The 288,358-nt window shown below is 43.6% G+C and overlaps 5 protein-coding genes and 2 long non-coding RNA genes across 9 annotated transcripts in view; 4 read left to right on the top strand and 3 right to left on the bottom strand.

The window, feature by feature from the left end:
• The window catches only part of ZDHHC3 (zinc finger DHHC-type palmitoyltransferase 3), a 29,809-nt gene extending 272 nt beyond the window's left edge, over positions 1 to 29,537 (top strand). The window contains exons 2-7 of one of the 3 annotated variants that reach the window (XM_042888455.1): positions 8,514 to 8,843; positions 11,440 to 11,564; positions 15,515 to 15,611; positions 17,429 to 17,510; positions 20,594 to 20,724; positions 27,451 to 29,537. In XM_042888455.1, the coding sequence (XP_042744389.1) occupies positions 8,538 to 8,843; positions 11,440 to 11,564; positions 15,515 to 15,611; positions 17,429 to 17,510; positions 20,594 to 20,724; positions 27,451 to 27,684 (975 nt within the window). In that variant the 5' untranslated portion in view covers positions 8,514 to 8,537 and the 3' untranslated portion in view covers positions 27,685 to 29,537. Of the gene's footprint in view, positions 1 to 8,052; positions 8,844 to 11,439; positions 11,565 to 15,514; positions 15,612 to 17,428; positions 17,511 to 20,593; positions 20,725 to 23,345; positions 24,974 to 27,450 lie in introns of those variants that run through there. The other 2 variants (XM_042888454.1, XM_042888456.1) reach the window with 2 other exon arrangements.
• A 707-nt stretch (positions 29,538 to 30,244) lies between these two features.
• TGM4 (transglutaminase 4) lies at positions 30,245 to 40,511 on the bottom strand. Its single transcript, XM_042889279.1, has 14 exons — positions 40,342 to 40,511; positions 36,516 to 36,695; positions 36,335 to 36,441; positions 36,030 to 36,159; positions 35,573 to 35,691; positions 34,448 to 34,555; positions 33,843 to 34,017; positions 33,195 to 33,333; positions 32,854 to 32,957; positions 32,343 to 32,594; positions 31,776 to 32,132; positions 31,214 to 31,383; positions 30,916 to 31,052; positions 30,245 to 30,596 (listed from the first exon to the last, which is right to left on the bottom strand). The coding sequence occupies exons 1-14, from the start codon at positions 40,349 to 40,351 to the stop codon at positions 30,455 to 30,457; spliced, it is 2,130 nt and encodes a 709-aa protein (XP_042745213.1). The 5' UTR covers positions 40,352 to 40,511; the 3' UTR covers positions 30,245 to 30,454.
• Positions 40,512 to 49,792: 9,281 nt separating this feature from the next.
• TMEM42 (transmembrane protein 42) lies at positions 49,793 to 56,155 on the bottom strand. Its single transcript, XM_042888705.1, has 3 exons — positions 56,039 to 56,155; positions 51,793 to 51,939; positions 49,793 to 51,049 (listed from the first exon to the last, which is right to left on the bottom strand). The coding sequence occupies exons 1-3, from the start codon at positions 56,153 to 56,155 to the stop codon at positions 50,906 to 50,908; spliced, it is 408 nt and encodes a 135-aa protein (XP_042744639.1). The 3' UTR covers positions 49,793 to 50,905.
• Positions 56,156 to 56,224: 69 nt separating this feature from the next.
• KIF15 (kinesin family member 15) lies at positions 56,225 to 90,606 on the bottom strand. Its single transcript, XM_042888610.1, has 36 exons — positions 90,547 to 90,606; positions 90,239 to 90,278; positions 88,292 to 88,475; positions 86,815 to 86,891; positions 85,935 to 85,972; positions 84,263 to 84,360; positions 83,712 to 83,891; positions 82,782 to 82,991; positions 82,563 to 82,688; positions 81,640 to 81,762; positions 80,789 to 80,912; positions 79,074 to 79,165; positions 78,137 to 78,346; positions 77,174 to 77,351; positions 76,605 to 76,746; positions 74,146 to 74,287; positions 73,631 to 73,828; positions 72,615 to 72,722; positions 71,806 to 71,911; positions 71,258 to 71,423; positions 70,327 to 70,477; positions 69,258 to 69,340; positions 68,839 to 68,914; positions 68,498 to 68,584; positions 67,514 to 67,618; positions 66,561 to 66,683; positions 64,950 to 65,096; positions 63,986 to 64,093; positions 63,465 to 63,629; positions 62,943 to 63,052; positions 60,117 to 60,189; positions 59,467 to 59,504; positions 58,277 to 58,442; positions 57,732 to 57,863; positions 57,353 to 57,409; positions 56,225 to 56,636 (listed from the first exon to the last, which is right to left on the bottom strand). The coding sequence occupies exons 1-36, from the start codon at positions 90,563 to 90,565 to the stop codon at positions 56,505 to 56,507; spliced, it is 4,314 nt and encodes a 1,437-aa protein (XP_042744544.1). The 5' UTR covers positions 90,566 to 90,606; the 3' UTR covers positions 56,225 to 56,504.
• Positions 90,607 to 90,809: 203 nt separating this feature from the next.
• Positions 90,810 to 99,142, top strand: KIAA1143 (KIAA1143 ortholog). Its single transcript, XM_042889058.1, has 3 exons — positions 90,810 to 91,001; positions 92,035 to 92,194; positions 97,653 to 99,142. Exons 1-3 carry the CDS (start codon positions 90,894 to 90,896, stop codon positions 97,856 to 97,858), a joined length of 474 nt encoding a protein of 157 aa, XP_042744992.1. The 5' UTR covers positions 90,810 to 90,893; the 3' UTR covers positions 97,859 to 99,142.
• Positions 99,143 to 108,278: 9,136 nt separating this feature from the next.
• Positions 108,279 to 214,613, top strand: LOC122189546. Its single transcript, XR_006181854.1, has 7 exons — positions 108,279 to 108,402; positions 146,355 to 146,546; positions 159,039 to 159,122; positions 184,176 to 184,320; positions 210,937 to 211,062; positions 212,083 to 212,252; positions 213,559 to 214,613. It is a non-coding gene; the product is annotated as an uncharacterized LOC122189546 (long non-coding RNA).
• A 52,028-nt stretch (positions 214,614 to 266,641) lies between these two features.
• LOC122189547 lies at positions 266,642 to 270,239 on the top strand. The gene is made up of 3 exons (XR_006181855.1): positions 266,642 to 266,779; positions 267,045 to 267,252; positions 270,219 to 270,239. It is a non-coding gene; the product is annotated as an uncharacterized LOC122189547 (long non-coding RNA).
• Positions 270,240 to 288,358: the final 18,119 nt, after the last annotated feature.

Raw genomic sequence — 288,358 nt, 5'->3', positions numbered from 1 at the left:
CGGCCGGGAACGCCTCCGAGAGCGGCCCGTGGCAGAGGACGCGAGGAGGCCGCGCCGCGCTGCCCGTGCTGCCCTCCTTCCCGCCCCGCCGCGATGTGTCCCGGGGTACCGCGCGGCTCCGAGCGCTGCCTCTGGCCCGGCGGTGTTTGTCACCCCGCTGGGCGGGGTACGATCTGCGAGCTCCGTCCGTTTGGTTACCGGTCGGGAAAGCGGCGGTGGTGCGATGTGCCTGCAGGTTGGGGGCACCTCCAGCAGCGTTTGGCACGGGCGGCGAATTGCCGTGTGCGTTTCTGTTGCCATTTTTCATTGTGAGAAGTGTGGTTGCAGGCAGGATACGTGTTTGTCGTTGGAACTGCTTGTTAGGTGACAGACGACAATGTCAAAGCATGATTTACTCCAGCTGTTGGAGCAGGTTGGGGGAAGATGAGTGCCACAACCCTCGGCCAAAACGCACCTGCCGTGCCCCAACTGAGCCCATGGCAGCGCACATACCCAAGCAGAGATGGCTCTGTTCTCACAAACATAAGCTCACTTCTTAGGATATTTGCTTCCTGCACAGCTCCAACAGCAGCTCTGTGTGATCAGTGTGGTTTAAACCCATGTGTTGCATTATTTCACAGAAATGTGCTCATGCAGCCTTGCTATTAGGGCACGTCTGTAGTGGGGTACAGCCTCATCAAGGAAACCGTGGTGCTGGCAATGGGCAGCCACGCTCAGTGATCTGACACGTGTGTGGCTGCTCCCAGCCAGCCACCGCTGGTGTTATCTGAGTCAGGGTATGGTTTCCCTGTCTCCCTGTAGAGTACAGTGACCTTTTTCTTGGAATGATGCACAGGAATACAGGGTTTTGGTTGTTTGTTTTTTTTTTCATTCCTGAGAGCAGATGGTTTGTAATGCAATACATGACAATGTATAACATTGTCCTTTTTTATTTTCTTTGCCCTGTGCTTAGCTGGCTGAAGCAAGCCAGAGCTGAATGATGTGGTACCCAGAGCATCACATTTGCTTTGTGCACATAACTAATCTGAAATTCCAGGTTGCTTTAGAGTAAATGAGAAGTTAGAGCTTTCCTGGTGAGAGCTGTCTGTTTCCTGGATTGTGTGGATGAGAAGAAAAAAAGATAGCCGGCCCCTTGCTTGGAGCTGCAGTGCAGCAAGCCTGCCAGGAGCGCTTCACACATTGCCCTTCTGAGAGGGAGCCCAAAGGAGGCTGGCAGCTTTGGATATGCGGACACTAAGGCCCCAAGCAGGGCCACCTCCCAACCAGTATGCAGAAGGTGACCAGTATGCAGGGGCAGGAGACCTCCCTCGGACTGCTTCTGGCATTGCCCCAGGAACCAGGTGCTTGGCAGCGCCTTGGGCCGCAGCTTCAGCCAGGCAAATCTTGGGTACCGCTGCTCTGTGAGCTCTAGTTGCAAGGAAGGGTGCAGAAAGCTCAGCGTTAGTGTCCTGTGGCTGAGGAAGGAATGTTGAATGGGAGGAAGAGCACGGCTCTTGTTGATGTTTGTGCTGCTCGCCTGGTGGTGGATGGTGCGTTTCACTGTGAGTTTTGCAATAAGAGGAACCAGGCTTAAATGTGGTGCAGCTTCTGGAAGTTAGAACAAACGGGCACAGATTGAAGCAGTTGTGATGAATAAAGGTAATGTGAAGCACTGTGCTACTTAATAATAAAAGAAACAGTTGCAGCCTTATTTCCAGTCTTAGTGAAAAGGCTGCAGTATCCCAACAGAGACACAGAGGTGAGAGGGCTGTAGCAGGGGTAAGGGTGGGTGTGATGCACATCTTTGATCTTTGCGGTGACTGCTTGGGTCACTGAATGTAGCATGGAGTAGACAGGCAATAGATTTTGTTCTGCAGTTAGGCTGATTTCTGTGTCTCAGTATTTCAAAGGATAACAAAATTAATGTTTACCCATAGAAAGTGGAAGACAGAGACCGTTTGTGCCTGCCAGCAGAACACTGAGCAAAAGTAATGCTGTTTTCCAACTGAAAAGTTCTCTGTTTGAAATCCCTTAATATAGGACAGCTCTGAACGTGCAGGTTTTTCCAGTTCCCAAAGTGGCACCAGAGCTCTCCCTTGGCTAACTCTTAACATCATCGCATTGGATCGTGACAGCCCCAATTTTCACTTGAGGCCTCCGCAAGCTAGAGATGATCTCTTCAGTCACTGTTTCATCAGTGCATTACTTAATGTACACCCTGTGTCTTTCTGTATCTAGTTGTTTAGGTGCAGCGTTTAGGTATTTTAAAACTGAGTGCCTTGAAGCCTTCATCCACTTGTGAAAGTCCCTGATGTGGTAAGGAAGAAGTGTAGGCCAAAGTGGGGCAACAATAGGAGAGGCTGAGCGACTGGTTTGTGCTTGTGGAGGGCCTGCAGCAGTGGCAGGGAAGACCCAAATCTTGGGCTCACCTGAGTGATTCAGAATATTCTTCAGGCTGGGATGGTTCTGGTTCTGGATTGAGATAGTTAAAGTGTAAAAACCAACAATTATTTTCTACTTTTCTGGAAAATACATTCTTTATGCCATGAAAACAGTGTGGTTTTTAACACAAGCATTAAAAACAGTACCCACTGTATAGGGAAACCTTCCCCTTTTGCTTTCCATCTTTCCCTTTTTTCAAAAGGCTGATGCAGGACAAGTGGAGAATTTCAATTCCCTTGATCCGGTGGCTTGCTGTCAAGTCCTGAGTCAGCATCCAAACTGGGGCAGCTCCTGTCACATCTCACAGGGCCTGACATCTCTGCAGCTCTCTGACAACCGCTGATTGACATGGCTGAATGTGGGATCAGACCGTGGGCCTGACCTGATTCCTTACTGCCCGTGTGACCTGCATCTCCTCGTCACCTGGTTCAGTCACTCTCCTGTGCTTGTGTACCTTGGACAGGAACTGCTTTCTCACTGCCTTTTTTCCTGCTCTCAGGCCAGCAGCGAAAAGGCTGTGTAGGTGGAGGTGCAGCTATTTGTCAATTACTCAAGACTCTCCGGCGAGTCTTTGTTGCATTATAATTTATTTATACAATGTGTATTTGTTGGTTAAACAGAAATGATATAGGCATTAGCCAGGAAGCTGTTGCCATCTGTCCTGAGAGACTGTGTACCACAGACATTCTTGTAATTAAGAAAACGTGGCCTTATTTTCCTTACTATTATACTATCAGAATTCCACTGACACTGCAGAAGTTGCTACTTTTTTACACTGGTGTCAGTGAGAAAACTGTGAGGTTTGTGCCCTATGCGGCCACCCCTGCCCAGCCTGTCTGTGTTGGCCCTGGGGCAGGAGTTCCTAGATCTGGCAGGTGTCACTGAAGTCATTCTTTCTTTGTACCCTCTCATTAGGCTGAAACTGTTTCCCTAAGCGTGGCCTGAATTTCCAGAAGAAAAATCTAAGCTTGTTTCTACCAGGCATAATGCTGTTCTCCTGCTCCTGGGGTGGCTGCAATCGGGCTGGCAGAATGGACTCTGCCCTGTGTCGTTTTGATCTGAGTCAAACAGAGTGTGGTTGGTGTAGTGCTAATATCCTGGGGCCTAACCCTTCCCTATGCATTTTACTGGAGAGAGGTAGTTTGGGTCTGTTTTGTTTTGAACTGTGTGCGGAGTCTTGAAAACATTTTGATGAATGTACAATTCTATAGCAAATTTAAACCTGCTGATAGTAGGCTTGCTTTTTTTTTAGCTGCCTTTCACAGAGCTGCTCGAAGTGTCCCATTGGCCCTGCAGGGTTCTGTATGCCAGGAGTTGCAGAGTGCCGGGCAGATGGATGTGTGGATGGATCTGCAGCAGATGGCCAAAAATTCACAGCATTCTCATTCCACTGCTGTTGATCAGATAAAAGTTTTCAGAAACCATTAGAAAGAATACACGGAATATTGGTTTTTCCTTGTTATTCTTGCTGGAACTTGCTTTGGTAGGTTCTGACAGGCTTGTTGTTAGATCTGGGCTGTATGAAAGTGTGGGAGGAGAAGCAAAGGTAAATATCCTGTTAGTTAGAAAACACACTTTCATTTCTGTTGCAAAGAAAGTTTAAATACCTGATGTTTTCATTAATGTTTTATGTCTGAAGACTGAAATGAATTTCAAAATAAGCTTGCAGTTTATATGTGTATTTATGCAAGAGTAGGTTACTGGTGTTATAGAGAATGTCTGGTGCCTAAAGATCACTTAGTGTAGCAGTTGTGAATACAGGGTGACCAGTAATGTATGCTTGCTTCCTCCTTTTGATGACAATAAAAAGTTAACCTGATAATTATTTATGGGCTGTCAAAATGCAGTCAGTAAACTCTAGTTCTCTGTGTTAGAAAAACTCTCTTCAGGAATGTGTTCATCTTAAACAATGTGATAATAACCAAACCCTCAAGAAAGACACAGAGTTTGCCATGGTCTCTCTCTCTTTTTTTTTCTTCCTTTCCCTTAAAATCGCTTTAATACAGCAGGCAGAACTTGGCAGTCTGTGCAGGTAACTCCTCCCCACAGTTTAATGTTAAATGGACTTGTAATAGGGGAAACACTTGCAATGTCTTTGCAGTAATAGTGCAGTGTGGCAGGTCATACTGAGGTATTTCCCAGCATGAGTAATTAGATGCAAATCAGCCGGGTGACGGTGAGCTGTGTACGTCTTGTGAGGTCAGAACATCAGACTGCATTCAGGTACCCACTGGATGAAGGCCCAGATCAGTTCTTCATTCATTCTTAATGTGTTGATCAGCAGTTACAGGCCATCAGAAATAGTTTGTTGGTTTTTTTACATGACTGATGTCAGGTCAAATACAGTTACTTAATTTATAAAAGGTGTAACTGTATTGTAAGTGTCCATTGTAGCAGGAAGTGGATTTTAATTTCTTTTGTTTACATTTCTAATGCGTATGTTACATATTCCTTGGATTATTCCTGTGGTGCTAAATGCCTTCCAGATAAGAAAGAAAAGTTTCACTGTGACATGGAGCTGACTGGACACGTTTGCTGTCACTGACGTACCTGCTGGCCTCCCTGCAGCCTGATGCAGTGATCAGGTCCTTGCTGCTGGTGTTCACCTGTTGTGTGCTCCTGAGCATGAGGGGCTGACATACCCAAGCTGTGTGTGACAGAATGAGCTCCTGTGCAGGGTGATTCCAGGGCAGGCTACCAGGGCAAGTTACTCCCCCATGCCACAATCCCTGTTTCTTTTTTAATATGAAAATTCCAGGTTAGCCAGCATAAACAAGAAGATGTTTATGTAGGTCAGAACAAGGAATTGAAAACATTCACCATGTGGAAGGGGAGCTGAGACTCTGTGCTCAGATAGCATGGCTGTTAGATGATCTGGATGAAGGGATAGAGTCCGTCCTCAGCAAGTTTGCTGATGAAGCAAAGTGGGGAGGAGTATACGTCTGGCTGATGTACCAGAAGGCTGTGCTGCTATTCAGCATGGCCTGAACAGGCTGGTGAGTTGGGCAGAGATCTGATGATCTTCAACAGGAGCAAACGTAGGGTCTTGTGCCTGGGGAGGAATTACTGCATGCAGCTGTACAGGTTAGAGGCTGACCTGCTGGAAAGGAGCTCTTCATAGAAGGACCTGGGGGTCCTGCTGGGCAACAGGTTGGCCATGAGCCAGCAGTGTGCCCTGGTGGTCAAGAAGGCTAATGGTATTCTGGGATGCATTAAAGAGTGTGGCCAGCAGGTCGAGGGAGGTGATCCTCTCCCTCTGTTCTGCCCTGGTGAGGATACACACTGTATTGTGTTCAGTTCTGGGCTTCTCAGTTCAAGAAGAGGAGAGGGAACTTCCAGATAGAATCCAATGGAGGGCCACCAGGATGATGAGGGGGGCAGAACATATCCCTTATGAGGAAAGGCTCAGAGACCTGGAACCGGTCAGCCTGGAGGAGAGAAGGCTGGGATTTCATCACTGTTTATAAACATCAAAAGTGTGGGAATCAAATGGATGGGAACAGGCAGGACAAAAACTGCAACACAAGAAGTTCCATACAAATAATGTACACAGAAACACATAAGCGTTTCTCGAGTAATGAATAGTGTTCATATAGCAATTACTGATTTTTCATTTTGTTGCTCAGTGATGACTCTGAAAGCAGTCTTAAGTAACTGAGTGCATTAATTAACACACTTGTCCTCCAGCCAGAAGTCAGTGTTGGAGGCCTGTGCTGCATCTTACTGGCTTCCTTTCTGTACTGCAGAAACTGGACCCTCAGGTGAGGTGCCTCCAGTGTCCTACTGGCACGGTGTGCCTCCAAGATGCTACCAGTTCCTTCTTTGGCAGTTCTGCAGCAATGGTTTTATTTTGCGCTTTATTTCTGGGATAACTTCCATTGGAGTGAGAGAGCTTTCTGCTTAGCTCTGCATTTTGTTTGTCTGCAAAAGTGTGCAGTACAGGGCTAAGCCCACAGCTGTAATCTGTATGCGTTGGTCTAGCTTTCAGCCAGGACTGACCTTAAGGTGACTTGTCAAACTCATTCCTCTGTTGGTGGGGGTTGGCTTTTCTTGTGATCCTTTCACTCCTTTGCTTTGGAAAACAAAACACCAGGGGAAAAAAAAATACAAAGGTGTGTCTCACAGGGTCTAGGCAGAAAACCCTGACAGTCAGTGCTCGAGGCTGTCCCAGCTTGCTGTTGTACCTCACCTGTCAGGTCTAAAACTTTAGTTTGAAAACTGAGCATCTGTATTGCAGTTTTTTCATGCTTTTAATGCATTACGTTACAGTCAGTTAAAATACCACTGTCAGGCATGAGTCTTTTGTCAGTTTTGTTTTGAGCTGGCAAACCTGTGTTATAATTCTAGTAAGATTATGAACCAATGCAGTGAAGGTCAGCTGTTATCTTGGGGAGGGGAGTCTTTCAAACACTTTTGAAGTCTGTGTGAATGTGTATCCTTGCATGCATGGTAAATGTGTAGGGAAAAGATGTGGGTTTGCTGGTAGGTAGAGATCTGTCAGAACTTAGGCCAGCAGATTGTAAGGGTAATCACTGCTTCTGGAAATGAAATGCTTCTCTCCCTAAAGTGTCTGCTGTCAGGAGCTTTAGCTATAGCTGTGGTTAAAACACATAATTGCAGTGTGATGGGTGAGTTTTTCAAGCCAGTTTTGTTATTTTTTTCCTCACCAAAGCAATTGAGATACACAGGCACTCCTTTAATCTTGATTTTTCTATCCTGTGTGATCTACCTGTAAAGTTGGTAGGCTGTAATGTTAACCCATGTGACTTCTTATTAGATTCCTAAAACATCCCAAGCTGTTTCACTTGGTAGCATGCTGTGTGTTAATGGCAGAAATAGAAGAACATACCTGATTAATCACCCTGTTCATTAACAGCCTTAACCTTAGGCCATGAGAAACTCAATGTCCTGTGAATTTGGCCCTCCTGAAATAACAGCAGAAAGCAAGTTGTCATCCTCGTTACTGTCTGGATAGGGCAGCAGCATGGCTGTGGAGCTTGGTGCTTCTGAAATACAGCTGTTCCCTCTCCTGGACAGAACTGAGTAAATGCTTGGAGAGAAGCTTGAGGTTCTGGATGCTTTTGTGATCTCACTGTGTTTCCTATAAAATTCATCCATTTTGTCTAATCAATAGTATGTTTTAGGGTTGTTGTTGTTTTTTTGTTTTTGTTTTTTTTAACAGTTGAATGCAAAAATAGCTTCAGTGTGACCTTTTTGGCAGAAAATGTAACTAGAGGTGAGCATCACCTTCCTCTCTCTGAATTGAGATGGCAACGAGCACTGTTTTTTGGAAAGAGATGAAACCAATCCTTATGCATTAAGGGGGCAGGCAGCTGAGCCTTCTGTGGGTGCGTGCAATTCAGTGTATTTAGTAGCTGAGCCCATTTTTGTGGAAGGTGGGTCCTGACACATCGGTTGTGGCGTTTGAGTGTTTCGAATGCTGTGCAAACACTTCTTGAGGAGTGTCCCTAGAAGAAGTGGCTGGGTGTGTGAATGGCACTTGCAAAGCCTCCAGGAGTTCCAGAGGGGGGCGAAGCAAACGAAATTAAGGGATGGAGTGAAGTGGAGCAGCAGACTCTAAGGGGCCATGAAGCCAGTGGAGGAGGGAAGAGCGCAGTCCAGGCAAGACTGTTCTATAAAAATCTTTGCATGGTTGCTGCTTCAGGAGTTGCTACCACTACTGCTCAGCAGTTTGTGCAGATTGAGCCCCCAGGCTCTCTTTTCTTCCTTGGGCCTGACCCAGCAGAAGGGGCTCTGCTCTGTTCTTTTTCCCCATGGTGGTTCCCACGTGTTTCTGCAGCCGCTCCTGTTGGCACCACCTGGCCACTGTGCTCTGCATCAGAGCGCTCGCTGCCTTTCCTCAGTGGGGGTGGCTGGAGTCAGCGTGTGGTTAAGCAAGTCTTAAAAGCACTTAGAGAGTCTTCTTGGGTAAGAGGTGTTCTGATAAGTACGAAAGTCTGGCTTCCAAAGCCATTATTTTTTGTTTGGTTCATCTTTTTCACTGTTCCTACTCACGCCATCCCATCTCGCTGTGTGAAAAGATCTCAGAGGGCCTTGTGAGGCAGTGAGTGCTGTTTCCGATTCTCTTTCAGATGCAAGTATGGACATAATAGCCTATGATGATTTCTTCAGTCCACCGCTTCAGAGATATTGAAAGGACACCTGAATACCTCCAGCCGGAGAAGTGTGTTCCACCTCCTAGCCGCGCTTCCTTGGGAACGATGTGGTTTATTCGAGATGGCTGTGGTATCGCGTGTGCCGTTGTCACCTGGATGCTGGTGTTCTACGCTGACTTTGTAGTCCTTCTTGTCATGCTGGTTCCCTCAAGAGATTACGTTTATAGTGTCATCAATGGCACGCTGTTCAACACCTTGGCGTTCCTCGCTTTGGCTTCACATTTTCGTGCTATGCTGACAGATCCAGTAAGTATCTCTCTCTGCATGTCTCGGGAAGAACAAGCCAATGTTTTTCTTATCTGATCAGTGTTGAGTAACTCGGTTGCTGAGTGAGTGGCAGATTTAAATAACTTCTGCGTGTCAGCCTGCTGAGAGAAGCTGCTGATGTGGGAGGCTAATTCCTCATCCCACTCAAGTCAAATGCAAACTTGAGGACCCAACTGTAGATTCTCCTTGTCAGAGCAGCTTCTCTTTCTGCACTGAAGAGGAGAGCGTTTCTCCCCGAGACTTTTCTCACAAATCCTGAATCTCATGTTTGTGGCTTGTCATGTCTTGACAAAACAGCAAAGCAGGAAAAGCTGGTTCTGGTTATCTGCCTTGGCAAGCACTACTTCAGCAGAATGGAACAGAACGTGCATAGTTTTAATGCAGCCATCTTTCACACTAGTGTTTTAATGAAATTTGTTGGACCATGCAAAAACAAATATTATATAAGCATGCTACCAGCTGAAAGTTCTTGGGCAGACAGGAAGCGTATAGATTGTGGCACTCCCTTACCTCTGTTTGTAGGACACTGCTTCTCTAATAAGAGATGGATTAATATTGCGGAGGTTATTCAGAATGGCTTGTGCTTATTTTGCTTATCAGCCTCTGAAAAGTACATTCAGTTCAAAGCCCCATTCACACTAGACTGTGGAACAAAAAACAAGCTTAGGTTCCTTCTCTCCTTCCTCCTGAGTCTTTTTGTTCCTGCTGGGAATGGCAATGCATCCCTGATACACAAATTATTCCCTCCAAATGTCATTTCCTACTTGAAACCTTGTTATGTGCTGTTAAAACTTCAGTGTAATTTTTATTGCTTGATTTTTCAGCTCTTCCAGAAGCTGCAGAGCTGCAAAAATTGCTTGGTTTGGGGTAGTTTTGCAGTTTGTGGTAAAGCAAAGAGTGATTCAGTGCTACTGATTCTGGGCAGAACTTAGAGCAGTAGTTGAGTTGCTGAAACTTCTGGTCATTGGGCTCACAAATACAAGGTTGTAGCAATTTGTTACATAAGTCTTATTGTTGTTGTTAATTATTATATGTTGTGTGGCTTTAATATCGAGGACATTCAGGTCTCTGGTGTTATTTTACAGAGCTAGTGGTCACTCTTGAAACAAAAGCTGCATTTTAAAGCGGGCTGAGAAAGCACAGTTTCAGAGAAACAGATAAAATCTACAGAGGAATCTGGAAAAGGTATCTTAATTCCCACTGTGTGGTTGGTGGGATTTTTGTGAGTGGATGGAGGGAACCAGTGAGATTTTGTTTTATTTTTCATAGAGATTTTTAGAAAGAAATCAGCTAGGCAAAATGGAGAAGGGAACACAGGGAGGGAGTGCAGCAAGGCAGGGTGGGCAGTGTGAGTTTGGGAGGGAGGAAGCTGTGGGAGATGGAGAAGAGCAGCACATCTGGGATCAAGAATGAAGCAGAGCACTGCAATGAAATTATTATCAAAAACGAATGAACACCTGTATTTTTCAGAATTGATAGCATATCATCCTTTTCAGGAGCTGCTTCCTCTGTGTTCTCCCTAAAAACATTCCTTGTGTTTGGAGCTTTGCTGTGTGCTCAGAGAGCATAAGTTGTACTATTTTGTGTAAACTGGTCTTGGTCATCAGTCCTAGACTGGCCAGGACTGTTGGGAGGTTTGTGCAGAAAAGTCCCAAGACTGCTCAGGAAAGCCCTATAATACCTGTTTAATGTGTTTTGTTAATATGCATTATTCTTTATTGCTGCTGAGAAATAGTATAGCTTTAAGAAGAGGCTGCTCCATCAGAAGTGTGTTAAACCGTTCAGTGCCTTGTTTTATTTCAGTCTAAAAGCCCACACCTACAGGGATGCATTGTGTCAGAGTCCCAGCAGTGATTTCATACGTCACGTTTCATCCTTTTTTAATCTTTTGACCAAATTTATGGCCATGGGCTGGAAATTCTTGAAAGTTTTGAAAACTTCTGGAAGTTCAGGCTTCTGCAGCTTCTCCTGTTTAAAGACACTTATTTTAATGTCACAATTGCACAAAAATGAACATTTTGCCTGCTCTTACTTGGATTCTTAGAAAGAGTGCGCTGTTTGAATGTTACACCTTGATTTAAATATCAAATGCACAACAGAGGTATAGCTATAAATGTATTAGATGCTTATCAGCAACTGCTGCTGTACACAACGGTACTTCAGAAGTAGCTGCTTCTACTTGAATTAAAACATCTGCTGTCTTTGATTTGCAATGAGAAACACTGGGATGAAAAATCCATTGATAGATGTGGGGAGGGGGGGTAAAAATTCGTAAATATTTGAAGATTACTGTGGGATTACAAAAGCCTGATTCCTTCTGTAAGGATGTACTGCTGCTTGCTTTATTGTGTTTTTAAAAGTAATGTTTGAATATATTGTTCTACATATTACATCCATATATTAGGACCACCTTGTTTTAACTTCTTTTCCTTCTTGTTCTTCCCAACTCCCTGTTGATATTAGAGATTTTTTATTCCTATTTTCCTCCTCTTCCATAGTTTTAAGTCATCTCTACTATTCTGAGCACTGACAGTGTTCACAGGATAATCTTCTGGTTTGATTTCCTTTTCTACAGGGTGCTGTGCCCAAAGGTAACGCAACAAAAGAGTTCATTGAGAGTTTACAGCTAAAGCCAGGACAGGTGGTTTACAAGTGCCCAAAATGTTGTAGCATCAAACCTGACAGAGCACATCACTGCAGGTAAAGTCTAGACCTCAAGAATTGTCCTGTGTGCTTGAATATTATTAGTGTGAGACTTGAGTGTTTAAATTGGGAGTTTGGCATTCAAATTCTGTTGCCAGGAGTGGCAGATGCATTCAAGCTTCTGTGTAAAAAAAAAAACTCAGGTGTTTTCAGGGACGTTTTCATCTTCAGCAGGCTAGGGCTGCTTCTTGCAAAGTGACAAACAGTTCACATGAGTGCTACTTCACACGTGTAATTGACATTCTATGATTTGTAGTACTGGCTGTCATGGGGAAAAAAAGACTTAAAATGACTTCAAAAGGTTCATTAAACACCAAAAGTCCGTGCAACATAAATGTCTCAAAGGTCAGTGGCCTTTTTACTTTTAAGTCAGACCTATTGTCTATAGATTTAGAAATGATACTTAATTTAAAACTGAAGTTCAGGTAACAGTGTAACAGAAGTTTAGGTAACAGAAGAAAGCAACTGGTAGTGAGATAGGTACGAAAAACAGTGAGCAAAAAAGTAACTGCTTCCTAACATTTCCTTCTGCTTTTAAAACGAGAGAACCTGCTTTCCAGTAATCAGTTAATGAATTTGCACTGGTATCCTTTCCTTATCTACCCCCAAACCACAATGCATACTGAGAGAGCTCGTGTCGTGGTTACTGGATTCAGGCAGAGGTCTTGTGGGGAGGGAAATACACGGATATGACTGAGCTGAACAAACGTGCTCTGCTGTTTGCATTTTTCAGATCTCAGAGCTTTAGTGTGCAAATTTTTTGTCGCTGGCTTTTTGTCATAATCCAGCTCAGGAGTTGGTTTTTCAGTAGGAGCAGTGTGGTTGTTCCGATCACTTATTAATGCCGCTGTAAAATCCCCTCTGACACGTCTTCAATTATGAATGAAGCTTCACAGCTAAAATGCTGTCTGGCTGATGACTCACACTGTAGGCAAATGAAAAAGGCTGTTTGGCAAATCATCTCCACAGTTCTTTTCTCCATTCTTTAAGTTAATTTTATAGATGTTAAAATTTGGAAAACCCATCCACTGCGCATTAATGGTGTTGAGAATCTTCAGCCCAATGTTCCCTGTGGAGATCTGTTCGACTTTCACACCCCAAGTCTGCGCATGTGCATCAGCAGGAGTTGTTGCTAGCTGTGTGCATGAGGGACCATGGTGCTTTTTGATTCACTTGAGTCCCTGGTGCCCAGCAGCGTTCCTTCCAGCATTTGGAAGCTGGGCTGTTGAGGGGAGTGTATTTTAGAGTATGGGCAATTCCTGCTGTTGACCACTTTTGGTCCTTGGTTCTGAGCTTCCTTTTCCACCAGTTAGTTTCACCTGCCTCTTATCCATCTCCTTTTGGTACACAAGCAGAGAATGACAAGTCTCCTTCCAGCCTTAGCTGCCTCCTTTGTGGAGCTCTTTGGTTTAAGTGCTTCAGGCTGTCCCTATTTGGGGAGCTAGGACCTGGCAGCAATTGTAGGGGTTGCTTTAGTGCTCAACCTGCTTCACAGCTGAAGGGAAGTCTGTGTGCTCGCAGAGAAAAACACACAAACTAATTTAGAGTACAGGGAGGCACCCTCCTGCTTTATGCCATCCACCCTTCTCCCTCTGCCTCTTTCCCTCTTTTCCTAGTGAAAGGTTGATGTTTGTCCTGTTGAAGTCTGAAATTTTCAGGCAGATAACTTGTTTTTATGACACAACCTGATTTGAGTACCACATAGCTCAAAAACATTTTTGAGTTGCTTATTCTAGCAAAATGAGGCTTCTGCTGTTGTCTACTGTGTCTGGGACCAGTAGGTAACAGGCTACCTGTGCCTACCTGAGCTCTTGCTCTGGCAGCCTGCCCAGGCAGCCATTCCCTTAGCATTAGGACTGTAGCAGCTCATTCATTGCCAGGCATGGTAAGACTCCTTGGGATTAACTCCTCCTGCTGTGCAGTCAGTGCAGGGCTGTTCAGAGAGAGGCTTTTCTATTATTTATTCATAAGTGCTCATTAGAACATGCTTATGTTTTTATTTGAGGCTCTCTTTAAGTGTTTGGGTATTGTTGTTTATATTAAAGGTCAAAATATTTTTAATCCTGAGAAGAAAAATGAAAACAAAATGAAGCAGCCTTTAATTCTTCCTGTTTCAGATCCGCCAGAAGTGTTCTGGGATAGCTGCTGCTGCTCCCTCTTATGGGGCTATTGTTGTTTGTTTTGGGGTTTCGTGCTTTTTCATATTTGATTTCTGTGCTTGTTTGTGTGATGCAGTATCAGGAGACAGCCTTTCATCTGCTATCATATGAGAAAGCAGCAGAGAGAAAGACCTCTTTTATTATGAGGCTCAGAGCAGTTCCTGACTAATCAGGAGAATGATGTTCAGACAAAGTAGCAGTCTTTTAATTATTTGACTTCAAGCCACAGTGTGCCTGCTGGCAAGAACTTGAATTTTGATTTTGTAAGTGTGGTTTTGTGAAGTACTTTAACATCTAATTGTACCTTGGATGTATACTGTGGTAATGTTTTCCTGACTATCTGCCCTGGCTGTTTTATGCCAGCGTGTGGCTTACCTTGTTTTCAAGAGTGTATTCTCATGTTTGCTTCAGTTTTGTTCTTCACAAGTTCCTGCTAGCAGGTAATGATAACAAATAAGCCTTTACCTTCTATTAGCCTGGTCCAGTGGTTGGTGATCTTGCCTGTGGCAGGGGGGGAATGATCTTTGAGGTCCTTTTTGACTCAGGCCATTCTATGATGATATGATCCTATGATTAATAATTCTGAGAAGTGTTCTTGCTTATCAACCATTTTTCACATCTTTGTGTTGTAGGTGGGATTTTTGGTTAGTTTTTAATCTGTGGATGTTTTCAGAGACTAACTAGATTAAAACTAGACTAACACACAGTTTTTCCATCTGCCTGAATGTACTTTTCAAACTGTATTTTGGCAGAACCTCTGATAACATTATGAGAATGTGTATTGCTTGACATGAATTTTTCACGGTGGTCATTTTGTACTGTGTGGCTGATTTCAGCAGACATAGAAAGAACCAGAAATATTAATGCGTTTTAAATTTACAGAGGTTCCGATTTCACAGAATCATAGAGTGGCCTGGGTTGAAAAGCACCACAATGCTCATCCAGTTCCAACCCCCTGCTATGTGCAGGTCACCAGCCACCAGACCAGGCTGCCCAGAGCCACATCCAGCCTGGCCCTGAATGCCTCCAGGGATGGGGCATCCACAGCCTCCTTGGGCAACTTGTTCCAGTGCCTCACCACCCTAATATGTGTGACACCTTCCCCCTAATATCTAAGCTTAAACCTCCTCTGTCTTAGTTTAAAACCATTCCCCCTTGTCCTATCACTGTCCACACTCATCAACAGTCATACCCATTCCTGTTTATACACTCCTTTCAAATATTAGAAGGCCACAATAAGGTCTCCCCAGAGCCTTCTCTTTCCCAAGCTAAACAATCCCAGTTCCCTCAGCCTTCCCTCACAGGAGAGGTGCTCCAGCCCTCTGATCATCTCAGTGACCCTCTTCTGGACTTGTTCCAAGAGCTCTGCATGTTTCTTGTACTGGGGGCCCAGACCTGGACACAGTACTGCAGATGGGGCTTTACAAGAGCTGAGTAGAGGGGACAATCACCTCCCTCTCCCTGCTGGCCACCCCTCTTTTAATGCAGCCCAGAACACAGTTGGTCTTCTGGGCTGCAAGCGCACACTGCTGGCTCACGTCCAGCTTCTCGTCTACCAGGATCCCCAAGTCCTTTTCCACAGGGCTGTTCTCAAGGGGTTCTTTGCCCAGTGTGTATAACCCCAGGGATTGCCCTGACCCAAGTGCAACAACACCTTGTGCTTGACCTTATTGAACCTCATTACGTTTCACTTCTGGTTCTTTCGTTTCTTTGTGTTCCTAAAATTTCTGTGAAATCTTGTATTCCTGGAATGGAATGTGCTACAAATAAAGTTCTGTCTTCTTTCAGCGTTTGCAAGAGGTGTATTCGGAAAATGGACCATCACTGCCCATGGGTCAATAACTGCGTAGGAGAGAATAACCAGAAGTACTTTGTACTGTTTACAGTAAGTATTTCACATGTGTTGTTTGAAGCTGCCTGGTGTGCAGCCACAAAACATTGCATGTCATTTCTGAAGCAGCTCCAATGCTGGCTTGCTTTTCTTTCCTGTTTCAGAAGAGCTTTTCAGGGAACTCCTGCAGACTCCTGTTTCACTAATTGGGGAACGCACACAATATAGCAATATAGGAAAAGGCAAAACAGAAAGTGTTTGCCCGGGCTTTGTGAAGCTTGCTTTGTCAGGTGATTGGCATGCTGTTTCCCAACTCATGTGGTTTGTTGATTCTTTCGCTCTGCTCTGTGTTTGGTAGAGTTGCGACCCACATATAGGGTACCTAAATGCTGTCCTTGAAGGAGCACCTGTCTGAGATTGCATAATAAGAGATGGTGTCACATCTTAAGCAAGGAGAGGGAAATCTACATCCCCTTTGGAAAGCATTGTTCATGTTCTACTTGCAAGCAGTTTATTTTTGTGCTTGAAAACCGAGGAGATGTTTGACTTTTTGTGCTGTTTTCTGTAGCATAACGTGTAAGAAAGCAGGAGCACAGACTTGAATACTACTTACATGGGAGGGTGCAGATCTGTTTCATCAAAAGGACTGCAAATGTCTTGTGGGAGCAGTGTGAGTGTTGCAAGGCTGCTTGTTAATGATGCCCTATTTTATTAATAAGTCTTTGGAGAAATCTGTAGGTTCAAGGAAGCGTGTTCTCATGTTACCAAGTAGAAAGGGAGAAACTTTGAATTAAGAGGCAAGCCTTGCTCCAAAATTTATTTTCTACAGTGTGGTTTGTTAGGATGTGGGTTACAGAACAAAACCCATTTTTTTTCCCTTGAGCAAGGTTGTTTTCACTGTAAGGGATAAGCAAGATGCTTTAATCATATCAAAAGGATTTCTGTTTCCCTTAAAACTGCCATTACTTTCAAGTGGGCTCTATTAAACAGCCAGTGTAGTTGCAAGAGAAACAAAAGATTTTGTTTATTCTTTTTGTTTTGTTCCTGTTTACTCTCTTTAAGACCTGGGGAGATGAAAGCTTGGCAGCACCTTCCAGCTCCAAGGGGAGGCAAAACGCTCTCCTGTCACCCTTTTCTGCTCCCACAGGGTCACCCTGTAACAAAATGTCCCTCACACCTAGTAGTCTGTAGGTCCAGGAAAGTCATCCTTCTAGCCCTGTCTCTGTAAACTGTAGTGTAGTACTGCCAGTGGTTTGAAGTATTTTGTTGCAAAGCTAAGACAGGATTAAAAAAAAAATGGATTAAGTACGAAGTGTTGAAGGCTGACAGGAATTTTCCATGCCAGTGTCTGCCTCAGGGAAAAACACTTATTTAAGGGAAAGAAATGACATCTGGAAAACAGATTAAGTGCTTCTTGTGGCTAAAACAAATTAGCTGTTGTTTCACTGGTAAACTGTAGTGCTCTCGTGCTTGAGAGCATGGACATGAGCTTTGACAGCATGACACCTGAGTGTCAGAGAGCTGCTGGTATCTGAGAGCTGCACTGTGCTCAGCAGAGGAAGGGTCGCGCTGTCTGGGAGGCCACACTGAGGCGCAGCACACCAGGCTTTGTGTCTGCCTGGCTTCCAACTAAACTTCTTCTTCCCATGCCCTTGGAGCTGTTGGTAAGGCCACACTGAGTTGGGTGTTACCTTAGTGTTCACCACCTTCAGGTTGCTTTATTTGGGGGATGGAGGTTGTTGATTTTTGGTTGTAGGGTTCTTCTAAGTCTGAACACTGTCCTTGATTTTAAGTTGATGAAAGTGAGCGTTCTGGTCTTTGCCTGATGCCTATATTGCATCCTTTTTCTTTTTCTTTTTTTTTTTTTCCAGATGTATATAGCACTGATTTCTCTGCATGCTCTAATTATGGTGGGATTTCACTTCTTGTATTGCTTTGAAGAGGACTGGACAAGTGAGTACTAATGAAGCATCTCATTAAGATATCAGATTAGCGTATGGAAAAGACCTTATAATGCAGTTTGCTTGTAAGACAACCCCTTCTGTATCATCTTTAGGAGAATGTTATCAAAGCTCTGTTATGTGATCTTCAATTTTATTTTTTTAATGATCAATCCTGGAACTTCATAATTTTTTCTGACCTGCCAGGATTTTTGCCCTGAAAAATGTCCTATTCTGTCTTAGTGCTGAAACTGCCTGAGAGGAAGCTGAGACATAAAGACTCCTAGATATTATGTGTGCAGTAAACTACTATTTCCCTAAATGCAGCACTGATTTCCTGAATGCCAAGCAAGATAAGGAGAATGTGTATGCTCTTTTTAAAAGGGTAGCATGAATCATTCTTGCAAGACTGCCAGGAAAACATGTTAACTCAGATCCAAAAATCCACCCTCACGAGAACAAGGAATTCCTTTCCACACACACACACACAAAAATGAACAAGAACCAAAATAAACTGCCAGCCCTTGTTCTGGAGCAACAAATGAACAAGTTTTCCCATAAGCATTTGAGATATGTTTTTAAAAAGTGTGAGTATGGGAAATCCTCTAGATAATACTGAGTTAATGAGACAGGTGCCACAAGTTGTGTGTGCAGCTTGTGCCTTTTCTTGGAAGGGCATTACCTTCTTTTCTCTTAGAATTCCCTTTTCTTAAAACATGTCATTGTGCTTAAGGACTGGTTTTATTAGCTTATAATAATGTGGAGGATGGGTGCACTCACTTATGAACTGAATTTGACAAGGTTGTTGTGCAGTTCAGAACTTTGCCAACCAGCTGCTAAATGCCACTGAGAACATCTGGATTTGACTATGGTGGCAAGGACCATGAAGGAAGGATACATCAAAGGAAAGTTCCCTTTCTCCAAGCCTGTGTCTGTGGGGGAAGCAGTTTCCCATCTGTCCCAGGTTTTGGCAGCAGAAGAGGAAGTTTACAAGAGGTGGATCTGTTGTTCCAGCTGCCTTACATTTTTGCTGGTTGTGCCTGATTATTGCTTATCTCTCGAAGCTTCACATCTGCTCATGGGAGAAATACTCATCTTTTCTTACTATTTTTGTGACGATGCCGTGTGCGTACTGCACGTGGCATCTGTTGAGAGCAATGCAGTGATTGCCAATACTAATATTTCAACCTACCTGACAGCATCTCAGAAGAAAACAGAACCCAGAAAAAGAAAAATCACGGATGAAGGAAGTGTGCTCAACAAAAAAATGGACAGATGGGTGCTTGTTTTTCAAGGCAAATAACGTGGCACTCTGCTTAATTTGTAAAGAAGTGGTGATAGTTTTCAAAGATTACAATTGGGAAAACATTACCTGCAAAAACATGCTGCCAAATTTGATGCGTATCAGGGAACACTTTGTGAAGACAGTGGAACCAAAAAAGAATTCTGTCATCTCAACAAAATCTTTATAAGGTTAAAAACTCAAATGGACTCTGTTATAAGAGCTAGTCACGTGGTGGCAAAATAAATCTGAACTATTTACTGATGGTGTGCTTATTAAGCAGTGCTTGGAAAGTGTGGCAGCTATAATGTGGTATAGCTACTGATGGTGCCCCAGCAACGGCTGGTAAAAAAGGGGGATTTATTAAATTAATAGAAGGTGGTGCAGCTGCCACCAGCAAATCACGCTTGATGAAATATCACCGCATCATACAGCCAAGAAAACATGTGTGCAAAAGCTTTGAAAATGGATAATGTCATGCAAATCATCATCTAAGCTGAGAATTGCATTAAAGTCCAATGGATTGAATCCTCACCAGTTCCAGGAGTTCCTTAAAAGAATGGATGCAATTAGGAGGACATCATTTACTTTTTTGAAGGAAGGTGGCTAAGTCAGGACAAAGTGCTGAAAAGATGCTATGATTTGCGATATGAAATCATTTGTGGAATGAAATTTGTGCCAGAACTTGAAAATGAAAAATGGCTCACAGATTTAACAGTTTTTGGTGGATCTGATCGCTCATTTAAATGAGTTAAATGTGTGTCTTCATGGTGAAAATCAGCTTATCTTTTCTGTTTCAACCATGACAGCATTTGCAATGAAACAAATTATGGCAAGCTCAAGTGATGGCAAATGGCCTCATGCATTTTGATGTGTTGGCTAAACACAGGCCTGTGAACAGCGAAAAATATGCATCTCTGCTTTCTGGTTTGATGAAGGAATTTGGGAATAGGTTTCAAGATTTCCAAAAGAATCATCATTTTTTTTTGTTTATTTCTGACTCCATTTTCAGTTGACACAAATACATTACCTGCACATTTTCAAATGGAACGTATAGAGTTGCAGTCAGACATTCGCGTCAAAGAAAATTCAGTCTTGTTTTGTTACTGGATTTTTATAAGGTCTGCCTTAACAGAGAAAAATATCCTGTGCTTCACAATCATACCTTATTCACATCATTGCTTTTTGGCAGTATGTGCACTTGTGAACAGTTGTTTTCAAGGATGAATCACAGGAAGAATAGCATTTCATTGAAAATCACTGACGAGCACCTGGAGATCTCACTAACAATTGCAGCCACTTCCATTGAACATTGCACTGATGCATCAGTTTCATAAAAACAGGGCCAAGCATCTCATTAGTTTTATGGTTTTGCTCCTCTCTGCTTTTTACATTTTAATAAAAAATATATTAAAAACATAAGTTTTGTTACTTTATTATGTATTTTACATTTGGCCCAAGACAATTCCCCTTCACTCAGTGCAGCCCTGGCAAGCCAAAAGGTTTGACACCCATGCTGTAAGTGAAAGAGAGTAGAATGGGTTCCTGAGTAGCAGGCTGGGAAAACATCTCACTGAAAAAGGTGAGATGCTGCTTAACACAGAAAAACCCTGTGGTGCTTTCTTGTTGCCTTGTTGAACTTGTAGGAGTGACTGCTTCATTGTTGTGCATCCTCAAGAAGTCTGAGCTTCCCCATGCACCTTTTTGAGTATGATCACCGTGCAGTTCATTCTGAAAACTCATGGCCTAGTGGGTGTTTTGCTGCTGCATTACCTGATCTCTCCCCTTCCAACTGTGTTGTTTTGTCTTCACAGAATGCAGCTCCTTCTCTCCACCAACCACAGTGATCCTTCTCATCCTCTTGTGTTTTGAGGCGCTCCTCTTTCTCATCTTCACCTCGGTTATGTTTGGGACCCAAGTACACTCCATCTGCACTGACGAAACGGTGGGTGTTCCACACCCTCTTTTCTTTACCTTGTCTCTCACCGTTCATAGAAAGAGTTACGGGGTTTTGCCTCGTTGCATGGGGAATTCATGTGTACCCTTTGAGGAAAAATCCACTGTGACCAGCTGAATCAGCACAGTGCTAAATTGTCCTCTGAAAGTCACTGTGAGGAGTGGTGTCCACCGACGTAATTATTGGCTGGGATGTTGTGGGATCAGACGTTACCCTGGGTAAGGTAAGGCGTTGGTATTGGGGTTTACTCTGTACAGATTCAAGAACTGTAGATTCAGGAATATTTTTCCTTTAATGAAGTGCTGCTACGCTGGTGTTTCAGATTTTTGTTGTGTCACAACATGCAGCTTTGCATGCTAGAAAATTTTCAGTTTTGCTTGTTAATCTGTTCAAAATCCATTCTCAAGGAGTGGGGAGGGAAAGCAGGGGAAATTTGAGACATTCCTGGAAATGGAATACAGTCCAATAGTGGCGGGTACAGTCTGCTGCAAAGCTACCAAGTTTGAATACATCATAGTAGAGGTGACGCAGTAATGTTGCTGCCCTGGTGTTGCTGCACTTGCTGCTTCTGTAACGGTGGAGCTGGTGCCTCCTGGTGATACTCCCACAAGTGAATGCTGCTGGCTTTCACCAAGCATGCTCAGAGATACGATAGCTCACATCAAAGGACTGGAATTAACTGGAGTGACTGAAGAGAAATTACAGTCTTAAAAGAGGGACCAGAGTACCCTGCCTCCTTTAGTTGTCCTTATCCTTCGCTTTACTCGTGGCCAGTTGAAGCTAGAATAAATATGTTGGCTGCCGTTGGAGAGCTGTGACTGTCATTGCAGTGTGTAAGAACCCATCGCTCCTGAGCCTTCTTTACAGTGCATGTTTTTCTGCCTGGCTTCTGCAAAAGGCTGATGTTCACACTGTGGCTCTTCTGTGCTCAGAGGAGGGCTGCAGCTGTTCGTCCTGCCAGGGCAACCTCTGCGATAGGGTACAGTGTCATATGGAACCAGATCCTGTCTAAGTTAAATCAATAAGTGTGTAAATTAGCAATGCTCTCTGTGAAACCATCACCCAAATTTCTCAGTCCTTGAAACCTGGCAGGAGTTTTAGAAGCTGCTTCCCATAGTCAGGTACACAAATAAGTCTCCTTCATTTCCTATCCCCTTGAATTCTGGAAGCTCTTGTGAAAGGACTTAAGCCACAGACTAAAACTAAAGATATGGACACTCCCTGTTTGGTTGTGGGGGTTTGCTTTTGATTTATGTTTTGTGTTTTTTTAATACTCAGCAGTAAAGACTTTGCTCTTTGGAGGCCTCTGTGTTGTCTGTTAATTTTGCTAGCTTTGAGCTAGCTGGGTCTTGCAAACAATCTGTTTTGAGTGCAGGATGTTGCCAGGTGAAATTCTACCTGATACGGCCCCTTTCAGAATTCTTTGTCACATTCTAGAGACAGGACTGTGTCGTGACCTTTCTCACCTTCTTCCAATCCCCAGGAGACCTCCTTCTCTGCCCTGTGCATGCTGGCCCCCTGGGATGCTTCCTCTCTGCCTGGAGGCACCCAGATCCCCAGTATTGTGCCGTTACCTCTGGAGGTGACATTCTCAGGGGTCACTGCAGCTCTTGCAGTTGGCTGAGCTTTTTCTGCAGAGCACCCAGAACTGGTAACTTGAGACACACAGATGTATTACAGTGCATTAATCTATAGCACAGGAGAGATGTGAAGGTCAGGAGAAGCTTACCTTGCAAAAGATCATAAGTTAAAAATCATAACAATCTGCCAGCCAGCACTACCCCTGGAAAAATAATGCTCTCCAGTGACTGCACCAGTTAATTGTGCTTCTGTGGCAGTGTGTTCAGTCAGTCATAGCTTTCCTGGAAGACCCAATTCGTGTTTATTGTACAGCACAAATTTGAGTTTGTGGGGTTTTTCGGTTTTGGTTTAAAAGGGACTGACCAGTGAGTGTTCCAGCTGATTGCTTGATGGCTTATTTTTATTTTCCCTCTAACCTGTACTAAACAATGCTAATGATTTCTCTCCAATTGGTATCTTATACAATCTTTTCTCCCTGCTGTCGGCCCATGCATGTTTTGGCAGTGATGTAGTGAAACATGAAGAGGCAGACTTAGCTACATGGAGCCATGGGTGAATCTGAACTTCCTGAACTTGCTTGGTGAATCTTGGAGCATTATAGAGATTATCTCATTGGGTTTTTTTGTCTGCAAACCTATGATTGTTTCCTCTGATTTTTTCTTCCCCATCTGGTTAGCACGTAATGCTTTCAGCCATTAAAGTATGTGCTTTGTATTTGGTTTTATGTGGTGGGTTTTTTAAATTGAACAATACAGACAATTGGAGGTCAGGTCTTAAAAGGTTTGATGAAATTTCCAGGCCTGAACAAAATTAAAACAGTTCTATTTTGGAGAAACATTTTCTATCTTCTTATTAGTAGCACTATTAGTAGTAGTATAAAGCAATGGAAAGAGGAGAGGCTCTAAAGATGCGTTTTAATGTTCTTACTCCATCCTTTGGATAAGGGGTAACTGAGAATAGACCTTTCCACAAACCCAGAGCGACAAAACCTGAGCGTTTGACTGAAAATGTGATATTTCTGTTTTCAGGGAATAGAGCAATTGAAAAAGGAAGAGAGAAGATGGGCTAAAAAAACAAAATGGATGAACATGAAAGCAGTATTTGGCCATCCGTTCTCTATAGCATGGCTTAGCCCATTCGCAACACCAGACCAAGGAAAAGCAGACCCATACCAGTATGTGGTCTGAGGAATTCTTGACCAGCATTTCCACTAAGATAGAAACATATTGCAGCACTACTGTTTAAATTTTCCATGAATGTTTAAAACGAAAAGCAAGACAAACTTTTTTTTATGTCTAATGAATGGCTGATAATTGCAGAGAAAAAAAAGCCCTGTATTCCACAACTTCAGATAATTCTATATCTCTGGCTGAAACTGCTGCTGTTGCTTTTCTTTCTTTCTTTCTTCTTCTTTTTTTTTTTTTCTTAATCATGTTAACTTTACTGGCCTTTGTTTCTCTCTGCTTTCTGTATGGCATAACTAATGTGAAGGGAGTTTTCCTTCTCCGTTGTGACCCACCTCTTCTGAGTAGGTTTTCATGCTGTCTGCTGACTGTGCTGAGCTCTGTGGAAGACATATGAGTGCCAAGTCCTACACAGACACCTTTGGACTTCCTGAAGGAGCGCGCTGCTCTTTCAGAAGTGAACTTGAACTGGGAAGTAGACCCTTCACTTTACCGAAAGGCACAAGATGAGAACGCAGGAAGAGAGCCAGTTGACCTGGTGATTGCACGCAGTTCAAGTATCTAAAGCAAACATTGCCAACGCTGCTTCCCCCTCGTTTTTCCTTCCACCTACAAAATCGGTTTCATCTTTCTGGCATCATTTTGTCTGTTCCCTCCCTGGTGCGCAGGAAATTGTTGCCATCTTAGGGTAACTGTGTTGCAGATTTAGAAGACTTTGTGGATTTTTAACATGCCTTACATTTGCAGAAAAGAAAGAGAAAGAATCTGATTTTCAAATGCTTAGAATGGGAGCAGCATCGTGTTGGCTTGTGTTTGTCTCCGTAAATGAGCTGTTGGAGCAATACCTGTTAAATAGCTTTGAAAAACTGATGGGAATGCCTGGAGGCAGATGGATAAAGACTGACCTTGGTGGGGTGTGTCGTTATGCCAGGGAGATCCGTCCTACATTCTTAGCATCGCCCTGGTGTGGAGCTTTGTGAATCTTTTACTGTGGATGTGCACACCTGTGTGCAAACGCACACCGTGTGTATGTATGTTAAAGCTGGGAACTGGTGGTGGTAAGGAGCATGTGTACTTCATGGACTGTGTGGTGATGAAAGGGGAGGGACAGAAGGCATTCCAGAAACAGGTAAGGCCAAACCATTCATAACTGTGACCGATGCCTTGTGTTCAGGCAGAAATTTTGCTATATTTTGGATCATTACTCCTATAGACTTATCAGAATATTGCGAACAAAGGAAAAACTACTCATCAGCTGTGTCCAGGAATTCCAAGGAATCTTTTCTTTCCTTGGTTTAAATAAAAGCCGTATTTTTTGGAAGATGATGTGTTTAGACTGCTTCAAAGCCATGGGGGGATGGAGGGAAATCAGGGAAGGAGAAGTTTAGCGGATGTCTCATTTTGGAAGTAATGTGAATGCTGCATCTTTTCAATCTGTCAATGCTTCCATATGGAAAACAAATGCAATAAAACTTTTCCAAAAAAATTCTTTGCTGTTCTTAATTTCTTGAAACTTTGGGAAAATCTGTAACAGCTTCCTGAGCTTGGTCTGAGCAGGATTGGCTTTTGTCACCCAGATAGGTAATGAATGAATGCACCTCACCATGTAATTAATTGCTGAATTGCACGTTCTGGTTTTGTTTTATGTCCTGTTATTCACTACGCATTTTGAAGGAAGGTTGCTTGCATTGTTCTGGCATTTAGATCATTGTGGAGAAAACAAAAATGTAATTACTCATTTCTGGTTTCAAACAAACACAAAGTGTTGTATTACCCAGTATTGTATTTTTCAGGCAAGCTTTCTGATGTTCGGAGCCGGCAGGGATGTCTGTCTGTTGGTGCCTGGTGTGCCTCTCTAACTGGTGTTCTCTGGTTTATTTGCACTGTGCATCTCAGAGTGTGAATTGCTGCAATGTGGCTCAGCACCAACACGAGGAAGGCAGGCTTGCTGCACCGCCTGATTTCAAGTGCTGGTTCTGCTTTGGTGCAACTGACAGAAATGGGAGCACAGATGTGGAGAGAAGTTACGGTGTTTGAAGTTCTGCTTGTGTCTTCCTTTTGGATTTTACAAGCGTATGAAAAGAACCAAATGCCTTCCTTCTGAGCTGTGAGGGCGGTCTGCAGGTCACTGCTCCTGAGCCAGAGCCCCCAGCACCCTGTATGGCACGGCACAGAAACGGGTGCTGAGGGAGATGGGGCAAGGAGCCAATTACACAGAGCTGCTGGTAAAACAGAAGTTCCTGACTGCTGATTCTTTTCTCACTCGGCTCTATTTATCTGTGCTTGCACATCACAAAGTAAACTTATTTATCTGGGAACCTTTCTTTATCTTTCCCTCCCTTTCTGTAACCTTCCTCACGCCCTGCTGACTGTGGCAGCCAGGCAGAATGTGAACAGGAGCTGATTTTGAACAGTTTTGTCTATTTTGAATATGTGCCCAGGAAGCATAAATAAGGCTGGGGATGGAGAGGAGAGGGAGAGCCCTGCCCTGCCTGCTGTGCTGAGCTGCCCTTAGCACAGCTTCGAGCCGACCTCACGTAGTGCCATGGTTGGCAGATGCTGTTCTGAGTGATGGGTGGTGGTTCGGAAAGATGGGGCTTGCTGCTTTGAAATCTTCACAAGCCTTATCCCCCATTTTAGCAGTGTGGATTGAACTGGGTGACACAACCAATTGCCCAAGGAAGCTGTGGTGCCTTATCCCTGGAGGCACTCAAGGCCGGGTTGGATGGCACAACCTGATCCAGTGGGTGGCATCCCTGCCCATGGCATGGGGTTGGCACTGGGTGGGCTTTAAGGTCCCTTCCAACCCAAAACATTTTATGACTCTGTGACCGAAGACAGGGTTAGAGCTGGCATGACCAGGGAGGCTTTCCATGCTTGGTGCTTTTTCTCCCCAGTGTTAGCGCAGAAGCAAGCTGCTGCTTGTTAATTATGTAATATCACATTAATGATGAGGCTCACTAGGTGTGCAGTTGTGGTGCCACAGAGGTCATTCACATGTCATTGTTTTCCCCTTGCAAAGCTCTGAGATGATTTGTGGGTACTTAGAGAACACCTCCAGAATCAGAACGGAGGGCTGGTTTGTGTCATGCTATTCTAAAGCCGCTGTTTTAAATGGTTTGAACTGAACTTGCTCATTTTTCCTCTCCTTGAACATCTCCAATCTCCAGTCCCGTGTCTTCACTTCTCGAGGAGCAGCGTTTCTGCACTGTCACCTTTGTCACTGTCGCTCTCATCTGCAAAGCTGACTCCATCTCGTGTGTAACACAGAAGGTGGGCATGAAGATGTGTGCCTGACTTCATGTAGGAGTGAAAACAAGTGCTCCAAGTTTCTACATAGAGAAGACTTCCAGACCTGAGCACTGACAGTCAACCTGTGTCCTTACTGGTGGCTGTGGGAAGAGGATGGTTGGAGCTGACCCAGTGCTCCTTTGCACTGGGGTTGGCCTTGGACAATTTGTGAAGCAGAAATAGCGTTCCTCAATATTTGCTCTTAATTGGTGCCAAACATGCGTGTTCTCATACTGATTTTCATTACCAGGCAACATCTGTCTGTAGTAATTCCAGTGACTGGGAAATATGGCAGTTTTCTTGTAGCTGAACCATTGTAAAGAAAAAAAGCCCAAATAAGGTGAAATTTCAGGTTGTGATTGTATTTTGTTACTTGTTGGAAGGACTCTAAAAGCACTGGGAGAAGAGGTCTCAGTTTGAAAGAGGGATGACCTTCCAGAAGCCTTATTACCAAGCAGTACCAAATAATTCGCCAAGGTTGGGGCTGTCCGTGAGCTGAGTCGTGTTTTGGAGATTTGATGTTACTGGGGATGAATTTGTTGGTACAGCAGGATTTCTGCCTGTCTGTCCATCTCAGTAGCTGAGCTGTGAGCACCATGATGCAGCTCAAATACCTGTTTTGAACGTGAAACGACTCCAAACTCTCCTCTTCTTGCAGGGCATTGAGCGCCTTAAGAAGCAGAAGCCGACCTGGGAGCGGACCAGAGGCTGGGAGGGGATGAAGGCGGCCTTCGGCGGTACCCCGTCCCTGTCCTGGCTCAACCCCTTCTCCAACATGGACTGCAGGCACCCACCACCAGCCCCTGCCGTGCCCGCGGCCGCCACCATGACGCAGGAGGAGATCGAGCAGTTCCTGGCTCGGGAGGTGAACATCCAAGTGCCCCATGAGTAGCAGAGCATCAGCCCAGGGGCCAAGGGACGCGTCCAGGCGGTGTGTTATTTTATTAACTGCTTGTGGTGGAGAAGCAGGGTGGGTTTTCTTGTCTTTTTTTTTTTTTTAATTGTACTTCGGGTGCTTCTGGTGCAGAATATAATTCAGGACTATTCATGGGGAAGTCGGGTCCAGCACCAGCAGAAGCAATGCAAATCTCCAGAGCAAGTTTAACCCAAAGTGAGAGCCACACGGCCTTTGCAGCTGTGTCCTGCCTTACCGAGCTGCTCTTGTGTGGCCTTCGGGGAGAGACCCAGGTGTGGGGCTGGAGCCGTGGGGCCTCGTGTCCTCATGGCACTGGCTGGATGAGTGTTGCCTCTCGTCCTGCCAGTGCCTGCATTCAGAGGTGATGCTCCAGGCATCAGCACTCTGACAACCAAGATCTAGACTGGTTTTGGGCTGGTTTTGCCTTGTTGTCATCTCCCCCACCTTACTGACCAGTGACACCTCACCTGGGCAACGTGCTCCTGGATTCTCACCCCCAGTTGTGCAGCTTTGAGGCCCTGTAACATGCAGCAAAGATAATTATCGCCTTGGGAAAGAGAGATGAAGGAGTTGGGGCGTAAATCGAGGTATTGTGGAAGACCTGGATTAACTTTCAGTTATTTATGAAAGCCCAAATTCCACTGGGTATTGCAAGGGTTTTTTTTTCCTCATGGCAGTGATAAAGGAGTTTAAACATGAAGTAACAAACAGTCTGGTGGGATGGAAGCTAGGAGTACAGTGGGGCCAGAATCCAGGAAAACAAGGGGAGATGTTTTGAACCATAGTGACCCCTTTGTTTCTCCTCTTTTTCTATGAAAAAATAGATTTTGGGGGGAAAAAAATGCATAAGGATCTGTGTGTTTATCTAAATGTCTTGGTAAAGGGAAACGTGCTGTACCTTGGGGAAACTGAGGTATCGTCTTGCTGTAGTGCACAAAGCAGAGCGGTGTGGGAATTTGAGGCTGTCTCACTTCTGCACCAGCCTTCATGTCTGCACGGCAGGGTCTGCATCACAGGGACACTGGGGACACATGTGAATCTGTACAGGGAGAAGTGGGGATGCATAAGGTGGAAGCTGGGAGCTGCTGATTTCAGTTAACTCTCCCACCTGTGGGTGGAGGTGGGGTTGCAGGGCCCCACAGGAAGACCAGCCGTGGAAGAGCAGCATTTGATGTAATGTGACAGCTGTATCCACAGTGCTGATTGCTGGGCTGATCTCCTTCCACTTCCTGCATTGCTCCTCAGCAGTGTGGGTTTGTGTGCTGTTTCAATAGCTGGAACTAGAAAGCTCTATGAAAGGAGGACTCCTCTCTGCCCGCTCCATGCTGCCACATTTTTGCCCATCAAAGGTGCAGGAGCTGGAAGAATGTTGGCATCAGGAAATCAGAGTGTTCCCTCACTCCTTTGTACCCTCCTGCTCCGCCTTGGTACAGCATGGCAAAAGCCTGAAGCAGCAGAAGTCCTCATGAGTTGGAGTGATCTGCTTCATTCCAAGCCCTGGCATCCACCTTGTAGTGTAACTCCCACCAGGTAGCTTGAGACCAAAGTTATTTCCATGGAATTGAAACCAGCCCCCTTCCCCTCCCTGTGGCATCGTGCCTTCACCTCCAGCCCAGGCTGGGCTCCATCAGCACTGCAGCATGGGGCTTCAATCCATGATGGACGGGATCACAGTGGCCATGTGCAGCATTCATGGTCTTTTAAAGCAGGCTTTCTATGCAAGTAAAGAACCTGTATCTCTTGGAAATATATATATTTTGGTAATCATAACTCTGGTTTATGCCTCCGGATGCTAATTATACTTATTAAAGAATTAATATTTCCATGCTGCAGTTTGTGCTCCTCCGTTCCCTGTGCTCCACTCTGCCCTGGGCAGTCTGACCGAGTGCTTGGTTAGCAAACCTGCCCATGGGAAGGGGGTAGAGTTAAGTGATCTTTGAAGCCCCTTCCAAACCAAATCCTTCTATGACTTTATATCCGTCTATGGCAGGGGGTTAGACCTGAGTGGTCCCATCCCATACAACCCAAACCATTCTGTGATTCATATAGTAAAATCAGGCTGCAGGGGACTTAACACTCAGTGTTAACCCCCTGCCATGGACAGGACTGCCACCCAGGGCCACCAAGGGCCCATCCAACCTGGCCTTGAGTGCCTCCAGGGATGGGGCACCACAGCTTCTCTGGGCAACCAGAGCCAGATAAGGGGTGATGTTCTTCCAGGAGAGTGCTGGAATGATGGTGGTACTTTGAAAACATACACCCCCACCCAAAATAATACTAAGGAAGGGTGCAAGAGGGGAGGAAGATACATGAAAAATGCTGTTTGGGGAGACTGTGCCAGGTTTGCCCCTTTTGCTACCTAAAGCAAATCACAGAGTGCCAGCATATTTGCCAGCGGGGAGAGAGAGGAAAGGACATGGGGAATTGTTTAAAATGTGTCTTGAGCTCCAATGCAGTGGGGTCTGGGCAGCCTCATGAGACTGCAGAGGCTGCAAAACAGCCCCTGCCTCAGCACGAACATCAGTCACACAGTGAATTTGTCGATTTTAACGCTCTTTATTGAAGCACAGTCAGCTACAATCAAAGCAGCTGTGGCCTTTACACCAGTGTAATTCCCTTTGCTTAATGGGATTGTAGTTCTTTGCTCATCAAGCCCTATTCCACAGTCAAGGAGAGGAGTGGTGGCAGTGACCTGCAGCTGTCACATGTTCAGGGTCCCCTTCTGTCCACTGCCGTGGTGCTGTTCCTAGTGGGTGACCGTGATGCCCTTCTCCACCGAAATGTCTTTGACCTGGTTGGAGGTCAGCCTGGCCACGATCTTCTTCTCTCCTACTCTTGTTGGAGTGCATATGACTTCAGACTTAATAATCCTGCCCGGCTGTATATCCCTAGGGAGAAAGGAAAACAGTCCCAGCATGAGCTCCTTGCACATCACCGGTCTCATCTGCCTGTTTGTCATAGTTTTGCTTAAAGAAAAAGCCATTGCATGTATTTAGCACGGTTATGCCCTTCTGCAACCAAATTGCAGCAAGCAGGGTTTGGTACCCCATGTAGTACCCCCCAGGCCCTGTCTTGAGCATGTATGTCGAAGAGCTGCACCGCTCACTGTCTCCTACCACTTCCTCAAGGAGAATTAACAGACAAGGAAAGGATGTTATTCCATGCCCAGAGCTCTGGGGCTCAGGGTTGCTCAAAACCTTGTCTTACCCTTCATCAAACGTTGCCATCTTAAATATGCCCAAGCCCTCCACCATCAGCTTGCAGTTGTCCATGGGGATGTTCAGCTTGTTCTTGAAGATGAAGGCGCAGGTGAAGTCCTTGTTCAGCTGTGCCGTTTCTGGCATCTGGAAAGTGAAGCAAACATAAACACGGGGCATCAGAGAGCTGATAGAGGTGCTGGAAGTGCTGCCAAGGGGAAATGTTTCCTTCAGTCCCCCCATCTAATTTTGGGACTCTTGCATGGAGACCCCTAGCCCCAGCCAAGCCTGGAGGGGTGCAGCCTCACCTGGACCTGGATGGGGGGGTACGCGAAGCTCAGAGACACCTCCTTGGTGAGCTTCTCAGGTGTCCCCTGGATTTCAGCGATGGCAGTGACATGGACGTGCTCTTCATCATCCACTGTGGCCAGTGCCTTCATGTAATCATCGGGCATGATCTTCAGCGGGACACGCGCCTCTGTGGGACGGAAAGCGTGACCTGGCTCTTTAGCACATCAGTGGCAGAAGCAGCACTGGTGGCAGTGCCAAGTGATGCTGGCGGGATGCGGGGTGAAGCATATTTGCTGAGGCCATCCTGCCCTGCATACCCATCTCCCCCCCGTGCAACTGCTGGCTCAGAAAGCACTAGAAGCAAAGATATAGATGTATATTTTTGGGAAGGTGACTCATGCTTGGAATGAGCAAATACTGTTAAGTATTCATCGCTCGTTAGTGTGTTGTTTGGCACACTGCAGTCGTGCTGCTGGGGATCGGCAGTGTTGAGCCTAGGTTGCTCAAAGATACGGAGCAAGCAGCAGATAGCCCTGGGGGTAAATAGCCTATAAAACATATCACAGTTTCCATGCCTACCAGATTGGCCTTCCACCTTGACAGTCTGCTTGATATATCCAAGATTGGCATGGACTTTCCCAGTGTAGGACTGCAGCTGGCAGGAGCTGGCAAGGTCGACAGTCCAGCTCCCGGCCACAGTGCTCTTCACGGTGATGACCACCTCAATGGGATTACCAGGACACAGAGGCTTTTCGTTGGTTATCTCCAGCTGGACCCCAGACTTGGGGACCACCTCATTTTGGACCATGTTTTTCTCTCCCGCATTTCTTAGGCTCACATCCTTGGGGACTGCAGCAAAGTGTGAACGAGGTGTCATCCCTGAGGGCTGCAGGTAAGAGACGGCTCTCTTCATGGATGCTCTTTCCTCTGAAGAGCCTGATGAAGGAAAAAATCTGCCTCAGACCTGTATCTCAGCGCTCTCACCCAGAGCCACCTCCCTGCCCTTTATTTGTCCTTCTGCTGCTGAGCAGAAGGTGTCAGGGCACCGACTGCCTCAGCCTCAGCTCACGAGAGCCCTGTGGTCTGTGCTACCGCTGGGAGCGGGGCCTGCCTTTTGACTCTGCTTTGGAGGATGAAGGCAGTCACCTTCAGGGAACTTGTACTCCCAAGTGATGTCCTCCCGCCTGTTCTGCCCCACAGCCTTGGTGCTGATGTTGGCGCCGACGCTCCGGCTCTCCACGCCCAGCTTGGTGTACTGGTTCCTGCCGTTCTCCTCCGTGACGCGCCAGTAGACCTTGTCGGCGTTCACTTCCGCGTACACAAACTTGCTGTCATAGGGCAAATACACGTCTCCATCTTTGACAGCCTTCACTGGGCACGGGCCACACTGGAAAATACCTGTAAAGCACATTCAATGCTATTTGCTGTGCCAAACATGACACACACATAATGCATTTAAACATTCATGCACCCACAGTGCCCTGCAGGGTTGGCTTCCAGCCTGCCAAGAAACACAATTCCCTGCTTCCTGGGCTCAGACCGCAGGAGTGAGATGGCTGGCCTCAGGAGCTCACAGCTGGCTGGAGACCACAGCTCCATACAAAACATCCCTGCCTCCCTTGGGAGTTGCAGAAGAGCCCTTCCAGGTAAATCCTACCTAGACTTTGCTCCTGAGGGGTCGCGTCGATTGCCTGCCAGCCATCAAACCCTGATGGCAGGTCCTTCCGCTTCATCCAGACATCATTCCACACGTGGAAGTTCCTGTGTACATTCAGGTTGGAAAGAAAGGGAGTGAGGTGTTGTAGGTAAGAGTGGTGAGCTCCTCTGCTTAGCTCCTTCAAGGGCAGCTTTAATAGGGGATTTGCGTGCAGCCCTGTGAGATCCTAGGCTGTCTCTCTCTCCCCAGCAGCAAACTTGAAGCAAAGGGAAACTCTCAAAGAAAAGCCTGCCGGGGCTGGGGAATGCAGAGTCACAGGGATTAGAGATGGTTAACCCTACCAGACAGAGTCAGAGGACAACCATTTCATCTTTTCTCCTTTCTCGTTCAGATAGACATCAACCCTCAGGTTCTCATCGGTGTCATGCGCCGAGTTGAAGTTGCTCACACTGCGGGCTGGGATCCCCAAGCAGCGCATGACTGCAACACAAACAGAACACAGGGTTATAAAACCACCGGTGGGCACCACTGGGGTCACCTGGTCCAAACCCTGTTAAAACAGCAACACCCAGAGCAGGAGGCCAGGCCTGCGTGCAAGTGGGTTTTGGAAATCCCCAAAGAGGAGACCCCATGGCCTCTGGGCAGCCTGTGCCAGCACTCAGTCACCCACACAGCACAGAGTGCTGCCCGGTGTTCAGAGGGAGCTCCTGCGCTCCACACTGTGCCCACGGCCTCTTGTTCCAGTGCTGGGCACTGCTGAACAGAGCTTGGCTCTCAGTGCATCACTCTCTCCCATTTGGTATTTATACACATGGATAAGACCCCTTAGCCTTCGCTACAGCAGACCCAGCTCCCTCAGCCTCTCCTCACATACAGGTGCCTCAAGCCTTTAATGAAAACACCAGGATCAAAGGGCATGCAGAAGTTTCCCTGGATTACTAGCCCAGTAATTAGGATACCAGATAGAGAAACAAGATTTTGCCCCTTACCTGTAGTGAGGACTCCTGAGAAGACCCAACATTGACCATAACAGACAGGCTTCTTCGTTTTGTAATACTGCTGCAAAATTGCAACGCTCCCAATCCATGCCATGGGGGAAGTCCCGTTCTCGTACTTCCCTGACCAGTTTCCCATCACGACACCATTGTCATCGTTGGCATTCACCTGTGTCCATGCACACACAGAGGAGACAACTTCAGGAATGAGGCCCACATCTTCCCAAGGTGCTCCACAGCTCTACAAGGCTGCTGGCACCAGCTGGGGCTTCCCTGCCTGGAACCCTCTGCCTGGCTGTCTTCAAGCATCCTAGTCCCCACTGCTCCCAGCAAGCCTCCCAGTGCAACCAGCAGCTGCCCCTGAAGCACGACATTGGGTCTGGCCACCAGCTTCCTAATAAAGGACAACTGCTGGGTCAGCGGCACATTTTGGAAACGGAGAGATGCTGCATTTCTCCTGCCTCTTCCTTCCACCCAAAATGCCTCCCTAGCTCTTCTCCTGCAGTTTTGTATTCATTCTAATCCCCAGGGAAATAAAAGCAAGTAAGAAGCAGGAAGGAAAGCTGGAGGGGCAAACCAGTCCTCTGAGAGTGCCGTACCAAAGCAGACATGGCTCTGGACACAACCACGGGATCCCTTCTACTGCTCATCTTGAGCTTGCTTTTGTCCAGCAGGTACATGCAGGCATCCAGGATTGATTCCTCAAACTGTTTTGGAGAGAAAAAGGAGACGTTTTTACACATCACTCTGAAAGAGGAATTTGCTCATTCGCCTTCAGGTCTATCTAGGTTCTTGTGGAGGAAACTGCCAAACTAGCCCTACCTTCAGACCTTTCCTTATGATATTGAATGAACCTACTTCTTCTCTATGGCCAGTATTAGTAGTAGGTGGCTAGTTGGACTAGATGACTTAAAGATCTTTCCCAACCTCATTGATTCTATGATTCTGTGATTCTGGAGCTTATGGAGCTTCCAAAAGCCTTTTTCTCCATGGAAGAGTTTAAATGAAAACCTACCTTGGGAGAGACCAGCCTATGTCATGCATCTCACAAGCAGAGCCAGAACCTGGCCCAGCAACTTCTTGCTCTTGCGAGCACTCCTCAGTCAGCTACAGCACCTCCCTGAAGCCTTGCACATTGCTCACATGAATAACGACATTTTGAGAGGGTTACAGATATTCAAGCTATTGACATATATAAAATAGATTCTGGTTAAAAAAATACAGAATTGCAGATTACTATGGCAAAAGATTCCTCCTTAACTGTGGGAAAGGCAGCACCACAGATGCTGTTTGATGGGCTCCTCTATGTTACTCCGTTAGAAATTGCAGACTTGGAGAACAAAATAGAGCAAAAAAGGAACCCCCAAAAGATAAAAAAAAGATCGCAACAGCATTAATGATGCAATGGGGACAGAATCAGATGTCATCATGTATCCACACTCTCGCCCGCTGCTAAGCTGGCCAGCAAGGGGGATCCCAGAGGGGAAGATTTGGTCAGAAATGCTCTGTTCTCAGTTTCTGAAGAATTCACTGAGCTCTGGTCTGGGGCTAGGGAATCTGCTTAAGCAGATAGTTTAAGCAGCTGAGATTTCCCAGTGAAACTGGGGGATTACTCAAGTGCTTTAAGCTGCTCGCGTGCTTAATCTATTTGTGGATTCATTTAAATTAACATCAGAGAAAGAGTGAAGAGAGGTATTGATGCTGTGGGGACAGCTGTGCCTCACCTGCCCAAAATTCCAGGGTTTGCTGTGTATGTCGAAGGCAGACCCAACATAGATGTAGCCCGTATCGTTGAGTACGTACTCCTTTCTCTCAGCCTCGTTGGACAGGAAGACAATATCACCTTGAAGAAAAACACTTAGATGTCGGCTGCCTGCTATAGGAAGATTTTCCTGGAAAGCTACACCGTGGCAGCTGGTGGTCTGTAATGCTCACACCGCTTGGTGGCCGTGTGGCATTCACACTTCTCTTGCTATTGTGAGAGAGTTCCTATAAGGCCAGTCTTTATTTTAAGCCCTAGAGGCTCCCCAGTGAGGAGCTGGCTCATCGCTCTTGACTCACAGGGACGCGGCGATTTGGAGAGAAGAAAGGATGTACATGAGAAGGGGGAGAGGAGAAGCTCCCAGGTCAAGTCCTTGAAAGCAGTATTGATTATCCACCTTGCTGGACTGCTTTCCTTACCTTCACACCAAGGGTTGAACAGAAGGTAGACGGCGTTCGTCTTGGGCTTGTAAATGTTAGGGCCAGTCTGCACTATCAGGCCATATATTCCCACAGCGGCATTGGGTGCGCTGGTGACAGACAGAATGCACTGGGAGGCAACAAGGAGAGGGGACATGATGTGACCAACCCTCCATGGTGGCACCAGTGCTGTGGGGCAGAGGGATGGGGCTCATCCTGTGTGCCCAGTAGGGGAGTGGGAGGTGAACAGAAAATCCGTAGGGCTAAGGAAACACAGGACAGGGGTTATGGGGTTTTTCCCCTACCTCTGTGCCACTGGATTTGATGATGGAGATTTGCCAACCGCTGACATTCCTCGTGCTCCTGGGGTTCAGTGACATCAGGGTCCCCGTGGGCTCCATTGGCTTTTCACCTGGAAATAACAAGTTGCATGGGTTTGCAGGGCTGTGCAGTGCCCGGTGCTCTCCCACTCCGAGCAGTGCTTACCAATGCTGAAGTGCAGTGCCAGCTTGTCGGCGGCTCGCAGCTCCCTGCTGAGGGTCAGCTGCAGCAGGAAGGGCTGCCCACGCCGCACCACCAGGTTCGAGGTGTCGTACGCATCCGTGTGGTGCTGCACCGAGTTCTGGCTCTTCAGGAAGTCAACGTTGGTGACCTTCAGGTCGCTGTCTGAAAGTTCATTTGCGGAGAGAGAGAGAGATAGGAACAAATATATTGGTCAGTAAAGACAGCTTTCTTCTTACTAGAGCTTTTGTGGGTCACGAAAACACCTGGGCACCCAGTGGGCCAGCAAGAATGCTTTCAAGGACCACTGCAAGGAATAGATGGCTCAGCAGCAAAAAACAATACCACTTCACAATACCATTTCTCCTGCCTTTGGGTCTGGAGCACCCCACCTCATGGTGCAGGTGCTGGGGGCAAGAGGGGTCACGCTGGCAGCAGCTGGGACCATCCTGCTATGACACAACTTGCCTCGCCACAGAGCAAACACTGCCTTGGCACAGCAACATTTGTGTATTGTTTTTAGTTTTGTTTTTGCTGCTCTGCAGCAGATGCCAAAGGGAATGACGCCACAGGCACTTGCATGCAGCTATGCATCTTCCTCACCTTGCTATCCTTCAGCATAGGCAACGTGTGTATAAACAGCTATAGAAATATATGTATAGCCAAGGGCAAGGATCTTTGAGCACTACAAACGGTTGTTGTTGCAGATAGTAAAGCAACAGTGATAGTAGTGACAGAAGCAGTCATTGTAGTAGGAGTAGTCATAGTAATAACAGCCAGGACCAGTGACTTAAAAATTAACCCCAACTGTTGATTTTTTCTCACATCAAAGACTTTATTGGCCTTATCTTGGCACTGAATTGATCTGTTGTGATTATCAGTTAATGATATTGACAGCCGTGATTGACCCTTGTGGGACATAGGCACTTAGCCAAGTTGGATGTAACCCAGAATTGTCAAAAGTCAGCCCTCCAAACTGCTGAACTTGGCAGGTGCAGAGCAAGACCCCTCTGCTCCTCAGTAAGGTGGGGGCCTGGGGCTCTGCTCAGGTTGGGCAGAGAGAGCCCAGAGCATGCCAGGACACGGCCATGGCTCCTCTGAAGTGTCACACCGTGTCCTGTCTCTGCCCATGAGCCTCTTCAGAGCTAAGTGCTGTGCAAACAGCAGGGAGTAGCAACGCTAAGCAAGCGTTTGGCTCACCAGTGATTCAGATAAAGAGGTGGGCGAGTCACGAAATATGAAAACTGGGATCACTTAGAAATAAAGGAGTCAAAGGTAGGAGGGGTTAAGGGATTAGGTCACAAAATGCCTTGACAGTTTTATATGGCACCGCCAGCAGTGCCAAGGTGAGCATCACTGGGAGCCAGCCCTAGCACCACGGAGGCTGAGATGTGCCGGTGGCTGCTGCGGACACGGCTCCACATGAGAGAGGCTGTGAGCAGGGCTGGATCCTGAAACCCAGCCTCCATCTAGGCTGCAATTGCTGCACAATGAGTACAGCTCTGAGCAAACCAAAGTGATTGCCCAGTGAGCTGCACCGAGTTACTGCCTCCCTGCATTCCCTCCTATTTACTCAATAAACCCCATTTGTCATAGCTGTGTAAGAATTATCAGAAGTATGGTAAACAGACTTAAAATTAACTATCACCTTTCATCCACTGGCTGCCTTTTGGAGTGCTTTTTGTTTGCTTGCTCCATGCCACTGTCAATCTAGGGCTGATATTTTGCACAACAGGGTATGCAGGACACCAAAAATTTCAGCAGGAATTGTTCAACCCTTTGCTGAAGGAACAAACCAATCTCCAGCCACCAGAGCTGCTTGCCCTTGCTCCTTTAGGAAGCTCTGGTGAGCCTGTGCTCAGGAAAGACATTTCAGCTGTTGGAGCGGGTCCAGAGGAGGGCCACTAGGATGATCACAGGCTGGAGCACCTCTCCTATGAGGAAAGGCTGAGGGAAGTGCGCTTGTTTATCTTAGAGAAGAGAAGGCTCTGGGGAGACCTCAGTGTGGTCTTCAAGTACTTAAAGGGAACTTAGAAACAGATGAGGAACCGACTTTTTACACCATCTGATAGTGGACAAGGAGGATGCCTTTAAACTTAAAGAAGGGAGATTTAGGTTAGATGCTAGGAAGAAACTCTTCACTCAAAGGGTGGTGAGGCCCTGTCACAGATGCCCAGAGAAGCTGTGGTGCCCCATTCCTGGAGGTTCTCAAGGGCAGGTTGGATGGGGCCCTGGGCAGCCTGCTCTGAGGGGTGGTTGCCCTGCCCATGGCAGGAGGTTGGGTTTGGGTGAGTTTTAAGGTCCCTTCCAACCCAAATCATTCTGTGATTCTATGATTTTCATCTCAGAATATTTTTTTTTGCTGACTACCGTTGATATTGAGGATGCAAAGAGAAAATAACGCAGGTAATTGTTAATTATTTTTTTGAAGCATTCCCAGTCTGTGCCAAGTCTCAAGTTGAGGAGCTGTGCCTGCCCAGGGCTGCATGCTGACCTCCCTGCACTGATTTCTGAGAAATCAGTGATTCCTGGTGATCCGTGGTCCAGCTGACACAGCTGTTTGTTCTGAGGAATGCCATGAAACCAGCTGGAGGCATCCCCTATCTTTTGGAAGCATCTCCACCCTTAGGCTGCCTTCTTTGCATTGCCTGCAGGCTTGTAAACATGAGAATTAATGGTTTATAGTGGATGAGTGCTCTGAACTACATAAATATACAGATGTATTTTTCTCCCAGTTCCATGATTTATCTGTTACAGAGGTGTTACAGGCTGACCCACAGCCCCTCATCCTTACAGCCCCATCCGTAAGTCATGAGGTTTAAAAAATCATGTTGTAGAGCAGTGTGTTTATAGCCAGCCCAGCTTCAGTGGGATAAGGGCTTCTCAGGAAGGAAGTGCAGTGGGAATTATATGGTGTGGCTGCAAGAAGGAACAACATTTAGAGACCTGCATTTACTTACCATCCTTACCCAACCTTGAGAGAGCACTCATCTCAGGGCAAAGATGTTGCTGCCTGAGGCTGGCAAGGAAATTCCAGCTCATCCACATACAAGGTACAGAGGTATGAAATCATAGATTCATAGAATCATTAAGGTTGGTGCCACATCCACATGGTTCTTGAGCACCTCCAGGGACGGTGACTGCACCACCTCCCTGGGCAGCCTGTGCCACTGCCTCACTGCTCTTTTGGAGAAGAAATTTGTCCTAATATCCAACCTGAGCCTCCCCTGGGCAGCACTGGACAGCCAACTTTGCTGCCAGCTGTCCCTTTGGCACCAGCCGCCCCTGCTGCCCTGCTGCCCAGCTACACACCAAGCCCAGGGCTTGGGGTGGCCCCAGCAGCTGCAGCCGCTGCAGGAGTGACTCAGGCACCTCACTGGGCCAGTGCAGGTTCTGCTGACAATAGGGTAAGCCACATAAATCCCTCTCATCCACACTGCAACTTCTGACAGGTGGTGTCAGCCATCCCTAAAGAGCAATACTCTGCACAGTCAAGCAGGATGAAAGAAATTCCTTTCAGCTTAGCCCAGTAAGATTCTAAAAAACACACTTCTTGCCCATTACCATTGGCAGAGCCAGATTTCTACAGGTTGAAGGAAAGCGATGAGCACTGAGTTGTGCCTTCCAGCCATGTTCATTGAGCCCTCAAAACCACCTGCACAGTCTGACCCCAAAAGCAGCACTTCCCCAGCAGCACCCAGATGCTTTCCCTCGGAGTCCCACTCACCAGCATTCTTGAGCCCCAGTCCTCACCACAGGAGCCCTGCCAAGCCGCAAATATACCGCAAGTTATCATAAAGCTCATCAGTACCTTGATTCATGGCTCCTGACGGTGGTGTGACCAGAGGAGAATGCGATGCTGGTGGCTTCTGAGCTCCCGAGTAGCCTCTGCCCTTGCCTGTGTGCTTGCAGCAGGAACAGGGCTGCCCTTTTTATCTCCCCTGCTCTGAGGTGTCAGCAGGTCCATTGCCAAGGGGTGGTGTTTAAAGAAAGGAAGTTCCTGCAGAAGAAAAAAAAAAATGACTACAACTCCCTCTGCACATAGTCAGCCCCTGAAGAACAGCGAAACTTAAATCCCGCCTCACGTGGAAGGTAAATTTGCACAATCTGATGACAACTGGACAGACCCTTCACTGACAAATAGTAAATCATGCATTAGATGAGTAACGAGAATGCACTCGTGCCCTAATATCCAGGCTACTGGGACTGGGCTAACTCCAAGAAGCAGCTCACAAATGTTCTTCAGAAATTAAGAGTTTCCCATGAGGAACGGTACAATGTTCTTTGAATTTAACAGGATTTTTGTCATGAGGTTTGGGACAGAAACATCCAATGCTGTGAGCTAGCAGCCAGTGCTCCCACCTGTGGCAAAGCCCCTTACCTGTGGGGTTGGGTGGAGGCTGGAGGAGAAAGTGGGTGGGAAGAAGAGATCAAGACTAAGTCCAGAAGGAACAAGAAATGTGGTGGATGGACCAGGAGCCATTGCTGGCTGAAGAGAGTCTGCCCAGGAGTTGCTGGACCCCATGTGCCCCATTGCCTCCTTGTCCTGGGGTGACCAAAGGGGGAGAGAGGAGGGCATCCCATTGAGGGCACAACAAATGGCACAAGTCATCAGTGACACGGGCACGGTGGCCAGGGGCAGAGAGAGATGAAAATGTTCCCTCAGATACTCCAAAGTGAAGGAGCAGCTCAGCAGTGGGAGCAGCCTCAGCCCTCCAGTGCTCCCCTGTGCAGCAGCAGTCAATGCTGAGTGCTGCAGAGTGGTTTGACCACCAGCATAGGATGCAAGAGTAGCACATCTAAGAGTAGAAGCTCCCTAAATAACATCTCAGTGCTCTCAGTCACATGGTCTGATTTTTGTGCGGTTCTGTGTGGAGCCAGAAGTTGGACTCAATTATCCTTACACATCCCTTCTAACTTGGGATATTCTGACTCCCTATGAAGCTTTCAAAGGCACCAATTTTTCCCCATCAATTCAGGTAGCGAGGTATTTGCTTTAGGAGGACCTGTCCATTTGGTGCCAAGTTAGCAGATTCCACCCTCTGAGCATGTCCCTGCTTGCTTCAGGAGCAAGTGAGATGTCCCCACTTGAGAGCGTGACAGGCGCATCACGGGGCATGGAGGGTTCAGCACGCATTCCTAATCTCACAGGACATCTGTATGAACATCTGAGCTGGCAGCGTTTGCAATAGCCACAGCATCACCCACCCTTCAGAGCCAGACACTGTGCTGCCTCTCGAATGTTTCACTATTGAAAAAGCAATGCAACTCCGGTTCGCCTTTCAGCATTGCCTTCATTCTGTGCTTCTTTCATCCTAGAGGGTGGAAGACACTTTTGTTTAGAACTAGGATGGGATGAAGTAAAGTATGCATGGAATGTCAACACAATAACACAACCAGTAGTACGTGTGATCTGAACATTTACAACCTATGTTGCTGGTTTCCATTTGGTTGTAGCAACAACTAAAATCCACTTAATCTGAAGTCACTGACAGTAGCTTTCTAATCTGGTCTCAGCCTGCCATAGACGTCACTCCGTGTTTGGTTGAAGGCAGCTTCCATTGTCTTGGCACAGTAGTCTTACAGCAAAAACTACAGATTTTTGCAAACAGGAAGGGGCTGATGTCAGTAACGCTTTGCTCCTGAAAAAGGAATTACGTCGGTATGCACTGGAGGGTCAGTCCAGGCAGGGTGTGTATTCTAGTTCCGTAGGGTTTTGCAAAAGGCTGATTTCAACAAGATGCACGTTCTGATCCTCTGAGCCTCAGAGTTCAAGGAAAGACTGCTGAAATCAGGCGGGTGTGAATTCTGCCCTTCAACGAACCTTTGTCTTTGAAGACAGCTGACCTTTACACTGTCTCCAGGACTTCTTGGTTTACACCAGCACACAGGGGCTAGCTTTCATTTCTGTTTTCACTTTGTGCAGCTGCTGGTCTTCCCTGCTCCCGTTACCTTCTTCTGTGCTTTGTTATCATCTCAAATCAACAGCACTAAATTTGGAGCACCATGCAACGCTCCGGCAAGAGAGCATCCTCCCCCACCTCGTACCAGCTTGCTTCGCCAGAAACGGCTGTCATTAAGTGCAATACACTCTGGGAGAGCCATTGGCAAGCTCTGAGAAAAGGGATTGTAGGAATGTTTTTCAACTACATGGCATTTACTTGTTCCATGTTGTCAGCAGGTCATCTCCGTCCTTCTTGCCACCACTTCCCTCCTGCCCTTGCTGGATGGAGCGGGCAGAGGGCTGTGGTTCTGTGCTGTGGCTTTTTCCCATCTCTGTTTCTTGCTGTTAAAGACCTCAGGCCTCCTTATTTTTTTTCCCCAGTTGCAACAGTTAATCACTTCAATCAGGCCTATGAAAAACCTAATGTGCTCTTCTAATTAACAGAAGCAGGACATGATCTTTTTTTCCCCTGGCAATCACCAGCCTGTTACTTATCGCTGCAGCAAAGCTTAAGCTCCCACAGTTCTGTTCCAGCTTGCAAAATCAGACACCAGAGGCTATTAGCCTTATCTGCACTTACCTGCAGAAAGGTTAAGTCAACTTATTAGCTGACACAAAATGCAACACAATGCAAACAAACAAAACAAGAATTCCCCAGTGGCTGCTCCCCTATTTACAAGCTTGCTCTTTGTCCCAGGTTTTGTTTATTTTGTGTATCAAAATGACGAGAGTAAGGCAAACTTCCAGAGCATTCCCACAGGTACTGATGCCATGCAGGAACAAGAAGCTTGCAGTTTTAGTCAATTACTGGTCTAGTTAGGGAGACGTTGCCTTCTGTAACAGTGACACCAGACCTACGTTTTTTATCACCGTTCAAGCGTTTGAGTTGCTCCCATCGTGTCTTTTTTTAATTTCCTGCATCCAGAGCAACTCTCAAAATCAAACGCAGATCAAAACTGGCACATTCTTCTCTGTCTTTAGGAATTTCTTCATGGTGAGACACATCTACACGTAAGGAACCTGATGTGCTCTCGCTGCTTGTTACTCTCGAGGGAGCGCTGATCCCATCACTCCTCACTCATGCCCTTTCAGCACAGGCCATGACAGTGGCCTGCTGGCTACACCCTGCGGGCATCCTGTCCTCCCAGGCAGGCAGATTCTCCCCTAACCTGACGTGAGCTGACTTGTGGCAGCCGATCGGACGCCAGGGTTTGATGCAAGATGGCCAAGCCCAGACCGTAACCATTTCCAAGGCATCTGGCCACAGCTCATTCATAATGAGTTTCTCATTAGCAAATACTAAGACGTAATAGATACCAATAAGCTTGCAATGGAAACTCCGTTGTTTCGTTCTGATTTACCCATTAAGGAATGTTTGGACCTAATGTTATGGGTTTGGGTGCCAAGTTTTGGGCATTCATTCCAGCAGGAATGAAAACAGTCTCTGTACCCAACCCAGCACCCCTCAGAGGCAAAGAAGGCTTTTTGCCTCAAATGGAGACCAAAGCTACGCACATCCCACACATCAGTTTATGGTCTTGTAATCCTTCCTCAGGCAAAAACCTCTTGCGTAGCTCTGAAGGAAAAGAGCTGCTTTAACAGTAAGCCAGAGTGACACAGTGCTAACATAACTCTTCTGTTATTTTTGAAGACCTTTCTCTGGCTGAGTTGCATGAGGCAAGGGCAGCCGCAGCATATGGGGCAACCCTGCCTAGAAATAGACCCTGCGATGTCAGAATTGTGCAGTGTGACCCTTAACTCTTGTAAAATCACCGGAAGCACCAAAATAATCACCTTGCAGGATTGAAAGGATTGCATTACTTTTTTGACTAAAATGGTTCAGGTCAAAGTACTACTTGTTCGCAAGATGCTTCTTTATAAAATTATGTGCAAGAATTGATGAAAATACCTCTGCTTCTTCCAGGCAGCAGCTTCCTCTCTTGTGAAATCGTTCCTTTTTTAACCCAAGTAAATCGTCAGCACTTGTTGTGACGTGGGACAGGGGCTCCCAGATTGAGTTCTGTTCCATGCAAGGAGGAAGCTGCTTCAAGCTTTGCTTGTGGCCCCCGTCCTTGTGGTAGAGGAGACGGTGGGCAACTGGCAAGTGCAAGTCATGGCCTTCTCAACCCCTTGTTGCAAGACACCGCTGGCCCCTTTCCCATCCTAACCCGCAGACCTGCTCCTCACAGCTCCACTCCATTGGCAGACCTGGGCCACAGAGAAAACCTTGCACCCCAGGAAGGCCTGCAAGCGGCCACAGCATGCAGGACATCCTTGGAAAGGGTTCAGTGGGGCGGGTGCAGCCACCACAGGGCCATTACTCCACCCTAGAGCCCTGAACCAGCTTCCAGGGTGCATGTGCGGCCACGCTGACTGATTGCAGTGTGGACACACATCCACGGCCTACACCTACAGCAAACAATATGAAAAGGCACGAGGAAAAAGGAGCAGAAGAAGGCTATAGAAAAAATAAATGGTAAGGGCAAGGAAATCAACAGCATAAATATTGACTCAGCGATAAATAGTTTATCCATATATTTAAAACAGTTTCAGAGAACAAGGAAAATACTGACTGAATGCCTTCCCACCTACAGGATATGTGTTTGGCTGCACATGTCTGACTGAGAAAACAGAAACTGGCCTGCCAGCTTCTTCAAGTGACATTTCTTCCTGCAGGGGCGGCACAGCTGCTTCCTGTCTGTCCCTGTGGGGATGCCCACAACACGTGTGGCTGCATGGATGGGCACAGCACGGTGGGTTTTGTGTCTGGGGACCTGCAGCTGTTTGTCCTGAGAAGCTGCTGAGGCAGCACGCTCCCATTCACCCCTCTTTGCAAGATCCAGGTCATAGCCCTTCATAGCAGCTCAAGAAGCTCTCACTCGGATAGGCAGCTGGAACAGCTCCAGGCCCATTAGGATTTCTTAGGAAGCATCTTCCTGCAGCACTGGTTCCTGACAGCCGTGCCTGCCTGTTGCCTAACTTGGGAATGTCCTGAAGGGATCGAGTCACTTCAAACATCTCACTCGGCAGCATAAAACGTGGAATTTGTAATGACTTATTTTCCCTGGGGGCACGGCTCGCTGCTCCTAGCATTGCTGTAATTTACAAGAAACCCTGGCTGATGTTCAGGACGTGCACACGCACTGAGAGCAGGCCATGGCGCCAAGCAGAATTGCTCAATGCTTATCTCTTGATGCAGACCCGAAAGAACCAGCTGCTCCTTTCTCAGAGGAGGTGAGCAGGTGTCACGTTCAACATATCCAAGCTTCATCCCAATTCCCATAGCTAGGAAGAAACTACGGTATGAACCAGGGAACACTGAGTGATGGGTTTGGGGTGAAGGTGTACACGTTTCTTCCAAATAGTGCTGGTACCACCCGCTGCACCCAGCTGACTGCCACTCCTCCCACTGCCCTCCTCCTTATTTCCATCGTAGTGGCCTCATCTCTGCAAGGTGTAGCAAAGCCCCTGCAAGGCCCGTGCAACATCTGCCCCAGCCCAGGAGCTCCCCGGTGCTCACTAACCCAGCACTGGCAATTTCATGGGACTTCAAGGGCATGCAGTGCTCCTGGGAGCTGCTGCTCAGAGCAAGCGTCCTGCATGTGCCAAGTGTTATGGCTGGATATTGTGGTGCTGCCTGTAACTGTGGACTCCAGGTGCTCTGGCAACTCGCACTATCAGCAGCCATGCAGTAGGGCCCTTTTCCTTTGATAACAGTGCGTCTCTTTTCAAGCCATGAATGCATACCCAAGTGTCTATGACGGTTTCTGTGGTTAGCTATCATGCCCCTGGTAGCCTAGGTCTGTATGGTACCTCAAAGAGGAACCTCCTTTCCGTAACACAGCAGCACTTAATGGGAACTGCCAAATGCGGAGGCAAACAAATTCCAGTATATGTGGTGTTGCCCATGAAATCTGTTCCCGGGTCACAGAAAGTCCAACTTCCTCCCCAAAGTGGGAGGTCACCAGTACTAGACTGGGTCAGTTGAGGTTTTGTCCAGTTGAGCATTGAAAACCTCTGTAACGAAGAAGCAGCCATCTGGGCAACTCAACTCCTGGCGAAATGTTTTTTTCCTGAATGCCATCTTGGAACTCTCAAGGCACAACCTGTGCCTATTGCCTCTTCTAACAATGTCTGCTAGAGAGGAGCCTGGTTCCACCGCCTTTGTACCTTTCCTTCAAGCACCATCAAGACAGTGCCCACCCTGCCAACAGCTCAGGAGCCCATTTCAGATATTACAGATAACATGATGATGCGTTTTCAGTGCCAAAAGATCTAGAAACAAAAATACCTTAGAAAGAGTACTGAAACATCTGGCCTAACAGTTGTCTTTTCAAAGTTAGAACACGTACTTCAGTCTCAAATATTTCATTTTTCCTCAGGACCACACTGTTTTTTTAGGTGTCAGTCAAGTTCAGTCCCATTGCATTACTCTTCTGTTCTGAATCATTGAGACTTTCTTTCTTGAAAAATGTACTATAACAATTTACGGTGTTGCACTGCAATTTTGCAATGCCATCAGCGCTAAAGGTCTCTGCAGGGTCACATGAGGACTGAATTGTGTTAGATGGAATTTTTTATACACCAGACTGCAGAACAATCTACTGAGCATATTCAACATACTCACATCTACCACTTACCACCCTTGTAAACATAATATCCTGTAAGCTGTCTTGATAAACACTGTCACTGAGCTATCTTGATAAACACTGTGACTGGGCTGTTGTACAAATCTTTCAAGTAAATGACTCATTGTCAATGACAATAGGGACACTTCTCATATTTTACGTATAGTCCTTTACCCAATCAAGTCAAACGACGCTGTAAGGTTCAACTGCAAGTACCATTTCATCTGGTTTTGTTCCCTGTGAAGGTATACAGGACATTATTTATCTTAGAATATAATACTCTCAGACCTTCCTCGTACAATAGAATTTTCAAACATTTCCCACAATTAACTCAAGAATACTTCAATCTTTGTGAGCATTGTCATGAATCCTGCTGTTCACCACGCACCTGATTGTTCTATTGTTTGAAGCATGACACGGCAGAGCCCTGCTTCACAAGAATCTGATCACCAGGATGCTTATAAATCGGCTTGACAGTGAGGGAAAGGTGCGGGAAAGACTCACTGCCATCAGTGCCTAAGAGATGTGCAAACACAAGTGCATTTTTGGGGAGATGTGTACTGGATAATCCTCTCCATAAATACTTGAGCTCAGGTGTGCAGAAGCCGCATGCACTGCTGTAGTTTCAGCATACGGACAACCCACCTTCTGGCCTTGTAAGCCAAGGTTGTAGGATTGGTCATGATTTTCAGCCACCTCACAGTGTCCACCACATTTGCATGTTAGTCTCACATCCCTCTTACTGTGTGTGATTTAAAATATCTGTACATAGAAAATTTCAGCCACTGAGGTTTGGATAGAGGAATGGGCTGCCCAGGAAGGTGTTCAAGATACATTCAGGGACATGGCTTAGTGGGGAAATACTAGGGGTAGGTGGGTGGTTGGACTGGATTATCTTGGAGGTCTTTTCCAACCTTGGTGATTCTATGATTCTAAGACACATTTGAAAATGACAACACTGCTTTTTGTGATCACCTCAGGTGCACCTTGGATGACCACACACAAACTATTTACAAGAAGCACCATTTGATCACACAGCAATTGCAGCCCCGGCCCTGTGCTGACAGGCTCCACCAAGCCCTGCTTACATAAAAGAGAGGAATTCCACCACCAATGTGCCCTGCTCAGCAATCTTTCCCTCCCACAGCTCTTGGAACTAAAAACTTAGTTTCCACTTCCAGCTTGTAATATTTATGAAGTCTTGGACAACGTTTTCACAGTCCTAGTTTGTCTTCTACTGTCTTAAAAGTATCACAGAGCAAAATGTTGCCCAAGCTTTCTGTGGATGTACGAACATCTCCTAGACCTTGGCACGCAACAGTGATTCTGAAATAAATGGCAGTTTTGAACTATAAAAAAGGAGGGGCAGCAACAATCAAACTAACCAATGAGCTCAAAAAGTGATCGGAATGGATAAACTTCTTGTTCCTGCACTCTAGCACTGGACTTAGAAGTGAGCTTGACGCTCATCTGGTAGAAGTCCTTACTTGTGGCAATGCCAGGTGAGAAACAGGCTAAGTGTTCCTCAGAGCCTGGAAGGAAATTCTACATTTTGCTTTGGAGATTTTGTGCACATTGAGCCAAGGGCAAAGAGCAAGGCACAAGGTTGGAAGCATGGCACAGCGCTGTGGGCGCTGTGGCTATCCACAGACCAGACATCTCAATCACTGCCAGTCTGGTCTTTCTCCAGTCACTTGCATGGAGGCTTACAGCTGACTGATCATGCCTCAAAGCGACACACTGGGTTAAACAAACTAGGCTTGTAGCCTTTGTTATTTCTCAGTCACATGTGAAGGTCTAACGAGATTTCATAGGCTTGAAAATGCACAGTTCTTGGTTGTTGGCTCTGCAGACAGACAAGGGATGATGATGGGCCTTAGCTCCTAGCAGCTGTTTTCTGCTCCCACCACGGGGTTCAAGTGTGCAGGAGCAGGGGCTGCCCCAGGCTTGCTGCTGTTTCAGCCACTGACTGCAGCAACTTCCTTTCTAATGCCCTGAGTCATGGCAGCTCACTGGCAGCTCAGCAGATCCTGTGTCAGACAGAGCTGGCCAGTGTTTGCCTGCTTGTCTAGCACATGTGAATTAAGCCAATTCAAACCAATCCATCGCCAGTTATCAGCCAGCCTAATCAAGCAAGAAACACCTCCTCCTCTGTCTGTCCCTTACTGAAACACGGCCCTGCTTCCAAGGCCAATGGACATGTATCACTCAATCTGTCCTTGCTGGCCTCCAAAAAGCCCTCTCCACATTTATGAGGAATAGGCATTGGGAGCACTCTGTCCCCTTTCCCACCAATGCTGCTTTCTTTGAGGAAAAGACTTACGAGCACAGTAAGGGGGAAAAGCAAAGTGGCCTCTCAGGACACGGATGGCAAGCACCAGGAGCGAGGGCTCTCCCCTGAAGCAGCAAGGGGACAGCGACTTTGTAGCCATCTGATATCAAGAAGGAAAAGGCACAAATCCAACTCCAGTGGCATTTCCACCTACAAGTCTATTTTTACAATCCTGTTGGGCACGGAGCTGATCTGCCAGCTAATACAAACATGACAGGTCCTGATAATGAGGCTCACACAAACGTGTCCTTGGGTTTTCTGCACATGCCATGACTATGACTCACTTTCTGCAGTTACAAGAAGACACAACTTGGCAAGCCCAGAGCAAACAAATGGTATCACCAGCATGATGCATACATTTTTAGGCATCATTATGATTCTTTATTAGGATTGCAGTCAAAAATTACCACAGAAAACAAGCGTGTGCAGGCGGGGGAAAGAAACCAACACCTTGTAAATGATGATTCTTGCCACATGTAACATACTGGCAGGCATCTCATTCTGGCAACGAAGAGTAATTACTGACCCAAAACGTAGCACGAGAGGGAACCACTGATCTACTTAATTACATTGGACAAATGGAAAATAGCATCTTTCAGGAGTGGAAAAAAATGTTGCCTGAGAAAAAACATTTTTACTTAAAGCAATTGTCAGCTCAAGTGATGAGTGTTCATCACAGACATAATGAAGAGGGCTGACTGATGACGCGGTGTTCTTCCCGTATTACAGCATGACATACACAAACCAGAAATAGTGATAAAAAATCAGTGCTGGTTAAGAGTTTAAATGAAAAAGCAACCCCTTACAGTGAGCAACATGTCAGGAATGGGAAACTGGGAATTACAGGCAACAGACGTAGATGGCAAGTCAAAAGTGTGTGTGATAGAGGCAGCCAAAGGAATTAATGTAATGCTCCACCACCTTCCAGACAATAGGAACCTGGAGCAAGCATGGGGCCTCTCCAAGAGGCAGCAAGGAAAATCACCACCAGCAGGGCAGAAACGTCCACAACCTTCAGTGCCTAGTTCTGCTTTCTTTTTCATTTTGGGATGGTTCCTCTCATGGAAAAGTACCAATGTACGGTCACCTTCCACAGCCACTATGTTTACTTTCTCCCTCCCGTCCTGGCACTGGGAAGGCTCCATCAGCGCAGGGTGTGAAGAGGAGGGGTGGCTGATAAGCTCTGGCTCTGGTTTCCAGACAACTGACTCAGACTGATCAGCTCTCCCTCAAGTTGTCACTGTTCCCACACCTCCACCAGGCACACGGAATGGTTGCTCTGGCCAACCATGGAAAACGTAATATGCATGACTTTGCAAATTGATGGAGAAACATGCAAGGGAGCTGGGCAGGTCTGACGGCACTCAGTAGGCTCTGGCACGGAATGAGAGAGTGCATGGTGTGAGGACCTGGCTGGGACCTGGCAGCAGCACTACTGAAGCATAATCCAAGCTGGAAATGGAGAGAGATGTCACAACCCCTTCTTCTCCACCATGTGCAGTGTTGGCTGGGGTGCAGCAGTGTGCAGCAGCATGAGGCCACAGAGCGTCACAGTGAGGCCAACCCACCACAATGGTGTCCACGTCTCCCCAAAGAGAAGCTTGCCCAGGATGGCCTGGAGGAAAAGAGAAAGACAAAGCTTTGCGGAGCTGAACCACCTTAAAGCCTTCTGCACTGCCAGCTCCTCTCTAGGGCTTCTTCAGCAGCCCAGGAGAACTTGCTAGAGATAACTCCTGGTGGGATCATCACCAACATATGGATGACGATGATGCTGGAGATAACCTTGTTTAGCAGTCAGCTGGGAAGCACAGCCAAATGGAGCTCCTCAACAGGATTTCAGCAGCTGCAAGCATGCTTTGCTGTCTTCCCAGAACCTCTCAGGAACCAAGTCTCCACTTCAGTCAGTAAAAACACAGCTCCACTTACTTGAGAGCATTTTGGACAAGACTGTGAGCTGGATGAGAAGGGCTGGAGCACAGAAAGAAGATTAATGGCTTGTGAGAGTGAAATGCAAGCATGCCTGTGGGCCAAAAGTGCTTGTGCTCTCACTAAGAGGTGGCTTTGATCTGTCAAAAGTGAGGTTTTGCTTTAGCTAAACCAAAACAAAGCAAACACTCCCAGCCCCAACTCTCACTGGCAATTAGAAAAAACACCTTACAGCTGCTCCAAGGTATGGCACGTGGCAGTAATGCTCTTCCTCCCACATCATGCAGAAAATCCTACAGCCTCTGTGTGAGGAACAGCTGTGAGCTGACACAATTATTTCACTGCTGTCTGCAGAGGGGTACCTACGCCTCCCTTCACATAGCATCACCGTGCTCCTCTAGGCTTCAGCACCTCAGGAATGAATGTACTCACCGAAGAGATGAAGTTGGAGGCTGTTGTGGTCACAGAAGCAGAGGCTGAGGAGGAGGACAGTCGCAGGGCTTTTGCAAAGACTGTCCACATGACTGCATTGCAGGCACACACCAAGCCAATGCAGCCCACACGAAGTAGAACTGGCAGCTGTGGAACAAAAGGGAAAGAACTGATTATTTTCGCTGACTGCTTATTAAGCCTTACTATAACGTGAACACTTTGAAACCAGAGTAGCATGGGCTTGAAACTGAGTTACAGTAGGTAACACATGAAGATGAATATATTACATCACAGAAGGCAACTGAAACAAGAAAACAGCCCTGGATGGAGCACGGCTCTGAGGCATCTTAACATGAATCCAGCCTCAAGTACAAGCTCAGAAGTGCTGGGACAGTGTACAGTAGCTGCCAAAGTCCAGAAAGCTTCTGGCCTCACAACTTGGTGCACACACCATGCAGTGAAGTGCCTTTCCATCACCAGACAAATGGAAAAGGGTCTTATTTTTCCCTGTCAGATTGGAATGCAGCTGTACATGTCAGCACTGTGTAAGTTCACAGCATTGCCTAAAAAGCCTTTAGGCAGTCTACCCAATATCCTCTGTTCCAGCTGCTGTGGCCCATTTCCTAGCCTCTCAGTGTTGTGCAGGTGATGTGAAGGCCACAAGGGATGATGTCACAGGCAGAATAACTCCTATAAACACTCAGGGAGTCCACGAAGGTGAGGAAAAGCAAGACTTTGCTCAGCCCACAGTGATAACATCTTCACATCCCATTGCCTCTCTCAGTCAATAGAAGGCCGTTGTGAGATCAGCCCTGGAGGTGCAGAAGCTGTAGGCACGAAGCCACCCACAAATCCAGCCTCCATGAACAGCAGCACTGCGCCCTCCTTCTGCCAACTGACCCCTGGGGCCTCCAACCACCTCCTGCTCAGAAGAAACTAACAAACACCAGCCAGGGAGGCTGTTAAAGGAGCAGAAACTTAAAGGGAAAGGCAATAAATCACAGAACCAAAGAATGGCTTGGGTTGGAAGGGAATTCAAAGATCGTTCAGTTCCAATCCCCTGCCCGGGCAGGGACATCACCTACTACATCAGGCTGACTGGATTCCCAACTAGCCTGGCCTTGAACGCCTCTGGAGATGGGACATCCACAATCTGTAAGGGAAGGCAGTACCAGTCCCTCACCATCCTCTCAGTGAAAATACTTCCCTGACATCTAATCTAAATCCCCTCCTTCAGCATAAAACCATTCCCTCTCTTTCTATTACTATCTACCCATGTAAAAAGTTCACTTCTCTTCTGTTTATAATCTCCCTTTAAATAGTGGAAGGCCACAGTGAAGTCTCCATGCAGCCTTCCTTCTCCATACTGAACAAGCCTAGCTCCCTCTGCCTGTCTTTGGAGGAGAGGTGCTACAGTCCTCTGATATCTTTATGGCCCTCCTCTGAACCTGCTCTAACAGCAAGATCCCTTTGGATGGCATCCTTTCCTTCTATCATCAAAACAAACCGCTGCTTGATGGCTGGCACAAAGTCTCCAAGGCTAACCCCAATCCCACAGAGTTCACGTGTTTGGCCTCATTTTGCCCCATCAGTAGCAAAGTCCTCCAACTTTATCACGGCAATGGCAAACATTCCCAAACAATTCCCACCTGTGGAATGCTTTGCGGTGCGAGGCCCTTTACACCGACACATCACCGCCCTGGCAAACCTTGCTGAGAGGGATCACAGGGTCAGCCAGGTCCAAACACACCAGTCCTTCGAGGAAGAAATCTGCTGCTATGTCACGGCTCATTGTGGGATGGGGGTTGCCTTCCAGATAGCTCTGGGCCTCTCCCTCTGCCTGGATTAATGCACATTTTGCCTTGGCTGGGGCAGCTCAGTATGTCCATGTAGGCTGCTAGAGGTCAGGCACATTTGGAAGATATGAAAAATATCTCCATGTTTTATAAAAATTCAGTATATTCTTCTCTGTATCAAAAAGACCCTATCAGTGTAGACTGTGAGGAGAAAGGGCCTAAAGATAGAATCACAGAATCAGAGAATGGCCTGGGTTGAAATGGACCAGAATGATCATCTAGTTTCAACCTCCCTGCCACAGGCAGGGTTGCAACCACTAGACCAGGCTGCCCAGAGCCACATCCAGCCTGGCCTTGAATGCATCCAGGGATAAAAAGATCTCATACTGTCTCCAGCTACCCACCAAGAAGATGAAGAAGTGGTGGAGCCAGGCTCTTCAGTGAGTTACATTGGGATATGAAAAGGGGCAGCAAGCATGGGTTAGGAAAGGGGAAATGTTGATACAACACAAGGGAAAACAAGCACTGAAGCAGAGGCTGTGGGTTCTGTAACCTTGGAGGCGTTCCAAGCTTGACTGGAGAAAGCCATGAGCCATCAGCCAGCCCTACTGGGGCTGGACTAGAGACCTTTGCAGGTGCTGCCTGACCCACGTTGCTCGATGAGCCTACCAGCCTTAGAAGGATGCTGGCTGTCTTCAATAAAACTCCACTGCTGAACTTCTACTGCAGAAGCTCAGAACTCAGCTGTAGCATGTTCTAGTGGTGGCACGTGTCCAGAGGAAGGTTTTTCAGAGAGGCTGAGTCCTTCTGCATCTCAGGCAGAAGAGCAGTCATGGCAATAGCATGCAGTGCAGAGATGGGAACATCCCCGGGTGCTCCCCACAAGGAAGGACAGAGGTGTAATTCCTTCCCTGCAAAGGGCTCAGCAGTGCCAGCCCAGTGAGTCAAAGATTACTGTTCTGATTGCTTTTCTAAGAAGAGATTAAGTGAGTGTACATTTCAGATAATCCAGAACCACCGCTGAAGTGGCAGAAGCAAATTTAGACGGAGGTTGGCGGGAGAGTGGGGAAAGTAAAGAAAAGGCTTTCTTCAGGCAAAATGACCCCACAAGTGAGGTCGTTCTCAGGTGGGGCCAGCACACATCCGTCTGCCCTGGAGATCTGTCTCTGTGCTGCTACTGAGCATCCTGAAGCTCTGTCACCACCTCTCAGAAGCATCAGTACACTTCTAACATCTGCTACATTCCACACTATACAAAAGTCAGCAGCTTTTTTAGGTGCATTTGTAGATTTCCGTAGTTCTTCCACAAATGCAAAACTCAAACTTCAATCCTATGCGGCAGCTCTGCAGAAATGCCTTCATAGCAAGTGCACAGGAGTCAAACAGTGAGCCCTCTGAAAGTGTTTATGTGTTTATGGTCCTGCAGGTCCTGTAACGGGTAAGCTCTGGGAACATCGGCATTTGCTTCAAACTTATGTTTTACAGCTAGACTGATTAATTTAGTTCACAGTAATCACTCAAATGGACCTGAAAAGCAAGTGGAGGAGCCAATCTGTTCAGAAAAACAAATCATAATTACAGAATTGAGCACGATTGAGCTCTGGAGTTCTGCCTCTGGAGTTCTCCTCATCCAGCCTGGAGTTGGACCTGGGGCACACCAGGCCCATATTGCCAGCTGGGAGAGGGAAATTCGTCCCACTGTGCTCTGTGGCCTCACCTGCAGCACTGAGTGCAGTTCTGGGCAACACAATCTAAAATGGATATAGAACTATGTGGGCATCCAAAGGAGGGCTACAAAAATGGGCGGCTACCAAGATGGGGAAGAGTCTGAAGGGCAAGGATACGAGAAGCGGCTGCAGTCCCTGTGTTTGCTCAGCGCAGAGCAGAGGAGCTGAGGGGAGGCATCATGGCGGCTGCAGCTCCTCACAGGGAGCGGAGGGCAGCGCTGAGCTCTGCTCTGTGTGACAGCGACCAGACACAAGAGAATGGAGCTGTGCCAGGGGAGGGCAGGGTTTATGGATGTGGATGAGACCCCTACGAGCCTCCCCTCCCCATGTGAGCAGTCCCAGCTCGCAGTTACTTGCACATTAGGAGCTGCTGACACTCCGTGCTTTACTTTTTGGTCAGCGCAGAGCAGAATCTTTTGGGGGGCAATCAGAGCACCAGGATTCGGAATGTTCATTCTCCTTCCGACCACTCGTAGACACACGGAAACTCCTGCTGCGTTTTCCAGATGCCCGCAGAGCTCAGCATCTCCCCATACCCCAAACGTTTAGCACATCTCCACGGGCTGCAAGAGCAAAGCGGCACCCGCCGGAGCACGAGGAAGGGCCCGCACGCACTTCTCCATCAGATGCGAACTCCGCGGCCGGCAGAGGCCGCAGCCGGTAACTCAGTGCGGTCACTTCCCCGCCCCGGCTCCCTCCCTCCCTCCCTCCCTCCCTCCTTACCCAGCCTCCAACCTCCTCCCCGCCGCGCAGTGCCCGCGCCCCCAGCGCCAGCTTCGCCGCGCCCGCGGCCGCCGCCCCCAGCAGCCCCGCGGCCAGCGCCGCGCCGCCCGGCCGCATGCCGGCAACCCGCCCCGCTTCCGGGAGCGCCGCAGCACCGCCCCGCGCCGAGAGGAAGAGGGGCAGGGCGACGTTTGTATACAAAGGCTTTATTTAGAAAGGACGCGGTACCGATAGAGCTTTAAGGCTGCAGACGCAGAGGTACGGCGCACAGAGCTCCCGAGGCTCCAGCTGGCCGTGCCGGGGGCGGCTCCGTTCTCCTTAGCCCTATTGCTTCTGGGGGCAGAAAGCTTTGTGGCTACCCAGGACAAAGAGGGTGGCGTTACTGACCGTAGAAGCCACTAAAAAGACAAGTGCTCGGTGTCACAACCTAGATCAGTGCATTGCGTTCTGCTAAGAAACGTTTCACTTACTTACAGTACGTGTGATTAAATGGCCTTATGCCACGCTCCTTTGCAAACTTCATGTTTCTCATCACATTTCTATCTTCTGTTTGAGCACAGAATGGTTCTAAGTGGCTTAGAGTGCATTGCCTACAGTACTAAAACAGAATGTATACTGGTAAAAAGTACTTTTTTGAAGCATTTTAATTTCAATAAGAAAAAGAGAAGAATAAAGGCCAAAAAAATGTATGGTAGTATTTACAAATCTATTATTACATACACATTCCTGCTTTATCGAGCAAGCTTCAATTTGAGAGTTGTCTTTAAACAGCTACTGAAGGTTATGGGTTGTTCCATCTGACAAGTTTATGTTCACCTAGTAAAAACATCCTATGCTTAGGTAAAACAAACAACTAAGGAATTGTGCTTTTTAAAATTCAGCTCAGGTGGAAAATGCAGCATTTCAGAAATTTCAGCAGGAACTGAACAGAAGCACAAAAGGAATGAAGAATCCAGGCGTGTTCCCAGAGAGAAAGGTTCTCCTTGACAAGATACAAACAATTCAAGGTGTCTGTTAGCACCTATGCAAAATCAGTTTTTGAAGAGTCACAGAGCCTCTTCAATAGGGAGGTATTGAAACACCAATGAAAGCTGCCCACTTAACTGAGAAAATTCCTCACTAAAAGTTGGTAACAGAAAGTTGTTACCAGCAAAAAAAATCTAAAGGAGTATGTGAATACAAAAAAAACTGTACTGAATACAGCTGACAACATTCACATTCACAGCAAAAGTCAAGCTTTTGCTTATGCTGTACATTTTAAAGATACAGCTCTGCAGATTCGTGCCATTATAACTGATCATGATGTCTACATACGTCACATCTTTTAGTTTCTCTCAAAAAGGCATTTTCAGCTCGCAGTTTTTCAGTCTCCTGTAAAACAGAAAAATGATATTTAGAACTGTGAGTACGGAAGGGACCTTATTCTCGTACCTTTCATGTTTCCAAATAAGTTATATACATCTATGCACTTTCAGGTGATTTAAACAGCTCAGGAGATGTGCTTTGAGGAAATACAAAGGTAACTGTTGTTTGGGACCTGCAAGAAGGGAGAGCAGGCATGGCCCACACAGCTGTATAAAAGCAGAGGTGTGTCACTCTCAAACAGAAGAGTGAGAATGCCAGTTTCCATCATCAAAGTTTAGGTCTCCTTTATATCAGACTGCTGCTCTGTGTTCCACTCTCTGGAACTCACCTCAGTGAGTTTAGTGTAATCTTTCTTCAGTTTCACAAGATACTGAATCTTCTGGTTTACATTTTGATGACCGAGTAATTTCCCATTCTCCTCAGCAAGAGAGTCAACTTGCTTCCTCAGCATGTCTATTTCCTGTAATTAATAAATATATCATGTACATTTTCTAGCTTTAGACCCTCCTTCTATTTCAAAAGAAATAGCTGATGTGATTAACACACTAACATTTACACCTGTTATAACATATGATGCAAGAATTGGTTCATCCAGGCAACACATATTTCTCACGTGCTCTTCTGGATGCCTCTGAAGAGCAAATGCCTCATATGATTTGTATTACAGATTGCAACACTGATTTCTGTACTCAGTTCCACTAGGATTTACCAGTGCACCAGTACACAGCATTACAAACATGCCTGAACTGTAAAGCAGAACATTTTCAGAGGCCTTCTTTGGTTGCTAATTTAGAATATCATTCAAGTAGCAGCAGAGCTCTACCTCTGCAGAGTAAGATTTTACTAGAAAGATAAAAATTACACATATATAACCTTTCCAATTCTATCTCTCTCTTCATATGTTTCTTCCAATTTTGATCTAATTTCTTCTTTTTCTTGAAACGCCTTCAGTTCCAAAGCTCTTGTTCGTTCCATCTCCAGAGTCATTTCAAGACAGGTATTCTCTCTGATTCTGAGAGCATTTTTGGTCTCTTCTAATCTGCCAATATGAACGCATCATGAAATATTCAAAACCCAACATAAATGGCATACAGATGAATTACTTGTGTCAGCTTTGGACACAGAGGCAGACTTTTAAAGGCTTTCTTTTGACAGAATTTAGCTTTCCCCAGAACTCAGCGCTAGCAGAAGGGGAAATTGCATCCCGTTGCACAACTGCTACGTTTGACATCATCTCTTAAAGCTGAGCAATGTTTTGAAGCCGCTCTTCTTTTTGGGGAAGTGGGCTGTTTCCAGTCCAGGACTCACAACTCCGCTCACGAAGCAGAAAACAGTACCTCTGCCTCCCTTAAAATAAGCTGTCTACAAAGGAAACATGCCGTTAGATGGCCGCAAGCCAAATATGAGGAGATTCAGCTGCTATGAGTCCCTGAAGCAATACAGATGAGCCTAAGAATAACAGGAGGAGTAGCTGCAAACTAGTTTTTATCTACTAATTCTGTATTTTATTTCTTTACTACTATCTTTCTGTGATGCGGCACACCTGAATTTCTAGCATTACTTGCACATTAGTGCAAACACAGTGTAGGAACCTGCTCATGAGTAATTTAGTTGTTCAAGCTGAAGTGCAACAGAACCCCAACAAATAGCGTAAGAACATTTAGATTAAGTTTAAAATTATGTAATATTTACAGTGTTAGTAAAGAAATGAGAGGTGTTTCAGTTGCATTTGAAAAGGAATGTGCTCACATGTCACTAAGCATAGAGGTGTTCAAAACCTTATCTTGTAGATTATTTTAAACAATTCAAAATTAAGTCTCTTCTAATCTAAGCTTTGCTTATGCTTCCAGCTGTTTCAGAGCATTTCCTGATACACTTTCAGATACCTTTTGGAAAATGTCATAACAGGTGCTACCACCACCTACTGGAGAAAAAGAGCAAGAACTCAATGTTACTCAATGAATTTGTAAACTCAGGCATGGACTTGACTCCTTAAACACACATTTCTGGTATTAACGAGTTTAATACAAAGTCTCCAGTTCACTGTGTAATATTAAACTTACTCTGCTTTGATTTTCAGTATCTCCTCCATTGCTTTGTTCTGTAAAAGTGCAAAATATTAGTTACATTCATTATGTTTAAATTGCTTATATATATATATATGCATTCTACTTTTTTTTTTTCCCCAAATGATGTCACTCATCTGATGCCAAATATCTCATTCCAGACACTACCAAAATCATCCCATTACCCAATAATTTACATCTCTAACATTCATTATAAACTCACCTCCTGGCTATGCACACATATTTCCATTTCATGCCAGCACAAATGACCCACACTCTGCCCATACACAGGACAGCTAGAGCTGGAAGTTCTGCCTGTTCTGATCCATTTCAACTTCTATTGTGACATTAGCTTCCCTTTGGTGGAGCCTTGATATTAGCAAGTGATACAACCTCCACTTTCCAGCTCCATGAAGATGAGTCAGATTTAATTATCTGAATCTGTTTTTGCTTATTGTGCAACCTGATACACAGTTTGCTGAAGTTTTACTGAGATAGAAATCTTATGATCTGAGCACCAGTGTCTGGAACTGGTAGAAACCACTAAAAATCAATACTTGTTTTACTGGCATGAAATAGAAGAAAACATGAGCAATACTTCAGAACAGGGAAACAGCAACCACTGCGTGAAAAGGGTAAGAGGATACCTTTGCCCGTCGTTCTTCAGCAATCTCCTCCTCTTTCTCTTGGAGCTGCTGAACATCAGTGTGTTTCTGATCACTGGAAGGTTCAAGAACAAGAAAAAATTTTTGCAAACATAGGAAATCAGTTGTAAAAACAACTGTTTATCCAGATTAAAATCTGGATCTAATCAGATCTACTGTTGCATCATGTCTTGATGCATCTTGAGAACCAGAATCCTGCATCGTCATAAAACAACTCCAGAAGGGTATTAATTTTACATTCCAAGAACATCTCATTTTCCTTTGGCAGAGTACAAAGACACAGATTTTTTAACAAATTCAGGATTGAGGGAGATGTCTTATGAGTTGGTGGTGCTCACTTGCAGTCTGCAAAAAGGAACTCCTTCCTACTAGATCCTTGCACAGTGGTGTTGCCAACTTAAAAAGTTAGAACTTTTGTATTCAGATGGCTTGGAAACTTATTTTGTTCTTTACACATGGCACTGGATGGAAGTAAGCAAACACTATAAAGTTAAAATAACCACTCCAAAACTACATGCCACTGGGGTCTCTTAATTCCTGTTCAGCACATTAAGTGGGAGAACTTCACTGATTAATGATTCCAATTTGACACAATTTTAAAAGTTTAGTGTTTTAGAAACTAAAAATCTTTGTCAGCTTACCTAACTAGGGGAATTTATTTGTTGTTTGTATCTGGCATATGTATACAGCCTCACACTGAGTGTGTGTGAGTGGGAAATGTGTTTTTTTTGTTTTGTTTTAAGCACTTCAACACCAACTGGAAAGGTCTGACAACTTCTGGGATAACTGCTTTTCCTTGACAAATTTTAGAACCACCCACTTCCAAAATTCAGCCACATTCAGCCAGCTTATAAGTGGCTGGAAAGAACTACATCCACCTCTGTTTGCTTACATTCACTAGATACTTAACTTTAAAAAGCTCAGGTACAGTATAATTGATAATGGCTGAGACATTCTAGTACTAGGCTACTAGATGGCCTATACTACCTCAAAAGTAATGAGAGGAGAGTGTTCCAGCTTAGTTTTGCAGAGGTGAACACTCACCTTTCCTGGACAACTACTCTTCCTTGCTTTAAGGTTAAATACAAGAAGAGAGCAGGCACTTGGTCTCATCATGTGTTCTCACACATTCTCCAATTCAGTCCACGATCTCTGCATCTTACTTTTTTGTGATGTGTGACACCAGTGATCAAAGCATCTTGCTTTCTAATACCAGACTGCACACGAGGTAACGACTGCCTGCTGCTATCAGCTCTTCCCACAATGTATGAAGCATGTCTCTGTTGTGAATATCCCCACTTGAAATATCTAAATCTGATTTTTCCAGAGCTCCTATAATCTTCTCTCTATTCAAACCACAACTCCCATCAACTAAAAGCTGGGAATTGGGACTGCCTGTCCAAATTACATCTCGAGGTTTCCTGTCAAGAAATCAGCAAATGAAGAACATACAAGCAATGATGTTCCCTGAAAGAAAATGGGACCAAGTAACCTATTCAACAGCTGTGTCAAAAATGAAGCCACATAATTCAGTTTTCCACAGCAATGTATGTTTATATAATATATATGTATGTAACATGTGCTGCTGGCAACACGCACTTGCAGCTCAGAAGGCCAACTGTATCCTGGGCTGCATCAAGAGAAGCATGACCAGCAGGTTGAGGGATGTGATTCTACTCCTCTACTCTGCTCTCATGAGACCTCACCTGAAGTACTGCAGCCAGTTTTGAGGCCTCAGTACAAAAAGGACATGGAGCTGTTGGAGTGTATCCAGAGGAGGGCCACAAAGCTGATCAGAGGGCTGGAGCACCTCCCCTATGAGGACAGGCTGAGAGAGCTGGGGCTTTTCATCCTTGGCTCTGGGGGGACGAATGGGAACTGCTGAATCACAGCCTGAGCCTCTGATTGACCACCTGAGGCAAGCACTGGGTCAGCCACAGGAGCACAGGTGAAGGCAATTCAGCTGTGTGATGGAAGCGGTGGAGCCTGGCTGCACCTCTCCTAGACCTATTTAAGAGCTGGCTACCAGTGTGGAAGGATCTCTTCTGGAGATCTACTCTGCTGGAGTTTTGTAAATGAGCCTAGGATACAGGTAAGCTTTCTATCTATTCTCTTTTTGATATTATAATCTGCTTTGCTTAACTCTCTTGTTTATTTTGTAATTATAATGTCTTAATATTCATTGATTATACAGGGGCCTACAGGAAAGCTGGGGAGGGATTTTTTATAATGTCATGTAGCAACAAGATGAGGGGAAAATGGCTATAAAATGGAGGAAGGTAGGCTTAAACTAGATATTAGGAAGGCATTCTTTACTGTGAGATTGGTGAGACACTGGAACGGGTTGCCCAGTGAGGTTGTGGATGCCCCTCTTTGAAAGCATTCTGAGCCAGGCTGGGTGGGACTTTAAGCAATCTGGTCTAGTGGGAGATGTCCCTGCCTATAGCATGGGGTTGGAGCCAGATGATCTTAAAAGGTTCCTTCCAACACAGACCATTCTACAATTCCATATCTACTGAATCTCTAAGACTTCAAGTAATGTGACAATATATAATACACTGTAATGGCTACTTGTATAATTATTTTAGATGCTTTTTCCTTTGTATTTCCCACATTAAGTGCAACAAAGTCTTATAATTTATGATTTAAAGTTAGTAAGATTTAAAGTCAGTACCTGATTTTCACAGAAAAGGCTGAGTCAATCTCTAAATAAGCAATACATGAGATTGTATTTTAAATAAAAACAGTATATTTCAGTTTATTGTACTTAATTGCTTCAAGTTAAGACTTCTTTTTATTTTCCTTTACCTGTTCTTGCTTAGTTTCTGAGCTTCTGTAAGTTGACTCTGTAAATTCCTGTTGTTTTCCACCAATATCTGCATCTCCAAACGTAAGCTCTCCAGTTCATTTAATTGCTCCTAAGCAAGTGAGATTGAAAACATTTCACATGAATACCAAATGGAGATTCCTGTCTGAGTAAAATAGAAGACAAAGCTCTTTCTCCAAAAATAAGCACAGTCCTCTGGCAGAGATCTGCGTGACCTTTCAATTCACAGCTTCATTAGTAATTTGATTTAGAAGTCAGAACAGTTCCATTACTAAAGACAATGCTACCATTTGACACTCATGAAAGGAAACCACTCATTCCTTAGGGAAGGCAAGACACAGGGACTTCTCAAGCAAGTTGTCAATGTTTGTTACAAGCTGAAGAGAAGACCAAGAACTGCCTTCCTGCATTAATAGACAAGCTAATAAGCAGAGCTCATTAAAAATCTGAACTCTGTCTTACTGTAATCTTAAAAATTGATGACAGAGTTTAATTCCTAGTACCTTCAGCCGTAGAATCTCATCATTTTTAGCTCTTCGTTCTTCATTCAGTTCATGTACAAGGTGCTCTAGAGTGATTGCAGAAGCCCTCCTATCGGCTATTTCTTGCTCATGAGTCTCTAAGATTTTTGCCAGATTCACATCAAAATTAGGGGGAGTTTTTGGACACTGGAAGGGTAAAAAGCAAAACAAAAATGACCCAAAATAATTAATCAAGAACAGTTTTCACACAATCACAGACTGTCAGGGATTGGAAGGGACCTCAAAAGATCATCTGGTCCAGTCCCCCGTTTTCTCCTGTGTATTGGTGATGTGCTTTAATAGGAGAACACAGATTAACAGATCCCTGGCAGAAAACATCATCAATAATATATAAAAGCTACAAACAAGGCAGATAGGATTTGACTACTCTTAGATACACTGTATTTTCTGCTCCCACCACGGTGTAGTAAAGTTTATTAAATCCTTTTCACTGAGTTCTAATAGTCACTATAATGAAAATGTTTCTCTTAGAAATGTCATACCTGAGGAAACGTTACTGTAGATGAGTCCACGAAAAAGCTATCTATTTGCTTCATTTTGAATTCATATTCACTCTTCCTCTTCTCTAGTTCTTCTGTCATCTTATCCAACTATTAGAAATCCCAAGTAGAATTAAATTAGCTCAGAATAGTCACAAAACATGAAATAAAACAGCAACCATATCCCTATTTTGAGCAAGGCAAATACATGTTAATATATACTATATTTGACATCGCTTTCATGATTGCTTTCCACGTTCACCTATTTACTGTTAATCATTTGACAGTTGCACAGGAGTGTTTTTTGGAAACATATATAATATATATAATGTGTAGCTAATTTGAACTTTGCAGGTGTAACTGGTCAAAACACAATCTGATACAAATATTATGCTGATAATTATAGACAATTTCCTCAAAGAGAACATGCCAACGAGATGAAATGATTCTTTTCCAAAGTAATGTATCACCAGTAGAGTTTTTGCCAACACAGCTATATTAATTGGCACTGTAATAGTTATGGCAATTAGAGTTAAAATCTGGATGAAGCCTGAATGTAGGTAGGCTATTGGTCTGCAAAGGTCCAAAATCATTCAGACAGCATCATACACAGAACTCAACTATCCATTACATAATGATCCTGTTTGTGGGTAAGAGCAGAAAGTAACCCCCTAGTCTGTATCACCTCAGGTTTCTCCATCATCATGCATACTGACAATTGCTCAGATGGAAATATTTTTCTTTGAAGCTGATCTCCAGATACAATTTCCAAAATATTTAAAGGTTACTTATCCTTTGCTCAAAAGCTTTTGAACAACTGCTTTGATTCGCAATAAGAAGTGTTTGTTGTTCAGGAAGGCTGTGTACAAGGTATTCCAAAATTACAGGTAAAATATTCTCCAGAAGTTACTGTCAGTCATAACCCACTCCCAAGAAGCCAATTATCACAAGATTTTCCTTGTTTCACCTGTTCTCTGAGTTCCTGGATTAAAGCTTCTTTCTCTGTTATGTCTTGCTGTGCACACTGAAGCAATGCATCATGTTTCTTAGAGGCTTCTGTCAGTCTTATCAGCTGATCAGAGGTATGATGCAATTCTTCACAAAGAAGGTCTCTCTATTTTTTAAGTCAGTGGATGAGAGAAGAAGGAAACAAAGTTACTACTCTAAAGCAGCCTCTTCAAGATGTTTTATCAATCTTAACAGCAGTGAGAACAGCTAAATGCATCTGCCCTTTTCTTCCATGTTTCCTTTATGAACTCTGTCAAGCATTCACCTGTAAATTTCTTACGTTGGCAAGTTTTCCATATCCTTGATTTTGATCACAGAACTTACAGAGAATATAGCTGTGCTTAGATACTTATGGGAGATATTTAGCATCAATTGCTGTTTGTTTTTTTTTTTTTTAAGAATAATGCATACTGAAAAATTAGATACAACTCTGTAAATAATTAACTAGAAAAAATGTAGAGAAATGCTCAATCAGCAATTACAGCCTTTCTAATGCATTGCTGTTGTGTAGACACCTCTGAATTTGTTCTAGGATCTAGACTCCCATCCCCGATATGATGGGGCATCAGTATTTCCACTAAGCATGCTAATCTGGAAGAAGAAACAGTTCTTAGTATTTTAGGTACCACCTTGGATTACAACTGATGGGATTTTCCTGTTCATCAAAAAAAAATGAACAAAGCTAATGAATGATGTACAAAGTCCAAGAATGGGAAACTATGCTTCCATCAGTAGATAGATATGCTCCAGGATGACAGTACATCTGTCATCCTATTTTTGTTTAAAGTGGCAAAACAAAAAGTGATTCATTTGGCCAGCAACTTGGTTTAGGATTTCATAATGTTACATTTAGATAACACTATTAGTGAAGATAACCTGCTTATTAAACTTAGTGAATCTATTTAAGAGTGGCTTTTGAGAAGCAGGCTCACCACTGCTCTGGTGGACTTTACTGATAGGACTACACCTATGTAATACGATTGATTATCTTGTGAAAGCTGAAATTCCTTCTAAGGACAGATTGGTGGCTTTGCCTGAAGGGTGTGTTTACCAGAATAATGGGGACAGCAGTAACAGGAAAGACTAAATTAAAAAGAAAGAAGATTTCAAAAAGCAAAGCTGTACTCAAATCAACTATGCAACCTAACTAAATTGCTTCCCAGCAGGTGGAGCTTTAGTTTAAAATTATGAGTAAAGAAGTCATTGAATATAGTAGCTACTGGGGGAAGAGAATATTGAACATAATGTATTCTTCTACCTTCTTTAATTTCTCAGCTGCATCATCTAATATTACCATTAAATTCAGCTGATGACTCCTCAGTGGCCTTAACAAAATTAAACCAGACTTTCAGCATAGGTTTCTAATGAAGTAGCTTATAAAATATTTATGTCAAGTAATGTGATAATTTAACAGAATTTGTCAGGTATCTCATTAAAAATTCCTTTAAGAGCAGCCTAACCAGCTTTATTTTGAACTGAAATGATGTCAAGTTTTACACAAGTATGTTAGGCAAAAAACACATCTGATTAATCTGTTAAATAATCATCACATCACCATGAATGTTTTTACCTCAACATTATCTGCCATTTGTCTTCTCTCCAAGGCTTCCCTCAGTTCTTCAATCTTCTTCTCCTGATCCTCTATGATTCCTTTGCTTTCTTCTTTTGCAGCCAGAACAAAATTATACTTGCACTAAGAAAAAAATTAAATTCAATTTAAAGATTTTAGGAAAGCCTGTTATAAAAGCAAGTTGGCAAATGCAGAATAAGTGTGTGCCTATCACACATCCTTATAATAACAACTACAAAATGCTTAAAAATCTCATCTGTATCAATTGCTTAAATCAGTGACTAGTTAAATTGTTCAAACAATATGTTAAAAATGAGCTGTCAGAACAATAGGAAAATTAATACATATTAACTGCCAAAATAATTACTGATAAAAATGTGTAACCATACACAGGAATTGTTCTCATGAACATTTTGTCATAGCATGCTGATACATGCTGATACACAGCATTTAGAGCTGTATGTCAATGAACTGTGTCATGGATTACACTCTATCAGTCTGCAAGCGAAATAGTTTCATAACAAAGACATATAATGTTTATTAATATTCACATAAACACTTCAGGGCTGTGTTTTTTTGATGTAGGAGATAGTTATCTCAGCTACATGAAAATTAACTTCCTCACCAATGAATTTACAATTCTGCTTCAGTTGCTCATGTCTGAAATCACCATTTTCTGAGAAAATCTAAATGTGACTGTCAGCTGAGTGCAGTTTACAGGATGTGAATAGGTCCCCTTAGAGACACTGCTCTTTACCCACCACGTGGAAAGAGTTCAGTTTTCAAGACAGCCTTAGGCATAAAATGTTCAGAAGATTTCAACATGTCAAAACAAAGAAGTTTCTTTCTAAAACACTACAGCAAGTTATGCTGTTTGAGACCCATGATAAGACATGTCATTGCCTTCCATTTCTGAGAAACGACACCATGTCCTTCAAAATGACAGAACATACATTTATATCCTCCAGCTCTCTTGTTAGCCCATCTATGGATTCAGTTTTATGATTAATTGAAGACCTCAACTCCTGGATCTGTCTCATTAAGTCAGTTACAACTTCCTGCAACATAAAAAAAAAAAGGTTAATCTGGAGACATTTTTTCTTACATTAAAAATAAAATACATGTATAAAATACATGCATAAATAATATATACACATGCTTCTCATTACTGAACTTGCTTTGGTGGATATTTTGTCAATACCAAACTTCAAACAAATTTCAAATTTGAAAATGAGGCTCCAAAATACACACGTAAATGAGTAACAGGAAATAAGTTCTTGAAGTTTTGTTTTTGCCTATGCAGTTATATAAAGTATTAAATAATCTGCTGTGTTTATTATAAGAGACTTATACCCAGGCTGTGATGTGCTTCTCACTGTACTGTAGCTTAAGGTTACGTTATTTGTTTATTTTTATTTGTAAAGTAAAAAGATGCATTCAAGAAACACCACTCACCACCAATACCAGATTCTTCTGATCTCTAATTTTTATTTTTTTAGCATGGAAAACCTTTAAGTGTATAATGTGTGTATCTCCTAGTAAGAGCTCGAGTAATAAAAGCACTACTGCTTTACATACAGCATAAATACTTGTGCTGTGGGAGCTTCTGCAATTTGTGCTTTCAAAACCCAAAGCCATCTTTTCAGCAGAGGATCTGTGCATCATTTCCACATAGGATGCTTTGTCCAGCAGAGAGCTTTAACCTTTGCTCTCTTCTTCCCCCTTTGGTTATTTCATTTTCCCCGAATGCAGATTAATTTCCTGCCACCCCACAGGCTCAATGCCAGTAAGTGGTAGGATGTATTTTACCTAAATATACAGCCAGAATTGCCTACAATCACAGAATTACCAAGTATAATAGAAAGGTTCTGAGCTTTTAAAACAGAGCATAGAGCTACCTGCAAAGCTAGGTAGCAGTACCAGAAATAAACACAAACCTTATCTGCATCATTTGTCTTCTTCAAAGAAACAATAACCTCTTCGGCAGCAGCCAACTCCTGTTCTAATTTCTGCAGTTTTTCATCCTAGAAGAAATAATATTATGAAGAGACTTAGTTACTTTTGAAACACACTTTAAGCACAAAGCCAGGAATAAAAAATGTGAGAAACTAAGCTGTTTACCTTAGCAGAAAAGTTAAGAGTAGCTTAACAATCTAAAATTTGAGAACTCTAAATTTATTTTGCTGATAATCTAACAGTCAGCTCTCCAACAGACTTGCTATTAACATACACAGAAATCCATCAAAATTGACTTAGTCATTCAGTTCTGCTGTTGTACCTGCTGTTCACATCGTGTCAGCATTTCAGATGACGGTTTCTCCACTTGTGCTTTTTCAAGTACTTTCAAGAGCTCTCTGCAGAAAAGAAAAAAATATTTCTCATGGGAAATATAATTGGAACAGAGAGCTTTTACAAGAATCAAGTCATGTATGGTTATTCTCATCTGCACTTAAAGAAGTTTGGGGAAAAAAAAAACAAAGTACTTTTCATTATCATACTAATTATCACACTATCTGGACTAATAGTTAAGTTACCAGACAAATTTACCTTCAATGTGAAGAACTTTACTGGCAATGAAAATTTGCAATGTTAATTGGAATGAAAATACCTCATTTTTACATAGTTTGGATAAAACCTAGCATAGGGCAAAACAATGAAGTTAGATGAAGATAAAGGACACAAGGATGTAAAACTCACTTTGAATTTTCTTTGTCTTCTTGTAATTGTAATCTTAGCTTCTGATTATGTTCTTTTTCTACTTCCAGGAGTTTTAGTAGGTTCTAGAACACAGAAATATTTCTCATTATAAGAAGTTAAAAGAAGGCTTTTAGAATAACTTAAAATTCTGAACAACTACTAAAAAATAACTGGGGGGGGAAAAACCCCACAGAACCCTAATTGGAAAGATGTTTAGAATTGGTCCAGGAAAAGGCTAAAGTAAAGACTTAGTTATGATTAGGAATCAGCTCTTCTCATTTGCCATAATACCCTATGGCTGTAATGTTCCTCAATATCCACATTATTAAAGGGGAAATAAGAATTTTCCAGTATAGATTAATAGAAGAAAGGAGAAGTTGTTTCCAATTTTAACCAGCAATTCAAGATGTTTCACCAAGAGTAATTTAATATCACGTTTTTTCGATCTGTTAGTATTCCTTTAGACACCCAAAGAGAAATGTTTGCCTACTCAGCAAGTTTGCTGTAACAGCACACACTGCACAAAACCAGGAAATATCATTTACAAAAGCCCTTGAGCAACCTTATTGCTGTTTTGCAGTCACTGCAGTCTGATGGTCTGTCAAGGACAGCATCAACTAAACTGCAGGACAGCAACTCCCCACAAGAATCCTAAAACATTTGAACAAAATTACATCCACTAGACAAAGCAAACTCTTTTTTTCCAAGAAGGGATACACAAACTCATTTTAGCTAGCACTAAGACAGACTGCTGTTTAGATGTCAGGGTTCTTTTCCCAAAGCAGTTTCTTATCCATTTACTAACTGACCTATTTCCTTTAAAATTCCCAGAGGAATTTATTCAGCCAAAAAATCTGCTACTACATCATGGTATTGGATCATTTCTTCTTCTGCATTTGCTACAATCTTGTCCTATTTTTTTTAAAGAAAACCCTTTGGTTTTGCCTGTGTGAGAATGCTAGGAAGCCTATTATTACTGTGGAAGTTATTATTGGTGATATCACAACAGGAATTAGGTAATTTGCCCATATCAGTAACTGTATAACATAGTCTAAGAGCTTTTTCTTACGTAGAGCTCAGTTTTCATTGCTTCAGTTTCTTGTTGTCTGTCTTCAAGCTGTTGCTTCAGCTGATCTGTCTCAAACTTTGTCACTTCTTGCAAATTGTCATAGTCATCCTGAAGGCTTGCTTTTTCTTCAAGATTCTTTTCATATTCTAGCCTTTATTTAAAAAAGAAAACAACACCCACAGTGTTAACAGCTTGTTTCATTATAAAAACATTCCAACCCATTGTATTCTACAAGCTTCAGTGAATCCACAAAGTACAGTTATTTTCAAAACAAGTGACTGTGACAGAGCTTCTTTTTAAACCCCATATTTATGAAATAGGAAATTTAGATGGCACCAGCAGAGAAGGCAGAATGCTGCTTCTGATCCCTAGAAATCATTTTTTTGCTAAACTCTATAGAAATTTCAGTCACCTAATCTTGATATCAGTGTTCAGACATGTTTTTGTTGTTGTTTTTTTTTTGTTTTTCCAACAGCTGGACAAAGAACTCTGTGGTTATTAGAACAGTTCTGACTTCAACAGCCAAGCTTTGGTTTCTTTTTTGGTTGTTGTTTCTTTCTTTCTGTTTGTATTTTTAGATCAGCATCATTCTGTCAGCTGCATCATGTGAACAGGTAGTGGAATGAGAGTTAATTTTTAAGATTTGGTTTTAAAAAAACCCACTCTACTTATTTTAAGCTTCTGGATATCTCCTACTAAATGGGAAAATGCTATAAGAAAACTAAAATGAAGGAAGCCTATTTAATTATCTTCCTGCTAATTTCATCATGTTCCACCCTGCATCTGAAAAGAATTGGGGGAAAGAAAAAAAAAAAAAAAAAGAACATTTAAAGTTGCTTTTTGTGTGTCTAAGAAATGTAAAGCACAAGTTTGCAGATAGAAGATGCATTCAGGAGGAAGGTTAAGACATTTTACCAAACTGCCAACATACCTGACACTGTCCAGCTTGAACTGTACATCCATATGTCTGTCAGAAAGCTGACTCATTTCCTTCTCTTGCTTTTCCCTAAAGGCTCTATATTCCTGTTTTACAGCAGACAGCTCCTTGTCTGCAGACTGCAGGACAATGCGTAAGTCATGGACTTCACTTGTTAATACTGGAAAGAAAATAGATGTGAAAAGTCAATAATTGATTTTGAAAAAGGCAGAATCAAACAAATTCCATCAGAAATCACTGTACTTCCTTACACTGCCAAAGGATTTCCCTTGATTTTTGGATCACATTTTCTTTTAAAAATACTGCATCCTGTACTGTATTCATATCAGAATGAATAGAGAACACTCATCAAAACTGCATACTGCAGAAAACTGAGCAGAGAAAAGGCTATTCTGCAGCTATTAGAGATTTATTTTAAATCAAACCTGTGTGACATTTGAAATCTTAAACCAAATTAGTTACTCAGCATGTACTGCTGTTGATTCATAACATGAAGACAACCTCAAAACTTCAATTGGAATTTCAGTGTTCCACAGACTTACTATCAGCCTTGCTTTGAGCATCCTGAAATTGCTTTTCAAGCAGTTTTATCTGCTCAAGTAGCTCCTCACGCTCCTTATTCCAGTCATTCCTTTCAGATGAAAGAAGCTGGAGAGGTAGAAAAAATTTAAATGAAAATAAACATAGCAGGTTAAGTCACAGAGCTGTAACAACGTTTTAGAATTGCTCATTAGCTGATCATAAATACAATTTGATGCAGGTGAATCTGAAATCAATAGAAGTTCAAGAAAAAATACTTCAATATAAGTGAAGAAGCTACTTTTTCTAAAGGGAAAAAGATCATTTAGAAGTAATGCACAGCTTGAGAGCTGAAGCCTACTCCAAAAGAGGTTTATCAGATAAAGGACTACAAGCCTTGTTTTTCCTTTTCGTATTAGATTAAGGAAGACTTGTAAGTATTCCATATATAAATGACTTTTCAGCTCGTTTCCAACTGAGGAAAGCAATATATTCAGCATTCTGAAGTTCAAAATTTTGGTGACTCCTTTCTGTTTCTTCAGAAATGATGAAGTTGGCCAAAAACAAGCACTGACATCCTGATTGTCTATTTGCTTATGTTTTAGCTTAAGATCCAGCAGGCTCAGAATTACAACCTATTTATTAATTATTTTTAAGCTGTGCTGCTATTTTAATTGTAGTTCCTGCCTTTTTGTACAGTTATGATGCTACTTTTTTTTTTTTTTTTTCAAAAGTCAAAATTCAAGTAATGCTTCTGACCTCACTAAAAGACAGTAGCTTCAGTGTGGTAGATATCACTCAAACATAAACCTTCACTGTACTGATTTCTCACCTCCTGTACTTGTGCAGAATGATGTTCCAGTTTATTAATATGTTGCTGGAGTTTTATATTTTTGCTTTCCTCTTCATCCAGCTTTGTCTGCATTGTGCTCAGTTGTTCCTGTGACACAAAAGACATTCCAAATTAGAACATTCATCTTTCAGTTACTCTTAAGGGCCATATGTTAATGTGTGTGTATTAAATACAAAGTTTTTTTTAATGACCTGAACGAACAGTAAAAAGAACATCCAAAAATCAACTGGTAACTTCAGTAGTTGATTTCTCCTATTGCCAACTAGACTGCCAGAGCACAAGAAAATCCATCTGTGAGAACAAGGACCTAATCATATAAGCACTTACATGTGTGTTTCATTCTCAGATGCACATTCGTCTTAGAGATCTAAGACTTAAAAATGACATTATTCAAAATATTGACTAGATCCATTTCTTTTTGTCCGTTCACAAAGTTTTGGCTGTCATGCATGCTGGTTTGATTTTTGTCTATTTTACAAGCACCAAAATTAGTTCCATTTCTAGACAATTCTTCAGGTAACAATGTAACACTCTTCTATGGCAAGCAATATTTGGCAGGTTTCTTCAAATAATGCAGTATTTTACATTATGCTTGGGGTTTGTTCCAAACATAGTCATTTCACACTTATCAGGAAGATTCTTTAGATAGGAGGTACCAGGCTAGAACAGTGAAAGGTTAAGTATCCTGCTTATCTCAAATCACAGTTTAGGAAATGGCTATGCATTTTTTTTCTACATAACAGCAATTTGCAAATTTCAGCTTCATCTAGGATTAAGATATACAACTCCCAAATCCCTTTCAATACTTTCAGTGTAATCCCTCTTAAGTACATTGTGTAATTAGACAACATTTCAGTGATAGCTTAAGTATTCATCACACGCTTTAGTTTCCTACGCTCATCAAAATATATTTGGTGGGGGAGTTACTTCATGCCCAAACTTGCTTTATTATGAAGTTAACTCACTTACTTCCACTTTTTGTTTCAAATACTCACCTGTGCCACCTTGAGCTCCTCTGCAATGGCCTCGTATGCTTGTTCATTCATCTCTGGGGGAACAGGCTCTTTAAAAATGTCATCCATCGTCTCTTTGCAACACTCAAAATCTTCACAGTGAAAATCTGAGATCTCTGGGCTTATCCGTGGCACGAGGCGAGACCTCAGCTGGTACGCTTTTGTTGGAGTAGTTATGTTCTGTTATGGACATTTCATAACAATCCTTATTTTAACTGCAGTAAGGACCTAAGCTTTCTCTAGTGTTGCATATATATATATATATATTAATATATATATTATATATTGCAAAGTCACTTAGTTCTAAACCACTACACTTTCAGATTCGTCACCTGATTAGAGCGGGAAATAACGAAGGAAATAGTTCAGAACAAATAGCAGCATTCCTAGTTTATTGTGTATAGATTACTGTAGTGAGGCTAAGGTATCCTAGAAATGAAGGCCAATGTTCTCACATGACTTAGAATTAAGTACGCATGGCTTTAAAGAAATTATACCTTAAGAGTTTCTCTATGCAGCTTATGCAACTGAGACACTTCTCGGCGTTTGTGTGCTTTGGTCGCTTCCAAAATGTTTTCAAGGTGCTGGTTTGCTTTCTGTAAGGACTGAAGTTCTGATTCCAGTTCCATATGCTTTTTCCTGTTTAGAAAGCATTTTAATACAAAAAATACAAATACAGAGTCAAAAACTCTTGATGAATATGCTTCCATAAGTAAGAATAAGCTGCAGCATTGCCAATGAGCATCATACTGAAACTGTACTCTTGGGCAAAGATGGAAGTACTTTTTTTTTTCTTTGAGAAGAAAGTCATAATTGCTTTATGTTGTGTTAAAAGAATAAATTGAAAAGCTAAGAAGTTTATTTGTGCTTTCATAACGAAGAAGACAGATGGGTAACTAAACTTGTCAGAAAAAATCCATTACACGGTAGGAAATAAGCTGAGCACTCTGCAATTCCTTTTATGAGGAAGTGATATCACCCCCACCAAGATGGTTTTAAGCTTTAAAAATGTTATCCAGTTATACAAGAAGTCTGAACTGGTGCTTGCCAGGATTAAAGAAAATCCTTTAAAGATATTTTTTTTTTCCTCTGGAAATGCTACTCTTTTAAGATTATTTTGCCTTACAGAAACACTTTAACTCAAATCCAACAGTTGAGCAGAAGTTTAGGAATAATTTTCATTAGGTATTTTGCAGACCTACAAGGTATTACTGTGACTGTTGGCCTTACTGACATGATTGTAAGGTCAAAGTGTACAGACAAAAGGAAACGTGCTATTTCATCTTTTGGCAGTTTAATGCTGTAACTTTGCATGTAATATGAGTTTCTGCAATGAAACAGAGGGAACGAAGTAGAACTTCAGTTCTGACTGCTAAGAGACAGCAGAAAAATTAAGAGATTGTTTTTTTGCAAAATTGTTAAGTGTTGCTCTGTTTATTCAGTTGCAGCTCACAGTCATCACTTGGATGCAAAATAAAGCATCCAGTTACTCTAAAACTGGAACCAAGTTTAACATTTAGTAAGTCCAGAGGTCTCAACTCCATTGAGTTCAAAAGTGTGTGACTTCACCAGGTAAACTGCCTGAAATTGCTAACATGTATGTACTATAAAGAAATCAAGACATGCACAAAACTCTGAATACAAAAGATAAAAATATATTGCATGGGCAGGAAAATGAACTGATGTGAAGTTAAGAATAAAACTCTGTAATCAGTGATACTGGACAACAGATGCACTGCTGAATTGATAGACTCAGTAGATTGTTACATTATGATATACAAAGGTCATAGGATTTACCACACTCAAATCTAAATGTAATTTGTACAATTGTCTGAATGCACAGTGCATATTATAAAGCTGCTTTGCAAAAAAAAAAATCAAAACTGAAAAGGTTAATTCTAGAAGCACCACGTTGAAAATCAGTTCTAGGTCATTGCAAAACAGTATTAGACACAAGATGAAAAACAAAAAGGTCAGGTCTCTCTTGCACTTGAACGTAATATCAGTTTGATATTACGTTCTCTGAACTCGGTTTTCTTGTGCCTTGCATCAGATCCGGTAGTCACAGGATCTGAATTTTTCAGAAACAGAACTGATCAAGATAAGCCATGTATTATTCACTGGAATGTAAATATATATATTTATAAAAACAAAAAAATCTGAAAGCATTATGCAGGCCTTTCATCTTGTGCTGACTTCAAGACAAAAACTAACAGTAAACTTTTTCCTGTGTCAGTAAGAGACCCATATCTCATTTCAGATGTCACAGCAAATGGACATTAATAAACTACTGACACCATCCCTTTGTTCCAGTTTGAATTAAAACTTCTCCAGTAACAAATCTCAGGATGGTGGTTTTATCACCTTCTTAAAAATATTTGAAGTGGAGATGAATATTAACAGATTAGTAAAAACTTTCTGGAATGCTTGGATTCTACATTTATAATGACTCCCACCTGCAACCTTGCAGAAGTTATGTGAAAATCTTGTAGCACTAAAATACAACAAGCAAAAAAATCTCTCCCACTCCTGAAAAGCAATCAGGCACTGGTTCCTGTCACTGTTTCCACCTGTAGTATTTCAGTTACTGTAAACACTTCCTCAACACAGTGACTAAGCCAAGATCCTTGTTCCAAGAGGCAGGTGACTTGAGGTGATTCAAAGACGTGTGCAAAACTGGCATGTTGTGAAGTGCAATTTTGCCTCTTAGCACAAGGAAAAGCTTTTGGAAAGACAATGCATCTGAAAGTATGTCTGCGCTGCAGTGATTGCTTTACAGGTATGTCTGTCTGGGAGTAACTGAGTTGACTGGAACAGGTTCTGTGTGTATATCATCTTTCTGAATCTTTTATACAAAGAATACGTTCTTATATATCCAGGATCTGAATCTCACTTTAAAAAAGAAAAGTAATTAAAAGCATTTCACTGAAGACATTTCTATACTGTTTTGTCTCACTTGGTTAGCTCTTTAAATTCTTCATATTCTTGTTTTGAACTCGCCAGTTCACTCTGAGTTTGTAGCAGGCGTGCTTTCAGCTTCTCAACAGATGCCAGAGAGTTGCCTTCGGCTAATGTGGTGCTAGAATAGACGTGCTGACCTAAAGAACAAGAACAGCCCCTCTGAAATCGCGGAGTACCTCAAATATCTTAACTTTTACCCAAATGCAAGCATTCAGTTGCAGACTTTTGAACACAACAGTGATTGAACAAAACAGGTATCAGCTACAGCCCACGTGACAACCACTAGAATAATAAACATTACTAGAGCTCCCATGATAGAGATAAGGAAACAGAATAAGATTAGCGATGGTATGCATAAGATTAAAATGAATCCAAATACCCTACAGCTGTACTGGCAAGAAGGCCAACACAAACAAAGCAAATTAAACCTGTTTTATTCAAGTCTTCAAGTATCACTGTGACAAAAGAAAAAAAACCCACACATCAAGACATTTCCAGCACTACTCTGCACAGAACAGAAATGCAGTAAGCTTATTTAGCTCAAACACTTCAGCATATTTTTACCTCCAGTATTTTTCTCTGTGGCTGAAGCTTGCAAAAAAGCCTTTTCTAGTTCTGCAACAGTCTGAGCGTCAACTTCCTGGGCTTTTTTCACTGATTGTAGAGAACGAAGTCTTTTATTCTCCTCTCTGAGGTTATGATTCTCCATGGCATACTTGGCAATTCGTGGGTGTTGTTCCATCTGTGATAAGCATTATTTTTTTTCAATGGTTTTTATTTTACAGACAACACTACAACACTGTACACATCTAATAATGCCTGACCTGATTTCTGTACTAGTATTTTTCCCCATCCTCTCAGTTAAAGCTCAGTTACGAGACTCAGACTGATTCAAGCTAGTTTTCTTATACAATTGCTACTCCTTTCCCTACCTATTGAAATATTCTTGCACTTGGAATAAGCTATTTTTAAAGATCTATCTTCTCTTTAGTTTCTTTGTTCTCCAGAGCTGCCTCACAAATAATATCCATCAATAATCTGAAGTCTCCTTTCCTCAAGCAAAACCCCAGGTTGGCCCATCTAACATCTACATTATTTTCACTGAGACACCTCCTGCATTATTTGCACCCCGCTGCCTTGTTCTTTCAGCAGATGTCAGGAGGGTTCTTCCTCAGAATGAGTATTTGTGATCTCAGAGTCACTTAGAGCAGACTGGGTCCTCTACTACCTAACTTCAATAGTACTGCCTGCAGCATACTCCCACCACAACATCTCCCTTACTAGACTTGCTTATGCAAACACTCAGGCTCTTAAACCCACCCATAGCACCCTCCAATGGAGAGAAGGAAGGTGCTATGGTTTTTGAGGTGCTTCTTTACATAAAGAGGCAGCACTTTATGTCCCCTTTTTTCCTGTCTTTCCCAGACTGGTTGAATCCATCCATCTCACAACTCTATCAAGTGAGCCATTCTCACAAAACAAATTTTTTCTAAAAAGGAAAAAAAAAAAGCCAACCACAAGACTTGCCTGTTCTCTGAGTGTCTGCAATTCCTCCCTCAATTCACTGAGGAGATCTTCTTGCTCTTTTGGCAATAAACTTCCACCAGCTTCTTTATGCAGTCTCTCCAAGCGAACAATATGGTCTTCACGAAATTTGACTATCATTTTATTGGACTGAATGAATTTCTCCTTCTTGGCACACAAGTCTTCTAGTTGAGCAATTCTTTCTAGTAAATTCTTAGAAAGTACATACATAGATTAATGAAGAAGTGATAGTTATACCAGATTAATTTAAGGTTTAAACATCACCTACATATGAATCGTGCAAAACTCAGCTCATGATAATTTCTAGAAATACATAAACTATCATTCGTTTGGAGCAGATCTGTTCAGAGTAACAGCTCACACCCAAAAGTCAAATTCCACACTATGTGAATTGAAAAAGTTTACTTAGAAGCAGCTCCAATGTGATTCCGTGGACTAAATGTTCAGACAGGGAAGCACATCATGTGCACTCCTAGAACGTCTCTTTTAGTTAGTTTCTTCCAAAAACAATCAATTTTTAATGATCCAGCACTGCACCATGACATGAACTAGAGCACAGCAAAATGAATGACTGGCAGGATTGCATCAAAAACACAATGTTGATCCAAATGCTCTGAGATGCCCTTAAAATTAAGTGAAACGGAAGTTTGTTTTCCTGTTCAAATTTTTTAATGAAAAAAAAAATCACATCCTAAACCTAATCATATTAGGAATGCTTATAGCTTGTCTGAATTTGAGATGAAAGATTTTATCTCAAATGCTATTTGACTCGTTTCCTTGTTACTGAAGCTTATAAGCTTTGGACAGAGTATTTTTATTCAAAAAATAAAACATAAATATCAATTGATTTCAATAAGCTCACTGGTCTTCTACAAGAGAGTACTGTAGAATGCACTTAGGAATACCACTGCTTTCTTACCTTCTTCTCACATTCTGATTTCTCCCAGAACAACATTGCTTCAATAAAGTTGTTAATGTAATTTATATTTTTTTTCTCCTTTTCAGCAGCATCTGCAGGGCAAGAACCAAATGCCAAGTGTATTAAAATGTCACTTAATCACATACACATATAACATGACAGCATGTTCAAACAACATAATTCCTCTACAAAGATCATGTTGATACGCAGAGTAAAGAAGTTTAGACTATAATTCTTAGCCATCTGCGCGTGCTTATAGGGACCAGAACCCCTGTACATAATTTTATAATTAGCAATATTGTTCAACAACTTTATAATTAACTTTTATTAAACAATCAGTTTGTTCAAATGAGTATATCTAATAAAATGTAAAAACCCTACAAAATGAGCTTGATAACGTATTACTCACATTTTTATTGTAGTTTGCACGTATTAAAAATACACAAACTGCTTTATAAGGAAATTCAGAAAAATAAACATGAAGTAAGTGGACAGTTAGTAACTTAAATTGGAAGTAAAGTGTTCACACAAGGACTTAAATGGACTTAACTAATCAACTTCAGAAACTGAAAACAGCTTTCATCCAGGCAAGTCTACTCAGTTATAAATACTACCTTATACTCAATTAATAGACAAAAACAATGTCATTATGTTCATAAAGTTTGTAGTAAGCACATTTTGCATTTTTGTGTGATCAAGTATTACAAACATCACGATTTATCTGTATAGAGCAAATACACCTTTTATAATATTAGCTATCTCATAAAAGCTCCCTTCAGTGTTTAAGCGTTATCACTTGCTTTCCTCAAGAACTCTGTCACAAGTCTAACAACATTTTTGAGCCCTCCATCAGTACCCTGGGTTCAACAGATTTGGTGCCCCCACAGTCACTGACTTTTTACAATTTAAATGCATATTCTTGTGGAGAAGTCTTTTTTTCCCTTAGGAAAACTCAACCACAGATGCTTTGTATTATGCAAATCTTCCTAACCTTTGTGGTATCTTTTGAAACTGGATCTATTTCTTGTCAAGGTCAGAGACGAGGCCAGAGAGAAGGAGAGCAAAGCAGGCGTTACAAGATAACCTTATTGCCTTGTAATCAAAACATGACATAGGTAGCTTATTTCCATGAAGAAAAGTATTGCAGCTATAACCATCTAGTGATAAACTATTAGAAGAAAAAAATATATCTAGATAAAAACATCATCATCTTACAAGGAAACTAGCCTTTTATTGAAAGTCAAACACTCTTATTAAGATCTTCCTGAAGAGGCAAAATGGGGAAGAGGAGAAAAAGCCAGCCCAGAGATTAAAATGAATACGGATTCGATGGACATTATCAACACCTTAGTGCCCCTGCAACCTAAATATACAAACAATCATATGTGAATTTTTGGTTACTGGAAGTACTGGGCAACCTACCACTTATTTTAGGTATTATTTCAGGAAATACAGCCCAGTGCTTAAAACTTTTGAGAGCAATGAAATACATATCAAGAACTTCTGCAAAATACTGGATGTACATAGAGGCAACATAAAATACAGGCAATCTGTGTATGATGTTATGATGTGGATTACCAACAACCACAAATCATAAAACCATGACAGGCTGGTACCTACAAAACCATTGCTGAGAAACATGATGATTATACAAAGCTCCAACATACTCTAAGCTACAAAAGAAGCAAATTCTCTTTTTTAAATCTAACTCTTACCTTGTGATACAGAAATATCATGCATAGATGGCACTGACGTAAGTTGAGCAAGTTGCTCTTTCAGCTTCTTGACTTCAGCTTGCAGCTGGCTCACATTTCCTTGTGTGTCTTCATTCACCACAGCCTTTGATAAATATTTAAGAGAAAATCATGAGAAGGTACAAATAGAAAGCTTATTATAATTCATAGTTAAAGGAAAAATTGAAAGACTGCAAAGCAATCAAACTATTGAGAACTCTTTAGGTCTTTCTGAAGAAAGAACTCATGGCTAAATGTTCAAGTTATTGAGCAGCCAACAATTTAGTTTTGCTAAAAGCAACGATTAAGATTAAGAAATTTGAATATTTTCTGTACAGTTTACTCTAGATAATCTTGAAAAACAAAGCTAAGCAGTACGTGGTGAATAAAATAGTTTCACAAAAGATGTAAACATACTTTGACTCATGAGAAATTACTTTTTTCATATAGCATATAGAAAAACTGGATGTACTGAATAACATTTAATCTAAACTTGTCACGACTACTTTTAGTACAGATTTGGGTACACTTCACATTTTCTAATGTTAGTTCTCAGAGAAGAAACAACGAACACCAACACTGTCCTGAGCCACTGTCAAATCTCCAGCAGTTGTTCTCAACTCATAATCAAAAGCAAACAAATTCTCTTCAAAAAATAATTTGTAAAAAAAGATCAGGGAAAGCAAACTCATATCTTAAGATGTTATATTCATTTCAGTGAGTGATAGCATGAGAGTGTATTACTGAAGTTATCCTGTTGGTAGATATGTAATTTGAATGATAAAAAAACCTTGTCTGATTCAGGCAATAAAGACATTGAGGTTCTTGTTTACCTTGTTTTTAATCAACTTTGCTCGCTGAGCAAAATTAAGGGTTGACAGTGTCTCACCAAAACACCTGGATCCTGGATGGACATTTGCAATTATACATGTTTTTGCGTTACCGCCGAGGGAATCCTGTTTAAAAAATTCCATAGAAATTAGCTTTGTTTGCAGGTTTGGGGCTACACCAAGAAGCCCTAGTACTACAATGCAAAATCGTGTTACACCAAAGTGCTATAACTCTCCTGAGGTCCCTACTTCTAACGTGTACGTGAAATGGATGGAATGCTGCAGTTTTGCCATTTTAAATAATAATCTCTGTAGTAAGCAAAAGAAATTTTATGTTACAACTATGTCGTATAAAACAAAAAATATACTGATATTAGTAACTGTTCAGAGTTCTAGTGAGTGCTGGCATCCCACAGAAAAGAATGCTTCATCTTCGAATGCTTCTATCTTTATTTTCTGATCAGCTCAAAAACAATCCATGAATTTTCAAATAGGAAACAGGAAATGTGTCAAATGCTCAGTGTCACACATTAGCACACAGACTAATTCTGGAGACCCTGTCATACATTTCGACCAGTCTCTAAATATCACTGATACAGAGTCTTTCCCAAATTTTAATTCCCAAATTATAAGGAAGAAGGCATACACTTCTTTATCAACACTTACAAATATGTAAAAGGAAAATAGAAACATAAATGAATTTCTTGTCTTCAGTTAGCAGCAATGGAGCATCTGCTTAGGCGAAAAGATGTTTTTCATCCTTTATTCTTCATGCCCCATACTAACATACATTTTTATGTACGTGTGTTCAGTTTGCCAAAGCTGAATTTAAAAATAAATCCAAAAACACACACACACAAAAACCCAAACAACCACAAACTGTTTCTACCCCAACTAGTATGTAAAATCCAGAGGATCTATATTACCCGTAGCAGAAAAGTGAGCTTGGAATCCCGATAACAAATGTGTCTCTGTTTTCCATTACCCACATCAACAAGTGCTGTGATTACTTGGCCCAGGCAACTCAGTGATCGATTTATGTTACCTGCTTCCTAGAACAGAAAATACAAGTGAGAAGATCTGGTGGATGGGACAGGGCAATGCAACTGAGAGGAAAAAGATGCCACAGATAGTACAGAACTAACCTTCAGTCTCAGTCCTTCTGTATGGGTGTCTTTCTGTCTCTCAGACCCTGCCAAGTCTACCAGGTTGAGAAGGGAAGAACGAATGTTAACAATGTCATTGTTTTTCTCCATGGATTCCACTGTGATAGTGAAAACTGCGTGTGACCTTGAGGATTCTCTGTTCATTGAGGTTGATGCTACACGACGGTTTCTCCAGCCCATAGTTAATACCTAATTAATAAACATGAAAAAGACATTAAACAAGTATTTCAGGCAGGACCCACTATTTACTTGAAAGTGAGATAAACAGTAGTAAGTACACTTACTTTCAAAAATCCCAAGAACAAGCACATTCTTTCCAGTATTTTATATATTACATTAAAAAATATTGACATAATATATAAAAGAGATAGATTCTACAAAAAACAAGGGGGAGGAATATTATACAAATAGATAGTCAAGCTTAATAAAAAACTAATTACAGCTTTAATTTCCTCCCTCCTAGAGTGCCATTGCCATTTCAGAGTAGAACATACCCAGTACTTGTACATGTTAGCAGTACACAAGGAAAAGAATATTTGAAGTTACAGCAGTACTGTGCACTTCACTCTTGGAGAAATCAACTTGACAATTTCTGAAACACACATGCTGCTTAATTAGCACAGGATGTAATTTTCTGTTGTTATTTCAAAGATATGAGGAGTATTCTGGAGAGATTACGGTGATTGCAATTCATATGTTCCATATATTTTAGAACTCTATGATTTCTTACATGTGTGAGATGGTCAAGAAATGCTATCTAATCACAGACTTTTACCAGTGCTTTGGAAAAGGGGGAGAGGGCGTCACAGACAGCGCCCAAAAAACCAAGGGCTTAAATTAGAGAAATATTTACCAAATAGGCCATTAATCGAGATTAGAAGTTCAAGCATTTAAAAGTGGCAAAAATACCTGGTATGCTTCAGCAGCAGATGATAACACCTGTTCAACAGCACCATCAACAAAGACCCCCTTCTTGATGTGCTCTCTGAGAAAGAGTCCAGCTGAAGCAGAGTCTAGCAAGTCAAATATCTGCTCATTGTAGATTTCAATAAAAGAGCATTTGCAGAGAAAACTCTTTCCACTGCCAGCCTTCAAAACACAAGCATTTACACTATAAATGCACTAGCTTTTATTAAGCTTTTCATTGTATGACAGTAATTTATTTTTATATATATGAAGCTGTAAGCTTGCTTATGTATATTCAGCATGTTATGCATTTCTGACATCCCTTGAAACTCAGATGAAAACCAACATCCAGAAACCTAGATGCATTTTTAGATTCACAACAAGCGTGCACGTGTCTGAAGAGCTAGACACAATTGCTTCTGATTAATAGATTTTAAGCAAGTCAGCCATAATCTCAGAAACTTCACTTCCACACACCACATTACAAAACAGCCTTAGCTAAATTTTGATGCGAGACATACCTCACTGCATTAGTATGCAGAAAATAAATGTACCTTTTCTTTCTCACGTTCAATTAGAAAAAATAAGTATTCAAAGCTCCGTGGAATGACACCTCTCAGACTGTGAGTGAAATTATCAGAATCAGATGGTCCTAAAGAGATTTTTAAATAAAACGTTTTAATTAGTATTACTCAAGTGAAATGGTTGGTTGTTTGTTTTCCAAGGTGCCATTATAGAGGACTTCAGTAAGTTTTAATTAGTGAATGGCAAAACTCAATTAGTGAACTGCAAAAATCAATGAAATCAACTTTCATGATCCAAGACAATATTCCACAATATTCAGGTTTAAACAAAATCAAAGTGATCCCCGTGAAAGGTCATTTTCTGTCTTTAGGGTTACCTAAGTCTAAAATAGTATGAAACATGAACTTCCATGTCAAATAGTACAGATGAGGCCTTAAGCCTGACTTGACTAATCAGACAGACAGTGGTTCTGGCCCCATGTTCATTTAATTCCTATGTAGTCCCCTTAAACAGATCAGCCATACAATTTTGGTTGTTTCAGTACCCTTCTAACATCAAGTGAAATATTAATGCATTTAAAATTACCACTGCATGATGTACAAAATACAATAGGTTTCATATACTGAGGGGTCTTAAATTCCTAGTTGGGTATGAACCAGTTATTTTGAAAACCTCACTATAATTTTACTATGAAAGAATGTTACATATAAATATTTTTTACATATTAATATTTTTTCTACACATGTAGGATACATCAGCCAAACAGGAAAACAGCAGAACTGCTCATTTTTTTTGATACAGCTTACTCAAAATGCTTGATTCCACTGAAAAGTTTTTCTCCTGTCAAAAACAAAATTATGCAACCTCAAAAAGATGGAGGAGAGTACTTGCACTTTGCTATCTATCTTGATACAAACTAAGAGTAACTGCACTGAGCTCCACACCATTTATTGGATACAAAGAAAAAGTCTTCAACTTTCAATACCTGAAGGGAGCCTACAGAGGGGAGGGGAATCAACTCTTTGAAAGGGTTGATACGTGTAGGAGGAGGGGAAATGGTTTTAAGTTGAGGGAGGGGAGATTTAGGTCGGACATCAGGGGGAAATCTTTACCCAGAGAGTGGTGAGGTGCTGGAACAGCTGCCCAGAGATGCTGTGGATGCCCCGTCCTTGGAGGTGTTCAAGGCCAGGTTGGATGGGGCCCTGGGCAGCCTGGTTTAGCATTAAATGTGGAGGTTGGTGGCCCTGCATGTGGCAGGCGGGTTGGAGATTCATGATCCTTGAGGTCCCTTCCAACCCTGGCCATTCTGTGATTCTGTCATTCTGTGATTCAACAGTGAGGGTGGTGAGGCACAAAAACAGGCTGCCTCGAGATGTGGTTGATGCCCCATCCCTGGAGACAAACAAGGTGAGGCTGGATCAGGCCCTGGGCAATGTGATGTAGCTGTGGATGTCCGTGTTCATTGCAGGGGAGTTGGACTAGATGACCTTTAAAGGACACTTCCAACCATAAGGATTCTCTGCTCCTTTAAACCTTAAAGCTACCCAAAGAAAGAGAAAAATCTCAATCGTCCCCAGCATTTGAGCCAAGGAGACATTTCAACTCCAGAAAAAAAACATTAAGAAACTACTTAACTCACAACTTCTATACAGAGTTCTATACGAAGATCAATGTAAGATAAAGCTGTCTTAATGCACTTACCCATCATAGTAAAAGTTTTTCCTGATCCAGTCTGGCCACTAAAAAAAACCCCATAAAGTAGTAGTAAGACAACAAAGCATTATCCCAGCTCTGATTTTTAAATTAATCTGTATCTTTTAAAGAAAACTGACAGTTTCAAATGTAAGAAACAGAAGATTAAAAAAACAGAGGGAAGCTGAGAATATATGAAAATAGAGGAGTGAATTTTGACCACGTTAGATAAATTACTTTTTCACAGCCCTCTTTGCTCCCCTCACCCCCGTTTTCTTTTGCATTTCTGTTGGAAAGGGAATAGTGGAACTCAGCATTAAAATAAAATCTTTCAAATAGACACATAAAATCCCAGAAGACTGCACCAAAAAAATGAGTTTAATGTCCCTCAGTAGCATACATAAACTAACAATTAAAACCCTTTCAAGTTGAATATTTCCTCATATTATCCTTAGTTATTAATAATGCTAGAGAAGTTTCACAGCAATTTCACTTGATTTTTCCAAAGCAGAGTTCAGTTTTGCAAAAGCTTTTCCAGACTAAAACTAAACAAACAGTAACACTTCCATAAGATCAGCCCTCCAAGTTAGCATTTTTAACAGAAGTGCCTACACCGTTTTCAAAGTGAGAAAATATTTTCAGTTAATATGGTGATATTAATGCTACTAATGTTGGATATAGTTTTCCTCTGAAAACACTTTGAAAGCTGAAACAAGAAGTATACTTCAATAGTGCAAGAACATTTTCTTCATTGTTCTGAACTAAGGAAGCATTTTCAGAGCTTACCCTAACATTAAGCAGACTCAGGAAATTAAAACCACTATTAGTCATTAACAAACTCTCCTCAAATAGTGTAATTTCTATGAAATTAAACCATTAAATGACTTACTATGCAAAGATGGTTCCATTGTAGCCATTCATACATGATTCAACAATACTTTTGGCCACACTTGAGAACACTGACTCCTGGGGACAAAGGAAAGAGAAGACACTTGGCTGCAGCAATTTAAGTATCTTTTCTATCAGCCTGTCCTGTGTGATAACAATATAACGTATAAAACAATTGCATTATTCAGGGTCAGACAGGTTATCACGACCCTTGGAGGTCTCTCACAGCAAAAAAAGTCATAGGACATGGTGAGCCATTGTGACGTAGAACACTGTGAAAAAACTGAGTAAAATTCACCACAATATGGTTTCAAAATTTTTATTATGTATAGTATTAATTTTGGTCCAGTGTTCATTATAATTATTATGTGGTTTATAGCAAAATTGAAACTATGATGATCAGCAAAACTGGTCAGCTTGCCATGGTACAATGGCATACTGGGCAAACGTGCACAGCCACTCAGCTTCCATTTTCATGCATTTCCTAGACATGCAAAAAAAGCCTCGCTGCAAACGATAGCTGAGTGCCTTGTTTTCTTTTAGAGATGCTAAATGAGATGTATATATTATGGGTTCTTATTATGACATTTATTAAGAACTTCACAACTTCTGTGCAGAGTTCTGCATGAAGATGGATGACAGGATGCTGTCACGAGCAGTTCATTTCTTCATATAAAACAGAGATGACACTTGAAGGATGACGCTGCTCCTTTATTAGAATACACTTCAAGTCAGCACTATTAAAAAGACCTCACTCGTACTCCTTATACAACCAATGCTTTATGAAACTAAGAAATTAATCACCATTTGTAAGGACATTGCAGAAACAACTGAGATAGATTACTTTTAGGTTTTCCCATTAAGATCATATTGTAGGAAGGAAAGACTTCCTTAAGAGCTTGGAAATGGAAGTGTGGTGCATTAGATGTTAAATGAAAATGATGTTCAGAACTTCAAGAATGCAATATTGTGAAGATTAAATTGGAGCATTTTCCTTCTGGTATTACCTTTTCCAAGGGCATAAGAACATTAAGCAGTGAAAATTTCTGAACAATATATCTGTTAAAAAGCAGATATAAAAGGAAATATAACTGTAATAGGGTCATACACTTCTAACATACGAATCACATCGGCTATTGGCTACCATCCATTTTTGTGTGATTATCTCAACAGGGCGTTATTTTCTGTTCATGCTATTACTGTTATGTTTACAAACAGGAGCTTTCATTCTAACGCAAGCTTTGATTAAACAAATTAGTGGTGCTTAAAAATACATAAAAACTATTCAAAAGTGGAATTAAGGGCAATATCTCTGAACTACAGCCACATATTAACAAATAGAGCACAGCAAAAAATAAGACCCCAAAAAATATGACCAAAGGAATGACGTCTTTAGAAAGGTTTAACACAGCAGTTGCCAAAATCTGGGGAAAACCTGCACTACAGCTACAAATTTCTGTAAGTTATTCAATTATTACCTGTGTTGTTTCCATATTTGCAACATAATCAAAAGTGAAGATCTTCGGCTCAGGCTTCGAATGCAGACGGATGGTGTTTGATGAAAGAACAGATAAACACAAGCCTTGATCTCCATCAGTTAATGCAGTTCCCTCTGAAGGGGGACGTACTCTTACGTAAACCTTGATAGCATCCCCTTCAACGCTGAATGAATATTTATGCATTAGATTTCTTTGAAATACATCTATCAGCTGTTTGTTAGACTTACACTGCAAAAATCAGATTAAGCATATGAAATCATACAAACATATTTCCTTAAATTACAGACCTTGTAGCTGTACACGAGTTCATTATAAGACACAGTATTAAAGCTTACAATGTGGCAGATTAAAAAAGAACAAAAAGCTGGCGGAATTTGTTGTTTCTGCATGTAAATACAATTCTAAAAGAACACATTTCACAGTGAATTTGAAGTACAAAGAGAGGGGAGGAAGAGAGAGCAGACAGGCCACTGTAGTTATAATGGGGCTTCAGTAATTTCTAAGGCTGTAGGTTTCAAGTATCCTCTTTATTACAGGAACTTAGAGAAAGATTTAACAAGTGGAACACACAGTGCTATACTGCAGCAAGAAATCTTGCATTTTCTTTGCTTTTCACAGGAAGTGAAAAAATAATCAATTCTCAATCGATGAATCTGATCAAGGACAGCGCTCCTAAAATTAAAAGTTCCCTGACCAATTTCACCACATTAATCAGCGGATACAACAGTTTGTTCTTTGTTGAACAGTTTGTTCAAAACTCAGCTTGAATGCTTTAAAGTAATGCTCCTATTTTGTTATTTTGGCACATGACATCTGATGCAGATGTTGGCAGTATGGCAGAGGCTGAACCTTCCCACCAATATCCTGTTGCATTTTGTTGCTGTGTGACAGGACACAGAGGCGCAGTCTGACAGAATGGCATCTGACACAGAAGTGCAGATGAGGTGAAGGGGTGTCAATAAATTCCTCCATGTGGAAAAAATTGCCCCAGTTGACATTTGGTGAGGCAGTGGGTGGTTTGGTTCAGCAGTGGCAATAGTGGGTCACCTCCTCTGCTGCAGACTTTTATGAGTGCAGTACACGGGCTCGTTTGTTGCTGGTGAGAATGCATAACTAATGATAATGACTGTGTTGAAAACCAGCATTTTGTAGCTGAGAATTTACTCTATCAAACAGTTATTGTACTCCTCGTAGACATTGCAGTTTCCGTGAAAATAAGAGGCATTACTTTTGGAGCAACCAAACTCCAACTGTGTATGAATTATATTAATGCTTTATGACATTCTAGTATAAATATCAATAAAAATATTTATACCAACTGAATTCTTAAATAATTTAATCCCTCCATGAAATGACAGCAAGCTTGTATTTACTTTATTCTTTCACATCAATCAGTTAGAGCAAGATAGTATTATAACTGCCATTGGTTTTTACATTTGGCAACACAAGAGAAAGGAAAAGAACAATTTTAGAGGTATACTTCATGAGTGAAATGTGAGATGGGGGAGCAACAAATGAAAAGGCTAAAAGGGGAAGAAGAAGCAGCTGAGAAAGCGAAGATCTGAAACTGGATTTGAGACATCTCACTAACTTGGTAAATATTTTGTCAGTATGTGATATTTTGAGTTGGGGCAATCATGTATATTTGGAGGGCTTTATGTGTCTTTCTTTTAGCTTGGGACTCGCTCATAGAAGCCAGCCTACATCCAAGAATTACGACAACATTCTAAGAAATCCGATGCCTCAAAACAGCGCTTAGATGAAGAGATTTTATTTTTAAATCACAAAGGAAGTTGAGAGAGATAGGCAGTCCTGTGTGGGAAAAACACTGGGTGAAAAACTTTACATTATTTTGTACAATTACACTATTTGCACTTTTTCCTACAGGAAAGTTTCACATACAGGAAGCGGCCAATAATACTTTACCTTGGTGAGTTCAGCAAAGGCACTGCAGAATCACGTAAATCTACGAAAAGGTGAAAAAAAATGCACAGAAAATAGTCAAGGTAAAAATAAAAATAAAAAAATCAAAATCAAAATAAAAAAACTAATGTTTAAGAACAACAGTCCCGTCCCGTCCCACCGCCACGCACCGCAGCCCGCTCAGTGCGGCGGCCACAGTCCCCGCAGAGTCCCCATGTAGTGACAGCGGCACTAATGTACTCCCCCATCCCTCTCACCGCGGACCCCCGCCCCTCTCACCGCGCACCCCGATCGCCCCCTCGTCCCCTCACCTCTCGTGCCGGGAGCCATAATCCGCGCCGGCCCTACGGCCCCCTACCCGCCCACAGTTCCTCCAAAACGGCGGCGTGTTTGAATTTGGCGCTAAGAGCCGAAAGCGGCACAACCCCGCCCCCAATATGAGGCCAAGAAGGGCGCGGCCATTTCATTGCACTATTCTTGCCCCTAGTCTGGCTTCTCTCCTCCTATTGGCTGGAAGCATGTCTGCCCTCGTCACGTGATGGGGATATCAGCAGTAAGGCGGAAGCAGGAAGCGTTCTGGCTGTCCCGCTCGGGCTGCCGTCCTTCGCTACCGGAAGCGGGCAGCTGGCCGCTTGTGGCCGAGCTGGAGGCAGCGGCCATGAGCAAAAGGAACCAGGTCTCCTACGTGCGGCCGGCCGAGCCCGCTTTCCTCAGCCGCTTTAAGCGGCAGGTCGGGTATCGGGAGGGGCCCACGGTGGAAACCAAGGTAACGGCCTTCCTGAGGAGAGGTCCTTGCTCGGCAGCGTGTCCCTCCTCGGCCCCGCGCACCGCTGCCCTGCTTCCCTTCCCCTCAGGAGGGTAGGAAGGGTACGAAACCCGCTGGGAGGCGGGGGATGAGCCTTGGAAGGGCTGGGGTGCTGGTAGCTGCCCGCTTGCTGTGGGCTGGGGCTGCCTAGGGGACTTGTTCTTCTGGCGAAGATGAAAATAAATTAAAAAAACACTGCCCCATCTCATTGTCATTTAGTAATTGCAGCCCTGGTGCCCCATCACAGAGCAGTTGTTTCACCTCTTGGCATCCCAAGGGGGATGGAGAAATGCTCCCAGTTTAACTGTTCTAATAGGGCTGGGGTTAGGGGAAAGAAATGTTTTAAAGTGTAATAAAAATTATATATGCAAAGGGTTAAAATGGTCTTAATGCCTGATCAGCTGACACATATGCTAGAGTAAAGGCCATAGGGTCTGTGTGTGCTTTTTGTTTTCTTTCCGTGGGACACTGTCTCCATGACAGAGTTGAGTGTTGTCCAAAGAGTTGCAGTGAGTCCTATGAGCCTGTTTTAGTCGCCAAATATGAGCAAATCTTAAAATATATATATATATCTTAAAAATCTTAATATATATGTGTGTGTGTGTATGTTTGTCCCTGTTGTACTGGGAATGCATGCCATGGGCTGCAGTAATGCAGACTGTCCCATCCCTGGAGGTGTTCAAGGCCAGGTTGGATGGGGCCTGGGCAGCCTGGTCTAGTATTAAATGGGGAGGCTGGTGGCCCTGCATGTGGCAGGGAGGTTGGAGATTCATGATCCTTGAGGTCCCTTCCAACCCTGGCCATTCTGTGATTCTGTGACTTTTGCTGAAGGATGCGACAGTAGATGTGTGTCATTCAGGTAAAGTGCACTGGGAGAGCCTGGTGCTGTGGGCTGTGCCATGGCTCCTCACCAACATTGCTGCAGAAGTGAAACCAAAACTACTGCCTGCTGTTGTACCAATTGATCAGAATTGCTTTTGTTTCTTTCCTCTAGAGAGAGCAGCTTCCACTTGCGGATAGTGATTCTGATAATGGCAGTGATAATGAAGATGAGCAGCCTCAAGTGGTAACGCTGAAAAAAGGGGACTTGACTGCTGAAGAAGCAATGAAAATTAAACAGCAAATCAAAGAGGCCTTGAAGTCAAGTGAACAAGGTGAATTAAAAACTACTAATTTTTTGCTTCGTATAGCCAAAGCAAGTGAGTCATAAAAGGGAGCTTGATGATCCTTGCTTGTTTTCTATCATTTAATATTACCTTTGATTCCCAATCTGAAGTAACGTCCAAGATGTCCGTCTCTATACTGTTGAAGTTCTGTTTCTCTTGATAGTGCATCATTCTACTTCTAAAGCACCACCTTAATTTATTATTAATAATAATTGGGGGGTAGGCAAATGGAGTGTCATTAGCGTGCTGTATCTTCTTGACATCGCCTGTGATAACTTCTGAACTCATTAATCCATTAATTAACTCTGTTTGATGGTGGGATTGAGTATATTAAAGGTAATCTTAGGAGTTTGTAAAATAGTATGTACGTAGAAGGAGGAAACTCAAGTTAGTGCCTCAGAGAAGAGAATGACAGGCTTGTAAACTCAGTTCCCTGATGACTTAACTGACTGCTCCACTTCACTACTGTATTGAAATCATCCTCAGTATGCATTGTGACTTGCACAACTAGTAGTCCAGGGCACATGGAAGACAAGTAGGAGTGCTGTGGTTTGACTTGAGATGTGAAAGAAAGGAGATGAACAGAAGGTTTTCAAGAATATAGGGAGTGACATGAAAAGGAGCCATGATCTCCAACGCAGATTTGCAATCTAGAATCAAACTGCAATAAATCAGACTTCATTATTTCTGCTGTTCTTTATGCATCTTCTACACCATTATGTATTTATGTGAATACAGAAAAATATTTCAACTACCCTTCCAGTTATTTTGCTTTGAAAATTTAGACTATTTCACTGAAAACAAAACCACCCAGATAAAGTTTTGCTTTTACATTGCTTAAAAGCCAGTAAAATAAAAAATCTGGTCTTTGTTTCATTGCTTACCTCTTCTGGAAATAATAAACTATCTAGAACCTGGGAAGAGGGGACAGTATGTTCAATAACTGATGCAAGAAAATACATACTATCTACAGCTAGTATGGCAAAGCTTTGTCTTAGGTGGATGACAGACCAGTGAGAAGAGTGAAATGCAGCATTTCAACTAAAAATGAAGGCCTTGTTTTTCGATGGGGAATTGATGATTTCATTGTATTGTTCAATCTCTTTGGAAAATCTGTTTACAGCTTTACATTCTTAATAGAGTGAGCGGAAAAACTCTTGCTAATGCTGTTATGACAGTTCATTGGTGTTGCAGTTTGCATAGCTGTTGCATGATTTCTTTTCCAAAGTTGTACTGTCATCCTAGTGCTGCTAGAAATTTCAACCGACTGGAAAGAAATGGCATTCTTTTGGAGTGTTGGTTTCTTTTTCATGTAAGCAAGTTGATTCTCAAACAGTCACAGTAGGAGGAAAAATGATTTTGTAAAGCTAGGCAGAAAGTACTAGTTGTCCATGAGAATCTATTGAGGTGGAGTCCATGCTGTGAAAGAGTTCAAAAACAGCCGATATACTAAGATGAATACACAGTGTGAAAACAAAAGTGTATTTGAACAGTCACTGAATGTCTCTGGTGGAAAAAGGCATTCCTAAAACACAAATATAAATCTGTGTAGTAAGGATAGTAGTGTTGAGTCCTTGCAGGACTTTATGACCTCTGCTTTTGCTCCTTCATTCACCGAGAGATAACATGCACTTGAGGGAAAAAATCTGCAGTGGCAGGTAGCAGGACTTCTAAAATGCTGCAGGGTGGTAGTGCTGCCCTCTGTTCTGCATGATAGTGCTACTGTTTGCTCATCTGCCTTTGCTGTTACTCTGAGGTCTTGCTTTTGCTTCTTGTTCTTATGGGAATACCCAGGTTAAATGTGTTTGTATGTATGTGCCTCTGCTATATAGAAGACTGAGTGTGAAACTGAAGATCTGGTGCTGCAAGTTGCTGAAGGCTTCTTCAAGTCTTTGTCCATCTTTGCCATGTCAGTAGGGAGATTTAAATGTAGAGGTTTCATTTCAGCTTTATCGTCTGAGGCAGGTATTCAGGCAGCTTGTTGCTTCCAGTTTAACAAAGAGAATTCTGAATAATGCGTTAGTTTCAGTTCTTTTTTGGTAATTGCCACTTGTATAAATTGGGGGTATAATGAAAGCTTGACATTGCATGATTCAATTAAATTTCACATTTCTTTTATCTCGGAGTAGAAAGTGAAATGAATGTAACAGATACCACACCATAATGTATAGCCCCAAATTACTCAGCAGTGAAATTATGCAAAAACTGAAAGAGTAGCAGGGAAACACATTTCAGAACTGATAGTTTTTCCTCCCCCCATGTTGACATCAATGCCAAAGTGCCTTGGTAGGTCATAAGTAATAGACTGCTGACTATCCGTTGTGAATAAAAACTGTCAGCTTTTCAAAAAAATGGCAAGTATTTTGTTCTGAGGTTTTGCCCTCTCCTCTTTTATATATCTGAGGGATTGCCTTCATTTGAAAGTTCTTGCATTCAGGCTTTGGCTTAGAATACTCTAATTACTCTAGGAGTTTTTGTTTTTCATTTGCATCCTTTCTGCTTCATTTTGTTCTACAATCAGGTTGACATGGAGTCACTTTTTGTGTGTGTGTTAAATCTTAGACACCAAATTCTTCTGGCTTGTGCTTTCTTTAAAAGATGAACGACACTTTTGCATTAATTTGGCAAAAACAAGCAAGTTGATCAGTAAGTTGATCCTAGCTGCACTAAGCTGCCTCCTGAGGCAAAGCACAATTTTTTGGCTTGTGCAAATTCAGTCATGGAGCACATTTTTAGTTAAGACTTAAACTTTGCTGTATGAGGAAAAAAGTTCTTCCATATTGAAATATTTTATGAGTGGAGGGCTAGCTTAGAAGCTTAGAAAGAAGGCCTCTGTTTAACATCAGTCATTTTGTTTAAAGTTTTTGTGCAGCATTTTGTAAATGGTTACTAGCAGTTCATAGATAAAAATGGCCTTATGAGAAATTAAGTTTGCACGAAAGATGGTAATTAATGCAAGATCCTTTCTCCCAGCTTTTTTTGTACTCTCCAGAATTTATTTTTCTATGGATTTTTTAGTTCATCTTGTCTCTGGGATGCTCTGCAGGTGACCAAATTTGGCAGGTGTCCCTACTCTTCTGACATTATTCCTGTTGCATTCTACACATTAGGGCTAGGGGAGGAAAAGAGGAGAGGCAAAGAGATTACGGGCAATGCTGTCTTAAGTATCAGACCCTTTAAGCTTTCACAGCCATTAAATCACATTTAGGATTTGTGCTGCTCTTCGACGTGTAAACAGGAGGAATCTAAATCAGAGTTCATCTTACAATTCTTAAATAACAAAAACATTCTCTATGGTTTTATTTTTCTCTCATAAATGTATGGGTCTGAATATCTGAGAAAAGGCTGGTCATCTCATCTTCATGACAGCGGTATGTGGAGTTCCTGTAGTAAAAGCTCCCAAAGGCATGCATAGAGGGGGGTGACTAGAAAGAACAGTGGGAATTGTTGACCTGAACTTATAAACATAGAAACATCAAGAAATTCAGTAGGTTGCCATAAATTTTTTCCAGCCCTTGTCATTGAATAGATGTGTGTCTTGAAATATTGTTCATACTGCTCCTCCTGTCCTTCCAATTTATTGGCATTTGTTTTCTCCTACAGCCTAATAAACCTATGTGGACAGAAGCTGACTGCTGAGAAGTTGTGCTGCTAGCTATGCAAATGACTGCTACATAAAAAATAAACAGAGCAGTATTTCTTTTCAGATACTTTCTACTTCTCTACTCTTGTAAGATATAAACTGTAATTAATAGGAGAAAGGAGAAAGTTCTCTGAATTTGTGGCTCTGTACATTGATGTCACTGGTGAAGTGGGTTTTCAGCTCCATGTCTGAAAATGCCAGCATGAAGGTTTGTGACAGATGTAAAAGCAGCAGTGACTCAGCACGGTCACAACTGAACTACTAGTGGTAGTTTTCTGCCTCTTTTCTTGTAAGAAGTGGATTTTATTATTTCTCCTGTTGTGCTTTTACATTGCCTGTCTTTTACTTTCTGTGTTTCAGTGGATTTATCAGAAATCCTGCTGTCTGTAATACTGTTACAGTCTTTTGTCAGGACTCCGTTTTAAGAAACTACCAACACTGAGATTGCTGTTTGAGCCTCTTCTTTGCATTGCTGAACACATCTCTATTTCTGAGGGTCATCACTATAAACAAAAAAGACAGCTGACATGTTATAACAGTCTGGTAAAATCGGAAGGGATGAAGTGAAGTGAATCTGGGAAAGACAATCCTAACAAGTCAACACAGATCTCTTGAGCTGCTACCTCAGAGTCGTTCAAAATAGTATATTCTGTTCTTACAATTTGCTTAGGTAAGCCTGCGCCTGCTGTGTTTTGTCATCTGATTGATTCTTTGTCAAGCGCTGCTGGCACATCACAGCTCTCTGAAGTTGTCCTGGGCTTCCTGCTGAACGGAACGTCCTTGAGCACATACTGAAATTTTAACATTGTTTTACCAGGCCAAGAGTTAAAATAGAAGCAGTTATGTGGAAAAAAAATATGTATATATATTTTGAGTCTTGGCTTCTTAGCCCAGCTTCTGAGAAAAGCGATACGTGGTGTGGTATGTTTTCACAATTAGTCATTTTTGTCTCCCAGAATTTATTGTTAGCATTTCATGAACTTACAAATCAAATGTACAGCATGTAAATACTTAGCTTTCCATGCAGATATCACAGAGGATCAATTGACAAATAAGCTTATCATATGCACAGTTTATTTTTGTTGGTTATTATGTGTGAGCGTAATGCTTTTCTAATGTGCCAGTACTGAAATGTTGTCAAAAAAACCTAGCTAGCTGTTCTCTGCATAGTGGTGTTCTTTCACAAACTACTGGAGAAGTGTACATAATGTAGAAGTCATTGATAGATTTTTCAGGTTTTTACAATAGGTTTCTTCTTAAAAAGGGTCTTCAGAATATAAGGGATTTGGTTTTTAACTATTTGCAGTACATGCAGAGAAGAAGAAACAGTTATTTCTTTCCAAGGCGTGGCACATTAGAGTAAAAGAAAAGCTCTGTCCCTTACATGTGTTCTTTAAAGAGCTACTATGATTTTAAAACAAGTACATTGCCATGGATTTTACAAACAGCGAAGGAGAACTGAGGATCATATAAAGTTGTCCCCTCCATTTTGGTACATGGATGAGGCTGGATTGTGTGGGAAAAGCTTTACTGCTCACAGTCATTACAGTTAAAGCTCTGGTTAGTTTCTTACTTGGAACAACAGGAGGAGAACTGTCTTCAGGGGTTGGTTGTCACGAAACAGATCTGTGTGCCTCGAGGGCATTCATTGATGGAGACTGGGTAGTCAAAAAAAACTCTACATATTCACATTTGTTTTATTTTAGCAGAGGTTTCACTAGTCTTGGTTTTGGGGAGAAGACAGTAGTGAAGTTCTGTATGGTTGTGTGAAGTTGAGTTCTCGTTTTATTCCATTCATTATAGATGGTGAATCAGAGTCTGCTGATGGAAAAATTATGTTCAGAAAGCCAGCCAAACGTTCATCAGAGAAGGTTTTGGACTTCAATGTAAGCTCAAGTAAGAAGATGAAAAAGAAAACTGACAGAGAAGCAACTACTTCTCAAAGTACAGCCAAGCAAGTAAAAAACAGCAGTCTTCTCTCATTTGATGATGAGGAAAACGATGATTAGGAGCTGTATATGTTTAGTTATCCTTTTTGGGATTAGAAGAAGAGTGTGGATTTTCTTAGAAATTTAAACATGATATTTGAATCTTTTCTTACTTTGTTATCGTTCATCTAGAGGAACATGGCATGAGCAAAACTGAGCTCAGACTTCTCAGTTCAGATGGAACTGCAGGAATAGTATCTCACATCTGTATTTTTAAAAAAGAGTTTAAACAAATGTGTCAAAGCTCTTTGAGATGAGTAGCATCTCAAATAGCTAAATGAGTAGCAAAATATACCTGTACATATCCAGCTTAAATGTATTTTTAGTCAGTTCATTTTAAAATGTCCTTCATTAGTAGAATTTCGTTTCCCCTCTATCAGTTGGGCTTAATTGAGAGTTGTGTACTTTTTTTACTTATTATTGTCTTAACATTCAAAAGAGAGAGACTTCATTGCTGTGGAACAGAAATTGATGCATTTTGCCTCGTATATTAACAAAAGCTTGCACTAAATTTTGCACGTATGGTTTGTCAGATAAACTCTTTGTGAGCTCTCTTGCAGTAAGCAAGCCTGCAGTTTCTAAAATCATGTAGTCTTAATGCTGTCTGCACTGAATGCAGTCCAAGAGGCATCAAATTAATTTGAATTAATTGTGCTGGCAAGATATGAAAAATTGTGATTGTTATCAACTAGTGCAACAGAAAGATGCCTAAGCCCTTTGAGATCATACACTTTGGTTACTATTCTGTTGTGTGAAGGTGGTGTGTTTTTTTGGAAGTACAGTCTAGTTAGCTACATATGTATTTGTAATTTTTGGGGACATCAGTTTGTTCTTGAAAAACATTTCATCTTTAATCTGTGGAAAAAGTATTTTAATTTTGTTTGAATAGGAAATTGTAAACAGGAAAGCTAAGTCAAGAAATGCTATGGCTGTTTTAAAATGTTTCAACTGACCGTGTATGGTGCACTGAAAATGACCATTCCTGTACTATTTATGTTATGGGATGTACCAAAATGAAATAACTGCTGATGGGATTGGGAAGCACCAGGAGGTAGAAATAGGACTGATTGGTCTGAAATGTCTTGAATATATTGTGTGTTATGTAGCCATATGTAAGCAAGACTGAGACTGCTGCAAAATTACAGGGTATGAAGCAATGAAACCGGTTCTTGTGCTGCATGACAGGTCTTTCGAAGTTATTTGGGCTGTAAAGCTTCATTGAGGAGCAGATTTGAAGTTGCTGTGTGAAACAGCTGTTTTGAGTTTGTTAATTTGGTATTAAACAATAAATTATGTTTTCTGAAAGTGGTCCAAGGATATTTAAATTAAAAATGCACTGAATTTTTGGAGTCATCCAATAGTGAAGTCTTTTGTAATTGCTGCCTGTCTTCATATATCACAACCTCTTACAGCATAAGATCAGATGCGAGCCTGCCTGGCACTTCACACTTATTGTGTTTGCTTGATTTTGAAAATGAATAAGTATGTTGTCCTTCCAGAAGATTAAAATTAGAACTAGAACTGGATGTTAAGGTATTGACGTGGCTTGGGTCTGATATTACAGCTGCCAGAGATGTGCCATGTAACATCCTGAAGATTCCCATGAGGACATTTTGCATATAATAAAGAAAAATACAGGAAGAAGGAATAGAGAATCAGAGGTTCCCAGAGATTAATCTTTTCATTGACTTTGTATGTTTAACATCTGTTTGAATCAATTTAAAATACACACACACATATATATAACCATGAGATTGGTATTACAGTATTCTGAAGGAATATTTGGGCATGTTTAAATGACTGAGTAAATATTCTGACTTGCTGAGACTCATGAAGGGATGAGTTAACCGATTAATGCTTGCTTAAACATTTCCAGTTCTGGTCATCAGCACAAAGCCACACTTGCTTACATCTTTCTTGCAGAGCCCGAAAGCTTTTTGCTTTCGCTGCAAGGCAGTTCAGCAGACGTGGTTATCAAGAGAAAAATGCCTGCCATAGATCAGAGGAATTTACATTTACCTTAAAATCTGAGAGAGCCTCCCAAATGCGGAGCCAATTTGGCACACTCAGAAAGAGATTGAGGTCTTGTTTGAATCCAGTCAGCATTTAAACAAAAGTTATTAATGAAAGACTTGTTAGATTCAAATCCAGTAAAAGGAGAATTACTTTAAAATTCTGGGTACAGTACTTATGCTTAATCATGCTCCTAGCCCTGCAACTCATGACAGATGTCTGGAATGCAAATAAATTAATTGGGTTTGCTTGAAAATAATATAATGAAAAGCATGTTCATCAGGCAGCGCAGCAGGGTAAGGAAAGGTGGATACAGAAACACAGGTTTTTTACTTTATTATGACTGTGATTTGTGGTGCTCAGACCAGCAGACCTTTGTATTTCACTCCCAGTTCACCTAGCAATAACTAATTGGATATATTTTATTAAGAGGTGTGAGTGATGCACAAAAGCATTTTAGTCAAGTAGTCGTGTGAAAATGCAGTGTTTTTATGTGACACATCAAGAAAATTACACACGCCATCAGCACCCCACAGAACCTGTGACTAAAGAGAACAATTACTGGTTCATTTATGAAATAAATGTGAAACTGTCTTAAGCAATCACCTGCCTTAAGCAATGGGCCATGGAAAAAAAATAACTGTGGGAACTTTCTAGTAAAGGGGAAGCCAAAGTGAGTAGATGGAGCATGGGGCTATCCACTACAATGGACAATCCTTCTGGCTGCTGCTTTGTTTTTCCTTTTTCTTCCCTCCTTTTTCCCTTATGTAGAGAGTAATCTTTTTTTCCCCTCCTTCATGGAGCTTCATTTCAGCCAAGTGTGAGAGAAGCGCTATGAAGGAGGAAGGTGAAAATAGCTGAGGCTTGTTACCCAGCACTGGAAACTTGGTCAGATGTGGCCTGTTAACTGGTGTGGGAATTGTGTACAGCTTTTATTGATACAATCTTTGACAAGTTCCAGTTCTTTAAGACTCAAAAATTATTGATGAATTCCAATAGCATAACTGCACAGTAGTGATGGGTGTTTATAGAGGAAGCTTTGTCACACTGCAAAGCTGACAGAACATCTCACCTTTCCAGATGACATCCAAGTGCTTATTTCAGAGCAGCGCTGATGTCTGCGATCAAGGAAGGAAATCCCTATTTGAAAGGAATAGGATCTTTTTGTAAATGATAGGAATTAAGGTGGATCATCAGGAACACTCCGTTACTGAGAAAGGAAATTTCAAAGATACAGGGCAGAGTGAGCAACAAAATGCATGTATGGGCAAGTAGTCCCTGCGTTCTTATCACTGGCTATATCTCTAGCTTGACTCAAAGTTAAAAACAGATCTGTTGGACTGCAAAAGTTCATTTCATTGACCTAAACAGAAAGGGATGAGTAAGAATTCTATTTGATAGTTTTTGTGTCCAGTACTTTTCCAGGAAGTATCACCGGAGGATCAAAGGCTGTGTTTTGCATGCACTAAGCACGAGCAGCCTGTATTTAGCTTCAGATTTATAACAAAGCAGGAAGTAGCAATGTCATCATTTCAGCTGATTGTTTCCCTTGTGCTGTAGTGTATTAGCTAAGTAATGCTTCACTTGGCTGTGTAGAGCCAATTGCATTCTCAAGGACATCAGGCATGCCTGAAGATGAGTCATTACCTTTGGTACAGCACAAGAAGTGTGATATGCAGTCTCAGCAAGTATTTGTCCATTGAAGTTGGTTAATAACCTATAGCCCTTTCTTGTGGCAAGATGCCACAAATCAATCCTTCGTCCATTTACCTGACAGACTGGTCTATCAGCTGCCTTGTCAGCATCATCTCATTGTTCCTGCAGTGAAGTGTTAATCTGCAAAGAGATTTTCCATGTCATAGACTTGCTCTTCTGCCCCACTTCCTTGAGACTATTCCAGAGGCAGCAGTCACAAGGGTAACTGTAAAAACTGGAGAACTACATGGGTGGCTGCAAGCTCCTGTAAACTGATCTCAAGATTTTTAGAACCTATAAAATCTTAGAGCAAGCCCCTGGGAAGTAACTTTAACTTCTTCCTGAGGAAAATGGATGGGAGCAGTAGGGAAAATGATGAATGATTTTTTTTTTTTCCCATCATCACCTTTTCCTCTTGTTTTTTGTTGGGGGTAAAGCAACAGCTGGCAAAAGCAGTTTTCTCTCTATCAGGTGATGTGAAATGGTTTTGGTGCCATTCCAGTACAGCTGGCAAAGTAATCCCTCCCTCTGGCTCCTGTGGCAGTCCTTAGTGCAAAACCTGATTAGTTAAGGCCATGGGCCAGAGGATGCTCCCTTGTAATAGGCAGAAGTTGTAAGAGGAAGTTATCAAGCCTCCATGGGGTAATGGTGATCATGGCACACTTTTAGTTTTGATATCATAAAAAGAACTGTCCCTTAGGGACAACGTAGCAACGACGAACTTTAAAAGGGCAGATTATAAAACTACGAGGAAAATGGTTAACAGCAGGCTGAAGGGCAAAGAGAAATACTTAAAAACCATAGAGATCTGCCTGGAGGCTATTTAAGAACATTGTATTAGAGGCACAGATGGTTTGTATACCTCTGAGCAAAAACACAGCATATGAAGAAGAATGAGGCTCACAGGGTTACGTGGGAGAAAAGCGTGAGTATAGAAAGGTTGAAAACACATCCCTTCAAAATGACAACTGACTGAATGACAGACCAGGAAACGTTGTCAGGAGGGTGGAAAGAGCTGGAAAACGACAGTGCTAAGAAAAAGACTCCCAGCAGCTGCTGACTTTGGATGCCCAGGTTGAAACACTGAAAAGAGCGACTCTAATAAAATGCACTGAGCATTTGCTTTTGAAAACTGGGCTACTGCAGATGAGACTTCTTCAGGAAGAAAAAAAAAAAAGCAATGATAGTCTTAATCTCAGTTTGCTAGCACAGGACAAAGCCTGAGGTCTACAGTTTTAATATGTGAGTAGGCCAAGACGAAGAGTAGGGAGCCCGTTCAAGCATAGTTTCCCCACATGAGGACTTTTATCTTACCTTGTCTTAGATTCAGTGCCAAAAATGATGTTTCTAATCTGCCAATGAATGTAGAGATGAAAAGAAACAGACACTTCTAAGAAATCTAAGCTTGGTAAAAGCAGAGAGCCCGTCTTTTTTTCTGGTAGAATTCTGGGCTGTGGGACAGGCTACTTGACAGGCTTCTACAGCATTTTTACATCAGCGTGCAATTGGACAGTCGCAGCATTTTCTTGTCATATATCTGAGAATGGGAACTGATTATAGAGTAGAAGGGGAATATCTCAAGTGCCTTGTAGTTGTCCTCCACAAATCTGATGATGTAGGCAAAAAAGTGTTCTTGTGAAATCAGCAACAGCTATTTTCTGGTTTAATAATAAGGAAAGGCAAAGGAAGACTATAATAGCTATTATATATAAAAGCTTGATGCGGTCAGTCTCGGTGGAACTAGAGCCCTGGCATCCAGGCTGTTTTATTCTGCCCTGTTAAATAGAAACAAACAATTCAGCTGCCTCGGTCTCCTCTGTTCTCCTCTGACATGCCAACTATCCCTAGAGAAGAGATAAAGCATTGTTCTGATCAGTGCCACAGCAGCAGCAGTTTTATAATTTAAGGATTGCATAAAATTTATGAAGCACTGAACAGAGCTTAAATCAATTTTATGATTTTCATAAGTTATTCCAGGCAGGCTGTGTTTGTGTAGAAAGCCAGTGATGTCTGAGTTGTTTATCCAATGGACAACAACATTCAGAGCAGGGATTTTCAAAGGCACCTGTGGAGTTTGTGCATTCAAGTTTGATGGGAATTAGAAGACTTGCTCCTTTAAGCTAGTGAGTATTCCAGTATTAATTTTTAATCATGCCAAATTAGTATAAATATCATAAAAATAAAAATTGGAGGAAGGTGACATTCATCAGCCTCTAGAGCAGAAAATAAAAATACTTGGTCCCTTGTAAAATGTTTCAAGATTGTATAAGATAAATAGAGATGGAACTTTCTTTCTAGACAACAAGCCAAGCTGGAGCTGAGAAGATACAGTTCCCATTTCATCCAGACTGTGACTTGTGACTTGGCTCTGTAAATGACTTGTCACAGAGAAGAAAAATGAAGCAATCCTACCCTGGTTATTCTTTGCTCCAGACCCTAGCTGGAGTAATGTGTGCACTTCTGTACACTGTACTTGAAAAATGAAAGATGTACATCAATTTGAATGCCCAACAGAAAGTAATGGCATTGATCACAAGCGTAGAAAACATGATTTGTGAGGACAGACTGAAAGAACTGGGTTTCTACATCTAGAAAAAGGAGATGCTGAGGAAGGAATAAGAATGTGACACAGATATGTAAAGCTTGCTGCAAAGAGGAAAGTAATAAACTGTTCTCTGTGTCCATCGGGAATAGAAAAAGAGCTAATGGGTTTAAATGGCAGCAAAGGAGAATTTAAGGAAGACATTAGGACAGGCTTTCCAGCTGTAACTGGAGTGAAGGAGTGAAATGGATTGCCTGGGGAGGTTGTGGGATCTTCATTGCTAGACGTTTTTATGAACAGGTTAGACAAACATCTGTCAGAAATGATTTGGGTATAATTGATCTTGCCTTAGGGCAGAGGGCTGGACTAGGTGACCTCGCAAGGTCCCTTCCAGCCCTGTTTTTATGGTTCCCTCATTATGAAGGCTGATGTGATATTCCTAGGACCTTATCATTCCTTTTAAAAGTGAAAACACGCTATCATAATGCCAAGAGTCAGGTTCAAACTGACAATATCTGGGGAAATTCAAAGCTTAAGGTTAATATCCTGCACTTAATTACTAACACTTGAATACGATTTTGTTAATTGGATGTGTTGGAATGATAAATACCTGGAGATTGCACCACTGAGTGCTTTATAACCAGACCATGATCTTTCTAACAGCATGAGAAGCTATTTCCTCTAATATACATTAATCTTACATGTTGCAACTTTGATTTCATCACTCGACTAAGTGGCTAGCATTGTTCTTCAGCATCTAACATGTTTCAGGTGAGGAGACTCTCAATTTGCACATCATCACACATTTGGCCACATGCTATGCTTCTATTCACTCCAAAGCTCGTTCTTCCACTTCCAGTTCATCATGGTGCTAATACTGAACTTCATTGTGTGGTTGTGTTTAAATCACTAATACCACTGTTAAAGCACGTTAAAGCATTTCTCTCCATTCTCAGACACTGTGTATTTCTCCTGCTGCTTTCTGCTTGCATGTTCTTTTATTCCTGTTGATAACTTTCATTTTCATCTGTCTTTTGCTGCTTACCCTTCAAGCTGTGCTTGTGTTACGTACTGCACTTTACAGTTTAGCAATTGGACAGCATCCAAATACTACCAAAAGCTAATTCTTTTAATATCAGGCAGAGCAGCTTGAATTTTCTTCATCAGAGCGCTGTGAAAGACACGCTGGCATGTTTTCTGGGCAAATGTAAAAAAAAAAAAAAAAAAGTAAAAAAAAATTTAACAAAAGACCGATGGGGTGAGGCACGATGAAATGTCTGCATTCCCAGAATTTTCTGGTTTCCCTGATTTAAGGTTTAGTTCCTGACCCAGCTGCTGGTTTATGTAACTCAGGGTAGCTGTGCTGGTTTAGAGCAGCCAAAAATTTGGCAATGTCACATTTGTGATTGGTGGTAATGTTGTTTCTCAACATCTTACTTTCCTGCATTGGCAATTCCACATGCGCTATATCAGGAGAATAAAACTTTTTTTCCTACCACTTCTGTGTCCAACTTACCTACTTCAGAATGGTGTAAAGTCTTCTGGATTGTGAGAGTCCCAATGCATCTTTCTTTGTGCCTCTTGTGGTACTGGCTCTTTAGTTGTTCCTCCCTTCTGCAGCTCCTGTGCTCCACGTCACTCAGCAGATGCTGCCCGCAGGGAGGGAAAGTTGCCTGCTCACTGCACCACTGGAGAAGAACCAGTGAGTGTTTGCCATACAGCCTGTTTCTTAAATTCAGTCAGGTAAGGTATTGGGAACCTATCCCACCCCTGCAAACTGCCAGCATTTCCTTGTTTCCTCCCAACTTTCAGTTAGTACAGGCAGAGTCTGAAAGGCATGTCTGGCATGTGGATGGCATGTCACCTTTCCCATACCCTCTATATACCCTCTATAACAATTCTTTTCCTACTGTGAGCTGCTCAGATTCATTGTGCCTGTAACACTGGCAGCTCAAGGCTGGATTTGGATTTTAAGCGAATCAGCCTTCTATGTGTGGATACTGAGCTTTCTTAAGGTACTTTTTGGTGCTTGAGAGCCTACTGAGACTAAATATAGATGCTTTTATCTCAGGCATCAGCTTTAGAGCAATCATTCGATAATATATAAATACATACATCTCTTTGAGCTGTGTGCTTTAGAAACCAGATCCTGGGTGATGGCTGTAAAGGGCCACAGCCTTGGTGCTCCTTTGGTGCGGGTTTACCCAGTGCCTACCACAGAGGAACCTGCATCTGTGCTACAGACTCTGGGTGCTACTTTAGTACCAAATGAATGAATGAATAAATAAATAAATTAAAATCATGAACGAAATAAGATATTTTAAAATCAATTTTCTTCACCAAACAGCAGTCATTCAGATGGTTGCTGCTTTCACTGAAGACTAAGTGTATAAAATGCTTCAAGATACAGAATTGGATTCTATAAAGATATAATTCTTTTATCAATAATTCTTATAAGCAGGGCTGTTTCTACACTCTCCCTTTTGCCAAAACTCTCATCTCTATTATATACTGAGCTCACTGCTCTCCTGGATAGCTGTGATTTGTTGGTATACAAATTAATTTTGTTATTGACTAGAACGAACATTTGAAGGATAAGAGTGGCGTTGCTGTTCATACCTAAAGGTAATCAATGCAGATACAGAGGAATAAATATTTTCTAACCAAGGAAGAATTCTGCTAAGCCTTATTTCATTTTTCTAAAACCCACAGGACTGTACCCTAGCTGTTGTTGTTATGAACAAAGCAGTGATAGGCGAAACCATTTAAATCCTTCTACTTCATTTCCAAGGAAGATCCTCGGTGAGTAAAACTTCAGTCCTCAACTTGCCTCTTCCCATGCTCTGGCTCAAAGTCACTCAATCATTACAACCTATGCGTACTGTTTGATTGCTGCAACAGTCATTATCTGTCATTGACTTAGTATGCCAAAAAGTGGAGAAGAAGTAAATCCCCATCTCAAGAGGACTGACGTCTATTTGGAAATGCCAGACAGCACTTTGTGGCTACACTGTTTAAAGAGAAAGGATGTGAGAGGGCATTGCAGTGATGTGGTGTGATTTACATCAGTCTGGGATTTGTCTGTGAAATGAACATCAGTAACACTTAACAAGCAAAGCAAAGTGGAATGAATAGTAAGAAAGGTAAGGGTAGGTGAAAAAAGAATGTGGCAGGGATTCTGGGCATATGCCAGTTACTCCTAACCATACGTTAGCACTATTTGCCTTGTATCAGGCATTTCTTGCTCAAAGACCCTCAGGAGAGTCTCTCACTTGCGGGCTTAATTCACAAGCTAAAATCAGCTGACAAATACCAGAGCAAGATTTTGCTTTGCTTCAGCTGGCTCAACCTTTCATGGGATTTGTTATGAAAATGCCAGACTGACGGGCAGACCACAGGCTACCCAGCACCAGAGCACTCCTGAGCTCCAAGATCACATCCCTCCACTGCACGGCTGCAACTCTGTGCTCCTTTATGCCATGCAGATCCTATTCACTGGGCTTTGCCAGGCCCCTTGCTGCACCTGAAAGGCCAAGCCAGGAGAGGGGAAGCTGGCCCTCATGGATGGCAGTGAGGGCACAGAGATAGGTAGGACACGCTCTGCTGAGGCTGCAGATGGGCAGACAGACAGGGACTGCTGGGACAGCAAGGGGACGTGTGCTGGGGGCTGCAGCACACAGAGCATAGAGCAGAGGAGAGGGGTGGCTGGGGAGCTCGGGAAGGGGTCTGAGCCTGGAGCATGGCACAGCCTGAGCACCTCAACATGGCAGCAGCACCTGCCTCCCTCAGGAGTCTGGGTGGTGGTGAGTGATGTTCCTTCTCAGTGGCCAGGCCCTGTTAAACCCTTGTCTGCCACTGAAGACAGAGAGAACCCCGCTCCTCGCCTCTCATTGACTGCAACTTGTGCTTGAACACATTCCCCTCTCATAAAAATCCGCCCGCTCCTCAGGCCGTTTCCCGCCCACCAGGGCCCCTCAGAGCAGCCCGCCGCCACCGCCCGTGCCTGCACGCCACACGCACGCTGGGGGCACCGCCCGACATGGCGGCCGCGCCTGCCTCAACGCGGGCGGGGAGCTGGGGCTGGCGGCCGCCCCTCGGCCGGGCAGGGCAGGGCGGGTGGCTGCAGCGCGGCGGCGGGGCAGCAGGTGGCGGCCGCGGCTCAGGCAGCGCGGAGCCCGCGGCGGAAAATGGGGAAAAGCGTCTCTTTTCTAGCATAGCCGCCTCCTTACACGTTGCAGTCACCGTGCGCAGAGGTGCTGATTTAATCATGTGAAAAGCGTCTCCTAAATTCAGCGACAGCTCCGGTGTGAAGGAGGTATGGCCCACTTCTCTTTGCCTCTGTCTAAGTGTGAACACTTGAACGAACGCTTGAATCGTGCAATTTTGCCTTGATTTGGCTGGCTCTGTGTGCAGCTGCTGAGCTGCCATATTTCCTCTTGTTATTTACAACTTCTCTCCTGGCCCAGAACTTTTTTAAAGAAAGCAAGCTGGAACAGAATATTTAGGAATACAGTCTGTAATGCAAAAGGAGATACCCCAATAATGTGCAATTTCTAATAAAACAGGGAAGAATTTGGGCCAGTTAATCAGTAGTTGTGGAATTACAATGTAAAATTTCCAGCTCCTGGGTGTTTGATACAGGCATATTTAACCGTCAGCCCCAGTGTGCTTACACAGAGCCTGTGTATGTAGATGATGCCTTAGAAAGGCAGGAGGTGTTGGAGGAATAAAGGATGCTCCATCCCTGGAGGTGTTCAAGGCCTGCCCTGGGCAGCCTGGTCTAGTATTACATGTGGAAGTTGGTGGCCCTGCCAGTGGTGGGGGGTGGGATTGGAGATTCTTGAGGTCCCTTCCAACACTGGCCATTCCGTGATTCTCTGTGATTCTGTGACTTGCTGGAGGTGAGTTCCGTTTTCTGATATCCCTGAATCTCAATTACAGTGGGAACAGGATCTACATGCACATCAGGTGATGAAGCTCGGCCATTATGACATGAATAACCTTAAATGCCTCTCGGAGACCTTTGTAAACTTAACCAGATAAAACCAAGGGATGAACAGGCCATTTGGTTTCTCAAGTAAATACATAGATCAATATTATTAAATGTGAAATTGTGAAATTACGCATCAAAATTCTTGTTTGGCATCTAACCATCTGTTATTTGTACCCTCATCTTCTCTCTGTGGTGGCATTTTCACTGTGAGGTGGAGGCCAGTCCCTTCCTCATCATGGCTTCCGTGTTCTCAGCCTGGTACGTGTAAGGTGTCAGGACATCTTGGGTTTAGAGCACCTGCTCTCACTCTTTGTTCAGCCCATGGTACCAGAGCCATTGTTTGAAGCACAATCTCTTGAGCATCGTGAGGCAGTGAGCACAGGTTGCCAAGTCACACTGTTGGCTGCTATGGTCCTGCTGATGAGATTCCTTTCCTTTGAAGCCCTCTCCCTCCACTTCTCCACCTTTGCTGGTTCCAACAGGACAACACTGAGCCACATGCTAGAGAGCAGAGAGAGGGGAAGAGCACAGCCCAACTCTAGACACCTTTATTCTGTGCTACCTCAATTTCCCAGCTCCTGGGAAGCATGCCTCCTGCACAGCTTGTTTGTCTATATCTGTGAGAGAGCGAGAGAGGTAAACCAGACACCGAGGCAGTGAAGCCATCACTCCTACATTGCGCTCCAGAAATGCTTAGATGTTGTACTGAGGGATGTGGTTTAGAATTGGTGATAGGTGGATGGTTGGACTGGATGATTTTAGAGGTCTTTTCCAACCTTGATGACTTTATGATTCTATGATTCTACTTGCTTTTCCTGAGGAGAGATTGAGCCAGTGGGAATAGCTCTGTCATTGCCACTACCAGGCCAGGTCCACTGCAGTGACATCCAGAGCATCTTAATGCATCCTTAATGCTGAAATTTTACCTCTCTCCCTATTCTACCAGCACAGGTGATTACACACCTTTCTTATGCTTCCAATTGGTCCTGTTTATATACCCCAGTGATGATAAGGGACTTCAAAGTCCTTATCTTATTGCAAATAAATGAGTATTAATAAATATATGTTTAGAATTACAGAAAATAATGCTATTACTAATTAAACTGGCAACACCATCTGCAGTGCAGCTGGCCAGGGTTAGCTTCACATTGCTTCAGCAGCTGTGTCTACACTGTCTGAGGTGAAACTTAAGTTCCCATTTGCCTGTCAGACAGGCAGTGAGCCCATGAGCGTAACTCTTTGAAGCCAAGGCTCTTTGCGTGGCTTGCATGCTCCAGTGCCACGAGGCACACATGGGGAAACAGGCCACCAGCCATCTGTGGGGGCAGTGGAGCTCACTGTAACTAAAGCCACTCCAAGAGCTGCTCTTTCAAGACATGTCCAGATGAAACCAGAGAGGCTGTTTACTCCGCACAAAATAAAAAGTCTGAAAGCTCAGGCATCCTTTCTAATCTATAATGAGGGAGTCTCTGTTGGTCGCTTCATGGATATTGCTCTATTTCAGGAAGTCTCAACGTGGGGTAGTTGTGCCCCCTCCCAGTGGAGGACACAAACAGGTGCTGAGGTTTTATGGCCATCTGGGCCTTCTCAGGTTGCTGAATGGGTGGGGGAATCCCTTCCAGAGCCTGGCTCACTGAGAAGGGAATTCCAGGGAGTTCCTGGGGTGGAAAAGACTGACGACCTAGCTCTGCTATAATTATAGTATCACAAGAAGGCAGGTTAGAGGTGCAGGTGACGGAGGTTATTTACTGCTCCCCTCCTTCCTCCAGGAGGCACTTTAATTTCCTTTGCATCTGGTTTTAACTGCTCAGGAGTACTGAAAATTCAACAGCTCTCAGCACTCAGACCAAAAATCAAAGGAAGAAGGAGGGAAAGGAGAGTGATTCCATTTGTTGTAGATCAACGTCCATCCTTCAGACTCCAGGATAAGTGCAGAGTAAGACCCTTCAGTGAAACACAGGCTTTGAATTTCAAGCCCAAACTTCTTCCACTGTATGCAGAGACTTTGTTGTCACACTGATCCTTGTCATCACATCTGCTTGATCAAAGCATGCCTCGACAGAAAGTGGGGGTTGCAATTGCCAAGCAGAAGAAAATAGTAGCTCTGTGCCTTGTCCAAGCCTGCTCTTGCTCCCATGGCTGCACTCACAGTAGGTGCCGCCTTTGCCTGCAGAGCCGGCATTTTACACCTTTGTTTATAAAAGCTCCAGATAACCTCCTCTGCAGGAGGTGCTGCAGAAGAGCAGGAGTCTCTCCTAGTTTATTCAAACAAAGCCACGGGGTTTCTGAAGGATGTGCAGGAAGCCCCATCCAGGAATTAGTATTCCTACTATCCTTTACCTATTTATCAAAACTTAATTTTGTATAATGGGGTTTTAAAAACCACACAGCCTTTTCCACATGGCTTCTCCTCCACACTGTGGTTGTTCTCTCCTAGACTATAAGCATTTGCACAGGCCAAACGTATTGGTGGATTTAAAAAAATGAAACAGGTACTTTACATGTAATTAATTTAGTGATTTGCTCAGTTGCTGATTCACGTGCATAACCTCAATTAACGTTAATGGTCGTTATGTAGGCATGTCAAGGGCAGAATAGACCCCTAATAATCTAACATGGAATGTTATTACATTACTGCTGTAATTATATCCTGCACACCCATCATTTCTACTTTGCTTCATGAACTGTTTTTCAAATGCAGTGGCCAGCCATCTATTATGCTATGTGCATTAATGCTGAGGTTACAGGGAGCATTATCATTTGTTCCTCATCGTCCTGCTGCCTGCCCACTAAGGATGTACGTACCCAAGTAAGCAATCAGTTAGCGTTCTGCAGAGCTGTGGGTTTTATTTTTGAAGGCGATATTGGAAGACAGAAACAATTAAAAAGAACAAGCCTCAGCAGAACATCTTCTCATCTCTCCTGCAGCATTTTATTTTTATTTATTTTTAATTGGGACCTGAGTAAACGTGGCTGAAATAACGTTAGCTTCATGGTCAGAGAAAGTCAAGCATGGAAGAATTGTACCTCTAAAGGAAGTGTAGAAACAATTCTACCGTTTGCAGTTCTTTTCGGTAAAACTATTCATCTTTCAAAGCAGGGAGGAAGGCAACAGTCCTGTCCTGGTGCACCACTTGGATGGAACTGAAAGCTAAAGAAACTGAGAAAAATGAACCTTATCAAGCCCGCTTCAAGAGCAATTTTTAGGTGTTTGAGCCTAACACATCTCACTCAGTCTGCTTCACCTTTTGTTCTGTGCAGTGATATTGTTGTATATGGACAGCTTTTTTTCCAGTTTTGCTTGTGGTATAGGTATACAAGCAAGAGTATATTCTACCTTGTGTGTGTACCACCACTCTGAACTGTCACATACACAGCGTTTTTGTCTTGAGGCTCTCTCCTGCTGTTCTGCAGAAGACAAGGCCTCGTATTTCTGTGTATGCAGGCCGCTGTTCCAGCTTGCATGTTTGTGGCAGTGTTGTATATCCCTGCAACCAATTGCCGCTTCCCTGTGGCCATCTTGCCATGACAGCTGTACCCGGTGCCTTTACTATTGCACTGCTGGGGAGCCGCAGGAACCGCTGCACCTTTAGAGGATCTCACAGCTAAGCCAAGGAGTTCAGATTAGTGCGGCAATTAAGGGATAGTGAAGAGCTGTGAATCCTTAATGCTGACTGACACCACCGCGCTACCAGAGGAGAAGGGAAGAAGAGTGCCGTTGCAAAAACTGAAACACTGTAAAATAGCCAGAGCCCCTGAGTTAACTCACTTCTTATGGGATTGCTGTCAGGCAGGCGGCGCGCTCTGGGCTGAAGGTACTGGCTGATACCAACACCCACCAATCTCTTAGGGAGGAATTTGATTTTGCTACTCTGTTCTCTTTAGCTCCAATGTTTGCTAAAATGTTTTCTAAAACAGAGCTCTGTTTCCAAGGTAACAGCTACCTAACTTTATTACTAAAACTGCACTAATTCAGACAGGGATCTGAACAAACAGATTCATGTTAATTTCAAGCTCCATTAAAAACACAAGGAAAAAAAAATCGATGTTTTTCAAATGGAAAAAGAGACCAAATCAATAAAGAAATTTTATTTTCAGCCTTTTAAGTGGGGCTTTGTAAATAGTGGAGGTGAAAAAGTGAAACACATGAGAGCAATCCACAGCATCCTTGTAAGCAGTACTGTAAACAGGAGAACAAAAAGATGTAGGGGAAATGTAGAGGCACAGAGTGGGATGACCTATCTGGATCCGTGAGGTCTCTGATCATCTTGTGTGGTGCCCCCTGGCTGTGGCTGAAGAGTGGTCACCATGAGCTTGAGAGAACAGCAAAGGTGTGATCACACCATGTCCTGCATTACCCTGAGCAGTGTGTGCTGCCACAGCTGTGCCCAGGCTACAGCAGGGAGCTAACATTTGCACACAACCAATGTGCAAACGCTCCATGGATCCTGGTTATGCGGTTTGATTCCCAGCATATGCCAAAACCCTCCCAGCCCCCATTTGCCCTGCTGCTCTTCCCTCTGCTGACAGAAGAGTGGGTAACACCAGCACATGCTGTGGGCAGTGCAGCAGTCTGCTGTGTGGGCACTCTGATGTCCATCTCCTTACTGCTGTGATCCTCCATGCCGTCCCACCCAGACGTACAATGGCTGGGGGACACTGCGTTCTGGATGTCCCAGAGCTGTTTTGAGGTTACAAGCACTATTCTGGGCAGCTGCTTAGAAGGCAGAAAGGCCTGGGGAAGGCTGTTGTGAAATCAGACCTTTCCATGGTAATTCAGCAGTGGACTTTTCATGCTTCGCATGGTGTTTATCAGATCCCTGAAGCCCTCTTGACTTTTCCAGTGGAGGTTGTCTTGGTGGGTCTGTGGGTTTTGAAGCTGCTGGAAAATGATGTTCACAATGAATAGCAATAACTTGTCCTTTTCACTGGTCTATATCTTTTTCCAATTTGCCACTGTTAATAGAAATAGTCTCATTTCCAAAATCCGGATGGAGGAGAGAGAGGTAATATATAGAGATTTATTTTTTTTTCTGATTTTTCTACAGTGGTGTGCCCATAGACAAAATAGTGTTTTGCTGTTTAAAAGAGAGAAAACAAATGACCCTAAAAGCCTGAAGTGCAGATAGTGGCAGCCCCTGAGAGTTGTTCAAGACCCAAGTTATCTCATGATTTTCAACAACGGCATTTCTCTTACCTTTCTCTAAACCATTTTCTACTGACTGCCTGTCTCCTCAACAAAAGAAATGTTAGGTAGGTGTGTGAGGATAGATTTTACCTTTCAGACTTGGGCAGAGCTCTGCCATGTGAACAACACATGATTTAGCTGAATAGGACTGTCCAAAAAGACAGGGGTAGGGCACAGAACACCTAGCTGGTGCTTATACCTCAGAGAATGAGCAGATGAAAGAAAAATCTCCAGTGCACATGTACTTGCCTATAGACAAAACCCATTCAGTAACGGAGCAAATGACACAAAACAATTAGCAGCACGGTGCTGTAGTTTATTTAAGGTTATCCTTCTGAGGAGAACTAATGCTTGGAACCCCTTTTTAGCATAACAAAAGATATAGCCAAATAAAACCTGTGTTTTACCTGTGGCAACTCCTCTGGAGTTCTCCTCTGGAGAAAGGGGCTGATGACAACACAAGTCTCTGGCAATGTTTGAGATGATTTCTCCACTCATTAGTCATTTGGAGAGGTACATTCTATTACAGCAGCACTTGATATCCCTTTTCCTCCCCTCCTCTTCCCCTTCTCCATCCACCTCGCCATATTACATTGTTTGCCCCATATTTTGAAAGGTATTTACTTTAAATCTTCTTCGATTCACTCGCCTCACCTTGGCATTCCATCAGCTGGCAAACACAAGTAATGAAGTGAAGGCAATGTAGTTAAGTTGATATCTTAAATGCACACAAATCCCACATGCTGTGGCAACAACAAAATGAATAACAAACACTGCATGAAAATCCTCTTAAGTTCCTTTTCTTTTTTTTTTCCTTCATTCTAGCCTTGCATACAACAGGGGGAACTTAAAAATAATCTCCTAATATTTCTGAACTAACAGTGTTGGCATGGGGTACAGGATGGTCTTCTTACACTTCTCTGCGTATCTCAGACAGTCACAGCTGCTGCTATTAAGTTAATGGCTGCGAGGGGGCTGGGAGAGGCAGAAGGAGAAGAAGAAAGGGAAATGGACAGCCTCGTAGGTGGCCTCGTCTCCGCCAAAGCTAAATATTTTCATTGGAGCTTTTCCCATTCAACAATTGGCAGCTTTATCCAGAGGCCTTAAACAGACATAAAAATTCTTGCTGTTCTGCAACTGACTGCTAAAGGGAGATGATGCTGCCAGCTGATGTACATGAATGAATATCTATCTAATAATAGAATTGTTTTCTCCTAAGGTACCTTTCTTTTTCCCTTCCTTTTAAATTCTTGCCTGCTGGGTCTGCCCGCTTCCCTTTGCCCTAGAAATTTAACCTTGGCACTTTCTTTATGCAAGATTTATGCTAGAAACGTTGGCTGGTATTTCATTGTCAGTCAGGGTGTGATTCTGCAGTGACATTTCCAGCAATATTTTTATGGCAGCTGCAGTTATACCAACATCAAGCATGAAAACAAACAGTTTTTTTTCCCCTGACAGAGTTCATTTACATCAGTGAACCAGACTAAAAGGTGCACTACCCAAAGCACTTTTGGCTGGTATTACTTCCATTTGCCCTAGAGGGTTTCGCTAGGACAAGTATAGCTGGACTGCTAGAAGCTCAAATGTGTTTATGTGCATGGAGGTGGGTCGAGTGTGCAGAGCGAATACTGAAAGAGAAAAAAGATTTCTAATATGCAGTCTGTTATTCTGGTATTGGAATAAAAATACTACAACAGAGTGCTGAAGTTTGAGGAAGAGTTAGCACGGCATCCTGACATGCTCAAATTCATTGTGGTGCCGTGATTCAGGCTGTCTGCTGGATGCTGCAGAGCTGCTTGAGAAGGTTGCTGACTTCTTCCTGCCCACCTCACCCCCACCAGAGCTTCATGCTGTCCGAAGAAGACTGTAGTAGAATAAGTGACCTGGTTGGTCCCCAGCTGTCCCAGGTAGCATATTGCCATATTAATTTGATTGATATCTCTGATTTTCATTGCAAAGCTTCCAGCCCACTCCAGTCTGGACTTTTCCAGTTGTTTTGGAAGGGGGGACAGCACACAGAAAGATTACTGTTAAGCTAGAAAATGATATGATAGCCAAGATTAGTCCTGTCATCAGTGAGGGCAATTACCCATGAGATTGAAGTCCCCAGTGCTGATAACTGATGGCCAGTTGCTCTTTTTTTTATCCACCTCTCCCTCCTTTTTTCATCCACCTGATTTATGTGCAGGTCATGTGCAGCCCACAAAATCTGTGTAGCAGGGGCTTAGCAGGGAAGGAGCATAAGGAAATGCCAGGCAGGTGTTGTGGTAGTGGCTGGAAGGGATCCTGAGTAAGCAGGAAAAGGACAATGGGGATGGGGCATACAGAGTCCCAGGAGACCAGGTAGTCCTGAGCAAGAAGGGAATGGAAATCTGTAACCAGCAGGATCCCATAGTTACGAACCCGTAATCTCAGCCTGTGGAGCAAAGTGGGAGTGCTTTATTTATTTACTTCTTAAAGCTGTGTTCCCCCCTTCTCAGGACAGGCTCAGAAATGGCGTGAACAGTTTCAGACTGTTTGGCTGCAGTGCCTTTTCCATTGGAAACTTCAATTTCCCAGGAATGCCCTTTGTCTCCCTTTTCCCTTTCTGGCCCTGTAGTCTTTGCATTGCTGTATATTGATGCATTCTCATTCTGCTCTCTGCCACTTGAATTTCTTTGCCCTTCTCTGTCATTTTCTCCCCAGCACTTGTTTTCCTTTCCAAAACCTTTCCAAAACCAGGGAGAGAGAGGGGCAGGGGGAGACAGATGTAAATGAACTCACTAGTGTAAATCAGTATAGCTCCACTGACTACAATGGAGCTGCACTGAATTACTGTAGTTGAGAACCTGCTTTGTAGTGTCTCCCTCTTCTGTGCGTTTTATATAGCCTGTTGTAGAAAAAAGCAGAAAAACACTCTGCCAAATCTCCAGTTCATTCTGTTTAGCTCTCCTAAGGGCTGCAGCTGTATGCTAATAGTCTACTTCTCTAGCGGGAAATATGAAGGGCTACAGCATGTTTTCAGATACCACGAAGCAGGCTTTGATGTCGGTGTGCAAGGCGAGAATCATACAGCATTCTCCTGCAGAAGCTGGCAGCCAGAGGCTTGGATGGGTACACTCTTGGCTGGGTAAGGAGCTGGCTGGAGGGCCAGGCACAGAGAGTGGTGGTGAATGGAGTCAAATCCAGCTGGCGACCAGTCGTGAGTGGTGTTCCGCAGGGGTCGGTGCTGGGGCCTGTCCTCTTCAATATCTTTATTGATGACCTCGATGAGGGCATCGAGTGCACCCTCAGTAAATTCGCAGATGACACCAAATTGGCTGGAAGTGTGGATCTGCCTGGGGGTAGCGAGGCCCTACAGAGCGATCTGGACAGGCTGGAGAGCTGGGCTGGAGCCAATGGGATGAGTTTCAACAAGGCCAAATGCCGGGTCCTGCACTTCGGCCACAACAACCCCAGGCGACGCTACAGGCTTGGGGCGGTGTGGCTGGAGGACTGCGTAGAGGAAATGGACCTGGGGGTATTGATTGATGCTCGGCTGAACATGAGCCGACAGTGTGCCCAGGTGGCCAAGAAGGCCAATGGCATCCTGGCTTGCATCAGAAACAGTGTTGCAAGCAGGAGCAGAGAGGTGATTGTTCCCTATATTCAGCACTGGTGAGGCCGCACCTCGAGTACTGTGTCCAGTTTTGGGCCCCTCACTGCAAGAAAGATATTGAAGCCCTGGAACGTGTTCAAAGAAGGGCAACAAAGCTGGTGAGGGGTCTGGAACACAGGCCATATGAGGAGAGGCTGAAGGAACTGGGAATGTTCAGCCTGGAGAAGAGGAGGCTCAGGGGAGACCGTATTGCTCTCTATAACTTCCTGAAGGGAGGTTGTAGTGAGCTGGGGGTCGGCCTCTTCTCTCGTGTCATCAGTGATAGGACCAGGGGGAATGGTTTCAAGCTACGGCAGGGGAGATTCAGGCTGGACATGAGGAAGTATTACTTTTCAGAAAGGGTGGTCAGGCACTGGAATGGACTGCCCAGGGAGGTGGTGGAATCACCGAGCCTGGGGGTGTTCAAGGAAAGACTGGATGTTGTGTTGAGGGACATGGTTTAGTAGGAGCTATTGGGAATAGGTGAACGGTTGGACTGGGTGATCTTTTAGGTCTTTTCCAACCTTGGTGATTCTATGATTCTATGATTCTATGAATTTTTCCCTCTCTTCCCTCCCTTCCATCGATTTCCCACTCTTGGTTCTGTTGACCTCCAGGACATCCTTCCTAATAAACAGCGCCATAAACAAAATCTGAGCGATATCCTCTTCAGAGAAGAGGACACAGAGAAGAATACGCAGACATATTTTTGGCTTACATGATGCGTTCTGGAGATTTGCAAAGGCACCTCTCAGCTTGTTGAGTTTCATACCTTCTACACCTTCCATGCTTCTGCTGCTCTTACTGGCGTATTTTATCCGGATGCGTAAGAGAGATGCAAACAGCAATGCAATCACATGGCCTGCTGCTTTGTAAGAACTGGAAGGACTCTGTTTCTGCCCTATTTCCTTTGAAACAGGCAGTTTAAAGTTGTGGTCACGGCTGGAGCAAGAGCCAAGCTCTTGACTGTGTCCACGCCCTGAGGCGATTTGGAGTTGTGTTCTGTTGATGAATTTCAGGCCATGAGCAGACTGAAAGCACTTTGCTTTGCCCTGTGCCTTGGTGCATGTCCAAGGTGTGCCATTAATCAACCCGACTATATGGGCTGTTCTGTCTTATTGCTTAATTAAGACTCGTTGGTAATTTACTTGAGATTAATACCTATTTATATGGAGCTGAAGTTTCATCTATTTGGAGGATGAGTTATTGAACTGCATGATGTGAAGTAAATCAATAAAATATTACTGGAAGTGAGAATGATTCTGCCTCGCACTTCAATCCTTTTGCCAGCTCACAGAGAAAACTCACTTAAGGGAGGTGTTCACGTTTACTCTCAGCTTCCAATTTTCCAGCTAGATGTGATGTCTATTAATAATCCTGATCACCTTGCTCTCATTACCCAAATCATGTTGTAAAGCCAAGACCTCAGGTATTGCTACAAAGAATAAGAGGGGCTTTTAATCAGTTACAGGGTAGTGGGCCTGTTGAAGTATGACCCAAAGTCCAGCTTGTCCAGGGGTGATTACAAAACCAGCACCCCCAGACAGTAGGGCTTTGTATCACCGTACGAACACGTTATTCCTGAAGAACAGCAAAGAGATCATATCCAGAATATGCAGCATAATTGCAGGGTTTTGTTAAACTAATGCCACTTGTTTACCACGTACAAATAACTTCCACTTAATATCATGTCTTAGTTCTGTTCCAGTGCTGAGGAAGGCCTTTCTCTGGCCACATGGCCAGCTTGTGGTGACTTTAGGCACGACACCTCCGTCACCAGCAGCACGCTGCCAGGAATTCTCCACATAGTTCCAAGTAACAAAGCTGGCCTTTCTGCCTTTTCTTATACATCTTTCCTTCCTCTCCTGAGCTTGGTCTTCGGGGAGAGACCAGACATACATCCTCTTGCCACAAAGACATACGGTTCTACCTTGGCAAATAGATGGCTGCTTTCCACTTTCAGTATTCCTATACTTCACAGAGCCCCATCCCAAGTGAGAAATGCAGAGGCTCTGTTGCCCCATTTCTTTTGGAAAAAATGTTCACCTCTGACACCATTCGATTAACAAGCTGCCATAGACGAAGGCTTCCAAGAAACAAGAGCTTCATTTTCTTTCTAGCAATCTTCCTTATCCTTGAAATAATCTTTTTCGTCACGTTACCAGTGTCAAACTGCAGGGACGTGATGGGATATGACATTCAAGGACTCTAGTGGCTGCTATGGCAAGAGCTAGCAATGGGGAAAATGGTGATGCTGAGTGAGGGATGGACTTCAGTTCAGAGGTGTTCAGCAAGTTGGCAGAGTTCATTGCTAGCTTGGAGCTTCTGTTGCTTTGAAAAAAACAAAATCCCCTTTGGCAAAAGAAGAGGGCTTTTCTTTTACTTGTATGCAGCTCAAAAGTGTCTTTTGCTTAGACCCTCAAGCAAGGACAACCCTCACCTCTGTTACCAGCTTCTCACCCTGTCCCTCATTTCTTCAGCTCCACTGTTTTCACTAAAAAGCCTCCTGAAGGGTTCACACAATGAAGCAATGGGAAGCTCTCTGCACAGCAGGTACTGTTTAAAGCAAGGGTTAATCTGCTCTTCTGGCCCCAGATGAACCCAGTTTCAGCGCACCCTAGTGCCCCAACTGTCCTTGTCCACTCTGGTAAACGTTACCCTGCTTCGGATCTGCCAGCATAGCCATAGGTTGGAGGTGCTCCCTAACCCAATTCTGTCACAGTAATCTGGGTCAGCCTCAACACTTCACGCATTACGTTTATTTTTGTAGCTCTCATCACTTCAACAGTTGGGTTGAAGAAACCCCTTCATGTGCAATTATGCTGACGAAATTGAGAGGGAAGTAAGTGCCTGAGGGGAGCTAAGTAGAGTGCCATAGGTGTGCTGATGGCCAGGCAGCAGGTTGACCATTCCCTGGAGCACACAGTGAACAAATGTGGGAACAGACCCAACCACATTTTTTTGTCATCTTCTAGCAGCATTAAGTGGAACGTATGCTGATTTAGAATTTAATTTCAACATGCATTATGTGCTGAACTGTTTCCCCCTTCTTTTTCTTTAGTTGAAGTTAGTGATTTGGGACCCAGCCTTGGAATGAGACTTGTAGGGGGTGATACATAATACTGAGCTACAAAAGATGTCCCAACAGTCCTTATGTTTTCTTAGATATGCCTTCAACTTGACTAAAATGTGCATGGGCATCAAACTAGTGCAACAGCTGATGAGCTCAACCTCTGCAGATACAGCCCGGCATCGGATGGATTTGCTGAGAAATGTCATCAGTGCTGAATGCTAGGATTTTTGGTTTAATATCGAATAGGAACAAGCTCCAAAGTTTGGAGCCAAACTTCTAGAAGTTCAGTAGAGGAGTAGGTAGGTGCTGTTCATACACAGGTTTTGGTCCATTTCCTCTCTTGATATTTAACTGCTGGCAAAAGGCACTGGAGAGGTGCAGAAAAGAAGAGACCGTAAATCATCTGGACACTTTGTTTTGTTGTTAGCTAAGTTTGATATTTTCCTAGCGCTCTTTTTCTAACCCTTCCCTCCTCTATTTCCATCCTTCATTTCACTGACATTATTCTATATGTTAGAGCTGTTTCTCTATAAAAGAAGCAAGCTACAGAATCTTTAGACATTTGCCCCTAGAAGAGAAGTGTGTTGTAAGTAATACACAAGAGTAAGAGCCTTAGGAGGATCTGAGTCCAAGTAGATGTCATTACACACTTAAAACTGAATACAATATCTGTGATACAGCTGAGAACAAACCAACCCTGCTAGTACTGGACTCTTCAATACTATCTGCTCATCAGAGACTTGGCAAGTCAAGGAAAGTTCTCCTCTGCCCTGTGAGAAACTGGCACACAGGAGAGCAAATGTTGCCAGCTCAATGTCGAACTGCTGTGACACTGAAGTCACCAACCATTTTACACACAGTTGGAAGCAGCGTTTATCTGGCTTCCACCTCCTCAGCCTTTTTGGCCTCTCTCTTCAGCCTCTATCCTTTATTAAACATAATGAAAATGTCAAGACAGTTCTTAGACCCGCTCACTGAGCACATTCACCTCCCAGGTGAAAATAGGTTTGTGACTGCTGGTGGGATATGTGCTTACTGAACCATCTCCATTAGAGAACTGTGGTCAGCTTTCCAGTTCAGCCTTAACTAACTCCACACAGTGGAGGAAGTGCAACAGACAGTGTAAATAAGTAGATGTTTTGTGCATGTGGTTAGGTCACTTAAGCTGTGTTTTAAGCTGAGGAAGAGATCTAGGAGCTGACTGCAGTGAGAAGTCCAGCTGCCCCGGGGTACCACTCCAATTCCAGAGCAAGAATCAGCAAGAGGACATTGCCAGAATAGCTGTATGAGTTCACAATCACTCTTTGATTGATGGCAGTATAATTTTCCTTTAGGGACAGGCTTTCCAATATTAAAGTGAATTTATTCCTAGAATTATGTCTGTATTTAATATGCACACACGCACATATTTATACCCTGCGAGGAGATCAGATATCCACGTGATAATCTGCCAAAGCAGGTGCTAAATTGCACTTAATCTGGCTTTCACCTTTGATCACCTCAGTCCTTGGCCTTAGGTACTTAAGATGCCTTTGCCTTGAGAACAGCTTCTTGGTTGCACATTCCCCCGGGACTGCATACCTGGAAATCCTGACTCTAATTAGAACAAATTTATCTATTTGTGCATGGGAACATATATCTGAGATGTCATACCTCAGCCAATTTTCTTTAAGCTTCTCTACACTGACCAACAGCAAAAAATTTCCTTTTCAGTTTTCAATATTAAATTTCAAACCAAACTCCTGCTTCCACTCAGAAATCAACCAGGCGCTCGTACAAGTAATGCTAATAAGCACATTTACCACTTGAGTGGTTAGATTGCAAAAGGGTGGTAATTGAAAGAGAAAATATTTAGAAAAATAGGCCCAGGCTTCTTTAAAAGGTCTTTTCTTCTCCTTCTTCTTATGTGTGTGGAAGATTGTGTCACCATCTGTATGGTACTGCTGGGAACTGCTGAATCACAGCCTGAGCCTCTGATTGACCACCTGAGGCGAGCACGGAGTCAGCCATGGAGCACAGGTGAAGGCAATTCAGCTGTGTGATGGAAGGGGTGGAGCCTGGCTGCACCTCTCCTTGGTCCATTCAAGAGCTGGGTATCAGTGGGGAAGGATCTCTTCTAGAGATCTGCTCTGCTGGAGTTTTGTAAGTAAACCCAGGATATGGGTAAGCTTTCTATCTATTCTCTTTTTGTTGCTATAATCTGCTTTGCCTAGCTCTCTTGTTTATTTTGTAATTATAACATCTTAATATTCATTGATTTTACACCATCCTTATCTCCATACCTCCATAGCAGTATTAATTTGGGGTGAGGAAGAAGTGTTGCTGTCAGCCTGCTTACCAGAGAGTGGTTCTGGTTAGGAGCCCTCCCATCTGCGATGCATGACCTCTGTGTTACACCTGAAGAGCAGCCTGAGATGCAACAGCATGGCTGAGGCTTCCTTTTAATGCTTCCAGCAAGGCTAAATGTCCCTCGTCTCCTCCTCCCTGTGCTATGGGGCAGGACTGAGGTGAAAAGGAGACTGCATCAAGAACCCTGATTCTCCTCCCCTCTGGAAAAGAAAGGCAGCAAACTGGTGTTTCAGTGTTCCTCCCAAATCCCAGCATGACTTGAGGCTGTCAAGTGTCTAGTCCGTGATGTTTGAATGCCTGTGGTTGGAAAGGTCAGATGTTTTCAGCTTTTCATATGGATGAGTGCAGACTGCAGAGAAGAATGACCTGGCCCAAAAGAGTTTGATAAGTGTTTCCAGGACAGATATGGAGATGTGATTTCTAGTGCGTGGCAGCATGTGAACTCAGGCTGGGTAGGCTGGCGCTCTACAATGGTAAGGGACAGGTCTGCCAGTGAGCCTTCATCCTAGGATGTGCCAGGAAGATGTCTGCTGGAGCAGTCACACATGCACAGATGTAATTTGAAGGAAATGACATCTCACTTTGTGTGCACACCTCTGTCTGCAAGTAGAAGCCAAGCAATAAAAAAAGTAAGGAAAAAAAAAAAAGGAAAGCAGGAAGTGTTATGAGGTTTCTGGTTGGTCTGATCCTGCACTGAATTTAAAACTGTGGTAAAATATTTTCCAGATACTCTTGGATGCCCCTGAAAATGGACTGCCTCAGCTCTGCCAGAATAGCATCCCTGCAAGTGTTGCTGGTTTCTCCACTCGCACAGGAGCACAGTAATAGTTCTTGTGGAGCTTCATTGAGCTTTCTGGAGCCAAGCTAACTCCTACCGAGTGTTTCATACTGTTCATATAACTTGAAGATCTAAGGCTTCATCTCTAATGAAGCCTCTGCACAAAAGGCAGCATATTGTTCTTCCAGCTCTGATGACTTGTGCATCTCTGTTAGATGGCTTTGGCACAAGGAAATCCACTTACACTCAGTTTCCTTGAAACTTTCACCCCGAATCAGCCTCATGCTGTTGCCTGCAGCCAGGATAGTGCTGAGAGCTGGCAGTGCGTGACAGACACCAGAATGGAGGCAGCATGATTGTAAATCCTGAGTTCATCCCTCACCTCTGCCTTCTTCCAGGCTTGCACAACTTGGCGAGAGGCATTTCTAAAGAAGAAGCCGAACCCCATCAGTTTTTCAGATTGTTTTGTTACTGGGCTTAGCAGGGAGGCTCCTTCCTACCCTCAGCCTGAGCGATTGCTTTGCATAAGGGGACAAGCTTGTCACCCCTTGCAGAGAGAGGTGGCAGCTTTGCCCAGTGCCTCCTTGGTGGAGACTGCATGGAAGGAGATAGGCAGACTAATGAGAAACACACAACGTGTTCCCCTTTTTCACGCGATACCCTGACTTCTCACAGAGGCCAATTGCTGATGCTGGTCCCGAGGTGGAGGAACAGCCACTTAACTGGGCCCTACCAGCCATCAGGTGCAAGCTAAAAATTCGTAGTGAAGGTCAGTGTGTGGAGTGTGTGGTCACCAGCACTTCCCAGGCAGAGGGCTGACACGGTGGTAATTGGCAGATCTCATCACGCTGGTCAAAGGGAGCTCTCCTGTGCGACAATTATTGCCTGGGGGGAAAGGGAAGAAACCTGGAGGCAGGGAATTAGAGTAAGCGCTGATGAGTTGGCAGATGCTGCTGGATCAATGGCCGTGTCATGGCAGGAGAGCAGCAACAGCCCTCTTGGAGCCATCAGTCACTGTTGTCTTGGGTAAACACCAGCAAGTGGAGCAAGAAGAGAAACAGGAGGGGTCACAGGCCTGCTAGGCCATGCTTAATTACTTTGGTTGCATGAGAGGGACGCTTGCCTACTGTGACAGTCCCACTTGGGGAGCTGCACACACAGTAGTTAGCACTGGAGACAGATGGCCCCTTTCATCCAGAAAAAAAAACACCAGGATCTCAAAGCACTGCAGCAAGCAGCTGACAGCAGGCACGCATGGTGCACACCTGCAAGGTCCTGTGCTGTGCCATGCCACCCCACCAGGGCAAAACAGCGAGGGGCGTGTGTGTGACAGCAGCCACCAAGGCCCTGTGCAGTGTGGCCTCGGCAGGGCACCTGCCTTGCCACGTGGTGTGGTCTGCGTGCTGCTATTGCTGTGAGAAGACCGTGCTGTCCTTCCCTGTTCTTCCTTCCTTGAAGTGACTGTCAGGGCCCATGGCAGCACGGGGCTGTTACCTGCACCATGAACCATGCTGGCACTTGGATTGTGGGAACCGGTTGTTGGTTGTGCAAAATCACCCAGCCCTGAGCTCAGCACAAATTCAGAGGGACGTGGAAATTGTGCATGATGAAAATACATCCTGCCCTGCTCTGATGTAACTTTCATAATGCTAATTTCCTCAGTGGAAACACCATTTTCTAGAGGGCTCTGAGGGCATGTGGCTTTTCCTGCTTTCTCCTCAGCAGTGTCCTGGTTTCAGGTCTGTGCTGCCTCTGCACTGCTCCTCCAGCAGGGCTGCCTGCTTGTGTCACTGTGCTCTTGCTGTAACAACAAGCCAATCCAGGTTTAATAAGCAAAAGTAGGCAGGGGTGCTTTGACAGTGCAAACAGTTTTACTAGAACTGATGTGGAGATGCAAAACAAACAAAAACAGAGAGAAGAGAGTTTAAAACCATTTAAGGTGAATTTTGACATCATAGTGTTGAATTCCATTAGGAGTCAAAATTAAACTGCTAAGCCAGTGCAAGCTAGGGGTGTTAGATGTTGTTTCTAGATAAACCAAATGCAGCAGCACCAGCTGTGCTTCTGTATTGGAGAGGCCCTCCTTACAAAACCAAAAGGCGATTGATGGGCTGGCTCAGCAGATGGCAGTGGGTTTGGCACCAGCACTGCTGTACTGTAGGGGACATGAGCTGTGTAGGCACATGCCTCCATTGCTGCAAGGACACCTGATGTGAGGGCACCCACTTACCTCACTGGGTTTAGTGATTTTTCTCCCCCCCTTCTCTTTTTCTCCAGGCACTGGCTCTGGCTAACAGCTTTGTAAGAGCAGCCTATCCCTAAAGTGTAGCAGTGCTAAATTACCACCACCAAGATACTCTTTTGCTTGAGTTACGGCCTTTTCCTCCTACAATATTTTTAACGGTGTCTTCTTATGCTACTCTGTCATTTAGAGGGACAGGCTTTCTGTTATATACACACTGCTTCCCCCTTCCCTCAACCACCTGTAACTGCAGCAAGGTTAAAGCACAACGTTTGCATCACCTTGTCAGGCTGGTGCAAACAGAACAATAGAAAAAGAAGAAAATTTAATGCCATTCTGGAATGTCTGTGTAACTTCTGGGTGGTGATTGCAAAGACAGAGATGATCAAATACAATAAAAAGGTTATTTTCAAATGTTCATAGCTATTCCAAATAATGAGTCTGATTGACAAGAAGTCATACTTCATTTATTTGCTTATTGAGTATTTGAGTATTGAGTATTGACCATAGATCTGAAGGGACTTTTCTCACACAATTAAGCAAATGCCTGTTCCTTGCACAAATGCCTGTTCCTTGCACAAATGCCTGTTCCTTGCACAAATGCCTCTCTTCACCTGCAAGCAGAAGGATTTGAGAGGAAATAAGAAACGCATGTTCTTCCTTGTTTGCCAACTGCTCTCTGTCCATGATTGCAGTTACTGCTGTTGCTGCGTAGTCAGTAGGCTTTGGCTAGGATGATCACAGGGTTGGAACTGTTCTGTCCTGTTAGGTGATGCTCTGAATTGGGATCTATAAGGCATTATGCAGCCATTCAAGAGCCTGCCGTGAAGATCTCCTAGCTGAGCATTCACTGCTTTTACAGATTCTGGCATCTGAGCAGGGAGGAAGCGTGGTGTCATTTGGTGGGAATAATATTCAGTAGGGGAAGCAGGGAATTTACAAGCATACAAGCATCCATTTACAAGTGTATACATGGTTAAAATCAAATAAGTAAGCCACAATAATGAAAACAAAACAGAACACAACAAAAACACCTTTAAAATCAGCAATGAATGTAAGCACAAGGGTAAAATGAAATATAGCAGAATGCTGGCCCACATAGGTATGGAGGAGGAGGGTGAGGGAGGAGGCTGGTGGTCGAGAGGACACTCAGGAGGTGACTAGACACCTACCAAAGGGAAAAATATTTCTTAAACGTGGGCTGAAGATTCACATGGGCACTGAAACCTGCAGGGAGGTCAGTGGTTGCTGCCTCAGTTTCGTGCATTTTGGTCTTTGTGCTCTGCATTGCCAGAGTAGTTCTATTTTTTTTTTCTGGGAGTGCTAAATTATTTCCCAGACCATTTAAAACAAACAAACAAGCAAACGAATCCTTTTTGCTAGGCACTTATTGTATTACATAGGCCCAGCAACAGATATTTCCTAAGGATTCCATTCACACAGCAATTGCGTGCAGAAGCCACATTATGCACACAGTGGACCATGCATAACAGCACCTGCTGCTGCTCCTGCTGCTACTAAAGAGAGAGCAACTAATCTCTTTAATTATTGGAGAAGAATTAAGGCTTGATTTGTCTTATTACAGGAACATAGGTATTTCCCTCCCGTGGGCTGGAGAGGAGATGCTCTTTGCCATCCTGTTCTGCTGCAAGGGGCACTTAAACTACTGGGTGTGTGACCATCAGCAGCTGAAGGAAGAGCAGGGTTGTATGGACATCCACCCCTCCACCTCTGATTTGGGAGCTTTCTGTGTAGTTTCCCACAGCAGAAAAGGACAGGCTGAAGGCAGGGTTAGGGGAGCAAGGCAAATGGCAGGGAGATTGTGTGGGCACTGCTGGATTCCTCCTGTCTGCAGGCATGCTGCACGTTCCTGGCGTGCCAGGGAGCCCAGGGGAGCAGCACATCAGCTGGCTCCAGAGAGGAGATGGGCTTGCAATCAGGTGAGCACATCTGCTGCCTTAAGCCCAGGAGGGAGAGGCTGTGGACTGGGAGCAGAACACAATCATAGGGCGGTTATCTTCTTGATGAGGATTTGGTGACATGTTATCGGGGAGACCCTCCCAGCATTCTCTAAGAGGCAAAGGGATTCAGAGGAGGGTCTGTTACCAGACTCCCCAGTTAAAGCTGCACTGAGCTAAGCCATAAGTGGTCTTCTTTCAAACTCTACCAACATTTGGTCAGCATCCTTTTCTAAAACCCCCTCCCAGACCTGCTTTTTCCTTTCCAGACCCATGCCTCCTTGCCAACGCTAGAGCAAGAGGAGTGCAGTCATGGTAAGAGCAGAAAAGATCCTTTCCATCCTTTTGGCTCCCCACTGCCCTTCCCTCCCGCCCTCCTTCTCACAAAGGAACCATAAGTATTCCTCTGCACCACAAAAGGGACCTGTCAAGGGCTCCAGGACAGAAAGGGTTAAACTCAGGCGAGCACTAGCTCCAACACAGTTAATCCATATAAAGCTCATGGATTTCTCTGCAGTGATCTTTGTGGTTGTCATTTGCATTTTTTTCCTTTTGTGAAATCTTTTCTTCTTCCCTTTTACACTCGTATGCATGCAGAAATTAGCATATTGTACCGAGAGTGGGAGATGTAAGAAGCCGACCCCCTGCTGTTCAGCGGATTGTGCAATCTGCAGGCGGCATCAATTTTTCAGCAGTTTTCTCATTTCTCATTACAGTCAGGGCACCGCACAGCTCCCAATTCAACACAATCCCTAGTGGTCCTACAGACAAGCATATGGGGTGTCGAATATCTGTACCGATACTTTCGTAGCATTAATATCCTTGTTTATGCTTCTGCCGTCATTAATCCTGGTATTAATATAGTTTGGGCTTAGCTTTACTAATTATGCATGGGATAGCAGGATAATTATGTCAGCAGGCTGTGGTGCTGATACTTGACAGCAGTTCCTTAACCTGAGGAGAGGCACATTAACACTTTGGCCTATCCTGCCTGGGAAACGAGGAAGGCGAAGAGAGGAGGAGGAGGGCAGATATGGCGAGTCGGTGTCTGATAACTATAAATAGTGCTTTTAAAATAAGGAAATTTCACAAGCACAATAAAGTTATCCTCGGGTATCAAACTCTGTGGTTGTCATAGTGATGTGTGCATTATTAAGAGGGTGTTGTTCGCTCTGGCATCTAATCTCATAATGAGGACGGCTCATTATCAGCCTGATGAGGTTCCCTTTCCCCCCTGACCACATCCCAGGTGCGGGGGGCAGAGGGGAGCTTCTTCCACTCTCCATCGCTTTCCTCCATCCCACCCCACTCATGCAGCTTTCTGTGCAGCATACCCCTGCGCAGGGCTCATTTTCCTCAGGTTTCCCCATACGCATGAGCTTAATGGGTATGGAAAATGGTGCCCCGTCCACTTGAATCTCTTCAGCTCTCCCTGGCTCTCGTGTTCATTAACATTGCAGATTGGGGAGTTTAAAACGAACCGTTGGTTTGCTTTTATTTCTGCACCTGTTTCTGCTGCTTGCCCATTCCCAGCAAATACCCTTTGCAGGGTCAATGATACCCTTCTGCATCAGGCATGGGGCTTAATGGAACTTCCTTTGCTTATCATTAGCCACTTTGCATTTTTATAGAGCGCCATTAGCTGGGATGCGGGCTGGCTTTTAATTCCCTTCTGAGGTTTGTACACAGTGGTTGCTTCCCTCCCCCAGCCCCCAAACAATCCAATTATCACAGTTTGTCACACAGGCGCTGGTGACCCACACACCACCTGCTCCGCTCGCAGGACCGATCCTTCGGGCTGGCGCTGAGGCATGGCAGTCCCCCTTCTGCCTCAACAGGACCCTGTAAATGCCTTTTAAAATCATACATTTTTTCATTTTCTCTCTCTTTTTTTTTTTTTTTTTTCTCTTGGCAAAACCAAAACCAGGACCTGAAATCGGCTGTGAAATTGCATTGTTTGAAGGACTGGCATTTGAAAATGACTTAAAAGCATGTCTTTTTTCCTTTTACTCTATTTACTTATTTATTTATTTATTCTTATTTCAGAAATAAATCTGTGTCTAGACAGGCAACCTGCGTATTGTTCCAGACATGACAGCATTGAAATGACCCTAGCGACGTAAGGACCTGATCAGCCAGAAAGTCTGAAAAGTTGGACTTAATGGGGGTATTACTCTTAGCTTCCTATGTGGGTACTTGTGTTAGCGTGAGACCAGAATTAAGGCTGTGATTATATGTCATCATCTTCAATTGGATTTGTCATGTGCCGATGCAATTTCCTGAAACGGGCCTCAAATCTTGTCCAAAGGCATGGGTAGAAATACCCCCCATTAAGTTAAATAAGTTAAGTAACTTAGCTTTTTCTGTCCCCACCAGCATGGTTTCACTGGGGCTGGTGGCTGCCAGCCTTGGGCAAGGCGAGAAAGGCTGAGCTTGAATTCCAGCAGGCAGAGGTGGGTCCAAGCTTTCACATTTCAAGGACAATATGTCATCACTGAAGCATGTGGGTGATGCTGCCTCGCTGGATGGAGATTAAAGGAAAATGGTGACTTGGAGAGACAAATGGCCCCTTTCTATTCTGCAACAGTTTTTAGGAAAAGCAAGGTGCCAGGTAGAGCTAGGCTAAATGAACACACGGGCTTTGTGCCTTTGAGAGACCTTGTGGACCCATTTCCATGGGAATTGGCAGCTCCTTGACCAATGTCATGGTGTGGGCAGTAAGTGCATGGTCTCACGGATGGCATGGCATGGACTGGGGCCAAACTGCCATGCACAGCTGGGGCTGCTGGCTTCATGCCTGGTGCAGTCTGCTTGCAGAGAGCAGGTTTGCCCAGATGGGAGTCAGTTTTAAACAGTCCACTAAGCTTTATCAAGATGTCTTTTAGAAAGACCTCTGTACATACACGATATGCACCAGAGCTTCTCCACTGCTTCCTTCCTTCTTTTTTCTTTCCTTTGAGCCAGTGTTCCCACTGAAATTAATGGAGTCTCTCTAGTAATGATTTATTTCACACTTTGTCAGCCAAAACTCAAAGGGAATTTTTCACATGGCTAAAGCAAGGAGCTGGAAGAGGTCCTCCAGGTGTGGCCAGAAGTCCTGGGTTCTCCATCAGTCCACATGAGAAATCCTGCTGCCATGAAGCAGCTGTCTCCTAGGAAAATCTGTTTGTGTGTTTAGACTCAAGGCTGTGGAACTGTAGAAACCTCCGAGCTTTCCATTGAATCCCCAAACTGTGCTGTTCCCGAGTCTTCAGATACAGATTTTCTGAAAGTTTTGAGGTGTTTAAATGCTGGACGTCCCTCTCAGTTCTGCATCTTTTGAAAGCTGAGCGGCAGTAGCAGGGAGCAATGTAAGAGGAAGGTTTAAATTATATGTGACTAGCAAATGGATTGACATTTTGTCTTGTGTTTCAAAAGGCATTTTCTACTGGGAAATTAGTCTCTACTCATAGTGTTGTGATAATCCGCTTATAGCCCAGTTCATCAATATCTTAAGTACCCACATGCTTTTCCTCTACAACAAAGTAACTTTGTCATTTACATGCTGGTTGTCAACCATCTCAAGGAAATTGCTTAGTAGAATATGGGTGAGCTTTAGCCATCTGCATATACTTTAGTATCATAGAATAAATAGTATGACCAGAAATTACATAGGTTGCTCTGAAAGTAATACCTCCTGTTTATTTTCTTGGAAACTACATCAGATACAAAGAGCACAATAACACTATTTGATAGAGAAAATTCACAGCCACAGTACAGTGTTTTTCAGCACGCTCTCCTCCATTAGCTATGCATTTTCACCAGTGATGAACAAGAGCCTGCTTGCTGGGCTCATACCAGTCTGCACTAGCAGAGGTGACCCACTGTTGCCACTGCTGAAAGTACCACCCACCGCCTCACTGTGCTCACATCCTCTGTTTGATCTCCATCAACGTTCAGCAAGCGTCAGTGAATGTCAGTGGGGCAATTTTTTCCACGTGGAGGAATTCAGTGGCATACCTTTGCTTCATCAGCACTTCCATGTCAGACATTCTGTCAGACTGCCCCTCTGCCATCTGTCACACAGCAACAACATGTAATGGGATATTGGTGGGAAGGTTCAGCCTCTACTGCCATCCTACCAACATCTGCCTCTGATGTTTTGTGCCAACATTATAAAATAGAAGGCCTTACTTTTGGAACAGCCCTCATATGACAACTGCTTATCAGGAGCTTGTCAGACCCCTCAGTACAACTGTGTTACTCTCTGCCCTCAGGACCTTGCAGACTGACACCAGCTGCAGCAGGGAAAGGGAACGGCACCGAGAAACCTGGGCATCATGAGAACGGAGACCTAGTGAGAGCCTGATAGGCAAGAGCTAAGAGAATCAGGGAAAGATTTCTATATACACACCCTGTTTCTGTTCCTAGTAAATAATTTGCTCTAACCACTGTCAGAGACAGGCTATTGGGCTAGAAAAACACTTGGTTTGATGCAAGGATGTCTTTCTTAATTCATTTCACAGAGTACCGGTGCATTCCCACTGCTGCAGGTATCACTCCACACTCCTGGGCAAAGATCAAGGGCCTTGCTCTCCATCCCTGTGAGTCAAGATGAAAATTTATTTCAGCCCCCACAGGGGCAGAATTACTAATGCAAAATACCATCAGGAGCTTGCCCTGTTACTCTGGGGGAAAGGAAATCTTGGCAAACTGGTGTGGATATTAGCTGGTTTTCCTTCACTGCCCTCTGTTATTACCAGGGAGACACAGGGGAGCAAAGACAGAAATGGAGCATGTTTTATGTTTTGTTTTGTTTTTTTAACTGCATCAATACTGAGACTATAACTCATGGTGTTGTTTGATTCAGTGAAGTTTTAGGTTATCTGTTGCACATGCATTCACTATATATAAACATCTGACTGCAGTTGCACTTAGTGATGCCCTGGAAATCAGAATCATATCTCCTTCTTGCATTTATAAAAGGAGATGTTCAACTTTAAAGCCCTAAATTAGCAAACCAGTTATTCAAATGTGTTATTTTAGGTATGTGCTTTAATGCAGGCGCAGTCCTTTAAGCACACCTCAAGCTGAGAAGGTAGGGGAGTGCTTCGCTCAACCAAGCCAGAAGGAGTTTTCAAACCACTCCTAGAAATCAAACAGCTGGAGTTACTTTAGTATTTCCAAGGCTGTAACGTCTTTGTAAGGAGTCCAGACTCTGATAAAGTGCTGGTTAACGAAATCATTTGGAGGAGGAGGATTCTGATTCTGTGGCAGTTTCTGAGTTTTGCCTTTTATTTCATTCTTTTCCAACATGGTAAGGGGGGATGGGGACACGTTCAGCTGAGCAGGACAATAACTGAGTGAGCAGTTCCTCGCCAGAGCTTTGGGCAACCCCAGGTTTGCCCCTTCCATGGGCCTGGCTGAAGTTAAGGAGTGATGCTTTGCACATGGTTTAGGCAATATAGAATTTGTTTGCTTTTGATCTATGCTGAATAGGTGAGCTCCCCTGTATGTTTATTCACCAGTACATGGTAGCCTTTGTTGCACACCAGGAGAAAGCTCTCCATGATGACACCACAGGTCTGCATAGCCCTGAGCGTGCTGGGCTTAGCTGAGGGATCTGGTTTTTCTCCGCAAATAGGAAAGGTCAGGACAGAGGCAGCACGTCTCTGATGAATTGCATGCTAAAGGAGATCTACGTTCTGCCAGTTGTGTGGTTGTGTGCTGGGACATGTTTTTTTAATGGAGACTGAAAAAAAACATTTTGACAGGACCAAATTTTGCTCAGGGCTATCTATCTGTGTGCTGCTCCTACTGAAGTTTCTTGGCCAGATTCGTCCCTTGTTTGAAAAGACACAAGTCTACTGGGGCACGATGGAGCCAAGTTTGATACTGAGGTGAGGTGGAAGAAAAATACTCTACTGCTTCCTGTCCAGGTAGCAGGAGGAGCACTGTGAGAATGTGGTTATAGAATGCTACTGCTGCCCTGTGCTTGTTTTGCAGGCAGGTGATAAGAATTATAATGGAATTCTCTAATGGATCTTTAATTCTGCGTCCTTTCATTTAGGGTTGTCTTGTTGAGCACTCCCCATTAATATGTTGTTATTGTTCTGAGCATGACAACATTTCAAATACTGTAAGTTTTCATGGACATAATATTTTGCTGAAATACTAACAAATAAATAGTAATAGAATCAGAGAATATCCCAAGTTGGAAGCGATCCACAAGGATCATCAGGTTCAACTCCTGGCTCCACATAGAATCACCCAAAATTCGATGTCTGAGTGTTGTCCAAATGCTCCTTGAACTCAGGCAGCTTGGAGTCATGACCATTGCTCTAGGGAGCCTATTCCAGTGCCAGAGAAGCAGAGAAAGAGAGGAAAATATATCAAATTGTATAATCTGCAATAGTGTTTGTGCCCCTGTACGACAAGAGAGGAAAGCTTTACAAATGCATGGGATGTGGGTCTTGCTAGATTTGATCATGTCAGCACAAGATAATGTTTTCTTCCCTTTGGTGGTGGCGCTTGTGGGGCTTTGGAAAGTATCACTGCTCTAACTACTGCTGCTTTATCTTTGTATGGGTATAGGTGGAATTTCTTTTCCCTTTTTTGAAGGTATGTTAGTTTGAAATGCCTACACCGGTGCTCAAATCATCTTGGAAAACTTCAGGTCAAGGCTAAGAATGTATTGAAAGATTTACTGTAGATGGAAAGTTAGATTAAAGTGTTCACAAACCTACTTACATAAATAGCTACTACTGTATTAAGATTGTAAGTTCATGTTGAGTGTCAGCCATGACAATGCTTCATGAAATACTGGAAAGAGGTTTTAGTTCAGTAGGCCAGACTTCATGTAGTCGTGCACAAGTATTAAGATTTATTCTTGTTTTTTGTCACAGGCATGTTTAGCTATCTTGCAGGACTATAAGCTTAACATCATCATTATATTTTATGAAACTCGTATTTGCTGATGCCAAATTCATTCAAGCTGATCTATCCAAGGGGTGGATGATGCTGGCAGCTGGGGTGGTTGGGGCTGGTTGAAGTCAGCCTGGCTCTGGTAACAAAACTGACCACAACCTAATCTCCCCCACCACTGAGAAGCCAATCTCCTGGAAATAACTTAAGCCTTGTCTGTATCACAGCCCCAAGTGAAGCCATAGAAGACAAAGTTCTCCACCATTGCATGCAGCAGCCAGTTTCCTGCTCGTTTGTCCTGATTATTTTTTTTTTTAAGGAAAAGTCAAATACGACAACAGGATGTGAAAAAGTATGAAATCAATGAATGAGAAAGTAATTCTGAGAAACATGGCAATTCAAATATTTAGATCTTCTCTCTGCATAGGAGAAAAACCCATCTGTTAGAAGAGTCATAAAGCCACATAAATCAGGCTCAGGTACCGTTCTGGAAACTGATTGCCAGTTCAGAATCTGCTCAATGTGGAGAAGTACAAATGTACTGTTTTTAATCATGATAAATAACTTCTCTTTTATCAAATCTTCTCGGTTGGAAATAGTTCCACTCCATGCAGCAACAATAATTTGTGCACTTATCATTCAGTCCCTTCCCAAGATGAGCAGCCAGCCATAGGATGTAATTTAACAACTTATCAACCATAGGTTCATCCAGCCCTTTCCAGCCAAAAGGGCATTTCACATTATTTAAGAGACTTCACCACACATAGCCATCAATTTAAGATTTCAGCAGCCCCTCGTCATTAAAGTGTTCCATGTAGCACTTTCCATTACAGCCTGGGCCGTTACAGTCTGCTTCACACAGGTGATGGAATAATTACCCAAAAGCCTGAGATCACTAAGTGCCTATCAGAGGCAGCAATCATGATTAACTGTTGTATTCAGAGGTGGGAAAGGCGCAGTGGGGGAAAAAAAAGGTGTCTGTAGGATACTTTTCCTCATTGCGTGTCTTTTGCTAGAGGCATCTTTGGGACTGCGTCTACTGAGTGTTTGGAGCAATGCAGTCTCCTTCAAATGGCAGCAAAGAGTCAGCGTAGATCTGTGAGGTCCCACAGCAATCCTATGCGTTGGGCCAAGGCTGAGGAAGGCCCTGAGTTCAAGGTCAGGGTGCTCCTTCATGACCACATGTGTTGTGTGGTTAAAGCTAGGCGAGTAGGAGCTGCGCTCTGGAGGAGCAGGCCACCATTTTGGTCCTAGCGAACGAGACCATTAACACACAGGCTTCCCCATGTCCTACCCATCTCTCCAAATCCAGCCTTTATCAGAAGGGCTGGTAAGTGGCCTTTTTGCTGCCCTCTCTGCTTGTCCCCTGCCAGAAGCACCTGGAGAGCTGGTCTGCTGCTTGCTAAGAAGGAAAAGAGGGCACAGCTGGCTCTTCCTGGTCAAATGGATTGGTCCTGCTGAGGAACATGGGCCTGGCATCTTGTGGCACAGGTAGAGGCAGATGTGGGTGGAGAACATGCTGTGGTTTAACCCAGCATGTAGCAAAGTCCCATACAGTCATTCACTCACGCTCCCCTCTCCCAGTGGGGTGGGGAAGAGAATAGGAAAAAGTACCAATAAAGTAGAACTCATGGGTTGAGATAAAAAGCATTTACTAAGATGGTAGAAGACAAAAGTATCATAGTAATGATAGTATATGTATCTATGTATGTACAAAACAAGTGGTGCACAAGCAATTGCTCACCATTTGCTGACCAGCGTCCAGCCAGTTCCCAAGCAGTGGCTGCCCCTCCATCCAGTTCCCCACCATTTTTCAAGGTTTTTTTCCACATGAAGTCATATGGTATAGAATATCCCTTTGGCCAGGTTAGGTCAGCTGTCCTGGCTCTGTTCCCTCCCAGCTCCCAGGTGAAGCCTTGTAACTGACAGTAGAAGTGAGCTCTGGTGATGTGCTACTGTGGGTGCAGTATGCTGGGATTTTAAGATCTGCTTGTGCTGTGCGAGATCTGCAGGTAGAAGCTGGAAGAGCCTGTAGGGGGACAGACATGAAAGAGAGACAGCAGCTCTGCCATGCTGCTGTTGCAAGGGGATGTCTGGGCAGTGAGACTGACTCTTACCTTCACCCCTGGGTTGAAGATGTGAAATGGGATGACTGCTGGAGTACAGCAGAGCCCTTATAAAAAGAGAAGTTTTTAATAGTTTGGTGGGGGTTTTTTGGTCTTTGAGGTACACTTCATTATTCACAGCCTCTGCAAATTAGGTCTCTGGGGGTGCAGTGCTACTTGTTGGATGAGCTGCTTTGCTGCAGTGTTGGCTGGCGGGTGGCTGATGTATGTGCAGCTGAGGGCTGCCTTTGTAGAGAGGGCTCTGTGGTCCCTTCTTGACACTTAGGAGAGCAGTGCAGTTGTGTACTTGCTCCCAGGCCTTCTCCTGACCCGAGGAATGGGAAATTAACTGGTGTGGTGAGGAGCTTTTACTAAGGGATTGTGGGTGCAGGGAGGGAGCTTGGTCCTGTGTTGAGGATCCAGCGCTTTCAGCCTCTTTGCTGTGCTGACTGTCTTGGGGTTTGGGATCCCCTTCTGCTGATATACTTTACTGTAGGAGTGTGGTTTCTCCTTGGATGGCACATTAAGCAAAAATGTTTGAGGGTTTCCTGTCTGGGACTGAGCCACCTGAAGAAAGCTCTCCCACCTCAGTTTTCTGCAACAGTGACCATAAGCTTCCATGACAATCAGCATACACGAAACTCACATAGTCCCGTGTCCCTTCTCATCCTCAGCTTGATCATGGCACCACAAGCCTGTGTTAGTCTTCCTTTTTTTTTCTTCAATAAACAGACAGACACAAGGCAGAACAGCTCAGAGGCAGACTTCTGTGTTGCAATGGGAACAGTGAGATGAGTCCCACCTGTTCCCACTGGGATACAATTATAAAAAAGTCTTTCCCCTCCTTTGACAACTTCTTGCTTTTGAAAAGTCCTTATGACTGGAAGGAAAAGCATATATTTCCTTCCATGAGTGATTTAATGACCACTTTCATAGAAGCACAGAATAGCCCGAGTTGGAAAGTGTAAATCCCTGCTCCACACAGCCCACCCAAAACGCAAACCCTATTTGAGGCAGCCCACCATGCTCTGGCAGAGACCTGTCCCTAGCCCCCAGCTGCCTCTCTCTGACACGGCTCCATGCAGCTCCGGGAGCTCAGCACTGCCCCTCCATCCCTCGTGAGGAGCTGCGGGCTGCCATGAGATTTTGAAACCCTAAAAAATGTGAAGGAGTCACCTCTCTGCTTCACTTGCTGCTGCCACGCTGGGGTTTTGAACATGGGAGGCACAGCACAGGAAGCAGAAGTCAAGACCTTGAGCAGCCTTGTAAGGGCTGCAATGAAATATATGGAGAGAGAACAGACAAGAAAAAGCAGGGAAGTTGGAACAGGAAAGAGAGAAAAGTATGCACATTACAATGAATTCTAGATGTATTTTTTTCCAGTCGTTTTTAATGTTGAGTTGAGTTTGAGCAGATCGTTGTGGATCTGCTTTTCAGGCCTTTCAACCAGGCCTGTTACAGCAACACCTCACATCACAGTGCTGTGTAATTTAACCAAACAAAACAAAAAAATAAGTTGCTGAATTGATAAGTGCTCATTAAGCCTCCAAGCTGCGCAGCAGAGCAGGAAGGAGCTCAGAACCAGGGCTGAGCTGTCACCCGTGTCCCTGGGGTCCCTGCACATGTTTTAGACCAGTCTCTGCCATTGCCCTCTGTGGTGACATTTAGCATACTGGAAGAAGTGCAGCCAAAGCCCAATCTCACTGAATTCAATGAGTACTTCTTTTTTTTTTTTTTCTTTTTTTTTTTCTTTGCTAGCAAATAAACTAGCAAATAAAATTACCCTGACATAGGTTTGGTAAAATGCCACTATAGTGCTTCAGAAAGTAGGAAAATCCCCTCACTGTTTCCACCAGCAGTAAGAACATGTTCCTGGCCTTATGGCTGTGCAGACATGAGTGGAATAAGACCAGCTTGATGCTAGGAAGGCTTGGGGCTGGGAGAAGAATTATGGCTCAGGGACAATGCTGAAAGGATGGTGCTGAGAGCTGTGCTCTGCCTTGCAGCTCAGATAATCCTCCCTCGTCATACTTCAGGGTGGGCTGCTTGCATTCGTGTCACTGTTTATCTTCCAGATGGCTTGCAGGTGCTGCATGGGATCGGCATTAAACTCTGCTTGCATAAGATATTAGGGAGGGAACATTTACTGGGGAAAAAAAAATCTCTAGCTGCAGAAAGAATCTCTTATGGCAGGTTATTTAGATGCAGAGGTGGGTCAGTGGATTTCTTGACTGAGAACCCGGATTTTCAGACACTGTTTGAAAAGGGGCTGTGCTTTAAGAAGTTATCACTTCTCATCAGGACAGGACGTAAGCACAGGTCAGGGTCTTCAGCAGTGCTGGGAGCTTAGTGTCACACTGACAGCTGCTCATGTTCTGGCTTAAGCTGGTGAGTAATTCCGCCATCAAATCTCAACGGTATCTCTACTGAAAATCTGTCTGGGTTGTTCTTCAGCTGGGCATGGAGAGCTGAGGAAGCTGTGCTCTTGGTGTCCAGTAGGCACCTTTGCACACTTGGTTGATAAGGCAATCTTTTTTTAACCCCGTTGTAATTTCGGTATTTGTAACATTGGGCAGTGATGGCTGAGTCCTTGCTTCAGTCCTGCTGTCTGGATGTATCGCTGGATGGCCATTCCCCTTCCTGCCAAAGCCATTTGGCTTCACCTCATTTCTTCAAAGAGGGCTCTGATGCAGCACCATCAATCATTATGGCCAGAAAATATCTTCAGAATCCCACAGTATCATTTCAAAGCTCTGGACTGTGTGTGGTCTTTTAAAAACATAATGTATGCTTGAAAAATGTAAGGGTCTTTTTTTCCCCCAAGTGGTCTGGAATGAAGCAGATTGTCCTTGGAGCGCTTGCAAAAGTTTAACAGCTGCTGTTCGTTTGGCTTCTGCACTCTTCCAGGATGGCTGATGTCCTGGAAGGCAAGAAGGAGTGCAGGTTCAGAAGGTTGAGGCAGTGAAGGGAGGGTTTGAAACTGCGAGTCGCTGCACTTCCACATCCAAAGGAACTCTCTTCTCCCATCTCTTAAATTTATTGTGCTCACTTGTTGCTTCTTTTGACCAAAGGCCAACAAACAGCAAACAGCGTATGTATAGTTGTTGGCAGTCCTGCCCATGGCAGGGGGCTTGAATTTAATGATCATTCTGGTCCTTTTCAACTCAGGCCATTCTATGATTCTGTGATTCTATTTAGCAGAGCAGAGCTAAAGAGTGACTTCCAGCATAGGGCAGCAGCAAAGTCTTAGTGCATTATTAAAGAATTTATATTCACCCTGCGTGGCAGAGAGAAGGAATCGATGCTGTAATCAGCTATTCAGAAACAACCCATTACCGAAGATAAAGAGACAAATAGCAGCAAAGTTCCACCCTTAAATAAATAAATAAATAAACAAACAAACAAAAAAATAAATAAAAGAAAAGGAATCCAAGCAGGTTTAAATTTGCTAAGGACTTCGGAGACTTGGAAAAAAACTCTCCATCTAGGAGCTCAGGGCAGATCATACTCTAGTTCACTAGCTAGGGATTTCAGAAAGAGTGCAATTCACTGAGCTCTGTGCTCCTGAATGCACAGAGGGATTAGCAGTGTGTGCCCAAGCTGCTTGGAGGCAGTGGGACTTTTGACCAGATGAGGATCAGACTTAACTAAAGGGCTCACATCCCCAACAAAGCAGGTGTGCAGCAGGGTGTGGGCAAACACCTCTGGTCCAGTGCAGCAGATCCCATGGTCCTGGCAGGAAGAGAGGGTTCATTCCTGCAGGGAATACCTCTTTCCTTGCTATGGGGGAGCTGCAGCCACCCCAGCATGGAGAATCCCCATTTATTCTTACCTAATTTATCTGCCGTGCAGCCTTTAAACCAATGGTTAGCTGCACAAAACTTGCCTCCATACAAACACAGGACAACTTAGGGAAGCCAAGCAGGAGAATGCTGTAGTTGTCTGCCTTTTCCTTTCTTTGGGGAGAAAAGGAGCAAATTCTTTTGTTCTGATCTGTCATGCAGACACTGAAAGCAAGAACCATGCAAAACTGCTTTTATTGATTTGTTAAAAAAACACAGAAAAAGAAAGAATCATTGCCATCCTGACATCTAGCTTGGTGCATGAATTTATGCTTTATGCGCACTTGCCTCTAAATCAGATACTCTAAGTTCATTAGTGAGCTGTGCCAAGTGGAGTACTGTACAGCACACCAAAGGCCCTCCCATCCAGCTTCTCTTTTGTGTTACGAACATGGATTGAGTTTACAGAGCCAGACTTCCATGGGATTTATCTCTTCTCTGCTGACATCTAGGTTAACATTTGAGGTAACAGGCCACACAACCCATAAAAGGGATTGCACAGCGTCATGGTCTCACCAAAACGGGCTCCCCTGTTTCATGGTAGAGTAGCTTAGAAGGCCATTGAAAATGAGCACAACTATCTGATAAAAGACAAAGCTCCTCCTTTCCATAGCCATGGCTATGAAAATGACATTAGTTATACCTTTAGTATCCTTAAGGCTAAAGGGAGAGGCACATGTGACCCCTTGGTCTCGCAGTTAAAATAAATTTCATGACAAAATGTTTGTTCTCCTGTCATCTTGCTAGCTGGGTGCTTCAGGAGCTTGGATAACACATGTTCAGAACTGTACACAGCTTGCTGCCCATCCCCCCAAATTAACAGATTCTGAATCTACAGCTTGTGCAAGGTATGCTGATGTGTCTGCAAAGGTTTGCTTTGCACTGAATGGATCTGCCTTAGCTTCAAAATACATCAGCAGCATAGAAAATCTCCCTCTATCTTAAATGAATCCCTGGTGGCAATCTGGGTTTAACTGTATACAAAACCAAGGTTGTTTCTTGTTTAGGGCACATCCTGAAGGTCCTGAAGGCCTGCAGGTGTTCATGGTGCCAAAACTGGACACAGGATGCCGAATCCCAGATGTGTGAGGCTTTGCAGAAACCACCACCCATGTCCAGCCACTTAAATCCACAGGGTTACAGAGATGATGGAAGATGCGCTGTGAACATCTGCAATGGGAGGTGTTGCTTCAGAGGAAGCATTTGCTCATGCACAGGAAAACTCCATGTGAATAAACTAACGTGTGAATTGAAAGTGGATTAGCACTGCCACGTGAATGGATGGATCCTTTGGATTCTTCTCTTCAGCATTAAACCGGTCCTAATTTGTTTCAGCGTAATTATGAAAGAGGATGTTATACAGGCTTTAATGAGATCTAATGTTCTCACCACAGAACTTAGCCTGGGTTCATTTCTTATGTCTCTCAGCAGGGGTGGGATTGGAATGTAGTGTTGAATTTTTTTAGTAGGAAACTTGTATTGTCTTTACCTCAGGTTTTAATAACTGATTCTGATAATGATGTAATCTGGTTTTATTGTGATTATGCTGTTTTTAATCACAGGATATAAAAGCTCTGAATAAGCAATTAATTAATCCTCACCAAGTCCCTGCAAGGTTGGTAAAATCTTTGTAAGAGTCACCGTATGGCTTTTCCCATGGAATACAGCTAGGCAAAGCAGTGCAATGAGGCACGGGAGGGATGATGAGTATCTAACTGTACTGAATGGATGGGTGGAGTTAAGCAAGAAAAAGATGTTATTGACCAGTTTAGAATTTGGTTGCACCACCACAGTGCACACAGGAGGAAATGTCAGGGGAGCTCCAGCAATCTGGGCGTCCATTTTCTGTCTGTCCCAACCCACCCCACTCATAGCAGCGCTGCACGCAATGTGCCATAGTGGGAACAGCTAATAGCAGGGTGTGCATATCGTGGATTAGAAGTAATTTATCTGATTTCCTTTTATTTTGAAATAGGATTTACCCATTTAAATTAGATTTTGTTAAAAAAAAAAAAAAAAGAAGGGAAGAGGAAGAAAAAAGCATTGAGCTCCCGACTGCTGTTTGCAGGCTGACTGCGTGTTGACAGATTGCTCTGCTGGTGTTGCAGTCCCTTCTCTGTCAGAGCAGCTTCTTTCTTTTCCCCCATGGATAGTTTATTTTCTGCTCAATGCTAAGTCTTGTGTTTGTCTTACTTCTTTAAATGAGAGCAAGCACTGCGCTTTTGTTCTGCTCCTTTTCCAGTGCCATTTTGCTGATCTTCTCTGTGTGAATCTGAAAGGTCAGGAAAACAAATCAATACGGAAAAGGACCTCCTGCCCCTTTTAACCTAACCTGTGGGAGGGAGGAGGGAGAAATAGCCAATGACATGAAAGGGAATTTTAAGTATGCCCAAAAAAAGCACAGTGGGAGTGAGGGTTTGGAAGGACAGGTGTCCACACGACCAGCCTCTGCATTTCACAGCGCGTCTTTATGAACTCACGGTCATCTCCTCTGCAGCAGCATGCAGGGGTGATCCATACAGCTGTAAGGCATCGAACCTGTAACAGTTCTGAGAGGAAGGAGGCAATGGCCCTCGTGCTTTTGTATCACTGACTGTGAAGGGCTTTGCTGGTTAGAAACTCACCACACGACCTGAAAGCCAGCGAATGGCAACAGCTGCCTTGTCATGGTGAGGTGGGCCTCGGTTCTCTCTGATGCCCTGTCCTACTTCCACTGCTGCTGGTAAGCAGCTCCTCTTGCTGTGGACAGTCACCGTGCAGAGCAGAAGGGAACTGGAGAGAGGTTGTGTGCCTCTACAGCAGCTGGATGCTGTCACTGGAACAGTGAGGCCTCGTCAGAAAACCAATGTTATAGTTTTCTGTTAAATGTTTCAATGTTAAACCTGAATGTTATAGCCAAGGCTACTAATTATGACCTCTGTTCCCAACATTCACCCTCAAGTATTCATCTGAGAGCCTCCCAATACTGGGCACTCCTAGAAGCTTCCTTCATTATCAATGGAGAGGAAATAGCTATCCTGTTCCTCTCCAATGGTGAAGACTTCTAGATTGCTCATACAGGGTCTTTGTGCAGGTGTCTAACATTAGATGCAGCATTTCTCTGCAGCAATTAAAACGTCAGTGTGTTATCACAAAATGCAAAACACCAAAGCTCTATGTTGAAAATCAACTCTATCACAGCCAAAAAAAATTGATAAATGCACAAGACAATTCTTTTGGAAAGAGAACAGGCTGCCCAGGGAGGTGGTGGAGTCACTGTCCTGGAGGCGTTCAGGAAATGTGTGGATCTGGAACTAAGGGTCATGATTAGTGGGCATGTCGAGGATGGGCTGGTGGTTGGACTAGGTGATCTTAGAGGGCTTTTCCAACCTTTATGTTTCTATTATATTCTATTCGAAAAGAGCAGGAGTCAATCACATCACCTCAGCCCTCGAGTGTCCTCAGGTTGGTGTTCCTGGAGTATGTGGGCTGTGGCATTTCAGCTGTTGATGAGTCATGTAGTCACACACTTGTGGCATGATGGGCTTCTCATCACATATAAGCTATGTATATTATCTGCACAAATACACTTGCCATGTGGCCCACTACAGGCACTGACTCTGGGATACCAGTCTTTCTCTCTTTAACAATTCCACAGAAGACCTTGCATGAACCTTGCAAGTCAGCCAAAGTTGGTTTCATTTGGAGTAGCTGCTGCTTGTTTTGTTGATCAGTTTGAGTTTGTTTCTGATTTTGCTTCATATTCTTCTTCCACTGTGGCTTGCAGAAGTTGCCTAGAAACCATCTCACATCAGCTCACTCATCCAGGATGCACAGCTTCCCATATGCCAGCAGAGAGATAAGCTTAACTTCCTAATTTTTTAAAGAAATGCAATTAACCCTCCTTCCCTCTCCCAAAGATGTGATATCTGAGAACTCACATTAAAACAAACAAACAAAAAAAAGATTGCTGAAGAAAGTCTGGAGTGCATATCGTGTGGGGGGGTGTGGGTAGAGAAGGAAGAGAAAGCTTTCCCAAGGCAGTGGCAGAGCCAGAACCATAACAGCCCCCACTCAATAGTCCTTAACACAACCCTTCACAGCCTCTAGTGACAGAACAGCTGCAGACTTAGTTTGACCAAGATTTACACTTTCATGTCCCTGCTTGTTAAAATATTATGCCCTTCACCACGTGTCCCATCCAGAGCCTTCTCTCAGCTCTTCCTATCTTTCACAGTAGTTGTAACCAGCTGCTTGGTATGAAAATTGATGGGATTCCTCATGTTCTTCCAGGATAAAGTCAGCTCACTTGTGATAGATGCAGAGGAACTGGCAGCACTAAACAAGGATATGGTGGTCAAACAGACCTGTGCAAATGGACCTCAGAAAATAAATGGGTTGTCTGTACTGAACTAGTAGAAGTGGAGCTTTGAACACAAACCCAAAGGTTTTAATAGGCTCTCAGGGAAAATTCAAGTTTGGGTTGATCTGTGGTGCTTCATCTTGAAAATTTTTATTTTGGGGTGATCGTCCTTTTTCCTTTGAACAACTGTTTATGAGGGTGGGTAGTGACAGGACAAGGCAGAATGGTTTCAAACTGAGATGGGGGGTTTAGACTGGATATTAGGAAGAAGTTTTTCACACAGCAGGTGGTGAGGCACTGGAACAGGTTGCCCAAGGAGGCTGTGGATGCCCCATCCCTGGAGGCACTCAAGACCAGGCTGGATGTGGCTCTGGGCAGCCTGGGCTGCTGGTTGGCGACCTGCACATAGCAGGGGGTTGGAACTGGATGAGCACTGTGGTCCTTTTCAACCCAGGTCATTCTAGGATTCTATGGTTCTATGATTCTATGATTCCATGCAACTTCCTTGTTAAATGAAAAATGCCACCTCAGAAAGAAGTGCTGAAAGGAATTAAATGCTGCTTAAATTGGAAATGAATGTTTCAACACTGAGTAAAGGAAAGAAAAATAAATGCTGCCTTTGTGGGACTTGAAACAAGTAAATTTGGATTGTATTTCCCAGTGTTTCTCTTCTCCAGACTCCACTTTCTGGCAATGTTTGCTATGCTGTAGCTATTCTCATTGTTTGAAGACAATAAGTAGAGGTTTTAAGGACTAACATGAACACCTGCATAGTGGGAGACTGCATTGCAATTTCCAAGTGTAATTCCCAAATTGTCACTTGTCCTCTCTCTGTTTTTTAATGCTCCTCTCTTATTATTTTTGGCTTTTTTTGTCAGGTTGGTTGAATATGCTCCCTATGATATATATGAGATTGGCATAGGAAACATTTATTGGAATCATGAACATGACACTCCGTGTCCAGCATCTTTTTAAGGCTCCAAGTTGATATCTTCTCTGAATAGTTCCTCTGCTCAGCCTTCATTGATGGACATCAAAGACTTCATACAGCACCTCTATTGCAGAGACCAGTAAGTAAATTCACTTTTAAAGGTGACATGTCAGGGACACTCGAGCAGGACTTGTTTCTTTCTTCTCCTAAATCTTGCAAACTCTCTTTTCGTTATTCCTGCAGCAACCTGTTGCTCAACAGTATCAGGTCAAAACCTTCTCTTAATACTGTATGATACATGGTCAGATGTCTCAACATCAGTAGTGCTCTGAGGCATGTTGTGCCTGCCTTCTAGCTTTGGGATGGATTGCAGGCATTCATTTTGCGAAGCCTGGTGTGAATTGAACTCTTTGAACTCTAGAGTACTGTTCCTTCACCATAGCATGGTCCATGGTCCATCACTGTTGGAAGTAGCAACCTTCTGCTGTAAATGGCTTTTGAGTGGCTGACTCATCTCTGTGTTATAAGTCAGATTCTCTGAGTGTGTGGCTGAGGTCTCTCAGTGTATATTGGCAGTTACTGACTGTTCCCACCTTTCATGGGGTGAAACGTGAGCTCCAAGAGATGTACAGGATTTACTACCATGGTGGGGGTCAGGATACTGCATTTCAGAAGAGAGATGCTAAATCTGCTTACAGATTTAAATGCACACATTGCTCTTGGCAATGTAAGCCATCCTGTAAGTCTTGAACGCTGACCTAAGGAAATATTTCTAATAAAGACATCTTATTTCCTGGAAATTAGAGTGCATGAGAGGCTTTTATCTGAAATCATGTGGAGTTTCACTGTTAATAATGTAACAGACCGAAGAAGCCTTCATATTGCAGGGGAAACAGTGCCACTGCCACTGCCCAAATATCCACTTCTTCTGGTCCCAAGGAATTCGAAGACAAAGGCCTTTAAAATGGAGTGCTTATTTCAGCAATTCAAGGTTTAAAACATAGGTGGGTATTCAAAAGAAACCCTTGCATGTTACTCCAAGAAAGATACAGATTAAATCTAGTAAACAGTCCTAATTTTGCCCAGCAAATCTGTAAGCAAATAAATTGATTTCAGATGTAAACGCTCAAGTGCCTTCCTGCACAGTGGCATGGCACTAGCATGAGTAACCAGTCACCTCTCTGCAATCACAGCCAGAGTGGGGGGCCCACTGGTGTGGGTGTAGGGAACATGGTTTTGATCACAGTGCTTTATGAATCTCTTAAGTTAATGTAACGAGTTGCAAATTTTTTATTTTCACCTGCATAAGCAGTGATTTCTGAATGTCAGGAGCACTTGCTTTAGACAGTAAATTCAGCAGCATAGCAGAGCAATGCAAAGCAGAGTATGCCTGGCTTAAAACTGCTTTGAGTTACCTGAGTGCAAAATGACTGGGCCCACAACAATACAAGGCTCTGATTTTTGGTTGATTGATGGGGATATCTGAGCAATTGGCAACTTGAAAGCTCCTACTATACTGGTGGGAATCCCAAACACACCTTGTCAAACTTGAGCTGGCATTCAGTTGAGTTGTCTTAAGTAACTCTCTAGTTGCCTCTGCAGATAGAAACACAGAATCACAGAAAATCCTGAGTTGGAAGACACCCACAAGGATCAGTCCAAACCCTGGCTCCATACAGCACTGCCCAAAATCAAATCCTATGTCTGAAAACGTTGTTCAAATGGTTCTTGAACTCCAGCAGCTTGGGGCTGTGACCGTTGCTCTTGGGAAGCCATTCCAGTGCCCTCTCATTGAAGAATCTTTTCTTAATATCCCCTCGTATAAGTCAGAAGGGCTGAATTGACTCTTGCAAGTGCCATATCCTCCCATGTTGTTCCTGGATAAAATCTGTGCAACTAATTCAGAGTGGGTGCATGTGGAACTGATGGGCCATCAGGACCAGCAACCTTTTGGCTGCAACCACTGCTGATCCCTCTGAGCATAGGTCAGGGCACATTATCCACGGGCACCTCTGAGCCATGGGGTAGTTCTTCAAATATTGCTGAACAGTGGAAACAGTGGAAACGACTGCTTTGTTGAGTTGATCCTGCCAGCAGTCAATACAGCCATCTCACTTACACCAGTCATTACCAGCTCAGCATAGTTACAAGTTAATGTCTTCAGATACAGCCTGGGCACTCAAGGCTTTCATTTTGCTGTGCATGTGATCACTGAACAGCGAACAGCACTAAGAATCACAAAGACAGTCTTTTATTTTTATTTATTATTATTATTAAATACAAAGCAGTGAATGAATATTACTGTAAACCTCCTGAGAACTCACCTCACACAGTACTGCCAGCTTTTAAAAGCATGGACACATTAATCATAGGTAACAAGATCGAGTTCCTGTTTGCAGCTGACCCGCTATCTGAACATCACGGTGTGGCTGGTACTTCTCTTGGTACTTCTCTACCACAGACAGTTATGTCTGGTGGCATTCTTCTGTTTCCTGCCAGTTTTGTCCTACCTGTCCTCAGTTTCCAGGCTATGTTAGCATCCCCTATAGAAGTTAATCAAGTTTTCAAGGCACAGCGAGCCCTCGTTGAACATGGTTTCATCAAGAAGAAGCAGTAAGCAGAAGAACCACACAACTAAGACAGAAGGCTAATTGCAGTCAGAGAGATTTGGCACTCCAGTTTTTCAGAAGTGCAAGAAAAGGCATTCGATTGCACATAGGTAATAAAATGTGACACAGTTTCTGTAGTGCTGTGTACAGCTTAACAAGGCCTCTGCTGCTGAGTCCTTGGATGAAAAAGGCTGTTACGCCGTGTTGCTGTAGTTTCTGAGTAAGTTCATCATGTTCCTTGCTATAAATTCATATGCACCTTTTGCTTCATTCTGAAGCTTTCATCTGCAGTTGTAGTTAAAAGTTGCAGCCAACTTTATTCTCTCGTTTCGTTCATGTGGAGCAATCTGGCTGCTATCAAAGTCGTGAAGTAGAAGGAGACCACAGTGCAAAACTCAAGTGTTAAAAATAAACAGCAGGCCCAATCTTCACAATGCTGGGCTGGATTTCCACTGAAGTCAACTACAGCTCAGCCTCTCTTCTTGGGCACGCCTGTCTGTATGGACGTTTTATTCAGCTTAGCGGTCAGAAATCGTGCAAATTTGAATTTAATAAACATTCAAGAATGTGCCTCACAAAGCTCTCATTAAGCACATCCTCCCACACCGTGCTGTTTTGGCAGCTGCCTCCGACGTCTCCCAAGCCCATAAAAGCACCTGGGTAAGGTATCTGTCTGCTCGGACTCGGCAACCTATCCATAAATTCCTAGCTGTCATGCCTCTGCTGAAAGCTGTCAGGGGGCTGCTGGAGGAAAAATTATCCCAAGCTCCAGCCCTGTCTTCTGTCTAGACATATTCTCCTTACCTGGCATACCACGGAAGCAGGGAGGAGTGCTGGGACGTTCACTGATACTGCATCTGGGAATCATGATAAATAGAAAACGTCTGAGAGCTGAAACTCAGCGTATAGATCTGATGTGCACAAGTGCCACCCAGCACCTGCAGCCTTGGAAGCTGTGTTGGAAGATAAGTGCGTTTTTACGTGTGCTCCTTAAGGTTGTTACCAGCCTCCTCCTCACCGCAGATCATTTAAGTGGGGAAATAAATGCCGGCAGCCAGGCTCTAATAAACAGCGGGAAAGATGCTTGGCTGGGGTAAACTGGGGTGGGCAGATGATAGGTGCAGCATTTGGGAGATGAGGAGGAGACAGCAAATGCATATCCAAGGACTGAAGGCTCTATCGAGAGATACCTTTATTTAGATGAAACGTTATGCCCTAGCAATACTGGGGCTGCTGCTCTGGACTCTAAATGAGATTCTGTGCTGAGTCCAATCTTTGATGGAATTGGATTAACAATAGTGCTCATTCCTGCTTATTATGTGTCCGGCAGTACCTGTCATGTCTCTCTGGTGTTTGCAGCAAATAATGCCTCCAGCAGCTGTGAGGGCTTTGTGCTCCTACCAGAAATGCCGCCTCACAGAAGGCACACTTTGACCATTTTGGCTTTCATCATGGAGTGATTTGAGCCTTTTGGCCTTCCTTCCCTTCTGCCTGTGCTAGTTCATGAAACAGCAGAAACTTTGCAGAGGGGACAACTTCATCTCCCACCTTCTTTCATAGCCTCGCTAGCTCCTCACCCCTAAGTCCCAGCACTGTAGTGCAGCCTCAACCCCTGCACAGGCTCTCATGACTGCTGTTGTGCTGGGAGCTGTTCCCTAACAGCTATGAAATCCAAGCTGGAAAGTTCCTCCGTTCTGCTTCATCATCGGCTGCACCAAAACAGTCTTGAAAGCCCAGCTGGAGGCAGGGCAACTGAGGCACATGGGGAGGGTTGTCTCTAAAACAACATGTTGGAGGAAATGCTTTAGATTTGACACACATGGCTTCAGTATGGGAGCTGTGTTTGGAGAAAATACGGAAATAATAATAGCACTTTTAATCTTCAAAGTGCTCTTCATTCGCTAACTAATGAGTGTGATGTTCGGCTTTACAAATTGGTCATACTCTGAAAATGCATTTGGTAGCAAAGAGCAAGGGTCAGGCTTTCTGCTACTGTAATGCCTTTGAAGTGTCAACACCAATCTCACGGTGTTAAAATTAAGGAGTAAAGTCCATTGTAAGGGTACAACATCTTGTTGAGTCAATGAAAATGGCATGCCCCTAAATGAGAGCAGAATCATACTGAAATTAATGACATACTTACCACATATATCCTTCCACTGTAATGCATGTGATTACTGGCAGCATCTGCCCTCCCATATGAACAGACCTGAGCGTTAGGACATATGAGCTGGGTACTGGTGCTAATGTAAGACTGAATATACTCACGCTTCACATACTTGTTTCTGTGGGATCCTCTGCTGGAGGAGGAAGAATGTGTTCTAGGTTTTCCCCTGCACTCCAGGATCTAGTGAGAGCTTCGCTGTGGGTGTGAGGTTTTTCCCCCAGCTTTTGTCTGTCAAGGTGGCTGTGGCTCCAGCCCAGTTTATGGGCAGAATCATAGAATCATAAAATGGCTTGAGTTGGAATGGATCTCAAAGATCACCCAGTTCCAAATTCCTGCCTGGGCACCAAATCAGGTTGCTCAGGGTCCCAGGAAAGATACACAGTGTGGCATGGGAGCACTGCAGGCTCTCTCTTTGAGCAAGGCCAGTGTCACAGCCTTCCAAGCTAAACACAAAGCAAGATAATTTTACTGATATCCACATATTCAGAATTGAAAAAGCACTTGTCGCTGAGCTGCCTGCTCTGTGAGCTCTGCAGAAGTGCAAGGCCCACATCCTGCAACAGTGATGAAGCGAGGCAAACAGCACCCAGATCTGCTACACAAAAGCGATGCAGGCACCAACTCCTCATCCTCTTGGGTGAGAGACAGAGCAGTGTTGTGTTTGTGTTTTCAAGATTAAGTAACTCAAATCATAAATGTCAATAAAATTATGAAGTACATTGAAAGCTTCCAAGCTATTTAAAATTAAATAACAGCCCTGTAAAGCAGCCAAGGCAAGTATTGCTCAGATCCATTCGATCCTTGCAGGAGGCAAAGGAGGCTTTCAATTTCTTTGTTCAATCACTTCATTAAATTCCAATTTCTCCTAAAAGCTTGGCAGTCCTTATCCTATTCCACTTAGCTGTTGTACAGGTCCCCTTCGTCTGCTCTCAGATTTCTCATGCTTTCCATGATTACGCACCTTCCTATATTCCAGAGCCTCACTAGGACTCAAGGCAGTGCCCTTAGAAAGGACAACCTGCTTTCCTTTCTAGAAACATGTGTATTACACTGGAATGTGTCCATGTACGTGTAGGAGAAATCCTGCCCTGATGTTTTATGGGGTTTATGATATATGCTGTCAGTCAGCGGTGCCTGTGGGGAAAGTATCTTGTCCAGCCCTTGTCCTCAGCAAGCACAGAAATAACCTGAAGTGAGTGGCACGGCATTTGTGTCAGTGGAGGTACATGGCAGAGGTACAACTCCTGACCTCAAGAGCATCATTATTATACAAGAAAGACACAGCTGAGTGGAGAAATACCCCCCAAAATCCTGCCATTGCTATCTGTTGGAAGTCCTGCCACCTTGATTAGGTACTTGCAGCATGTTTTTAGGCTGTGAAAAACAGCCCTGCAAGTGGCCCTGAGCTCTACAACCTCAGGATATACCTCTGGATCATGGCACTGTGCCTTTTTCCTGTAGTCTTTCCTCTGGGGACAGGCAGGGTGTTAGATAATTCTGTGCTAACAGGAAAATACATGACTGGCTGCAGCCCAACCTTGGGGTGAACTTATATGCAAGGGATTCATTAGCTTTCTCTTCTCTCGCAGGTATTTGAGGAAAAGCAACAGCAGAAGATGCTGTAGGACAGATCCACAAAAATAAATAATACGTCCTGAAGGATGAGATTTTTGTCTTCTAAAGAGGTTCTGGTCACAGCTGAGGTTGCTTATGTTTGATGTGTGCATGTAACAGGCTGTGCTGGCAGTAGGTCTTACAGCCTGTCATGTGTTCTCACTACTGCTGGCTGTCCCACCAGCTCATGAATGCAAAGCCTGGGCTTATTTTCTTTTATAATCTCTTTCTAGGCTCTTGCTGAGATTTCCTGTCTTGGGGGATCTTGCTTAGGCTGGATGGATTACTCAAATGTTCTTGGTCTGGCTCCAATTCCGACTTAATTTATCTCTAGCTGTTAGGGTTTCTGACTGGAAAAGCTACCCTATAGATTAACGAATTCTTACTGAAAGAGGTGTAGGAGTTGATGTGCTGCAAATGAGTTGGGATCCCCATGTGCAAGGCTCAACCATTAGTACTGTTGCAGGAGGAGTTTTCTCACAGCATCTGTCAGCGTTACCCTGCTAGGAAAAAGAATGGTTTTGCCCATTCCCTGAAGCAGGCAGAAGTGTGTAGGCTGCATATCTCTTCATCCATGGGCTTTTACTCCACCATACCCCTGGGGAGACTGTTATGCCTTGCTTTGGACACCTTTAGTGAAAATAATCAGACCTGGAGAGAGGAAAACTTCGAATTATTTCAGTGTGAATTGAGGAAGAACCTCATATTTGCAGTACAGCAGAGGTTTCTGGGCTGCTGCTGGATACACAGTTCCTTTGCTATTGCCAATCCATGTTAACTCATTTCAGGGTGCTACTGCTTGCAAAGATCCACAGGAATGGTATGCAGCGTTTGGCACTGGAGAATGCAAACAGCCCTCCTAAAGAAATCATGATCTTCATTAAGATTGGCATCTCTAATGCCTTGAGGTAGCAGTTTGGTAATGGCCAGTGAACTCAGATACCTTGCAGAGGCTGGACACTGGGACTGACTTGGCAAACTGCTCCCAGGACCAGTGCCTGAGGCAAAGGTTTCATTCAGTTCATGTCTCAATGTGGTGTTTGGGTTTTGGTGGTTCAGGGTGAGTTGCAGATCCTTCAGAGTTTGTCTGTGCAAGTTTCAATTGTCTTTCACAAACGAAAGCTTTCTATCTTGAATACATACTGAGATTAACACGGGTTTCTACCCAACCTCTGCCTCTGCTCCATGACATCACATCTGTGCTAACCATGTTTTTTGACAGTGCCAGACAGAACTTAAATATGGCATCGAGGACCAAACATGCTTTTGATATTCTGTAAACTTGATTACACCATGCCATAACCGAACATGTTTCATTGGCATATAATGTGTGAGCACAACATATTTTTCCCTAGCCTTATCTTTGCTCAGTAGGGATCAATAGTGGATATATCTGTCAGTGTTTCTAAGAAGTTATGTTTCAATTCCATTAGCAGATCTAGAAAAAGATCTTGTGATTCCCCTGCAGAGAGACTGTGTATGATCCATACTAACTGCTGAAATACTGGTCCCAAGACTGTTCCAACTGGCCGATCTAGTGACATTGAAGTGTTGTTGTTTATACGCTCCAGAGAGCTTCAGGACACAAGGAAGATGGATGGGTATTCTTCCTGTGCACACTTAAACAACACATTTGATCCTGTCGCCTTCCCTGTGTCAACTTTCCCCGTGTTCTTTAGAAGTCAGCAGTAATGAATGATGCAGATCAAATCTAGATGCTGACACTTATCCCACTTGTTCCTTCTGTTAAAAAAAAAAAAAAGGTCATTTTTGATCTTAAAAACTGAAGGTAATTTTACTTCTGTAAAGCTCTAAAGAGTTTTAAGGGTTAACTGAAGTGCATCATTTGAACAATGTGTTAGCAAATGGAGCTATCTGTATCCTTGGTAAGAAACACTGAACACAGAGCTGCGATCAGCTTATCTTCCTTAGACATTGACACCACTTGTTCGCACATCAATCTGGCCTTGTTCACAGACTTTAAGGACCTTTAAAAAATCCTAACACTGTATAGCTTGACTATGCAATGGGTGTATCTCTCTGGCTGATAGTGCTCATGGCCCACTGCCACCTTCCCCATCATCTTCCCACATCTTAGCCCCATGTCATTGCTACTCAAAAGAATGGCTCTTCACCAGTTTCTCAGCTGGAACCAAAGCAATTATTTGAATGAAGCTGTCCCAACCCTCAGCCAGGTGAGCTGCCCAAGCATCTGCCTGGCCAGTTGGCAAGCATCTGTCACGTGCCAGATGAAGGATCTGCCTCGCGCTGTGTCCTGCTTCCAGCAATGACCAGATGTGGGTACCTGGGTAGACTCCAAACGGGACAGGCATGCATTTCCAGATCATGCTTCCAGTTTTCAGACATTTTCAGAGTTTTCCTGAATCAAATGCAGTTTCAATGCAATGGTAACCCTATGTATTTCTCTTCTCCATGATCCTACGTTCTCTCCCTTTGAGTACCTGCTCCAGCTGCTGACCTTCATGACCCATTACAGCTGCTGGTACAGATTATCTTCTCCTCTCTGCCCCTGGCTGTTTGCCACAACTTTCTTCCCACATCCCTGACATCCGTTCCTACCATCGCTTCATGCCATCTGTGTCACTTTGTCGATTGTGCAGTAATGAAATGTTTGGTGAATTAAATATATATATATCTTTTTTAACAGTACTATGCCCTTAGGTTTATATTTTATTATTAAGACAAAGAGATTACAGATTTGAGCTAAGAAGCAGTCAGATGAACTGTTTAGACTGGGCAAAAGCGTGAATGTGACAACTGCTGTTGGTGTGGGGAAAGTCTGGGACAGACATTGGGAATGGTGACCTCTTCACCTCAACCAGCAGCAGCTGGAACAATTTGCCCTCAGTCTGCCTGTCTTTGGCTTGCTGAATGCGCAAACACTCTGCACAGTCTGGAGCTGCCTGAATTTACAAATACCTCTGGCCACCCTGAAACTGCATTTTTTTTTCTCCAGCAAATAAATGATTCACCAGCCAAAAATAACACAAGCACCTATCATAACAGCTCCAGTTGCTCCAGCGTGTCTCAGAGCTTACAGCAGACCTGTTTACTGTTAGTCTTAATGTGGAGGAGGTGCTGGGTATGTCTGGTTGTCCATCTGTGCCTGCCATCAGGACTCTGCAGGAAGTATTGCCCTGAATCACAGAATTGTAGGGGTTGGAAGGGACCTCTAGAAACCATCAAGTCCAACGCCCTGCTAAAGTATGTTCCCTACAGTAGGTTGCACAGGTAGGCATCCAGATGAGTCTTGAGTATCTTCAAAGAAGGAGACTCTACAACCTCTCTGGCAGCCTGTTCCAGCACTCCAACACCCTCACAGTTAAGAAGTTCTTCCTTGTGTTTGTATGGAACTCCGTGTCCCAGTTTCTGCCTACTGCCCCTTGTTTCCATTGCTGCCTACTTCTGCCTAACCTGGGTGTTCCTCTTTCTCACTCAGCCCCCTGGTTTCACCACCCTGATGGAGAACTAAGGGGAGTAAATGGACAGAGCTTGCAAAGCCACTGGTAGTCTAGAGTTTGTCTGCCTTGAGTGCTTGTGAATACAGCAGTTTTGTTTGAAAGGAACCTCGCTTGCAAACAAATTGTGAGCAAAAATCTCTGACATTATTTGTGACAAATCATTTGGTCAGTGCTATGTGCCTCTGATTCTTCCAGACAGGAGTTACTCAGCTCTAGAGCAAACAGCACTGCTGCACACTCTCCAATTGCCAGTCTGGAAGAATGCACTGTGTTTCCATGAGTATTTGCTCTGACTTAAAAATCTGCTTGCTTTGTCTGCGTTCACACCTCTCTGCTCATGAGCTGTGAATGCTCAAACAGGAGAGATTTACTCCTCCGAATTAACTACCGAAAGCAAAATCAAACCTCGTTGTTTGCAAATGGAGTAATGTGTTTTAATGTGGGATTCTGTTTTTGGAAAGCCTTGCCAGGTCTCTGAACAAAGGCTGCAAAGTAAGCCAGACATGGGTGTGCCAGTCCTTGGTAAATAAAAACATGCATGTGCATAAGTACGTCTAATGAGTGCTCAGACAGAATTAAATGCAAGATCCATATCTTGCCAGCAAATCTGTTGAGCAGCCTGTTTTATTTATTTATTTTTTTAAAGTAGCAGTGCCTCAGGCAAAGGTCTGTGTGGCCCAGTGAGCAAAAGCTGAAAATGGTGTGTGTGGAACTTGTGGAGTCACGGCCGCCCTCTATGCTGTCTCCAGGCAGTGGAAACCATCAAGGGCCTTTGCAAATCCTCCTGATTATGAGATTTGTGCTTATCCAAGCGGGAAAATAACACTGCTATGGGACCTGTGTGGCCCGTTGCCACCAGAAAGGAGTTTTGCAATAAACAGTTGGCAACCCTTTGCTAAAAGCAGGAAAAGTCAGCATGGATCTGCAACTTCAAACAAACTTGAGGGTTGCAAGGAATCGGGGGCTGATGCATGCCTTGAGTCTCATCAGGTAACGTGTTTCTGGGCAATGCTAGCTTCTCTTTTAGCGTGAGCAGCAGGAGGGATAAGGACTTGCAGGTACCGGTGGATGGCAAGCTGGACATGAGCCAGCATTGTGCCCTCACAGCCCAGAAAGCCAACCAACTCCTAGGCTGCATCCAAAGAAGCATGGCCAGCAGGACAAGGGAGGTGATCCTGCCCCTCTGCTCTGTGCTGGTGAGGCCTCACCTGGAGTACTGCATCCAGATGTGGAGTCCTCAGTACAGGAGAGACATGGACCTGCTGGAGTGCATCCAGAGGAGGGCCACAAAAATGATCCACAGGATGGAACACTTCCCCTATGAGCACAGGCTGAGGTTCAGCCTGGAAAAGAGAAGGCTCTGGGGAGACTTTAGAGAAACCAACTGTTCCTTTTGTCCTCATGTTCTCTTCATCTTCTGGTCTACAGAACCCCCAGTGCAATGGTGGCACTGGTGTTCAAACAGTGCCTGGCCCCAGTGGCTTTCAGCAAGCATTGCTTTGCTGGGGGATATTTTGGATCAGTGCTAAAAGGTTTCTGAGGTGTGCTGGGATGTGGGGGGTTGTGGAGTCTCCTTCTCTGGAGAAGTTCAAGACCTGCCTGGATGCCTACCTGTGCTACCTGGTGTAGGGAACCTCCTTTGGCAGGGGGGTTGGTCTTGATGATCTCTAGAGGTCCCTTCCAACCCCTACAAGTCTGTGATTCTGTGATATATGGTGGAGAAAATGAGGAACAATGAAATGGCTATTCATTTTTAATGTTTTATGTACTCTAATATAATTGGGAGAGTGGTTCACAAGGCTAGGAAATGGCATGACTTTTGCCTGAGGGCTCTATCTGGTGTATATGAGATCTGCAAACAGTAGCCATCTCAAAGTCTTTCAGGAAACTTGCACAAATTGTTTATAATGCAAAATGTTAGGCAGCCTAAATACAGGAGAAAGGACCCAAATGATCATGTGTTGCACTGCTTTTTATGCTTGCTTTTTAACCAGCATTTCTGTGCTCCAAGCAGACGTGGTCTCCCCCCAGTGCGTTGCCTGCCAGCAATGAGTTTGGTTTATCAGATCCTACAAAATTCATGTTTGTACACCATAAAAATCATCCAGTTCAGTGGTCCTGATGGAATGGACTTAATGTCTGTGTCACCTGGTGAGATAAGATGACTGTTGGAGTTGGAAGCATTCTTAGGACTAAAGGCTGGCCTGGCATTGCTGTGTATCAGGTAGCCATGGAAACCTGCTCTCCAGGTAGATAGTCAGCTAAGTGCCACCACCTGGGTCCAAATACAGGCAGAAGAGCCAAAGAAGCCAATGCTGGTGGAGATCTTTGAGCTGCTTTGGAGAGCTAGAAGGATGCAGAATACAGGGTGGTGGGGCTGGAGCAGAGGGGGAAAAAAGCTTTTTATATCCAGCAACAAAATGCTATCAGGGGAAGGTGTATGTGGAACACACAACGCAGTCTGGCTATAGATGCAGAGTAAATGAAATACATATCCACAGTTGTTAGAGGACCAGCACCTGGGTCTCCCTCCCCCATTCTCACTCTCTCCTCTCTCATCTTGCAGCTTCCAATGCTCTTTGTCCGTAAGTTGGGCACCTTCCACCTGGTAGTCCTCCGTTAGCACCACGGCACCTCCTCCTAACTGCAGCTGTGCTTTCAAAGGCTGTGGCATGGCAAACTTGTGAAAGAACCTCATTATAAGGATTACTGTCCTATTGTTGTTGTTGTTATTATTGTTTTTATTATTATATCCACAGTGCAGTGTTGCATCTGAAATGAAATGCTCAGGAAGATGAATGAGCAGCCCTTGCAATAAGTAGATACAGAGACTTCTCTGAGAGGTGAGTCTCGTTCTCATGTGCGTTATTGAAATAGGTATAATTATAGCTCATGTGGCTTTTTATTGCTCCTGAAACTCTCTTGGTATCTAGCTGTATAAATGAAGACTTAATGATATGAGTCATCAGAGATCTGTGGTCTTGATGACAGCAAGCTCCGCAGTATGTATGTTTTCTTGTCTCTGTTTTGCTCCTTGACAGATTCTTAAAACGATCTCTGCATTTTGGTATGAGGAGAAAATCAGTATAGATTTTTAATACATTCATTTATATTCTTTACTCTTGTTCTCTCCCTACTTTGTTGTCATCTCTTCTGCTGTAATGTGGGTAAATCTGTTTTTGTGCTCCCTTTAGATTCTCTTTGCCTTAATCTTGATTTATTACTGGCCACCCTGTCTTCATGAAGTGCTGCTTTACTTTTTGCATGGTTTGTTCCAACATATCCTTGCTGCCCAGGCATTTGGACTGCTCCTGTGCTGCTCATCCACCTTCCTGCTGGCTTTCACAGAGTGCCCTTACTCTCTAGTTGCCACCGACACATTTTGCATCATCAATAAAGATTCCTACTTTGCTGCTTTTTCAGGCAGAAAAACACATTCACTATTTCCCAGTATTTTGGAGGGCTTTTCTACAGATGGAAATGAGTACATGGGAAACTAGATTGCTACTCTGACCTCCTGCCTTGTGGAGCCTCTTCAAGCTCCCTAGGGGAAACTGCCCCTTGAGATGACAAATACTGGACCCTTTGACTTGACTACTTGTTATCCACTCTTCTGGCTCTTACTTAAGCCAAGTTTGTGCTCAAAATCTTCAAGTAGAGATTTGGAAGAGCTGGTTTTGGGGCTGCTGCTGCTGAACTGGTTTGCAGCAGTCACACCAGTCCTTCCAGACCCTGTGAGCGAGAGCCTGGGCTTGGGTGTGAATCATAAAGTTATTAAGGTTGGAAAAGATCACTAAGATCATCTAGTCCAACCAAAAACCACCATGCCCACTGACCCATCACCCTCAGGGTAGTGAGTGCGTAAGTGGCCATTCTCTGTGCATAGTTCATACATGGGATGTAGGACAGTGATTGTGCTGTATTTCCACATTCATTTTCTGTGCCAAATCCCCTTACACTGCAAGCCATGTCTTACTGCCCTATAGCATGTGAACCATCACAAACCCCCCTGTCCTCCTCAGGACAGTTTGTATCCTTTTTGACCCGTGCAGGATCCCGGTGTATTTTTGGACCTATGATCTTGTCTCATAATCTCTGGTCTTTTTCCATCCTTTCACTGACAGCCAGTCCCCACTTCACATCTTGAATTCCATCTGCCTGGAAAACAATCAGCAAATAAACATTGGAGGAAATATCGGGGAAAAAAAATAGCCATGCCTAGCAATTGGCTTGCTGCCTCCAGGCAGGTGCAGGCTGCGTGTGAACAGCAGCATTTCACTCAGCAGTGCTTTTGAAAGCAAGGAGCTGACGGCAGTGGGAAAGCTGAGTGATGTGATGGGTCTGGGGCCAGGGAAGCATCATGTGTGGATGCCAAGCAGACGGCTGAATTTTAGACGCCGCTAATTTTAGTTCAGCCTGATTTGCTTCACTGAGCTCTCCTGGAGCTCTGAGTGCTGTCATTCAGGTTAATCAGAATTCTTTGCTAGACTTAGAGCTGTAGGGTACATGAGAATCTGATCTGAGCTTTTTCTTTCTTAAGATGAGGCTTTCCTATGTTTTCTGACCTTACAATAAATGCATGCTAGACCAATAGAAAAACCATGAATCTGCTCTTCCATGTTTTCTCTCCTCCTCACTATGATCTTTAACCTATTTGCAGGTAAAACATCTCACAATATGTAGCCAAGTGAACGTTCAAATACTCAGCTCCCCTCCTTGCCCCTCACTCCCTGTTCTCATGCAGGCTTATGGATCACTGCCTGGCAGCAACAGAGTGAGCTAGGAGTGGGATGAGCGCTGCTCCTGCCACAACAGCTCTTTCCAGGCGATCCTTTATCCCAGGCGACCTGTGTGTAGGTATGTGGGCTGACAGCATGGCTGTTTCTGACAGTGCAATCATCCAGCCCTACTATTAAGCAAAGCCATGTTCTGGCCCCCAGTTGCAACTGCTGCAGAGAGCCAGGGATGGAACAGCTTTCCCCATCTTCTTTAAATTCTGTAACTTCTTTTTCAGTGTTCATCTTCGTGGCTCAGTTTTCTACGTGCTTGCAGTGTTGGTGGTGGGGAGACTGTCTCTGTGCTCAGGTGTAAAAATGAGAGAATGGTTAAAACCTGTTTTGAAAACAGACTTGGACTAACAGAGTTTAATTTAATCTCCAGGTTACCATTTGAAATTCATTTCGTGCAGGTTGTGATGAAAGGCAGTTACCTCCAAACAAATGCTCAGTGCTTCACCTAATGAAAACTGGCACTTTGCAGCAATTCCTGAGCAGGCACGGCAGCAGCTGCTATGGGATGGCTGAGGCCATCTGTTCCTCCCTCAGCTGCTGGCCACCATGGTGGCCCCTTTCCCCAGAGATTGTGATGGAGGGGATGGTGGGGCTCAGCACATGACTGCGGTCGGATGCATGGCTGGTGCAGCAAGCAAATGTAGTTATATGGTGCTTCTCCTGGCAGCAAGGGCAAAGGAAGTGGTTGCTGTCCTGAGCTGCTTACTTAATATAATCATAAAGTTATCTAGGTTGGAAAAAGCCTTCAAGATCACTGAGCAAACTATCAACTTCACCTACTGAGTATCATCACTAAACTGTGATAGAATATTCTGAGTTGGAGGTCACCCACAAGGACTATCGAATCCAGCCCCCCACAGCTACCCACACAGGCTACCACAAATTCAAACTGTGTTTGTGAGCGTTGTCCAAACACTCCCTGAGCTCCAGCACTCAGGGCCGTGCCCACTGCCCTGGCCAGGCTGTTCCATGCCCACCTGGTGCAGACCCTATCCCTAACCTGCGGCTCCCCTGACACAGCTCCATGTCGTTCCCTCAGGCTCTGTCGGGGTCACAGAGAGCAGAGGTGCCTGTGAGGAGCTGCAGCCGCCATGAGGCCTCCCCTCAGTGCCTCTGCTCTGTGCTGAAGAGACCTCCTGTTTCTGGGATCTTTTAGCCCAGAAGCATATTTTAACCAAGAGCTGTTGTACAATACTGGTAGATTGCAGGCAAGTCATGTCCCTGTCCATCTCCTTTTCTTACCCTAAATCCATTCAAAACTAGATACGCTGCTTTCCCTTTGTGGTCTTGATCTAGCAGGTTTCACAAGCTTTCTTTGATTCAGATTTTAAAAGCTGGACCAATAGAAGGTGATGCCACATTCCTTTATTTCCTTTCTTCTAACAGTACCTTCTTGGCATGCTGCAATCAGCATGTCAGTAGTGTGGTAACATCAGCCTCACCACACTAACCAGCCTAGTTCACATCAACAAGACCAGCCAGCCTAGCTCTGCAGTGGCTCTTCTGTCAACACTTCTGTTCTGGAAGGGGAGCATGGATAAAGGCAGCTTTTTTACTAGGGTGATGGAGCTGTGCTTTCAACAAGCAGTTTATTTTTTCATGATTTCCCTGCAAAAGCAGCTGTTGAACTTGCAGGTGGTTCCCAGGTGGATCCTTGGGATCTGATTGCAGTGTTTGTGTTATGCCTCCCACTGGCGTGCTGACCCTGCCCTGAGAAAAGTCTCTGCTGCAGGATCAAAGCAAGAAGGAATTTGCTTCACCTCAGAGGTACGTTCCCATCTTGCATTAACATCCAAGTTGCTTGCAAAGATCTGTGGAGATCAAGTGCACAAAACTGGTGGAGTTTTTGTGCAAATATGAGGCAAATGGGAGCCCTAGTCACAGAAGTTTAATAACTAACTATAAATTTCAAGACTTGGATGTTTATCCAAAACAAACCAAGACACGCGGTAAAGTTCTCATGTTGGTTATGAAAGTCTGCCGGTGATATCAATCTTATTTCTGCTGAGGCAGAATTCTGCCTTGTGCGGATGGGCCTCCTGTCCTCCTGGGGAAAGGGAGATATGACAGCCAAGGGCCACCACACAGCCCAGCAAGGCATTCCTGCAATGCCTTTGTTAATGCTGTGTTTCTGGGAGCTGGTCCAGGCCCACTTAAAAGTGTAAATACTATTTTATTTCTTGGGTTGAGTTTTGATCCATGAGGCTTTATCTTTGGACACAGCCATTTCCCAGAGCAGTGTCCCTGTCCTCGTGATGAAGGGCTCTGCAGTATAACCTTTGGTTCTCTAAAACATAGCATGCTTTGAAGACCTGAAACGTTTCCTGGCTGATTGATGGCAACTCATTTAATGCAACGTGTAGGTCTAAAACTATGAATATATCAAGCTGTGGAACAATATATTTCTTCTTCTCCAGGATGCTTATCGTACACTGCTCTTGCTTAAAATGGAGGGAGCAATTGCATTTTATCACCTGTTTGCAAAAAGTCATTATCAGAGGCTAAAAAATTTACAGGCAGGACCTCTGAAATCTGACATCTTGACACATAGCATTTTTATTGTTTGTTCTATGGCACACACTGAGAAGCAATGAAAGCAGAGTCCTCCCATCCAGGCAAAGGTATCATCCTATTAGTGCAGGGACAAAAAGGAAATTGATGTCAAAAATTGAATTTTGTTTACATCTTTAGGGACTGGGCTCAGTTTGGCCACTTTGTGATTTAAATATTAATATTATTTTATCAAATTTGGCTGACTACCTGAGGACCTTTTTTAATATGTCAGGTTTTATAATGAATATGTCATCAATAGGAATTTATTTATTTTTGTCACATTACCCCATAAGGGCTGAACCCTCCAAATTGCAATACATGTATGACAATAATCGCATATGGCATTGTTTGTAAATGACTATGAATAACACAGAAACTTTAAAGGATTCTCTGCCATGACAGATGTGACAATTTTTCTCCTTATCAATGTTTAGGAAATGAAAATAAGCAAAATAATGTACAATTTATGGAACTTCTGGGCTTGCCAGAGTTGCTTAGGCAGCCATCCCATGAAGCAGCTCCCACAGCAGACTGGGCTTCAGCACAGTGCAGAGGGTATACTTTTAGACAGGTGACCTAGTCCATGGATGCAAATGCTAAATACACACCACTCTTATGCACAAGGGCTCAGTTCCAGCTCCCGCAGTCACTTCAGCATTTGCATTTTCTTTGCTCTCTGTAACCGTAACCATAGAACCACTATAACACTTGGAGAAATATAATCTTTGGCACTTAGTACATTTTCCCCACCCATTTGCACGTGCACTTTTGAAGAAGCAAATAGAAAATCCACGTAACTCTTGTGTCCACAGCCAGGAAAAGCCATGACCTGAAAGAGAGGGGAAAAAAAAGTAGTAGTTAACAGGGAGAAAAAATATTACTGTGAGGAGTTGCAGGACCATATCTAGGAGCTGGTGTGGCTGAGTTGCTTTGTGCCATACTGGCAGCACAGATGAGCTGCCAGGGCAGCAATGGGGCAGGGGAACAAGGGTGCTCAAACCAGCACCCAGGTCTGGTTTAAGCCTGCGCTTGTACTGGCCGTCGCGTGGGAGGTGAGTTTTAATGGAAGGGAACACAAATAGCTACTATTGAATGGCCTGGGGAGAAATGGCTCACCCAGGCTATTTTGGCAAATACTTATGAATGACAAATACATTCACCCATCAACCCATCAGGGCTGGCTCAGCAAATAGACTGGATTAATGATAATGACTGCAGTGAATAATTCAACTGGGTCTACCGGCAAAATCAGTCTCTGTTATTAGGCAGGGAAAATAAGAAAATTCAAATGGGCTGATGTGGTGCTGGATGCCAGGGGAAGAAAGAAAAGGAGACATACAGCTAACAGAAAAGCTCCCCAGCATTTGGGGCATGTCTGGGTACAGACCCGCACAGCCCTGTGTGGAGCTGGGCACAGCAGCATTCAAACCACAGAGCTGTTCTGTTTTGTTTCCAGGTAAAATCAGGAAGAGAAGGACTACAAGTGAGGCAAGTCAAGTAAGACCATGCCCAACATTACTGTCCCTTCTGGCCAAGAGTAGCCCCAGGAGTGTGGGGGTTCAGAGCAGCTGCTTCATGCACAGGTTCGCAAAAGATCATCTTCCAGCTTTGTCCTTTACTGGTAGATTTTGGTTAGTTGGGCTTTATATTTCTGTTTCTGGATGCTTGAAATACAAAGGACTCACAAAAACAAACAACAACAAACAAACTGACATGCAGATCATCTCAAGAGACTTATGCTCTTTCTTCTGGCGCCGTGTTTTGGTGAGTCCCAAGTAGCGTGGTTGCATAGGGCCTCTTTCAAAATGGTTTCTGCGTGGAGAGATTTGGATCTCTCCTGGGATGGCCTTCCTGGTGAGGCCTGCTGTGTAATTGGGGTAGATGGTGAGGATGGAAGAACGGATTTATGAATAACCAAAAATGGTGGTGTTCCATTCACCACAGCCGCTAGCCCTGCATTGCATGTGCAAGCTCTGCACTTAGTAGGGACTATGGTGAACTTTCAGATGAGGCAAGCAAGCAATTGCCATTCCCACCTGAAAAACAGAGGCTGCTCCTTCCTTCACTGCTGCAGGGCCTGCTTCACCAGTGCGCTCTGTCAGGATACCCAGCATGGTCCCTGGTGAGGCTGAGGTGCTTTGAAGCGGGAAGGATGAAGGGATTGATGCAGCTGAGGCTGAACTCCTGAGGGTTCCCCTGTTTTCCCCATACCAAGGGGAGACACCCACTTCTACCGGGCTCTCAGAGCACAGGGGTGCTGTGAGACCCAGGGGAGCCCAGGATGCTTTGATTTTTTTTCTCCAGCAGCAGGGGAGGCAATTTAAGGCTCATGGAGACTCCTTCTCCAACCCTCCGGGCAGGGACACGGTTCTGAGGGGCACGGAGAGGTAGGGAGGGCTGCATGCTGCCAGGAGGAGGGCTTCTGGCACACGGGCCGCCAGCGTACAGAGGAACGTCTGTGTGCAGTGCCGAGGAACTGTGAATGAACTCTTGCAAAAATAATAATAATAATTTTTAAAGAAAGAAGGAAAAAAAAAACAAAAAAAAAACCAGCTGGGCCTGTATTTCACATTTCTCTCTGCCCTTCCAGCAACCCTTCCCTGAAAAGTTTATGTCTACATTGTGAGAGGCGGCTGCGCTCGCGCACAGCCAAGCCGTCTCCCCCCGGTTTTCCACAGCTGAGCTGGCCCCGGCACACGAGGCCCCTCGCCGACAGAGCTGGGCCTGTCTCCCAGGCTGTTGCACTTGGCCGGCACTGCCCGTCTGCCTCCAATTCCAGCGGCCACCTTTCTGAGGGAAGGCAGCGGCTGGCCTGCTCCAAAAGCAGCGTGCCAGCAACCTGCCTGGGCTCCCTGCAGGGCAGGCAGACTGTGCCTCAGCCTTTCTGTGCTCGCTCAGCACCGACCTGGCTGTATTTCCTCCTGATTGAAGGAAGCTGAAATTGTGTGGCCTGACTGCAGTCAGCTTGAATAGGTTGTGTGCTACACCAGGCAGGGAGATAACCTGAAGACACGCGGCAACCCTCACAAGCAACCGTCCCTTGTGCCTGTGGGTTGGCAGTGGAGCCTGCTGTGTTCCTTTGCAGACCAGCAGTTTCCTGCTGGCTCATCCCTTCCCATTAAGTGCAGCAAAGTCAATATTTGACTTTCTCCGTGCTCCAGTGGGACACGTGGGCTGAGTGCAGTTGGTGGGAAGGACAACATGTAGGGGCTGGGCACCCAACGCCACGTGTTCTCCCTCGCCCTTTCCACCACCTCATTGACCTCACGGTCAGTAACACAGCACTTCTTGTGCTGCAGGGGCTGACTTACTCTGAGTCACAGCTCCTGAGAGCACAGGGGCATTCAGGCTGACCTCAGTCCTCTGCTCTGCTGGTGAACCCAGAGTGAGGGGCACCCCCCCTGCTCTCTGTCCATGTGCTGTACTGCAGCTAGCTTGTGATGGGTCAAGGCAAAGCTCCCAAAAACTGGGTTGAAGCAATGGTGAAGGAGCCCAGCTCTCCTTCACAGTGATGCTCTGCTTTCTAAGTGCCTGCAGCCCCATGGTGCTCATAATGACCAGTGCCAAGCAGACTGAAGTGGGGAGCTTGGTATCTGGAGGCAGCACTTAAACCAGAAAAACACCAAGGAGATCACTGCAGATTTTTTATTTATTTATTTATTTTTAACTTGCCCTTTTGGGAATAGCAGAGACTCAGGGCAGAACAGGCTACCAGGGAATGAAGTTCAGCTTCCTGCACTTAATGGTCACTTAATGGTCTTAATTCTGAGGTTGATCTTTGCTCAGGCAGAGCAGACACTTATTGCACATAATTTCTTAAGAAAGGGAGTGCACAGCAGGGCCTGTCTGCTCCTGGAAAGTTAACTGTGCTGTACTGCTGCTCTGTGCTGAGGCTGCAGGCTTGAACAGGTACAGGCTGAGCTGGGGTCAGCAGTGAGTCAATGCTGATGTTCTTGCAACTCCCAAGGCAACACTTCAGCTTGCAGAGATCTTCACATTGGCTTTCTCTTTCCTTTTGTTCCTCTTACCAGAAGAAGGGGTGACGGCAGGAGGGCTGAGAGAGCAGAATAGTGTAAGAATTAAATCGTCCTGTATAGCCATCCTTCCAGCAGATGCCATGGTGCTGAGCTCTTCAGATGAGCAGAGCTGGAGTTAGGGAAGGGTGAGGGAGGAAAAAAAGAGATTTTCTGAAATGCTCATCTCCAGGCAGTCCAGCTCCACATTCAAATTTTCTAGTTTAAAAAAAGAAAAAAGAAAAGAAAAAAAAAGCAGCTTTGGCCATCTGCCTATGTTTTTTGTTTGTTTGTTTGTTTGTTTTGTAGAAACTATTAAGTTCTGGAATGGGACAGCAACTGTGATGGAGCAATGAACAAAATGCTGAAGTAAATGAGAATGATGGATGGTTGTGGATTTTTGTTTGTTTGTTTGTACACTGATGGTGCTTTTCAAATTCAGTTAAATTGTCCTGTTAGTGTCATGCTCCTCCCTCACCCTCTCCCTCTCTTTTTGTCAGGCGCCCACTTCCTATTTCCTGTTTATCCTCTTCACAGTCCATTCCTTCCACCACTGCTCTGACCCTTCATCCATCCCAATTTTTCAAGAAAGGTCTTTACAGTTCACTCAGGGCAAATACCTGCCTCCCAAAGCCTCAGAGAGGTTTTCATGCCCTTCTCTGAGGCCATGGTTTCTTCCTTAGTTGGCTCTGCAGACAGAAGACCACCACCACCCCAAAATATTAGTGTACAGCAGCACTAGGCTGTCTTTGGTGGCGGTACAGTTGCTATAGTCCAGGGAGGGCTGAAAAACCTGTTGGTGGTGTGAGCTGATTCTGACAGACAGGTCAAAGCCTGCCAGAGCATCCTGCTCAAAAGTTTACCAGGCCAATCAACAAATAAAAAGACATGCTCCTAATATAAAGCATGAGCTGTCCTCTGACTTACTCTAGCATTGATGTATATCATGCAGCTCTGATTCAATGTGCCACAGCTGCCATGCTGCCTGTGTGCAGGCAGGAGGTGCTGAGATGAGCAGGCAGCTCCAGGCATGAGAGCGTAGCTCTGCTGAAGCTATCAGCACACACAGTGGAATCAAACTCAGACTTGGGGAGCAGCAGTAAGGGTTCTGCATGCTACAAACTGATGCCATTAATCATGTTTTCACTTGCCTCCTAGTTCTTGAGCTTTTTGTGCCAGTACTTTTAAAGTTTTCTTGGAAACTGAGAGCAAGAAACATCATTTTCTCAGTAGACAGCTGAGCTTGTTGTGTAATGATTTTGGGAGTCAGGACTTTGAGAGGAACACAAAGTATTGTCATACCTGCAGTGTAATCGTGGCACCTTGCAACATTTGTCTACTGCTTCCTCAGCAGCCACTTCCCAGTTCAGGGAGATGGATGTGTATTAGTTAAGCTTTTGAACAGAAACAATATTTCTTTCAACTAGCTCTAAACCTTATGTCTCCAAATTCCCTTGCGAAGTTTTGCAGCAGAAAATGGATTCAATAGCAACTGAATGGCTCCCTAAAAGTCACAGCTCTACACATAGACATGTTTCTGCTTTCAGAGAGTAAATCTTGCTTTATGGTGCTGCAATCTATGCTGCTGGTGAGACTGGCACTCTAATGTGAACGTGCTGTGAGGCTCTGTGCTTCCTGCTCACTCTGAGCACCAAGTTGTTCCCACCTCAGAAAAGCTCCTTTCGTCTTTATTTGCAAAGCTGCTGTTATCAGCAGTATACTTTGCTGGAAAGAAAGGTTTCTTTTAAGAATTAAAAATATACATAACCCTATGAAGGGTTTCATATATGTGAGTAGAATGCAGTGAAAGCTACCTAACTGGAAGTCCTACACTATACTTAGCAAGTAGTGGAGATGCCATTTAGAAAAAGCAGAAGAGAGAAACTCCAGGAATACAAAATACAATAATGCTCAGCCACTTTCTCTGAGTTGGGTGGGGGAGATACTGCACATATCTCAGGACCTTCCTCTCCTTTAACTGACTCATGAATGACATGAAAAGCAAAGACCCTGGGAACGTGAAGTTATGAAAAGGGGTGGGAGAGAGGTGTTTGATGCTGGTCGTGCTAACAGAATCCCAGCAACAGTGTATTCATAAGCTCCATTGCTTCCTTTTTGTAGAGCATAAGGGGTTATGGTAGGAGCAGGGTCACTTGAACTTTGCTTTGTTTGCCCCAAACCCTCCCGAAGATTAGATAGAACAGTAAAAAACAAAACAAACAAACAAATTAAGCAGCAATAACAAAAATACCACTCCAGCAATTCCTAGAGGCTTTCAGCAGCCTAACCACAGATGTTCAGTGCTTCAGTGGGACCTTGTGCTTGGGGAGCAGTGCAGGCAGGAACTGCACCATTTGATGTTGGACCTTGAACCCCTTTCATTCTCGGTGTAACTGGCCTCATTGCCGTGGTTGTTACAGCCTGCAAAGGTGCAGCGGCAAGTTCACACCAAGGGAGACTGGAAGCAGGTTTTCCCTCCTTCCTCCTGCGGCTGCCCCCAGCTTCCATCTGACCACATCAGAACAGCCACACCGCATCTGGCCATGCACACCATTCCATCTCTGCAGCATGGGGAAAGCCTGGCTCCCCACCGCCTGCCTCTGCATCCCCTATTGCATCTACCGGGGAAAAAGCCTCTCAAACAAGCCAGGTACATTGCAAAGCCATTACAGCTTCTCATCCTACAGGGGACACAACATATGCGAGGCTGGTGATGATCAAAGGCCAGCAATGAGTCATCTCAAATCCAATGAATGATCATTAGTTGAGGGAAGAGATAATTAGATTGGCTTCACTATCTCGCTGTTATTCTTGGAGGAGTAATGGGGTGGTATTGCTGCTATTGAAGACTTTATTTGTTAGGAGTGACTCATTGGGTATGCGTCATAAATTATACTTGGGAAAAACTATCACTGCTCCATGTTGAGAGCTGAAAGTCCATTCAGTGTGCGCAGAAGATCCTGATGGTGTGTTGATGAGGCTAGCATCACATGGTGAGCAGGCCCTTTCCCTTCACCTCACCTAGAGGGACACTGTCAAAGCTGCATGTGCTCTTGCCACTGTGGACCTACCCCACTGCAGAAGTTGAAGGGAAAATAGCTTTTGACAAAGTGGGGGAGAATCAGAGGAACCAAATGCGGAGCCATGGTCTGCTAAAGTCCTGCAAGGACTTTGTAGCCCTCAAGAAGGAATGTGAACTGCTGCCCTGGGTCAGAGCTTCATGCTGCTCTGTTTTGGTAATAACCTACAGAGAGGTTTGGTCACAAAGCCAAGGCATTTGCAGTATCCAAAATCTGTCCCCAGATCTGAATTTTATAGTTGAGTTGGCTCATTTTTTATTTGAAAAAGGTTGAGTGAACTTTTGTTCTTAGTTGACTGACTTTTATCCCATGAACTAGCAAATTTTAGCTGAACCAGGTCATCTGAAGAAACTTAGTGTTGTTGTTGATTTTCAAATATAATTCCTAATGTTTCTGCTTGCAGAACAGCTTAAGGTTTGGAAAGATAGAGACAATCAATAGTAAGTGGGGAAAAATAATTGGTTGCATTTTCATGTTCTTTTTGCATATTGAAACCTAATTTTAGATTGCAGCTGAGGCTTAAGGTTTGTTGTTCATTTGCCCAGTCTGTTTTTCTTTCTTCCAATAGAGCAAACTTGGTCAAGCCATGCTTGCCCTTGAAAACTTAGTTCTGAGAAGTGCCCGGTGCAGGGTTAGTCAGAGTAATGAATGTAAACACTGTAAAGATTACTTATTTCCTTTGTTCTTTTAAGTTGGAATTTATTACAGCACTTGAAGAGTATCCTCTTGCCGTATAAAAACACAATTATGGAGACCTGATTCTCACCCTTCCTTCAGTGAAGGAGTGCTGCAATGATGACAGGCTGGAAAGCAAGTGTGTCCCATATTGTGCCCTGGGTCAGCTGAGGTTTTTGCTCTGTGGTGTCTGCTTTCAGATGCTGCATCCTGGACTTGATATTCCTGCTTTCTCATGAAAACAGCCTCTGGATAATCTCAAGCCCTGAGCAGGTAGCGAAGGGCTTAATTCAGAAGGCAAAGGGAGCTGTGAGTCCCAGCTATGAGTACCCCCCTGCTGCCCTCCCCATTGCCCCCAAAGCAGATCCATCTTTCCCATGAAGGTGCTCTTTGTCAGTGCTCAGTGCTGGAGACATTAAAAAAACCCTAATAAATCAGAGTTTTACATCTCTTGGTATACTGTTATCATTATGCTAAGTGACTATGAAGTTCTAAAAGAATCTAGAAAAATCAGGCTTTTCAGCAAGTTATTTTTTTCTCAGAAGAGTAATTTTGTGTTAGCTTGCCACTGCCTGACATACTGCATTATTTTTGATAAGCCAGAAATCAGCTTGAAGACTGTTGTGGCTATAGGATTATTAAGACAACAATTTAGTTTTAGGAAATCCCCTTAAACCAAAGCTTAAGAGAGCCCAAAGCCCATCAGTGTGATTTTCTGAGATTCTTGTTGCCCAGGGTTTCCGTCAGTCAGTGACACTGGAAGCAATGCAGCATCTCCCAGTTGTCAGCCCAGCAGTGCGGAGGGGTTGGACTGGTGCAGTGGAGGCAGAACCAGGCTCACAAAATGAGTTTGCCACAGAATTTCCCATTTCTTCGTTGCTCATCTCTGGACCTCTCTCTGGTTGCTTGCTTTCATGCCTCCCTGGTGATGGACTTCCCATATGGCACACAAAGAGGCATTTCCTCTTATACTAGCAAAGGCATGTATTTGTTTCTCCAAAGAAGCAACCATAGAGACCTGAACCTTCAGAGAATGGGAGGGGAATTTGTTAAAAACAAAGGAAGACTGCAGGTGTAAAATGTTTGTCATGCTAACACCTGAACAAACATATCACTGTGCCCTTGCTTATCTCCTTCCTACTCACTGCCTTTATTGAGTTCAGTGTCTTGCTAACTGCAGACACATTAATCAGGCATTTAGATTAGAACAAAGTCACTGCTTCTGTGCTGCCTTATCTAGACCATATAAATGTGTCATTATATAGATCTGGGCCAGGCTGGAGGGTTTCTTATACCTTTGTGATGACCGAGCTGCTCACTGCTGCTTGTTTACTTGAATTCCCTTTGCCTTAAAGGGGAATCCAGCCTCCTTGCAGAGAGTATGATATTCACTGTTGCAGTTTCTCTCCTATAGTCCCACCTGTAGAAATAAAAATGTAGCTTTTTTTTTTTTTCCTGGTCCACTTTCATTTCTTTATTTTCAGCACTTTTCCACAAATAACCAATTGCTCCTTCAAAATCCAGGTTGATGTAGGTTGGATATTAGGAAACACTTTGAAAGAGTGGTGAGGCAATGGCACAGGCTGTCCATGGAGGTGGTGGAGTCATGATGCCTAGAGGTGTTCAGGAAGATGTAAATGTGGCACTGAGGAGCAAGGTTAATGGGCAATATTGGTGACAGGTTGGTGGTTGGACTAGATGATCTTAGAGGATGTTTCCAACCTTAATGATTCTGTGATTCTCTGATTTGAAGATCCCGTACCATTTGCAGCCCATAGGTGCGCTAGTGGTGGGGTTTTGCCACGGTCAAATATTTACCTGTGATTTCTGCTTCTTTGTGCTTGTTAGTTCTTGGTTTGTTACTGGGTTCCCCCTCCTCTGCCCACTTCCCAGCCCTTCTGTGAGGAGATGAAGGTCCCCCTGATGCGTGGCTTGCAGAGAGGCAGGAGCCAGCGTGGGGAAGAAGACAGCCTGGCCTCTGCGGAGGACCTGGCACTGCAGCCAAGGACAGTGCTGCTACCCTGGCAGCTTTTACATGTTGGGCAGGTCTAAACCCAAACTGAGCTGCAGTGAACCACCCTGATTGCATGGTTGTGGGGAGGAGGAGGAAGGGAAGGCCTCAGTGTGGACAGCACCATATTGCCCTCACTGCAGGACGCAGAGTAGTCATGCCTCTTCTCTGCCACTTTTATCCCATGTCCACCACAGGAACCATGAGGCCATGATGTGGGTCTGGCACTTTCTCCCAGTGCTTGCTCTCTGTCCGTAAGGTGTTGCGTGCCCTGGAGGCTGTGGAAGGGAGCTTCTCTTTACAGGAACAAAATATGAAACTGTTTTCACACATATTCAGAAAACAAGATCTCTCATTTTTTACATATACTCAAAGCCCCAAATCTCTCACTTTCCTTTCCTCTTTCACAATTTGACAATAGTAGACAAAACTCTACGCAAACTGGAGCTTTGTGTGTGTCACTGTCTGCCTGGTGTGCTAAAAGCATATTCTTTGCTTAGTGGGCATTCAGAACACAAGATGCTTACATGATAAAATGAGTTGTGAGCACCATGGCAGCAGCAGATTGCTGTGCTGTAGCTGGGTTCGCTGGTCCCTGGGTATCAGAATGCCTGTGGAGGACCTGCCCTGGTTTTCAGTCCCTCCTTTTCCCTTCCTTGTTCTGTTTCTGGATCTTTAAAATTAGAGGTGGACTAACGGTGTGAGAACTGGATGTCCTTGTGCTTTGGAGAGCTCTGAGTCACAGTTGAACGCAGGAATGAATGACATGGCTAAGTAAAGGGGATGGGGCCATGAGTCTGTGCAGGAAGAGTCTCACTTTTTAAAAACAGCCAAGAAATATGCAGAAAAATCCTTACAGTTCAATGCATAGATTAATACTTATGTACAGCATATGTGGTTACAGTATTCATAATCAAAATAAATATGTTTACCAATTCCACAAATCTCCATAAAGCCTTCTTTCTCTTTCACACATAATGTAATTCTCCAAAGGCTTGAAAATGTGCATGCTGAGTCCCTAATGCTCATTTTATTTGCTGACTTCCAGCGTCTCAGCATAGACATTTTAACTTCAACAGAACATCTCAGCAGGAACTCTTACCAGGATTTCTGAGGCTTGCAACCATATTCACAGCATCTAGTAGAAAGATTCCCAAGTCTCCAGAGGCATCCCTGCTTAAAACCATATTTGCTTTCCTGGCAGTTTCCTCTGAGAGCCTTTGAGCGTTGGGAACAGTGTTAATCTTTTCTCTCCCCATTGCTACAGCTCCAGCAGACGCTGAGTCTCCTGTGTTTGTGCTCACCGTTTTGCCAGGGAATCTGGTGTGCCATGAAAAGGACTGGAATTATTATGACAAAAGGTCCCTCCATCCTTTGTATCAGGAACCTCTTTTGCTCTAGGAAATGTCTGTGTTTCTGAAAATGGGTTAGCAGTAATGTTGCAAGCAAACTGCTTTCTATAGGGAACTCCCCTGTTTTGTTAGAGGCAGAACACTGAAACAGATGCATCATGTCTGGCAAATTTTGTAGTGCTAATTTCTATCATGACAGTGATTTTCTTTAAGTGACTGGCTGGGATAAAATAGAATGGGAATGTATCAGCTGAGCTGTGAAATGCAAAGGAAAGTTCTGCCCTTGCTGCAGATGGGATGTGGGCTCCTGGCTCCTTGGTGGACTTTTTCCTCTATACTTGAATGGATGGTGTGCTACAGGTCTATGCAGTATACTATAGGGCAGCCATGGGAGATGTGCCCCAAAATGATCCCAGAGTCAGAGTGCTGCTAATGGCTCTGTAAACTTTGAGAACATCCCTGCAAGTGCAAGTGGCAAGCAGGTCTCCAGAATGACTTTGGCCAAGTGTTCATTGCAATGCAGTACGTACAGTAGATATTTTTGCTTGTTTGCCTAATCGACTTCTCTTGCAGGTTTTTGCCTTTTAAGTTCCCCCTTGAGTGGCATTTGTGAAGGGTAAGGTTGTCAGTTTTCCTGTGAAGTCTGAGTGAGGGTGATGCTGTCACTGCTTCTCTAGTGGCTGTGTGCTGAAAACAAGTTTTAATGCCTCCAGAGCAAGGATCTCAAAGCTCTTTGTGAGCAGGACATCATTTAGCCTCTGAAATGCCAAGTCTGGCAATTTTGGGCTTATTTATAGTGGAAAGAGAATGTTACAGGAAAACCCCACATCCGCCTCAGACATCAACACTAAGTAACCAGCCCTCCCTGGTGCTGTGGAGGATACCGGGGTTTGTGAACCCAAAAGGCTCCATTACCTGACTAGAAAATCCCTCCTTTCAGGCAGCTGTCACCTTGTGCTTTCAACTCTGTGATTTGCATGAAAGGATCTCATAGTGCTGTCAAAACAGCAAAGTCCTCGCATCCTGTACCATGCCACAAACTACTGAATATCAAATATATTCCAGTGCAGCACACGCTGTGTTACCTCCTTTGGGAAACTGATCAATATCCCCTCTCCCATGCAGCTCTGCAGCCGCTAGCAGCAGGCAGGCTGTTAGGTGTAGGCTTCTTGGGCTGATTCTAGCTGGGAGTGGCACTTTTCCCCTGGAAGCTTTCCCTGCCTCACATCACACTGTGAAAGCTGCTTGCTGGCATGGCACTTTCTCCTCCTTGCTACTATTTCCCCTCTGCTGGCTGTGTAGCCTTCAAAGCATCAGTTTGATATTGAATTAGCATGCTGCCCATGGTGAGTGAGCAAAATGATGTAGGGGATAGCTTGCCATCTAGCATTATGCAAAGCACCCATCTGCAGCCTGACAGATTTTGGGGAGGTGGGTGGGCAGTGGTGAGATGTCAGGGCTGCTGTTTGTCATGGCCCCAGGTGATGGAGATGGGGCAGATGAAGGAACAATGGCATTGCCTTGCTAGCTCTGTTGAGACCATCTGCATTCTCCAGCAAGACGTGTGTTGTTTTCAGTCACTCCTTGGCCAGAGGGTTTCCCACAAGCTCCACCTCTTGTAATGAGTCTTGGTTCAAAATGAACATTTCTATTTAAAATAAAAAAGGGCAGAGAAATGTCAAGCCATGAGAGCAATGAATAAATATTTAACAGTATGAGGAGGTGTGCATCATCCTGACATCAAATAAATCTTTAGAGTGCCCTGCAAATCTGAGAGGGGCGAATGAACCACCTATTTTAAACCACCTGAGTTTATATCTCTACAGTGAAATGATTTGTGAACCGATCAATGAGCTCTAAAATGTATGTCCTTTAATCTCTGAACTCCTCCCTGCCCTGAAGAGCTGTATCTCCATGTGTTCTCTAGATGGCCTCCAAAATGACCAGCGCCCACCTTGGTGATACAATTACGCATGGAAATATTAGCATGAAAGCGTTTTAAATACACAGGTGCCAGGCAGAATTAATGCAATTCATGCCTTTTCTGCAGTCGAGGCATGTTTCCTCAGAGCAAAGATAACATCCTGGGCAGGCAGGTAACAGCAGGCTTCCTCCCAAAGAGATGCACAGATGATCCTTTGTCCCTCTCTCCGAAATCTTCCAAATGAGATGCATAAACCTGGCTGCTGCTGCTGTTGCTGCCTTCTGGAGGAGTGTGCTGCAAGAACTTCAGCAAGCAAGGTGTAAATTATCTGTGATATCCAAGCCTGTTTGAGCTTTGTGCTTTCCTTCCCTCATGAGATAACATTATCAAAATCCCAGCATTAAAGACCTGCAAGGTTGGCATGTAAAAGTATATTCAGACATTTCTGCACGTCCCAGGCAATCTATTCCACTAGGAAGACCTGCAGCTTACGTCTGTGAATGCATGGGTCTGTGTGGCTGTGCTTCTTAAAATCTCCACTTAGCTGTGGCCAGAAATGCCTCTAGATCCATCCTGTCTCCTGCTCCTAGCATGTGCATACACGCACATTGGGGTTTCTCTTCATTCTGTGCTGATGTGAAATGAACTCTTGTAAGCCTGAGTTTCCTTTTCAGCTCAGCTCTTCCCAGAGTAGTTGGGGGCAATTTTCCCACCCCAGCTGGTGAAATGGCAATCACCAAACCTGTGAGCTATGATGGATTTGGCTATGACTGTATTTTAGCATCTGTGACAACAAATGCTACTGCTCCCCAAACTCTCCAGTGTGGGCACTTGGCTCAGAAAGGACCATTCTAGCGGAAAATGTATTTCCTCTTGTGAATTTCACTAGCTCACAGCTAATTTCCCTCAGTCCTAGTGTCACTGATACGCTTGTCACTTGCCATGTCACTGATATTCCCAGAATACCCAGAGAAAAACATGACACTGAGCAAGCACAAACTCCTGCTTACTTATAGGCATGCTGATTAGAACAAAACATCCAGCATTCTGCTATATACCAGCTCCTCCAGATAAGAAAAGAGTCAACGATATTAATGAATTTAACGGCACACCCCATTAGGAGTAAATGCATGTTCTTAGAGGTCTCCAAGATGGAGTATAAATGCCTCATTAATATTGGATATATCAACCTGGGAGCACAAGCACAGTCAGAGAGAGTAGTGACTGGCAGTACAATGAGTCCAGCAGACCCCATCCAGGGAGGCTTTCTTTTGCTGCTCAGCCTGCATTCAGGCACAACCTGCTCTTTAAAGGCACCATCTGTGCAGGTTTCCAGTGCCTGGGCCCTACCTCTGCTGTACAGCCCTGGGCTTTGCAGGGCTTTTTGACCAGAGGAAGGAGCTACGCAGGCAGGATGACTACAGGCCAGACTCCATCTGACTCTGAAGCTGCCTCCCATAGTCTGCAAATATTGCTGTCTGACAGTTCAGTTACCTTTCTTCTCAGCACATCATGGGAGGAGTTGCCCATTTCCTTGGTCTCCAGCTCTTCTGATTACCAGAAGCAACCACCGGGAAACCCATACTGCTGTGCTGTAATCCTGCAAGTGGACTGTACTGCTTCAAGCTTTTTCGTAGAATTGTTGAATCATTAAGGTTGGAAAAGATCACTAAGATCACCTACTTCAACAGCCAACCCATCCCCACCATGCCCACTGCCCAGTGACCATCCCTCAGTGCCACATCCACATGGTTCTTGAACACCTCCAGGGATGGTGGACGTGGAATGGAGCAACGGAGATACTTAATGATAGTGGTGGAAGGAAGATGACTCTACCAGCTGTTTTTAAAAACTCCTTTTTTCCAACACCATCCTCTGGCAATCACCTGGAGAAACACTTTCTGTGTGTCAGACTTCTGGCTCGATCACCTCCATCTCAAACGCTTCAGCTTCCATCAGCACTCAGCCACAGTCCTGTGCTGTGTGAAACTCTTGTAGCAATGCCTCTGAGAGGAGCTGCTATTCGCTGCCAGGAGATTGGTCCCATATGAATATGGAACAGGCTACGTTTACCTCCTTGAATCTGAAATGCCCATCATCAATAAATTTCTGTTGTATATACGTGGGAAAGTTTCAGTGGAAAATAGCACTGCTCATGTCTAACATCATCCACTAATTAATAAAGATCATTTTCTGCAATGTATGTGTACCTAATTACCATTGTAAGTGATCATTAAGATGTACATGGAGTTATCAGGAGCCTTGATACTTCTTCATCCACAGAGACCTTATTCCTCAGGGAGGGAAAGCACGATAAAGGAAAGTGCCTGCAAGGCTGGTGTAGCTCTTTCCACCCACAAATGAGGTACACCCCCCTGCTTTAACTCACCAGGAGCATCATAGCCATGCATGATACTAATGTTTCAAACCAAGATATGCTTTACCGAGCCAGAGGTGGGTGAAAGTGCACTCAGTACTTTTGGCTGAGGTGTTGACGTGCCCCTTGCACTGTTTCCTTCAGGGCTTAGCACGATGTCTGTCAGTTTCTCCACTCATCATGGAGCTGGGAATTTCTGCTATCAGGCCTGCAATAAGCTGGGCACAGCCTGTTTCTTCCCCTCTGCGCTGACCGCAATCTGACTGTCTGGCAGTCTCTCGCCTGTTAATTCGGCTCTGGCAGGGAGCAGAGCAGCGCTCCTGCGATGGCCAAGGTGCTAAGCCTTGGAAAGCGAGTGCATCATGTCAACCGTTGCCGTATCTGACCTGTATCTGGTTTTAATATAAGAAAGAAGGTGACTGCTGTGCTCAGAAATGTGGGAAGTGCTTGCAGCAGTGAGTGAAACCATGCCAAAACAATAGCTGGGAGTGGCCTTCTTCCAGCAGCTCTGGTGGTCACAGCATGGATCTGCTGGGCTTGCACACAGCTCCTGAGCCACCATACTGCAGCCTGGAGCCTCTACATGAGGAGGTGTCACTGCTGTCCCCATAGCAGTGTGCCAGGCACCAGGGCAGCCTTGCCATGAACAGCTTAAGGGCAGAAGACACCTGAAGATGCAGAAAGCCACCTATGAAAATCCCACTTAATGCTCCATTTCCACTGGCTTTAAGGTCAGCAGCAGCCATGACACCTCTTATTTTACCCACACTTGATTCTGTGAGAGGACAGTGTAAAGATCCATCCTTTCTCTCCCATGTCTGTCTTTCAAACAGCAACTGCCCGTAGGGGTGGCCAGAACACTTGCAACATGATGATTTGGGTATTTGGGCATCTTTTCATTTTCTGATGGAGTTGCAGTGTGCCCTAGCCCAGCTTTTTTCTCACAGATCACTTTGACTTGAAAAGTTGTGTTTCTGGCAAGATGTAATTGCACCCTAAACTTGACAAGACTTTTCATTTTGTTTTTGTGTGCAGTTTTACTGCAGGAAGGTTTCCAGGTTGCTTGGAAGTCATCAGCAGCCAGTAGGATTACTGAAAGGCAATGGCCCCCTGGACCTGCTGCTCTGATCTGAGCAGTTTTGAGTTTGTGCAGGGTTGCAGGCTTGGTTGGCCACTAAGTGTGGCTCTTGATTCATGAAGTAGGGGAGGAAATAGGGAGTGACAGGCTCAACTCAAGGCACAGGTCAGAGGCTGTTGGTGGCTTCTCCAGCAAGTCTTGCTGAGGCAGAGAAGGTCTTCTTTAATACTGTTAATGATCCAAGAGATGGAACACCTTCCTTGCAAGGACAGACTGAGAGAGCTGGGGCTGTTCAGCCTGGAGAAGAGAAGGCTCCAGGGAGACCTGAGAGCAGTATCTAAAGGGAGGCTGTAAGAAAGAGAGGGACAGACTTTTCAGCAAGGTCTGTTGTGACAGGACAAGGGGAAATTGTTTCAAACTAAAAGAGGGGAGATTTAGATTGGACATAAGAAAAAGTTTTTTGTTTTTTTTTTTCTATAAGGGTGGTGAGGCAGTGGCACAGGTTTGCCTAGAGAGATGGTGGAAGCCCCCTCCCTGGAAACATTCAGAGCTCAGGCTGGTGTGGCTCTGAGCACCCTATAGGTGTCCCCGTTCATTGCAGGGGAGTTGAACTACATGGTCTGTATGGGTCCCTTCCAACTCAAACAATTCTATGATTCTAGATCTCATCACCAGTAACAAGAAATTCTGTTGTTTGTAACTTCCAATGTCAGCATCAAGCATGAGAGGAAAAGGTTTGTATGGGGCAGAGGTAAAATCAGGTCAGGGAAGGAGATGCCTGGGCCATTCTTACTTGTTCAGGAACTTCATAGGCTACATTAGTATATAATTTCAAAAGCAAATAGTGAAAGCAGATCTGCTGACAATTAAGATCAAGTGCCATTAATTATTTTCTGAAGCAAAAACATGAGATGAATAAACTAGGCTTGTTCCAAAGCACACCTAGTCCAGGAAAGTCTTTCCACCAGCCTCAGTGAACATTGGAATGTGTTCCCATGCAAGAAAGGATAAGCCAATCCCAGCTGCCAATCTTTATTTCTGCTCAGGAGGTGTTGAGGGCATTTTGCTGATAACAAGATCGTGTCTTGCATGTTTCACACCACACCTGTGAGCTGCACTGGGTGGCTGATGAGGTTTTGCAGCCATCCACACACTCCCAATGTCACTGCCAACCTCGTGGGAGCTGCTGGGAGAGGCACACAGAATGAGAGTCCCACCCTCGGTGGTGTAGATCAACAGGCAGCCCTGTTATTCCTCAGACTAAGAACTCTAACATTTCCTGCCAGCAGCTATTTTGAGAATATTAAGCCCGAATGTTTTGGTGGAAAGTCAATTCAAAAGGCCACAAGAGCAGGGGTGTGAGTGAATGAGCCCAAGCAACTCAACAACACTAAAATTTTGTAACATTTTCTTTTAAGCACAGAGAGTGCTTTGATATCGCACATGGGTACAAAGACTTTTGTCATGCAGACTGCTTGGAGTTAGTATGAAAGCATCTCCGTTGTGCTGGTGTTCACTTGCGGGAAGCAAAGCTTGTAGTAAAGCATGAGATAAAAATATTTGTAAGACTCATCACTTTTTGACATCTCCACTCCAACACCTCCTCCCCAATGCACTGTTTACAGACAGCTCCGTTGCGACTGCTACTTCTGATCTTCAGCCTAACCCAGCAAACACACTCGGAGCACGTGCTGATGCAGACTGCATGAGGAGGTGGAAGAGTGTACGATGACAGCCTGAAATCAATGGGGACGGCTTGTCTGTTTAAGGTGTGCAAGATCTGGCCTCCAGTGAACAGTCATTATCTCTCACACTGAGGCACAAAGGAGTTGAATGTGTCTGCAAAATTACATTATTCTACAACAGTGAGGAAATTGACATCCTGTGGTCACGATTATGCAGGCATTGGGCCATGCTGGATATGGCCACGTTTTTTCTTTTATTTTTAAAGAAGCAACTGGGCATTCAAATCATTCCATGCATTACAAAGTTTGATTTTCAGCAGAAGTGCATGTGCTGGATGAGGATCAGAATGTCTAATTACAAAAGTGCGTTTCTTTCAGAGAAGAGGAAGAATCACCTTTGACATTTTTTCTTAGTTTTCTACCTTCTGCCTCGAGATCTCGAGGCAAGGCAAACTTTGAACAAATTACTACTAAGTAGGAACATCTAATATTTATCCATAGTAAATGCTTTTCCTAGAAGAGTTGTTTGGAGCACATTTGCAATGTATTGCAAAAGAATTCACACTTTGAGAAGGAAATTCAGTCTTTCTAGGCTTACACAGGATAGATTCTGTCCTGGTAAGTATTTCCCCTGCAGCTGGAGCTAACCACAGTGTGGTCCAGGTGCTGTAAGCACGTGGACTGTCTCACCATCTGGAGACTGGGTAGATGATGTGGTTCAAACGGAATGTTTGTCCATGTTATGTAGAAATACACCGTGTAGGACCGTTAAAGAGAATGTAAAGAGCAGAACTGAGGCACGTAGGGTCTGCTACTAACAGAGTATACACAGTGTATACTTAGGATGCCACAGATTTCCCTAGCTCTGCACATATTTGTGCACATCCTACTGATCACACCTACCTGTTCAGTAGATAGCAGGGCTTGTTTAGGTACATCAGGGACTGATGCTTAGGTGGGCATATCATGGTTTGGTTCCATGCTTGGCAGAGGGTGGAGGTAAGGAAAGGAACTCTTCTAATTTCATATTAAAATCTTCTGGCTTCAGCAAAAGACTGTTTTTTAAAAATTGACAGCATCATGGTTTCTGCTGAGTGTGGAGATCTTTCAGTCAAGTAGCTGGAAAAAATAAGAGGAAGGCTCATGAGAACACCCAGGACCTGAAGCTGCTCTATGTAGTTTCTGTTTGCTGTCGAGCAGAGTGGAATGAGGGAAAAGTGTATGTGATAATTTGAATTTGAGACTTTTGATTTGATAGAGTTCAGCTGTCCTTCTGTTTCTGACTTTTGCATTCATTCAAGCTCTACAAGCACAAGGGCTCACCTGGTAAATTTTAATCAGAGATGCTCACGTACTGACAAAGAGTGAATTACGAATAGTTCATTTTCTTGTAAAACTTATCCTGCGTTCCTTTCTTACCTATCTCCCCTTACCAGGGAAAAAAAAAGGGAAGTAGATGGATAAGGCACATATTGCATATTATAATTTATAATGGACTGCTCTACAGATAGGAAGTTATTTACTGGCATTACTATTGAATATAAATAATGAACAAATTTCTTCAATCTGTTTATAGAGAATTCTCAGACAAAGGTGAAATTAATGAAAAAAAAAAAAAAATTGATTGCAAATGACCTGCTTGGCTCTAGTTCTTATTTCTGTGGCTTTGAGAGACCGTAGATAACTTTCAATTCCAGAATGGGAGGCTATGAACTTCCCCACATGACTTACATAATCAGAAGAACTTTAATTAAAAATGTTATTGAATATCCAGGCCCTTCATCATCTCCAGAGGAGTGACCTTAAAGTTGAAGGGAGCTGAAGCTGACTAGAAATACAGACCGTTCTCCTTTGTCCTTTCCTGCTGCTATATTTCCTGTGAAACAACAGAATGACAGCAAGGAGCTTAGTCCACACAGGGCCCAAAATTTGGGATGTTAAATAGGCAAAGTTTATATGTGTCTCTCGAACCTTGGCACAAAACAGGTGGGCTGAATGCAACACTGAAACCATAGAATCATAGAATTATCAAGGTTGGAAAAAACCTCTAAGACCTCTAGTCCAACTGTCCACCTACTACCTACCCCAATATTGCCCACTAAACCATGTCCTTAAGTATTACATCTACTCTCTCCTCTAACACCTCCAAGGAGGGTGACTCCACCACCTCCCTGGGCAGCCTATTCCAATGCCTCACCACTCTTTCTGAAAACAAGTTCTTCCTAATGTCCAACATACGTGTTATGTCTAACATAATGTATCTGTCATTGCCAGGCAGCCTAAAATGATCACCAACCAGGGTGCAGGGAGGAGGTTGCAATCTCATGTAAATGTTGATGTGCTTGTTTGTGTTAACAGGCTGCTGCTGGCATAACCTCTTTTGGGAAAAGTCTTTCGTTTAAAGGACATCTCTGCAAATCAAGAAATGAGAGTTTTGTTGTCAGCTGTGCCAGACACCAAAGAAAAAGTCATTTTGTCCAGACACTTGAAGACTTACTTGAAGGTAACAATTAACTGTCCTGCAAATTGTGGCTTAGAAGAAACATGAAAACAAAATCTGAGATAGTTAATGTGATTATTTTGTAGAGACTGTGATTTCTCTTGCCATGTTTTGTCAATTCCTTAGTTTTAGCTTTCCACCTTTGTGCCATCTGAGTACAAAATCATGTTTTCCAGAGCAGTCTGAATGTGGACAGCTGGTGCAGTCTTGATCCGTAGTGATGTCATGTAGGCAACCTGTTCTCTTGATTCAATCTAACCAGAAAAATGAAAGTCTGAGGCATCTCCTTGTTCAACCTGTGAACACCTTTGGTAATCACCCTACTTTTACTGATTATCCTTTTTGGAAAGGATACTTGGGAAAGGTGGAACTAGGAAGTACTAGTGCAAGTATATAGTGCACTATATTGTGGTGCAGGTTCTGGTGAGAATAAGAAAATAGCCCCATAACCTGCTCCTTGCTCTCTATGGCTGTCACAGCCTTTCCAATAAGACCAATGGATACTGCTGAGTGTGGCCCACTGTAACCCCTGCCAATACAGCTAGATGTTTGGTAGAATCCACAGAGAGGTGGATGAAGCATTTGTTCTCACTGAGTCATAATATGTAGTTGCCCAGGTCTAGCTCCTTGCCCTACTGAATCAAGCCAAGTGCTCTCCATCACCAACAAGTTTTGTTCCTGTCCAAAAAGGCCATTTATGAAGAGGAACTGCTTTTGATATTCAGAACTACTAGGCATGGAAATTTGCTCATAAGATACCAACCTAAGCAACACCAGAGGATTCAAAACACTTCTTTGTTATTGTTTCATGTTTCATGAAACTGGAAAATTGTAGTGCCATATATTGCAATATTTGTACTTGACATATTCTTGAGCATTTAAATATTGTCTTGTGGAGTGAGCTTATTGCCAACCACATGGATGAAGAGCTTTGCACTTACTTTTGGAGAGCACCCCATCATCAATTGCTTCTGCACACTTCTATTTGTACATCAGTCACATAAACAGTGAGTCTCATCATAGAGGTCTGAGTTCAGAGCAGTCTGCAGAAAAGCTGCTGTCATCTCTACAGGAGTTTGGTTAATATAAGTGGTGAAGGCAAGGAGCCACTCCTCCAGCTTCAGAAAGCTTGCAGGAGCAGCTCCTCCAAAGGAGTCAGCTTTGTTAACACCGTGAGTGTTCTCAGTAAATGAAACTGTGGAATGGAGGCAGGTGATGGAAGGCGTGAAGCAGGGATATTTCTTTTTGCAACCAAATAGAAAGGTTTACTCTTCTGAAGGGCAGAGTATAAAGGTCCAGAGAACCAGGAGGAAGTGCAGTGGTGGAGCTGGAGTCAACCATGAGTTAACCATAGCCTCTTGGGTGCGTAGTATAGCTGGTTCAGTGCCACTAGTCGTATAGCTGGTTTCTTGTTTGTTTTCTTCACTCTCACACCTCCATAGTGTATTGCATACACGATACCACTAAAAAGATGACATGGCAATATCAGAGCTTTTTTCCCCCTCATAGCAAGAATATATAATAATCTCTCTGAGAAACAAGTCTCAGGCTATCTCCAAGAGCAATCAATGCTTGTAAGGCATCCATCCAGTGAAGTCAGAATAGCTGGAGGCTGTGAGTAACGTAATCATTTTTTGTGCTTGCATAGTGTTTTATTTTCAGACCGATATGAATACAAGACAGGAAGTAAGCAGATTTTCTTTTTGTTTTGTTTTTTGGTTGGCTACTTCTCAAGTTGCTGGATTTTTTGTTTTGAAAACCAGGATGCACTGTCTTAATTACCACACTGGTAAGAGCAGCATTGGCCCATGAGAACATGAGGTCTCCAGTGGATGCTTCTGCTCTTCAGAGCATTGTAGGGAAGAAGCAGCCTTTGTGGTCATCTAAACTTTCACAAGATGCCTCTGTTTGCAGGTGGAAGTGAAGCCTAGAGTCCGAGAATGAGATGGTGTTACTATACTGTGTGTTACTATAACACAATCAGTTGGGATGAGGTCTCTGGTATACCAGATTCTGTGGAATTTGGAATAGTTAGTCATTAAAAATATCCCTTTTTATCTCCTTCTCTCCTGCATTCCCCGTGGCATTCTTACATGCTTCTTTACATGGATGCTCACCATCCAAATGTGAGGACAAAGACTTGGGATAGGAGAGCTGAGCCAGCTCCCAACCCTTCTGTCCGATTTGTACTTTTAAAAGGGACCTTCACTACTGACTTTTAGTCCATTTTGAATAGTGACTCTCTTTGCTGCTGAAATTCTTTCACTCAGATTATAAATACTTGTATATTCAAAGCAAAAGAATTTTGTAGCAAAAACTGGCACTCAGCACCCAGTCATTCTCGCCCAGTCTGAGCTGGTGTGCTGTCTTCCAGTCTCCCCTCTTTGTTGTTCTTCTGTCTCTTCCCCACAACCCGTTCATAAATCTTTGGAAAACAAACAAACAAAAACAAAATGACAACAGAAAAGGAAAAACAAAGAATCAAAGTCACCATCCCTGAAGGTGTTGAAGAAATGTTTAGATACTGTACTAAGGAACATGGTTTATGGTTTAGTGGGGAAATAGTGGTTGTAGGTGGACAGTTGGATTGGATGATTGTGGAGGTCTTTTCCAACCTTGGTGATTCTGTGATTCTAAGATTCTATGGAAGAAGCAAAAAGCTAGGCTTCTCCTTCCGTTCCACCTTGAGTGCTTTAGCTGATATTGGTTTCACTCTAACTCATGGTGTAACCCCACATTTTCCACCTACCTGAACGGAGCCTTATCTTGTTCCCAGCACCTCACACAAAGGTTATTCCATGCCCAGGCTTCTTCCCCAGGCTTTCCTTTGTATGTTTTTTGATCCTGCTCTAAGCTAGAAATCATACAGACAATGATGTGCCTGCTCTGGATGACCTGTCCATAGACAAACTGGTCTTGTTCCCCTTCACCTTTCCTTGTAGAGCAAAACAAAAGTCTTCCTTTTCAAACTTCTTTCCCTTGCCTTTGGGGTGCCTCAGCATGCTCTGTCCACATCTCAGGGAAAGGTCTGAGACTCTGGGCTTTGGAGAAGAAAGGGAGCAGGACCTGTGTCCTCCTTAGCATTGTGAGTAACTCCTGAGCCCAGATGAGAGCCTATTTCCCTTTTATTTTGCTCTGATTAAAGATGTGGAGGAGCAAGATGTTTTGGGCCAAACAAAATGTTTCTCCATCTCAAGACAGTTTATTTTTCTACTTGCTGAAGAAAAGAGGTAAAAAAGTGTTTTCAGGCAACTCAGACTGATTTTTTTCTTCTTTTCAGTTCTGGCCACCTAACTGAAAATATCAATTATTTCCATGGTCACAGGCACTCTGCCAAACTCCTGCTCCAGTATAACTTTATGGATTTGTTATCACTGCAGATTCAGCCTTGGCTGTTTGGCTTCTGTAAACAATGTTTTGCTCTTCTTTATGGTTCCTCAGGCTTCCTCTGAGAGGAGAGCTAATTGCACCACTCCCTGCACATCTGCACACCTGCTATCTGATGTTAAAAGCACTTGACTAAGCAATAACCCAGCAACAATTCCTTCTGTTGGAGCTACACCCATCTTCGCCTTTGTGCTTGTTCTTTCTAATGTTCATGGTGTAATTCAGCTATTGCCACTGTTTTCTGAACAGCTAAATCTCTTACGTTTCTTTCAGCTGACACAGGCTTTTCATGTTACTTAGCAACTCTGTGTTTAGCCTAATAAGTCATTAGGCTACTCCTACCATTAGAGCTGCCCTTTCTAAGAAAGGTCCAACTGGAGTGGTTTTTGTACTTCCTTGTGTGCAAAAAGAACGAAATAGCAGGGATTGATCATGACATATGTTGTAGTACATTCAGTTGTATCCACAGACTCTTTTCGGTTTTGCTGCTGGTAGGAAAACCATTACACACTTGCAAGGGAGCAGAACACAACAAAGACTTGGATGCCATCTTTAAATGCTTGAGCAAGAGAGGAAGCTTTCAAGATTCGAAGCATAGCCTCCCTTTTCTTGGGAGCTGAAGGTATTTTATGTATCTTCTCCAAAGTTTCTCCAAAGTGCTATGAAGGGAAGAGCCATCAGGGCAGGTCTCAGCTTTTGGAGGTACTCTATACTCCAGTGCTTGTGGATTTCTTGCTTATAGATTAATTAATGTACAATTCATTCCTCCCACAGCAGGGATGGCCTGATGTATCTAGATATTGCCTCTTGTTTTGGAATGTTTGTGCCATTTTTGATTGGTAAAACATCAAGTTGCCATAGGTTTTGCACATGAACCATTCATTATTCATGAACTGCAATCCTCAACTGCAACCAAGGATCAAGAGCATGGTGTCCCGATGAAAAAAATGTATATTCCCCAACCAGCAGATAATTTTTTGTGAAATTAATTGTGTTGTTTAGAAGTCAAGATGAAGTTTGACTGCAATGTCAGTAATATAGTTGGTGACACATCAACCATGCCACAGAATTCACTAAAAACACCATTTCTGCCACAGTAATTCACCATGAAATAATGCATGTTTTCCAGGATTTTTGTTCATGCTGTACTTTATTGCATAATGCAAGTTTCTTATTCATTAGATAATAGATACTTCAGATAATGAAAATTCATTCTGTGTAGCAGAAATATCAGGAAGAAGTGGCTTCTTGTAACTGTTCAAGGGCTCAAAAGTGGATACTTGTACGCTTTCATGTTTGATTCTTGTTCCACATCACTTCAGAAGCATAATTTTTGTTGACAGAAAATTGGCCAGGCTTAATAATGAAAGGTATTCATGTATCAGCTTCTGGGTTCTTTCTAATGTGTTGTCATTTTTGGAGCTAATGGACTTGCAGACTACATATGTTGGGACCAAATCTTCAAAGACTCCTAGCTGAGTAAAAAGATAATCCATTGGAAAGTTGTTTGTTTGTTTGTTTTATAATAGAAAAGATTAATCTGACTTACTTTCCAGAGCACCACTGTATGTTTTCTGGCAGAGCACCACTGTATATTATTTCAGGGACAGAAAGCACATAGTTAAACTCCTGGTTCATGTGACCCTTCTGGTTGTAACTCATGGGTAACACTAAGGCTGTTGCCTGGAGAAGAGGAGAATCTCAGTACATCTTCTAGTTTGTGTAATAGGAAGATGGAGATCTGACCCACTTCACACAATTCCAGATCCCCTTAGAGATTTTCTGCTTCCATTGCCATGGCAGCTGCATAATTTCTGTTCCTGCTACCACCAGAGAAACCAGAGCTCCAAGAGCTGGAGTTGTTCATGCTGAGGGCAATAGATATACTCATTCCCTTGGATGCTACTGTCTCCCATTTTGTTTTGCAAAAGGAAGCAAATCACCCAGGATGACTTCAGGGTCAGCTTGTCAGAAGATATTATGTAAATTGGCAAATCACATGGGCTTGTATCTAGAGCAGACAACTGAAAAGAGGGAAGTGTTTAGCTCCAGTGTAGTCTGAATTAACTGCCTGACTTTGAGGCATAAGATTGTCAAGTGACTTGTACATTCAGATGAGGTGTGAAATTGGAGGAAACCAATCATGTATCAAAACTGAAGTATGCAAGGTAAGAAATGCTGTGTATTTCTGTGTAGACATGTGTTAAAAAAAACAGGTCCTAAACATGAACAGGCACATACTTCTCATTTGTATCCTCTCATTAAGCTGTCCCAGAGAAGCTACCTCGTATTTCACAGAATTGGGGTTTGTAAACCATATGGTTGTTTCCAGTTTAAAATCTCTCAAGTTCTCTTTCCTTTCTTATAAAACGTTAAATCCTGCAGCTCTCAGGAGTAGTCCTGACAAAGCCCTGGAGAGGGAAATGGCACCATGTGCTTTCAGAAGGAGATCCTTTAGGCCCGCTGATTTATAGATTCATGTAGCTCTCATTTTGCATTAGATTTCCTGCTAATGATCAGCATGAGGTTGATTACTGAAAGGGCAGTAACTGCTTGGAGGTTGGTTGTTCCTCCTGGATCTGCAGACAGAAAGGCCATCACAGCTTCAAAATCTGCAGGTAAAAGAATTGCAGGTAAACCTGCAATTGCAGGTAATCTGCAGGTAAATAGAGATGACTCCAGTGTGAGATCCCAAACTTGCTCAGCAGCTCTGGAAGTGTCTTTGGAGAGCACAAGATACCCTTATCTCAGCTGCAGCCTGAGGTCCAAAGAGAGTGGGCTGAGACAGGTGAAAGAAGAGCTAGTGCCTAGCATCACAGTGAAGGCAATTGCCATTATGGTACGTGGCACATTTGGGTCCCACTGAATTGGCCGTAAACGCCGATAAAGGATGAGTGGAATCGTCTTGCAGCACCACCAAGCTCACAAGAATGCAGGGAAGCTACCTTTCAGGAGGTCACTAATGAAGGAGCGAGGATTACTGTCTCCTAGAACAGCTCTGTTTGGCTTGGACAAGAAGGCCTGGAGCATGCTAGTCTCTACAGAGCACTCCTCCAGAGCCTTGGCAGTCACACATTCACTGGCCTATGGAGTTGGAAACCATGCCTGTTGCCATATAGCTGATACATCTTGATAGTGTTGCTTTCCAATGGCTAATGTAGAAGCGGGATGAAGTAATTGAGCAGCAGCAGGCCCAAGAGGAGAGGAAGGTGGGCCTGCTCCTTTGAAGATGATGCTCCTCACAGAATAGTAGTAGTGGGATGGAAATACTATATTTTGCATGTCAGCATTTTGGAAGATTTCCATACATGTATTTCAGTGAATTGCAGCTTATTTAAGTGTTCCGTAAGTAACTCCAAATTCTCAGACAGCATTTGGCGTCCTGTGAGTGCTACAAACCACCCCCACTATAACCACTGAAATGATTTCTCAGTTTCTGCAAATTAAAACAGGAGAAATACTTCCCATGGCTCCATTCTGTCACTGTACTCTCTCTCTAGTGTGCTGCAGAAAGGCAGAGAGCAAGCGCCCCTCAAATGGGACGAGGAAAAGCCTCTTATACAAGCACTGAACAAACCAGTTTCAGTCTCCACTGCCCTTTGCAACCTGGCGTTAAGAAAGCACTTCATCTGATAAGGCTGGAAAAGGTCAGAGCACTGGGTTTAGCATTTTACTGGAAGAATAAGCAGCCTGGCTCTCTGGAGTGCCGGGGACTGTGATCTAGTGGCCTCCACACAGGACCAGCAGCTATAAATTCCCAAGTCTTAATCCTCATACTGACAATTACTTCCCCTGAGACCTTGAGCAAATTGCTTAACCTTTCTTCTTCTGCTTTCTCCTATAGTGAAATTGGGGATCCTGCCTCACGGGGCTGTTGTGTTTGTTAATTATTTAATACACGTGCTTAAGCATCCTGTGGATGTGTGTTGCATTCTTTGTTTTTATCGGTGCCTGATGCAGCTGGTCACTGTGTTGCATGGACCTTCAGTGCTTGAAGGGAAGCCCCAGATAGCAGTCTCATCTCCAAAGAGGCCATCCAGCAGGCTTGGAGGAAATCCATGCAGAACTGAATGGAGGAGGCTAAAGGTGACCATTGGCTTGGTAGCCTATCTTTCCTGTAGGATATGCTGCAAGAGTAATTTCTAGGGTGGAGGAAAAGAAGGAGCATGGACATTGTTGTTGATGCTTCAGATCACAAGAAGGTTACGTTCCTTCTTTGCCTCATTGCCTGCTGCAGACAGCAGGGCTGAGCAACGCTTCTCAGAGCTGCAGATCATCAATGTGGGATGCTCTGCTGCTTCTTGTTCAGGTCTGCATGCAAGAAGTAACCCCAAACCTCTAACCTTAAAGCAAGGTTGGATCTGGTCCTTCAGAAAAGTTGCATTCTGAAAAGGGGAAGAAAGAAAGAGGCAGCAGTACACGATCCGACTGTTTCACTTCTCTCTGCACTTGCATATCAGTGTTACTTCACGTGCCATTAATTAGACTTAATAGCCTATACTTTATCTCCCTTGTCATAATAAATTAAGTGTGAAAAATTTCAACAGGAAAGCACTCGAGTGATCTAAGCCTTAGCAGGCTTGGTTTTCGTGAGACCTGAATTAAGCAAAGTGCTTCAGCATCTGCTTAAAGTTCAGCACACTCTTATCTGAGCTGCAGCATGAGTTGGTGCCAAGCTCAGGGCAAATCTCTGAGGTTCAACTGCTCAGCCTTCCCAGCTGAAGTTGGTAGCCCTGCCCCAGGCAAATGATTGTCTCCATCCCGGTGGTGGCATTGCTTGTTTAAAGAAATAGATGGTGAGTGCCTTTCAGTTGTCACTGATCTTCAGCTTAAGGGGAAGTCTTTCATTTGGAACCCAAATTTTCCAGCTCAAGTGGCTACATTTTGGCTTCCAAATTTGGAAGCTCATATTTGAATTTCTAGTTAGGCAGAAAACCAGCTGTGAAAACTTTGGCTCCAGGCAGAAACTGCATTTCAAATAAGTCAGCCTGAGCAAACATCACGTAAGTGTGTTTCATTCAGCCCTGGGGAAGAGGCGAGCTCTCAGAGCTGCTCCCCAGATCTTTCTGGTTCCAACTTGGGTCATAGATGCTCAGTCTCACATTCTGACACTTGAAGGATGTGAGCCATGAAAGTCCAAAACCTGAAAGAAGGCAGAGGCAGCACAGCAGGAAGAGGTCTCCACTTTCCAGAAAGCATCTAAAACTAGATCAATGTTAGATTTTGCATAAGGTCACTTGAGTTGGAGACTCTGTCATCTCCGCTAAAGCCAACTGAAGATCTGAAGGTTCCCAGATCCTACTGAAAGTGCTTAACACCTCGAGGGGTCAAAACTGGTGCACTATAAAAATATTATTTAGAGCTTTTGAATATTTTAGCTTCTGGTTCTGGCCCGAATTTGGAAGAATAAACGAGCTTAAAACAGGAAGTAGAAAAACAATAAAACCAAGAGCTTATCAACATCTCGAAGGTTTTGATGTGAATTTTGTTTGAGGGGGGTTGTTCAGGTGTGGTTCAGGTTTTATTCCAAATGTGTTTATAAACTGAAAAAAAAAAAAAAAAGCACTGATGAGAAAGCAGCATGGCCCAAATCTAAGTCTGTGACTTCAGAGCAAAAAGCAGAAATATGTGCTGCTGTAAAGATTCCTGCTGTGCTGAGGTCCAAGGTCTTTATTGGTGAACTCCTGCAGGAACAAATAGCAGGCAAAAGCATTACTTGAACCAAGTTGCTTGTTACAGCTGCAACCGGAATTCAGCCCCTGCCACTGCCAATTAGAGGGCTAATTGAGAACTGGATCCTGAACCCTTTCGGAAATTGCTACCTCGAGGAAGTTTCCTGCCTCTCTTGATGCTGAGATACAGAGCCAGGACAAGCTTGTGCTGACGGCAGCTGGGATAGTCACCATGAAGGGATGTGCTGCTCAGGAAGAAAAGCATGATGCTTCTGTAATCATGCAAAGATTTAAAAAGCACATGTTGTCTGGAAGAAAACAAGAATGTACTTTTGTTTTCTTAAATGTAAGGGCTCAAAGACCAGAAGCAACTTATGCCTTCAACTGCTGAGCTTTTGTCATTTTATTCCTAGAATCACAGAATAGCTTGGGTTGGAAGGGATATTGGAGACCATCCAGTTCCAACGCCCTGCCATGGGCAGAGCTCCCACCCACCAGATCAAGCTGCCCAGGGCCCCATCCAACCTGGCCTTGAGCACCTGCAGGGATGGGGCAGCCACAGATTCACTGGGCAGAATCTCCTGGAATATGGCACACTGGCCTTTTCCCACAGCAGAAGCAATTCAGGCTTTCTCTGAGGAGGCCTAAGATAGTTTTACTTATTTAGAAATTCTTCCAGGGTGTTCCATTTAGTATTCAGGAGCCCATCTTTAACACCTTCCTTTATCTACAGCCTTACTCCAAAAGCTGGCTGAGCTGATTAGTTGTTAAGATCTCCTATAACCAGGACTCTCACATGAAATCAAAAGATTAAATCTAGATTAAATCTGATTGCCCACTGGTGCAACTTCACTGAAAGTGTTTAAGCTTAAGATAGGGATGGATTTGGCATTAATTGGTTTGTGTAGCTCACAGTTCTTTGCCTGAAAGACATTAAATACTCATTTATTTCTTGCAAAACAGTTTTACATCATGGCCAGAACCTGGAATGGAAAGAAAGCAGTCTTTCAGTATTTAAAGGGGGCTATAAGAAAGAGAAAGAAAGACTCTTTAGCAGGGTTCGGTGTGATAGGACAAAGGAATTGGTTTCAAACTAAAAGAGGGGAGATTTAGATTGGACATAAGGAAGTTTATTTTCAATAAGGGTGGAGAGGCACTGGAACAGATTGCCTGGAGAGGTGGTGGATGCTCCATCCCTGGAGACATCCAAGGTTGGACTGGACAGGCCCTGAGCGCCTGATCAGTGTGTAGGTGTCCCTGTTCATTGCAGGGGGTTGGACTAAATGCCACTTAATGGCCCCTCTCAACTCAAATGATTCCATGATTCTCTGATTCTCTAATTCCAGAAAGAGAATAAAACTACCAAAAACTGGATTGCAGACAGCTGTAATTCTCAGGGAATTCTCTCCTATATGAAATGTTACTGTCTCAGTAGTAGGAGATTACTCAGGTTATATTAACAGAGCTATTATGAAGATAACAGATCTTTTGTTGCGTTCAGCCATGCAAAGTTCCCTCTGCTTCCGGTAGAAGTAGGGTTGAATTCCAGGGTAGGAACATACCTGAGCCACCACCCAACAACATCAACCATCACGAGCTGCTATTTTTTTCCTCAGTTACTTTTCCAAGTTTGTTTGCCAGACTCTGCACTTTTCTGCTGTGACTGGAAACAGAAGTGCAGCAAGACAGCATGGAGAAGATTTCTCTCCTAGGATTCCTGACCTGAGTAGAAATAGGCAGTATCGGAAATAGTGCAAAACCCATCTCCCTTGAAAACTTTCCAGCCCATTTTTGCAGACTGTAGGCTTTTGGGCAGTCCAGATGAACTCTGGATAACCACCCAAATTTTTGGGTTTGCCCATCGCTAAAAATATCACAGGCTGCAGGGCACTGTCTTGATCTGAGCCTCCAAGCATTTTGAAATTCACCCAACCCTGGTTGAAGTGATCATTATAATCTGGCAGGGAATGCAATCTGGGTTCCAAACTGTAGTTATTTTTAAAATAATCTTGCCAAAGCCCTGTTGGAGGCTGAACAGAAAAGCCATTTTACTCTGAACAGAAAGATCAATAATGTCTTATTCTTGATGAAGTATCCGTTTATGAGAAGCATATACAATGACACATTTCTGTAGGTAAGTTACATGCAACTAGGCATTTGTTGATATTTGTTATCTTGCTGTAGAGTCCAAAATAATAGTAATAATGATTTAAAACCCCTCCAAACTGAGTTACAATTTTTAGTTGCCGCCTACTCACGGCCTCCCACACACTCCAGGAAGCCAGCTAACTTTCCCTGCTGCTCTGCAATGAGCTCTTCACAAGCACAAGCACATTTCTATTCTAAACAACAAAGCTGAAGGTTTCCCTGTGCACATGCCTTTCTCTTATCAATGGGGCCAGAGATGGCAAGCCCTACAGTGGGCATGTGCATCAGCAAGTCAGGTGAAATGAAGGGAAGGAAGCCTGGCTGCATCTGATGCATTTGAGAATTCCCTTTCCAAAGAAACCCAGTGTTCCTAGACACAGAAAAAATGTTAAAGAGCAGCTTGCAAAGGCAGTAGTGTGTAGCTTGTTACTGGGGACATTCCACGTGGGATAGCACTTGATTAAGCTGAGACCCATGTGTAGTGCAGCAAGGGAAACAGGAGTGTGTGATCAGTGCAAAGATGTCCCTCAGCAGAAATCAGGGAGATTTCATCAGTAATACCTGTATTAACGTGTGTGGAAGGAGTGACTGTGGACAGAGGAGTATGGCTGGCAAATCTCTCACTATTTTTATCTTCCACCGGCATGAGACAATGATGGATCATCTGTGTTTAATAGGAATTTATGACCCAAAGAGTGATATTTAAAGGGCTCAATGATGCATTTAATAACCAAACATTCTTCCTGATTAGTGCTCATTTGATCTCTCGAGGAAAGTGCTCCCTCTGATTCAGATCTAAAAAAAAATACCCTTGTCTCCCTGTAGCTTGTGCCAGAGTGCAGAGACACTTCTGACCTCAGGAGCATCTGAGAAATTAATTTCTCCTGAAAATGCATGAACTGTGTAGCTTATACCCTTTTGGTTGCTCCTTCTTTCTGCTGCTCTCCTTTTAGAAGGATGCAGAAGCTGGAGAGTAGAAGTCCTGCTGATTCTTCATTAAGCATATTTTTCTTTGTCAGATATATCAAGATTCTTTGATAAATCCACTCTTTGTGGTTGCTTCACCATTTGCAAAGGTGAGCAAAATTGATCCAAAGTAAACTGCGTGATTTTAGTCAGTTAGATAAAAATGTGAAGGAATGAACCTGTGTCGCTTGGCAGAGGCTGTTTCTCCTTTCTCTTTTCTAGGGGGTTGTATTTTCACAAATATGCTTGCTCAGATTCCCGGCTCTAAGTCTGATGGACAGAGAAGAAACAAATCAATAGAGAATGGGAAAAGAAGCATTACTTTTTGGCACTGATAATTCACTCCCAGGAGAATTACTCTTTGTCCAGTATTTCTAGTCCCAAAGATGATGTATCAGGCTGCCCAGAGAAGCTGTGGTGCCCCATACCTGGAGGTGCTCAAGGCCAGGTTGGATGGGGACTTGGGCAGCCTCATCCGGTGAGTGATAAATGTCAGGGGGTTGGGACTGGGTGGGATTAAAGGTCCCTTTCAACCCAAACCATTCTGTGATCCTCTGATGATTCCCTGATGAAGAGCATGCAGTGCCCTATGAAGAACTGGTCAGTCACACCGGTTTGTGTGGAGCCCTGGCCCTTTTTGTGCTGTCCACTGCATCCAGGGGCAGCAAGAGCTGGTCACAGCACTCCTAAAGCTCTGCCATGCTCCATGGTACTCAGGGTAGTGTGAGTTACAGCTTCCATTTTGTCTTGCCACTTCAGTGATGAGCGTAGGATACGTGTTCAAGATGGTTGTACCATGTACTTAGGAGGGCCACTATTAATCTGGTGAAGGCTTCTCTTTTTACACCAAACTCCTCAAAACCTTCAAAATCTGTTTCAGTGAAAGCCTCAGGAGTGTGCCCACACTTATCTCCCTGCCATCCTAACATAAAATGACGGCTGCAATCCATATATTGCATCATTTTTACTCTGCTGCAGGAGCTCTGAAAGCAGGATCTGTAACAGGAAGCCCTCAGTTGATGAATGTTGGCTGTTTCCCCCTTGTTTACTCTGTGACAACCTTCCTAAGTTAATCGCCATCAGACAGACATGGGCAAACAAATCTTTGCCCAACTCAACAGCCTTATGTTCTACAACACAGGTTACTGTGGCATGGCAGATGAGGAAAAACAGTGATGTCCTTCTTCTGGGGTTTCCTACAATTTTCCCCATGTCAGAGAGGGGATTTACCACCACAGTAGAGTCTTCTCCCCCTGCATAAATGTTAGCAACCTTTGGATCTTTTCCTTTTTCCGTTCCCCTTTAGAAAGGCAACATAGTTGTAATGATAAAAATAAATAAAGCAGTGTCCCTGTGAATCCGAGCCCAGTTTAACTCAGCAGGGGGACTTTTCAACCTCTGTCTTTTGTCAGTTAGGCCTGGTGCTGAAACCTGTACTTGAATTTCAATATTTTGATTTATTTAGGCTTGATTTGTCTCTAAGTTTATCCTAAGTTTGCTTTTGAAGCTCATTCTTTACTGCATCACAATAAAAACATTTTTCAATGCATGGCTCCCTACAGGAAGGGCTTTTTTATAGCAGTTCATATGAGAAGTCATTTATGAATGTTGTTTGTATACTGTGCTACTCTAATGCCCTGTAAATAGAAGAACTATATATTCTCCATAGCTCGATCTAAAGCTTTACAGAGCAATGCCTATTCACTGAACCAGTCCTGTCTGGTGTGCGACAGATTGACACGTACACAAATTCATTCTTATTGTATTCGAGATACCAAAATAAAAGCACCTTTTATACTTTCTGCAGAACATTCCACCTTAAAATGAGTCCGGGTAGTTTCAGGGTAGATGCAGATGAATTTTCTGCTGGTCCTATTGCTGCTGTTCTTAAATGTATTATTCATTCAGAGTGATTGATACCGTGTTCTGTCCACATTGCTTAAAAGCCACTGTCTGTTCGTCTCTCTGTTAATCTACTTTGGCATCTTGCAGAGATGGAGATACAGAAAACACTTTGCGTTTCTGTTGAAGTAGCGACGGGAAATAAAAATGATTAAAAAAGGAGCTGCTTGATCTCTGGATTCATATGCTTAAAAAAAAGTCTGTACCACTGAGATGGCTGAATGGCCGAAAGGACAGGTTTTTACATTCTGCCAGCAGTGTGCTACAAGCGTGGCACGTTTGTTTCTGCCTGATTAGTCAGATGCTGGGCAGGGGAAGCAGGGGGCAACGCAGCAGCAGAGGAAGAAGATGCTCTCCGTAAGATCGTGACCTCCATTCCAGTGTCATTTCACACCTCAGGCAGTGATCTTGTTACATCTCATAAGCTAGGCAAGGTCAGCCCTGGTCAGGCTAAGTGCTTGAATAGGAAACTTCTAAGGAAAAACTCAGGTGCTATGAAAAGTGTGGCTGGTGGTTGGCTAGGTGACATTATTCCCTCGGAGTCACTACAAAAGACGTGCTCTTTTAAGAAGCCTCTGAGCATCTGCTGCTCCTCTGCTCTGTGCTGCTCCTTGCTCTGGCCACTAAGGCACTGAGAGTCCAACCCAGGTGCAGCCACAGTGCAGTTATTATAGAATCCTAGAATGTTTTGAGCTGGGAGGGACCTCAAAGACTGTCATTAAAAGCATTTCTTTGCAGTTCTCCTCAGAGCAGAAGTGTGAGCACCCTGTGGCCTTCCCAAACTCTCAGTTGGGTGAACACACATGTCCTCAGCAGCTTCTTCCCTGCAGTTCTGCAGGAGGGGTTGCATTTTGCATTACCCTTCTTGCAAAGCACCCTGGGCAGTGCAGACTGCTCCCTCCCCAAGCACCATGCAGCTTGGGGCTGGGCAAATCAAACATGCATGTTTGTTGAGAAAAACATACTACTTTAGATGGATGCTTATGCAAGAAGGGGAAATACTGAAAAGACAAGAAATTCTCAAGCAGAAATGCCCCTGGCACTCCCACTTCTCCTGTCCTTTCATTTGTGGTCCCAGCCACAGGTTGTCTTCTTTTCCCAGGAGCCTCACCTTGACTGGGACACAAACTGCAATGGAAAGTGGGAGAGACAGGGCAAAGCTGATAATGCAGTGCCAGTTCCTTCCTGCAGATGAGGCAAAGGTGTCTGTACAGGGTCAAGCTGCACAGTATCTGTAATCAATAGCATGATGTTATTGAAGTATTGTGATACTTTACCTAAGAAAGACAAAGCAGAGCTTAGAAATCAGCCTGGCAGGAAAAAGTATAGTGGTGAACCAGTGAATAAAACCCAAATATCCCACAAAAAGTACATCCCCATATCCAAACTGCTGTGCTTTAAGTATGCAGATATATGGCACAATGTGTACAGGGATGTTTTATTAGTGGGGTTTACATTCTAATGCTTTGTTTCAGCCTGGAGAAGAGAAGGCTGCAGGGTGACCTCATTGCAGCCTTCCAGTACCCAAAGGGAGCCTACAAACAGGAGTGGAGTTAACTCTTTACAAGGGTAGATAACAGCAGGACAAGGGGAAATGGTTTTAAGTTGAAGGAAGGAAGATTTAGGTTGGATGCCAGGGGGAAGTTCTTTACCCAGAAAGTAGTGAGGTGCTGAAACAGTTGCCCAGAGGTTGTGGCTGCCCTGTCCCTGGAGGTGTTCAAGGCCAGGTTGGACGGGGCCCTGGGCAGCCTGGTCTAGTATTAGATATGGAGGTTGATAGCCTTTGCATGTGGTAGTGGGGTTGGAGCTTGATGACCCTTGAGGTCCCTTCCAACCCTGGCCATTCTATGATTTCCTACTGGAAAGTGTGTTACTTAAAGCTTAATTCTGAATTTTCCGAAGTAGAAGCTTCCCAAGTGTCACTGTACATCTCTCACTTGCAAAACTAATAGGGAGACAGATGTTCTGGGGGAAGCTAGCAAAGTCATAGAGACAAACCAGCTCAGGGCAGCCAAAAAATCTGGGGGGAAGGGGGTCTTCAGATTAAAGATCAGTTCCATTCATGGACCACAAAGGAGTCCTTTAGAGGTGAGTGTTTTGTTGTTACAAACCAGAAGTTTGAAACCTTTGTCTCCATGAATGTTTCACAACTACTCGCATTAGCTTTACACCAGCAGGAAGTTCTTCACAGCTGCCTCCTTGTCTACATGAACCAGCAGTCAGAAACAAACAAAAGTTCCACTTGAGATTCTTTAAAAATATCCCTTGTATTTGATGCTTGCCCTCTTGGTCGCCTATCAAATGCCATGCTCAACATGGCATTACACGAACAATAGGCATTTTCTGAAATGGAACTTCTCTCAAATCTCCTTCATTTGTGTTTGTTGCTGTTGTGACTCTTCACCTGCTGGCCTTTATCTAGCAAAGTAAGGTGAGTTCAAAGGAGACTCTGGAGGCCTGTAGCGATTTTAATGACGAGGTGAAGTTGGAAGGTCTTGTGTATTATGAACTTAATGGGGCATTCTTCTCATTTACACTGACATCCTTTACATGGAGTTGTGAAAAGGAAAAAGTATGGACAAGTGATCATAAGCAATTGGTTTGTTAAGAAATAACTGTCCTTGGCTGTAAATGAAGGGCTGGTGAAGCAAACAAATATGTGATGTAAACCCACATAATCCTACCGGAGTTACAATAAGCTTGAGTTCCCATTGTCTTCTCCAGCTTGCTTTGCTTTGCTGTATGAAGCCATCAGGTAAAGAACAATGCCAAGAATCAATAACTGAGCTGTGTGAATACCTGAAATTTTGTTTTATTTTTTTCTTTTCTGGCTACGCTGAGATGTCATGAAAGAAATTCATTTACAGTTGAGCTGCCGTGAATCATTTCCTACATGTTTGGCAACTACTTTAAGTTGGCTGTAACATTTTCTTCAGCCTCAGATTAAGTGTTTTGGGGTGACTTCAGCATCCAGAAGTTTTTAAATTAAAAACTCAATGGAGGTAAATATTAGAAGTGGCATTTTAAAAAAATGTTTAAATGAAAAATATGAAATTGTTTTTATCAGAAAATGGTGTTTGCAGTAGCACGTCTAATCTGCTGAAATTTTCAAACCACTTTACCATCACAAAATCACGTAGTTGTATCCATGACAGTGTACTGCTACGAAAGAATTTCCCAGGTCTCAAGTCAGTTGTGTTCCCAGTGTTGATGCTGGAGCTGTTTATGCTGGGCACTTCATGCACCTGTAGAAACCTCAAAATGGTACATGCAAAACCATTACAGGCATGCACCAAGGGACTTTATTATAGAGCATCTGGGGAGATGCGGTGCTTTCTTTTGGAGTTTGGGGTAATTCTGCAGAGATAAAGCTATTATCCAAAGGACCAAATATCACTTCTGTTGAAGTAACTTTTTCTAAGATTAAAGTGTCACACAACTTCCATGGCAAATATTTTCGTCAGCAGTTCTGAAGACCTAAACTTTTTCAAGATGAGTGTGTAAATTCATCAGTGCCTGCTTTCCCAGAGGCTGGGACTGACTATTTTAAGATTGCACTAGGAGAAGACAATACACTGGGGCTCGTCAGGAAACGGAGTCAAACCAAGAGCTCAAGTTAGCATTGCCAGCCAAAAATAAGTAGCTGAGTAACTGCATGTTATTAAAGGAAATACTTAGTTTAATACATTCATTCTGTTCCAGGAAGTGATGTCAAGCTATTGTTAATGGGAAGTGGTAAAATCCAATGTAGTACAGTGGCTGGGAAGTCTGTGAGTGTCTGCAATGCCTCCCCAGCGCCTTTCTGGATGCACTTGGCGTTCACCTCCCCTTCCCCACCCTCCCCTATTTATTCCCACAACATCCTGTCATGTGGGGACCAGGGACACTAAGAAGGAAAGTTCCTGTATGAAAGCCATACAGAACAGGAGTACAGATGTCCCCTGGGCTTCTTCACAGAATCATAGAATTATAGAATGGTTTGAGTTGGAAGGGACCTTTAGGATCATCTATTTCCAACCCCCCTGCTATAGGCAAGGACACCTCCCAGTATACCGGGTGTGCAACTAAGAGACTTGTGCTTTGCAGCTGGTTTTTAGGTCTGCCAGGCTGAATAAACAAGATGATTTTGGACTGCCTGTTTATTTGTCTTCTCTACAAATAAGCAGGAAAAAGATAGCCTTTTTTCTTTTCAGAAGGCACTTCTTGAACTGAGATATACCAGTTCTCCATCTTCACTTATTCCTGCTGCTGGTAGAAATGTTGCCCCATTACTTTAGAAAAGGAAACATTAAGTTCACAAAAGGCAGGCAGGCAGGCAGGCAGGTCAATCAAAGAGTTCATGTCTGATTAGCTGCCTGATAACATGAATGCACCGCCACTGCAATAGTGTAATACTTGAGGCAGGTCATAAGGAGCCCAACACAGGCTGGAATATACACAGCATTGAATAACCTGGACATGTCTGCAACAGCAGTTATCAAAGCAAGGGGAAACTGTGGGAGAATGGGGCTGTTTCTTTAGGGAAAGCCTCAGCACATCTCTTGGAGCAGGAGCTGAACCAGTTCTGGGCTGAGCCAGAAGAGCAGCCATAGATGAGATAAAATCTGTTCATTGTGACCCAAAAAAAGGACAATTTGCTGAAAATGTTGAGTCTGTCTCCTTGTGGATGCAAGACTCCGGAAAGACAGATATGTTTCTGAACCTGAGGAAGAAGCAGAGTTCTGCGACAGTGCCATGAAGGCAATCTCCTCCCAGTGACTGGATTTATAGATCCGTTACTGGGTGAGGAAGCTCGACAGCCAGGCACGTGCTGAAATTCTCTGTGACTTTGTTCACAGTGGGATGCGCGCTCACACTGACCATCAGCCAGCAGATCCACGTCTTGGTGAGCTGGGAACAGAGCTTTTCATGTTCAAAGGGGACAGGAGGTTTGAAGGTTTGGAGGCTGGCGCTGGGTATGAAGGTGCCTGCCTCTGATCTTCATATGCCTCAGTTCTTCTGGAAAATCCAAGCTAATTGATGTTTTAAAAGACTATTTAATTTTAAAACCTTCCCCTCCCCCTCTCCCCCAGTTCCTTACCAAGCCGGCATAGCTTTCATCACAGAAAAGGTGTGTGCTATGTGAAGACAAAGTAAGGAAATGTCAGGCAGATTCTTGCAGGTACTAAAAATAGTGTGCAAGGGCCAGCAAAGGAAGTTACTTCTCAGAAGACAGGGATTGAGCAGCTTCCACTCTATGGGATTTTGCTGCACGCAGCTAATTAATGTTTGTAAAGCACTTTGAAGATGAAAAGCGCCAAATTATCACTAAGTTTAATTATTTGCATGGTGTTACTTAAGATTTCCAATGCCTGCCTTCAAACTCTTCCCTCTACACGACAAGCAGGTGGAAGAATAGTAGATAAAGCTTGTGGTGTTGGCGGGAGGACTGCAGGCAAGGAGCGGGCTGAGAGCAAGGCCTTGCACTGCAGCCTTGTGTTCTGTCACTGGAGGTGGGCTCCACCTGTGATGTGAGCCTTACTGGGCCTGGGGATCTCAGAGGCACCCAAGCGGTTTCTATTGAGTTCCTACTGACTTCCAGCCCCCTTTAAAGTTAGTGTGTAATTAGCGCTCTTTTAGGTTGGCAATTCAAAGGAAAGTGATTTTGGATAGGACATCATTTGCACTGCACAGTCACATTTCTAACATATGCAATTAACAACACGGATAGAACATGAACTTTTGCTGCTAATGGTGTGAATGCTAATTAGCAACTTTTTTAGTAAACATGTTAAAAGCATGACTACAAACTCAGATGCAGGTGTACCAGTGGGAAGAAATGTAAGGAAAACAATCACTTAAACAGCAACTTAAACCACCTGGAAGGAAAGAGCTTTTAAAAACACGGATAAATTCACTGGAGCAGCTCATTCAGTGAGATAAATCAACACAACTCCAGAGATTACACACTGCCTTTTGAGATGGACCAATACTATTCACATTGATACAACCAATGTTCTTCTCTCTCTTTTGAAATGAAGCTGTTAAAAGATCCTCGTCGCGTTATTACACCTGTCTTTGCAAGCGAAGCGTTTTACTTTTTCAAACAGCATCCCTGGGGGACATTTAATTTTGAATGATTTTCTCATTAAAAACTATAGTTCTTCTCATGAGAAACAGAACGTCCTAGTAAAATAGGACATGACAGAGCCAGAGATTTATGGTTCACACAAGGATTGAAATCTTGATTACTGAATAGAAGTGTCTGCAGAATTAATGATAACTTTGGGTTCTCCACTCATCTCAGTGGGATGCTGCTCATCGTTTTCCAATGATTAAGAAAGAAAGTGTTCCTGAGCATTTGTAAACTCTCAGCAGAAACTTAGAATGAGCTGTAAGGATGAAAGAGCTACATCTGACAGAGATAGCTCAGGTTTTTGCTCAAATCAAATTTGGAATGAGTTTGGGAAATTCGGTTTCCTGCACCCTCTCTGTGTCACCTGATTTGGCTGCAGACAGGAAAACCAAAACAAGGAGGTCTTATCCAGAGCTAGCATATTCTCAGGTCTCTCCCATGAAATTTTGCAAGACTTCCAAGCCAGCATCCAGCTCAGCAAGGTTTGCGCACACGCACTAGAGAAGCCCCAGAAATGTTGGGAACCTTCTGTAGTCTGCAATAGGCAGGATCCAGGAGGTTTTGCAGTTGAAGGGGCTTTAGGTGTGGAAGTTGCTTGCACCCACAGCACTTCTAGGAACTGGCAGTGCGATCTGACCCTCTGCTTTTAGGAAGAGATTGAAAGCATCTGGCAGTGAGGGCTCCCTGTGACAAAGATGTCAGTGTTTGCACAGGAGCAAATGAGCATAGTTTTCCTTCTTTAAGATCCCGTGACACCACAGAGCGTATTCATACTTAGACAAGCAAGGCCAGATTTGTTGTTTTCTTTTTCAGTGCATAACATAAGACAACTAGGGTCTGCTTTAGCAGTGGTGCATTTCTGTAGTGGATAGTGAAGTCATACATGTAGAATATATATATTTTTTCCTTCTTATCTGCAGTGCAGATTGCTATTACACATTCTGCACTTGTTTTGCACACACGATTCCTGCAGAAATCAATGGAAGTCCTGTGTGCGGAAAAAGGCACAGAAAGTGCAATGGAGATTTGCACCACGGATTAAGAGATTCTCAGTGTTGATCAAAGAGGAATTTTGTCCGAGGTTTGTAAAGCGCTTTTGAATCCTCCTTGATGAAAGACTCCATAAAAATGTAAAGCTGCTGTTGTTGTTAATGTTCCCTTGGTACGTAACAGGAGAATAGATGCTGAAATTAAAGTCACATATATTAATATTGATTAAGAAATAAACAAATTCTTCCAGAATTTGATCTGCCTTTCATTACGTGCCCTTGATCTTCCATTTTCAAACAGGGCATGGTTATGTCTTGGAAAATCACAGCCTTGAACTCCACCAAACCACAGCTACAGATTATATATCATTATATATAATTTTGGAAATCCGTCTGGGATACACCATAAAGCAATAATAAAAGAAAAACTGTGAGGACATTTGTATTTGTCAGCGTCTCCCTAGACAGAGCCCTGAGGATATGATATTCTTAGAATAAAGCTTTCATTTCACAGTGCATCAGTGGGAAAATTAACAAGCTCTCCTCATACTGTTCCATAATTCATTTTCTTTGTTTTAGATATTGAGCCGAGCTGGTACAGTAACTTAAATAGATAGGGGAGATTTTAAGCACAGATTTGAATTCTGGCTGGTTTGGCTTGTTTAGCTTTGTTTTGCCTTTTTCCTTCCTTATCCTGCAGGTTCCTACTATCTAAATAAGAAGTTGCCTCAATTTATTTCAGTACTTGCCTTTTAAATGGAAAGTGCCAAATACTGTTGTAACAGTTTAAAATATATCACAGCAGGCTCACTTCAGTTAGTTTCAGGGATGCACACTGCTTCTCCCACTGTACCAGCAGCAGCACTTGATCTGCAGGAGGAAAGAGCCTGCTTGTCCTTGTCCCCAGCCATGGCAATGGGAGGCCAAGACACCAGTGAGCTGGAGAAGACACTCATTGGGGTGGGAAGGCTAGCACCTGCCCTCCATCTGAACCTCAGTGAACAACTGCAATTGCCTAAACTGACAGCAAGTTTTACTGCTCTTTTGTGGAAATATGAAGTTACACTTTTGAATGAAATTACACAAATGCTTCTGAAGCAGAAGTAATGTTCCTCAGTTTATTTTCTCCCAATAAATTCCTTCTGCTCTTGGAAGTCCTGGGACTCCAGAAACAGAGATGGGAGGCCAGAGCAAAGCTAGCTTTTGTCACTGACAAAATTCACAGTTGAATAACAACAACAAAACATCAAAACTTTGACAGGAAATAGTCATCTGTTTCCTCCAGTTCTGCTTGTTCAGGTGCTGGGCAAAAAACCCCTTGTTCATTTGTGAAAAGATAGCGTATGTCCTTCTCTTTTGACAAAACATTAAATTCTGGAGGAGAAATATTTCATGGCTGGTGCAAAGCAGCCTACCAGGGACTTGAACAGCTTTGGCTTTCTTCCACCTGACCCTTTCCTTTTGCTACGGGTATAGAGCATCAGAGAAAGCAGAATCCCCAAAAGAGCCGTTCTGTCAATCTCAGCTGTGGTTGCACCAGAAGGAAGATGCAGTTTGAGATGTTACCTGCCATAAATAATGAGAGTCCAGAACAGAAGAACCACTTTATCTCTTACAGTGATCTGGCAGTGAATGGGAAGTCCATTGGTATAGATGCCTTTGATACCCGTATGAAAAATACTGCTAGCAGCATGGAAGGCTGGGGCCGAATACATTGCAAATCTCCTTGATGTGAGGAAAAAATTGAGTTGCAATCAAAACAGTTGACAAAATTAAATATATTTTTGGGGCAACTGCAGCCCAAAGGAAAGGCATCCATGCTCTCAACAGATAATCTCAAAGGCTTTCTTGCCAAATCCCCCTTTTTCATCTGTTAGCAGCCACTAGTACCTCCCAGTGTCATGATGCTGGGTTTATAGAGGGGAATATGAAACTGGATGGAAGCAGTGTCACGGTAATGTGGGAAAATGCATTCAGTTGGCAGTTTTCAATAAGAAGTGATGCTATCTGGAACAGAGATATCTTTTTCTTTGTGCCCACCTAGACAGTGACAGGCATGCTGCGGTGTTCTTGCAACGCAAAGAATAGCGGGGGTAGGGTGTGCTGAAAGATGTGTTCTTTGCTGGAATAAGCTTCTTCCTTATCACAGCCAGTAATAGCACTGTATTATTTTGGTTTTTGAAAGAGATGAGCCTGTTTTTGCAAAAAGGCAGATGCCCTCAGCTCCCATTGACTTCGAGCACAGCTAGCATTGCTCAGTGCCCTGCAGAAGTAAGGCTCTGTGGGAGTACTGCTAAGAGAGGCTGAGGTGTTCTGACAGCGTTAATCCTTATAGATGTAGGGGTGCTATGCTGCTTGTACAGAGAATCACTACTGTAGTGCCCCCGTCCATGGCGGAATCCAGTTCTTCCCCATAGCAGACATTCTTTACACTGGTATGGAGTACAGCTGGAGAGGATATCTTCTATAGGATGGTACCTATGCTTATATAACTCTGCATACTTTGAATACTTGCAGGAGTGTCTTTGAACTCTATAAAATTACTGAAAACAATGGGTTCCAAAAGTAAAAGAAACAGCAAGAAAAAAATACCGTACTGCAATTTTCTAGTTCAATGAATCTGCTTTGTGCCACAGTCACAACTAGCCGTGAACCAGCCCCAGCACTTCCTTTGATGTGTATAAAATGCATTTTTAATTTCACTAGCGTGCTGCTCACTCTTGTTTGAAAGGGTATTTGAAAGGGTAACTGGGAATGGCTAGGTTGCCTTCTCTGCACTTTTCATTGTTTTACTACCTCTTTCCCGTCACCTCTTATTTTTCTCTTGTGTAAAATGCAGTCTGAACCTTCTGAATCTTTCTTCACAGAGACCTTTCCATGTCTCAGAACATTACCATCACCTCCTAGACCTCTCTCTGGCTGCTGTTTCTTTTTTTTTTACAGAGTAGGGGTAAGCATAGCCAGAGCTGGACAAGGTTATTGAAGCTAGGCATGTCCCTGCATTTATAAATGCCATTATAGTGCTTGTGATGACAAAACATTTATTCCAACATCCACTATATAGACTTGCTACAAAGCCCCTTCCTGCCTGTACTGGGAGAACTGCTTGTAACCTTGTGGAAGCAGGGACTATTGGGGCTGCCAGCTGTTTCCAAGGAGAAGAGATGACAGCACCACAAGGTATCCCTGAGCTGCTTGCTGGGATCTCCCATATTACTGAGTGGATCTTGCTCGGTGCTGGCTTCTCACTCAGGGCTTTGTGTTCCCTCCACCAGATGGATGTTGGCAGATGGCAAAACTATTTTGCCGTTTAATTATTTAAAACGAGGCATGCAAATCAACCTTTGGCATTCAGTGACAGAGTGTCATCTTTGTGGTCCACGTTCCATTTTTGATGCACTGTCTCTTATTTCCTTCTTGATAAGGCTGTGTATATTACTGTGGTGTGCTGTATTTACACGTGCACACTGTTCTTTCTGTGGCTTTCCACGAAGGCCATTGCACACTCACTACTGTGCGCTGGGACTGCACTATGGACCGTGTCCACCTATGAACCAAAAAGACAGCCTACAACTTAGAAGCAATAGTCTACAACCATTCACGCGAATACTCCCTTTGACTTCACTCACCAAGCAACAGAAATTCATGTTTTCGAGGAATGCAGGAATCAATTTTTGGTTATAGAGCTTATTAAAAAAGAGCTGATGCTTGAAGCTGATGGAAGAGCTGGAAATAGTGCCATCCTGTCACTGACTGAGGGCTGGAGGCTGCCCATCCATCAGCACTAGCTTCTAGCAGGAGAGGTTTGTCATCAAACCTGGAGACAACACACTTCCATTTGCCTGCTGCACTGAATCGAATTATTATTTTTACAAACTTTTAGGAAGAGATTCTCTCATTTTCATCTCATCACCAGCTGCTGCCTTGAGGACTTCACCAGTTAAAAAGCTATTATAATGCATTTATCTGCTTGGATGGAGATTTTGTGAGACTGTAGAATATAACACAACAGCAGGGCCCACAAATCAACAGTGGCCAGGAAGTTTCACAGGAAAAGACAGTCCAGAAGCATGACCCAAACTAATTTTTGAGGATATCCATAAATGATGTAATTCCCCACAAAATCTCAGTTTCTTCCTTATCCCTCACGTCCTGTGTGACTATGCAAAGACTTCTTGATGTCCAGTCACATATACACCTATATGTCACTGTGTGCACCTCTGCTTGAAAGAGTATAGAATCACAGAATCACAGAATATCCTGAGTTGGAAGGAATCCATAGGGGTCATTAAGTCCGACTCCTGGCTCCACGCAGCCCATCCAAAATCCAAACCCAATGTCTGAGAGTGCTGCCCAAACGCTCCCTGAACTCTGGCACTTGAGGCCTTTCCCAGTGCCCTGGGCAGCCTGTTCCTTGCCCACAACCCTCTGGTGCAGAACCTGACCCTAATACCCAACCCAAGTACAACCCTCGTTAGCACAGCAGAACTATTTTTCTGGTGCAGCTCATACAGAAGTTGACTCAGCCAGTAAAACATTGTTTTGCAAGCTGTGCCAGTGCTCATATCAGCACAGCATTTTAAAACAATCAGAGAAGGTGCATTTTCACACAATGCATGTTTTAATCTACAGGATTCATTGCCAAAGGATTCTCTAGAGACCAGAAGCATGAAGAACAGACAAATTTCACTGGAGCAAGCCAATATAATGCCGATTATTGAAACTTGGCCATCCAAATCTACCCTTTATCTCAGGTGGTCCCAGGCTGCACACTGCAAGGTTCTGTTCCATCCTGTGCCCCATGATGGTGTTGGCCATGCTACCAGCTTCACCGAGCATTGGCTCCTAGCACACAGGTCTATGCAGACATGGCTCTACATAGAAGAGCTCAGGTCCTTATTCATAGATTCCTAGAACGGCTTGGGTTGGAAGGGACCCCAAGGATCATCAAATTCCAGTCCTACTGCCACAGGCAGGGCCACCAACCTTCAGGTTTGCTGTCCTGAGTCTCTTAGTGTTGAGGGGAGGGAAGAGAGTTTAAGGCAGGAGAAGCATTCTGGAATACCACATCCTACTAATTGCCAACTGTTCAGCAAGGAATGAGAAGTGAGAGGTTTATGTGCTACTGTGAGGGATTAGAGCAGAGAAAGGAACTATGCAAAACAGTTTTTAATGATGAGCAAACCGCAAGTTAAGCAGTAGAACTGCAAGTTAGCCTATAGATTAGTTTTAAAAGAAAGGCAGCAACAACAAACACATTAATACAGCTTAGTGAGATAATAGCTACCCCAAGCTGCACTGATTGGAAACAATTGGCAGAGCCTGGGATATAAGGAATCACTTCCTGCAGCAATTTCCTTTTATTAAAAAAGCATTTAAGGATTTATAAGCTTTTTGTTTCCCAAGGATCTTATTTTTAACTCTGTGCTCTCCTGTTTAGCATGACTGTTGCACGGCCAGGCCTGAAGCATTTCGATCAGAATACAGATGTTTGCCATTCCAGCATCACTGCAGGAGCTGTCACCCAGAAGGAAATGGAAAATGCAATAGGAGCAAATTCTGGACGGTAGAGCCAAGATCGTTATCCTGATGACTTATTTATTTATTTGTGTATTTCAAAACAAGAAAGTGTGTACAGCCATTTGGAAAATGACCTACCTACCTTTCCAACCTACACACAGCAAAAGCAATTCAAATGCTGAGGTGTGAGAGCACGTTTACAATGCAGCTACACAGCACTGGAGCGTTTCCAACACAATTGGGGATTTAATGCCCTGAAGTTAATAGGTGCTGAGTGGTAGAAATCCAAGACATGGCTTAAATGGGAGTCATAACTGCCTTAAATGTAGGCCAGTTATCCCCTCCCTGTTGCTTGTAATTGCTAGTCGGCCTTTTTGTTGTTGTGGTTATGTAGTACACTGGTTCAACAGAGAGACTGGAGAAAAGACTTTGTTTCAGACATACCTGAAATTAATTTTCAGTTGTGTTTTGCTCTCTCGTGTGAGAAAAAAGAAATAAAACCGATTTGGATTAAAATTTGCATCAAACATTTAGCTCATCTAAAGATAAAACGTTTTAATGGCAGCAGAAGCAGGCCGCATTTATTCTGATTGAAGTAACCTTTGTAGCTCGAAACCAAAATAAATACATAAAGAAATAAATAACTGGTTTGCCAATATGGAGGAAAAAACTGAAGTTCCTCTGGTTTTCCCCCTTTTACTCAGAGAGGGAGGAACTGAAACACTCTGACGTGCGACACAGTTGAACAAACATATTCGGCCTTGAGTTTTTCTCTATTGGTTTGTTTTCCTAGAATAAAGAGAATCAGTTGCCCAGCTCTAACCTTGAGACCTGCAGCAGTTGTCTCCTTTACAGGTGTAACAAAGAAGGAAATGAGGAGCTTAATAACTCATTTATTTTAATGACAGCTGCATGACCCTGTTTCCATCTCTGCAACTGTAGCTGGTCTGCTTTTCCAGTGTGTATGCCCAATTATAACTTGCAAGAAGGCATGTACCTCATAAAGAATTTAGTTCGTTTTCAATATTTTCCAAAGCTGTGTAAATGAACAATGCACTTTTTACAGGTCTTTCATCAAGGAGTTAATAACCAGATGAAGGTTCTCTTTTCATCAGTTTGTAAGTGATGCTCCATTTGATTGAAGAAGATCAAAAATGACGATCAGAAAATAACAAGGAAGTTTTAAAGGTGGCCTTTATACAACACTTCAACCATCTCATTCCTGTTATTTCAGAGGTATCACTGGGTTTCTTTTCAGGTTTGGAAAAAAAATGTATAAAATTCTGAAGAATTGCCAGTACTTGCCTTTTTTTTTAATTTGATAAACCTATTTGTTAATTGTGGTCAACATGCCTCTTCCAGACTGTGCCACAGTGTTATGTGAAAGCAACAGCAGCAAAACTATTAGATTCTGACATGTGTGACAGTATCCATGGCATTCACCTTGCATCCCAGCCTGTATCAGCATTCATGGCAGTCCCAAGTGACCCTGTCCTGCCCTGATTTGACATGACCTGCTCCCCATCCCTCAGTGGGCTCAGGTATCACAGGGGCTCTGCAGTCTGGGGAGAGGGAGAGAAGATAGCCCTTATTCAGGATCCTCTCTACCTATAACCACAGTGCCACTGTTCGCGGTGACCAGTGCATTTGTCATCCTCTTACATTTGGTTTTACAGGAAATTTCCATTTTCTTTAATTGTCTCTTGGAAGCCCTCTGTATGAATTTTCTATCCCAGCTCATTTAGTCTTTTCTATTTGACTTTATTGCTTCTGAGCAGGAGGAGGTAAATTCTCTGCGAAGAGGTGAGATGCTTCTTCCTTAAACCAGCTCAAACTTGTAAGAGTCTTTCTTGTCCCTACTGTCCCTCCTCTCTCTCCTGCAATCCAGTCACCTCGTGTGCAGTTGTCTCTCTCTCTCCTCTCTCTCCATCTGACCTTCTCTGCTGACCCTTCCCTTACTGCAGCAACAACAACAACAACAAAAAACTCAACACACTTAATCTCATTGCCTTCTTGCCAAAAGAAGCCTTGTCTCTGCAGTTTCCGGCAGTAGTTAAATACTTGTTCCTTGGCAGCATTTTGCTTTGGATTCGGTCATTAATGCACTACTGCTAATAATGAGTGTTTGATACAAGCTGTCATCACTCGTGGTGATGCTGGACTAGGAGTTTTGTGACTAGTGAAGCTCCCCAAAAACCTTTTTCCTGACCTAATGAACCCTTCTGAGATCATCAGATGTAAGGCCAAATTCAACTCCCTGATACTGAAATGGGATTGGCTGTGAAGAAAAACTGTCCTAAGGGTAAGGTGGGGAGTGACTACTTGCTAGGGAACTGCAGAACAGCTTCAAGGACTTGAGATTCTGCATAGAATCTCTGGTTATTCACTAAGTGAAGTGCTGAGCAGGTTGCTCGGTGCTTTGTCTGGTTGGATTTTGTCCTTGGCTGTCTGCAAGGACACAGATGCCACCACCTTCCCAGTGTTGCTCTTTGTCCTTTCCTGGGACACCCTGACAAGGGTGGTTTCTTTTTCATATCTGCAGAGCTGTGTCTGGTACTGGATCTGGAAATACGAACATGTCTTCTCGATGTTCTTGACCTGGCCTGCGGCCTGCAGTTGGAATTCCCAAACCCAGGCATGGCAGAGGATGTCACCATCTTCAGGTGAAGGTCTTTTGGAGGATTGGCCCTGCAGTGGAGAAAAGAACATGGTCAGCTTCCAGAAGCCTATGTTCTACCTCTGAAGCAGAACTATTAAGTGTGAGGCTAGCTTGAGATTTCAGCTACTAAGGAAGGAAACTGAAGAGGTAGGGAAGATGCAGTCAGCTCCTTGGCTGGAAACCAGCAGGGTTACATTAAGGCAATAAACTCAAACCCACACTTCTGTAAGGTCAGCAAGGAAATGGGGAGAAGCTGCAGCCACTCATGTCTCAGCTACTGAACAGAGACAGTTGTGGGGGTCTGAAATAGTATTGGCATAACAGAGCAATCAGAATGAGAACACAAGAGGGACACAGTGGTACCCTCTAGTAGTGACAATGTTGCTCCCATCCCTTGCTGTTGTGTATTTCATCCAAATACCCCAACTATGTTCTCTTTAATATTATAAGGGCTGTAGCCCTGGCTCTCTGTTGCAAAGAGGGAAACTGAGGCACAATAAGGCAAAGATATCATCCTAAACTATTCCATCTTGCAATTTGAACTGTTCCCCCTGAGAATGAGCTCACACACATTTATTTATGGTTTCAGTCTAGGAGTGATATGGGTTTCTGGTACTTGATATTTCATAGCTTCTAATTACCCTGCATAGTGAAGCCTGCAGAGAATCAGAAAATGTTACATTTAATTTTGGATCAAATTTAATGAAGCACTGGTCTTTCGGAGAAGCACTGTATTTTCAGGCAATCTCAGAGAACTCAACAAAAGGCACATTTTATTGCAGGTGCTTTGCACAACCTTCATCGGGATTAAATTTGATGGAAAATGGGATATCTGAATATGGATTCATACCACTATACTTCTTAGAAAATTCTTGATCCCACAGTTCTGAAGCTCAGTTATCTTAAGATCTAATTTTTAAAATCAGTTATCTTTTCAGCAGGATGTATAAATAAATCAGCAGAAGAGCCAGTTAATGAGTCACTGTTGTAAATTAAATGGAATTTGTTATGAATACGATTCATTGAAACTTTCCTAACAAATCAATTTGTTTCAATCATGCTGTAATTCAATAATAATATTTAGCATTGACATGGTGCTTTCAATAGCTCATGAAGCATTCCGTGCATTAATTGACTGCATTTCACAGTACTGTGAGCTGCTGAGTTGGGCTGCTCCTCTTGCAGGTAAGAGTGCTGACACCCAAGGAGCTTAAGGCAACATTTCAGCCTCTCAGAAGCGTTAGCATTTCTCTGTTTTACCTTTTGTTGGTATCCACCCTCAGACACTGTGCACAGAGGTGTCTCAGAGCTATGGAGCATCTGTGGCAGCAGAACAGCGCTGGAGAGGGTTTGGTCTCTCATGGTAGAACCAGTATTTAGAAGTCACAGCCTGCTTCAGAGTTAAGTATCCTCTGTCTGGAAGCTTTGCTCGCTCCTGTGAAGCCTTCCCAGCTGTGACCCTTCTTTCTGCTTTTCCCCAGTCACAGGCTCAGCTTCACTAATGCCACATCCTCGTGTCTGCACTTGAGACTTTCCCCTTCCTGCAACCATGGACAAGTCCTGCTCTGGCCCTGACTCAACCCTCCTTCCAGGATCTGTTGATCTGTTGCTTTGGCTCACATCCATCTAACTGCTGTGAACATCAACTCAAGCTGCTCAGAAAATGGATGCTACAGAAAATGGAGCACCACATACCATGTAGAAGCAGCCCAGGGTCACTGCTTAGCTTTCAGGTAGTTTGTGCTTAAAAGATCACAGAATCACAGAATATCCTGAGTTGGAAGGGGCCCACAACAATCATCAAGTTCAACTTCTGGCTCCACACAGCACTACCCCAAATTCAAACTGTGTATCTGAGAACACTGTCCAACACCTGTTGAACTCCAGCCTCCAGACAGATCTCTCACGAGTATTTCAAAAACACAGAAATAGAATAAGTGCCTGATCACTTCCAAAGCTAGCAGGACATAGCCCAGTTCAGCAGTTGAAAAATCCCCCGAGGAAACATCAGGCTAAGTAAATTCTGCTTTAAATGACTTGACATAACTTTAGAGTAAGCTACCCTTCGGCGTGGAGGACATGAAGACACACTTTGCCTGACTTCTGTCTTTCATTTTCACTTATGGGGTGGTCTCATGAGAGAAGGCAACTTGAGTGCTGATTGCTTACCTCTATTTAAAGCTGTGCATAGATTGAAAGAATCACTTAGATTAGAAGAGATCTCTAAAATCGCCAAGTTCCACCACTAAATCATGTCCCTAAGTGTCATGTCTACACATCTCTTAAATACATACCTCCAGGGATGGAGACTCCAGCACCTCCAAGGGCAGCCCGTTCCAATGCCTTGCCACCCTTTTTATGAAGGAGTTCTTCCTGATATATGACCTAAACTTCTCCTGGAACAATCTGAGGCTGCTTCCTACCATATGGATTTCTATATCCTGTAGTACCATATGAAGAGAAGCACATTAAGGTGGGTATATAGGCAACAGTAGGGACTTGTCAGTCCCTACTAGCACTAGCACTATGCACTATTGTAAATCTAGGAGGTCTGTGGTGCTCCATTTCTCCTATCCTGAATGTGCCTGATCCCATTTATTCTTGTAAATTAAGCAGGATGTGGTCCTTCACAAAACACGCTTTTATCTTTTGGAACTCAGGATGTTGAGGAGGCCAAAACCAAAATGATCTCAGCAAGCAATTAAAAAATTTGTGGAAGAAAGGACCATAGGGGGCCATTAAACACAATGATGTTGATGTGGGCTGTAGCTCGAGGACAGCTCACACTAATAAGCAGGAGAAGCCCTCTTATAGATGCCCATTTGTTTATTACATTGTTTTTAGGTGTTAGTGACAGGATGCAGGGACAGACACACCTCAGGTCTGGCCCTGGAAAGCAATTCTTATTTTATGTTCCCATAAGGATTTGGGTGGAATATCACCTATAACAGAGCTGTGATTCTAAGAAACATATCATCATAATGGCTGTGAAAGGTGGAGCAAAGAAAATGGTCAGTATCCAAATAAAAAAACACAAATCATCACTCACCATGTTATTAGACAGCCAAAAAAAAAAAAAAAAGAAAAAATCAGTCACGTTTTTTATTGCCTGGTTTCATTTTTGTTTTAAGCATCTCCCTAGTCCTCTGTGAGTGCTACAATAGTTTGCAGGTTAGTGATTCTGCACATAGGGTGGGACAAACCTCTTCATAGCACTGAGCCAAATACCCTACTCTCAGTGAGATGAGAAAGTGCTGAAGCAGAGAGCTTAGCTAATGTGCACCTTGTTGTGGCTGTCTCTCTATGTCCTGGTGACCTTGTGCTCTACCTGGAACCAGGCTGTGCTTCCTGTAGTGACCCGTTGATGTGACTGCCCCTGCCTCAGGCACAGCATCGCCTCCTCTCTGCCTGTGCTGCCTGCCAGCCTGCAATTCCCAAGACATCTCCTGTGAGCCCCAAGGCTCTTGTGTAGGCCTCCTTGTTCTGTATCTACCATTTTGAACTGCAGATACGCAGTGTGTCTGGCTGCTTTCTTCTGCCTTCTTTCTTGCATCCTCTGCACTGAACAGATCATTGCTTAGAGAAGGAAAAAACTGTTTAGTTCCCTGCTTACAACAGAACGCTGAACTGATGTCTGGTGCTCCCTGCTGTGGACCTCTTTGCTCTGGGCTTCTGGGCTTATTCTGGGCAAATAAGTCACCTTGATGCCAATATTTGTCCCTGTTTCCTGATGCAATGCATAAATCACACTGCTGTTCCTTATCTGCTCATAGCGCTTGCTTAATGGGTAGCTCTGCTGCTTCAGCAGGGAATTAGCTAGAACAACATTACTGTGATAAAGTAAGGGGAGTAAGCATCCATCACAGGGTCAATTAGTAATGCTAAAGAGGAAGCTCAGAAATAACTCAAACAGTAATACACTAGTTCTTACGCACAAGTTCAGAACTGCAGCTAGGTGACTACAAAATGAGGGAAAGAACAAATAATCGGGGGTGCGTTCTTTTTTAGATACGTGCCAAAACCTCCCTTTAGTAACAATATCTCTCATGGCCCTACTAGCTTTCATCTCTAAGCTTTTTAGATGTTATCAGCAGCCCCATTTAAAGAAACTGGGTTTGAAGCCAACCCTCTGTGCTTATCAATTGTGGGCAAAGTTTGGCATACCGACACCAACAGGAAACCTTTAATTTCAAACACTCACAGTCCAACACGTTTCCCACTCTCACTGCAGTGAAGCAACACTCTGTTTGCACCCCGTGCAGCAGTGAGAGGCTTCCCTAGCGCTGCTGGGGTTCCTCTGCAGGGCATGGAGGGGAGCCAGGGACAGCCCTGGTGTGCTGCAAACCAGTGTGCATAAAGTGACCACAAAACAACAACAGCTCCTGTTTCATATGAGACTGGCTGGAGAGCTGTAAATCTGCCTAAATGGTGTTTTATAGGCACTGCTGAGAATTTCTCTTGTATGGAACCTTCATCATTTCATTACAAGGATTTCAAGTGGCAATATTATACTGAGTACACAGACGACAGCATGCAGTTGATGTCGTGATGCTGAAATGCAAAGAGTTGCCCAAGAACAGTAATGTCCCCTAGAAATGCAATACCCACCAACAGCTTTGCTGCAGGAACAGTGGAGAAGGTGAGGATATCAGTGGGAAGAGCATCTCATGAAGAGGGGGAGATTGGAAACATAGTTCAGGTTAGGATATACTTTCTGCGAGAGGGTGCTGAAATTTAACCCCTCCAAAATTTGGAATTCCTTAGCCTTGCTCCAGCACCAAAGCCATGGCAATTACCCCCTTGCTGACGGGCTGTCTTCTTTAATGCTGTTTATTAATGTTTTAAGTCAGAGCCCTCTTCACTCTCAGACTCTTTAGGTATTTTAATGATCTGAAATTTAATTGTTAATTCAGTAGATCACAAGAATAAAATCAGGAGTTTAATTTCCAAGCTACCTCACAGTTATTATTCATTGCCCAAAAGCATCATTGACACAGCATCAAGAGTGACACACCAATGCCTTGTAACCTCCCAAATTGTCAAATACACTGACATTTAAATGGCTGAACACCAGGAAATTGAGAGTTATGGTAAAATCAATGGGTGCTCTGGAAGTGAGCAAGATCCACCACTGCTGTAAAGTACTGGTGATTTCAATGATCATAACTGAATTACCCAGTGTATGCCAGCTGAGGAGCTGATGCCTGTTTTTCCATTGATGGGCATCTGTCTGTGACAAATAGCACAGACAGTCTCTAAATGCCTGGAAACTTGAAAATCAAACAAATCCAGTTGTGGTTAGATTCTTGTGACAATTACACTGAGAGAGTGAAGTATACTGGAGTGCTTTGGGTTCAGGTCCTTGTCAGCAATAGTAGAAACAAGCACACAACAACTTGGAGTACTTCTATAAATAGCTTCAGTGGGAACCATGCAGCATCCGTGCTGAGGCATCAGCCTTGGAAATATTTATGAATTGTCAATACTGCTTCTAAAGATGCAAGACGCACAAAAAATTAAGTCAAGCATCATAAGTCACTTAGAAGAAAACAAATGGGAAACTAATCAGAGAACATCTGGTCAGCAACTCTGCAAATACAGCAAGAGCCATATATCACCGCTGTTTGCAAGAGGAAAATTAATAGACATTTATTGCTCAGGGGTTCAAACAAGCAGATTTGCCCAGCCATTCTGGGCACACAGGCAGCAGTTCTGCAGTGCTGTCTGCTCTGGTGAGTTACTGCAGCTGGGCTGTGAACAGCCAGGTCTATTCCAATGAGCTGCTCACTGTAGCAGGGCTGCCACAGGCATGGACTTCACAGGTTAGGCAGCTGCATGCTCCCAGTTCCAGCCCTGCTGATGCTCTGTGGCTAGATCCAAACAGGTCCTCTCAGGAATTCATTACCTCTCAATAAATTCCTGCTAATTCCTGGATGCTCAGAGATGTCTCAGCATTGTGTGATGTTTAAAATCGCTTTCTTATTACTTATCATTTTCTGCTGTGAGTGGCTTGAGAATCATCTCCTAACAAAGCAGTGAGGAAACGTGGGAAGCCACACTCTTTCTCATTTTGAATGCATGCATTTGTTTTTTCTTGCACAGCTTCCTGGTATGGTTTCAAAGCTGCTCTCTGGGCAGCAGCTTTTAGCCGTACCAGCATTTTCCTCTCCCTGTTTTCCCAGTATCTCTGCTGAAATGAACATTTTGGCGCTCAGGGGGCAGGGAAGAGGCTGCACAGGCCCAGGGAGATATTGGTGGAGTGTATGGGAACTGCTGAATCACAGCCTGAACCACTGATTGACCACCTGAGGCGAGCACTGAGTCAGCCCTGGAGCACAGGTGAAGGCAATTAATCTGTGTGACCAGAAGGGGTGGAGCCTGGCTGCACCTCTCCTGGACCCCATTTAAGAGCTGACTGCCACGGGGGAAGGGTCTCTTGCTGGAGATCCCTCCTCTGTGAAGTCTTTCCTGCAAATCTACCTCTTCAGATACAGGTGAGCACTCCTTCTCTGTTTGCTTCTTTTCCTATTTTTGCTACAATAATCTTTTCAGTTGTAATACCAACTATAACTGTGGAGGGTTACTGTGCCCTACTGAAAGCCCAACTAGTGTTGATGTGCCTCAGTGCCCCATCCATGCAGTTCTTGAACATCTCTAGAGATGGTGACTCCCTCACCTCTGTGGACAGTCTGTTTCTGTGCCCAACCACACTTTCTCAGAAGAATCTTATTTCTTAAGATTCAACCTGAACCTCCCCTGGCACAACTTGAGGCCATTTCCTCTCATCCTACTGCTGTTACCTGGGAGCAGAGGCCAATCCCCACCTCACCACAGCCTCCTTTCATGCAGCTGTAGAGAGCAATCAGGTCTCCCCTGAGCCTCCTCTTCTCCAGACTGAACAATCCCAGTGCCCTCAGTTGCTCCCTGTAAGACTTGTGCTCCCTCACAGTTTCATTGCCTATCTCTGGACATGCTCCAAGACCTCAATGTCCTTCTTGTAGTGAGGGGTCTGAAGTTGAACATGGTACTGATGGGTGCTTGTGGCCCTCACCAGGGTTCCCATTGCTCACAGATACCTCTGGGAAGTTCAAGACAGCTCCTCGCTATCAAATGCTGAAGAGATTGTCCTTCCTCATTCTGCAGTCTCTCAATCCTTTTATTTCTCCATTTAAATCAATGTTTTCTACTATTTCCCTTTGCTGTGTTTAACCTTAGTTTTAAACGTTAGCTACACTTCTTCTAAAAACTCCTTCCTTTACGATCTTTCCAAGTTTGCAGCAGTCAAAATGTAATGAATTCAGGTCAGATGAGCACTTGGAGACCCACAGTTTGTGATGTGAATCAGGGGCCTTGAGAACAGCATCCATGCTACAGTTGCTACTGCAGTTGGCACTAATCAGCAAGCATCTAATCAATGGGAACAGTAGAACATTCATGTGTGAGAGATATTATCTTGGCATATAAATAATGAAAGCTTCTAAAGCGCTCCCAGATGTTGGAAACAAGATTCCTTCTGGGCATGTGAAGAATTTGCTTAGGGGAAAACATAGCCGCCATGCAAAAATAGAGAGCTGTTATAGTCTGATGAAGTTCTGTTTGTGAGAAAGTACCAGTGAAAAAAGGAAAGGCATACCTCCATGGCTTGAATCGGCCGAGGCTGAGCTTCCATCTGCCAGACACCTGTAAAGCAGAAACTGGTTTTGTCTGGGGTATGCAAGTGGTATTGCCAGTTGATTATCTTTCATACAAATGAGGTCCTGCTTTTTCACAATTGTTAATTATCCAGTTTACAATCAGTTTTTCAATATGCTCTGGAATCTAGGCTTCCTTGAGAAAAAGGAGCTTTTTATTTCCTCTAATGACAGCTAATTCCATGAGATATGACAAAAAAGGAGAAAGAACAATTAACAATTAATCATTTCTCATGAGAAACTTGTTTAATTCATACTCTAAGGAAGTAAAACTTTTAACTCTAATAGTGAATGATGTAACTTTAGTGAGAAAACCAAAATTCACAGGAAACGTGCAAAGCTGTGGAGAATTGTCAGCCCTTTGGCAATCAGGATGTAATTCCTTCACAAAGCTTAGTCTTGCTTAAACTCTCCATTCTTGCTGAAGACACCAGTCCAGCTGATTCAGTGCAGCCACTCGCTGAAGCGTGTTGCTTGGGGAGCACAGACCAACAGCCTGTGAATAGACTGACAAGTGCTCCTTGCTAATACAAACCTTATGTTGATAGCTAAGTAATTTTAACAGAGCCAATTTAATCTGCAAGTGCTGAAAACAGGATCCATCTCAAGGTATTGGTGACCAAAAATAAACTGTTGTCTAACCTTTTATGTACAACTTCAGAAAAATGGCAGCCATCACCACCCAGGCCCCAATGGGCCTCAGAGACCCTACCAGGGCTGTTAGCATTATTTTGTCAATATCTGCTCAATATCATGTGCCAGCACAGAGACAAGCTTCAAGTGATGTGATGTGATAGCTTTAAAAGCCTCTGCATGATTACTTGTCAAAAAGCACCATGACCTTCATGATTACAGCAGCTGGGATTTGTTAGAGCATAATGTTTTTTTCCCTACGAGCCAACAAATTACCAGGTAATCATTTTCACATTGTTAGGTGACATTAAATGCATGAAATTGTTGACTTTTGTCAGTCTCTTTCTATACTGGAGAGCAATGGAACAGGTAAATGGGAGTTTTCCATTTTTCTCCCAGAGCTGTACAGGGAGGGTTCATCTGCCAGATGAAAGGGTTGAACTGCAACTGAAAATAGGACGGTGGGGCAATGAAGGTGGGATGGGATGTGATTCAAACTGGTGAATTGGGTTGCTGTGGGACCCATCTAATCTAGTGCTCTGGGTTAGAGTCTTGTGCACTTGTTTAGTTTAATTGTTGTCCAGCATTCTGCTAAAATTCCTGGAAGAAAGCTTTGAGACAGTGGGTTTTAAAGGGGGAACTCAAGTATTTTATTAATTCCAGTTCAGTACCTATATTGCTGTTCCCTGATAGTGCTACCATTTGCGTTGCCAGCTATTTGTGATTGCCATTCAGATGAATGTATGCAGTGCCTAATATGAGAGGGAGCACATCCCTGAAAAAACTGCCAAATGGACATAGTCTTAGCTCCACATATTGGAGTTGTAGCAGGTGTTGGAAGTTGATGTTCTCACACTTCTGATAGCTGGGGTGTTACAAAGAACACTCTCAAAGAGAAGTGCAATCAGATCCCATAGTTATATGCACACATTTTGTGTCTTCTTTGTGTCTTCTGCAGTGACTAGTGAGGGAGAGTTTATGATTTGGAATGTCTTTATTTGGGCTTGATTTGTTATTCCAAATCCATTTTGCCACCTCTTGATGTCAACTTCTCCTATATTTCACTGTAATTATGAAGCCATTAGTTACTACTAAATCCTTGCTTTCTCAAAGCAGTAGAAACCTAATGTAGCAAAGGTAATAGAGTTTTGTCAAATAGAAATAAATCTCCAGCATTCTCTTGAAATTCAACGCATCATGAGCAGATGTTCACTGCACGGGACTTATTTCTATGGTAATTTGTGACAGAGCCTTCCTGCAGGGTTTTGGGCAATTTACTTAAACCTCTCTGTCCTTGTTTTCTCAGTCACAATACTTGTCTCATAGAAGTATGTGCTCTAAACCATATTTGGGAAGTGTCAGGAGGCTCTGTGAAGGAATATATTGTAAATTAACATGTGTATTGTCAGCACCTCCTCCAAAATTCTGTAAGTCAACTTCTGTGTGCTCCATCACAGGAGTCTGAATGTGCACTGTCCCTTGGAAGAAATGACTGTCATCTGTATGGTTTGCTAATTATCTGGCATGCAGAAAAGTAAATAGTGCATAATGGTGTAGAGCTTGGGAGTGTCTCGTGAGTGTATTTCCTTTGCTGCAATGATCTGTCAGTGGCAAGGAGACCTCAGCACTGGTTTTAAGACTGGAAAAATATTTGTTAATGAAGTTCATATTTTTCTAGCCCAAATTCTAAAGACCTGGATTGCAGAGGATGATCTGAGTATAGGTTCTGTTGTGCTTTTGTACTAAGACTTCAGCAAGAGAGACAGGATGGGACAGCCAGATGCTGGAGACCCTGCTTCAGCATCACATGGCCACAGACTTGCCACTCGCTGTACTCACAGACCCACAAGGCATGTCTAGCTTCCACTGGTACTGTCACAGCTGTTGGAACTTCAGGGTCACTTCAGCCACCAAGGGCCCTGGTTTCAAGTAAGATGAAAGCCAGATGTGGGATGGACAGGAGGGGGGGCTGCCTGTCCAAGGCACGTTCATCCTGCGAGTGGGAACTCCCAGCAAGCTGATGATACACTTATTCCCTAATTCCTCACCTAATGTTGAAACTGAAGCAACTTCCATACCTCATAAGAGAAAGCAGCATAATAAAGAAAACCAAAACAGACTGATTTAGCTGTATTGGCCACTTATATTGGCAGTGACCAAGGAAACTGGTATATGCCATATTGCAGATGAACTTTCGTCTGCTGCTTTAATAGGAGAACTTCATTTTGCTTCAAGTCCCTTTCTTAGGGCTGTGAATCACAGACATTCTGTGCAGCTGGGGACATATTATGGATCTGAATTGAAAGGACACCCTAACTGTGGTTCTGCATGCAGTTTTGACATGAAAATTTTGAAATAATTCTCTGAATTGTCTGTTCAGCCTATCTCTGCCCCTCACCCAGCACATTGCGTTTGGAAGGGGAAGATACGGGTGAAGCCATTTCAGAAACAAGCCCTGACTTTTGTGTACTTCCATTTCCTTTCTAGAGCTGGGTAATTTAAAGTGACACATCGAAAAAAAAATAGTGTTTTATCAGCTCTCTGTTCAAGCAGGTGGTGCTGTGTTTTGTATAAAGGACAGTGGTTAATTTAAGATTCCTACCATAGCAGCAATTCTAAATGACAGCGTTTGTATTAGAAGAGCTGCTCTTCCTAGCAGCGCTGTTATAAAAATACTGAAACAGTGGTGATATTATTATAGATCTGCTCCAGTAACAGAAGTTCTACTGTAAGAAATTCTCTGATTTAGAAAATCCTTGCCATCTTTCACCAGTGATAAATGTTCCCTTGGTTTCCATGCTGCTGCCATTGAATCCTTGTGATTGGAAGAACTCACAAGCAAGCAGCTGTGCACAGTGTAAGTGCAACATGTTGTAGTGGCTTCAGCAGGAGCAAAGGTGGCAGGATCTGGCTTGGAGCAATATGCAGAGTAGCAGAGGAGAGAAAACAGCTGGGGGCTAGCCTGTATTTTCCAAAAGCCTTTTGTGCATCACTGCTCAGAGCGGTGTGTGCGTGTGCATTGGGGCAGGAGGGACATCCTCCTGCTTCCCCCAGAGCACCCAGGCAGGGCAGGGCTCTCTGCTTGGGGGAAGAGCTGAAAGCATGAGTCAGGAGGATCATGAACGTGCTGTTAGTCTGCTCCTGAAGTTGATGGCTTCCCCATTGCTGGTGATTCAGCAATAATGAGTGGTGTAGGCTGGGGCTGGGAAGGGTACTTCATTCCTTCTCCCTGTCCACTCCCTGGTGGCAGGGCTGGAGCTGGCTGAGCTCCCTCTGGTAAGATGGCTTATGACGTTGCCCTCATCCAGCCATGTGTTTGCATTTCAGAAGTCTACTTGTGTACAAATGAAATATGATTGACTTCAATTCCATCACATAGATATTAGCGTTTCCAATGCAATTGGGAGCCACAGGCCCTAAGAGCCATTTCTACTCTCCTGAGTTTTGTGGTAGGACGTGAAGCAGTTCACACCAATGTGCTCGTGGCAGGCCAAGCACATGCTGTGCTGGGCTGAGTGAGGGGCTGAGAAACTGGTGACAAAGTTCGTTTGTCCTTTCTCCTTGTATTGCATCTAAGTTCTTTTAATTACTCTCATGTTTTTGTCTTGTGACATTGCCTCACTGGTCACCTCACTCTCCAATTACTGCTTGTGTAAGGAAATGCTTCTTGACATTGCCCTCAATTGCTTTTTACTTTATTTCTATTTTGCTTATCTGTGACGGAATGAAAGTATGAAAGGCTGAAATTAGCCATTAGGATTTTTACATACTTTAATTAGTATTCTTTTAAGAAAACTCATTTCTTTCTCTTTTTTTTTTTTTTAAATTCTATTCCATACAAGCCAGTTGTTTCTAGCCTCGCAGGGCTTAATGTCTTAATTTTCAAATTAACCTTCTCAATTCTTTTCTGAATATTTCTGGTGCCACAGTAGCTTCCTTATAATATGGTGACCAGGAATTAATGAGTAATTTATTTCATTTTCATCTGTCGATATTCTGAGCACTGGTCTGTATAGGAAACAGTGTTTCTTTTGAAATAAGTGCTGCTGTGGCCTACCTGGCATCTGTCATGGATGGGAGCTAAGTTTAGCTGCACACTGCTGGGTGGTGAGGATTTAAAACCAGGCAGTGTGACCAGTCTGAGAAGCAGGTGTAGAACACTGTGGATGTGGATCACTGTGCTCTTTGCATGTCACCCCCTCAGAGTTTGCCGTGTGCTTGAGAAGCGTTCTGTGGGAAAACAATCAAATTGAACCCTGTGTGTTTTTCATACCTTTCCTATTCCACAAACCTTAGCTCTTGTGTCTCTCAGTGACTCCAAAGTTCATGTGGGAAATGAGGCTCCAAGGAAGGCAAGGGTCAGGGAGGGGTGCAGGAGTGGGCTCCATCCAGAGGTTTGGTTTTCCTCGAGTCACTCTTCCTCTCTATACCTCAGGGACAAGAGGATGGGGAGCATGGAGGTCAAGGGAGAAGGGATCTCCTTCCCATCCCAGTCCACCTAGAGTTATTCTCTGAGGAGTAGTCCCTCCATTAATTCATCAAGTGGCATCTCAATGAGTTTTCTTACCCTCTTGCTGACTCCCATGGTGCAGATCAGGTTAGACTTGCTTCAGTGGGGGAATTGGCTGACTGTAATTAAAAATGATTGTCAGTTGACACCAGGGCTCCACGTTATTAGTTTAAATGAAGATACTTTCCATGGACAATGATCCTTGCATACCTTAGCACAAGCTATTGCATGCAATTAGTTTGCAGGAAAAAAAAAAATTACATGCTAAAGAAAATATCAACCAGGAAGACACCGGCATCCATGCCCTTCTTCAGTAGGAAAAAGTGCATCCCACAAACCCAGGTCGGCTTTCTGCTGAAACAGAAACCATATGCAAGACCTAGTGAGCTTCTAAGGCCAGGACAGCCAGGATGTAAGCAGCTCAGGCTCACTCCTGGCTAAATTACTAAAATCATGGCTTTTGCTTTAGCACATCTCTCAGCTCTTTCCCAGTTGAATAGTCAGCATTGTTTGTAGTCAGAGTGGCTTCTCCAAGGCTGGGTTAACTATGTCAGTGTCATTTCTGATGTGTGTTTGCCCAAACTGTTCATCAGCACCTTTCATGATGAGGACCCAGGCAATCTCCAGCACTTCCTGTAGGCCTGCTCTTACAAAGTGCTTTCTATGTCTAGCTTCAAGTTGTCCTTGCTGCAATTTAACTCCATTTCTTCCTATTCTGTCACAACAGTGCAGTACAGCATTTTTTCCAGCTTTTCCCCACAAGTCATGTTTTCAAGACCTTGGATTATTATGACTGTCTTCTTTCCTTTCTTACCTCCACATCTTTCTTGAAGCCCAGTTCTCAAACCTGAACATGGTTTTCCTCTAGTACTGAGGAACTAAACTTTCTATTTATTTCATTTAATCTAATTTACTGTCCATGCTTTGGTTTGGGGAAAGGCTTTCATCCTGATATTTTTTTTAAAACCTTGTGCTGGATAATACAGATATCACTATCAAAAGAGTACAAGCTAATGCCTGGCAGCCACAAGGATGAGGTGAGACCTGGGAAAAGCAAAATCACATCCTTTCCACTCATTATCATCCATCTTCTGCAATAACCAAACACATCTTCCACCCCAAACTTACTGAGCACATGGCTTGCTCCTTCCTGTTGGGAGAACAAACTATGCCAAAGGGAATAAGAAGCAACTCATAGTTTGCATTAATTTACCAAATGCAAATCAGTGCTGTGAGGTGTAACTAAATAGTGCTTGTACCATTCCACTGCCTGTGCTGTGTAAGAAATTCACCATGTAACTACAGTGGCTGCAGCTCTTCCCCAGCAATATGGAATCATTAAGAAACCTTTAAAAAGGGAGCATGTGTAAGGTACCATGGGGCTTCCATTAAGCATAAAGCTACCTCAAAACCTCTCTAGGTGGAGAGCATTACTGGAGTGAGTCACCAACCGGAATGCAAAAATACCTCAGCAACTCCAGTTCTGCACTGGATCTTACATGCACACATACACACCTATGTATTGTACCTTTCCCAAACATCTCAACATTAGGCAAAGATATTTCTCTTCCAGTTCAGAGGACTTTTACAGGTACTTGTTGTGTCTCTGCAGAAGGATGTATCTGACCTAGCATGTCCCCAGCAAACTTCCTGACTTTTAGCATAAGACAGGACTCCTGTCAGCTACGTACAGCAGCATCAGTGGTAAGGTAGCTGGAAGAAATGTTACGTGTGACACAAACCAAATACCTTGCCACTTATGTATCAGGAATCAGACACCTAGGATCATCTCACCAGAAAAGCTGTATACCATTAGGTCTGTGGTGCCTTCCATAAAAATTTCTGGATGCAAGAGCATGGAAGAAGGATTCTTAAATAATCGTAATAATAATAATAGAGTCAGTGAAGAAAATCCATTCAAATAATTTTGGTGGTGAGTACAAATGAGACGTATTGAAGTCACTATCTCCTTCCTCTGTGTTTTATATACCAGTACAAAGGACATGCTCTATGGCAGTAAGAGCACTGGAACAGCTGTCTTACAGTACCAGGCAGTTTATGCGTACTTTTGCAGAGAGAACACTGCAGATAAAATGGATACACTACTGGGCAATCAAATTATCCTTATAACTGGTTAAAGCAAGGTGACCCAGGCAGGTTACTGTGATCAATATAGAATTCTTATAGCAAAGTTATATATGTATAGTGGCTCCCACATGAAACAAATTCTTCCCGTGTTGCCCATGTAATTCAGCTGCCTTTAGTTCTAAATTGCCACTTTCAAGAACAAAATGGAGCAGTATTTCTGTGGGTAGTGGATGTTTTTCTGCTTCTTCACTTCAAATACAACAACAGGCCACCATTTTTGCTGAGCTAGCTGTTTCCTCGCTTAGTCAAGTCTCTATGTTTTCATTGGCAGAGCTATATTGCAGATTTTAGGAGCCACAAGGAGCAAACCATGCTTTAGATTCTGTAACATAAATGTTAAATAGTTCTGTGCTGAAATACGCTGTGGGTGCAATTAGATGTCTTTGCCATGCCCGAATAAGTAAACACAGATCTTGGCTGTTCACCCAGGACCCTGAGGAAGCCTGCACAGCACAGGGTTATTCATGTGGGGCAGCACTGCAGTGTACGCCAAACCAGGAACAACTCAGGGGCTCCACTGATTTGGCAGGGCAGTAGATGGGTCAGCCCGGCTCCACACCCTACCAACAACAAGAGCAGCAGCTGGTGGCCTCAGTTCCTAGCCTGGTAGAGGATTCTGAGTTTGGCTGGAGCTGTGCTAGCCGTCATGTTAGTGCTGGTGCTGCAGTTCCTGCAACTGCACTGAGGATATGAGAGTTTTGTATAGATTATCAGCCTTCCCCATGTGGGCAGCTCATGTGGCTTGATAATATTTTCTTGGCCTGTTTCAGAGTTGTCTCAGATGGGAATTACAAAAGTTTCCAGAAATGTCCCAATTTGGAGACATTCTATCACAGACTCTAACTTACTGCCACTGAAATCACAGTTGCCTGCAGTCTCAGGTGTGTAAGTTCTTTTTTCAAGAAAACTGAGGTTCTTGTGTTCTTGTCAAAGTTCTGAATTACCTGCAGAAGGGATCCCTATGGCACCTTTGCCATCCAAAGACTTAAGATACCTTAGAATTAGTCACAGGCATTTCAGCTGCAATATTCTTTTTCCCTGAGGAGGTGTCTATGAGGAGTGGAGTTTTCTCAAGGTCTCTCACCCCCCATTAGGGCGCTGGCTTCTTTTTTGGCATACTTCATTTTAAAATGAAACATGCAACACATGTTTTAGGAATGTTGTCACAGTTATTCTTATCTCCTTCCTCAGCAGAGGCAAATCACTTATAAACATTTCCAGCTTCACTCCCCTTTGCTTAGATTAACAAACTGACCAGTACATCACTGCTCTTGGTGATAAGCTTTGCTGCAGTTTGGGACAAAGTAAAATACTCCTTCCATGAGAGTATTATCAGACTGGAAGCCTGGCAGTGTATTACACAGTTTCTTTGTCTTTCTGTAATGCTTTTTCAACACGAGTCAGCTTTCTGGCAGTGAGTCACCTATGAGTGCTGAAGAGTCGCACAAAAAATACACATATATTTTGCTTAATGCTGAAAGCTCTGCCATCGACTCACAATTTTGTCCCCAGTCTCCCATGATCTGGGTTGGTTTTAGGTTTTGTGAAAGGGACAGCTATCTCGATTTCTTTTCTTCAGAACTTGTGACATTTCAGTCTGTCTTGCTTCCGTTACTTCCGAGGAGGTGGAAGAGAACTTCTGGAGGAGGAACTGCCTGCCGTGTCAGTGCAAGCTGCATCAAAATGATGCTGCACATGGCAGGCAATTTGGTTATCTGCCTCTGTCTACCTTGCATGGATTCTGTGGGTGCCTCCTTGGTAATTTTCTGGACAGCCTTTTTCTTGCTTATGCATCATTGTTAAAGGTGCCTGCTTAATTTCCAGCTGCTGTTTCTGTCCTCTATTTTCCATAATTTTCTGCCTCAAATTCAGGCTTTGTGCTGTGAACTCAACTTTGCATATATGGCATAATCTCAAGAAAAAGAGGAGATGCAAAGAGATGCTCAGAGGTAGCAGACAGAAGAAGGTGGTGTAAAGAAAAGTGGGTTTGTCTGGGATCAGAATTTCTAGAGAAATACTAAGTGGGAATACGAGCTGATGTGAGTACAGGCTAGGCAAAGGAAGAGAAATGAAGACTGTAAAAAGTAGAACAACATGAAACTCTTCTTGCCCCAGCTATGAGCTATGAGGTGAAGACTAGGAAAGTGCTCCAGCTGCCAAAAAGAAATATGTGTTTTTGTTAGGATGTTTCAGAGTGAGTATTGACCTTCACCATCTATGTATACCTTGGAGGTGAGTGATGTCCTCCTGAAGACTTGAAAAAGGAGGTAAAAAAAAAAAAAAACAAAAAAAAAAACGTGATGTTCAAACACAGTTCTCTTTTTTCTTTCCTAGTCCTAGTGATGGTCAGGTGGTTTAACATCATTGTGTTTGCACTTAGTGTTGTTGGCACAGTGCTGAACAAGAAAAGAGATCAGATGCTGTCCTCACCTCCCTTGTCTCATTCCACACGAACTTCAACAAGGATCATTGCCTACATAGGTTGAAGTAGCCCTTCTCTCATACAATGAAGATAAGGAGAACTGAAGTTCAGCTACATGACCAGGGGTGCCCGGATGCCTTTCCAAAGGCCCACTTCCTCAAGAGGAGAGAGCTCTCCTAGCACTCAGTATCACAACCTCGCATCAACAAGCCCTCTGTCGTTAACTCACCCTCTCCCTACTTTCATCTGCAGCTTACAGTGAGAGCTGCAGGTGTTGAGCACAGGTAGGCTGAGCCTGTCCCACAGGAGCCGTGATGAACTCATGGTTTCTACCATGTCTAAATGGAAGTTACAGCCTGCAGTAGCATCAGCATCAGCATGGTGAAGATGGTATACAAAGATTATCTCGTATCTTACAGGCAGTGCCATCTGGTACAGATGTACATGTGGGAGATTAAACATGTAAAATCCAGCAGCAGCAACAACAGCAACTAACATTTCCATAATAGTTCTTTCTTTCTTTCTTTCTTTTTGGAAGGAAAACACATTGGCCATCTAATTTGGATTCATAAAGGAAACCTATTAATGAAAGGCTTCAAAGAACCGTCTCAGAACTTTTAATCAGTAGTTGTGATTTAGCATGGAAAAAAGCAGAAGGGGTTGGGTGATGGGCTTTTATTGTTGTTTTTTGTAGTTTTTGTTTAAAGCAACTGACTATATGAAAGCGGGCTGGGCGAGGGAGCCCAGCGGGGAGCCTCTTCTCACCCACCTGGAGAAGAGGCCCCCTGAATGCTTGTTTTCATTATCATGGGCCTTTCTGGCTCTTCAAAACCCTTTCCACCGGTTGCCAAGGCAACCTAGAGCTGTACTGCAGCACACGGATGTTGCACATCAACTGGTGTGTTGCACTTAACTGAAATAAATAAGCAAATAAACATGAAAAATGGCCATGGGCCAAATAAGGGCACTGTCTTTTATCATGGACATCTAACATTTATAAGGATTTCAAACAGTCTACTAGGCGTATCAGCAAAGAGGTAGTTGATCAAAAAAGGAAAATGCATGCACACGCACAGCTAGTTCTTTTCATTTTAATGGGACTTCTTACTTGAATAAGGTGAAAGGAATTGGATCTAGAATATGCAATCCCTCTTACAAGCTTTGAGTTATATTTTTATGCCATTCAATGCCTCTCAGCTGGGCCTGGTTTTTTGGCACATCTCAGCTTCAGCATTGGCAACTGTGTTTTCCCATCAGACCTGGCCACCATCCAAGCTACCAGTGGAGCTGTGAAGCACTGGAAAAATAACCTGAACAGTCGGTTCTGCAAATTCCAGGATGCAGTTGCTCCTTGACTCTCTCACCTGAGTCACTTGTGCGGTGGTGATACACACCAAAGATGTGAGCAAAGACTACAGGTCTGACTCCTCAGTTTCCAAGCAATATGAGAAACCAACCTGTGGAGAAAAATCACAGAATATCCCGACTTGGAAGAGACCCACAAAGATCACTGAGTCCAACCCCTGGCTCCGCACAGCACCACCTAAAATCCAAACCCAGTGTCCGAGAGTGTTGTACAGATACTCCTTGAACTGTGGCACTTGGGGCCACGATCACTGCTCTGAGGAGCCTGTTCCACACCCACTGCCCTCTGATGCAGAACTGTCCCTAACCCTCACCTGACTTTCCCCTGGCACAGCTCCATTCTCTTGTGTCTGGTCGCTGTCACACAGAGCAGAGCTCAGCGCTGCCCTCCGCTCCCTGTGAGGAGCTGCAGCCGCCATGATGCCTCCCCTCAGCTCCTCTGCTCTGCGCTGAGCAAACACAGGGACTGCAGCTGCTCCTTATATCTGCGTATCTGCACTCCAGACCCATCACCATCTTCCTAGTCCTCCTTTGGTTGTTCTCTAATTGTTTTGTGTCCTTCTTACACTGTGGTGCCCAGAACTGCACACAGTGAAGGAAGGTGTGTGAGGAGATAACGCAGACTGTGCTTGAGGGTGAGCGTCAGCACCTGAAGCCGTGCTAGTGAGGAGATGTGAGAAGAATGGCTTTCACTGCTGCCTGCATGAATCCCTTGGTGTTGAAGGGTAACAGCTGCATGACCCCTTTGGATCACTGGAGACCAGTCGAGGAAAAGCTTTGCCTCCCTGGGAATGTTTGTAGTAGGTCCAGCTAAGCAGGGCTGTAAAAATAGTTTTCCTTTAGACTCAGGAAGGGAGGTGCTGGCTGCAATTGCTGGCAGGGGAAGAGGGAAGGGAGTGGGGCGGAAAGCACTGCAGTGAACAGCATACATTTCTCCGAGGTTTATCATGTCGTGCTGTGCTGTGCTTACCAGTTGTCAGAGCAGGAGGCAGCACTAGGAGCTCAGAAGGGGCAAGTCAGCAAGCTGCGTGTAGCTCCTGTGTGCTGGGTGTAGGTGTGAGGCAGGTAAGCCAGGCAGGAGGAGATGTGAGGGCTGGCTTTCCTCAGCAGGAGCCACAACAAACTTCTCTTGGCTTCAGTGGAGACTGTGCCTCCCTCAAGGTGATGAAGAGGTGCCATACAACCCAACTGTGGTCATTTTGACTGCCTGTTCATACAAACTGTTTGCACATCAGCTAGAGGTATAGGCTTTCAGCCCCTCACCAAGTTCTCTTAGCACTCCTGGGCAACATGTGTTGAATGGCAACACACATCAAAAGGCATTCCCTAGCTCCTCACCCCCAGGGCAGCCCATGGATGTCTTTACTGTTCTTGAAGTTCCTTTTTCTGAGAGGGTTCACAGTGTTTGCATCACCTGTGACCTGCACTAGCATGGCTGTTAAGCTATTTTCATCTCCCAAGTGTTATTGGTGTGCATCTTGGTGTCAAATGCAGACACGCATGGATATATGTGTGTGTATGCACATGTTAGAGACAGGTGTGTAATACTGTGTGTTGCATTAGATAATTGTTTATCTAATACATATACACACTGGTCATTTTGTTTTACAAATCTATACGCAAATATATAATGCCTTTAAAATGCATGTATACCTCTTAGATACACTAAACATGCCAGGAATTTGTTGAGGGCTGAGTCTTCAGATGATGTATTTGATTCTAGTTTATATTTTTATTTCATTTTATTTTTTTATGTCACCTGTTACCTGTTTATTTAGGACTTTCAAGTATGTAGCTATATATAACTACTGAAATGAGTGTAAACATCATTTAAAAATGGATCTCTTTTTGCAAGATCTGCAACTGCCACAGTCGTAAATACACAAATGAGAATGATGATCAGTCACGGGTGTACTGAAAATAAACTTATATAACAGTTAGAAAGTCTGACTTGCCCAGAAGTATTTGAAGCTGATCACGGCAAACACATCTCATGTAAACCTAAGACTGAAAAATTGGTTTATAATGAAGATTCCAAAAGTCTTAAAATGTTCTCATCACAGTTAAGCTCTAAAACCTTAAAAGCAGATGGAGCATAAACAAAATGCTGTGGGATAAACAACAGTGTGCACCCTATCCGGAGCTGAGTTTGGTTTTAGCATCTGCTTTTTGCCTGCATTACCCTCATTACTTCAGAGATGTGCTAAGAAATATAGGAAAAACCTTGAAACTTGTCTATCTCTGACATGTATCATGAAGCCTCCCTGGGAGTAATACCACCTTGTGAAAACTTCAGTTCTCAGAGGATTCCCATAACTTAGTGGCATAGATGTGTTACAGTCTCTTTTCTAACCCAATTTTCAGGATTTGGTGCTGGCTTGCCAAGGACTGTCCCATTGTTCATGACCGAGCACAGGGAGCAGCCTACACCCAAGGTAGTTCTCAAGCTACATCCTGGGTGATAGGTCTGTGTCAGACCTGATCTTGTGCAAAAAGTGGAGTCTGATGTGTGGAGGACTTGCTTGCAGTCATATTGGCAGAATAGAGAATTAAACCTTGCAGGCATTGTTAAAAACAAAACAAAAAACAAAACAAAACAAGACTGAATTTTCTGAGCTGCTTTAATAGACGTGATTGTCCAGATCCTGAAATGGTGAAAATTGGCATAAAACCCATTAACTGCACCACAGCTATGCTGATTTACATCAACTGAGGACACGGTGCAGTGGAAGAGGACAGAGTCATAGCATATGTAATGGAGTACACCTCGTCCTCTTCCCCGGCGAACATTTATCAGATCCTGCAAGGCTGTAATGGTGCATATTAGAAGATGTCCAGCATGATCTATGAAGTGGTTTAAATTGCATCAGACTTAGTGTGGCCTCTCGCACTTCCCCGAATGGAGAAACTCAATAATTCTGAGCTACCACAGCTCTGAAAAATTGGGTTCGTAAATCTCTTTTCAACTCACTTATCGTGTTTCCAAGGATGATCATGGTGCAGCTGCACTGAATGCACATCCTACAAAGTGTGTGGTTCAAAGCAGCAGGCTCTGTGTTTTATACACCGTGTGCAAGCATTTCAGTTCGCCTTTAAGGAGCAGGCTTCATTTCACCAATCTGTTTTTCTGGTAGTACATCTGCTAGGAAGAAAAAGGCATATGGGTCTGCTCTGAGGAAAAGCGGATTCCTCATGACAAGATCAGGTCCTTGAGCCTGAAAACACCAATTCTATCTCATGTGAGATGCGGAGAAGAGGGGAAGAGCAAAAGGTCTGTGCACAGCTTCATCCCTGTTTAAAATGAAGTGTGGGAAGGAGCAAGGGAAGAAGAGGAAAGCTTATGTCAGCTGTCAGTAAAAGTATCAAATTAAGCTGATAAGTAATCTTTGCACAGCGAGTAGTGTGCTGTTGGTCTTAATTAGCCTTATTTCAAGATTAGGCACAAGAGGGAAGAACTGCAGGATTTGGAAGTTTGTTTACTGATCATTCCCTAGTCATGCTATTCAGATGGTTTTAGGGGGTTGAAGGAGTGTTCTCCATCTCATGGAGCTAAGGGAGTGTTGCCCCACAGCAAGGAAGGTAGATACAGGTAAACATGAAGAATTAAAAAAAAAAAACAACACAAAATAAGACAGCAGCCAAACTCCAAGCCCACCAAAACAAAACCAAATGACAGACCTCTGCTTTTGAGCTAGACATAAAAAAAATATGAGGTGATGGAAAGAGATAGGGATTTCAGCAAGCCCTGGTTTTGGTCCTGCAATCTTCTCCCCCTGCCATCACTCTGCACTGTCAGCCCTGCTGAAATCAGTGTAACAACATAAGGATTAGGACACTTGATCAGCAATGCACTTAAATGTGCACTCAACTTAAACATCTGAACAATCCCTTTGAATTCAATGGCTGCACTCATGGAGTTAAAAATAAGCCTGCTGTTAAGTGCCTTCATCAGATCAAGGTCCAATTATTTACTTTTGGGAGTAGTTCCAGGGGAACTTGTGTCTTTGGTTAATAAACTTACAAAAAATAGCTTTTGTGTCTGATTTATGTAGTGGCAATATGAAGCATACTTTAAAGAGGGAAGTGCTCTTAAAATCTTTTTTGACCAATGAAACCTGTGTCAAACAGATTAAAATAAAAAAGAAGGGAGATAATAACACATATATTAATATATGTGCTTAATGTAATAGTAATAATTAATCTTCTTTAGTCAAAGAAATTTTACTAGAGATCTCACATATGTTTTCAAAGGACATTTCAAATTGAGGCTTCTTTTTTGGGGGTTGTTATTTGCTGTTAGTCTGTTGCTACCTCTGGTTGGATTGGAGATGGATCTTCAATGAGACCTTCAAAATATTAATTTCCATTAAATGACTAAAAAAACAAACGCAGGGTCACTATGTTGATTTCTGAGTATTTCTTCTGCCATCTAAGGGCAATTTGTGCATAAAGCCTCCCTATAGCCTGGTGCTGCATATTATATTCCCACGTGTCAAGGCCAGGGTTCATCCCACAGCACAACAGATGCTTGGCTTTCAGCAGCTGGGTTGAAACCTGGGCTCTTCTGAGGGTGATTCACACCACAGGTGGGCTGAGTTGTCATCAAGGTGCTCACCTCCCTGCCATGGCTATAACAGGAATGAGGGGTTGTGAGTGCTCCAAACTTAGGTACCTCAACCACATGCCTGCAGTGTGATATGAAGAATCTAGGCTTATCCATACATTTTTCTCCCTCCAGGTAATATTTCACTTTGCACTGACCTTCTGCACTGTTCAGCTCTCAAAGGCAGTCTCTGGGGGAGCACCAGGGCTCACGTAGCAAAGGGGTTACAGACCCATTTGCTGTTGACCCTGTGGCCTGTCACCTTGATGTCCTCCTCTTGGGTGTCTCAGAGGTGTCTTCCAGGTTTGCATCCCTTCCAGGAGACTCTAGCATTATTAATATTCCCCATCACAAACAGCAGAGAGCCACCAGCAAAGCTCCTGCATGCTGAAAATAGCTCTCGTGCTAAATATAGGGGATTTTTTTTTATGAATCTATTTGCCGCTTCCATTAGTCAGGGCAGAAATACATTATTGTAAGATGTCTAAGCATTTTGTCGTTGCTCACTGGCTGTATCAAAATGTAGTCTGAACAGTTATCACTATATTTCTGATTAATATTATAACAACCACTGGCTAATCACAGAGTCAGCAGTGAAAGCTGCTCTAATCGTTATCTTCCTGGCTAAGTAACTTCCCCGTTATTTGTTGTAGCTGCAGATTTTGGTGGGTGGGGGGGTTCCTTTTTTCTTGTAATGGTAAATGTGAGATTTTTATCCTCAAAGGAGTGATTATCTCAGAGCAAAATTGGCAAGGTTAAACACTATCTATAAAAAAACATTCAGCAGCGCGCCATGAAATGAATTACATAATATATCAGTCATCTACCTAGCTTTTGAAAAAGTGCAAATATGTGTTTGTTCAGTCTGGGTGAGGATTTTATATTAGGTTCCTTTCTCCATGAAGGTAAAAACGACCTTGGTTATTAGAAAGCGAAGATATATTGCACTGAGTAGAATCAACACAGGTCCATTTCATTTAGTTCCTGCTAAAATTGAAAGAAGGGAAAATACAGATTGAATTTATTTTACTGTATATCGCCTCATTTGAACTTTAGGAAAGCGTTAACCACTAAGGAAAGCCTTTCTCCCATCTCCCTTCTATAATCTCTTACAGCTGCCATGTTAAGGAAATTGCCTCGACTTCATTCTTTGCTATGAAGTTCAACCAGCAGCCACTGTGTTACGGGGGAAATGGATGCTCTGTGGCCATTACAGGAAGACAGGACTTTGACCTGACACATGTATGTATCTATACACAAAATCCTGACACTTTAAAATCACAAATTGGTGTATTTTTCCTAAGGCTTCAGTAGATCTCCTCTGTGGGACCCCATTTTGAAAAGCGCTATGGTATCAATTTGATTATTTTATTGAATGCAAGAAAAAATATCTTGCAAAGATGGAAATCCACAGGCTAAAAGCTAGTTGCTGTCACTGTAATTTTATAATAGTTCCTTTCCAGAAATACATGCTCTGCAACTGTTATTAAATGATGGGTGTGCGATTGTGCACACTGCTTGACTCTACATTTTCCAGGTGGAAATTCAGACATCTCCAAATCCAAATTTACTGTTAAGCTGACTCCTTCTCTTTATTTGGATTTTATGATGGAGTCAAAATTCTGGACAGCAATTTCAGTTGGCATAAAGCAGTATAGCTCTGGTAGAGCACACAGAGCTACACCCATTTCTACCAGCTTAGCAGCTGGCCCTCTAATCATGAAAATCTATATTATCACCTTTTTTATAGGTGATAATTGCTGCGTAAATACTGCAAGCTCAGGATATTAGCACTAGTTCTGAGAAACTTCACAGTGGGTCACATTTATCCCTGCACTCAGGAGCTGGTGGCACATCTTCTCACAGATCTCATCTCCCATGGTTCTCCTCAGCCCTGGATTCTCCTCCCTTCTTTGTCTCCTATCCATACTGGCTCTTTTCCTGTACCATGCATGGCAGGAGCCAAAATCCCAGTGAGGAGAATGAAGAGCCAAATGAAAGCATGCTTCTCTGAAATACATTTCCTTTTAGCTAAGTTTGTATTCCTTTGGATGCTTATTTTGGCTTATAGTTTTTTGACAATTTGACAATACAACACCATGTTACCCTTTAAGGGCCGAGCTGGTGATGGGTTGATGGTTGCACTGTATAACATTAGTGGTCTCTTCCAACTTTAATGATTCTGTGATTCTATGCCTAAATGTTCATGAGAGTGATGAAGTAGAAATGATAAGGTGCAAGGGGCTTGTTGAAGTGGGCTGCAGTGGGCTAGGAGGTAGCAGACAGTGTGAGCCACAGGACTTAATGTCAGTTGTCTGACATTCAGCATACCCCATTCAGTATACTTTGGGGTCTGAACTTACCCCCTAGGTAGGATGGACTACAGTTCAGTGTTGCATAGGTACATTGCTCTTTACAGCTCTGCAAAATAAACGTACTGTATTAGTGATTAAAATTTCCTAAGGGCTTGATAGGAAGTTCTTTCTTTCATCAGCATTGCTGACCTAGTCTACTTTTAGGGCCAAATTCAAAGGCAGCGTATATAGCAGTGTAATTTAGACCTCTTGGCCTCGTTCCTTACCTCTGCTGCAGAGCTCAGCACTGCAGAGCTCACTGACACTAGCAGGGAGGGGCTTTCCATTTTGGATATAAAGCCAATTTCATCCCATTAGTTCCCTCCATCAAGCATCACAGCTAGGCTAAGAAAGATCCCTGCACCCATCTGATCAGGTGCTGCCACTGCTGCAAGGCAAGTCTTGGGTAGTTCCCAAGCACAGTTTGTATTCTGTGACCTTCAGCCATGCCTGAAGCTTACATCCCCAGAAAACTTTCCTTGGTTCTGCTGATTTCACCAGCAAAATCCAAGACCTGAAGGACAACTTTCAAGGCCACATGCGTCTCCTTCTGCCCAGTAACTTCCAAATCCTTCCTCTTTTACCTGCTTTCCACCTTTTCCATCCTTGCTTAATGTAGAACTTGAGAACCTCATACCCATGCAGGTTACTCTTTATCCCTCACTGCTCTGATTCAGCTAGCTGAGGAACTGATCTGCAGAAAGATTAAGCAGTTCCCTGTAAGCCATACCTTAGGTTGGCAGCAGAGCAGGTATTCTCCAAGATCTCATCCTGCAAGCTGAGCTCCTGCACTGTCTCTCCCTCCCCTCCTTTTCCATACACCACCACAATCACTGGTGCATACAGCCTTTCCAGCCTGCTCTGTCAGAGCAGAACTTTCTCTGAAATCTGTGCGTATGAGGGCATATCCTAATTAATCCCATTTTTCTTCTGCCTACACCAACTGAAGCCTCTCTGTGCCATTATTCTCCCTTCTACTATAAAAAGAATTATTTTAAAAGCAACCTCAGACAATCTGATGCAGCCTGGAGACAGCAGTGTGTCACAGTTTGGGTCACCCAGCGTGCCCTAGCACCATGGCCAGCATGACATCTGTCATGGCATCACCATGAGAACTTGTAGCGTCTCCCTGCCCAGCTGGGTGAATGTCAAATAGCAGGAGGCTGCTGGGCTCTCATTAAAACACACTTGCTCTATCACTCCCTATCTCCAATGTTTAAACCAGACCGCCATCGCACCAAAATTTACCCTGCAGAGTTTTGCTCTCCTCTCTCCCTGAGCCCCAGGTGACTTTGAAGAACAAGGCACCCATCCCCGAGAACCAGCCCCGCTGCGGGCTGCATTATTCAGGAGGCATTAGATCATGTTAACGTTAGATATAATCCAGTACAAATCCTCTTAGTGTCACTGGCACTGTTAGGGTTGTTATAATTGCTCGTAGCTTAAAACAATTTTGCAGCTTTTCTTCACCTCGGCGAGCCGGCTCCAATTAGAGGAAGGGAACTTTCTGAACCCGCAGAGTCTGTATTTAGGGCACAGCCCCATCCTGACAACACGCTGTCAGCCCCGCCGAGCAGCTGGGAAAATGTCCACTTTATTGCAGAGACGTGACAAAAACAGAGCGAGGAGAGTAACACGCGCGCTCCAGATTCGTTCAAAGCCCTTTGGAAGCACCTCCTAAGGCGATTATTTTGTTCTGCCTGACTCTGCTTTCCCGGGGCTGCCTGTCCTCGTTCTGCATTGCCTGTTTTTTAAGTAATGTTCCCATTTCAGAAAGTTAGAGAGAAGATAGAGAAGAGGAAGGAGAACAAATTAAGAGATGGTGAGTCTGCAAATGTGCTTTCAGCTGGTGGAGAATCACAGAATCAGGTTGGAAGGGACCTTTAAACCCATCCAGTTCCGACCTGCTGCTCTGGGCAAGGTTGCACCCACGAGCTCAGGCTGCCTAGGGCCCCATCCAACCTGCTTCCGTGATGGGGCACCCACCACTTCTCTGGGCAGTTGTGCCAGTGCCTCACCATCCTCTGGTGAGGAGAAAAGTGATTACGAGTGAGGTAGACTATCACAATGCTCTGAAGGCAGACTGCATGGCGTGGGAAAGCCCTAAGTCAGCTGCATCCGGGAGAGCTGGATGTGCACGTGGTATAGATGCCGGATAGGAAAACCACAATGACAAGAGTAGAGATTTGCCCCTTAAGCCCTGCTGGCAGCATGGACTGGGCCTAGTGATGGCTGGGAGCAGGACAAGAGTCTCTGTCCACCATCATAATGGGACATCAAACTGATCACCTGCAACCCCGCATCTACAGGAAAGGAGCAGGGCGGATCTCCTGCACTGTGCTCACAAGAGACCAGCTGCATGGATATCATAAGTAATGTAGTGCTCTCTGTCAGCCTGTGTAGCTGCCAGTTTCTCTGTGACATCCATGTGTAAGCCAATGCCTTTATGTTGAAGGACCAGGCGGGCATAGAGCACCTGCAAACTCTGGGTCTTCCTCCAGGATAGCAAGGGAAACCTTCTGCCACCGCATCCTTGTTTTGCAAGGAGTTCATCATAACAGCCATGCATGCTGTAAAAAATGTTGGCAGAAGGAATGACCATAAATTTGACCACAGTGCTGGCCAGATACTCTTTGTCAGAGAGTTCAATTTGAGGCCAGCATTGAAGTGGAAATCTAGAAGCACGTGGGAGCTGAAGCGTTATTCCTGGCTGAAGGGGTGGTGTTTGGAATGGAGGTGCCCCTTGAGATCATGGAAAACAATCCTGTGCCAAGCTATCCGCTGGTGAGAGTTATGCATGACAGCATACCAGGTCACCGATGCCAAACAAGAGAAGTCCGTGTCCTCCAGTGTTTTCCTGTCCTCTGGCTGCAAGCACTGGCACACTCACACCCCGCACCACCTCACTCTGCCTCGCCTGTCCAAACCAGCTCTGTGCCAATTCATTTCTGACCAGCAAAAGATTTTAGTCAAATAGTGAGCGGGCTGAGTCTGAGGAAACATCCAGCAATACTGGGACTGGGGCAGAGGGGCTTGAGCACACAGGGGGATAGACAGGGGAGCAGAACTCCTTACCAGCAGAAGCAAGGCTCTGGAGTAACTCAGCCATCAGCAGGACAAACAGCGTACAAGTGAGCAGATACAGAGCAAACAAATAAAGATTCAGGGGAGTGAGATCCAAGAACAAAGCAAAGATTTTTCTTTCTTTTCTTCTTTCCTCCCTTTCCACCTATCCATAATCACAGAAACACACAGGACAAAATGGATTTCAGGAACTGGGTCTGTAGAGAAATGTGTGCTCCTTGCTCCCTCTTGTTCTGTTTGACTCGAGTCACATGGACACATCTGGCCCTCCAAACAGACACAGTTATACACCTCCTTCCCCACAGCGGTGTGATCCTGTCCCCACTTCTCCCAAACCTTGCTTGCTGGTGACCTGCTAGGGTGTGGTGGTGACAAGATCCTGCCACAGCTTTGCTTGATGCACAGATATGGCCAGTACAGGAGGGGACCTGCTCTGTGGGTCCTCCCTGCTTACAGCAACTCTTCCAAAGCTCTCCTTCCCTTAATTTCCTGGTGACAGGGCTCACCATGGCGTCACCCAGGTCGAGGTGACTCAGAGCTGAGGTGAACCACTCCAGGTGGAGATACCTGGGGAGCATCATGCTGATTTCAGTGCCCCATAGCAAAAAGGGAGCAGGCAACTCCATGTGAGGTAGAGGAGAGCTAGACCTGGACATGGGGGTAGAAACAGAAGAAAAGCAAATCCATAGGTATGGTTTACTTCATTTTTTTTCCCCTGTAAAATAAGCAGGCAAGCGGAAGTAAAACCTACTTTACCTACAGCAGTAAGTCTACTTCCCTGATGCTGACATAAAGCAAGCTCAGAGCTATTCTTGGGCACCAACTGCAAAGAGGACTTTTATCAACAAATGGAGCCAGGGTGTATATTCTGTGCTGAGAGCTGAGCAGGCCATCAGCTCCTCTAGGAATTCAGAAAAGCAAAGGTGGATAAAGCTGGTTCAGACTCTGCATTGCAGTTTGTCCAGAACCAGGACCTCTGGTGGATTTGCAAATCCTGCTTGATATAGTAACCAGGGAAATTACCATGGGGGAGAGTATAGACCTGCAGAGCCAGCAGCCAGTCAGCAATAGGCGCCTGTTCCAGCTCTCTGATACCTGCAAGGTGACCTTCTCATCAGTGAAGGAGAGTAGTTCAGCTTAATAAACCAACCTGGATGGTTTCAATCGCCTTACTGTCTTCTTGCAGTGACAGTTGGCACTAAAATGAGAATATAAAGATAAGCCACTAAATTAAAATGACCCAGCTCTATGATGTTAAGAAAATCTGCAGAGGAGCTCTGACTTGCTGAAATACAGAGCACCCTCAGCTTCCATAGCCTCCCTGGGTGCCGAAAGCATGCCGTGATTGACAACAAATTATTGGCTTTCTTGCACCTCTTTGGAGGTGTTCCAAGAATTCCTGCAGGACTTTGTTGACTTTGCAACAGGAAAGTCCACCGCTCTGGAAAGCAGTGATTCTTTCTGGGAAGAGTTTGCTTTCTTAAGAGTCGTTACCAAAGGAGAAGGGAGGCTGAAGACAGCTGTATGTGGAGACTTTGATAGTTGCGTTTGTGTCACGTCTGTTTACATGTGCTGGCAGAGTGCCAAGCACGAGTGTCCTCTTATTCTCCTATAAATGAATCTTTTCCTCATGTAAAATGCATCCTTCTCTCCCAGCTCCCAGAATATCCACAGCCATTGGACATTTAATGATCTTTGCCCAGAGCATGCTTCTACCTCTGTTCCTCATAGCCTCAGCTCTGTTCTTTTATCATATTTTATGCAAGATGAAGCCACACATTAAAAACATTTTTGTCTGTCATTTATACCAAACAGCAGCTGGCCCCTGTGGAGGCAGGAAGACACCATGATAAATGAGGAATGATCCTTTTTGCCTGTGATGTCACAGCAACTTGCATTCAAATTCATTACAGAAACAAATGTGCTTAAACTTCTGCAAATAAGAGAGGGCTGCCTCTGAAATTAGTTCCATTTTCAAGGTCAGTAAGCAAAGAGTCAGTCCATGTTCCTTGGAGACAGCCTCCAATCACAGGAAACAGCTCCCCTGCCAGCCAGCTGTTATCTGCATAGTCCTTCTCTGCTATTTGATGTGCCACGGGCTTCTTGTCACTTGGCAGTGAGATATTTTCATCATTCCACCAGCTGACACCATTCACGTTCCCATTTCCCTGGTGCAGAAATCCCCACGTCTTACAGCAAGCAAGGGGCTCAGTCTCCTCCTCGTGTAGTTATCACGATGACATTTTTCCAAGACACATTTCATATATCTCTTGCAGCCTCTTTAGCATTCTTCCTTGCAAATAAATACATTGGTTTTAATAGCCACTTGAATTCGACCCAGAGGGGAGTGATTAGGCTCTTAATGAGCTATGCAATGCATATTCTCTGCTGGCTAAATCTTGAGGTGCTTACTCAGGCAAATTGCCACAGAGACTAAGGCTGCTTAAAGCACTTCCAGATGTGGCCCCTTCAAGTTAACTACAAGACTAAGCATCATTCATCTCAGTGCCAAGAAAGGAATACCAGCATAGCTCACTGCCCAGTTCAGAGCCACTGGACTCCCCTTAACCCTCCAGCCCCAGCTGTGCAGATCAAGGAGAAGTAGCACAGACAGGAAAGCTGACCCCATGGCTGCTAATGGTGCCATTGGCTTAACTTCATGCATCCCTGTCGTACTGTGATATAATTCCAAGGAAGGAAATAACTCCTTATGCATCCCTTGAAAAACCACATAATAAGCAGTAAGCAGTTTGCCCACACCATCCCAACTTGAGAAGAGCTGTAATATTTCACAATTCTATGTTTTCTCTTGTTGACAACAAAGGAACTCTTTCTTGGGAGAGAGATGGTGGGAAGATGGTCAGTGACAAGCATGTCTGCGATAAACCCCAGGCTGACTTCACAGAATCACAGAATCACAAGTTCATAGGGGCTGGAAGGGACCTCCAGAGATCATGTAGTTCAAATCCCTGCTAACGAAGGTTCCTTACAGTGGGTTGCACAGGAAAGCATTGGAGGAGGTTCTGAATATCTCCACAACCTCTCTGGGCAGCCTCTTCCAGTGCTATGTCATCCTCATAGTAAAGAAGTCCATATGAAACTTCCTGTGCTGCAGTTTGTGCCCATTTGCTCTTGTTCAGTCACTGGGCATCACCAAAAAGAGCCTGGCCGCATCCACTTGAGTCCCACACTTCAGACATTTATAAACAGTGATGAGATCCCCTCTCAGCCTTCTTTCTTCCAGGCTTGACAGCTCCAGGTATCTCAGAATTTCCTCGTAAGAAAGATGCTCCAGGCCTCTCATCATCTTTATGGCCCTTCTCTGGACTCTTTCTAGAAGTTTCCTGTCATTCTTAAACCTAGGAGCCCAGAACAGGACACAGTACTCCAGATGTGGCCTCACTGGAGCAGAGTAAAGGGGGAGGATCACCTCTCTTGACTTGCTGGCCACACTCTTTTTCATGTACCCCAGAATACCATTGGCCTTCTGGGCCATGAGGACACATTACTGGCTTATGGCAAACCCATCAGAATACCTAGGTCCTTCTCCAGAGAGCTAATTTCCAGCAGGTCAGACCCTAATCTGTACTGATTTATGTGGTTTTTCTTCCCCAGGTGTAGGACTCTACTCTTGCCCTTGTTGAGCCTCATTAGGTTCCCAAGTCTCCAGCCTGTCACTGAACAGCAGCATTATCACCCATCCCTTGCAGAAATACTCCTCTCTAACCTCCCATTGGTGGCACTGAAACAGACAGATAATCTCAGCTTCTTCCATAGCTGGTGGCACGAAGTGACCACCTCAGGGAACAGCTGAGCCTTCCTGCCAACTTCTTAATTACTTGCCTCATAATGAGATGAGTTGATCCCAGGAAAAGCCTCTCTTTCCCTCAATTCATTGGTCGTAAATGGTGGCTACAGATGGAGTGTAGAATAGATGCTTAGCTTTTAGACTTGATAAAGTTGTGTAAGGGGAATCCTACTGCCCCTTCACTCTGTTGCAAATAGCTGGCCCCACTTGGGCCTGCTTCCTTCATACAGACAGAGGACTGGATTGAAGGGTGCCTCTTAACACTCTTTGGGGTGTGATTTCACCACACATTTTTAATGTACAAAAAGTGAATCTCTGATGCACTTGTTCAGCCTTTGGTCTCCTGACACTTTCTATATACACCCATGAGAAGCATCTCCAAACCCATCAGCACTGTGAAAAGACTCATCAAACACACCATCAAAATACCTTGCACGTCTCAGGAACAACACTACCAGCACACTGCCCAGTAAGACTCAACACATAGCTGAAAGGCCCCCACTCTTTGGCTGGCTATCCTTGCTCCCAGAAAGCATATAGGTTTGATGGGACGTGATGTCTTTGCCTGGTTGCAGAGTGGGAGTCACCTGGAGGGTAGCAGGCTGAAGTGCCATGCAGTGCAGTAAGATTATTTACGCATGCGTGGGGAAGGAGTTTACACACTGCTATGAACAGCAATTTGCTTCAAAACCCTAAAGCTAAAAAGTCATATGGTCATAACCCTTGGTTTTGTAAGCTATTCTAATAGATTTACATCCAAAAAATAAGGCAATCTTATTTATATCATACGGAGACAAGAAACCAGAACAGAATGAATCACTCGTTACAGCAAAATGAGGAGCAAATGCTACAAATCTCAATGTTTTCTATCTGAAATCTTCTGCACCATTGCAAGGAATTCTGTCCCTTGTGGATCTGTCTCAAGAATCATTGGGAAAGGTAACTTTGGTGTTGACAGACCTGCAAAGGTCTGCAAACACAAACAAAACCCGAAGCATCTCATTCTTCTTACTCTTCTAGTATGCTTACAGAACAGTTTTAATATCAACAGATACCAAGGAGAAGTGATTTTTCTTAAGTGTAGTTCACATCACATTTCTAATAATGTCGTCATTTATCTGTGTAATATATATAGCTGTATGTATAGCATGCACATACAGCACAAGTAAGCTCTCCATATATCACAACTGTTTGTGTGACATAAATATGACAGATGCACTATAAAGCTGTACAAAATATTGTGTAGTATTCCATAGTATGCATGTATCAATTTAACATCATACATATCTTTTCTTGTAAGATATAGCAAGATGCAATCTTTCAAATTCATGCAAGTAAAAGTTATGGGAATGAAAACTGTAAATAAAAAGAATGCACTAGAACAAACATTCAAGATTATGCACATAGGACATACAAGACCTCTCGAAGGAAGATGCAAGGGCAATGGTATTTTTAACAGTGCCTTGGAGGAACCTGGTCTTCATGGACATGCAGTCCTGCAGATCCTTTTATGAAACTCAAAAAGACTTCACAAAGCACAGAGGGTCTATCCACACCTGTGACCCACCTGCTTTACCAGGACCACATTCCTGTGCTAACTCCTCTTTGCAGCCAGGAGGGCTGGATACGTACAGCAAGCCTGATGCTCTGGCTGTCTAGGGAACAAGAAGAATTAGTAAGACATTGCGATGCAACTGGGGACCCAACTATTACTGTAATAGCAGTGATCACAATTATTAATAATGGCCCAAAGGCAAATAGAAACAGAAGAGGGAAACCTTTATCCTGTCTGTTCCTTTCTTAGAAAAAGAAGGAATAGTTGGTCTAAAAAGTGGAGACTGTTCTGTTTTATTCCTTGAATGCTGCAATTTCCCAAGAGTGGCTGTAAAGTCAGAAGGTTTTTTTTTTTTTTGCTATTTGCTTTGCAATTTGCTATCATATTAAACAGCACTAGTTTCCTCCCATACTCATTTTCCTCTATTATTTTGCCACTTCAACCAAACCCTGGGTAACTGAAAGTTCAGATGTGTACTAGTCAAATAGTAAATCATAGAATCAAAGAGTCATAGAATCGTAAAATTGTAGAATCATAGAATGGCTTGGGTTGGAAGGGACCTCAAGGATCATCAAGTTCCAACCCACGTGCCACAGTCATGATTGCCAGCAAGTACTAGATCAGATTGCCCAGGGCCTTATCCAACCTGGTTTTAAACACCTCCAGGGATGGAGCATTCACAGCTTCTCTGGGCAGCTGTGCCAGCATCTCACCATCCTCTCAGAAAAAAATTCTCCCTTCTAATCTAAATATCCCTTCCTTTAGTTTGAAAACATTCCCCCTTGTATTTCACTATCTACCTTTGTAAAAAGTTGAGTAAAGTGTTCATTTTATACTTCTCAGACTTCTAGGAAGTCACGTTAATCATTGCTTTTGAGTACTCAAAATGCAAAGGGAATGTTTATGAATGTATGATGTTCATGACCATCTTGATAATCTTTGCAGAACTGCCTGCTGTGTTTGATGAATTAACACACTCTTAAAATGTTCACACATCCAGCCAGGTACCAGAGCCAACATCCTGTGATCTGTATGCTCACTCATGGGCTAAGACTAAGAGTACCACACTTGAGCTTAGATGTTGAGTGTTTGATGCACGTGCTTGTGTCTTTGGTCAGTATTGGTGCAACACTGGGTGCTCCAGCTGTAATAAGCATAACAACAATGAAATCAGTGAAAGTTCAGACAAGTGGAGGATCCAGTCCAGCAGGTCTCATGGTTGAATTCATGACTGGCTTACAAACGATCCTTGTGCCGTAACGTCTAAATTTATATCAAACCTTAACTAAAATAATCAGCATTTCTAGAATTCAAAATGAATTATTGCTTTCCAGAGTCCTGCAATAAATTATCCCCTTTCTTCCAACTCAGAAAGACCTATTTCTATGACTTTTCATTTTAAACAGCTAATGTGGCTTCAGGAAAAATTTAAAAAAAAAAAAAAAATAGAAAGAGGGATAATATATAACTCTTTTTTGTTCTATCCAGACAGATTCATGTGGATCGTTGCAGCCTTAATTCAAAATTTTATTGACTGATTTCTTTCTGCATCCCAAGGAGTTGCTAAGCAACATGGATTCTCCCTCACCATGCATTTGTCAAAACAGAAAAAAAGTGAGAAGAAATAGAAAAAGATTCACTTTCTCTAATAGATCTATCAAACCACAAAGTACCACTTATTTCTGAATCACCTGAAGTTATACCACTGATATATTCACTCTCTCAGTGCTGTGGCTGGTTCTAGAGTTTAAGTTCAAAACCAATGAACAAAAATGGGGCACTGCTGGATGATGGCTTTTACTCATTAGTCCATCCATAGCCAGTGACTCACAAATCTGCCCACTGCTCCTTGTGCTAAATTCTTAGTTCTTCTTAGGAGGAGCAACGGGTTGAAGAATGAGAGCTCAGCTGCCTCCTGTCTGGAGCTCTCCTCTGAGGCCTTTAGAAAAGATGAATAATTCCAGGTTGCTGGTACAGTCTGAATGCTATCACTGGGGCTGTACTGACACCACACCTGGGCTTGTGGGTCACTGCAATAGCACCATCAATCAGAGAGGGTATGGCAGTGCTCGAGGTGTCTGTCATGGTATGCACTGTAGGCTATATATTCAACATACGCAGACTCTTTCTTGGCAGTGCTGCTTGAATGATGTATCAGAAGCCCATGTATGGTCACAAGGAGTATTTTACAAAGCAGAGATTGCATTTTAACATCTAACAAACTCTTCAAGACAGCGACAACCAAAGTTTGTGGAAATTATTCTTTTCTTTGCTCTCCAGCAAAATGACTCTTCTCTGGCAGTTCCTTATAATGCTGTAGGTTATGCTTCCATCTCTTCTCAGGAAGGAGAGCTGCTTTGGTATTCACCATCGAGTTAATAGTTCCCTTGCTCTTCCTGAATTGTACTGCAAATAGATTTGCACAGGCAATAAATATACACTTTTTTTTCTTCTGAAAGATGTAGATACAAATTGGAATGCAGAAAGGTGAAGCCAAATTTTGCAGTCCACTGCACTAAGGAAAAGTAGGCAAAAATCTATTGACCTTTATGTCTTGATGTTATGTTTATTCAGTGAAATCATTCCTGATTCACTGTGGTATATGTGAGAACAGATTTTGGACCTTTTTACAGCTCTTTAAAGCCAGATTTTTTGCCCGCAGAAACATCCATTTGTAACTTCAATTGACAACACATCTCTGAGGACTCTTAAAGTGGGGAGCGGGAAAGTGTTACTGCTTGATTTTTCTCCTGTTGTTCATTAAGTACGATGACTCTGCTTCTCCAAAAGAACATTTTGAGATCCAAAACCAACAGTTCTCTTCTCACTCTGAAACAGAAATTGTACTATAAGCGTAGAAAATTGTAAAATTCTTAGTGTTTCAGAACATTGTCAAATAGTGGATGTGGCCCAGTGTGTTTTGCTTAATGGCTTACCTACAAGATCTGGAAAGCAGCTTCAGAAATGCATTTATATTGTTAAATTGATTCATTTTGAACATAACTATAGCTCTTAATATCTGCTTCCTCTGACTCCTCAGATAGAATTTTGGTAAATAAACATGGGATTTAATTATATACTCAAAAATGAGTGGTGATATATAGTTACTGTATAGTCACAAATACGTGCAGCAAGCCCCCAGTGACAGAAATTATCCTTAAATCAAGTTAAGAGAGGGAAGAATTACACCTGACCTCAGATGCTGGATGGGAGGCACTAAAGGTTTATCCACCATCCATTCTATGCACTGGATGGGATGCAGATCCAGTTTCCTTTGGGAGGTTAAGTGAGGATTTCTAAATTCTCTGTAATTCTTCAGCGTACAGGAATCCTTCACAAATTCTTCAGTCAGTTTGAGGACTGGAAAGATTCTGAATGGATCTGTAGTCCAACCACAATAACTCTGCACAATGGGAAAATTCATCGCTAAGTAATGAATAATGAAAACGTTCAGTTCTGAAAATTAGAATAAATTTTCTGCAGTTTCATTTCCTTTCCTAATCTTGAAAATATCAATATGATATGTATCTTCAAGCTCCACTGATAATACTGTCCAATTTACAGATCTAGCTCAAATTCCTCTTTGTGAGCTACTGTGTTCTGAGTAGGTCTGACTACTTACAATGATAAAGCCCATTAAAGTGATTTTCGCATCAGGTCCTATTTATTAAAAATACTGAACTCTCTTTTCTTCCTTCTTTTTTTCAATTACACTGACTTGGGCTTCTGATAATGTGTCTGAGTCATCGCCTCTGTGTGTGTATGTATGTGTGCGTATTTATATATAGCTTGCTGTATTTATAGCTGTGGATCTGGAGACGGTACAGAAACCCAGCGAACAAAGCAAATTGGAAAAGCACCTTTCTTAAGCAATAAGAAGACATGCTATCAGTGCCCTTCTGCACAATTACTGCCTGCCCCAGGCACTGCTCTAAGGCACAGAGTCAAAGGTTGTCTTTCTCAACCACTCGATAAATACTTTAAATCTCATTCCTATTACTGCTTTGAAATGAAAATTAGGGGAGGAGGGGGATCAATGGGTGTGTGTTTATTAGGAGGTGTCACTGAAATACTTCATTTGCAGATCATCTTCCATCTGAGGGCCTCAGAGATCTTTACAAACATCTCAACACAACTCTGAGACTTTTAAGCCCATTCTTGAGGTTGGCAGTTTTATTTCCCTGAATGTGCCTGGAGTTTGGCACACTCATCCATTTTCAAAAGCATCCACCAGGCACAGACTGGTATCCAACATCTCTCCTGGGGAGAACACACTAGGAAAATCTGTTGGATCTAAAATCATATAAAAACACCCTCCTCCCCAGGCTCTTTGAGACCCACTGCCCACCAATACATTTAGAAGGAGCCATCTTTTCTGTACTAAGGTTTAAACCAGTTTGTTTGGTCAGTGGACACATCCTTCAAAACACACCATTTCCTCAGACACAAGCCACTCCTAAATAAGAAGCGTGTTCCACTCAGTCCTCCTATGTCAACTTTGGAAGCTGATGGAACTTTGCTGATACTCAGACACAAGAAAAAACAGCAAAATGTAGGAGAAAGCAGTATTTCAATGTAATGGGAAAGAAGTGGAAAAAATCACTCCTTTTGACAGAAGAAGAAGGAGTCAACTGTGCACTTTTACTAGCAATGTCTGGTAGCACCTGCACACTGCAGTTTTTCACAGACGTAGATAAAAGAGCATTACAGTGGGGAAAAAAAAGGAATTAAAACATTTAGCATGCCTTTGTCTTCACACGTTGCATTTACTGCCTTCTTTTTCCAGATCTTCATAAATTCCAAAATGTACGATGATGCAATGTGCATATCTCATTCCCTGTGACTGCACTTCAATGCAGACCTAAACCCAAACCCCACAGCTCCCCCAGGGAAAATAACTCTGCATAAAGCTCCCTGGTGCACAGCTGTACACCAGACACGATTTTTGATGCACCACAGTTTTACGTCAGAGTAAGGGAGTGAAAGGGTGACTGTTCTTTACCACTTGTTTCTTTTTCTCCTTGCCAATGACCAAAATGCCCTCTGAAAGGTCCCTGAAAACTCAAAGAGAACTTTCTATCCAGAAAATAAATAAAACAATCTGCCACATTTTGGCTCCAGTGGGACTTACAGCCAAATTTTCAGAGTCTAAAGCCTCCTATGGAGCCACTGCTGCCTCTTCTGTGATAGAGCCAGAAGGACATATCTTCAGATTTACTGTAATTCTTCACTTTTGTACCCCTCGAAATCATAAACATCACCAAGCCCAGCAATATTATGTATTTGATGAACGTGTACAATCTATTATCTCATGCAAACAAGGTTGAAGCATCTGCATCTGCAATGCCCCTCAGTGTTACACAAGAGCATTTCTGCATGAGACGCTATTTATGTAGCTGAATATACACATATGCATACTGCTATGCATATGTATATGTGAAGGTACAGTGTATGCACCCTTACAGGTAACTGTTGTTCCACAGCCACAGAAGCACATCAGGAACCCACATGCACCCTGCTGCTGCGTCTTGCTGCAGCTGGCAGATGTGTAGCAGAGCAAGAGGGCAGCTTCCAGTGGGTAACCTGCAAGGAGCCTCTTGCTGGTTACTTATTCCAGTTTGAGCCTGCAGCAATCTCCATTGGTTAAATAAGCCTCTGTGTGTTAGGTGTGCAGGACACTCAACTCATAGCATTGTTTGGGGCAACTCAAGTCCAGATGCGTTAGGCATGTGTCTGTACTATCTCTGTAGCTGTGAATGTGAGTAGCGGTTGATTTGGTTGCCCTTGTATGCCCAATGTTTGACCACTGGGTGAGGCCAGACCCAAAGTCCTTTGAAGTCAGGAGTGTTTTCAGGGAAGCTGCTGGCTCTGGGTCTACTTGATCTGGCATTGTGATCAGAACTCAGTTGGAGAACGGGAGAGCCACAGCTCTGACACCAGAATAGATGTTATCTCAAAATCATGACCAGCTGCACTGGGAAACCAAAGAAATGACTGCCATTGGAAATTTCCCAGGAGGCGAGCTGTTTATCTTCCAAGTTTTTGGTCTTAGGGACTTACTGTTGAAACAACTAAAATAAAGACAAAATAGATCCCATATTTGGTAAAAGGAGATAGGCTGAGGAAGGAAATGTTATATCTTGTCCTCTGTGATGGAAATTTTATGTCGGAATTTACTCTGTGTTCATCCCATGCATTTCCTTTGGAAATCATGGTTCACCTGGCAGGACTGCAGCTATCCATTTCCAGTCACTCAACTGAAGGAGATCTCAGGTTGTCCCTCCTTCCTGCCCTCTGGGGGTGCACCAGTCCTTGTATGGTCTGCTGCGCTCCTCACCCAACATTTGCTGTGTGGCTGAAGAGTGAGGTAGAAGAAGGAAGGTGCGTCTGAACTGCAAGTTCAGATGGCTTTTTTTGGTGTAAATTACTGCCTTTTTGTCTGGCTTGATGCTTTCTGGGCACTGGAAGAGGTCCAGAAGTGAGCATTTCCCTTCTGACAGTGGGGAAAGAGCAGGTTCCCTGACACAGTGGGTAAAATAACCTCTGTTAGTGGCTGCTGCACGTGCACTGCCATGCCTTATCATCTGGGCGCGAGCCAAGGAAGGGGAAGTCTGTGTGCTTCACCTTTGACATCAGGAAGCCAGAGAGAGACTGCATGTGTAAAACTTTGCTCTACAAATGCATATTTCTTGACTTATTACATGGATAAGTTATGCTTGTTCCACAACCTGCTCTCCTTGCTTTCAGACCACCTTCAAATACTTCAGTCTTCCCAATGGCAATCACTTCTTCAGCTTCCCTGTGCCGTTGGCCTTGGCTTTGAGGTGACAACAACAACAACAAAACGACAAAAAGACCTCTGTCAAATTTCATGGCATTCAGCTGCTGTTTCAGTGCCAATGTCTATGCACAGATCTCAGGGAGAAGGCAGTTTCTGTCCACTTTACCTTCCCATAATCGCTATATCACAATAGTTGAAAATAGCAGCCATAGGGACAATGGCTGGGATGCAGTTAGTCCACCACACCACGCTGTCTCCTATTTTCAGCCATTCATCCCTTAAGCTCTTTCTCAGGTAATTCATAAAATATTCATGTGGGAGATCCCAGAAATCTCTCTTCTCCTTTGCTGTAAAAAAGAAAATGACGAAAGTGCTTCTCTTCAACCAGTGCTTTCTTTTGTAAGAGAAATATTTTATCTTGCCACTGAGACAGTAATTTCTGCTTCCAGAAACAGGAAGAGAAGTATAAACAGTGTGCAGCCAGAACAAATAATAGAGGAGATTTGCCAACCACATTCCTAAAGGCACATATACAATGTCTGTGAACAGGACTGCCACAGCCCATGATTCCTGACATTCAGAGCTGCCGCACCATTTATTTTAGGTTTAAGATTTATGAAAGATTAATGATGATAAAGGCCTACTGCTAGTCCTAGGCAATCTCAGGATCTCTTGCAATTTAAAAACTGTCCCCAGTGACTGTTGCAGAAAAACAGAAGGCAGAGCAGTGGATGCAGGACATGGGGAGAATGCAGCTCTTCAGATCTCCTCCCAGCCCTTGCAGATATCTGGCACAATTCCCTCTGTAGGAGTGTAAGTTCTGCACATGCAGCACAGTGCCTGCAGAGGAAAAACACAAGAGGATTTGCCCGAGGAGCAGCACTGCAGGGCTCTGGCAGAGGGACTTCATGTCCCAGATCCAGACACATTCTGCAGGTTGGCAGACGGTGATACTTCGTGTGATCGGTGAATTCAAGTCCAAACAGAATCACAGAATCGTCGGGCTTGGAATGGGCTCTGGAGATCATCTAGTCCAACACCCTCCCTGCTAAAGCAAGTTCCCTACAGTGGGTTGCCATCTTCCTTCTGCTGAGTTAGGCTGTAGTAGTTTTCTGTTCAGACAGGGTTGCCTACATTTTCTGGGGCATGGCTCACTCTTAGCTTCTTGGAAAAGGACAAAATTCAGACGGGAAGGCTGGCATGCAAAGCTTGTGATGTTCAATCCCAACGTTTGCTGTGGCAGAGGTGGTAGCAGGCAGCCCATCTCTGGGGCAAGATGAGGAAGAGACTGGCAGAGTCATGGAAGTGGTTAACTGGGAAGATCTATGCATCAGGTCAGATGCAGAAAGAGCCTGCCCTGGAGATAGGAGAGCTTTCAGTATGACTGGGAGCTCATCACACCCAACTTCTGCTCCTTTCTGTGTGAGTGGGCACCTATCCCACATCTGTTCCGCTCCTGAGCAAGAATGTTGGCAGTGTTTTAGGGAGGTTTTAACTGAGGTTCCTGGCAAGCAGTGCTAATGATGTCTGTGTGGTCAGTTCCTGGGAAGGAGATAGGGAGGTGACTGTCAGAGGCACCTCTGATGGTTATTCATCAAGTCAGGGCTTGGGGGGAAAATTACAGAAACTCATTTGACATGGGGAGGTTTTGGTTTGATTTGAATGCCAGAGAAGAAAGAGGAGGGCTTTTTGATGTAACTGAGATTTTAAAAATAATAAATGAGGGGAAAAAGCCTTATTTTATGATTGTTTAAAGCTGTTTAAGCAGTCCTGGAGGCATGAAAACTAAGAAAAGTTGAGTGAGCAGTCATTCTGGGCTCACTGAAAAACTTGTCCTTGGCCTATCGTTTATGTATCCTTAATAAATACTATTGCCCTACAACAGGACTCACATAAATGCTCCAGACACATCTGTTACAGACATTATGATCTGCATCTTTTACACTGTGTAGTGCTCCCATTATAAATGATGAGCTAATAAATTCTCTTGAAAAAGTTTTATGATGCTTTAGTTGACATTTGGGAGCTTCAAAGAATTGCATAGAGCTGCCTGTATGTACTGTTCTTCATTGATTAGATGAGCTCATTGATTTCTAGCAAGACCAAAGATAGAAGGGAACTGGTAGAGCGGTTAGACAAGAAGACCTACTAGGCCCATTTGCCAGTTACATGTAAGAGTGGATGTTTCTCCATACCATAGCCAATGAAGTATCATTTCTACTTTTATAAGACTCCAGCAATGTCCTGGACATGTGGGAGTAAGGTTTCTGCTTGCAGCTCTGTCAGCTCCTGAAATTGAGAGTTTGCCCTTGTAATTTGCCCTGCTGTTGGCCACAGATGATCTCTTCCACATGTTTCCACTCATCTCCAGTGCTTCTCTTTTTTGCTGGGTGTCCCTAACTGTGACTAGCAGCAGACAAATGAAAGAAGCACATAAAACGTGTAAAAAAGGAAATAAGAGTCCTCTTTGATGCCATCTAATAGTCATTAGTCACCTCCTGAGATGGTGCTCCTATATCGAATAGTGAGTGGCCCATGAGATCGTCCTACTCCTGTTTGAAGTGGTTTGAAGGAACTTTTCAGCCCAAGCCCAAGATGCATTTTGCCTTTACTTCCAGCCCTCCAGGCTCCTTTCTGGTTTTCTGCCACCCAGTATCCAGTGTTTCTCTGAACACAACTGCTGAATATTTCCTTCTAGTTAACATCACATTTTGGGCTATTTTCCTCAGCTCTATTAGCTAGCATTTTTTTGAAATGAACACCCTTAATTGGATCAATTTGAAAGGATATTAATTTTCTGTCCATTTATCCAATCTCCCATTCTCCCCACTGGGGTTCACAACCCCTCTGAATCTGAGTGGCATCAATGAATACAATTAATATAGAGCGCACATAGACTCTCAGATCATTAGTGAGAATGTTAAATAAGATCTGGTCCAGTATTGATTTCTAGAGCATCTAACTTTCGAGCTATTCCCCATCTAGCCATGTTCATGACTAATGATGCGTTCTACATTTAGGCAAATGAGATTTTGGCATGCTGCCAGTCCCAAAAATCAAGATAAAGCAAGAGTGGGGCTGTTCTCCATCACTTCTGGTGAATCATAAAAATCACATATCCTCAGTTCAGATCAGATGGGGTTTTTCTTTTCTTGAAATAGAAGTTTTGTTGTGGTTTTTTTTTTTTTCAAATACCAAGCACTTTTCAACTCGCTTGAGTTGTAATGTAGAGGGAGAATTTTGAAAGAAAAGTAGTTTGGAATCAGAAAATACAAATGTTGTTCTTCTCAAATGATTCAGATGCTGGATTTTTTAGGGTGCTTACTTTTTCAAGACAAAACAATTTAGGAAAACTCAGGGAGAACATGTGCTTAGTGGCAAATCTACATTTTCCACCCCCATCTTTACCCATGGAAAGTAGAAAATGAAAAATTTAGTTTAAAATGTTATCCATGATCTATTTCTGATCATCATACACCAAGTTCTTGTTTCTTTTTCATTTAATTCCATTTTTAATATTTTGACATGTTAATGGGACAGCTCATTTTCTGAGTTAGGAAGCATTACTGCTTGCTGTTATCATTAATCATGTTTACTGTAGCAACACCTGAAAGTGCTCAACTGCATCCAGGAGCCCATAGCACTGGGCCCAGGAGGAGCACCAAAGAGCAGGCAGATCCTTCTGCTCAGTGAGCAAAACTGGACCCCAACTGTAGAGGGCTGTGACACATAGGAAGTTGAGCACTGTAATGCCCATTTTACTGCCTTGGGGTTTATTTCTGTTAGGTGTAGTTAGAAAGGGATGAACTCATTGAGATGAAAAACAAGGTATGGACTGAGGATGGGCTCCAGAAACTTGAAGTCATAGGAATCTGTTAATTCATTTTTATCTTTATGACAAGTGATGTACAAATTGGTTTTACTGCTGTTCTATTCAATGTGAACCTTTTAATTTCAATTTTAAAATAAAACAGACATATAAAATTAATTCCCTTTCTGCTCAGTCAGTGAACTGATGCAGTCACTCTCTAGGCTACTGTCTTCTCCTGCCCTGTTTTTGTGCAACTTTGCTTTAGCTCAGAGCTTTTTGTCCTCTCTCTCAGCAGAAGCCCAACGCTCAGAGCAACACAAGCTTTCCTCAGTGTGAGAGCAGGTGGGATCAAGAACCTGGGGTGGCTGCACAGCAGTTCTGCACTCCTTGTGGTGCAGCCTTGCCTAGCCCAGAGCAGTCCCATGGCTGGCTGGTGTGCATGAACTCAGTCTTCTGCATGGCTCATCTCTGCACACGTACCTGCTCCTCTCTATAAAGTTTCCTCCTTATTTTGCTCCACTAATTGGGTACAAAGCTTCAAACAGAAAAAAGAAAAAAAAAGAAAGAAAGAAAAAAAGGGAAGGTAGGGATGCTGGAGCACCATCCCAAATGACAGATGAGAGCCTGAGGATGTATATCCAGAATAAGAGTCCTTGGTATGTGCACGCGGAAGCAGGGGAGAAGGGAGATGCTTATTAGCCCGAATGGGAGCTCTGTGCACAGGAGAAGAGTGCTCTGTGGCCCTGAGGATGTAAGGAAGATTTGCTAACTTTGCTTTATACTCTTCATGCAGATAAGGAAGCCTCTCAGTCTCCAATCATAAATCGGTATTATACAGTATACTCCCAAAGGCCATAATTACTTCCAGAAGCAGAAATTTGAATGACCCAGATAATTAGTTCAGTGCAGCTGGTCCAAAAATTATTTACATAAAAGCCAGTTTTACTTGAGGGGGAAGAAAAACAACCTTGCTACCGAGAGTAATGACCCAGTTAGCTTTGCACAATGAGTCTGAGGAGGCAGAGCATGAGTGGCAAGACGGTGGCCTGTGCCATCGCTCCTCTCTTGCTTTAGAAAGCAGGCAGAGGGCTGCTAGCCTGCAAATGATCCTCTCCATGGACAAACATACAGTGAAGAGACAGGGAGACAGGAAAAGCATGTGAATTTGACCTTGTGCTTTCTGCAAGAGTCACTCTAAGGTACACGCTGCCTACAAAGGGGTGACATTTCCTTTGCACCAAGGGAGCAGCAAGCAGGCTGAGAGGCAGAACAGCTCTGTTCTCTCCAGGCCCCCACACAGTGGACTGATGCAGCTGGAAACCAGTCTGTGTGGTTATCTGCATTAATTTTTAACCAAGCCCATTCCTCCATACAGCTCAGCACACGGCTGGGCAGCAGTGGAGGTACTCTGGAGAGGAACACACAGCGGCTCTATGGTCTCAGAGGTGCAGCACTGATGTTTCAGAGGCTGTGCTCTCAGTTGTTGGGTTAAAAAAAAAAAAGTAAAGAAAGGATATGTTTTCAGAATGTATGTGAATTCGAAAGAATTTGAGTGATTCAGCCCTTTACTGGTGGATCTGTGCACTTTGAGCATGAGCTAATAGACACACCAGCCCTTGCAGGGTTAACAACCACCATTTACAGCTGTGCCCCATGTAGACAGATTCTCAGTTTTTCAGTGATCTGAACTCATCCCCACAGCCAGCTCTTTGGTCCCTGCCAGCACTTCAACCCCAAAGGCAACAAGGGGGGTGGCTGCCCATCATCCTCCCATTGAAGGCCATCCCATTGCCCCACCATGGAGTATCCCCCCGACTCAATCTGGGGACAAGCTCCTTGCTGCTCCCTTCACACCACAATATCCTGTCCCCTGTCCATCAGCACACCAAGGGAGCCAGGACCTGCTGATGAGCACAGCAAGTCACAGAGCCACAGAAAACGAGGAGGCAGGAAAACTGATTTGCACGCCTGCATTTGTTGTGCCCCTGTCTTTTTGCCAAGTACCCCAAAGGGCACACACATTTTCATTTAGGCAGTGGCCACCACCAAAATATGCCAAGAAAGGTGCCTGTTGTCTCCAACATGCCACAGGCATCCCTCAGTGTCGCCACCACTCAGCACTCCCTCAAAGGGTGAGAGTTTCTGTGCTTTTTCTTCCCCGAGTCTCACTCGCTTTCAGAACAGAGCCTTCATACCCTAAAAGGAGCAAGAAGACAAAATCTGTGAGGAACAAAACAGTGTAACAACGAGCTTTTGTATTCAAGAGACAGCACAAACACACCTACTTAAAATAAAAAATAATTTAAAAAAGGGTTCCCTTAAAATGTTGTAAAATGTACAAATAATAACAGTAAATTGCTGTGTATCTCAGCAGTACCACATTACTGTTTGCTATTAAGTTTGCAATGGATAGCACTTGCTACTTAACAGCATAGTAAATAATCAGGTAACATTGCCATAAAGAGGCTGGATCTGGTTTGCCTCCCACTTACACTGCTTTTATGCCAGTGTGCGCCCATTGACTTAATGGGGTTAATCTTGATTTACAACAGTGCAAATGGAAAGGTGAATTAAAGACCACAGCAGGCAAGCTGGAGAGGATGCTGCATGCAGTGGGCTGGATCCTGGCTGCAGCAACACAGCCCCGGGCTGCGAGCAGCGTCTTCCAGCTGGAGCTGCACAGTTGCCAGTGCAGAAGCAATGTAAATCAGGCTGTGCTAAGCTCTGTTCACAGTGAAAATACACACTGTGCACAGCACACCATGTCAGAACACTTTTTCCTCACCCCACCTGCTTGCCACGTGTCTCAGGGGCTTAAGAAACATTGCTTGTGTACACCATGAACAACTGGGATGTGCAAACTGGGAAGATATCATTCTGCTCTTTGCCTAAAGGCAACTCACACAAGATCCTAGGGGCACGTATTGAATGTGCAGAAGCTGGAGACAGAAATGGATTAACAACTTTTAGACATGGGCTTTCAGAACCAGCTGGCTTAAAAGTTGATGCAAACTCTGGTGCATCATTTTAGCATGTGCTGCACAGTCAGATGTAAATCAGCCTTGTTCATCAAGCTGGAACTTGCTCTGGTTCATGACTCTTAAGTCACTGACCCCAGAAGCTGAGCATGGACACCCTGCAAATATTGCTGGTCAAGCAGAAGTGTATCTCATATAAGGCACACAATGTACTGAGGTGGACAGCAGGCCCTGCAGGAAGGATATCAGAGGACAGAGGTTTCTTTTGCAGCCAGGGAGCAGATGAGGTAGAGACATAGGATCATAGAATCATTAAAGCTGGAAAAGCCCTCTAAGATCACCTAGTCCAACCACCAACCCACCCCACCATGCCCACTGCCCACGTCCCTCAGTGCCACATCCACACGGTCCTTCAACACCTCCAGGGACGGTGACTGCACCACCTCCCTGGGCAGCCTGTGCCACTGCCTCACTGCTCTTTCTGAGAAGAAATTCTTCCTCATATCCAACCTGAATCTCCTCTGGCAAAACTTAAGGCCATCCCCTCATGTCCCAAAGCTGTCTCCCCTGAGCCTCCTCTTCTCCATAATGAACAATCTCAGTCCTCATAAGACTTGTAAAAAGACCCAGATCTGTGTGTCTCCAGGTCCCCAGGTGCCTGTGAATTTTGGTGAGTAAGCAATGCGGTGCTACTCAGGCCATCCTTGTTTCCCACTTGCAGTTGGAAATCCTGTCAGTTGAGATTTGCATGTATCTTTCTCCTTTGACACACACCAACTGGCTCCCCAGATGCCATCAGACAGCAGAAAGCGAGCTCAGCACCTCATGCCCACCTGATACACAGAGTATTCCCCATCTCCCAGTCCCAGTGTGAGCATAGCACAGAATGAGATCCTGCCCCCACCCATCAGCTCACCCGCTCTCTCTGTGTGTATGAAGCCATCTCAGCCTCGCATCCCTGGCACCTCACATCCCTGCCTGCTGCACGTACAAAGCACAGGAGGGAAGAACAAAGCAGAGGGGGTGAGGGGATGTTCTGCCTCTGCTCGGGAACATGAAAAGTCCTGGAGTTAAATACCAACAAAATATTCAGTGTTAATGTTTAATATTGCCAGGAACTTGTCACCTCCGCTTACCGTCTTGGAGCTGCCGCTCTCACAGACTCCCACGTCTGAGCTCTGGGCCTAACATGCTTTCCCATTATACATGAGAAGGAAAGACAAGAAACCCAGAAGTAGAGAGACAGTGACTGCCTCAGTTACAAAGCCAAGGAGGGCTTTTTTTTTTCCCTTTTTGTTTGCAGGGGAAAAAAATATGTCTCACACGGCAGAGCTCCTGAAACCACCGCTTTTCGGGGGTTACCTTTTTTAAGCACTCCCTTCCTCACCTCTGTGAGATGCATTTGCTATACTGCAATCTGCAGTGGTGCATGCAGGAATTTGTGCGTTAAAAAATGCACAAACGCCACTTTGCTTGCAAAACAGTATTTCTTATTGCAACTTGATGCTGAGCATCTCCCTTTTGCCACTGGAAGCTCAGGCACTGTGAAACAAAAGGCAGATCTCCTTGCAGTCAGCACACTGTGTATTTCATGCAACTGGCTGGGGCCACCTCACCCACCTCCGTGGTTTCTCTGAAATGCTTTTCTATCCCTCTAGGCTGCATGGTTAACAGGAATTCAGGCTCTTCTCACAATGCAATCAGGCATCTCTCCTGAATTTTGCGAAGGCTGCATGAAACCCAGCTTCCTTAAGCACAGGAGGAATAGCACTGAAAATACAGCTTATCTCCTTGTCCTGCACTCCAAGCCTCTTCTGGTCAGCACCTTGGCTGAAAGCTCTGGCATCTGCCAAAAACATGCAACATTCTTCTGCTGGTTGGCTCTGCTATTCCTGGTACACCTTTGCTCTTTTTTTCCCACAGCAACACCCCTGAAAACAACACTCTGCTCAGTCTCTGCAGCATGGAGCAGTCCAAACCCTAAAGAATACATGGCCTGCCCTTTTTTTGGAGCACTGGGATAAGTTTAATGTCTCTTACAGACATTTTACATGAAAGATGTCTCTAAACAGAGCTTTTTCACAAAGGTTTGACACAGCTGTAGCAACTCTCATCACCCTTGTATAATTCCTGCAGCTAAAACTTTCCAGTAAAAGCTCAAAAAAAAAAGGTAAACTGAGATTTTTGTGGAGTTCCTTGACCAGAGCCTTCAGGCTTGCGATGCACATGGCGATGTGCTGCTGTCCTTCCCAGCCTGCAAACCAGCTGCGCTGGGCGAGGGCTGTCACCTACCTCTGTGTTTCACCGTCTTTCAGCATCGCTTTTGTTTTCAGGGTGATCCAAATGCCACTTTACTGCTGATCATTTGGATAGAAACCCACGCAACATCCAGTGGGGTCAGACCAAATCATCCAGAAAGCTGTCTGGCTGCTGGCATGAGCAGATGCTTCAGGAAATGTGCAAGAAAAGGGCAAATTCAAGCTCATCCTTCCCCAGGCAGAGGCTTCCAGCTTCTGACAATCCGAGCTGAAGGATGTCTTCATAATGTTGTCTTTACCATCCCTCAAGAGTCTTTTCTGATCTCAGTCTGCCCGATCACAGTTGGATTGTGTGTTGCTTTTGGCCTTCCCAGCACCCCTCTAGCTGTCAGTGCCATGCCTCAATTACATCTCTTTGTTTTAAATTTATTGCCTGGCTAACTGAAAATAAAATACAATTAAGCAAGATACTGGGCCCTGAGAAACATGAGAAATAGTAAATAACCCTGCTGTGTTATAAGACATTATGTTGCGTCTTCTCTACGACATTCAAGGGTATGTTTCTGTTTAACCAATCTTCCCCCTGAACTTATGCAGTAAACTTTCAAACTTGTTTATGCTTTTGCCACCTAAGTATCTCGCAGCAACAACTTCCGTGGGCAAGACTGCGCTGTTCATTTCTTTCAATTTGTTTTAAATCTCCTCCTTGATTAATTCACCAGGTATCCACTTCCACTGTCAAGAACAGCAAGCAGCACTTCTGTTTATGCCTTTCCCAGCCATTTGTGGTTGTACAGCACGCTGTCCACCTTGGCCCCAGCCATCTCTCTCCAGACTGAAGTGTCCCAGTCTGTTTAATAATAGATTGCTGCTAAACTTAACCATTGCTGCTGGAAGAAGTGGTGAGTATAAAGGCACTTTCTGTGGTTGCTCTCAGGGTTTCATTTTTCTGTTTCATTGACCTTAGACATAATGTCTTTCTGGAGAGTATTTGGGTCAAAGGAATGTAAGATACTGGGGGAAAAAAAATGCAAAAGTACGTGCAAAGAAAGTATATTCCCAAATGTTTTGGGGAGGGGAGGAAGTGAACTTTATTTGCATCTGTAAGAAACGAGATGTGAGAAATGTATTCTTAATTACGTGCAAAAGTAGCACATACAAGATATTGTTAGGCACTCATCTGCAATAATCACAAATCTTTATTTTTTATTAATGAACTTGGATCAGAGATGGAGCTGCGCTATATGTTAAGGGAGCTATTTTTTTTTTTTCCCCTGCTGACGTACCTTTAAAACAAGGGAAAAGATAGAAAATGGAAAACATCAATATCTCTGATTTGCAAACCAAAGGGAAGGTTAAGATGGAAAAGTTTGAATCAAAACACACCGAGACCTTTTGTGCAGTGCAGATCCAGAAGTTATTTGCTTGCAGAGGAATTGCTTACTTGCTAGACAGGCAGAAATTACATTTCAAATATTACACAGTGACTCGGCATTGCTTTATATTGGCCTGCATTATAATGGAAGAAGAATTACGTACTATTATGACTTTTAAAAGAAATGAAATTCCACGGAGAAGCTGATGGAAATCTTACCTCTGGATGGGTAACGTGTGCACAAAGGGTTTTTTTAAATGTAATTCCAAAGTTCTTTCCCTCTTTACTCCTACAGAACATTTTTCACTGTTTCTCTACGTTTTGCCAAAATTTGCACTGCTTTAGCTCTTGAGATAAAATGGGGACAGATCTTGTTCTGAACATTTCCCAGAGTTGTGTAGCCCATGGTATGCTAACATATTAGAGAAACTGCTAGTGTTGGCTGCTGTTTCTGATGCAGTGATGAAAACACATTAAGGTTCTACTTAGGAGTTGAATGAGCAAGCAAATCTTCAGCTTGTCATAGCCCTATAATTCAGTTACAAGTGATCAATGAGAGACACGCGACTGCCTTGAATCCCTTGGTTTGTAATTGCCAACTTCACGATTTTCATGAACATTTGTGCATTCATCTTTCCTTCATGAGCTGTTCACAGCCAAGTTACCTTGAGTATCTGATCATCCCATCTACAGTGCTTCGGTTCCTGTGCACTGTGGCGTATAGCTTCCTGGCTGTGTCATGCAGCCCTTGGACAAAGACGTATTTCTGCCAAGTATAATGGTCTAAGTTGTTTGCTGTGGTTACTGACACAAGGTGATTTGGGCTGTGGGCCTGACGGATGGGCAGGTTGGGCAGGACATGAATAGCAATGTGCCCATCTTCAACCTGAACAGCTGTGCCTGTCCTCACCCATTTGAAAAAATGATGGGAATAGGAGCACAGGTAGGGCCTTAAAACAAGTTGTTTAAACTTTGCAGATATTCTTATTTCAAACTGAGAGGCATTCAGTTCATCTCAGCTCTGACTCCAGTGATTTCTCCCCCCTTTGAGAAACAGTGAATGTTGTCCATCGAAAACAAACATTTTGGGTTTAGAGACCTGTGTGTATTTGATAGTCCACTCTCTACCAGAAAAAAAAAAAAGAAGTATTGAACAACTCTAATTGAAGGCCTGAGGAGAAAGCTGAAAGGGATGAAAGAGGCCTTACTGAACATTAATACTGTCCAGGAGGACAGCTCTGGCACACTCATGTTGATAGGCAGTTACAGCCCCTAACTGTCAATGCTAATATGCCATGCAGAGAGAAATGTCTCCTGTTCCACCTTGGAATGCATCAGTGATGTATTTGAAACATACCCATCACCAGAGAACACAAGTATGAGAAGCATTTTGTTTTGCAGCAACAAAAAAGATAAAACATTGCAAAAGGTTTCCAAGCAAGCTCTATGGTGAATCATAGCTGCCATGAGGAAGATCTAGAAAAGACAGGAAAAGCTCCAAAAGGAAAAACAAACAAACAAACAAAACAGGGGGAAAACCCCTGCTAGAAGGAGTTGCAGTAATTCTGGAATTAAATGCTGCAGAGGGGAACAGCCAAGAAGGATGAAGAAAGGTTTCCCGAGGCCTTGGGGTGAGCAGTGAGGATGGTATGATGAAGAAAGAATGTGCTGGAGATCCCTGGCTTCATCTCCTACCTCTCCTACTGGTCACAGAGTGTCCCTGAGGAGGTCAGAGGCCTTTCTGCACTTTGTTTTGATGGGATGGGATGGGATGGGATGGGATGGGATGGGATGGAATGGAATGGAATGGAATGGAATGGAATGGAATGGGGCAAGCGTGTTCCTTGACAGATCTCTTCCTTGTCCTCCTCCAGGGTTATCGATCCATTTTTAGGCTATTTCTCTTCACAAAGCAGGCTCTCAGCCTGCAGAGCCAGATTGAGCAACTACCCACTGGTCCCCCCTGGTAACACAAGAATCCTTTTGCTTTCAGATGCACTGACAGAAGGCTGAGGTTTCAGCAACATGCTGTCCCTACAGGCTTTGAAAAAATAAGGGACAAAGTAGAGAAGAATGACCTTCTTAGCTTCTCCACCAAAGGAGTGCCTACAAGAGCTGGGCTGCTGTTTGGCAGCAGAAAACCCACACGGACGAGACCCTCCTCAGGCCTCATTGCTTCTGCTCCATAGGGACTCGCTCAGGTGCTAACTGCATTTTCTTGTCTCTTTATAGAGCTAGCACTCTGCTGTAATAGGGATAATGATATATTCTGCCTGAAATAGGATGCTTACGAGAGCCTAGCTTGAAATAAAGATTATAAAAATGTAATGTCTGGCAATTGTAATATCATCCTCAGAGTAAGAACGAGAGACAAACAGATATATAGGTAGGCAGACAGATAGATTTCTTAATTGAACTCCCTGCTTGACTGTGTTTCCTTTAGGCAAGTACCACAGATGAGTAACAATAAAGGATCGCAAGGAAGAACATGTAGGGTTTTTTAACAGATTTGATTTATCTTAGGAAAGCTTTTACATTTCATCAGTCTGTACTGAAAATCCCTAAATAATTCAAAGCATTCAAATGGTCTAATGTTAACAGAATAGCACTGCTCACAGGTGCTTAAAAGTGGAAAACAAGGTAACCATTTCCTCTTTTAAAATACTAATAATATTTCACTTCCCTGCTCCAGAGTATTTAATATCATATATAAATCAATAGCTACCCCACTATCTGACAACAAATAAAAAAATACATTTGCACCTATCCCCAGATGCTCAGAAAGCATTTATTCCAGTCATTTAATCACAAAGCTGTTATTGCAGGGGAAGTTCAAGCAGACATGAATACATAGAGCCAAAAATAGAGAGCTGTGCTGAGGACTTCACTGCAATAGCAGTCTCTTCCAAAGCAAGCTGCTTCCCACTTTCCCAGGAGATGTAGTAGGTATCACTTCACTTCTCAAAACAATAACTGGTATGGTAAAGCTCAGTCAAGCAAAGCAAAACTTCACTCACTTTGCTTTTCACAGTCAACATCCAAATGCAACAGGGAACCCTTGTTGGTCTGATCAGGAAATCTCTCTCTCCCTCAAAGGACCTGGAGTCCCCAAATGTCTTCATGCTGGGGCCTCCATCGGAAAAGGAATTGCATAACAAGACCCATCTGCCTCTGTAGAAAAATGTGCTCAGGTTGGATGAACACTCTTCTTCTATGCTTTTCTGAATGGACCTACGTATGGGAAAAGTGAAAATACCCCTCTTCACCCCATAGAAGCCTTATTTTACTGAAAGCAGCAGCACTCCCCTCCCCAGTTTCTCACTGTCCTTTTGATGCTACTTGCCTGCTATTTGGAGATCGGATACTTATGCATGAGTGTGTGCATGTGCGTGTGTGAATATACATACAGACACCACCTAAGATTCAGAGGAAGAGTGCAGAATTGACATGAGAGGAGCAGCTTCTTATTCACTGGCATTAACACTGTCTTCCTTCTGCACATCTGTGAAAGCCTCGGAGCAGAGATGACTGAATTAGGCTACACCTAAGTCAAAATACTTAACAAATATTAATTAAATAGATCCCCTTCCCAACTCAATGAGAGCTATCCTTTTTGTCTGCAAGAAGGCTGGATGCCCAGACGACTTGACAGAGTTCAGAAAACAGAGTGGTGATATGTTCTCCCAACTCCCCATCCCATGCAAACCTGTTCTTCCTTCCAGACGGGCTGAGTATGTTTACCAAGTCTTTACCTTTGTTTTTTTCTCACCTTCCATCCCCACAGGGAGCCCTCAAGCATGTATTTATTTGCACTTTGAACCTGTGCTTGCTTGCACAGAGATGCTTCAGCTCAGGCTGGGACCTGACTGCTTTAAGGGAGACAGAGACAAGGTTGTCTGAGTGCCAGTAAAGCTCCAGTGCCTTTGCCTGGCATTCCACCCCATTGCTCAAAGTTCTACTGCAGCTGATACCAACAAGCAGGAAAGAATCCTACAATGGTTCAGGGTGATGCATGTGCAGCCCAAATGCCCGTGGGAAAGTGCAAAAAAGTGCAAAGAGACTGGTGCAGGCTAAGCTTCGCTTTCCACAGCACAAACAGCTTCATGCATATTCTAATGCATGCTGTTAATGTTTCTGAGTGTGAGAATGGCTTATTATGTCAGATTTAGTTCTGGGAGTAGTCTTGCATCCTTTAAATGCTGGGTTAAAGAAAATGCTGATGTATACATGTGTGTGTAAATACATATGTCTGGCCCTCTGAAAAATAACAGCCCTGAGATGGATGGACTGATAGGTACAAAACCTGATGTAAGTGGATATTTGGGTGGCACCTCTCCATCTCAGCCCCAAGGAAGATGCTACAGCTCCCTGTGCACTGCAGCTCTTCGTGCTGCTCCCACATACCTAGGCTATGGGCTTAGGAGAGCCACCACGGCTTTGGGAGGCTATTCCAGCCCAAGAGGGCAAACTCAGCCAAGTTCAGTATGACCCAACCCCAGCCCAAATCCACTCTTCAGGTAGCAGATCAAGACTAACTCTATTTGCTCAGAAACTGCATAGATCTGTCTGCTTGTGGGATTTGTGCCAGCCTGATGAAGGGGTTGGCTCCTATCCTCAGCTGAACTCTCATGGCTCAAAGTTGTGCTGCTTTTTCTGTGTCCTTTGGGGTGAAAAATGTCTTGCAGCTGCTGCTTAAAATTATTTCCCTTATGTTTCAACATTCTCCAGATCAATGTCACCTAAAGCAGTACTCTGAGAGACTGCAATCATGATTGCCCATCACCAACAACCAGACTAAAAATAAAGAGCCACAGTATGAGACTGAGAGAGAAGCAATACAACCTCTGGCAAAACACATCCAATGCTGAAAAGGCCTCACCCCTCCAGTCCTGTCCTCTCCATGCTGAAAGAAGCTTCCATCTGAAAGCATCCCTTTCCAATGCCATCAAGATTGTGTGTAGAAAGCAGCAGCTGAGCTGACCTGTCTCTTTCTTAACTGCCAGTTTTCAATGGCCATGAAGTATTGTCCAGTCAGTAAATATGGTGGAGAAAAAGAGAAGTCAGTGAGGCATTTATTTGCCTCTTGGAGGAACTTGGAAACATGCTACCAAATATTTGTTTTTGACCCAAGAGCTAATGGATCATTGTGCTTTTTCTCTTGTTTCAGCTTATGTGGAGGTGAATTGGGATGAAAGGATGTGCAAAAGAGGTGGAAACCCAAGGAAGACATTGGCCGAGGAGAGCTTCATTTCCTGCCTGCCAAGAAGGAGGGAGAGCAGCAATGTTTTAGGAGTAACTGAGGTGTGGGTAAGGGAAGGAGACAAGGTGTCTCAAATTGCTCTCCACTGCGAATTCAGAACTGAGACCTCAAAGTTTTGCCTGGTATATACCAAGTTTTGCATATTATATTTGAGATGGCCTGAAATATTAATTTCCTTTCTTCCTAATTAGTATTTAGATTTCATGAAGAATCAGTTCATTTGTCAAGCTGACCTTGCCCAGAACAGAGTCTTGAGATGTATCATTTATGTGCTGCCAGCAGCACCCGTATTTGAGTTAAGTGGAAGTATTTTGTGGCATCTGATCCATGAGTTCCATCAGAGTGTTAGGGCCAATCCTAGCCTTGACTCAAAAGCCTACTTCACATTTTTGCAAGTTTCCCAAGCTCCATCCTGGGCACATTGTGTCCCTAGTGTCCTGCACCATCCACATAGAACTGATCAAGGCAGGAGAGCCTCAAATCACGTTGTATTCTCGTTTGAATGAAAGAATTCCCAGTTAAAACCACAGCATTCAGGCTGATTTGATAACTTGTTTGTCCCGCTGTTTTTTAGGAGATTACAGAGCTATAAATATGTGTTTTCAGGGGAGGACTTAACTGCCAAGAACAAGCAGCTGATGTTATATTATTAGATTCAAGACTAGAAAGAAGAGTCTAGACATTCCCTTATTATGAAAATAAGAATTGTTACTTAGCATTTCTTCTCTGTGCTGTGAAGTGATAAATATGATCAACGCATCTAATATCTCAAGACTCATTCTCATCTTCAGCTTTCTGCTCCCTGGAATGTTTTATGTGGGTCCACACAATTGATGACGCGTCTCCCGGGGGAAAAAAACCTAAAAATAACATATACAAAATTCGTAAGTATTTTACAAGAGACTCCTTTTTCAACATGGGGATTTCAGGCACAACAAGAGAAGGAAGCATCATGGCTGAGTTAGGGAAGGAAGGGAGAAAGTTGACTTATTTAGTTGATCTAGTTAAAGCTCCTTTACCCATGGGCCGTTGATGCATTGTGCCTACAAAGAGCTTTCCTGCATATTTACCTGGCTACATGTATTGCAAGGAGCACTGGGGTTGCAGCCCTGTGGATTGGTGGGCCCACGTGTGTGGTATGAACAGGCACAGCTCTGTTTATTTAATGCCACTGGAGCCACACACATTGGTATTCCAACCCCCAAAGATTTGGCAGAAAACAGCATGTGATGCCCATCACCAAAGAGATTTGGTTGCTTGTTTTTTGTGATGAGGAGTAAGTTGTTCCACATAAATAGCTTACTGCTTTGTAAACGCTCCAGAAGCAAGGGCCTGATCCAGGTTTATCTGCTGCTAGCACTTCAGGCAGGTTGGCTGTGTCCTTACTCGTGCTTGCCAGAATATGTAATTGTCAAATCTTACAACGACCAGTGTTTCTAGTCATATTTTATCCTAGAACATGGCTATCAGCTCATATCTATGCCTTATTTACTCTGGAATTTAAAATCATATATGCAAACATATGCTAAATCCCTGGCTAAATCCAAGCGACAGCATACATTAAAACATCTTGTCCAGGATATTCTGCAGCTCTGAACTGCAGCATGATCCACAGCAGGCTCTGAACCAAGACACAGCCGCTGAGCAGCACAGGTGGGACGTACTTTGCAGAGCTGTGGCACCTTCCAGTGTACTCACAATGAAGGCACAGCAGTCCCACAAGGATACACCATGCTGGCATCTGCTCTCACCATGCCCAGTGAAGCACAGAGGAGGAGCTGCCAGAGAAGCAGGAAATTCTGCCTACTGGAGTGTTTTCTAATTAGTACCATTTCTGGAGGTAGAGCACATAATCCCAGGGTTCAGGACTGACCTGATTACTGGAGGAATGCAATGTCTATCCCTGGTTGCCCACAGTTTTTCTGACTCTGGAATATACTTATTATATGCTCATGTAACTGGCCTGTACCATTTCTCACTAGGAAATGAGCCAGCAGCCTGGGAATTGCCTTTGCCCAGGCAGAGAGGTTGGGTGGGGTATCTGTACCCAAGCACCATAGTCACATAGACGCAAGAACAGATGAGCATGGCAGTCTGCCTGCCAGGAGCTAGATCGGTGATTCTTGAGGAAGCCTTACAAGTTGAGGTTTTCTATGATTCCATCATTAACCCATATGCCTGCACCCCTGCAAGTGCTCCAGAAGCCAGGACCTGCATGGGATGTGCTCCAGTCCCAAGGAGCTCTCGCTCCTCACAGCACTGCAATGAAAAAGACAAGCACGCCGTGCTTCACAGCCCTCATCCCAGCAGTCGGGTTTCATCACATCTGTCTGAATGCACTGATAATGTCCCAGCGAAAGGCACAGAAGGCAGCACCAGCATATAAGGCAAAGCACTGCAGAGCCCTTCCTCCTGTCCTGACGCAGCCGGCGCAGCCAGAGGAGGCCATGTACATCTTATCTGGGATGCCAGAGTGTTGCCTGCATGAGCAGAGGCCTGCACTATCAGAAAACAGGCTATTTTTGTTTTGTTAGCTCACCCCCTGAGCTGGGGGTGACCAGTCCTGCAGGAGCACACAGTGCACAGCATTTGAGGATTTCGGGCAGTGCAGTGTGTCACCCTGCATCCTCACTGGTCCTGGCAGCAAAGCAGAACAAGCTCAGTGCAATGAGCCATGTGTCACTGCTGTAAGATCATTTAAAGCTTCTTCTTTTTTTGGCCTAAACTGCTAAGCTACTAACTTGTATTTTTTATCCCATGCACCAGAGAAGAGAGGGAGTGCAGCAGGGGCAAGTAGATGTAGAATCTATGATTTTAATAGCAGGATTATTTTAATACATTGAATAAAATTCTATTCCATTTAAAAAGTCGATAACTTACCACATTTTTTGCACACTGCACTAAAAAAATCCACACAGTTGAAGCAATAATTTATTCTTTGACAACAGGAAACAGCTGATAAAAGAAAATCTCTTTTGTTTTGGGTTTGCAGACTATTTCCCATGTGTTGTGTTTTCTTTGGCTGTCTCTCCAGTATCCGCTGGTAGAGATGAGAAGGAAGGGAAGGCAAGGGTGTTGCTCCAAACACAGGACCCCTGGATGCTATTCTCCTTCATATAAAGTTAGCAACGGTTCTCCTGAACCATTTACCTTCTCACCAGTGTATTTAAAATGACCTGTATGAGCCTTTAGCACGGCTCCAGAAAACTCTCTGGAAGCACATCACAAATGTCCAAAGAAAAGACCTGCTAGGAAGTCCATAGACTGGAGACAGGAACAAAAAAAAAGGAATAGCCTAAATAAACCGGTGCACGGCTTCTCTCACGTGTTACTCTGCAAGCCTTTTGTGCTCAGCCGACGTCTCTGTTTCCTGAAGGAAGCACTCCTCAGTGATGGTCACCGAGGGCACCATCAGTCTGGCTTCCCTTCAGCATTTTGCCATGTGCCTTGTCCACTTGGCTGCACGGTCAAATGAGGCCGCGGAGTTGTCCCTTCTCAGTGCTTTAGGTGAAGGATTATGGTGTGAAGAATTGCTCCTGTCACTGGAGGAACAGCATCACTACTAAGTCTTGCATTCATGTTTTCAGTCTTTTATTTCCCCTTGACAACCATCCAGGGGTCTTGGAGTTGGAAAATATCAGGATATCAGATCTTTCCTGTCCAATACTGCATCCATATCTGGGCCCCTCAGCACAAGAAGGACCTGGAACAGGTAGAAATGGTCCAGAGGATGGCCACGAAGACAATCAGAGGGCTGGAATACCTCTCCTATGAAGACAGGCAGAGGGAGCAGGTCTTGTTTTGTTTAGAGAAGGCTCCAGGGAGACCTCACTGTGATCTTCCTGTACTTCAAGGGAGCACACAAGGAGGTAAACCAACTTTTTACACCATCTGTTAGAGACAGGATAAAGGGGAATGGCTTTAAACTAGAAGAAGGGAGATTTAGGTTAGATGTTAGGAATAAATTCTTTACTCAGAGGTTGGTGAGGCACTGGCACAGCTGCCCAGAGAAGCTGTGGTGCCCATCCCTGAAGGTTCTCAAGGGCAGGTTGGATGGGGCCTTGGGCAGCCTGCTCTGGGGGGTGGCAGCTCTGCCCATGGCACAGGGGTGGATCTAGGCTCTCTTTAATGCCCCCTCCAACCCAAACCATTCTGCGATTCTATGGTTCAATGTTTCCTGCAGCCTGAAGAGGAGATGAGGAACCTGAAAGCCTGTCTGTGCTTCCTGAGTCTCAATGAGCTATGGCAAAAACTACAATCTTTGTGTACAGGTGGAACCACCAGAAGGTTCTGCTGAAACATTTGTATTTTGTAGGCTTCAGGGGTTTTGAATGCTGTGATGATGATGAAATAACTGCACCATGTATTTAAAATTGCCTGAGATTTCCACTGTAGACCTTAAACACAGTGCTAAATAGGGCAAACAAAAATAGCTGTTACTTTGACAAGAGCTTATTTAAAGCCTGTTTTGTCAGCGTTGCTGCCCTGGTTATGACAGGGAAGTTGACTAGAAATTGCATAATTACCAATATTAAGTGCAAAAGCAAAACAGCAGCACAGAATTCAGTAATGGAACAGGTCACATTTGGCACAGCTGTCGCAGACTTTATGAGGCTCTATCTCCAACCACGACCTCAGGAAGCACCATGCTGCTGCTCCTCCTTCTCTGTCAGCCCATGGGTCACTCCGCTCTGGGCACACAGGGTGTGGGCTTGGGCAGGTGATAAGGAAAAAGGGTGTGAAAACACCAGGGGCTCCTTGCTGCACATGGTACGGTTTGTGATAAGCTCAGCTGTTCTGTGGGATGAAAGTAGGGGCTATCAGTGCGATCGGTTGTTCGGTCAGGGTGAGGGAGGCAGTGCCGCCTGCTCTGCGCTGCCTTTCTCCACACCCCTTTCCCTCCCAAGACTTATTGCATGCACTGGGGCAGGTTTCTACCAACAAACACTGGTTCTGCTTGGCATGTTTAATCTGTAGCTCAGTATCGATCTGCTCTGCTCTGCTTTGCTTACTGTCAGAAAAACAGGGAAGCTGAGCAGGGAGCTCTGGCTTGCCTTTCTGTCCAGGCCTGTAGCTCCAAACGCACATTTCCCTCTGAGAATATGCTGGGTGCTGAGGCAGCTCGCTGCGATTGACAGGTTTGCATTTAGCATCCATGAGTGAAAAACCTGCTCTAAATGTCTTGGTCAGCATCATGTAGGGATGCAGTGGCAGGAGCAGGTATGCCACCCAGCAGCCAAATTCCTAAGGCACCATGTAATCCTCTCTCTTCTCGTGACCCCACTGCCTTATGTGCTGTGAGTCTTTCAGCTGCAGGAGTGCTTGGGGTGAGGACCCTACAGCCAAGGGCTTTCTTCATAATACAGTCTTCATTAATTTTAACAGCAGAATCATCCTGTGCAGTACATGAGGATGGGGACTTAGGGAAAAAAATTACTGCCATCATTTAATTAAAGATGGATCATAATAATAAAATCTCCACAATGGGACTGGCACAGGATTACAAAGAAACCTTAATTGTGAAATCCATTCTCTTTGACTTTGAGACTGATTTTTCTGTCTCAACACAATCTTTTTAACAGCTTTGGCGTGTAATTTCCTATTTTGAAAAAAAAGAAATAATGAAGAAAGAACAAATCATTCAGCTGTATTATCATTCAGCTTCATACTGACACCTGTATGTGACATCAGCAAAGCTGAACTCCTATCTCAGACTCTTCTCACTGGACTTCATAGTTAAACTATGGCAGGTTGTACACTAGCACCAGCTTGCTGCCATGTAAGAAGGGAGTGTGACTAACATACACTCAACTGTGGTGAGAAAGAGCAAACTGTAATTTTGCACGGGCCTAACAATTAGGTAGATATTCACTGACAGAAGAGCGACATCAGATTTTTCAGCTCCTGCTTCAAATGAGGAATAGTGCCAAAGTTGCCAGCCTTTTTCTATGGGTGAAGCACCTTCTTTTCCCTTATGTTGGAGAGAGCTGAAATGCTCCAGCTGAAACTCGCAATGAAAGCAACAAACTGTTCTTCTGAAGACATCTACACAGAAAATTTCACACTAAGCAGTCAAAGCCTGACAAAAGTTTAATGAAGCTGAAGACAGGACTTTCCCTCCTGAAACAGAGTGTCTTCAGTAGCCAACAGTGCTGCCCAGCTGCTCATATTTCCCTTGGCAGACAGAGGGTAATCATCCTTCCTGCTTTCAGCAAAGCCTTTTAGACCTTCTGATGAAAAGGAAGAAATCGTAGTCATCATCATCATCAATCCCATTGTTCAGAAGAGTAGTTAGGCTTTGTACACACACAGGATTTGCTGACAATGAATCAATATACCACATCTCATATATAAGGGCTGAGTCTCCCTTTTCGGCTGGGCTGACAGCCGTGTTCTAGTCAAGGCTTTATCACACAGGCAGCACTTGGGAGCAGCTGATGGTCCTGGAGAACACGCTTCAGCACTGATGGGCCAGCTGCTTATGCAGGGTTCAACTCGTGAGCCCAAATCTTCTGATAACCTGGCGTGGCCTTGACAATCTACGATGCCCTGTGAAAAAAATGTGTAGCTATGCCACTTGGGGACATGGTGGTGATAGGTTGATGGTTCTACTAGATGATCTTAGTGGTTTTTTTTAACCTTAATGATTCCATTATTGTAGAAGAGATATTCTTATCTGTAAAGGTGCCCATCAAACCTCAAACTGGAGCATTGCAAATCACAAGCTGGCAATGGAGGTGGTGCAGAGAGGGATGTATTTGGGAAGAAGAGCCAACTCTAGGGCAGAGAGGACTGGTAACCACCAGGAGAGGTACACAAGCAATTCAACAGCAAGCTGGGCGTGCAGGACTGCTTCCTGGGTGCAGGATTAATGCAGGAAACAGAAGACTTCTGTCTCTGCCAGCAACCTCAAACTGTATCATGAAGTCTAAAAGCACTGCCATTTGCTTTTCTTCTCTAAAGGAACCTAAATTGGGTGCAAATAATAGAGCAGCACAAACCATCTTGAGAGCAAAGTGACCACATGCATGTAGGTTGTTAACAAACATATCTAACTCTGCGTCCAGCCAAGCTGTTTATTTGTGCAGCTACAACGATTCCTTCCTTTCTTCATGGTACTTTTAAACTCCACAAAGCAGAGCAAATTTTCTCAAGTTCACACTTCTTGACATTGTTGTCAGCTTATTTCCACTAAATGGAACGCCGAATATTATGAAACGGCTCTGGAATGCTGGACGTAAAGGGAGATTTCCTTTTTTCCCCCTTCAGCTGAAATATCTTTTGGCAATAAATCCCCGCCGGAAATGTGCTTTCCCTGATTCCCCAGCTTAATTAGCTCAAACAATGTAAGATATGTAACACTGACCACCATGGGAAACCTGATAACAAAGCACAGCGATACAATGCGAGCCTTTCAAACAGATGCAGCCAGTGCTGTGCTGAGACAAAAGCAGCTTCAGCACAGTGTTGAGCCTTTTCTTCCTTCGCTGCTGAAGGAGACATGAGTACCATGGTGAGACAAGTTAGACTCTGCCATGTTTTTCCCTGGTAATGATCTAAAATCACCCGTTCCTCTGTAGTACGCAGGTCATGCATTAACGTTTCCATCAAGGCGGAGGCAGCAGGCAAAGCTGCAGCCCTTTGGTGCTCAGCTTGCATTTGCTGCTCTTGCCATGGGGAAAACTATGTGAAAGCTGACCCCAGACCAGCTGCATGTGGCAAGGAACAGTGCTGTTGGTTGGTGAGAGTGCGTGCCTTCATGCTCCTTCCTGCGAAAGTTGAAGCTGCAGTGTCTTCAGGATTTCTTGTCCCTTCTGAGCACTCCACCCTACTACTCCTGCTGCATTCTTTAGTGATGGTCTTTGCAGACAGAGGGTAAGACAGAAAGATGTGTTGATTCCAGCATATATATCCCTTTCTTTACGCGTCTCCTTGCTGCATTACAAGCTAATCTGAGACCCCATTTATGTCACAGCAAAATTAATGTGCAGCTGGGGGCTGGATTGATGTCTGCAGTGTGGATAGTCCAAGTATGTGTTAAAAATTATCTCACCCACTATTGGAATGCAAGAGGAAAAAAAAGATGCAATAGGCTTTTGTCTATTTTTCCGTTTATATTTTATCATTTTTAAGTTTTATATACATTTGTCAGTTTCTTTTTTTCTTTTACTTGCATTAGAAATCTTGAGTTTCCAAAACATTCTGAGCGCTAGCACTGTATGTCACTGGGAGATGGGTCGGGAACTAAATAAAATAGTTAGAAGCAGAGATGTCTTAGAGCATTTAGCTTGCTGCCTCTTTTAGTTTTGTCATGACCTACGTAATCCAAGTGCCTTGCAGGACAACAGTGAAAGAACTCAGCCAGGTCAGACGGCAGAGCCTTGGTGACTTAGCATTGTCCATCAGGGCCATAAAACTGACCGAAGAACCAACCTCCACCCATGCCCAGTGCAGGGCTGGGCATGCAAGGGCTGTGCTTTGCTGGCTCAGCTTGTTTCACTGGTGCACAAGGCCAGAGGCCACTGCTGCCACAGCAACACGTCCTACCAGCTGCCCTCCCAGTGCACACCAGGTCATTTGGAATAGGGAGTAAAGCTCTAAATCCAGAATTTCTCCAGGAAAGCTTGTGGACAAAGAAACAGCAAATCAAGCTAACTTACTGTCTTCTTATCTTCATACTTCTAACATATTACCAAATGGAGCCCAACAGCCATCCTCTTGGACTTCTTTATTCATTGTGAAGAACCAGAAGGTCATGGGCTCATTTTTCTTCTGTGGGTCACCTTTGAAGCACGAGTACCACTGGTGCACCGCAGGCACTGCACAGAAGGCCCCACTTGGTCCTCATCTATAGATGGCATCTTACAGATCCACATCTTTTTGGCACTGCTGATCATCACTTTTTTATTACAAAGCCAGCTGTGATCTGACTGATCTGTGTAAAACAAATGAGCTTCATCCCTCTAGCTCTGCTAAAACTCAAGCGTAGCCCTGAGCTGAGCAAAGTGCAAACAATCTGGATTTATTTATGTTAATGTAATTATAAATAGACCAATGTTGAAATGGCCAGTTTGCACTCTAGGCAAAATAAACAAATGTTTTTCTGGTTATCATGCTTTTTTTTTTTTTTTTTTTTTTAACTACAACCTGCATGCTAACTCTAGATATAGGAAAAGGCAAAATCTTAGTTCTCAGAGATAGTAAATGTTGCTCATTTTCCAATATATCAAAGCAGTAGATTCACGGTTACACTGTAGGTATGAAATCTCAGTCTCATCAAAATCATTGGCAAAATTGCTGCTAACTTTAGTTTTGGAGGGTATGTGTGTGTGTGCAGTGAACAAACGTAAGAAGCAGAAGGAAAGAACAATAGCTATCAGGAACATGTAGGAGACTGTAAGATCTACCAAGTCTATTGTGAGTGCTGGGCACTCACATGTCTCACAGCTGTTTTTCAAAATTAGTCCCATACGTGGATGCAGCATCAATTATAACAAGATCCCGATTCATGGAGTCTTGGAGAGCTGTTATTACTGTTTACTACACACAGCTGTGCTTAATTTCTTCTCACATATTCCTTGGTTTCTGCAGAGAATTTAAGATGTTCCTGTTATTACCACAGCAGTTCTGGAAACAAAACTTGCAGGAGAGAACAAAGATGCAGAGCTCCTTCCTCATCTTCTTTTCCACCCAGGCAACCACGTACATTGCCAGTAGAATAACACCAAAAACCTGGTTTTATGCGGAAGAGCTGGTGTGAACATTTTCTTTGGTTTGAATCCAGAGGGGATAACAGTCTTCTTGTGATTTAGGTCTGATTGTTCACTGTTTTCTCAAAATGAGCTCCCCTGGGGCTTCAGCAGAATTTGGTTTGTAACTTCTGAGCCTCAGCATCTGGAGGTCTGCCAAGCCTCTGCCTTTGGGTGATACACGCTCTTTTTTAACGGGAACCCACCGCTCCCACCCCACACACACAAGGCTTCAGGCAGGAGGCATCACTTTATCTGGGAAAATTACCATGACACAGGCACACACCAGTTGTGTCTGAGCAGTCACTCAGCTATGGGATGCACTGGATCCACAGGGCACGCAGCAGATGGCTGGACACAGCAAAACTTCCCCATCCTATTGCTCACACATGGGTCGGCTCTCCACCCCAGGTTCAATGAGTTCATCCAGGCCTGCATGCCTGGAGCTGGTGAAGCAGCCAGCCCTACAAACCACGGCACAGCACGCTGTCATTGTCACCAAGCTTTCCATGTGCTTGGCATGGTGAGTCAATTAAACCAGGGTTTTCAGCCTGTTGCCTTGTGGTTCACTGGCTTAGGTTCACTTAAACAGATGCCTCCAGAAGGTCAACTCAGAAAGGTAATGAAACACAAGCTAGAAAATGAGTGCTTCTTTGGACACTTCATGCAGTCCTGCCAACACAGCAGAAACACACGCAGGGCAACTTCACCCTTGCCCAGTGTAAGTGGTTGCACAAAATGGAAGAATGTCAAGGAAGACTTTGGATGCAGAAAACATGGTTTAAAATACAGAAGAAACTGATTCCCAAGCTAATAAACTTAGGTAAATAATCATCCACTACTTCACATGATGAGAGGAATTCCAGCTGTTTTCTTCTTGAAGTCTGCAGGTAGCTAAAGGAAGACAAATTCATTGAACCATCGTAACTGACTCAGGGAGACAGGGATTTTTTAGTACTTCACAACTTACAATCTTAAATTCATAGAGAACAGTGAAATTGAAGATTTGTTGCAGACTTACAAATAATCCCTTCGGAGACGTGATTTGCTTATTATACTTCTGCTCTTCATTTACCATGCAGTCAAAAAAACCCCAACATTTGGCTGGCTTCAAAATGCAGAGCATACTAAAACTACTCAGCAACTGCATCGTGGTTACAGTCTTACAGCACTGGTGTTGCACAAGGCAGTGATTGGTGGAGCAAGGAAAGAAGACCTCTCTAAAATCAAAGTGCCTCACTGAATGAAGGTTTCATGGGAGCTGTGACTGAGGAACAGGATCTACCGATATCCTAAGAAGCCAGTCCAAAGAGTCTGAGCTGAACACCCTAATCTTTCCAAAATTTTCGTCAGGGATGTCAATATTGTGACTCATTTCCATATTATATATACATATATGTATGTATATCTATTTTCTGTTGCTGCTAGCTACCATGTCTTTTAATAATTAAGTAAGCCTTTCACTCTAAGCATCATGAGTGACTGTCATAAAAATTGTTAATGCAATCACTCTGTATGTTCCCATCTCTAGATAACTCAGCATCCCAACCACATTACCAACAGCCCTCTATTCAAACTTTAAGTCTTTTCTCATGCATGCTGCATAAGAACAAAAACAGTCTGCCTCCCATCACACTACATGAGTAAAACTGAGGGTGTAGGATGATGCCAGACCACACAGTTGTGGAAACATTTAAAAATGGTTTCTTAGCTCCCTTGGACCGTCTTGAAATTTGAGCGTGTGCTTAAAATCCTTTGCACCATTGCCTTCTTGGAGGTCAAAGTATCAACAAGGAAAGTAGCCAGTGAGCAGTATTGAACTTGAAAGTCTTACACACTATACTTTGAGTACCAGTAGATCACAAAGTCCTTCACTGTGTTTTAACTGATGAACCAAATCTTGATCTATTTTTTTCCAGACATTTGGACTAGCTCATGGCCTCAAGACACTGATGAGAAAAACTGAGGAACAGAGCTGATGAGATTTGGGGTCCTAAGCCTGTAAGGCACCCAGTGCAGAGGTTGTTCCCAGTGACATCCCAGTGTGGACTGGAAGATGTGCATGTGCAAGCTCCGCTGCCCCAGATCAGATCTGAAACCTCTGTAGGAGTCACTGCCTCATGGCATTATACTGATGTCAACAGACAGCAACTTTAAGTGAAGCAGGGCTCTCACATGCTTTCATTGAGAATATGTAGTTACTGCCTCCCAGCTCCAGCTATTTGTTACCAATAGTGTGCCACCATCTCCAAAAACAGAGTTGACAGGTGGGCACTGTGCCTGAGCCTCAGCCACTGCAATTTTGACACTGCATGATCCTAGTACTAACCCTCCATGCTCAGTGGGTTGATCTCACACATGAGATACAACCTGGGTACATGCTCACCACTACTGCTTCTGCTCCAGAGAAGCAATCACCTAATGCCAAAGTCTGGTAGGGGAACAAAACATGTAGGAGGCAAATGAACAATCCACAGTATATTATACCCAGCCACTGCCGCTTAGTGATGAATAAGCATGTGATGTGGGCTTGCTTAAGGGGAGTTTTGTTTTAAAAACGTAAACTCAGGTGCTTCATGTTTATGGTCCAGAGTCACAATGACACTGATGAACTTCACACCACTTAAAGCCATACCTCTGAGCTGGCTTTTTTTTTTCTTTCTCTGAACTACGAGTAAACATTATAGGAGTGGTCTCTCATTTGGATTCTAAATGTTCTTTCCATTTCCCCAGATCAAGCTTGGAATTTTATTTTATTATTACAGTTTTATTATTACCATATGCTTTTATTATTGCTGTTAATTATGACTTAGTATGTATGACTATTACTATGTATTGATTATTAGGTTCATCACTGCCTGGAAACTTCCAAGTTAGATCTGGTTTGGATAAGCATCAAAAGATTTGGATAGCTTTCCCAAAGTTTTGAATATGCAAAATTGTCCATATTCCTGGAAAGGAATGGAATTTAGCATAGGAAAGAGGAAGAAACAGGCAAAGTAGGGCAAATTAAAGGACAGACTTGAGTTCCTCCCATCTCTGGGAGAATTTCCCTAAAAATTAGACACAGCTACCTTGTGAGCCTGTTCCTCCATCAGCTTGGTATTTGTTGTGATAATTTAAAGGGTTTGTGTTGTATCATTACCCTTTACTACCAGGCTTTTTGCAACGGTCAGTGTTAGATATCTCCAGCCATGTGAACATTAAGTCAGGAACTGCAGTTTTTGGAGTGATATAACAGATTGTTCTCACAAAAACATTCCCACAATATTTCATCACCTCAGACTCCATACTTGAAGCGAAAAGCAAACTCAGTTTTGAAACTTGGTCTAGTTTAAATCTTTATCCAGACACCTGTGTGAGGTGTTCTCTACAGAAAGAAATGAGGGAGAGAAGGGTGGGCAGGGGAGCACCTCTTCTCCCATTCCCCCATTTGGACTTGGGTCAGACGATGAGGCAGGTCCAGACACACAGTGCTCACGCTGGGTTCAGCTAAGTGGAACTCTACCAAGGTGGACAGGACCCCGATGGAGCACTTAGCTATGGGGACATCCCATGAAACACTGAGGATACCTGTTGCAAAGAAAGCCAATTCTGAGGGTATCCATAGATGTGTAGACCTGCCTTTGTGTCAGGATGGAGGCGTGAGAGGGGCTGGATAAATGAAGGGAGTGAAAAATCTCATGGTCAAACTGGAGGCAGTGTGGCTTTCTGGAGATCACAGGTTATACAGACTTGTTTTGAGAAAAACTATGCCCAGTCCCAGCTGATTACTACAGCTATTGAAGAACATTTGGACATGCATTCATTTTTTGAAGAGCCGTATTCAGAGGTATTCAGAGTTCACATCACTTTTGCTTATTGCAGGGAAAAGAATGCCAACGAAGGCTGGCATTTGAAAATTGTATCACACAAAGCCTCACTTTCTGAGGAATAAGTTTTCTCCGAAAATTTACCAAGGTCTAGCATAACCGACATGTAACTCTGTAATTTCCTTGTAAGCTCTGGCTTTATTTTAGTTATTTCTGCTCTGGAATGCCAAGTAATTAACAGCACCATCCGCCAGAGGATAAATGTTTATTTCACAAACGCTTGAGCAGAACGGACATCAATCGGCCATGCCAAATATCCCGTAGCTTGTCTAGCTTTTTCTGTTAACATTTGATTATTAATGCTGCAGAATGTTCCTTAATGGGCGATGTGTGCAGGGAGATTGTAAGCAGTCACGGTGTGGTTTGCTTGCTGATGCACTGTTAATTTGGTTGTCTCCTTCAAGTGAATTTACATCTTTCCATCTTCATATAATGCCCTTGCATAGGAACTCAGGACATGTATCGGTCTGATTACATGAGGAAAGGCAATCCAATCCAGTGAATCAACCTGAAGAAGAAACTTTGAAGCCAGGAACTTCTCTGCCTTCTAAAATGGAGCTGAAACACAGATTATTTGTGTTTAAAAATACACCCAGGCAGAGCAGCAAACTGTGTTCAGCTTCACAAGGGCAACTTTAATTAATTTTCCCCGTAGATAGAAACGAGTGGAGAACTCTTCCCTTCACGGCAGTCACTTTCTTACTCTGCAGCACTTTTGTAACCAACAACATTGGTGTGTTGTATTTCATCTTCTGCAAGAATTGTACAAAATTGCTTCACCTATCAGAAAATGTGTAATTCAATTGGTTGCATTTTTCAGTTTACATCAGCAGTAAATTTATTTTAAAATGCATTACAAACACGGCAGCCAAATATAGTCTCCTGAATTGATAATAAATTGTAATTACCAGCCTACAGTTTTTCTCCCCAGTCAATCCTACAGCCGTCCTAAAAAGTACTCCTATACTTGTTTTCCTTGAGACTTAATTACCGCATGCCCTAAATATGCCATTTTCAACCTCTTATTTGGCTATGAATAAAGGTTTAAAAAATCTCTTTTCTGGACTATTAGGGAGAATGTTTTCAATTTCTAAACTGCAAATATTTGTGAAAATGTGTGATCAGAAAGAACATATTGTACATTAAGCTGTAAGAAATAAAATTCCCATTATTTCTGCTGCTGATAGGCGAGAGGTGGAATTTAAATTCAGACATTGTTAATCGTCAATTCCTTCCTCCTCCTTGAAAATCAATGAAAATGAAATCCATAACTTATGATCCACATTTAGAATTGTGCTTAATAGCTGATGACATGATATAACCTATGGGGAGAAAATAACAGAAAGAGTCTCAACTTGAAGAAATTCTAGCCCAGACATCTAGGGAAAATAATCCAAAACTCAGTTATTCTTTAGAAGGGAAAATGAGGAAAGTAATGCTGAGAGAAGCCTGAGGGTGATAGTAGAGAGTGAATTAAATGTGACTGAGCAAAAAGAGAGAAAGGGAAATTTTTGGCTGCACATTCAAAGACATCACCTCCTGGAAAAGGGAAGAAAAGGTTTCACTCCATGTGGCTTTGGTGTGACCACTCTAGGAATACTAAATTCACTCCTGGGTACCTGATTAGCATATAAAAGGGCAGGTTCAGTGGAGAGCAACAATGGTGTCTGAGGAGTTGTCTGGGCTGACTTTTAAGGAAAGATTAAAATAGTTTAGGGGTGGATTGGGGCACGTTTTATTCCTGCAGAGTAGCTTAGTTCATATGCCATCCTTTTCCCCTATATCTTAACAGGCCTACTTACAAAGCAAACTGTTATGGGCAATTCTGTAAAAGTCTGGCCCTAAAGATATATGTATTGGCTAAGCAATGAAGAGGAAGAAGTTCCAATAGGCATCTACGTATGTTGAAAGTGTTATTAACACCAGTGGGCATAACAAGCAGTATGATGATATTTTTAAAGGCAGAAATGTGAAAGAAAATGAAAACTTATTGACAGATCTGTTAGGGTATGGATTACTCTCATAAATGAAGGGATGCATCTCTCGATACACATAGGGCTACATTTGCAAAACACAAGCAGTAGTACTCAGGAGAGCAAGTCTATACAGGACAGAAAATGGACTAGATGGCTTAGTGCATTTCTCTTATTTCTACTTGCACTGAGTTAGAAATTTTAACGAGATACAGGGAATTACAAGTCAACCTGGTAGCAAATATACACAACTGTCTCATGTATTATTTGGCCAAAGCCCAGACATTTCCTGAAGCACACCTCAGGGTCTCATCATGATGCCGGTGCTAAATATCTTACAGTCCCACCTCTGCCTGGCTGGAGCACTGAAACATTATGCAGCACAAACAAGAGATCCTGAGCCACAGTCTCTAATGGTAGTGTTGGGAAGACTCTTCGAATCTGCTCAAAATACTTTTTGGATCAGCCTTCTGCTGGGTTTAAACATACTAAGGTCTCCCTTGGGCTGTTTGATTTCAGAGAGTTTCTCTGTCTTGCTCTCTTCAAGTCACATCTTCTCCTTCCTCCTTATCCAGGCTTGCATCAAGAGATGGATTATCATCACTTCAGCCAGGCAAAAAAGTTCAGATTCTCTGACTGATGGATCTGCCACCCTTTGATACTGCAGACATTCCATAGTGAAGGCACTGGCTAGTTTTGGCTCCTGCTTTAATCCCCATGAACAGCTGAAGGTCTGACCCCACCACAGGATGCTCATTGCACCGTTTGGGACCACCACCTTTTCTCCAGTGCAAAGCAAACTTAGCACATACCTTCCACGTCCTGGCAGACTATTCTGTTTTACCTTCATTGGTCATTAAATCCCTACTGATTTCAAGCAACAAGCTCTCAACACAGTGACAACAGGGTTATAAACCACAGCTATGGGATGGGATGTCCAGCTTCTCATCTGATGCATTTAGCAGCACCTTGAAGGTGTCTGAGCTTTGAGCTCGAGTCCTTCCATCTGTTTCTCCTTTTGCTCTTGTGGTGGTGCCCACAGAGTGATCTCTGGTCATCTTGGATATTAGACTCTTTCACAGAGGGTCCAGTGTCACACAGCAGTGTGTCACTCTGGTGCAATTGCTTATTCTTGAGAGAAGGCTCGTCCCTGGAGCTCCCTAGGCATCTGATACCCCCTTTCACCATGGGAAACCTCATCATTTTTTGGACAGAAACCAAAATCATGCAGACAGAACCTTAGTTTAATATTGCACTAAGGTAGATGCTTTGGTGTGAAATCATCCCGTGACAAACATTACATCACACCTTTAACTGGTAATGTTTTAATGTATAAATTTCACTAGGCAACAGACTAATAGAGCTTTTCACCTTTCAAAGTGACAAGAGATATGTACCAGCTTTGTCTGAGAGTTGTTGCAAAGGCAGTCAGCCCCATAAATGTGAGATGGGAAAGGTTCACATTCACCTCAAGTGGTTTTCTATGTCTTTATTACACATGCATGCACGCAAGCAAGTACATATGTATATGCAGAAAATTACATACAGATAAGTGCTATAGAGAGAGACTGCATGTATATAAAATGTTTAGAAGTATTTGTCTCTCACACCCATCCTTAGTTTGTGTGAGTGCCAGAAACTAGGCATGACGATCCGGACTGGAAGAAATATATTGCATTTATGGAAATCATTCATTATCCCTGTCTGGGAACCTCTTGAATATAAATAATATTTTCATTTATAAATTTCAAAGCACAGTCCTAAGAATGGGTAAGAATCATTATCTTCATTTGACAGTTGGAGAAACAAAGAGCAGACTGTTTCAAGCAGCAGTCTAAGGTCACATGGAGTAAATGAAGTCAAACCTCATCTCCCCAGCCTGACTTTCCCTTGAGAGAGCAGAGCAGATAGCACACCACTCAACTTTATCAGCTGAAACTCTTCGGCGTGTATGCTAATAGTATTGGCGGCCCTGAGCCTTCGCAGATCAGGGCTGAGGTTTCAAATGGTCCGCAAATTTGCTTTAAATTCCTAAGATTAAAAAGCCTGAATAAATACACTTGTCTTTCTTTCGTTTGTTTGCTGTAATCTGAACCTTTGGGGTGTGTCAAGGTGATGGCTTCCAGGTATTTCCACCACCAAAAGATCTAGCCACCTTTCCTTTATAAAAAGGCTGGGAGAGGGGAACACTAAACAAACAGCACGGAATGCTGTCAGTAAAATCAGGAGAGCTAGCAACCAGATGCAGAGATCATACCTATTTCTGGCACGCACTGAAGGCTTCTTAGAGATCTTTAGAAAATAATCTCCTTCCTCCAGCCTAAAAAAGACCTTAAAAAACAACAAGCCCCACATTTTACTTTTGGAGATGCAGCAGGACCCGTAATGACTCCAGGGACTGGTGAATATTTGTCACCAGCCTGGGTGGGGTCCTTGGGACCTTTTGCAAGGCA

The sequence above is a fragment of the Lagopus leucura genome, unplaced genomic scaffold, assembly GCF_019238085.1.
Source record: "Lagopus leucura isolate 7727_CA_CO unplaced genomic scaffold, USGS_WTPT01 Super-Scaffold_100157, whole genome shotgun sequence".
NCBI lineage: Eukaryota > Metazoa > Chordata > Aves > Galliformes > Phasianidae > Lagopus > Lagopus leucura.
Note: the sequence above shows the minus strand (reverse complement) of the source record. Positions and strands in the feature narration are given on the sequence as shown.

Bases quoted from the DNA above. Each gene is read 5' to 3' on its own strand.
- TGM4 (XM_042889279.1), bottom strand. The intron at 34,556-35,572 runs GTGAGGCACAGC...TCTCCAAAACAG, and splicing joins AACCCTGGAATTTTGGGCAG to TTTGAGGAATCAATCCTGGA. The intron at 33,334-33,842 runs GTAAGGGGCAAA...TTTGTGTTGCAG, and splicing joins CTCAGGAGTCCTCACTACAG to TCATGCGCTGCTTGGGGATC.
- TMEM42 (XM_042888705.1), bottom strand. From the start codon at position 56,155: ATGCGGCCGGGCGGCGCGGCGCTGGCCGCGGGGCTGCTGGGGGCGGCG. The intron at 51,940-56,038 runs GTAAGGAGGGAG...TTTGTTCCACAG, and splicing joins GGGAGGAGGTTGGAGGCTGG to CTGCCAGTTCTACTTCGTGT. The intron at 51,050-51,792 runs GTGAGTACATTC...CTTTTCCTCCAG, and splicing joins CCTCCAACTTCATCTCTTCG to GCCATCCTGGGCAAGCTTCT.
- KIF15 (XM_042888610.1), bottom strand. The intron at 78,347-79,073 runs GTAAGAAAGCAG...GTACTTTCTAAG, and splicing joins AATCAGAATGTGAGAAGAAG to AATTTACTAGAAAGAATTGC. The intron at 73,829-74,145 runs GTATAATTTCTT...TGTCCATAACAG, and splicing joins TGCATAGAGAAACTCTTAAG to AACATAACTACTCCAACAAA.
- KIAA1143 (XM_042889058.1), top strand. From the start codon at position 90,894: ATGAGCAAAAGGAACCAGGTCTCCTACGTGCGGCCGGCCGAGCCCGCT. The intron at 91,002-92,034 runs GTAACGGCCTTC...TCTTTCCTCTAG, and splicing joins GGCCCACGGTGGAAACCAAG to AGAGAGCAGCTTCCACTTGC. The intron at 92,195-97,652 runs GTGAATTAAAAA...CATTCATTATAG, and splicing joins CTTGAAGTCAAGTGAACAAG to ATGGTGAATCAGAGTCTGCT.